Here is a 279,332-nt window from a genome sequence, read left to right as displayed (position 1 = left end):
GACTGAAAAGATTTGGCATGGGTCCTCAGATCCTCAAAAGGTTCTACAGGTACACCATCGAGAGCATCCTGACTGGTTGCATCACTGCAGCGTATGGCAACTGCTCGGCCTCCACTGCAAGGCACTACAGAGAGTAGTGCGTACAGCCCAGTACATCACTGGGGCCAAGCTTCCTGCCACCCAGGACCTCTATACCAGGCGGTGTCAAGAGGTAGCCGGAGTGCCAAGTCTAGGTTCGGCTTCTACCCCCAAGCCATAAGACTCCTGAACATCTAATAAAATGGCTACCCAGACTATTTGGATTGCCCAACCCCTTTTATACCACGGCTACTCTGTTATTATCTATGCATAGTCACTTTAATAACTCTTGCTACATATTACCTCAATTACCTCGACTAACCGGTACCCCCTGTATATAGTCTCGCTATTGTTATTTTACTGCTGCTCTTTAATTACTTGTTACTTTTATTTGTTACTCATATTTTTTTAACTGCATTGTTGGTTAGGGGCTTGTAAGTAAGCATTTCACTGTAAGGTATACACCCGTTGTAGTCGGCCCATATGACTAATACAATTCTGATCAAACACCTTTGGGATGAATTGTAACGCCAAATGCTGGCCCAAAATCAGTGCGCGACCTCACTAATGCTCGTGGCTGAATGGAAGTAAGTCCGCCCAGGCGAGTGGAGGCTGTTATAGCAGCAAAGGGTGGACGAACTCCATATTAATGCCGATGATTTTGGAATGAGATATTCGAGCAGTAGTCCACATACTTTTGGTCATGTAGTGTTTTCACTGTAACAGACCTGAAAAATACCAGTTTGTATATTATGCAGTGGGATAGGATGTACATAGGACAATACTTACTCCACGCAGTCTACCAGGGCAGATTCCGCATGCCGACTTGGGTGCCTTGCCCACCTTCTTGGTGTACAGGTACACAATGCGGTTACCAGGAGTCCGGGACCTGTAAGTGAGGGAATACACATTACACAATGCAAAGTTGGCAACAATATTTTGAGGGATGAAAACATGCTTACATTAGTTTTCCCAAGACTACTTTATTTAAAATGCATAGCTAGCTAGATACAACCACGTGCAAGCCAGTACTAACGTTACTAACGATCAACAACCAAACCGTTACAAGGTCACAAGAAAGAAACAGGCACTGTAGTAACTAAGAATGGCACAGAGCCAAGGGAAAAGCAAAAAGCCAAGGGAATTGCAATGTAATTAGCTAGTTATAGCTACATGCTAGCTACTTACAGCCTAGTTTTGTTGGAGGCGGTGTTGTAGGACAACCTACGACGGTAAGTTAGGCGCTGGACCATGGTGATACCTGTAAATACATGATTATGAGTATAACGTAACACCGATTGATTACATTATTACCTTTTCTAGCTAGCTTGTTCATTAAGCAATGGTATCGGGGACTGCCGATGGCGTCAACATTACTGCGCAAGACTGTGTAACCAAGTAAGCTAGGTAGTTGATATACTACCTAACAAACGGATCAAGATGAAAACGTTTGATTTTACGTGGAAGAATACACCGTAGTTTGTCAATTTAAACAAGTCAATTTAAGGCAGCAAACCTGCAAAGGCATTTTTTTTGTAGTTACCAAAATGGAGACATGTTTGCTTTGTGCTAATGTTACTGAAGATATGATACTTAGAGGGCAATGACAAAGTACTAGGATAACATGAAATATCATCATCAACGTGTTAACGGTTTCTAACAATGGAAATATGGTCTTTGAAATACGAGTTGTCATATTATATAAACACAGATTACAACAGATTACTTAGACGAAGTATAAGCGATTAAATCTAAGCCGCCATACCTTCTATTAATGTCACCGGAAAAGGAAGGACTAAAGACGGTACTTTGGAATTTGACGTTTTTCTTCTTCCTGTGAGTTTCCAGCAGACTGGACGTTGTGTTGCGTATTGTTGCCTTCCGCAGGTCGGCGTGAGAATTGCAGTTTTATATATCTAATAGCCTCACACCACCTGTACATAGCCTCGCTATTGCTATAGTTATTTTACTGCTGCTATTTAATTTTGTTACTTTTATTTTATTTCTTTTTATAACTTATCTATTTTTTACTTAACTTCTTAAAGCATTGTTGGTTAAGGGTTTGTAAGAAAGCATTTCACTGTAAGGTCTACACCTGTTGTATTCGGCGCATGTGACAAATACAATTTGATTTGATTTAGGAACAAATTCTTATTTACAATGACGGCCTACACCAGCCAAACCCTAGTGACGCTGGGACAATTGTGCACCGCCCTATGGGACTCGCAATCACGGCCGGTTGTGATACAGCCTGGAATCAAACCAGGGTCTGTAGTGATGCCTCTAGAACTGACATGCAGTGCCTTAGACCACTGCTCCACTCGGAAGCCAAATTAAATGAGAGATGTGCATGGTAATTTGTTGTATGGCTCCTTCGGGATAATGAACCCATCAGGGCCAGAAAAGGTGAGGAATATATTGTGCAATGGTTGTGAAAAAAAGGGGGAAAAAGATTCCTATGTCTAATTATAAAATTCCTATGTCTATTTATTTTACATAAAAAAATGTAACATAGATTTTCTCTCTTCTCACTAATGGCAAATGGTTGCATTCTTGTTAATATGTTTTCCTGTTTTTAGGTTTTATGAATACGCTTTTCATCATATCCCCATTTGCAGAAAATACTTGCCAGCTTGCACTACAATATCTCAACCACTAGCAGATGTGTGTAAGCATGGTCTAAAGTGTGTGGGGAGGTGAGCACATTCTCATGTAAAGTAATGTTAATAAATGGCAACTTTTACATGAAAACTGGTGCACGTACATTATACCCTATATTTTGTATGTTCGCAAGGTTAATAAATGAGGCCAATGCACCGGCCTGCACCTACGGGTGCAGTACAGAGTCAATGTGCGGTGGCACTGGTTAGTCGAGGTAATTGAGGTAATATGTACATGTAGGTAGAGTTAAAGTGACCATGCATAGATAATAAACAGAGAGTAGCAGCAGCATAAAAGAGGGGTCTGGGTAGCCCTTTGATTAGCTGTTCAGGAGTCTTATGGCTTGGGAGTAGAACCTGTTAAGAAGCCCTTTGGACCTAGACTTGGTGCTCCGGTAACCCTTGCCGTGCGGTAGCAGAGAGAACAGTCTATGACTAGGGTGGCTGGAGTCATTGACAAATGTTAGGGCCTTCCTATTTTTATTGGCTAGGTTGGCTAGTTGAGAACAAGTTCTCAATTACAACTGCGACCTGGCCAAGATAAAGCAAAGCAGTGCGACACAAACAACAACACAGAGTTACACATGGAATAAACAAACATACAGTCAATAACACGATAGAAAAAATATATACGTTTATGTACAGTGTGTGCAAATGAGGTAAGATAAGGGAGGTAACGTAATAAATAGGCCAAAGTGCGAAATAATTACAATTTAGCAAATTAAACACTGGAGTGATAGATGTGCAGAAGATGAATGTGCAAGCAGAGATACTGGGGTGCAAAGGAGCAAAAATAATAAATAACAGTATGGGGATGAGGTAGTTGGATGGGCTATTTACAGATGGGCTATGTACAGGTGCAGTGATCTGTGAGCTGCTCTGACAGCTGGTGCTTAAAGCTAGTGAGGGAGATATGAGTCTCCAGCTTCAATGATTTTTGCAATTCGTTCCAGTCATTGGCAGCAGAGAACTGGAAGGAAAGGCGGCCAAAGGAAGAATTGGCTTTGGGGGTGACCAGTGAAATATACCTGCTGGAGCGCGTGCTACGGGTGGGTGCTGCTATGGTGACCAGTGAGCTGAAATAAGGTGGGGCTTTACCTAGAAAATACATATAGATGACCTGGAGCCAGTGGGTTTGGCGATGAATATGAAGTGAGGGCCAGCCAACGAGAGCATACAGGTCGCAGTGGTTGGTGGTATATGGGGCTTTGGTGACAAAACGGATGGCACTGTGGGAGACTACATCCAATTTGCTGAGTAGAGTGTTGGAGGCTATTTTGTAAATGACATCGCCGAAGTCAAGGATTGGCAGGATAGTCAGTTTTAAGAGGGTCTGTTTGGCAGCATGAGTGAAGGAGGCTTTGTTGCGAAATAGGAAGCCGATTCTAGATTTAATTTTGGATTGGAGATGCTTAATGTGAGTCTGGAAGGAGAGTTTACAGTCTAACCAGACACCTAGGTATTTGTAGTTGTCCACATATTCTAAGTCAGAATCTTCCAGAGTAGTGATGCTGGACAGGTGGGCAGGTGCGGGCAGCGATTGGTTGAAGAGCATGCATTTAGTTTTACATGCATTTAAGAGCAATTGGAGGCCACGGAAGGAGAGTTTTATTGCATTGAAGTTGGAGGTTGGATAACACAGTGTCCAAAGAAGGGCCAGAAGTATACAGAATGGTGTCATCTGCGTAGAGGTGGATCAGAGAATCACCAGCAGCAAGAGCAACATCATTGATGTATACAGAGAAAAGAGTTGGCCTGAGAACTGAACCCTGTGGCACCCCCATAGAGACTTCCAGAGGTCCAGACAACAGGCCCTCCGATTTGACACACTGAACTCTGTCTGAGAAGTAGTTGGTGAACCAGGCGAGGCAGTCATTTGAGAAACCAAGGCTGTTGAGTCTGCCGATAAGAATGTAGTGATTGACAGAGTCAAAAGCCTTGGCCAGGTCGATGAATACAGCTGCACAGTATTGTCTCTTATCAATGGCGGTTATAATATCGTTTAGGACCTGGAGCGTGGCTGAGGTGCACCCATGACTTGCTCGGAAACCAGATTGCATAGTGGAGCAGGTACGGTGGGATTCGAAATGGTCGGTAATCTGTTTGTTAATTTGGCTTTTGAAGACCTTAGAAAGGCAGGGTAGGATACATATAGGTCTGTAGCAGTTTGGGTCTAGAGTGTCTCCCCCCTTTGAAGAGGGGGATGACCGAGGCAGCTTTCCAATCTTTGAGGATCTCAGTCAGACTAGTAATAGGGGTTGCAACAATGACTGCTGATAATTTTAGAAAGAGAGGGTCCAGATTGTGGCTGCTGATTTGTAGGGGTCCAGATTTTGCAGCTCTTTCAGAACATCAGCTATCTGGATTTGGGTGAAGGATAAATGGGGGAGGCTTGGGCAAGTTGCTGTGGGGGGTGCAGGGCTGTTGACCGGGGTAGGGGTAGCCCGCTGGAAAGCATGGCCAGCCGTAGAATAATGCTTATTGAAATTCTCAATTATTGTGGATTTATCGGTGGTGACAGAGTTTCCTAGCCTCAGTGCAGTGGGCAGCTGGGAGGAGGTGCTCTTATTCTCCATGAACTTTACAGTGTCCCAGAACTTTTTAGAGTTTGTTCTGCAGGATGCAAATTTCAGTTTGAAAAAGCTATCCTTTGCTTTCCTAAGCCTGTGTATATTGGTTCCTAACTTCCCTGAAAAGTTGCATATCACGGGGGCTATTCGATGCTAATGCAGTATGCCGTAGGATGTTTTTGTGCTGGTCAAGGCCAGTCAGGTCTGGAGTGAACCACGGGCAAATCTGTTCCTGGTTCTATATTTTTTTAATGGGGCATGCTTATTTAAGATTGTGAGGAATGCACTTTTAAAGAATAACTAGGTATCTTCTACTGACGGAATGAGTTCAATATCCTTCCAGGATACCTGGGCCAGGTCGATTAGAAAGGCCTGCTCGCTGAAGTGTTTTAGGGAGCGTTTGACAGTGATGCGGGGTGGTCGTTTGACCGCAGACCCATTACAGATGCAGGCAATGAGGCAGTGATCGCTGAGAACCTGGTTGAAGACAGCAGAGGTGTATTTGGAGGGCAGGTTGGTTAGGATGATATCTATGAGGGTGCCTGTGTTTACAGATTTGGGGTTGTACCTGGTAGATTCATTGATAATTTGTGTGAGATTGAGGGCATCAAGTTTAGATTGTAGGATGGCCGGGGTGTTAAGCATGTCCCAGTTTAGGTCAACAGTACGAGCTCTGAAGATCGATGGGGGGCAATCAATTCATATATGGTGTCCAGGGCACAGCTGGCGGCAGAATGTGGCCTATAGCAAGCGGCAACGTTGAGAGACTTGTTTCTGGAAAGGTGGATTTTTAAAAGTAGAAGCTCAAATTGTTTGGGCACAGACCTGGATAGTAAGACAGAACTCTGTAGGTTATCTCTGCAGTAGATTGCAACTCTACCCCCTTTGGCAGTTCTATCTTGTCGGAAAATGTTATAGTTAGGGATGTGTGGTATCCCAGGAGGTCTACCCCAGGGGATGGTAATAGAGGGGAGGTACATGAGGTGATGTTGGCTCCCTCTGCTGGGAATACGGGAGCTGGGCACCTCGACACGGACAGCTAAGTGGAGGTAATTAGAGGAAAGTGCCAACCAGCCGTGGATGCTAAATAAAAGGAGCACGATGGCACACCGCGGGAGAGAAGGGATTCCACTGGCTTCCAGTTGAAGCTCGCATCCGCTACAAGACCATGGTGATTGCCTACGGAGCTGTGAAGGGAACGGTACCTCCATACCTTCAGGCTCTGATCAGGCCCTACACCCAAACAAGGGCACTGCGTTCATCCACCTCTGGCCTGCTGGCCCCCCTACCTCTGAGGAAGCACAGTTCCCGCTCAGCCCAGTCAAAACTGTTCGCTGCTCTGGCACCCCAATGGTGGAACAAGCTCCCTCACGACGCCAGGACAGCGGAGTCAATCACCACCTTCCGGAGACACCTGAAACCCCACCTCTTTAAGGAATACCTAGGATAGGATAAAGTAATCCTTCTAACCCCCCCCCTTAAAAGATTTAGATGCACTATTGTAAAGTGGTTGTTCCACTGGATATCATAAGGTGAATGCACCAATTTGTAAGTCGCTCTGGATAAGAGCGTCTGCTAAATGACTTAAATGTAAATGTAAATGTAAGGGAGAGAGATGGACACCAGTTAAGAGAGAGAATTAAGACCGAGCAAAACCTAAGTTATTTCTTTGATATATTTATATTCTGTCTTAAGTAAAGTTGGTTTCTGACTAAAGCCTCCCTTTCTCTGTGTCAATCTCTGCAAGCTCAACCCAACACCCCACGGTTTACCAAACATGGTGGAGAACGCAGGCAACTCAATAGATTTGGGTGCCGTGGGGTCGAGTGTGCGGAGATTACCATGGAGGAGCTGGTGGCTCAGTTCATCCTCAGCCAGCAGAAGCAACAGGCTCTCCAGGAGCAAATGCTGGAGGAGCAGCACCAACAAAACCGCAGACTGGTAGCGCAGGTAGCCCAGTTGAAGGTTGGGAGTGCTCAGGAGTCTGGCCCGAATCAGTTCTTGGTTCAGTTCAGGGAGGAAGATGACATGGAGCCGTATCTGTGCACCTTCGAGAGGACGGCACAGTGGGAAGGATGGTCCAAGCCACAGTGGGCCAGCCTGTTGGCACCCTACCTCTCTGGGAAGGCCCAGAAGGCCTTGATTTGAACAATGACCAGGCCGCAAATTATGAGGGACTCAAACGGGAGATACTAAGCCGTTATGGGTTCAATCTCGCACGCCGTGCACAACTGGTCCACGACTGGGCCTTTGACCCCACCCTGTCCCCCCGTGCGCAGATGAGCGACCTGGTTCATCTGACCAAGGGCTGGCTACTGACAGAAGTACCGTCCCTCCCAATGCTCGACAAACTCGTCCTGGATAAATACCTTCGGGCCCTGCCCTATGAGATGAAGAAGACGGTGAGCATGCAGAACCACCAGAACCTGGAGGAATTGCTGACAGCAGTGGAAATTCACCAGAACACCCAGGACCTGATGGGAGGGGCTCGAGCGGAGAGAGGAGATGCGGTGAGGGGGGCGACCAACACAAAGAGAGGCGAGGAGCTGAAGGGGGCCCAGACGGAACCAGCCGAGGCTGTGAAGTGGGAGGGTGACCCAAACCGACGACGCCGGCGGCTGCTGGACCCCGATCAGAGACGCTGCTATGAGTGCGGTCAGCCGGGGTATCTCGCGTGGAGCTGTCCTGGCCGGGAGGAGGCCTTGCTCTCCGCACCCCTCAGCTCGGGGATAACCCGGATGGCAAGTTACGTCACCTCCTGTTGGGCGCACACCGAGATGGCCCCTCCGATGGTTCTGGTACGAATCGATGGCATCGACACCAGCGCTCTGCTGGACTCCGGCAGCATGGTGACCCTGGCCCACCCGCAGTGGCTCACACGAGAGGGGAAGGAGGAACCGGGGGACGAAGAGGTGACAGTGTCCTGTGTACACGGGGACACGAAGAGGTACCCAACGGTGGCCGTGAGGATAACCACCCCAAAGGGGGAATGCCAGATGCGCGTGGGAGCTGTGCCTAACCTACCCATGTCCATTTTCCTTGGTCGAGACTACCCTCTCCTCCAGGCACTGTGGAGGAGGGACCTGGAGAGGCAAGCACGGGAGGTAGGAAGAAAAGGAAAAAAGACGGTGGCCTGTGCCACCCAACCCCGGCCACAAGAGGTGTCCACTGGGCCCGAGTCGGACCCGGAGGAGGGAGACGACCCCGCTCCAGAAAGCGAGCCGCCGTGCGAGGAAGACCTCAGGCTCCCCTTTATGGAGGTGGAGGCCCTAGACGGAGCTCCCAACATGGGAATCCTCACGGGTCAGTTCAGGACAGCTCAGTTAGAAGACCCACATCTCCAGAACGCTAGGGCCCAGGTGATGGCGGTGGATGGCGTACTGTTACCTGGGGTAAGTGATTGGCGCTACCCCCACTTCGCAATTAACCTGTTAGGGCTAGGGGGCAGTATTTACATGGCCGGATAAAAAACGTATCCGATTTAATCTGGTTATTACTACTGCCCAGAAACTAGAATATGCATATAATTATTGGCTTTGGATAGAAAACACCCTAAAGTTTCTAAAACTGTTTGAATGGTGTCTGTGAGTATAACAGAACTCATATGGCAGGCAAAAACCTGAGAGGATTCTGTACAGGAAGTGCCCTCTCTGACCATTCCTTGAGCTTCTTGGCTCTGTTTATTGAAAACTGGGGATCTTTGCTGTAACGTGACACTTCCTACGGCTCCCATAGGCTCTCAGAACCCGGGAAAAAGCTGAATGATGTAATTCCAGCCCCTGACTGAAAAACATTATCGCCTTTGGTAAGTGGCCGATCAGAGGACCATCAGACTGAGGCTCGTGCACGAGGGGATCCCATGTTTTTATTTTCTCTCTCTTTGAACGTAAACACGCTTTCCCGGTCGGAATATTATCGCTTTTTTACAAGAAAAATGGCATAAAAATTGATTTTAAACAGCGGTTGACATGCTTCGAAGTACGGTAATGGAATATTTAGAAATTGTTTGTCACGAAATGCGTCGTGCGCGTCACCCTTCTTTACACTTCGGATAGTGTCTTGAACGCACGAACAAAACAGAGGATATTTGAACATAACTATGGATTATTGTGAACCAAACCAACATTTGTTATTGAAGTAGAAGTCCTGGGAGTGCATTCTGACGAAGAACAGCAAAGGTAATAACATTTTTCTTATAGTAAATCTGACTTTGGTGAGGGCTAAACTTGGTGGGTGTCTAAATAGCTAGCCCTGTGATGCCGGGCTTTCTACTCCGAATATTGCAAAATGTGCTTTCACCGAAAAGCTATTTTAAAATCGGACATAGCGAGTGCATAGAGGAGTTCTGTATCTATAATTCTTAAAATAATTGTTATGTTTTTTGTGAACGTTTATCGTGAGTAATTTAGTAAATTCACCGGAAGTTTGCGGGGGGTATGCTAGTTCTGAACGTCACATGCTAATGTAAAAAGCTGGTTTTTTATATAAATATGAACTTGATTGAACAAAACATGCATGTATTGTATAACATAATGTCCTAAGATTGTCATCTGATGAAGATCATCAAAGGTTAGTGCTGCATTTAGCTGTGGTTTGGGTTTATGTGACATTATATGCTAGCTTGAAAAATGGGTGTCTGATTATTTCTGGCTGGGTACTCTGCTGACATAATCTAATGTTTTGCTTTCGTTGTAAAGCCTTTTTGATATCGGACAGTGTGGTTAGATTAACGAGAGTCTTGTCTTTAAAATGGTGTAAAATAGTCATATGTTTGAGAAATTGAAGTAATAGCATTTCTAAGGTATTTGAATAACGCGCCATGGGATTCCACTGGCTGTTACGTAGGTGGGACGAAATCGTCCCACTGGCCCTAGAGAAGTTAAGCATAATTTATTGTATCAGGTAGTAAAGCATAATGGAGAGACCAAAGACGTGTTACTCATACCCAGCCAGTATGTTAGGACTGTGTTGCACTTGCCCACACCCAACTGCTTGGGGCACACCTGGGGGTGGAGAAAACCAGGGAGCGGATCGGGAACCGGTTCCACTGGCCCGGAGTCAAGCACGCCGTGGAGGACTACTGCCGTAGTTGCCCAGAGTGCCAGATCACAGCTCCGAGGGTGTAGTATCAAAACCCTTTGGTTCCCTTGCCCATTATAGGAGTGCCATTCGAGCGGGTGGCAATAGATCTGGTGGGTCCGTTGGTGAAGACCGCGAGGGGACACCAATACATCCTGGTAATCACGGATTACGTTACCCGGTATCCTGAGGCAATCCCGCTACGCACGGCAGCATCCAAAGGTATCACACGGGAGCTCTTCCATTTATTCAGCCGGGTGGGGATTCCGCAGGAAATCCTGACGGACCAGGGCACCGCGTTCATGTCTCGTGTGATGAAGGATGTCTGCAATCTGTTACGAATCAAACAGGTGAGGACCAGTGTGTACCATCCACAAACCGATGGGCTAGTGGAACGCTTCAATAAGACCCTGAAACAGATGCTGAAGAAGGTCATTGAGGGAGGAACTGGGACCAGCTGCTGCTCCACCTGATGTTTTCAGTGCGCGAGGTACCCCAAGCATCCACGGGGTTCTCCCCCTTTAGCTGAAAAACAAATCCCAGACTGGAGTTGTAATTATTGTTTCATTGTATTTTATCATTACTAGCCTGGTTTGTCACTATAAATGGGTATTGTACTCTTTGAAATTTGATTCAATGATTTGATTAGATTAACTGTACATGTTGGGTATAATATAGTAACTAGGCCTGTTTCCAAAGAGGTTTCAAATCATCCTACACACTTAGAAAAAAGGGTTCCAAAAGGGTTCTTTGGCTGTCCATATAAAGAACCCTTTTTGATTCTAGGTAGAACCCTTTTTGGTTCCAGGTAGAACTCTTTTGGGTTCCATGTAGAACCATATGTGGAAAGGGTTCTACATGGAACCCGAAAGGTTCTATCAGGAACCAAAAGGGTTCTAGGCAATTGTCAAAAAATTTGTTTTGTCCTTGTTTCACTTCTTCACCGCATTTATTGGAAAAGACTTGACAAGTCAAAACAGTATGGTGGAAGTTTATCAATTGGCTGACTTTCAACTGGTCAGTTCTTTCAAATCAGAGACCAGTAAATTACAGGAAATTAGAAGAAATGTGTCCATTTCATTCACCACATGGAATATTATTTATTGTCCAGTTGGTGGCAGCAGTATCATACCAAGTGTTTGAATATTCTCGATCTGAATGTTGAAGCCTCTTTCATTGCCCCCAATAATGAGACATCATTTAACTTATATCCAAAAACTAAAAATGAATATTGTGGCAATCATGCAATTTCACACACACACATACACACACACTCCTTCAGTTGCTGTGAAAGCACTGTGCTTCAGACTTGCTATGGTTGCACACTTGGCAAGTGTATAGATCTCCAAATATGTAGCTTTCTTAACCACCTGCCCCCCTTACCCTCTGGGGCCTTGTCCCTGAGCTACAGCAAGCATGAGGGCCTCTGCTACTCGTTTCCCACAGTGCTACCTCTCCTGGTTGATAGATTTCCACTGTTCTGTCCTAATAAAACCATACTAGGCTCTCTCTTTTTGAGTAAGGAAGGAAGGCATCTGCAAGTTCACCAGCTAGACAAAGCATGTTATAGGATGAATCCATTGGAATTTCAAAAAGGTACAAGGTCATCTTCAAATGAGCGCGTTTATGCCCCAAATGCTGTACTGTAAAGTCATCCTCAGCTCCTTTTTCTGAAAAAGCTTTTAAGGTGTTTATCAATGTGACTTTTTTTTTTATTGTAAAAAAATAAATCCCTTACTCTTGTGCCTTGCGTAATTCAGGCCACTACGGTTGAGTCAAATTTGTAATGGGGTTGATAAAATGTCTTATCAGAAATCTACTGTCTATAGGAATATATTAAAGAATAATAGCTCAAAATGTTGCTCTTAGTCAATGTGAAATCGACAAAAAAATTCACCATGTCATTGGATTTAAGTTAAAAGTTGGGTATAAAAATATACACTGCTCAAAAAAATAAAGGGAACACAAACAACACAATGTAAGTCCAAGTCAATCACACTTCTGTGAAATCAAACTGTCCACTTAGGAAGCAACACTGATTGACAATAAATTTCACATGCTGTTGTGCAAATGGAATAGACAACAGGTGGAAATTATAGGCAATTAGCAAGACACCCCCAATAAAGGAGTGGTTCGGCAGGTGGGGACCACAGACCACTTCTCAGTTCCTATGCTTCCTGGCTGATGTTTTGGTCACTTTTGAATGCTGGCGGTGCTTTCACTCTAGTGGTAGCATGAGACGGAGTCTACAACCCACACAAGTGGCTCAGGTAGTGCAGCTCATCCAGGATGGCACATCAATGCGAGCTGTGGCAAGAACGTTTGCTGTGTCTGTCAGCGTAGTGTCCAGAGCATGGAGGCGCTACCAGGAGACAGGCCAGTACATCAGGAGACGTGGAGGAGGCCTTGGGAGGGCAACAGCCCAGCAGCAGGACTGCTACCTCCACCTTTGTGCAAGGAGGAGCAGGAGAAGCACTGCCACAGCCCTGCAAAATGACCTCCAGCAGGCCACAAATGTGCATGTGTCTGCTCAAACGGTCAGAAACAGACTCCATGAGGGTGGTATGAGGGCCCGATGTCCACAGGTGGGGGTTGTGCTTACAGCCCAACACCGTGCAGGACGTTTGGCATTTGCCAGAGAACACCAACATTGGCAAATTCGCCACTGGCGCCCTGTGCTCTTCACAGATGAAAGCAGGTTCACACTGAGCACGTGACAGACGTGACAGAGTCTGGAGACGCCGTGGAGAACGTTCTGCTGCCTGCAACATCCTCCAGCATGACCGGTTTGGCGGTGGGTCAGTCATGGTGTGGGGTGGCATTTCCTTGGGGGGCCGCACAGCCCTCCATGTGCTCGCTAGAGGTAGCCTGACTGCCATTAGGTACCGAGATGAGATCCTCAGACCCCTTGTGAGATCATATGCTGGTGCGGTTGGCCCTGGTTTCCTCCTAATGCAAGACAATGCTAGACCTCATGTGGCTGGAGTGTGTCAGCAGTTCCTGCAAGAGGAAGGCATTGATGCTATGGACTGGCCCGCCCGTTCCCCAGACCTGAATCCAATTGAGCACATCTGGGACATCATGTCTCGCTCCATCCACCAACGCCACGTTGCACCACAGACTGTCCCGGAGTTGGCGGATGCTTTAGTCCAGGTCTGGGAGGAGATCCCTCGGGAGACCATCCGCCACCTCATCAGGAGCATGCCCAGGCATTGTAGGGAGGTCATACAGGCATGTGGAGGCCACACACACTACTGAGCCTCATTTTGACTTGTTTTAAGGACATTACATCAAAGTTGGATCAGCCTGTAGTGTGGTTTTCCACTTTAATTTTGAGTGTGACTCCAAATCCAGACCTCCATGGGTTGATAAATTGGATTTCCATTGATTATTTTTGTGTGATTTTGTTGCCAGCACATTCAACTATGTAAAGAAAAAAGTATTTAATAAGATTATTTCTTTCATTCAGATCTAGGATGTGTTTAAGTGTTCCCTTTATTTTTTTTGAGCAGTATATATTAATAAGGAGTTGGTCCTCCTTTGCAGCTATAACAGCCTCAGCTCTTCTGGGAAGGCTCTCCACTAGATGTTGGAACATTGTTGCGGGGACTTGCTTCCATTCAGCCACAAGAGCATTAGTGAGGTTGGGCACTGATGTTGGGCGATTAGGCCTGGCTCGCAGTCTGCGTTTCAATTCATCCCAAAGGTGTTCGATGGGGTTGAGGTTAGGGCTCTGTGCAGGCCAGTCAAGTTCCTCCACACTGATCTCGACAAAACATTTCTATATGGACCTCACCTTGTGCACGAGGGCATTGTCATAATGAAACAGGAAAGGTCCTTCCCCAAACTGTTGCCACAAAGTTGGAAGCACAGAACCGTCTAGAATGTCATTGTATGCTGCAGTGTTAAGATTTCCCTTCACTGGAACTAAGGGGCATAGCCCGAACCATGAAAAACAGCCCAGACCATTATTCCTCTTCCACCAAACTTTACAGTTGGCACTATGCGTTCGGGCAAGTAGTGTCACCCTGGCATCTGCCAAATCCAGATTAGTCCGTCGGACTGCCAGACAGTGAAGCGTGATTCATCACTCCAGAGAAGGCATTTCCACTGCTTCAGAGTCCAATGACGGCAAGCTTTACACCACTCCAGCCGACGCTTGGCATTGCACATGGTGATCTTAGGCTTGTGTGCAGCTGCTCGGCCATGGAAACACATTTCATGAAGCTCCCGACGATCAGTTATTGTGCTGACATTGCTTCCAGAGGCAGTTTGGAACTCGGTAGGAGTGTTGCAACAGAGGACCGACGATTTTTACTCAATACAAGCTTCAGCACTCTGCGGTCCCGTTCTGTGAGCTTGTAATGGCCTGCAACTTCGCGGCTGAGCCATTGTTGCTCCTAGATGTTTCCACTCCACAATAACAGCACTTACTGTTGATCGGGGCAGCTATAGCAGGGAAGAAATTTGACAAACTGACTTGTTGGAAAGGTGGCATCCTATGACGGTGCCACGTTGAAAGTCACTGAGCTCTTCAGTAAGGCCATTCTACTGCCAATGTTTGTCTATGGATATTGCATGGCTATGTGCTCAGGGCCTTACTGGCTGTGTCCATATACCTTTGTGTATATATAGTGTATTTGTATTAGGTCTGTTCTAAATGTATATTTTTCAATTTATAGACACACTCTATGTGTTTTATTCAGAATCAACTTTATAAATTGAGCTTGTCTGACACTTTAAGCTTACTATTTGATGAAATAAGACAAATGCCTGAAGAGGGCGCCAGATATCTAGATAACCAGAAGAAACATACCTTAACCTGACCCAAATATTCTCCTCCCGCTCCTGCTGTCTTTCGCCGATTCTGCCATTACTCTCCTGAAGTAATAAGCTATACGAGTCGGCGGCAACCTTTCTCATGTGGAAAGCCAATTTACCCTACCATTTCTACCGATCTGCGTGCCAGTTATGGTTTTCACATGCAAATTTCCGTGAAACAGTTTTGTGTAATTTATAATAACGTCTTCGTATCTCAAAATCATTGTCATGTGGTTAATCACAATTCTATACAAATCTGAATGAAAATGATACAAACCAAAAAAGTAACTTCTATTGCCATTGCTAACTATGTAAAATAGCCTACATAAAGCCAACTAATGAAAACTGCAGCCAGCAGGTAGAAAATATCATGGTAAAAATAAATATCCTATAAATCACATTGGCTACACATGGCCTGTATGCAACAAACTTTAAACATTGTATAAAATATTCTAGGCCATCAGTTTCCCAGTCAGTGAGCTCGGGACAGACACAGCTGTAGGCAATTTGCACAAGGGATAAGAAGCAGTGCTTGACTTGGGAAGGAGCTCACCAGAGCTGAGTACCAGCATCTCAAATGTTCTACTGCTTGAGCTCCTGTTCCTCTTAAAGAATATTAGCTCAAAGGTATTGTGGAGCTCCTACACATAAATATAAACAGTATTAGCACCCTAAATGAGTACCGGAACCTATTTCATTCCAAGTCAAGCACTGATAAGAAGTAATCAGGTAGGCGTATTTTATGACCTTTTCATTCTATCAGAGCATGACATTTTTCCTTTTCATGCTGAGTGGTTATCGAAAGGGAGAGAGCTGGAAAGATTTTTCAAATGCATTGAGGAACTATTGTAATTCTCAATGGATGTAAAAACAGACTTTGTTTGCTTGCTGTTTGAGGTGAATAAATCATTACTTTGAGAAGCTCCACAGGTCATTAGTGGTAGTGCATTAAGTCAATCAGAAATACTATTAGATCCCCAAATGGACACATTTATATGACCACATTTGTGAACAGGCCAGGTAGCCTGTAGGCCTACTTCTATGCGTGCGTACTCAACACTGGCAGTACACGCTCCAAACAAAAGACAATTACTAAATTGACAAAACTTGTAAATGGAATGAAATAAAACCAAAACTTGTTTCTCACAACTGTAGCATAGGTTGTGCACTCTGAAAACAATGTGTTGACTCCGACAATAAGAACGGGAAGACTGGAATAATAATATTGAATGCATTAACAGAAATTACCGTAACCAAAGTAACAAACATTGTAGATTAGAAATTATAGGAATTAACGTTAAATGTACTACTAGTGATATATGTAATGGGGAATTGATGTAAACTAACAATTCACACAATGAAGTGATGAAACAATGAATGTGCACAAATTGGCGGGAGAAAACACATTCTGGAGAGAGAAGTGCATTGTGCATCTGGGCGCATGGTACATCCGAAGTCTGCATTGGCCATGCAGCATTTATGGTGACATGGCCTCAGAAGAAGTCAGGGCATTCATACTTCTTGCGCTTTGCGGAGCAGTGCAGAGTTGTTGTCAAGGAAGCGAGTTTGTGTTTATACAGGATGTAGCACCCCCAGTTACCATCAACCAATCATGTCAATGCGGAGCTATACCATTGGAGATTTTAGCATGTAAATCTTGGTGGGGAAGATTCCCCCCCAAAATGTAAGATGGATGCCAGCAAAGCCACTACACAACACATCATAAAAAATACATTAATTGCACTACAACGGCGACAAACGGTGCCCACAAACTGTTTGGACCTACATAAAGCTGTCCCAACAGATCCATTCTCTGGATTTATGGTACTTTCAAGACAACTGGGAACTCATAGAAAAAAAAGTTGAATCATGACGTCAGTGATCTTCAGGTCGGAGCTCTAGAAAGACGCTTGAGTCCCCGACTTGGAATTTCGAGTTGGATGACCGTTCAAAACTTATTTTCCCAGAGGGAGATCATTTTTTTTCAGAGTTCCCAGTTGTCTTCAACTAACTGAAGTCTGAGATTTCACAGTTCCAAGTTTCCAGTTGTTTTTCTGGATTGACAGCATGGGCAATGTATGCAACCTTTTCTGGCCCATGGTGTTGAATGTTTACCCTTTTAAGCTTGGAAAAGAGACCCTTAATTAAATCCAGACTTGGATCACACACCCACTCCACTGAATAGCAGGCTAGTGATTGCTTTGCAACACTTGCAGTTAGCCACTGATTCTCTCCAAACCACTCATTGTTGAATTTGCGATTTATAATATTTATGTAATATTTATGTCCAATGGCCGATAAGCACCGATACGTTTTATCTATAATTTATCTTCATATGACAAGGATTGAAAATGATTTGCCAGTAGATTGTCGACGTGATTCATGATGATGACTGCTTGTCCAGTTTGCTAGCAAAGATTTTGAAGGTAAGATGTTGACATAATCAGTCCAATCAAAGCTATGGTAGATATAACATGATTTGACAACATTTTATCTGCAGCCAATGATCTTGAGCCTTCTTGGATGGGCATATCTAATGTAACTCTATGGCTCTGCCCCACCTGCCCTGAATGATGGGTCGCCACTAAGCTACAGTGCATTCGGACAGTATTCAGACCCCTTTACTTTTTCCATATTTTGTTATGTTACAGACTTATTCTAAAATTGATTAAATCGTTTTTTTCCTCAATCTACAAACAATACCCCGTAATGACAAATGTTTTTAGAAATTTTGCAAATGTATTAAAAATAAAAACTGAAATATCATATATACATAAATATTCAGACCCATTACTCAGTACTTTTTTGAAGCTCCTTTAGCAGCGATTACAGTCTTCTTTATGACGCGACAAGCTTGGCACACCTGTATTTGGGGAGTTTATCCCATTCTTCTTTGCAGATCCTCTCAAGATCATTCAGGTTGAATGGGGAGTGTCGCTGCACAGCTATTTTCAGGTCTCTCCAGAGATGTTCGATCGGATTCAAGTTCCGGCTCTAGATGGGCCACTCAAGGACATTCAGAGACTTGTCCTGAAGCCACTCCTGCGTTGTCTTGGCTGTGTGCTTGGGGTCGGTGTCCTCTCAGATGGTGAAACTTCGCCCCAGTCTGAGGTCCTAAGCATCAGATCTCGCTGTACTCTGCTCCATTCATCTTTCCCTCGATCCTGACTAGTCTCCCAGTCCCTGCCGCTGAAAAACATCCTCACAGCATGATGCTGCCACCACCATGCTTCACCGTAGGGATGGTGCCAGGTTTCCTCCAGACGTGACGCTTGGCATTTAGGCCAAAGAGTTCAATCTTGGTTTCATCAGACCAGAGAATCTTGTTTCTCATGCTCTGAGAATCCTTTAGGTGCCTTTTGGCAAACTCCAAGTGGGCTGTCATGTGCCTTTTACTGAGGAGTGGCTTCCGTCTGGCCACTCTACCATAAAGGCCTGATTGGTGGAGTGCTGCAGAGATGATTATCCTTCTGGAAGGTTTTCCTATCTCCACAGACGAACTCTAGAGCTCTGTCAGAGTGAACATCTTGGAGCCTCAGACCACATTTTCGGATCAAGCATAAATTGTCTTTTAGTCTAGGCCTCCGCAATGGATTAGTTCACTGAGATGGGTGCAAATATATATATATATATTTGTTACTGCTCGACTAAAACAATCTTGGTCGACCAACAGCCTAACCACCAAACAATCAACCGGTCGACTAATTTGGGTCAGTCCTAATTTGCATATGAATGTACTGTATGTATCTTTATCTCCATTTTTTTATTGTGATGTACACTGGTTAACTGCTTATCATGGTCTTGATTCTTGTATTAATTATGTATTTATTATGATGTAGGCTAGTTAGCTGCTTATCATGGTCTTTTTTGTATTGAAAATATATCTATGGTGATGTAGGCTAGTTAGCTTATCATAGGCCCATCTAATTTCCTGTGTATTTCCATGTTTTTCCCTATTCATTATGTCCTGTTTTTGTCCTACACCTAGGACCACATTGGAAATAAGTGTTTGTATGCTTTCAAGTGTCATCCTCTGGGTTCCTTGTACTTTTAACCCTTTACACTCGTAAGAATTGGCCTATATGGATAGGTACCATGGTAGCATATGTATATATATCTGCTAAATGACTTAAATGTAAATGTAAATGACTTAAATGTAGCAATCGAAAGGGAACAGTTAGGAGACTATGGGGAAATTATTAGACCAAAGTTGAGGACACAACAGTTCACCTGACACAAGACTGAATCCAAACATTACACTGTTGATTTTATATGTGGATTTTACATTTACTCTCCAAGCTGCCAAGCTGTGCCACTGAGGAACTAGAACAAGCACACTTTTAGTTATTTTGTTTGAAACACAGCCCTGCATTCCCGCCATCATACAATTACTGTTGTTGTTTGCGCAATCCAAAAATGGCCCATTATAAATCGCAATCTGGGTCAAGTGGGCATCATTTGAAAGCTTGTTCAATTGCCAACATGACTAGCTAAATTACAGTATACAGTTATGCTTTCACAGGGCAATTCATGGAGACAGATCGTAATTTTGGTGCGCATAGAAAGGAGTTATGTGCATTCAGGTGCGTGTTCCCAATAAACATCATAAGCTCATTCTGTTCAGAACAACCCAGGATATGATGCAATGTAATCTTGTAACTGTAGGCCTACATCAAACATAATGATCATAAACATTGACACTGTATATGACATGGAAATGTGAAGTGTACATTTGGACTCACTGGTGTTTGGCTTGCTTGTATAACATCAAAGTGGTATTTATTATAATCCTAAATGTCTCATCTTTCAAAATACATACTGTAGAATCCCCTTAATTTACACCATTTCCCTCACTCAGATAACAAACAATTTGCAAAAGTTGCCCAATTAGTGGGAGGGATCGGGCAACATTTGTTGCATGCGGTGCTCAAGTTCATAACGGCTGTCAGTCAAAACCAATACAGCGTTGTGAAGCGCAGGGCCAAAATCTGCCGTTTATGGGTATAAAGGGTTAAATTGTTTTTAAACGTTTCAAATGATTTTATCCAAAATTAAATGAATCAATCAATCCATCATGGTATGCTATAGGCCTACAGTTGAAATCAGAAGTTTACATACACTTAAGTTGGAGTCATTAAAACTTGTTTTTCAACCACTCCACAAATGTCTTGTTAACAAACTATAGTTTTGGCAAGTCGGTTAGGACATTTACTTTGTGCATGACACAAGTAATTTTTCCAACAATTGTTTACAGACAGATCATTTCACTTATAATTCACTGTATCACAATTCCAGTGGGTCAGGAGTTTACATACACTAAGTTGACACTGCCTTTAAACAGCTTGGAAAATTCCAGAAAATTATGTCATGGCTTTAGAAGCTTCTGATAGGCTAATTGACATCATTTGAGTCAATTGGAGGTGTACCTGTGGATGTATTTCAAGGCCAACCTTCAAACTCCATTGCCTCCTTGCTTGACATCATGGGAAAATCAAAGAAATCAGCCAAGACCTCAGAAAGAATTTGTAGACCTCCACAAGTCTGGTTCATCCTTGGGAGCAATTTCCAAACGCCTGAAGGTACCATGTTCATCTGTACAAACAATAGTACGCAAGTATAAACACCATGGGACCACATAGCTGTCATACCGCTCAGGAAGGAGACGCGTTCTGTCTGCTAGAGATTAACATACTTTGGTGCGAAAAGTGCAAATCAATCCCAGAACAACAGCAAAGGACCTTGTGAAGATGCTGGAGGAAACGGGTACAAAACTATCTATATCCACAGTAAAACGAGTCCTATATCGACATAACCTGAAAGGCTGCTCAGCAAGGAAGAAGCCACTGCTCCAAAGCCGCCATAAAAAATACAGACTACGGTTTGCAACTGCACATGGGGACAAAGATGGTACTTTTTGGAGAAATGTCCTCTGGTCTGATGAAACAAAAATAGAACTGTTTGGCCATAATGACCATCGTTATGTTTGGAGGAAAAAGGGGGAGGCTTGCAAGCCGAAGAACACCATCCCAACTGTGAAGCACGGGGGTGGCAGCATCATGTTGTGGGGGTGCTTTGCTGCATCAGGGACTGGTGCACTTCACAAAATAGATGGCATCATGAGGCAGTACAAATATGTGGATATATTGAAGCAACATCTCAAGACATCAGTCAGGAAGTTAAAGCTTGGTCGCAAATGGGTCTTCCAAATGGACAATGACCCCAAGCATACTTCCAAAGTTGAGGCAAAATGGCTTAAGGACAACAAAGTCAAGGTATTGGAGTGGCCATCACAAAGCCCTGACCTCAATCCTATAGCAAATGTGTGGGCAGAACTGAAAAAGCGCGAGTGAGCAAGGAGGCCTACAGACCTGATTCGGTTACACCAGCTCTGTCAGGAGGGATGGGCCAAAATTCACCCAACTTATTGTGGGAAGCTTGTGGAAGGCTACCTAAAATGTTTGACCCAAGTTAAACAATTTTAAAGGCAATGCTACCAAATACTAATTGAGTGTATGTAAACTTCTGACCCACTGGGAATGTGATGAAAGAAATAAAATCTGAAATAAATCACTCTACTATTATTCTGACATTTCACATTCTTAAAATAAACTGGTGATCCTAACTGACCTAAAACAGGGATTTTGTTCAAGGATTAAATGTCAGGAATTGTGAAAATCTGAGTAAATGTATTTGGCTAAGGTGTATGTAAACTTCCGACTATCTCTATGGTAGCCTATAGCTCAGAAAAATGTTTAGAACTATCATGTTGATCTCATGGAATGTCAGTCCTTGCATCTATGGCTCCATCTATGTATTTGGGTTACATTTCTCCAGCCCCATGCCTCAGCTTCACAGGAAAAGTTGTGGGGCTGCAGTTTGGCTGAATCACAAATTAAGGATTGTGGCTTTAATGTATTCCCTATTGCAAATCCAGCGTTAGTTAGGCCTCCAAGTTAGAAAAAAAAATACTCAGGAGTCAAAGGATTGATTTGATTAAATCCAGACATACCAAGTCCTGGATTAACCTATTTCCTCTGTCCAACTAGTCCAATAGGGCTGTGCTCACTAATTTCACTTAAAGGCCCAGTGCAGTCAAAAACATGATATCCTGTGTTTTGTTTATATTTCCACACTGAGGTTGGAATAATACCGTGAAATTGTGAAAATGATGATAATGCCCTTTTACTGTAAAAGCTGTTTTGAAGACTGCCTGAAATTTCAGCATGTGAAGGTGGGGTGGAGTATTGGTCTTCCATGGTGACATCTCCATGCAGTAAATTAGTTAATAGACCAATAAGAAAGGAGTGTTCCAAACCGGTCTGCCAATAACAGCAAATTTCAGTTTTCCCCTCCCCACTCAGACCACTCCCAGACATTCCTAGTAAAATTCTTGCTTGAGAATTTGCTCTTGGCAAAGAAGATATTTTTGTTTATTTTTGGACATTTTAATTGAAAGCAATCACAGTAAGGTACTTAATTGTTACCCAGAAAATATTTGATATTGAGATAGAAACGACTGCATTGGACCTTTAATACAGTCTCAGTAATCCATGTCATGATCCCAAGGGGCACAGAGCCTACATACCCATGTTTCCAAATAAACACAGCCATCTGTAGGAGGTCCCAATGTCAGACGTGTCAAAAGACTGTTTGGGTCAAAAGGGAGTTGGGGTAAATACCGTGCGTACCACAAACTCACTCAACTCAGGAAGTTTATATGAAGTAAAGAAAACAATTAATAATGGGCATTTTTTCATTGATATAATTGATTTTAATTATATGCATTCCCATGTGTTGAATTAATTGACAACAACCCTTCTTTGCAAATAGGTTTTACTCACTGTCCTCGTTCCAGGGTTGGACCGTCTTGTCTGAATGGTGACCACAGTAAGGAGGACTGCATCAGGACTGTTTTACCTTAAGTGCACTTGATTACACAAACTCACTGGGCATCTCCTTAGGCCTGCCGTGTAATCTGCTGAGATTTAAACCTGCTGCTTCTGTTTAATAAATCCCACTGCGATTAAAATAGGATTAGAGCTCTGCTTTCACCCCCAAATAACATTGGATCACGAAACATTTTATTTTTGCCTGGTTCTCCCAAATTTTTCAGTCATTGACATCGTCCACGACAGGGACGAACTTCCAGTTCCTGCCCCATACTTCCTATCTTCTGTCTGTGACCCAGCAGGTCGGTCCATAGTAGTGTGGGGTGATGGAGATGAACCTTATAATACGGTGCACACTCTGTATCAATGCTGCTCCCACAGCAGATTTATCAATGAGAGATAATGTCCACGGAGAATATGGAGATGGGTTTGATGGCTTTAGTCCATCCATGTAAGATGCAATATACTATACACTGAGTGTACAAAATATTAGGAACACCTTCCTGTTATTGAGTTGCACTTCATTTCATTCTCAGAACAGAACAGCTTCAATTTTGGGGCATGGACTCTACAAGGTGTCGAAAGCATTCCACAGGGATGCTGGCCCATGTTGACTCAAGTTGGCTGGATGTCCTTTGGATGGTGGACCATTCTTGATACACATGGGAAACTGTTCAGTGTGAAAAACCCAGCAGTGTTGCAGTTCTTGATACCCTGAATGTACAAACATCAGTTTGAGTGTATCTGTATATAAAATGAAAGCTTTAGAGTGATATTTTTAATACATAACTAATACATTATTGTAATGGTTGATTTTATGGTCAGATCTGTGTAAACGATGTCAGTGACTTAGGGGGAAAAAAAAAGAAGCATTTTGCTTTTATGCTTTGAGTTTGGACCGCAAATGTGAAATATAAAATAGGATAATTAAAATCGATAAGATGTTGCTATTCCGGTGGGCTATACCTTTCCCCTTTACATTGAACATGCTTAGTACATTACTTTTACTAAGCCTGTCACAATAACTTCTGATGTATACAAGTACATAATGTCTTGGATGTAACATGTCAATGTAAAAGAATATATGTTAACATGCTCATGGAAGTTGTGCGGCATAGTTAATCTTTTGTTTAAAAAAACAAGTTTAAAATTAAACAAAATTGCAATTATTGAGGGCTTTATTCTTAAGAAATTTGAGAACACATTACTCCTTGTCTCTTGCCAGGCAGTCATTGTAAATAAGAATTTGTTCTTAACTGACTTGCTTGATTAAAAAGGTTAAATAAAAAAGTTATACAACAGTTTTCTACTTGAATAATAAAAATGACAAGGAAGCAAAACATACCACACTGAGCTCATAACAAGAACATACAAGGCAAACCATGCAATGCCATAATAAAATGAGGTATTGAGAGGTATAGAACATGTTTCTACTTCAAATACAATTCTATGGATAAAAAAAATGCATAAACAAAATGGAAAGTGGACTAATGCATTTGATCCATATTCAGTATGATTTTGCTGTAAAAAGGCCCTGGCCTGTATTGTGTTGATAATATGACAACTATCTGGCATGCCTGTCATATTATATGGGTGATCTTGTAGGACGCTCAAAGTGACCTCAGCATTTCTGCATGCTGGTGTAATATTAGGATGTAATGACTTCCATAGAGGCAATCCACTGTAGAAGGCGAAAGTAGGTGAGCAGAGACTCAAAAAGCATTGTTGGACAATTGGACAATTGAGTGCTGAGCTAAACTATAAACTGGCGGAAACAGCAACTGTTATAGTGATTCCCAAATATACCACCAGGGGTACGCGCAATGCCATCGGGGGTACGTCAAATAAAAATGTGATTCCCCAAAAAACAGTTAAAAAAATTAAAATTAAATGTTTTTTTCCCTTCACATTTTCAAACAGTCCATTTAGTAAGGCCGGCGTCAATAGAGACACATACCGGCTCTACTGGTAGTACTGCTACTAAAAGCAGTACTACACCTGTGTCACGGGTGTCGTAGGGTAGAGACCAAGACGCAGTGGGAAAATGTATACTCATCTTTTTTTATTGGTGAAGGAGGAAAACACAAACGTATACAAAACAAAACGAACTTGACAGTCTCGCTAGGCAAACAGCTAAACAAGAACAATCTCCCACCAAAACCCATGAAAAACAATCAGAGGCAACAATAACCAGCTGCCTCCAATTGAAGGTCCAACCCCAATTAACTAAACATAGAAATACAAAAGACTAGATAGAACATAGAAATATACTAACATAGAACAATGACTAACAAACCCCGGACTAATAAATCAAATACCCCTCTACCTAAACACATACACAAAACACACCCTGAACCACAAAACAAACACCCCCTGCCACGTCCTGACCAAACTACAATAACAAATAACCCCTATACTGGTCAGGACGTGACAACCTGCACCTGTATACGACACAAGTTGTTCTGCTTCCACGAGCACATCCAATGCTAGCATCAGTAATTCTACATTTGTTGTTAGCCCAGCTAGAATGGACACTGACAGTTATGAATCTGATGCAGCCGAAGAGCTACAGCCCCCTTACCCGGGAAAGAACCAAACAACAGACAGGGACGTTGGACCATCGAGGAGGCGCAAATATGATGAACTACATTGATTTGGGGTTCACTTATATTGGGATTAGTGCCTTTCCGCAGCCACAGTGTGTTATACATGCGAAAGTACTATCTCACAACTCAATGAAACCTTCACTCTTGTGCAGACATTTAGAAACAAAACATGCCAATTTAAAAAATAAGCCAGAGGAGTTTTTTGAGCGAGAATTAAGATGACTTTCGAGTAGTTAGACATGTATAAAAGCAACAGACATTAATAAGAAGGGGCTAGAAACGTCTATATGGTGAGCTACCGAGTGGCTAGGACAGGCAAGCCCCATACTATTGTGGAGGACTTAATTCTTCCTGCTGCCGCGGATATGGCTGGGGCAATGCTGGGGGAAAAGGCCCAAAAAACTATACAGACAATGGCTTCATCAAACAACACCATTTCACGATGCATCAGTGACATGGCAGGAGATGTTTTGAAACAATTACTGCTTCGCATACAAGCCAGTGAATTCTATGCGTTATACAGCTGGATGAGTCAACAGATGTGGCGGGCCTGGCACAGCTCCTGGTATATGTCCGTTACATTTATGTGGGGTCAATTAAGGAAGACGTCCTATTCTGCAAACCACTGGAAACCAGGACAACAGGAGATTATATTTTTAAAGTACTGGACAGCTTTGTGACATCAAATGGACTTTGGTGGTCAAGACGTGTTGGTATTGAGAGGCGAGCTTAAAGTTCTCTTTACTGACCATAATTTTCACTTGTCTGGCAGCTTGCATGATGACGAGTTTCTCACACGACTGGTCTATCTGGGTGATGTTTTTTCTCGCCTGAATGATCTGAATCTAGGATTACAGGGACTCTCCACAACTATATTCCATGTGCGGGACAAAATTGAGGCTATGATTAAGAAGTTGGAGCGCTTCTCTGTCTGCATTAACAAGGACAACACACAGGTCTTTCCATCATTGTATGATTTTTTGTGTGCAAATGAACTCAAGCTTACAGACAATGTCAAATGTGATATAGCGAAGCACCTGAGTGTGTTGGGTGCGCAACTACACAGGTACTTTCCCGAAATGGATGACACAAACAACTGGATTCGTTATAACTTTCAGGCCCTGCCTCCAGTCCATGATATTTGAACAAGAGAGCCTCATCAAAATTGCAACAAGTTAGTTGGCACCGAAGAACAGTTTTTTTGCGTTTTGTGTAACTTATTTTGTAACTTATTATGTACATAATGTTGCTGCTACCATCTCTTATGACTGAAAATAACTTCTGGACATCAGAACAGCGATTATTCACCACGGACTGGAAGAAACGTTCTCCTTTAACGAGTCCAACGAGAAGGATATACTGCTTTCACTGGAACAGGCCCAGATCACCAGCCTCTCTCAGCCTACTGCGGACAGTCTGTACACTGATGGAGGGATTGTGCGTTCCTGGTGTAACTGGGCAGTTGTTGTTACCATCCTGTACCTGTCCCGCAGGTGTGATGTTCGGATGTACTGATCCTGTGCAGGTGTTGTTACACGTGGTCTGCCACTGCGAGAACAATCAGCTGTCCGTCCTGTCTCCCTGTAGCACTGTCTTAGGCGTCTCACAGTACGGACATTGCAATTTATTGCCCTGGCCACATCTGCAGTCATCATGCCTCATTGCAGCATGCCTAAGGCATGTTCACGCAGATGATCATGGACTCTGGGCATCTTTCTTGGGGTGTTTTTCAGAGTCAGTAGAAAGGCCTCTTTAGTGTCCTAAATTTTCATAACTGTGACCTTAATTGCCTACCGTCTGTAAGCTGTTAGTGTCTTAACGACCGTTCCACAGGTGCATGTTTATTAATTGTTTATGGTTCATTGAACACGCATGGTAAACAGTGTTTAAACTCTTTACAATGAAGATCTGTGAAGTTATTTGGATTTTTACAAATTATCTTTGAAAGACAGGGTCCTGAAAAAGGGCCGTTTCTTTTTTTGCTGAGTATGTCCCACCCAGTTCGCCATAGTTGTCTGAAGAAACTCCTGTGTGGATGGATCCAAGGATCAGTCTCGCAACCTTTTGACTCAACTCATGAGGTGATAGGTGACTCAGTGTCTTTGTGGCTTAACCAATGTTTACATGCCTCTGTTTCACTTAGGGTCTCTGTTTCACTCTTGACTGAAATATCCTTCCTCCGGTGATGAGATAATTACTGTACTATCATGATATACAATCCAATAATAAGTTGTTCTTTACATTGAAAATGGGTAGAACAACTTGTATCATCATGTCAATGTGTTTTGGGCTGTATGAGTCGCACATGACAACTCCCCTAGCAGTAATAATTATTGTCCCTTTTATGTGCATCATGATGATATGTTTGAGGTGCGAATGAGCGCTGATGTCTCACTTTCCCTTGTGCTGCGGTCTAATCAGCTCTAGGATTTACCGGTAAGAGACCTTCCTGTGGATTATCGTTCCCCTAATCTCTTTAGCGGGATGACAAAAATTTATATTCACATTTCATCCCCTCTCTGTTCATTGGTTTTGCTGCGCCATTCCAAATAGGTATACTGTACCTCTAATATCTCAGACTGAGCAAACATTCCCCACTCTGTTCCAACTTCAAATCTCTGGTCAATAGCTGTGGGCGTCGATCGTACACCTTAACAGGCAGCTGAAGTGCAGGAAGATACATACAGTTTGTTAGAGGGAGAAGGCAGCATATACATTTGTAAAAAAAAATATATAAAAAAAAAATTCAGTTAATTGTAGTGTGTGGTGTTCATCCAGTAAGTACAGCTGGTCTCTTACAGGCCTATCCAAGCCTCTTTGGTCAGTATTGTGTTTGAGTAGGGGGATTAGCCTACAGTCATAATTTAATTCCATACCAGACTCCCCAGAAAGAAATCCTGTTTGGATGACCCTACACTTTTACTGTTTCCACCACCAAGCCACAAGCCTTAGGCAATAATTGTGGTTAGTGAGGTTAAATTTGCTTTGGTAGCTGCATCGCTCTCTCTCTTCGCTGGGAAAGCTTAACAGACCCCTCCCCGCATCTATCCCCCTTTACCATTGCTGACAAATGCACACAACTATGTGGCACACAAAAGCACGGATTTAGCTGCTGGCCCAAACTAAGGGTGGTATGGGGGGTAAGGCCGGGGTGGATCATTCTGTTGTTTTGTTTCGTGCAGATTTCAGACTAATCAAAACAAGTCCCATGACCAGTCATCACTTTTATGCTGGAGATGCAGCCAGATATGTGCCACTCAATCAGGAGGAGGCTAGGTGCCCATTGTGGAAAAAGAGCTGACTTAATGTCAGGATCTCATTTGATAGGCAAAATCATTGCCACATGTGAAGAGGGGTTGGTTGTAGTCAGGAGGTGTTGTGCACACACAGGCCATTGGCCATTGTTACTTTATATTACTGTTATATTCACCACATACGGTGCATGGATATTGTTACCCAGTAGTGGAAATGGTCTAGATTCAGTGGGAAAACCATAGTGGGCGGGGGTCAGGGGACAGACCTTGAGAAAACGTTTTCTAATTTAACAGCTAAAATCTGCATTTAATGCGATGAATAGAAGAGTTACATTACTTATTTACTTATTATAAATAGATATTTTTGGCTTGTTTAACATTCCAAGAACATCAAATCAATATTCCAGTGGAAACATTTCAGGTACAACGTGTACATTTGTCATTTGACAGATATTTCGAACACAAATCCAGTTATTTACAAATTAACAAGTATTTCAGTCACGGACACTTACATACAGGGTTGTGGCCGTCTATGGTGAATTGGTCCAGTGTGGCATGAGTATGGAGCTAGCATGGCCAGGTCGTAGGTTCAAGTCCTGCGGAGATCACATACTAAAAACAGATACACACGGGAAAATGTTGAGCATGAAAAACCCAGCAGCGTTGCAGTTCTTGACAAACTCAAGCCGGTGCGCTTGGCACCTACTACCACACCCCATTCAAAGGCATTTACATCTTTCATCTAGCCCACTCACTCTCTGAATGGAACACATACACAATCCATGTCTCAATTGTTTCAAGGCTTAACTCTTCTTTAACCTGTCTCCTCCCCTTCATCTACACTGATTGAAGTGGATTTAACAAGTGACATTAATAAGGGATCAAAGCTTTCACCTGGATTCACCTGGTCAGTCTATGTCATGGACAGAGTTCATCATTTTTTGTACACTCAGTGTATATGGATCAAAAAAATTAACTGTTTGTAAGGCTTGGGTGGTGTGCTGGCGAGGAATCAAATGCAGGAAGCAGCGATACAGGGTAGAGGCTTTAATGAGCTCAACGGCTAAAACACAAGCCACCCCAAACAGCGATCAGAGCGCACACAAAACAAAGTGCCCCAAACACAGGGGACAAAACACTGGTTGGCCCGCACGCACGCACGCACGCACACACACAAACAAACAAACAAACAAACACAAAACCAGTGTGTCACCAAGCACAGCATACAGAGAAACAATCCCGCACAAAGAGCAGGCAGGCCTACTGGCTAATATAGCCCCGCTAATCACCCCAACACAGAACAGGTGCAAACAATAACGGAAAAGGGGGAAAACAAAAAGGAATCACTGGCAACTAGTAGGCCGGTGACGACAACCGCCGAGCGCCACCCGAGCAGGAGGGGGGAGCCACCTTCGGTGGGAGTCGTGACACTGTTCAGCCTTTCAAAAACGATATTCCAATAAGTATACACAGGCTGCTTCAGAAAGAACATTTTCATCCTCCTGAGACAAAATGTAATTTAGCACACTAAATTCAACAAACTTCAATACTGACAGATGAGCAAAAAACTCCTTCCAGCACTGTGAATCTTCTGCAACCATCTGATTGATCAAATTGCCTACTTATCTACCCATCCATCAATCAAAAACTCCTTTTAATTAACTTGTCTAATGGGTGAAGACATTCTCAGGAAAAAACTTTGGAGTCAGATGGCTAGGGAGCCTGATTGTGAGAGGCATTGCCCAATCCATTATGAGGAGTGGCTGCCAATGCATAATGGTCGAGCAAAGCAATTAAACTCTGAAACACTTTGCAAATAAATCAGTGGCCTAGTGGGCTTTTGCATCAGACAGCATTCAAACCAAAATTGAATTAGAAGTCCCTGGGAGACCACGTTGGTTTCTCCTAGGGAGAAATGTACGAAGTTACACACAAGATGTGTAAAGAATCATTGATAGCACTTCATATTAAGTCCATAGACAATGCATTAATTAAACACACATAATGGGTTAAAATGCAGTCAAAGTGTAGTAGGCCATAGCTGAAGTCTGTCATCAGGCTATCATTACTCCTGGGAATTATTATGAAAACTCTGTCACGTCCTGACCAGTAAAGGGGTTATTTGTTATTGTAGTTTGGTCAGGACGTGGCAGGGGGGTGTTTGTTTTATGTGGTTCGTGTTTATGTAGAGGGGTGTTTGTTTAGAGAATTCCGGGGGTTTTGGTTATGTTCTACGTTTTGTATTTCTATGATCTGTCTATGTTGTGTATTTCTTTGTGTTGGCCTGGTATGGCTCTCAATCAGGAACAGCTGTACATCGTTGTTGCTGATTGGGAGTCATACTTAGGTAGCCCTGTTTTCACATGTCCCTTGTGGGAAGTTGTTTTTGCACTGCTAGGGTTAGCCTGCATTACTGTTCGTTCGGGTTCTTGTTTTGTTTATTAAGTGTTCTAATAAAAGTTAATATGAGCACTCAACCCGCTGCGCCTTGGTCTACTATATATGACGACCGTTACAAACTCCTAATGAATGATTTTGAATAAATGTGCCATTTAGGTTGTTATGGATGATACTGCGACACTGATAAAGATGTTATGACCAATGTTCCCTCCAAAAAATTCTGCTGAGCGCAAACTTCAAAATTCTGTGCAACTTCCAGCACGTTTACTGTGAACACTGAGGCTGTACACGCTTTAAGTTACAGTTTTAACAATGACCAAGTAGCCAACTGTGGCTATTTGATCATAATATAGTGTCCTACATCAAAAACAACGGAGAAAATGCATCCCAAAATATTTTAACATGGAAATAGCTGTTCTATCATTCAGCCTATGTCACGTCCTGGCCAGTATAAGGGTTAATTGTCATTGTAGTTTGGTCAGGACATGGCAGAGGGTATTCGTTTTATGTGGTTCGGGGTGGTGTGTTTGTTGAAGGGGCATTTGATTTAAGTATTCCGGGGTTTTTTGGGCACTGTTTGATTTTCATGTATTCTATGTTTAGTCTAGTGTGTCTATTTCTATGTTTGGTTAATTGGGGTTGGGACTCTCAGTTGAAGGCAGGTGTTGTCTATTTGCCTTTGATTGAGAGTCCCATATATTAGGGTGTGTTTGTCATTTGCGGGAGATTGTTCTGTGTTTAGCCTTGTGCCTTGCCAGACTGTTTTGTTGATCTTTTGTTATTTTGGTGTTCATTTTGAATTTATTAAAACGTCAAGATGAGCATACACATACCTGCTGCGTTTTGGTCTCATCACTACGACAAGCGTGACAGCCTACAGTAGCAGCCAATGTGTGGTGTTCAATGTAGGCCTACATTCCATGAGGTTTTACAAAACAAAATGCATTATTATTCCCATACCATTATTACAGAATCCTACTCTGAAGCGTTCTGCCTACAGCAAAATCTCTTGCATAGTTTGTTTTGTTTCAGTATGTTGAAAGTGACTAATATTGGGTTGATTTAACCACAATTGCCACAGTAAAGGGAAACATTGATAGTGTTAACTAACAGGGAAAACTCTAGAAAGATAAGTGATGTTCAATCTCGTGCTTCTCTTCATGGGCTGATATTTCTACTGCACCCTGTGCAGCAGTCCTGGGGGAGCTGCCCGGCAGTCTCCGTTACTGTGCGCCTGCTCACATGCACAGTTTAGAGGGAACATTAGTTGCATATTGTATACCCCCTGTTACTGTTTTCGATAATGAGCTGAGCAACATTCATAATTAAGTGCAGTCAAACAATAAAAACATGTAATCGAGTTAATCGCAGGATTTGCTGTGAATAATCAAGGTTAATCACAAATGCAGAATTTGCTTAAATTGAACTGTAATTTAAGATATATATTTTTAAAGTATTATAAGAATATTCAAATCTTGATTTTGTCCAAAATAACTGACATCACATTGTTATTTTTAGCTGTATAGACGATGCATTTTGGATGTTTTCAGTGTATTTTGAAACGCTTTCATTGAATGTGATTATTCACGGTAATACAAAATGTGTTCACTAAAATGACAAAACGTTAACTTGAGTTAATTGATTAACTCTGACAGCCCTAATAATAATAATTGTTATGACATATTGTAATTTGATTATAAAACACTTAACGGGATCTTTTATTTGGGGCAATCTGGGATTGGTACATTCATTTTTGGACATTAAATTAATGACATATACCTATTGATTAATTATTTAATAACATAACTTAGAAATGCTTTATGAGCTTAGTTCAACTGTCGTACCCCATCAGACCCCAATATTTAAACTTGTTTAACTCTAATGTTTGTAAAAATTGTAAATGTGAACAATGTATAGCCTCAACTAAGGATTAAAACTCCTTACTTCTTGCGTCCATAGCTCTGTCTATAAATTTGAGAGTGGTTACATTTGTCCAGCCCCATCACTCAGATTTTTTTGGCGGGGTGCCTACTTTGTTATTGTTTGAACTGCATATTGCCAATCTGTGATTGGTACATACATTTTTGGGTTTCTAAATGAATGATAATGTAGCAAACGGCAGGGAAGGGAAGTGAACCTGGGTGCTGGCGTGAAAGGCAAACACCCTACGCATCACGCCAATAGAGCTTGCCCACTTGGTGGGAATTGTATAGCAAGGATATATCATATAGCAACTCGCTACTCTTCCCAATCAAGGATCACTACTCTTCCTACTCTTCCCAATCCGAACGCGAAGGCACGTCCCCGTGCTACGACGTACCGCAATCCCACTTCATGGACGCAATCCCTCTTCTGACATCAGTGTAGCAAACGACAGGGCAGGGAAGTGAATCCGGGTATCTGGCATGAAAGGCCAACACCCTACACATCGCGCCAATAGGGTTAAAACACTTGGTGGAAATTGTAACGTGGCTCATATAGCGAGGATCGCTACATTACCCATTGATTCTTATATAACTTGTTAATGCCTCATGATTTTAGTGCAACTGTTGTATTCCATCATAACTCCCAAAATAAGCTTGTTGTACTCCATTGTTTGTAAACCATGTACTCCTAAACAAACATTGTATAGCCTAAAATCATGAGCCAGGATTAAATAAAAAATAAAAAAGCTTTTAAAGGCAATGTTCCAGCATTGTGGATTTTGCATTTGCACAGATGAGGATCTGTGAAAGCCACTCAACCTGAAGTATCCCCACGTAGAATTTGTAGATAATTGGCCCTCTTTCTGGCACTCACCCACAAACAGGACCAAGCCTGGCCTGTTGAGAAGTGACGGACTCCATCCTAGCTGGAGGGGTGCTCTCATCTTATCTACGAACATAGACAGGGCTCTTACTCCCCTAGCTCCACAATGAAATAGGGTGCAGGCCAGGCAGCAGGTTGTTAGCCAGCCTGGCAGCTTAGTGGAGTCTGCCACTAGCACAGTCAGTGTAGTCAGCTCAGCTATCCCCATTGAGACCGTGTCTGTGCCTCAACCTAGGTTGGGCAAAAATAGACATGGCGGTGTTCGCCCTAGCAATCTCACTAGAATAAAGACTTCCTCCATTCCTGCCATTATTGAAAGAGATCGTGATACCTCACATCTCAAAATAGGGCTACTTAATGTTAGATCCCTCACTTCAAAGGCAGTTGTAGTCATTGAACTAATCACTGATCATAATCTTGATGTGATTGGCCTGACTGAAAAATGGCTTATGCCTGATGAATTTACTGTGTTAAATGAGGCCTAACCTCCTGGTTACACTAGTGACCATATCCCCCGTGCATCCCGCAAAGGCGGAGGTGTTGCTAACATTTACGATAGCAAATTTCAATATACAAAAAAAACCCAGACGTTTTCGTCTTTTGAGCTTCTAGTCATGAAATCTATGCAGCCTACTCAATCACTTTTTATAGCTATTGTTTACAGGCCTCCTGGGCCATATACAGCGTTCCTCACTGAGTTCCCTGAATTCCTATCGGACATTGTAGTCATAGCAGATAATATTCAAATTTTTGCTGACTTTAATATTCACATGGAAAAGTCCACAGACCCACTCCAAAAGGCTTTCGGAGCCATCATCGACTCAGTGGGTTTTGTCCAACATGTCTCTGGACCTACTCGCTGCCACAGTCATACTCTGGACCTAGTTGTGGATCTTAATGTTTTTCCTCATAATCCTGGACTATCGGACCACCATTATTACGTTTACAAACGCAACAAATAATCTGCTCAGACCCCAACGAAGGAGCATCAAAAGTTGTGCTATAAATTCTCAGACAACCCAAAGATTCCTTGATGCCCTTCCAGACTCCCTCCGCCTACCCAAGGACATCAGAGGACAAAAATCAGTTAACCACCTAACTGAGGAAGTCAATTTAACCTTGCGCAATACCCTAGATGCAGTTGCACCCCTAAAAACTAAAAACATTTGTCATAAGAAACTAGCTCCCTGGTATACAGAAAATACACGAGCTCTGAAGCAAGCTTCCAGAAAATTGGAACGGAAATTGCGCCACACCAAACTGGAAGTCTTCCGACTGGCTTGGAAAGACAGTACCATTGCAGTATCGAAGAGCCCTCACTGCTGCTTGATCATCCTATTTTTACAACTTAATTGAGGAAGATAAGAACAATCCAAAATGTATTTTTTATACTGTCGCAAAGCTAACTAAAAAGCAGTATTCCCCAAGAGAGGATGGCTTTCACTTCAGCAGTAATAAATTCATGAACTTCTTTGAGGAAAAGATCATGATCCTTAGAAAGCAAATTACGGACTCCTCTTTAAATCTGAATATTCCTCCAAAGCTCAGTTGTCCTGAGTCTGCACAACTCTGCCAGTATCTAGGATCAAGGGAGACACTCAAGTGTTTTAGTACTATATCTCTTGACACAATGATGAAAATAATCATGGCCTCTAAACCTTCAAGCTGCATACTGGACCCTATTCCAACTAAACTACTGAAAGTGCTGCTTCCTGAGCTTGGCCCTCCTATGTTGAACATAATAAACGGCTCTCTATCCACCGGATGTGTACCAAACTCACTAAAAGTGGCAGTAATAAAGCCTCTCTTGAAAAAGCCAAACATTGACCCAGAAAATATAAAAAACTATCGGCCTATGTCGAATCTTCCATTCCTGTAATTTTTTTTGAAAAAGATGATTGTTGGGGCTGTCTTGTTAGACTTCAGTGGAGCTGTTTTCTTACATTTCAGTGCGGCTTTTGACATTATTGATCATAGTCTGCTGCTGGAAAAATGTATGTGTTATGGCTTTACGCCCCCTGCTATATCGTGGATAAAGAGTTATTGTCTAACAGCACACAGAGGGTGTTCTTTAATGGATGCCTCTCCAACATAATCCAGGTAGAATCAGAAATTCCCTAGGGCAGCTGCCTAGGCCCCTTACTTTTTTCAATCTTTACTAATGACATGCCACTGGCCTTGAGTAAAGCCAGTATGTCTATGTAAGCGGATGACTCAACACTATACACGTCAGCTACTACAGCGAGTGAAATCACTGCAACACTTAACAAAGAGCTGCATTTAGTTTCAGAATGGGTGGCAAGAAATAAATTAAGGGTGTCCTAAATATTTCACGAACTAAAAGCATTGTATTTGGTACAAATCATTCACTAAACCCTAAATCTCACCTACATTTTGTCATAAATAATGTGGAAATTGAGCAAGTTGAGGTGACTAAACTACTTGGACTAACCCTGGATTGTAAACTATCATGGTCAAAACATGTTGATACAAAAGTAGCTAAGATGGGAGAAGTCGGTCCGTAATAAAGTGCTGCTCTGCCTTTTTAACAACACAATCAACAAGGCAGGTCCAACAGGCTTTAGTTTTGTCGCACCTGGACTACTGTTTAGTCGTGTGGTCAGGTGGCACAAAAAGGGACCTCGGAAAATTACAATTGGCTCAGAACAGGGTAGCACGGCTGGCCCTTAAATGTACACGGATAACTAACATTAATAATATGCATGTAAATCTCTCATGGCTCAAAGTGGAGGAAAGATTGACTTCATCACTACTTGTTTTTGTAAGAAGTGTTGACATGCTGAATGCACCGAGGTGTCTGTTTAAACTACTAGCACACAGCTCGGACACACATGCACCAAAGGCCTCTTCACAATACCCAAGTCAAGAACAGACTATGGGAGGTGCACAGTACTACATAGAGACATGGAACTCTATTCCACATCAGGTAACTGATGCAAGCTGTAGAATCATATAAAAAAAAACAGATAAAATAAACCTTATTGAACAGCAGGGACTGTAAATAGACACACATACACATAAGACACGAACTCTACACACATGTACACATGGATGTTGTATAGTAAATATGTGATACTGGAGTAGTGGCCTGAGGGAACACACAAAATGTATTGGGTATATTGTTATGCAATGTAATGTCATGTAATATGTTAAATTGTATATAACTGCCTTAATGTTGCTGAACCCCAGGAGTAGTAGCTGCTGCCTTGGCAGTAGCTAATGGGGATCCTTAATTAATAAATACAAATACAAAAATACAAATGTGCTTCCTGTAGTGGAATATTCCGCATCGTATCTATTGTTGCATTTAAGCCTCTGTTTTGGATTTTTCGTCAGTCTCAATCTCTCCTAGTATCAGGATTATGGGGCATGGAACAGTCATGTCACCATTTTGACCTGATCAAATGAAGTCCAATACTCTCGTTAGTCATACTGTTGAATTATAGTTTGGTAACACCTCCTACGAGTACCCTGTTCATAATGTATTGTCATAATGCCTTATGCTACATATAATGTAATGCATAACATAACTGTAATGTTATAGCTGCTCGTAAACATGTACAATCATTATTATCATTATACAGTAGATGATGAACAATCTTTTGATCTATTTGTTAATTTTCTTACTTTTTAACTACATTTTTGGAAAAGGGCTCGTAAGCATTATTACGGTAAAGTCTACACTTGTTTTATTCAGCACATGTGACAAATACAATTTGATTTGATTTAGATATAAGCTTCATAGAACATTTTACTGAAGTGTTCTTTAATTTGCATTCTCTTTATGAAAGGTGTTTTTTGTTAATGTGAAAAGAGTTGTGTATTTAGTAGGCTATGCATGAATAAAAACTAAATAACAAGCCACTATGGAAGTGCACAATATGTTGTTTCGAATATTAGACAAGAGTTTAAGGCTTTGAGGGGAGAAAGCAAGCCGTCCATCTCAATTTGTAGGTCTGAGTTTCTTACACCGTGGGTGGGTCAATCGGTGTGAATTGTCCATGAACGCTTGCGTATCTGTCTTTCAATGGTAAGTGGATATTGATAACAGGAATGCAGACAAGTTACTGTCTGTCTCTGTGTCCATTTTGGGTTAATTGCAGGTGGGAAGGGAGGGTAATCAATTAGGTCAGTGAATTGTGATATATTATCTACCATGAGGGCATTAGTGTCACACATACTTTGTCATGCTGTGCAGAGATTGCCGTGTTTATCTAACACGGCTTGTTTGGAATGTCTGCTAATGCTAAATACTGCTGGGGGTTTTGATGTAAGAGGAACTGAAAGTCAACATAGGAAGCACGTTTGTAGAGATGGATGTAATGTCAATTGAGGGCTGAGCAACAGACAAATCCTACAACACCAAATCCCACACACTGTTTGACCTTGAAGTCATGACTGCAGTGCATTCCTTTATGGATCTCATGTCCCAAAATGCCCTGATGTTTCAACCTAGTTTCAGATTAATAATATCCAGATTACCCAATGTGGTAGGCTGTACCACATCAATTGATGTAATTTCAAAACACTTCAACTCATTGATGACTCACAAATTCAAAACCATCTGTGCCCATATCCACAAAGTGTTGATTTAGGATCAAGTCCCCCTTCTTATTCATTATGATAAAGGGAAGAACAGATCATAGCTCTTACTCTGCTTTGTGAATAAGGCTCTGCTTTAGCTCCATTTGGTGACTCCCCTTCATTGCCCATACAAAAAAAGATTGCAGTTTGAAACTGCAGTAAAAGTGCAGTAACTGCAGTCAATTGGGGTATTTTGGACGCATTAATTGCAGAATAACTACTGCACTCTAAATGCAGTTACACTGCAAAATTACTGCATTAAAAATTGTTATTTTGGATGCAGTATTTGCAGCATTCTGCAGTTATACTGCACTAATTGCAGTAGTACTGCACTCTGACTGCAATTTTCTTTCGTAAGGGTGACCTTCATATCAATATATGAAGGATCACGTGCAGACCACTAAGTAACACCATTGAACGTTATTCCAAACAAATCCATTCAACTATGTCAGCCCTATCTGTGTTGTTGAAATGGTGCCATTGCTGTAACCACGGTAACTCCATCCAAGTCTAGTATTTCCGTGGTATATAGTATCATTTGACGGTTTACACTGTAGGTAGTCTACCAGACAACCAGGGAAATGGTTTGTCCGTCTGATATTGTAGGCTATAGCCTCCCTATTCACGTGGTTAGACCGACCCTACAGTGGGTTCCAGTCTCTTCTCTTACATTAGCAAGGTACTTTCGGATTTATCTGTAATATGGGAGGGATGATGCTGAGGTGAGCGCAGCTTGCAACCAGTTTGTCGGAGCTCCTCATCAATCGTCGGATAGGATAGTAACATCACATTTGCTCAATGAGAGCATAAGGACACGAGAGAGGATACTGAATTTCGACCTGGTGCGATAACGTGCCGTTCTATGTACCTCTATATAAGGTAAGACATTCATAATGACTCACACATTTGTCAATGTTAAGCGTTTACGCATACATTTTACACAGATGATGTTAACCGAACAGCCTAATAATTACGCAGCTTTGGAGCGCTATTGTTAACCGGCAGGGCGATTTTATTGAAGGACAGAGGCGCACGTTGCAACAGCTGTTTGCTGGTCCTAGCAGAAATGAAGAGAAAATGCTGATATTTCATTGCACGATGCAGCCTATAGGCGTACGCAAGACAAGGCCAGTATGTTTGCGTTTAGGCTATTTAATTTAAAAGCCTTACGTTACTGAATGACTTAAACTTACATTTCCAGCAATGTTTGTTATTTTTCTGTGAAAATAGCGATTCTGATGCAAGTAGAGTCTGTTAGTTAACCACGTTTGCGTCACGAAAAAATTCGACGCAACAAAAAATGTAACATTCTGACAATAATTTATCTAGAAAATTATCATCTCAACACGCATATTACCCATGATGCTCTGCAGCACAAATATGGAGGTGCTAATGGTACAACCCTAATACAAAACAAACAAGTCCAAGCATCTAGGTGCCAGCCTCTCTCTCTCATATTGTAATGCGGTCAACCTGACTCTCAACAACCTCCGTGGACTGTGGCGTTTACACAGGTGTAGGCATGTGAGTAGCCTGTGTCGCAGTCTTGTTGTGTACTTTTGTGGGTGTGGCTGAGTAAGTGTCCTGAGAATGTGATCGTGAGCCCCTAGGTGACGACTGCTGAGTCAGGGTGTCACTTAATAACAGTTCTGGACCACTCATGACTGGTGATTCTGTCGATATTGCTTTACTCAACAGTAACTGATATGTGTGCCTTTGACAGATGATGTCCTCTGCAGTCTGGACAGTGTAGGACACAGGACCAGTCTGAGCAATGACCAAAGCAGGAACCCACTTTGGTTCTTTGAGGCAGTTCCAAGCTAAGACAGTTTCTCCAGCTCTGTCCTTTGCTCTCAGTTCACAACGTTTGACTTGACTCTCCTTTTCGTTCTGAGGGTTGAGTAGGTCGAAGCTTGTGCATAGCTCTCGCTTCATGAGTCGCGATACAGGTGAAGCCTTGGTGGTTGCGTGAGGTGTGTTCCTGTAGGATAGCACGAAGCTGTTCAAGCATTGGTGCAGTCTCCTTTGACCATGAGACGCTTTCAAGGCATGTTTCATCGTCTGTACGAACCTTTGTGCCAGTCCTTTGGTAGATGAATGATACGGCGCAGACCTGTTGTGTTGTATGCCATTCACATGTAGGAACATGGCCATTTCTTGGGACACCTAGCTGCATTCTGTTGTTGCTAATGAGTGGTGATCCGAACCGACTAAACACTTCCCCAAGCTTCTTGATGTTATTCTCAGCAGTAGTAGACATAATGATGGCAACCTTTTGCCATGAGGTTGCACGACCATGAGAAACATTCTGTCTTCGAATGGACCTGTGAAGTCGGTATATGCGTTACCACGCCTCCCCCGGCCAACCCCACGGATAAAAAGATGCAAGTTGAGGTATGTTGTGACCCTTCTCACATGAGGAACAGGTTTTTGCTTTCTCCTCAATGCTTCCATCCAGTCCAGGCCACCAGCAGTGGCAGGCTTAGGCAGGAGGGGCAATTGCTTTAGGCCTCACATCATCAAGAGGCATAGTTAAAAAAATAATAATAATACTGGTAATCTTTTTTTTATGAGGCCCCTCCTGCTCCACTCGAGGGGGGTTTTGCCTGGCCACTGTGCCCAGGTTAATGAGGCCGCATTGTTGACAAAAAAGGCCTCCAAAAAAGTTAATGAATCCATACAGCCAAATTCATAATAGATCAACCATTTATTTCCATGCATATACATATATTTCATATTAATATAATCCAAGTTTTTCTCATAGTCAGGCTTGGGTTGGTTACTTTCTAAATGTAATCCGTTACAGTTACTAGTTACCTGTCCAAAATTGTAATTACCAACATAACTTTTAGATTACCCAAACTCAGTAACGTAATATGATTACTTTCCCCTTAAGAGGTGCAGGTTAGTAGCTGGCACAGCCACAAAGTCATAAAATCTGCTTTTAAACCTAACCATAACCATAATGCTAACCCTAAACAGATGGCCCATCTAACCAAAATCGCTCAGATCCAATTCCAATTAATTTAATACCCCTTGATCTTCAAGAATAGGACTTGGAAATATAGATTAGCCAGCATGTTTTATCTGAGCATAACCCCAAAACTAAGGTCTAGTTAGCCTACTCTGTTGTTTATGATTTTGTTGTCTCGGAGGACTGATTAGGTTCATTGCTTCGAGTTGGTAAAAAAATACTGCTCTTGCAATGGCATGCTTTGAGCACTACCGAAAAGTGCTAATTGCATATGAAAAATGTATTCCAAATGCTGCATTTGCTATAGGCCTGTTTACATTTTCGTTGGTGACACTTTGATATCTCAATAATTTGCAGCTATTTAAGTCTATCAAAGTGCGAGTTGGAGTTTGAGCATCTGTCCGTTAGGTCTATGTTTTATTTTTTAAATAAACACAAATTAGATTAAGCAATAAAATCATACAGTATGGAGCACAATACTATGGGGGAGTTTAGAAGGGAGGAACTCAGACTTTTATTCCATAAGCTGGGATACGCACTATGCAGCTGTTGCTAGAGCTCATTTTCCACTGGCTGCCCACTGGGGGGCGTATTCATTATTCTGATTCTGTTGCAAAACATTTCTTAAACAGAACGAAACGGGAAGGGACATACCTGAATTTTGCTCTGTTAGCTTCCGTTTGGTTCTTAAACAGTAAAAGATTTTCCGTCATGAATACACCCCTGGTAGCAAAAACAATGATTGACAAACAGTTTAAACTTCTTCAATTCAACCATCCACATCCACAATCTGTAAGGCGCAAATAGCTAAATGAGAGAGCAGGAGTGTGATTCACGTCAATGCGCTATGTAGCCTAGTTATCAATAATAAGTGATACGCGTATTGCCCATAGGCTACACCACTGCTGTCGTCCTTATCTCCAAGCATTTATTCAAGTTGGATAATCTTTGGATGCTAACAGCAGTTGCACAATTGGAAGACCTTCAGAAAGTATTCACACCCCTTTACTTTTTCCACATTTTGTTCTGTTACAGCCTGAATAAAAATGTATTAAATTGAGTTGTTTTGTCACTGGCCTACACACAATACCCCATAATGTCAAAGTGGAATTATGTTTTTAGAACTTTTTACAAATTAATTTAAAATGAAAAGCTGTAATGCCTTGAGTCAATAAGTATTCAATCACTTTGTTATGGCAAGCCTAAATAAGTTCAAGAGTACAAATTTGCGTAACAAGTCACATAATATGTTTCATGGACTCAATCTGTGTGCAATAATAGTGTTTAACATGATTTTAGAATGACTACCTCATCTCTGTACCCCACACACGCATACAATTATCTGTAAGGTCCCTCAGTCAAGCAGTGAATTTCAAACACAGATTCAACCACAAAGACCAGGAAGGTTTTCCAATGCCTAGCAAAGAAAGGCACCTATTGGTACTGTAGATGGGTAAAAAAATAAAATAAAATAGAAGCTTAGTGGTGGCTGCATCATGTTATGGGTATGCTTGTAATCGTTAAGGACTGGGGAGTTTTTCCAGGAGAAAAAAAAGTATTGAACGGTGCTAAACACAGGCAAAATCCCAGAGGAAAAACCTGGTTTAGCCTGCTTTCCACCAGACACTGGGAGATGAATTCACCTTTCAGCAGGACAATAACCTAAAACACACTGGAGTTGCTTACCGTGAAGACCGTGAATGTTCCTGAGGGTCCGAGTTACAGTTTTGTTTGAAATCTACTTGAAAATCTATGGCAATACCTGGAAATGGTTGTCTAGCAATGATCAACAACCAATTTGACAGAGCTTGAAGAATATTGAAAAGAATAATGGGCAAATGTTGCACAATTCAGCTGTGGAAAGCTCTTAGAGACTTACCCAGAAAGACTCACAGCTCTAATCGCTGCGAAAGATGTTTCTACAAAGTATTGACTCAGGAGTGTGAAAACTTTTGTAAATTAGATATTTCTGTAATTAATGTTCAAGAAATGTGCTGAAATTTCTAATAACATGTTTTGAATTTGTCATGCTAGGGTATTTATTTATTCATTTATTTATTTATTTATTTCACCTTTATTTAACCAGGTAGGCAAGTTGAGAACAAGTTCTCATTTACAATTGCGACCTGGCCAAGATAAAGCAAAGCAGTTCGACAACATACAAAAACACAGAGTTACACATGGAGTAAAACAACATACAATCAATGATACAGTAGAAAAAAATAAGACTATATACAATGTGAGCAAATGATGTGAGATAACGGGGGTAAAGGCAAAAAAGGCCATGGTGGCAAAGTAAATAAAGTATAGTAAGTAAAACACTGGAATGGTAGATTTGTTATTTGAAGAAAGTTCAAAGTTAAAATATAAATAATATGTTGCAAAGGAGCTAAATAAAATAAATAAATACAGTAGGGGAAGAGGTAGTAGTTTGGGCTAAATTATAGATGGTTATTATGTATAGATGGTTGAGAAAACAACATATTTTTAATCCATTTTGAATTCAGGCTGTAACACAACGAAATGTGGCGAGGGTATGAATACTTTCTGAAGGCACTGTTGCTTGGACTGTAGCCTACAAAAGCCCATTCCTGCTCTTTTCTTGCGATCCATCAAACGCATTTGGTGTGTCATCATAGTGGTCTCTGAAGTAGATAAAGGGCCTCATTGCTAAAATCCCTAAGTAGCCTTTTTTCAATGCTAATTTGAATATCATTGAGAAAACAGAAAGGTCTCCAAAAACATCGTTTCTGAATTTTTAAGTAATCCTACAAGTAATAATTTAGTTTTTAAAAAGTTTCTGTAATCTGATTACAGTATTTATGCTGGTGATGTAAAACGGGTTACAGTTTCTTTGTAATCTGTTCCATGTAACGGATTACATGTAATCTTCACTGAGGCCCTTTACATGTAATCTGTTACTCCCCAACCCTGATAATAGTAGAAACAAGTGTCATTAATCACCCGTGGACTGGTTCATAATAATGAACTATTCCAGATGCAGCAATGAGGTTCTTTTAAGATGGAATTTGTCTGTTAAAATTCAGTAAATTAATGCATTTCTTTAGTAAAAAGACAGGTGCTGCTGATAATACTGTCATTATCGTCAAGACAGAATCAGAGGACATGTATGTAGCCCATGTATCTGATGCTGTCTGGCCAAAAAGACTGGCCTCTGCCTGGGCCTCCAAATCACCAAGTCCGCTCCTGGCCACCAGAAGTAGCTTTTTGTGATTTCCATCATGCGAACCATTCCACAATGACTTGAGTGTAGCTGTTGCAAAAGGGGTTTCCTCAGCGAAGGTGGAATGATAACTCTCTTCCCCCACAGCAGACAACCGGACTGTACTGACAGCTCAGTTCTCCTGGAAAGGTAAAGTTTCAGTTCCGGAGCATCCCCTGCAGCTCTGCCTTTGATGAGTCGTTTCTGGTGTTTCTGCGCACTTGTGTTGAAGTGACTGGTGCATTTTCCACTTCTCTGAAGTAGAAAATGTCTACTTGGCGTGACTGTTGCAATATAGTTCTGACTTGCAGTACTTGATATCGTAGGTGTGTGCTGACAACAACAAAACCCATCTTTGCATTCTGCTTACAGTAAGTGATGTAATCCCAGTATGCGGTCCAAAGATGCTTGTCAGCGGACGATAATCTGTAAGAAGGGTGAACTTCCTCCCGTACAGACACTGGTGAAACTTACGCACTCCAAAAATGATGCCTAGGGCTTCCCATCCTATCTGTGTATAGTTACTTGTTCGATATCCTCGATGCGAAAGCAATCGGCTTCTTCATCTGAAGGCATAATATGGTAATGACTAGGGATGGGTATCGTTAAGATTTTAACGGTATTACTACTCTTACCGATACTGCTTATCTATCCGGTACTTTAATGGTATTCTTACCGGTTCTTTTTGCAATTTTTTATGAAACCCCCCCCCCCCCAAACAAATTAAGAACAGAATTAACATTGCTTTATTTTCTGAAATGTAAGATAAATAAAATAACAATTATTTACAGAAAAATAAACAGCAATGTTTTGAACAAATCACTACTATAGACTCTGTTGTGATGATGGAAATGTAAAACAAATGAAATAAACTATATTTTCCTGCAAAAGAAAGTACAGTGGTATACATGTAGAGCAAAACGGGTGGGGTATGCAGGTAGTCTGCAAAAGGGCTAACAGTCCTTAGCTATTCTTCTGGAGAAAGATCAACATATTTGCCTTCTGGCAGAAGTCGGGACCTCTCCTGGCTTATTATGTTCCCTGCAGTTGAAAATACCCTCTCGCTAGGGGTGGAGGAGGCTTGAGCACAGAGGTAGCTTGTTGCAATGTTTGTGAGGAGGGACAGAGTAGCTCTCCTCTCCCACCGTCACAGGATCTTCAGCCATGGGGATGGGAGGCAGGCCTTTGTAGAGCTCGACCTCTAGGTCAACACGCTCGCTGAAGGGCGAGATGTCCTGTTGGATCGTCAACCTCAACTCCCTGTACTCCTCTGAGAACAGCTCCTCCAAGGCACTCCTTGTTTTGTACAACAGAGGGACTGTCTCCTCCATTTCCTTTCCTTCAGACTCCTCCTGTTGCTGATGCTCTGTGCCTGTCTGCACCTGCTCCTCTGACAGCCATGGTGAAGCTCCTGTCACATTACCCTCAACAGTTGCCTTCCTCAGCCTGTCCCAGGAGGCGTCACTCACCGGCCTCCCTTTAATTCTGGGGTCCATTGCTGTGGCCTCATGCAGGAAGGCTTGCATGTCCTCATCCTGATAGCACTAGGAGATATTCTCTCACACCTTCACTTTGATGGTTGCCACAAACATTGTATCTTCATGCTTCACAGTGAAATGCTTTTCCAGTTTTTGGAGGATGGGTATGATCTGTCCACAGGTGGCATTCTTTTCACATGGCACACACAGTGTGAATGCATAGAGGATTGTTAAACTCCTCAGCCTTATGGAAGGTTGTCCTTGGTCATTGCTTTTTGCAATTGTGGGTCTAAGGCTGTTGCTTGGATCGCTGGATACTGCTCCATGAATCTCTCTATCACTAGATCGAGCGAGTTCCATCTGGTCTTGACATCAAGGATGAGTAAGTGTTGCGGAAGGCCTGAAACGACAACAAAAAACAACAAGCATTTAATTACCGCACACTTGAATATTGAATTAAATTGTTAAATGTGGGAATTTCAAAATAATACTTTAATAGATTGAACTGGCTTCTTACCAAGGAGCTGCTGCTTTTTCTTCAAGACCGTTTTGAACATCGAGGATCTCTTGAACCACACGACCACTGCTCTGATTCGGGCTGCCCATTTATCAATGGAAGTAATATTGTCGATTTTCTTAGCTACCATTCAATGTGTGTGCAAAGCATCCTATTTTGATGGCAACATCCATATTGCCAGCATTATCAACAATCACAGCTACAATCTTGCTCTGCCACTACTTCGCCAGTTTGCGATTTGTACACTGCCCTGGTATGGAGGACCTTCTGTTTTACACTGCCCTGGCTTGTGTAGTGCACTGTAACAGTGAGATAGTGGTCCTGACAGAGGCTGGTCTACCCGTCTGATGTGATGGCCAGCTTTGGCACATCCTTCAGCTCAGTGATCACATTGGCCTTTTCTACACCATACCAGGTAGGAATTATTGTGTCACTGAGGTAACTCCTGGAGGGAGGGGTATATTTGGGGTTGAGTGCCTTGCTCATCTCCCTACAGTAAAAAAAGATAATTCAACACATGAAAACTATCATTATTGAATTATTGTGTTGTTGTGTATTGTATTGTGGAGTGATGGGACTAACATATAACCCTTCTATACTACTATATCCTAAAAATTAATACAACTCAATATATACTGACAGACTGTTACCTAAAGCCCTTGGACTCCACTGTTGCAAAGGGGTGTAGGCCTTTCATTATGAACTTGGTTAAGGCTAGGTGGCACTCATTCACCCTCTCCTCAGTCATCCTCCCAAAGGGGCTTTGGGCTTGTCTTTGGCTTGGACCAGCGGTATTAGAGAGAGGAGTGGGTTGCTTCATTGTGGCTGCAACATTAACAAAAAAGTAGCAAAATCTTTAAATGGGTGATTGAATTTATGAACGCACCCATAGCTAAACAATTAGCTGGCTAATGGTTACTTTTGATCCTGAACCCATGTTTGCATAATTTAGTTAACTCTGTGTGTGGGCTCTAGGCTGCTAGCATGCATACCTAACGTAGATTGGGCAGCAAGAGATGAACTACGAGCTAGGCAGTCAAAAATGGTGCATTTCTCAGCCTGTACATGATGCACTTTCGATAGATGTTTGGACAGATTGCTCGTGTTTCCGCCCTTACAAGCAAAAGTCATGTTGCACTTGTGGCAACGAGCATTGTCAGCATCGACTCTGGTGAAGTGTTACCACGCTTTTGAACGTTTAGTTCTCTCTGCCATCGTCACTAATTAAGAGCAGGCTCTTTCGTGTGTGTGTGTGTGTGTGTGTGTGTGTTTGTGTGTTTGTGTGCTATAGCGTGTGAGAGACACAGGCTCCACGCGAGAGAGATCTCTCTTCTGGATTGGGAATAGCGAAAATGCATCATAGACAAATGTTTTCATCCTATTGCAAATTAGAAACAATTGGTAAGATAAAATGTGCAAGATAATGTTTATGTAGCAATAATAAATAGGAAATGTATTTTCTTAATTTCTCCAGTACCGAAAGCAGTACCGATAACGTCGGAGCTTATCGATACTACGGTCTTTCATAATTTGGCCCCGGGGCCTGTTTAATACCGGGATTCGGTACCCATCCCTAGTAATGACTGCTCCCACACCATTGGGACTAGGATCACAAGCTAGTTGTATTGGCAATGACCGGTCAAAGTGTTTTAAGTGCCTCATTTCAGGAATGTTTGCTTGGTTTTCACGAATGCTTCCTAGCATTGTTCTGTCCATTTCCATGCTTGTTAGGACAAAGCAATTGATGCATACTACAAAGAAAGGAAAGAACACAGTTGACTGACTTTCTGAGGAGCTGGGGGGTCCAAGATGGCCTTGACCTTAGACAGAGCCTCGTGAAGGCCCGTAGCATTGACGACTTGTCCGAGGCATTCAACTAGGGATGTGACAAATGGACAAATTTTCTTAACGTTTAAACAGCAATTTTTTTACATCGGTTTTCCGTTAAAAAGATAATAGAAATTCATACAATTCTGCGCAAATTCACAATACAGCTGCGATGCTGCCAGCAATGATTTGGGTTTCACACACGGTTTGGGTCCCTTTCAGATGGTTAAGCGTTGCACATGTACTACCATTATTGTACCTCAATTCCACCTCTCAAAGTTTTCATTTCCTTATCATTTAACTTATCAACCTATTGCCATACAGGACTTTGCTGCTGTCGCTTGTCTTTCTCTGACATTTCTCCAACTGTTAGCGACAATGCCGAAAATAATGTATTCCTCAATTTCTTGCATATGATTCCCGGTGTCGACTCACATTTCTGAGTGTCAAGATTCAATTCCGCTTGTTGTCGACTCTTAAGATTAAGTGTTTTTGGAATGGAGGAGACTGATTTAGTTTCCGTACTTCCAAGAACACAAACACTTGCATCTTTCATAGCGAGCAAACGAGGGACGGAGAGAGAGGGGAGGGGCACAGTATAGGCAGGTTGGCCACCAGGCAGACAGTCAGAACCGTGCACTCGGCCTATCTATCGCAATGGAATGCTGTATCTTACAATTTCTTGGCTTGCAATCATGATAGGCCCTGCTTTACTGAAGGGCCTATCATCAATGAATAGGCTAGGATATTCTACACGCAACAGACTGAATAATGAACACACACTCGCAAAGAGAGAGAGCAGGGTTGCAATCATTAGTCCAAACAGTTTGCAACTAAAACAAGAGTTTCTACTAGACATATTCAGGTAGATCCCTCCCAGTTTTGTTATGTTTGCTTCTGTTCCTAAACTTTTTGCAATGGAATTGGTGTAATGAATACGCCACAGGCGAGCCAGCGCGAGGGAGAGAAAGGATGTTATAGGCAGAAAGAACCATGGTGCGCATATGTTTTGGTAATCTGAACCTTGCAATGTCTCGTCTTGCATGTCTCGCAAGTTCACCAAAGTAGCCTAAAGTTCGCCTGTTCTCAAAGTTCACCTCTCTGGTATTATTTAAATAATACAACTTTCCCAGGTCTCAAAAGCCCATAGGCTATAACACACAAAATAATATGTTTTGTGATAACTGCACTGTGATTTTAATTTTGTTGGGTGAAGTTATAGATTTTTCTTAACGTTAAGGATCCCAATCTCGTTTAAATGTTCACACCCCTATATTCAACTGATGATTGGAAGAATGCACGTTTGACCTTAAGAACTCGCAGACCGTAGTCCTTCAATCTCTGTAAGGTTGCATCCAAGTTCTGAAGATGGTCCTCTTCATCTTTTCCAGTGACGAGGATGTCATCCAGGTAGCATTGCACTCCTGTCAATCCACTCAAGATCTGACTCATCGCCCTCTGGAACAGCGCGGGTGCACTACCAAACGGTTGACGACAGTACCTGAAGATCCGCTTGTGTGTCACGACGGTCAGCAGCTCTTTTTACTTTTCATACACATACATCTGCGAGTAGGCTTTCCAGAAGTCGATTTTGCTCAACTTTTGACCCTCAGCTAAGACTGCGAAAGGTTGTCGATGTGTGGTAGCAGATACTGCTCAGCGGACAACACAGGGTTAACTGTGTGTGTTTCTGAATATGCATACTACCGTGCTCCACACTCTCTCATGCTCCAAGTGCATTCTTCGAGGACGTTCTCTTGAGGACGAGAGTGTGGAGAACGCATAAAACATTTAATTTGACAAGCACTCACACGCTCCCTACTGTATTACCTCACGCTGCATCTCCCCATTCACTGACCCTTCTTCCAGCCAGGACAATGCCTCAATAGAGACGAAACAAGATATACACAAAGCAAACATTTATACTTTATTATCAGCTAGATAATCTCAGCCAAAAAAGAAAGTCCTCTCACTGCCTACTGTGTTTATTTTCAGCAAACTTAACATGTGTAAATATTTGTATGAACATAACAAGATTCAACAACTGAGACATAAACTGAACAAGTTCCACAGACAGACATGGGACTAACAGAAATATAATAATGTGTCCCTGAACAAAGGGGAGGGGGGGGGGGGTCAAAATCAAAAGGAACAGTCAGTATCTGGTGTGGTTACCAGCTGCATTAAGTACTGCAGTGCATCTCCTCCTCATGGACTGCACCAGATTTGACAGTTCTTGCTGTGAGATGTTACCCCACTCTTCCACCAGGGCACCTGCAAGTTCCCGGACATTTCTGGGGGGAATGGCCCTAGCCCTCACCCTTCGATCCAACAGGTCCCAGACGTGTTCAATGGGATTGAAATCATGGCTCTTCGCTGGCCATGGCAGAACACTGACATTCCTGTCTTGCAGGAAATCACGCACAGAACGAGCAGTATGGCTGGTGGCATTGTCATGCTGGAGGTTCATGTCAAGATGAGCCTGCAGGAAGGGTACCACATGAGGGAGGAGGATGTCTTCTCTGTAACACACAGCGTTGAGATTGCCTGCAATGACAACAAGCTCAGTCCGATGATGCTGTGACGCACCGCCCCAGACCATGACGGACCCTCCACCTCCAAATCGATCCAGAGTACAGGACTCAGTGTAACGTTCATTCCTTCGATGATAAACGCGAATCCGACCATCACCCCTGGTGAGACAAAATTGCCAGTCCTGTCTGGTCCAGCGACGGTGGGTTTGTGCCCATAGGCGACGTTGTTGCCGGTGATGTCTGGTGAGGACCTGCCTTACAACAGGCCTACAAGCCCTCAGTCCAGCCTCTCTGTCTATTGCGGACAGACTGAGCACTGATGGAGGGATTGTGCGTTCCTGGTGTAACTCGGGCTGTTGCTGTTGCCATCCTGTACCTGTCCTGCAGGTGTGATGTTCGGATGTACCGATCCTGTGCAGGTTTTGTTACACGTGGTCTGCCACTGCGAGAACGATCAGTTGTCCGTCCTGTCTCCCTGTAGCACTGTCTTAGGCGTCTCACAGTACGGACATTGCAATTTATTTCCCTGGCCACATCTGCAGTCCTCATGTCTCCTTGCAGCATGCCTAAGGCACGTTCACGCAGATGAGCAGGGACCCTGGGCATCTTTCTTTTGGTGTTTTTCAGAGTCAGTAGAAAGGCCTAGTGTCCTAAGTTTTCATAACTGTGACCTTAATTGCCTACCGTCTGTAAGCTGTTAGTGTCTTAACGACCGTTCCACAGGTGCATATTCTTTAATTGTTTATGGTTCATTGAACAAGCATGGGAAACAGTGTTTAACCCCTTTACAATGAAGATCTGTGAAGTTATATGGATTTTTACGACAGGGTCCTGAAAAAGGGACGTTTCTTTTTTGCTGAGTTCATTTGTGAATCGTAAACTTGCTAGTTAACAGGCAAAAATGATCTAAAGCTAATGTTATGCAAGGTAGATGTCAATTCTTTGTGGGTGGCTAGCTAAGAATTCTTCATGGCTAGCCAGTTAGCCCGATTGACTTACCCATTCACTGAACCGTTCTTCTTCTAGCCAGCAAAATGGCAATAGAGACATAACAAGATACACAGAAAGCAAACGTTTTACTTCATAACTATGAGCTAGCTATATATGAACAAGCAAAAATGACCTAAAACCAATATTATCCAAGGCAGATGTCAATTCTTTGTGGGTAGCTAACTAACAATTCTTCGTGGCTAGCTCTATTGACTTTACGACATACGTACTCACACTACAGTGGGTATTCCAGGCAGGTAACCATGCCAAAATTAACACAGCATGTGCAGTTGAACTCGGAAGTTTACATACACCTTAGCCAAATACATTTAAACTCCAGTTTTTTACAATTCCTGACATTTAATCCTAGTAACAATTCCCTCTCTTAGGTCAGTTAGGATCACCACTTTATTTTAAGAATGTGAAATGTCAGAATAATAGTAAGGGGAATGATTTATTTCAGCTTTTATTTCTTTCATCACATCCCCAGTGGGTCAGAAGTTTACATACACTCAATTAGTATTTGGTAGCATTGCCTTTAAATTGTTTAACTTGGGTCAAACGTTTCGGGTAGCCTTCCACAAGCTTCCCACAATAAGTTGGGTGAATTTTGTCCCATTCCTCCAGACAGAGCTGGTGTAACTGAGTCAGGTTTGTAAGGCCTCCTTGCTCGCACACAATTTTTCAGTTCTGCCGAAAAAATGTTCTATAGGATTGAGGTCAGGGCTTTGTGATGGCCACTCCAATACCATGACTTTGTTGTCCTTAAGCCATTTTGCCACAACTTTGGAAGTATGCTTGGGGTCATTGTCCATTTGGAAGACCCATTTGCGACCAAGCTTTAACGTCCTGACTGATATCTTGAGATGTTGCTTCAATATATCCACATAATTTTCTTTCCTCATGACGCTATCTATTTTGTGAAGTGCACCAGTCCCTCCTGCAGCAAAGCACCCCCACAACATGATGCTGCCACCCCCGTGCTTCACTGTTGAGATGGTGTTCTTCGGCTTGCAAGCCTCCCCCTTTTTCCTCCAAACATAACGATGGTCATTATGGCCAAACAGTTCTATTTTTGTTTCATCAGACCAGTGGACATTTCTCCAAAAAGTACCATCTTTGTCCCCATGTGAAGTTGCAAACCATAGTCTGGCTTTTTTTATGGCGGTTTTGGAGCAGTGGCTTCTTCCTTGCTGAGCGGCCTTTCAGGTTATGTCTCTATTGGACTCGTTTTACTGTGGATATAGATCGTTTTGTACCTGTTTCCTACAGCATCTTCACAAGGTCCTTTGCTGTTGTTCTGGGGTTGATTTGCACTTCTTTAGGAAACAGAACACGTCTCCTTCCTGAGCAGTATGACGGCTGCGTGGTCCCATGATGTTTATACTTGCATACTATTGTTTGTACAGATGAACGTGGTACCTTCAGGCATTTGGAAATTGCTCCCAAGGATGAACCAGACTTTCGGAGGTCTACAATTTTTTTTTCTGAGGTCTTGGCTGATTTCTTTTGATTTTCCCATGATGTCAAGCAAAGAGGCACTGAGTTTGAAGGTAGGCCTTGAAATACATCCACAGGTACACCTCCAATTGACTCAAATGATGTCAATTAGCCTATCAGAAGCTTCTAAAGCCATGACATCATTTTCTGGAATTTTCCAAGCTGTTTAAAGGCACAGTCAACAGTGTATGTAAACTTCTGACCCACTGGAATTGTGGTACAGTGAGTTATAAGTGAAATAATCTGTCTGTAAACAATTGTTGTAAAAATTACTTGTCATGCACAAAGTAAATGTTCTAACCAACTTGCCAAAACTATAGTTTGTTAACAAGAAATTTGTGGAGTGATTGGAAAACGAGTTTTAATGACTCCAACCTAAGTGTATGTAAACTTCCGACTTCAACTGTATTTATTAACATATCAAGATAAAATGTTATATTCAGGTAACATATGAGATGTGAATAGGCAACATTTCAATGTATTTTCTCTCGCTTCAGCTCAAATAATGGCACCATTTGCATAATTTGTATGTGATTGCGTCATAGTTCTTTTGCATACTTTCCGTTGAAGCTTGCATCGATGCATGCTTCAAAATATGTACAAACGGAGTACGCATTTGAGAAGTGCCCTCCATGCTCCGAGCTCTTATTTCTCCAGGCTTGTTCAATGTGGCCCTTTTTTACCACAGGCTCGGCAATCCATGTCCTTTCACCAACTTGTAGACAACTGATGTCCCAATTTTCCTGTCTCTGGTTTTCAGTTGCTATGTGCACTTTTTGTGATGAACTCAACTGGTGAGCCTCTTTAGCAGCTAGTTCCATGGAAACACTGACTTCAATAGCCTTTGCCAAGGTTAGATTAATTTCAGTCAGTAGTGTCTTTTCTCTAGCTTCAATCCATAGCCCACATACTAGTCTGTCTCTAAACATTGTCACTGATTCTCCCTGATTTCTCTGGAAACGTTTTATTTAACTAGGCAAGTCAGTTAAGAACAAATGTTTATTTACAATGACGGCCTCGGAACAGTGGGTTAACTGCCTTGTTCAGGGGCAGAACGACAGATTTTTACTTTGTCACATCGGGGATTCGATCTAGCAACCTTTCGGTTACTGGCCCAACGCTGTAACCACTAGGCTACCTGCTGCCCCGAATAACAATAACTAGTGGTTTTGGTGAAAAGTGTCCTCTAAGTATTTCCACTATTTATTTATTTTTTATTTCACCTGTATTTAACCAGGTAGGCTAGTTGAGAACAAGTTCTCATTTGCAACTGCGACCTGGCCAAGATAAAGCAAAGCAGTTCGACACATACAACACAGAGTTACACATGGAATAAACAAACATACAGTAGAAAAAGTCTATATACAGTATGTGCAAATGAGGTAGGATAAGGGAGGTAAGCGAAACAATATAGCAATTAAACACTGGAATGGTAGATGTGCAGAAGATGAATGTGCAAGTAGAGATACTGGGGTGCAAAGGAGCAAGATAAATAAATACAGTATGGAGATGAGGTAGTGGCTATTTACAGGTTGGCTATGAACAGGTGCAGTATTCTTGATGCTCCTTTCCAATAAATATCTAGGGTCTCCACTGCTCAATACTTTCATTAAACTGTTGAACAGTTCCAGCCATTTTTCATTTCTCAATAGTATGCTGGACACGTGTCATTTTTAACGTTTTTTTTCTGATAAAAACTAGTTCATTGCATCCGCCGCCGTATGACCATATTTCCCAGCTGCTTGCCGTTGTTTTGAAGTAGTCACAAAAAAACAGGCCTTATTTTTGGCTTTTTTCACCCTGCTAGCTCCTATTAGTTCTATTGACCACCGTGGCACCAACTCGCCTTCCGAAACATTCTATTCCCAGCTTATTGTTCTCCTGCCTGCTTCACTATTGTTGGCAATGAGACCTGCTCACGTTGTTTATAGTTAAAATGTTAACAACAAAAAATGGAGTTCGTCCCATTGTTTCCAATAGGGGAAATATAGGCATGTTTGTCTATTTCGCCAAATATCTCGCAATGTGTATATTTAGATTTTTCGGACGCCATTTTAATCATGACAATCTCCTCTTTCTAATTATGTAAGTCTGGGCATCGAGCTCGGTTGTCATCAAATGCTAGCCCCAAAATACTTTTTGCCCTTGGAACGCTGAGATCACCCTGTTGTTGTCCTATGGAAAGGCATGTCTGTCTATTTCGCCAAATATCTCACAATGTGTATATTTTAGATTTTTTCAAGTCGGGCACCATTTTAATCAGGAGAATTTCCTCTTTGTAATTATGTAAGTCTGGGCAGCGAGCTCGTTTGTCATCGATCACTAGACCAGAAATGGAAGTTTTCATTTTTTCTACTTTCTTTTGTAGTGGTAAAATAAAAATGGATACATTTTTTTGTGCCATTTATGCGAAATGGAATTCTACGCATCGCTCCAGTCAAAACAGGCTCTGAGAACGTTCAATTCCATTCATTTTATATGGGCTCGCACTAGTGTTCCAGCTTAGCCAACATTCTTTTGCTGTTTTTCAGCCTTGGGTGAATTTTGACTTGTTCTATTGTCAGCCTATCAATAGGCTCCCGATTGTCACTCACTTCAATATTGTCCTCAAACAAGGCAATATTTTTCTCAGTCACATGATCTTCATTCACTTCGCTCACTGATGTTTCTTCCTCAAGTTCATTCATTGATCAGTTTTTAATTCCAAAGTTTGTCTGCACAGTTGAATAAATGTCCTTTCCTGTACTCACTATACATTCCACACATTTCCACTGTTTTCCCGCTCCGACGTCCGTCTAGAATCCTTTTCTGCCGTCCATGATGATGCTAACTATCTCTTAGCTAGCTCGACTAAGCACTTTCCTCTTCTAGCAAGACTGTGCTAACATTTGCTTAGACTGTACAAAGGAAAATAACAGTTTTAAACTTGTATAAACCGACTTCATCTGGATAGAATAGTTCCCGTAGGTTCAGACTTCCTCGTCGCCATTCTTTTGTTATGTCTCGTGGGGTTCATAACCACATCTATATAACAATTCAGTAATGATGAAACGGGACAGAAATTCAGTTCAACCATTTATCCAGAATGTGATCATCTCAACACACATTAGCCATAATGCTCTGCATCACAACTACGGTAAGTATGGAGGTGCAAACTGTACAACCCTAATACATAACATAGATGATCTGCTTTCAGCACCGCAATCCAATTGTATAGTGGGCTAGTCTGTAACTTTAACCTTTATAAAGGTATCACTGAAGTTCGTTTTATTTCAAGGGCATTTGGTGCATCACATTGCGAGTAAGCCTATAATTTGTGGAATTCTGCTATTTGCATACATTTTACCTGGATACAATGCCATTAGTAGGGTTGATTTATTTTTATGAATATTATATTATGAACCCTATTTGTCCGAGTAGGCAATTAGTATATTATGAATTCAAACATTTGCCGATTTTATTAAAAAAAAAAAAAAAAATTCCCCAATGTTATGTTATATGCTTATTTCTGAAAAGATAAAGTGGGATATAGCTATTGCCTCTGAACCCATGTATGGATAACTGGATAACCACTGGTCAGGACTACGTTGTGGTGTTAAATTCACATCAGAATTGAGGTAGGCATGTGATGGCTAATAGTTTGTTGCTGTGTGTGAGTTCTACATGTTGACGCTTCCTCCTTTTCTTTTTCTCTTTCATTTCTATCAAAATCATGTTTTTAGAGGCTAATATGAAGACATCAATGGGCAAGCCAGACCCTGGAAAGCTTCTGGAATCCTCCCATGTTGTTTGAAGCCTAAGGCAGGACCATGCATTGTGTCTGGTGAAAACCAGTCCACCCTCCTTCGACCAAACCATTGAGAGTGAAGACACACACCACACACACACACACACACACACCACAGAGATGGGTTTAGACCAGCCCTGCTTGGATATGGTGGTGCAAAGGCCCTTTCTGAGTGCAACATGTAATAGGCACCGCCACCAGAACCTGCGCAGAAAGATGAGGCCCATACGAATCCTGGGTTTTGTATTCAGCCTGGTAGCCATAAGCGCTATCTCATTTTCCTTCAGTGCCTTGACCTGGAGCTCAGGGACCTACTCAGAGCCGCTCCTGCCCCAGGAGGCCATCCTTCAGTCTGGCCCAACTCCACACAGGACTCTACTTTCCACACATCACCAGAGGGACCCTAATGTCTCAGCCGACATTCCCGTGGCAATGAGGTCTTCGGCAGACGGCAACGAGAGCCAAGGGGACTACCCCACGGACCTGTTCACCCTAGAAGAGAGGCGCCAGGGCGCTGTGGTGCTCCACATGTTTGGGATGCTGTACATGTTCATCTCTTTAGCCATTGTTTGTGATGAGTTCTTCGTGCCCGCTCTGACAGTCATCACAGAGAAGCTGGCCATCTCTGATGATGTGGCGGGGGCCACCTTCATGGCGGCAGGCGGGTCGGCGCCAGAGCTCTTCACTTCAGTCATTGGTGTATTCATCTCCCATAGCAATGTAGGCATCGGGACCATTGTGGGCTCAGCTGTCTTCAACATTCTCTTTGTCATTGGAATGTGCGCCATCTTCTCCAGGGAGATCCTCAATCTGACCTGGTGGCCCCTCTTCCGTGACGTCTCCTTCTACATCATGGACCTGATCATGCTCATCTGTTTCTTCCTGGATAACTACATCTCCTATTGGGAAAGTATTGTGCTACTTTCAGCCTATGCCGCGTATGTGATCTTTATGAAGTTCAACAGCAACGTGGAGGGCTTCGTGAAAGGCTGCATGAACAAGAATCAAGTGGTGGAGGTGGAAGTGCAGCCCAAGGTGAGTGTTAATCTATTTCCCTAGTTTTCTTTATCTCTCTTTCCCGACAGAGCTTCATCACCATTTCCTCTGCCTCTCTATCTTTCAAATGAATGTGACCATTTGAATCTAGCGATTAGAATCTCAGATCACAAGTATTGTACAAAACAACAATAGACAAATGTAACAATAAAAAGTTGGCTCTGTAATTTTTTATGTATTTAACCTTAATTTAACTAGGCTAGTAAGTTAAGAACAAATTCTTATTTACAATGACGGCCTACCCCGGCCAAACACTAACCCGGACGATGCTGGGCCAATTGTGCGCCACCCTATGGGACTCCAAATCACGGCTGGTTGTGATACAGCTTGGAATCAAACTAGGGTCTGTTGTGACGTCTCTAGCACTGAGATGCAGTGCCTTAGACCGCTGCACCACTTGGGAGCCCCATCCCCAGCCACCAACCCACTAAACACATGCACATGCTCACACACACAGCCTATGAAGGGATGGATCAATTCAAAATAAGTCAGTCAATTGAGGAAGTGATACCCTTTTTTCTATTATGGAATTAGAATATCAGGTTACTTCCTGAATTGACTGACTGACCTGAATTGACTGACTGACTACATTTCAATTTGTTTTCAATATTTATTCAATTTTGAACTTGCCTAGGCCTATGACCTATAGACTGCAGGTGTCGTTTGAATGCTTACCCTGTGCTCTGAAATGAAAAATGTGTATTTCATGATAGTTTTATTTTATTTAACCTTTATTTAACTAGGCAAGTCAGTTAAGAACAAATTCTTATTTACAATGACGGCCTATTTTATGAGTACAACCAATAACGTATTGTGAAAATGCAGTCAGAGCTCCCAGAACTCCCTCTACAGGTGATTTGGTGGACATGCAATGGTGCAAGTAAAAACAAGTCCTCAAACCTCAAAATGCAAGTTTTGAAATTACAACAATACTCCAACACACTAAGCCTTCTACTACACTATAGATTGTTTTAAAGGTAGTCTGAACAAGGCCAACATGGTTTTTGATGAATTTCTCAATCAATTTAGGTTCCAATGTCAGTGGCTTCACATCCATTGACTTTTCCACATTTTGTTATGCATGAATTTAAAATGGATTATATTTAGATTTTCTGTCACATAATGTCACAGTGGAATTAGGTTTTTCGAAATTATTACAAGTTACACTGAAAATATAAACGCAAAATATAAAGTGTTGGTCCCATGTTTCATGAGCTGAAATAAAAGATCCCAGAAATGTTGAATATGTACAAAAATAGTATTTCTCTCTCTAAATGTGTGCAGAAATTTGTTTACATCCCTTTCTCGTTTGCCAAGATAATCCATCTACCGGTGTGGCATATCAAGTAGCAGTTTAAACAGCAGGATCATTACACAGGTGCACCTTGTGCTGGGGACAATAAAAGGCCACTAAAATGTGCAGTTTTGTCACACAATGCCTAAAATTGAGGGAATGTGCAATTGGCATGCTAACTGCAGGAATGTCCACCAAAGCTGTTGCCAGAGAATTGAATGTTCATTTATCTATAAGCTGCCTCCAATTTCGCAGTATGTCCAACTGGCCTCACAACCGCAGGCCACGTGTAACCATGCCAGCCTAGGACCTCCAATTCTGGCTTCTTCACCTGCGGGATCGTCTGAGACCAGCCACCCGGACAGTTGATGAAAGTGGGTTTGCACAACCGAAGAATTTCTGCAAAAAGTGTCCGAAACCAAGCTCATATGCGTGCTGGTCATCCTCACCAGAGTCTTGACCTGACTGCAGTCTGGCCTTTGATGGCCACTGGAGAAGTCTACACTTCACAGATGAATCCCGGTTTCAACTGTACCAGGCAGATGGCAGACAGCGTGTATGGCATCCTGGAAGCGGACAATGTCCCAGTTCTTCCATGGCCTGTATACTCACCAGAGATGTAACCCATTGAGCATGTTTGGGATGCTCTGGATTGACATGTACGACAGCGTGTTCCAGTTCCCGCCAATTTCCAGGAACTTCGCACAGCCACCGAAGAGGAGTGGGACAACACAGGCCACTTACATGAACTGTAACTCAGTAAAATCTTAAATTGTGTTTATATTTTTGTTCAGTGTCATTAAAAATGAAAGCAAAAATTTTCGGAGTCAATAAGTATTCAACACTTTGTTATGACATGTCTAAAAACACTACATGACCAAAGGTATGTGGACACCTGCTCGTCGAACATCTCATTCCAAAATCCTGGGCATTAATATGGAGTTGGTCCCCTCCCTTTGTTGCTATTGTAGTTACTCCACAATACATACCAAAGTGAAAAGGAGGAAGCCTGTGCAGAATAAAAAAATCCTAAACATGCTTCCTGTTTACAATAAGGCAGAAATTAACTTTATGTCCTGAATACAAAGTGTTATGTTTGGGTTAAACACATCACTGAGTACCAGCATGGTGGTGGCTGCATCATGTTATGGGTATGTATGCTGGTCATCGGCAAGGACTGGGAATTTTGTAGGATAAAAATAAATTAAATAGAGCAAAATCCTAGAGGAAAACCTTGTTCAGTCTGCTTTACAGCAGACACAGGGAGACAAATTCACCTTTCAGCAGGACTTTAACCTAAAACACAAAGTCAAATATATGCTGGAGTTGCTTACAGTACCAAGATGCATTGAATGTTCCTGAGTGCCTAGTTACAGATTATACATAACATCTATGGCAAGACTTGAAATGGCTTGCCATTATGGGTTATTGATTTCAGTTTGCCAATGTGGTGTGTTGTGTGTAGATGGGTGAGAATTATTCTTATTATTTTAATACATTTTGAATTTAGGCTGTAGCACAACAAAATGTGGAATAAGTCAAGGGATATGAATACTTTCTGAAGGCATTGTATATCCTAGAAATGCACACTGTAGTAATCACATAAATGTTGGTACCAACGTCAAAAATATATCCTAGTAATAAAAAAAGGGAAATGGAAAATGGAGATTGTACAAAGAAAACAAACAATGTCTGATAAACACATTTCATGTACCTTTTTTGTATTTCTTTTCAATCAAATTGCCCAACATAGTCACCATTTATTTTATATTTTTATACAACAAAATAAAGCTGTTTTTTTTTCTTCATTCCACTAGTGACATTACACTACAAATCAAAGTTTCTCAGATATTTTCAGACTTGGTGTTCTTCTGTTGAGATGGCATTGGCCTGTGTCACCCAAGCTGCCTCACAGTATTCCTCTGTGGGATTAATAAAAATGACAGTGTCATTCTAGGTTAAGCTGGACAAATTGTGTCCCAGTTTGACAAACAATCCCTTGAAATATACGGAAACTCTACAAACCAAATTTAATTAGACAATGTCAAAGGAAGGTCCGTTTTGAAATGGGTTTAAATGTATATAAAAATGAAGATATCCAAAATATGTTAGATCTCAGTCCTTAAAGTATGATTATTGGTATGATTGCCTCATTGCAAGGAGAAACAGTTTCTGTACACAAAATTGCCACTGTGGTACAATGGTCTTACTCCATCTGTCTTTCAGTCGCTCTCCTTAAGAAATTCTAAGAATCTTGAAATACTCCCTCAGGTTAAATTATGCTGGAAAATATTTTTGGTTTATTCACAAATGATAACTGGTATCTTCCTTGTGAAACATGTATATCTATAGGAATCCATTGACTTCACAGAGCATAGAATGATATCTTCAATTACACTGGAGGGCAAAGGGAATATATTCCATAGCAATTTGATACTGTTGTTGAGATTATCCGGATGGATTTAGGTTACCTTGTGACACGAGATGAAAATTAGTTTTTGAGATATGATCCCAGAAAGCTTTTCTGTAAAGCTTTAAATAAATCAGGATTTACTTTAAGTAGATAAAGGATATTTCATTGGAGGTCACACAACACAATACTGGGAATCGAACATCAGATAGACTCTAGAATTCACATACATTCAAGGTTGGCTAGGTGCTTGATATGTTCATTCCCAAGTGAGAATCTAGTAAATCTTTCAAAATATAAGGTCTTGAAAATGGGTGTGTTGTGTCTATAGTTATGTATTTTGACTTCTGGCTGCTACTAGTGAGTTAAATAAACCTAATAAGAATGCAACAGGGAGTGCCAGAGCAAAGAGGAGATTCAGTTGACCTTGAGATGCAATGCATGAGACGACTGGAGAAAATAACAGAAAAACAAGTCCAAAAAGGTGGATACACAGATGAGTCGATCAACCATGCTTGTCTCTGTTCTCATCCCCACAGCTCAATTATCACTCATGGCATATTTAAGTCTCTCCTATCATGGCCGGCTGAGGAATGCCTCCACTGCCCTGTGGCTACAGACCAAATTGTGTTGGACTCTGAGCTGTTAGATTCTGACATTATCACTAAATATCTTTATGTCGATGATTCTACACTTGAGAGTCCTTATTCTTTGCAGAATTATGTATACAGTGGCTTCAGAAAGTATTCATACCCCTTGACTTATTCCACATTTTGTTGTTACACCCTGCATTTGAAATGGATCAAATATTTTTTTTAATGTCACCCATCTTTACACAGTACCCCATAATGGAAATGTTTTACAGTAAAATGAAATGCAGTAATATCTCATTTACATATGTACAGTACCAGTCAAAAGTTTGTACACACCTACTCATTCCATTCTTTTTACTATTTTCTACATTGTAGAATAATGAAGACATCAAAACTATGAAATAACACATATGGAATCATGTAGGAACCAAAAAAGTGTTAAACAAATCAAAATATATTTTATATTTGAGATTCTTCAAAGTAGCCACCCTTTGCCTTCATGACAGCTTTGCACACTCTTGGCATTATCTCAATCAGTTTCATGAGGTAGTCACCTGGAATGCATTTCAATTAACAGGTGTGCCTTGTTAAAAGTAAATTTGTCAAATTTCTTTCCTTCTTAATGCGTTTGAGCCAATCAGTTATGTTGTGACAAGGTACTTTGCTTTTCTTGAAAAAAATGACATTTCTAATTGACCCCAAACTTTTGAACGTGTGTGTGTGTGTGTGTGTGTGTGTGTGTGTGTTACCAAGCAAAAAGATAAACACAACATGTAGAGTGTAAAATTTTCCATATGTACAAAAAGCTTTTTTCTCTAAAATGTTTTGCACAAATTTATTTACATCCCTGTTAGTGAGCATTTCTCCTTTGCCAAGATAATCCATCCTCCTGACAGGTGTGGCATATCAACAAGCTGATTAAACAGCATCACCATTACACAGTTTGTTGTAAAGGCTTTTTTATGGCAACCCTCCCAAACAACTTGTGGTTATCATAGTTTTGGAGACTTTCTGACCCCAAGACCCAACTAACGTCTGCAATTCTCCAGCTGTGATTCTTGGAGATTTTTTTTGGCCACTCAAACCATCCTCCTCACTGTGCATGGGGTCAATATAGACACACGTCCTCTTCCAGGCCAATTGTTAACATCTCCAGTTTCTTTAGACTTCTTAATTATTGCCCTGATAGTGGAAATGGGCATTTTCAACTGTTGAGCTATTTATAGCCATTTCCTGATTTGTGCAGCTCAACAACCTTTTGTCTCACATCATTACTGGAATTCTTGTGTCTTTCCCATAGTGATGGATGACTATGGGTACTTGGCCTGTGTGTCACCTCATATTTATACCCCAGTGAAACAGGATGTCATGGAATTACCACTTAAGTGTTCCTAATCGCTCGGGTGAAATTAAGAACGTAAAATATGAATGGAGAATATAAATCAGTTAGATTTTATTCATAAGGATTTCTAGGGGTACCAAAAATTGTGGCACACGTTCCTTTATTTTTTCAATCAGCAGATGGTGTCAACAAACTGTAGCATAGTCTCTTTGTATTTTGCCTAGTGGCGCGGCTGTTGAGTTTTGGCCACATGAGTGAAAAATGCGCTGTGTTTTTGTCTTACAGTAACTAAACTATTATATTAGGTTCTGTTATGTAGAATACTATCATATGTGATCTTGCAGACATTGATCTAACTGAATTAAACAATGACCATTGTCCTGAGTAGCATACAAAGAACATGATCCACACATGCTCAGAATGTGATCTGCACATGCCAGAAGCTTCGGGAACTTTACTTCGCGCTGATATGATTGCGCTTATATTCCTTATGTAAAGTCTTACTGAACTTTGTCTTTGTCTTAGACATCCTTTTAGACAACATTTGCATAAGAACATAAATCCCCTCAAGCATTTATCAGAGGTAGGACTGTAGGCCTTCTTAGCCCAGTAACTAGACAAATATCTAGTGGAGAAGATTAAGGCATCCTCTCTTGTAGCTCAAGGTCAATTACCTTTGACATGCAGTAACACGAACAACTGGTAATAATAGCGCACATGGGGTGAGGAATCCCTGAAGCAAAAGCATGACAGTGTGCTGCCATAAGCATAAAACAAACAGGGAGAGCAGAAGGAGGGGGGCACATGGTGAAAACTCAGACAGAACTGAGCCTTCAGTTGGTGATTGGCATTCTGCCATCGCCATGGCGATGAGACAGGCTCAGGCGAGGCGACTTGTGCTGTGATCATGTGGTTTGGAAAAGGCTGTAACACCAACAGAATGCTAATGAGAACATTGTGTGCCACAAAGAGTGTGAGAGCAGAAGAACCTGGGAGTGCTATGGTTGATCTTATAAACTGGGCATTCGTAACTAATCTATGGGCATTTCAAAACCAGTGAAAATTATGAATCATCAGTCTTGGTTTTCAATGAAAGCGATGCATTGGAAATGGTTAGTTGAATGCAATGGGTTTTGCTAAATTTACATTGGGCAGTCCAACAGAAAACTTGGATAAAAACGTCAAGCGAGGCATTCTGATTATGGATTCATCAACCAACTGACTATAAGCAGCAACATTTCCCTGACATCAATTCTCCTTTTCTATTTATTGAGAAGTCATTGCAAATAGATGTTATTTTTTCAATTATCAGTTTACTTACTGAATTGACTGCATTCAATTGGAATTGACTTCACCCTGTTGTAGGCGTCAAGGTTTGAAGGAATTAGTGCTTTTGGTCACAGCCTGGGATCCAGGAATCTGTCCAATTTCAATTCTTGATATTTACCCATTTGATTCTTGAAAATGTTATAACTTCCTCATGACCTTAGGGCAAATGTCTTTATCATAACTTAAAATATAAGGTTTTAAATATGTTTAAAACTATCATGTTGATGTCATGGACTGACAGTCCTTGCATCTAGAGCTGTCTATGAATTTGAGAGGGTGCATCATTCCCTTTTGTCCCATCTTAAGGGCTAGGGCTGTTGCGGTGACCGTATTCCTCCACACCGGCAGTCATGAGTCATGAAGGCAGTCAAATTCCACATGACCGTTTAGTCATGGTAATTAGGCTTCTCCAAGCTCTGATGCTGCTGCTGGTCATTAGTAGCCTACCGAACTTGCTAACTGCCTGGAACTCAGCACTCTTTTGTCCCTCTAATCACTCTGACATCAATGCAAATGGATTTGAAAATCTAATCAAACACTTCATGAGAGCCCATGAGCTCATGTTGCGCAATATTTCTATAGGCTATGCAATTGCGGGAGAAAACAGAATGATGGCTACTAATAAAAAGAGGAGGATCCCATGAGCTTCTATATTTATTTTTCAACTTTCCTAATATTAAGCACATTGCTTATATTTACAACAGGAGTAAATATAAACCACAGGGAAAAGTGTCCTCCATTCACTATTTAAGTGCATAGATGACATGTATTTTTTCCCCGCTGCCCCTGTTTTGATACAGGTACATGATAATGGTCCATTCTAAATCAAAACAAATTTCACTATTATTTAGTATATGTAAAGACAATATTAAATCAAGAATAGTCTGATGGCTGACAATATTAGCCTATCAATTGTGAATGATGCCGAGCATAAGAAACAGTGCCTTGTTTTTGCGACTTGTTCGAATCATAGTCACACACCTCATGTAGCTTAGCCCATAGGCCTATATGTTTTCATAAGGTTTGCATCACAACTAAAGTGTCCAAATAACTTTAATGCACATTAATCCGCTTTACAAGGGGTGTAGAGCCTCACTGGCATATATAAGCAGTGTGTGAGTTTCAAGTTTGGGGAAGATAATTTTCACCATAAAAATTCACCTTTATAATAAAAGCATTACATGCATAATTGCATTTGCGGTCACTTTTGATAATGGTGTTTTCCACTAATGGAACATTTGCGCTTATAGCCTACTACCATGTGTGCATTGCTGCGCTTATAAAGTCTCGAAATAGCCTAATCGTTTAGCTTAAAATGCTAATAAACTTTCTGATTTGTTGCGTCAGTCACATTGCTTAAAAAAAATGTCTGATGCTAGTGGTTGTATTAATTGGGAATCTATTCCATGCCACAACTGTCCCCAGACTGTTTGGTATATTTTTTTCTTTCACACAGAATAGAATTGGTCGACTTTTGTACTATGGGAGATAGTAGTAGATTGACATAGGTTTGTGCTTTTGCTGTTCGTTAGGCCTTCTCATCTTGTTGGCTGACAAAAAGTAAATGTGAACAGTTCATCCAATATCTTCAATATGCACCTCGAAATTGGAAAAGAACACTCGCATTTGTGTCCCCGATGTGTCTGTCTTAACTTAGCCTGTGAAAAAGACCCGATCATGTGACGGAGAGCAGTGTGAGTGAGAGATACTTCGGCTTGTGCAGCACACTCCGGGAGAAGGGCACAACGCAGGTTTTTTTTTTAGGGTGCATTACGGCCACAAATGGGATGCTGCTGTGAAATTCAAAGTAGGGATGCACGATATATCGGAAAACATATCAGAATCGGACGATATTAGCAAAAATGCCAACATTGGTATCGGCCCGATGTCTAGTTTAACGCCGATGTGCAAAACCGATGTCAAAGCTGACGTGCATACCTATTTAACATAGGTACATGACGCTACACCTGCAACACAGCATTCCTAACCTAGCCCAAAATGTCTGCTGTGTGGACCGAGTAGTCAACAAGTCTAGCTGTCATTTGAAAGAGTAAGAAAGTTTCGGCGAGACAACTCAAAGGCAAAATCCGCCTTTAACGCCAAGATAATAGATTCGTTGCACTTGACAATCAACCGTTCTCTGTCGTGGGTGATGTTGGCTTTTGCAACTGGTCGAGCACCGGTACATACTACAAAGTGCGCAATTTTTCAGATGTTGCCCTACTGGAGTTACACAGTAATAGTGTCACTGCTATAAGCTTCACGACATACCATGCACGTGCAACACAAGTGCCACCACTAATATCAGTAGCACTATCAAGCTGTACAAAAAAGTCTGCAAACACCGGCCACGAACTATGTATTTACAATACCGCATTGGTAATAAAGCATTATTTGTTTGACCACAACTTCGGGGGTAGCTTGGTACCTAGCTAGCACCAAATACAACCAGCCAGAAAACAATGACCAGTAGAAACTGCAGTAATTGTCATGATTCTTAGCAATGATTTATGAATCCTTATGAGTAAGTATTAGCTAGGTAGCCACTTGTTGTTCGCCTATTGAAATTGAACTTCAATTCATGAAAATAAACAGCAAGCCAGTTACTTAACCCTGTTGCCCAAAGCTAACGTTATAAGCAGACAGATAGCTTCATCTGCCTATTGAGGCTCGACCAGACATGGTTATGTGTTGTGAATGCTAGCCACAATAAGGATTAGGCAAAATAGTGGACTTTGCGGTTTGCCTTCAAAATAAATAAAAGTACCTCTTTGAAAGTGATGCAGAAGGTTACAATTGGTGGAATCATGCCATTTTTAGACTAGATAATGTTAAACAAGGTTGGAATGTGAAGCAATGAAATGGGATATTAGTCTACTCGGTGACACCCACAGAACAGAAATTTGAAGAGTTTAGCAACTTATTAGCATTATAGCTCTTATCGCGGGACTGTGACTGTGTGAAATCATCTCCCCAGTTAGCCTATTGTGTGTATTGACATTCATATTGCACTGTACAGCTTTACCTAAGGATTGGGGATCAATGAAATGGGCTATCAACCGACTCAATAACCAAGTAATTTTTTCCCAACGCCCTCCTCAGAGTTACCAGACTCTAAACATCCACGCGGTATTGCTTTTCCTCGGGAATAGTGTACAATACACATAGGTTGACAATAAATGTGGCTCAATTCACAGTTGTTTCAGAGTCCCGCAATAAGAGCTACGATGCTAATATTCTCTGGGTGTCACTGAGTAGACTGGTACCCCATGTCATTGATCCACAATCCATAGGTAAGGCTGTACAGTGAAATAAGTATGCCCTCAATGCAATTCTAAAGTATAATACATTCAGTGTGATTTCAACAGATTTTTGTCAAATTTAACAAATTATTGTCTTTTGTTGATTTTATAAAACAACATTCCAACCTCGTTTAGCATGATCTAGTCAATTATGGAATAATTCTACTATTTGTATTCATTTGCATCACTGTCAATTACATACATTTATTTTGAAGGCTAACCGGAAAGTCCACTATTGTGGCTAATCCTTATTGTGGCTTGCTTCACATAGATGGGTCTGACCACTATTAATCAAATAAGAACTGTCTTATAAATTAGGGTTATTTTAGATGATGACACCTAGCTATATAGCTACTGAAATAGATGTCATTTTGATATGTTTTTGGAAAAGAACATTGTTTGCACCCATGAGCTAGCTAGCTAGCTTTTTTTTTATAACCAGCACTATAGGTGCGCGAGACAACTTTACGAGCATCATTTTATTTACAATGACGGCCTATGGGACTCCCAATCACGGCCGAATGTGATACAGCTTGGATTCGAACCAGGGACTGTAGTGACGCCTCTTGCACTGAGATGCAGTGCCTTAGACCGCTGTGTCCGTGTGTGTGTTTTTAACTGTACTAGATGCTTAAAGGCCGCGGAAAATTATAATATCGGTTATCGGTGTCATTTTTTTTGGCAAGGAAAATATTAGATATCGGTATCGGCCACAAATGTCATATCGGTGCATCACTAATTCAAAGCATTATCAAGTGCTTGTCAAATTATGAATGAGAGACTATTAGAGTGTGTACAGCCTGCGCAAAAATGAAAGCAGAGCTTATGCCCTTCAAGCGACTTTTTTCAAATCATCATTAGAGTCTCAACATGCAGCCTAACAATGTATTAAAAATCTTAAAATATAGCCCAAAGTTACATTAATAACTCTAAATTAAGCATATAGGAATACCAATGTCTTTGTTAACCATTCAACACAATAGCTGCATGTGCGGACTCCCTCATTGTTTGGAGAAAATATTTATATTTTATTCATCTTTGTTCAATTGTATTCTTTATACTATAAAATAATCCCACGGAATTATAAGCAAATCTTGTCTGCTAAATGAACTAGTGTAGCCCACAGCCATTTGGCATAGCCACATCAAGACAACTCAGAGTATTATTATTTTCTTCTGAAATAGACTACATTTTCTTCATATGGTGCTTCTTTAGACCTATCTAAAATAAATTATGGATTTATTGTGAAGGTATAGGCTATATTACATGGATTTATTATACTTTTTAAAATGGCTTGTAGGCAATGTGTCGAAGCCAGGAGATGCTAAATGTGTTTGTTATTTTGTGGTCAATTATTGTGAGACCGACCAGTTATTTCCATGACATTTCGTGACCGCTGCTGGCAGGGCTGCTGTTTTGTTGTTTTTTCAAATCCCAGAATGTAACTTTAACAAAGCATTCATAAACCCTTTAGTTTAAAAGACCTGCATAGATGCTTCACAAATCAACAATAAACCAAGGTCATACTATATAAAGGTGATATCATCAGGTCATTAAATCTGGTGCTTTTCAGATTGTGACATAATCTTTTTGCCACCCTTTATAGTATGACATTTTACTTAAATTATGTAAATATTTGATGTAGGTCGTATAAAGGGCTTATGAAAACTTTGTATATTATTAAGATTTACTTCTTACTGAATCTGAAAATGAGTCAGATGCAGTTTAGATTTTCTTTTTACCCTTTTTTTCTCCCCAAGTTCGTAATATCGAATTGGTAGTTAGTCTTGTCCCATCACTGCATATCCCGTACGGACTAGGGAGAGGCGAAGTTTGAGAGCCAAGCGTCCTCCGAAACACGACGGAAAAGTTTTAGTAAGTATTTTATGCCCTATTGTGTAAAGTGAGGAAGTCCAGTGTTCATTTAACACCACAATTTTGTTTGTTTGTTTCTATGCCTTCCCTCTTTCTAGAACACAATGACATTCTGTCACTTTGCATCTGGCAAAGAGTGCACATTGGATTGGAACATGAAATGGAGAAACTGGCGGACGTTGTCGATTACTAGACGAGTCAGATATGCAACTCAATTTAACCCTGGGGGTAATGCATAACACCATCAATACTTCAAACTGAAACTGTCTGTCCCCACTTACGTTTCGTGCTTGCCTCTAGAAGACCCTCCATTAGTCATCAGTTGGGCCCCCTGCAGTGTATTAACCAACTAAGGGTTTTATTCACACGTACTGTATCAGTATTATTGGCAGCTCACTGGGTGACAGTAGACTGTTTCCTTGCTTCATCAAATGTATTCCATGATACAGCATCAATCGAATTAACAAAACTACACAATACATAGATGTGCTGTACATTTAAATGGCTTTAAAATTGAAACCCCTTGTGTGCCAGAAAGTGTACTCATATCTGGACACTCTGGTATTGAATGTAAAGGAGATTGACGAACGTTTGAGGAAAGCAATAGTAGATCAAGGGCTCGAATTGCATAGGAGATTAAAAAAAATGTGGACATTGAATGCTTTTTCTAGGTCTTTGTGAGCACATTTCAATATTTAAAAAAATATATATATATAATTGTTTTATTCACAATGAATGAAAGATTACATGTAAAGACATTGTACATTTTTCCCCTTTTTGTCCCACTTTGACCTCCCCCAGAATGCCTCCAAATACATTTACAAAGAAAGGCAAAGTCATTGAGTTAAATATCAGAAAACAAAACATAAGTATACAACAATGCTACTTCAATACAAGCAAAAATGTAATAGCTTAACTATTTCAGGTGATTAGGTGATCCTATAGCAGTAATCTCAAGGGGTGGGGGTGGGGCCGAGTACTAATCTGGAGGAAGTGTTTGGAGCTGTTCAAAATAGGATATCATCGGGTCCCAGGTGGAATAAAATTAGTTGGTTGACCCTCGAATGGTATACTTCATTTTCTCTGATTTTAGGAACAGCATCAGATCTTTGAGCCAAAGAGAGGCTAAGGGAGGATTGATAGATTTCCAATCCAATAAAATCCTTCTGCGGGCCAACAGGGAAGCAAAAGCAATGGCATCCAGCTGTCTATTGGTCAGAGAACGATTGTTGTTTGGTACTCCAAAAATAGCCATTTCTGCACTAGGCTGCAACTTTATATCAAATGCTTCAGAAAGGGTTTTAAATATAGTGGACCAAGAACATGTGGGTCAAGTCCGCCAAGGAGCCTTTACACCTGTCACATGTACCATCAATATTTGGGTAGAATTTGGATAATCTGGCCTTGCTGAAATGGATATGGTGAAGTACCTTAAACTGTATAAGGCTGAGCCGGGCACAAGAGGAGCTTCCATTTACCCTAAGTAAGGGACCATCCCAGACTTCATCAGTGATCTCTCCACCAAGTTCCCTTTCCCACTCAGATCGGATTTTATTGAATGCCAGGTTATCAAGGGACATGATTATCTAACAAATACGGGATATAAGTCCCTTTTAGCTGAAAAGGTGTTTTCAAAAGGGCATCCAGACCTCATCCGGGTGATAGAATTGGAAAGGTTGGGCTTTGAGTGTGAATAAACTGGCGGATTTGGAAATACCTATATAAACTTGAATGGGGTAGATTGCCAATTTCGAAGACCTCACTATCAAATGTAAAGGTGCCATCAATATAAAGGTCATTAAACTTAGTAAGGCCATTCCTCTGCCACAGCCTGAAAGCTGAATCCAGTTTGCCTGGAAGAGGTGATTATTACATATAGGACCTTGAATAGAGAAATCACAGAATTTAAAATGTTGACAGAATTGAGTCCACAGTTTTTAAGTATTGACAACAATTGGGTTGAATGTGTAGCGCGAAGCTGAAAGAGGGAGATTGGAGGTGACTAACACGGAACCCAAACCGGCTGCACGCGTGCACCATCATGCTATCGTGCATACATTTATTTTGTCCCCCTACACCAAACGTGATCACGACACGCAGGTTAAAATATCAAAACAAACTCTGAACCAATGACATTAATTTGGGGACAGGTCGAAAAGCATTAAGCATGTATGGCAATTTAGCTAGTTAGCTTGCACTTGCTAGCTAATTTGTCCTGGGATATAAACATTTAGTTGTCATTTTACCTGAAATGCACAAGGTCCTCTACTCCGACAATTAATCCACACATAAAACGACCAACTGAATCGTTTCTAGTCATCTCTCCTCCTTCCAGGCTTTTTCATCTTTGAACTTATATGGTGATTGGCATCTACACCTTCATAGTATTACCACGACAACCGGCAAAACATTTTATCTTTCAATCACCCACGTGGGTATAACCAATGAGGAGATGGCACGTGGGTACCTGCTTCTATAAACCAATGAGGAGATGGGAGAGGCAGGACTTGCAGCGCGATCTGCATCAGAAATAGGAATGACTTCTATTGTAGCCCTTGGCATCGCAGATGCTCGTTGGCACGCGCAAGCAGTGTGGGTGCAATAATTGAATAACACGGATTTCTAAATATATTTTGCGACACTCGCACATGTGATGTGACCGGTCTGGTCAGCATGTAAGGCTGACAAAGAGGAGGAGAAACAGGAGTTTGCTTCTGTTTGACACACGTCAGTTTCTGGGGTGTGAAGCTAGTAAATAATCTTTTGTATAGTCACTGCCCAGTAATAATACATGAAGTTAGAACACACGGAGGATTAAGCCTTCCTATCTCCCTGGAGGAATGCTTTACGTATTCTTGGATTCCCACCGCCCCATAGAAAAAAAAAATATATAAGCTTATCCACTGAAGTAAAGAAAGAGGGAGACATTAGAACAAGTACAGAAATCTGGACAATACATTCATCTTGATACAATTCACTTTACCAGCTAAAGTAAAATGGAGAATACCCCATCTCTGTAAGTCCAGTTTAAGTTTGTTAATCAGGGGAGTAAAGTTCTCATCATGGAGGGAGGTACAGGTGATATTGATCCCTAAATATTTAAAGCCAGTCTTGGACATACGAAATGAAATAGTATCGCGTGGAATTTGTAATGCTAATTCATTAATAGGAAAGCATTCACTTTTTGAGAAATTCAATTTATAGCCCAAAAACACACCAAACCTACGCATTACGTCCACTACCTCAGGGACACACACTCGGGGTCTGAGATATATAAAAGCAAGTAATCTGCATACAAGGAAACGCTGTGTTCCAGTCCACATCTGTAGATACCATGTATTGAGGGTGTGGCCTTCAGCTTAATAGAAAAGGGTTCTATTGCCAGGGCAAATAACATTGGACATCCCTGGCGTGTGGCCCTTGATAATGGGAAATACCGTGAACAAAGTTTGTTTGTAAATACTGATGCCTTGGGTGGTGAGTACAACAGTCGGACCCAGGAAATGAAGTTTGCACCAAAGTCACATTTTCCTAGTACAGAGAATAAATATTCCCATTCTACCCTGTCAAATGCCTTCTCCACATCTAAAGAGATAACTACTTCAGGAATGTCCAAAGGCGCAGGAGAGTGTATGACATTAAGCAGATGTCGAATGTTAGAAAAGGAGTGGCTACTCTTAATAAACCCTGTCTGATCCATTGATATGTCGTCTGTCACAGTGGATTCTATTCGAGAGGCAAGCAATTTCGCAAATATTTTTACATCTGTATTTAAAAGTGCGATCGGTCTATATGAGCAACACTCATACAGTTTTAACAAAAGTGTGATTGACGTCTCTGTCATTGTTTGGGGTAGAACATCCTGGTCCAGGGCATTTTCAAACATTTCAAGCAGGAGGGGGGCCAGTTTGGCAGAAAACTTCTTGTAGAATTCGATTGGGTAGCCATCTGGGCCAGGGGATTTCCCACTTTGCATTGCTGTAATTGAATTAATAATCTCCTCTAACTGCAAAGGTTGATCAATTTCCTCTCTCTTCTCTGTACTAATGGTAGGACTTTCCAAGTTGTCAAGAAAATCTTTCATAATTGAATTGTCTTCAGGTGATTCTGACGTGTAAAGATCTGAATACATTTTTGTGAATGTATTATTGATTTCAGTAGGACTAACTGTTAAGACACCCGAGGTGTTGTGAATTTGAGGGATCAGCTGTGAGGCAGATTTGCACTTGAGTTGATGAGCTAGAAGTCGATCAGCCTTTTCTCTATGTTCGTAAACACAACCATGTGCGCGGAGTAGCTGCTGCTAGTAAATTGTACTGAGTTTGAAGACTCAGCCTTTCTTTGTCAGGTTCTGGTGATGGAGAGGCGGAGTATTTTTGGTCTAAATCCAGAATTGCATTGATCAGCTGTTGTTTAATTTTCCGATGTTTATTGAGAGGAATAGGAAATTATTTTGCCTCTGGGAAACTCTTAGTTGTTCTTAAAGTGTAGATGGGGAGAGAGATTGTTTTATTTGTCTCAATAAAGACATCAATTGCATTCGATAGAATGGTGCAGAATTAATTGTTTGAAAGTAAAGATGAGTTAAGTCTCCATGGGGGGCGATCAGTATAGTTCAATGAGAATGAGAGGTCAAGTGACAGAGGAGCATGGTCACTAATAACAATGGCAGAGTATTCTACTTTCTTAACAGATGGGAGAAGGGCTTTATCTATGAAAAGTAGTCTATTCTAGAATAGGAGTGGTGTACATGTGAAAAGTAAGAGAATTCTTTGTTACTGGGAAAAAGGAATCTCCATGGATCTACACATCCTGCCTGGCTCAAAAATGCAGACAAAGCACTGGACATTTTTTAAGGAGATAATGATCTAGAGTTTGAGTGGTCCAAGACTGCGTTGATCACACAATTCAAGTCCACTCCAAAAATGAAATAGTGTGAGTTGAGATTGGGCAGCAAAGAAATAAGTTGGTTAATAAAATCATCATCCCAATTGGGAGCATAAACATTTACAATTAAAACAGAGGTGTGAAAGAAAGAACCATATACCATAACAAAGCGCCCCTGTGGATCTGAGATTATGTCAGCAGCGGTAAATTGTACTTTCTTATGAATAAGTATTGCTGTTCCACTTGCCTTAGCACTGCATTTTGAATGGAATATTTGTTCTACCCAAATTTTACGGAGTCTACCATGATCTGCTGTACACAGATGTGTTTCTTGTAAGAATGCTATATCAGTTTTTAAATTCTTAAGATGAACAAATACTTTAGCCCGTTTAACTGGGCCGTTCATTGCCTTGACGTTCCAGCTTGTAAACCTAATAGCTGACCCCCCAACTCCCACCCCAATATCTGAATTGTCAGTCATTAAAAGTTGAGATTACTGAATAGACATGAAAACTCCGTATAAGACCACCGATCATAGCTTGTAACAAAATAAAAAGCATGTACCGAAAAGTTTGGATAAATACTGTTGAAGTAGAATATGTAACAATCAAATGGTTAATGAAGGCAAACAACTTCCCCCCAACCCCCTGACATAAAACCCTCAAAATAGCACAACAAAATAAACACAGTCTAAAATAACACTGTCCTATGCTCGCCTCTAAGGCGGACCGCAGGCTTCCCCAAATAGGGTCAAACTCCCGGTTAACCATCTGTCACTTAACTTACCCTACACAAGAGGGCTCCCAATTATTAACAGAATGATTTACAACGCCAGTTTTAAAATGGTTTAAACTCAGATACTGACAGTGTCACTCAATAGTCAGTTACATCCTCAATTGGCTTTAACAAACACAAATAGCCAAATAAGACTTCGGTCCATGGGTTGTGTTAGGAGCGCGTTTCACACCACGCAGCCGCACCGCGCAACTGCATCCACAGATGGTAAAATATGATACTCAGGCGCAGCGCGACCACAAAGACTACAGCAGGGAACGCACCCCACAAACACGAATGCCAAAATATTCCAACGTCAATGAATCTCCGTAGAGGCGGGAACTAAATATATCCATACACCCACTCAAACAAATAAAGGTATTACAGTCACAGGAAAGCAAATGCAAACAAGAAAGTAACCGGAGTCAAACCCTGAGATTGTAGCATTAGCAAAAAACGTTAGTCTTTAGAAAGGTAATGTGAAACAAATAGCTAATGCTAACTTATTTCAAACAAAAACATAAACGCATATTGGATATTTAACATGTTACTAGTACCAGCTAAGCAAGTCAGCCATCCAATGTTACTTACATGGATACAGGTCTTCGTTAAGTCGATTTTAGATGTAGCTAGCTAGGTAGTTGTCCATATGTCAAGCTATATCTCAGCTAGCTAGCCATTAGAAATGGTGAAGTGCCTTGCTAAATCCACCGCCACATTCAAATAGCCCAGTCAGTCCTTGAGCACTCTAGTTTTTGTTGTACGTAGCTAGCCATGCTAGCAAGTCAGCCCATGGTCCTGTTGTCTGAAATCTTCTCAGCCAAGTATATATGTAATAGAGATATCCCTGGGTGTTCCTGGAGTTAAGCATTCATCTTGTTTCCATGTAAAAAAAAAAATGTTTTTTAAAATGTGGCCTTAGCTAGCCAGCCAGATAGTAAACAGCCAAGTGTGTCCAGCCAGCTCCTGCTAGCCAGCCAATTTGATTGTGATGTATTAGCTAATGTTGCCACTCACCTCAGTCAAATTAAATTAAATAACGATGTCATCGGGTGCTCCCAGAATGAGGAAAAAAAACAAACATTGCTTTCATGTGAAAAGTAATATCCAAGTGAATGTGATGAAAATCAGTCAGTTTCCAGCTAGCAAAGTAGCCAGCCACATATTCCCCCCGCCATGGCCAGCCAGCCTATCAACTTTACTCTATGCGCCGGACATAGAATGCTTTAGCCTCGGCCAGTGTGCCAAAAATGTGGGTCTCTCCCTCAAAAGAAACGAAGACAGGCAGGGTGTAGGAGCTGAAACTTTATCCCCTTCTTGTAGAGACCGATTTTGATGTATTTGAATTCATCTCTTTTCTTCACGAGATTGGCACTCAGGTCCGGGTAGAATCGTATATCTTGGCCACGGAATTTTGGTTGATGATCCCTCGCCCAGCACATTGCACGTTCCTTGTCTTGGTAATAATGAAAGCGCGCTATAATTGCCCTAGGCCTCTCCCCTGAGTTGGGTTTGGGATCTGTGCGCTCGGTCGAGCTCTGGTGGCTTGTCAAAGACCCCGTTACCCATCCCTTCCACCAGCATGTCAGAGACAAATTTCACAGGGTTGACTCCAGTCTCAATTCCCTGCATGATGCCAACGATATGGATGTTTTCCCTTCTGGTATAATTCTCCAACGAATCTACCTTGGAAAGTAGAGCTGTGTTGGCCGTTTTTATATGAGAGACAGCTGCCTCTAGCTCGGCAATCCGCTCGATGTTGTCAGTGGAGAAACTTTCTAGTGTACTGAGGTGTCGCCCAAACTTGTTGACCGTTTCTCAAAAGGCGTCAATGGAAGTTTGGAGATGTGCCAGTGAAGTGCTGATGAGAGAAGCCATATCCTCCTTTACGATACTTCTTTGTTTAGCTTGCTCAGCTCCAAACGTGGTTATAGACAAGGCCTCTGACTCTGCAGGAGGGCTTGCCACAACAGCCATTTTCGGTGTTCGAGTAGTTGCTTCGGCCTTCGACAATGTGTTAGTCGTAGAAGTTCTCCTCAGGTTGGTCTTGCTCATGGTACCATGGAAATTGATAATTTTTTTATATTTGTATTTTATTTCACCTTTATTTAACCAGGTAGGCCAGTTGAGAACAAGTTCTCATTTACAACTGCGACCTGGCCAAGATAAAGCAAAGCAGTGTGACAAAAACAACAACACAGTTACACATAAACAAACGTACAGTCAATAACACAATAGAAAATACCATTTTTTAAATCTATGTACAGTGTGTGCAAATGTAGAAGAGTAGGGAGGTAGGCAATAAATAGGCCATAGAGGCTAAATAATTACAATTTAGAGTATGTTCAGTCTGTAGATGGAATTTGAGATGAAAAATATATATGAAATATATACAAAGAAAAACGATATATACACGGAACGGGACAAGACAATCAAAACAGACATCCCACTGCTACCCCATCTTGGATTAGAAGAATATAATAAACGAATACATCCACATAAACACTAACAACGTTAAAATTAAAGTTTAATTGGAGACCTCAAACACATGGTCTTACATCGCCGACCGGAAGTTTCTCTCCAGCACATTTCAATCTTTAAGAACATCCTATAGCAAACCTTTAGTAAGAGTTTACCGCCGAGGACAACCCAATACGAAGTTGATGAGTTGGTCAGTTGGGAAGTGATTTGAAAATCATGTGATGCATAGTAGCAGAAAGAACAAACATGAAATGCACAAAAACGGTGCACCATTATGTTGTTTATGTGACGTGATTGGCATCTGATCTGAATGCACCCACTGATCAGAACATTCCCCCTCTAGCGTGTCCATTGCAGATTACAGTGGCTTGTGAAAGTATTCACCCCCTTGGCATTTTTACTATTTTGTTCCCTTACAACCTGGAATTGAAATTGATTTTTTGGGGGTTTGTATCATTTGGTTTACACAACTTGCCTACCACTTTGAAGATGCAAAATATTTTTATTGTGAAACAAACAAGAAATAAGACCAAAAAAACTGAAAACTTGAGCACCCATAACTATTCACCCCCCCCAAAGTCAATACTTTGTAGAGCCACCTTTTGCAGCAATTACAGCTGCAAGTCTCTTGGGGAATGTCTCTATAAGCTTGGCACATCTAGCCACTGTGATTTTTGCCCATTCTTCAAGGCAAAACTGCTCCAGCTCCTTCAAGTGGGATGGGTTCCGTTGGTGTACAGCAATCTTTAAGTCATACCACAGATTCTCAATTGGATTGAGGTCTGGTCTTTGACTAGGCCATTCCAAGACATTTAAATGTTTCCCCTTAAACCACTCAAGTGTTGCTTTAGCAGTATGCTTAGGGTCATTGTCAGGCTTGAATGTAAACCTCCGTCCCAGTCTCAAATCTCTGGAAGACTGAAACAGGTTTCCCTCAAGAATTTCCCTGTATTTAGCGCCATCCATCATTCCTTCAATTCTGACCTGTTTCCCAGTCCCTGCCAATGAAAAACATCCCAAAAGCGTGACGCTGCCACCACCATATTTCACTGTGGGGATGGTGTTCTCGGGGTGATGAAAGGTGTTGGGTTTGCGCCAGACATAGCATTTCTTTGATGGCCAAAAAGCTCAATTTTTGTCTCATCTGACCAGAGTACCTTCTTCCATATGTTTGGGGAGTCTCCCACATGCCTTTTGGCAAACACCAAATGTGTTTGCTTATTTTCTTCTTTAAGCAATGGCTTTTTTTCTGTTCACTCTTCCGTGAAGCCCAGCTCTGTGAAGTGTACGGCTTAAAGTGGTCCTATGGACAGATACTCAAATCTCTGCTGTGGAGCTTTGCAGCTCCTTTGGGATTATCTTTGGTCTTTTTGTTGCCTCTCTGATTAATGCCCTCCTTGCCTGGTCGGTGAGTTTTGGTGGGCGATCCTCTCTTGGCAGGTTTGTTGTGGTGCCATATTCTTTCCATTTTTTAATAATGGATGTTCAAACATCCATTTAATAATGGATGTTCAAAGTTTCTGATATTTATTTATACCACAACCCTGATCTGTACTTCTCCACAAGTTTGTCCTTGACCTGTTTGGAGAGCTCCTTGGTCTTCATAGTGCCGCTTGCTTTGTGGTGCCCCTTGCTTAGTGGTGTTGCAAACTCTGGGGCCTTTCAGAACAGGTGTATATACAGTTGAAGTCAGAAGTTTACATACACCTTAGCCAAATACATTTAAACTCAGTTTTTCACAATTCCTGACATTTATTCCTCCATAAAAATTCCCTGTCTTAGGTCAGTTAGGATCACCACTTTATTTTAAGAATGTGAAATGTCAGAATAATAGTAGAGATGATTTATTTCAGCTTTTATTTCTTTCATCACATCCCCAGTGGGTCAGAAGTTTACATACACTCAATTAGTATTTGGTAGCATTGCCTTTAAATTGTTTGTTTAAATTGGGTCAAACGTTTTGGGTAGCCTTCCACAAGCTTCCCACAATAAGTTGGGGGATTTTTCGCCCATTCCTCCTGACAGAGCGGGTGTAACTGAGTCAGGTTTGTAGGCCTCCTTGCTCACACTTTTTCAGTTCTGCCCACAAATGTTCTATAGAATTGAAGTCAGGGCTTTGTGATGGCCACTCCAATACCTTGGCTTTGTTGTCCTTAAGCCATTTTACCACAACGTTGGAAGTGTCCTTGGGGTCATTGTGCATTTGGAAGACCCATTTGCGACCAAGCTTTAACTTCCTGACTGATGTCTTGAGATGTTGCTTAAATATGTCCACATAATTTTCTTTCCACATGATGCCATCTATTTTGTGAAGTGCACCAGTCCCTCCTGCAGCAAAGCACCCCCACAACATGATGCTGCCACCCCCGTGCTTCACGGTTGGGATGGTGTTCTTCAGCTTGCAAGCATCCCTCTTTTTCCTCCAAACATAATGATGGTCATTATGGCCAAACAGTTCTATTTTTGTTTCATCAGACCAAAGGACATTTCTCCAAAAAGTACCATCCTTGTCCCCATGTGCAGTTGCAAACCGTAGTCTTGATTTTTATGGCGGTTTTGTGGCTTCTTCCTTGCTAGGTGGCCTTTCAGGTTATGTTGATATATAACTTGTTTTGCTGTGGATATAGATACTTTTGTTCCTGTTTCCTCCAGCATCTTCACAAGGTCCTTTGCTGTTTTTCTGGGATTGATTTGCACAAATGTCGATAGACGTAGTGTAAACCAGCCTTTAGTCTTGAAATCTTTGGTTATTTAGTATATGGCCTCACATTTGAATCTTTAAAGAGATAGGTGGGGGTAAGGCTTAAGAGGATGTAAACGATACTGAATGAGTGTAGACAAAAAGAGCTCTCCAGTAGGTTTACCAAAATATTCAAGGGCCATTTTCTCAAAAGTGACAAGTTTATCAACTTTCAAAGCAAAATTACTTTCCCATTGTTCCTCAACTGTAGTGTGTGATACACTACTTTTATCCAATGTAAAAAAAAATACTATTACAATTTTGCTACATAAGACCGAATCGAGCTGGTCGGTCATATTTTACTAACTATTTAGCAGTCATATGGCATGGGGCAAGATGCTGTTCAGGGTCCTGTTAGTTCCAGACTTGGTGCATCTGTACTGCTTTCCGTGTGGTAGCAGAAAGAAGTCTGTCTTGGGTGGCTGGAGTCTTTGACTATTTTTAGGGTCTTCCTCTGACACCGCCTGGTGTAGACGTCTTGGAAGGCAGAGAGCTCGGCCCCAGTGATGTACCGAGCAGTACGCTCTACCCTCTATTGTCTTGCAGTTAGATGCCAAGCCGTTGCCATAACAGGCGGTGATGCAGCCAGTCAAGATGCTCTCAATGGTACAGCTGTAGAACTTTGAGGATCTGAGGGCCCATGCCTAATCTTTTCAGCCTCCTGAGGGGGAAGAGGCATTGTTGTGCCTTCTTCACAACTGTGTTGGTGAGTGTGGACCATGATAGATCCTTAGTAATTTGGACATCGAGGAACTTGAAGCTCTCGACCTGCTCCACTACAGCCCTATAGATGTGAATAAGGGTGTTCCCGGCCCTCCGCGTCCCGTAGTCCACGATCAGCTCCTTTTGTCTTCCTGACGTTGAGGGAGATTGTTGTCCTGACACCACAATGCCAGGTCTCTGACCTCCTCCCAATAGTAGGGTAACTGTGGTCAACCTGACTCTCAACAACATCTTTGGACTGTGGCGATGACACAGGTGTAGGCATGTGAGTAGCCTGTGTCACAGTCTTGTAATGTACTTGTGCGGCTGAGTCCGTGTCCTGAGAAAGTGAATGTGAGCCCCTTGGTGATCACCCAGTAACAGTTCTGGACCATTCAATACTGGTGGTTCTATCTGTGTTGCTTTACTCAATAGTAGTTTATCTGTGTCCCTTTTTCAGATGATGTCCTCTGCAGTCTGGACAGTGTAGGACATAGGACCAGTATGAGCAATGACTGTAGCAGGAACCCACTTCAGTCCGTTGAGGTAGTTCCTAGCTAAGACAGTTTCTCCATGATTGAAAGTGCTGTCCTTTGACTCAGTTCACAACATTTGACTTGACTCTCCTTTGTGTTCTGAGGTTTGAGTAGGTCGAAGCTTGTTACGTATCTGTCTCTTCATGAGTAGCGATGCAGGCGAAGCCTTGGTGGTTGCGGAAAGTGTGTTCCTGTAGGATAGCAGGAAGCTGTTCAAGCGTTGGTGCAGTGTCCCTTGACCCTGAGACAGTTTTAAGGCATGTTTTATGGTCGGTACGAACCTCTCCACCAGCCCGTTGGTTGATGGATAATCCGTAGGAATGGATTATCCATCAATAATTCACCAGTAGGAACGTCGCCATTTGTTGGGACACTAGCTGAGGTCCTTTGTCACTAACAATTTGTAGTGGCGATCTGAACCCACTAAACATTTACCCAAGCTTCTCAATCTTCTTCTCAGCAGTAGTAGACCTCATGAGGATGGCAATCTCTGCCCACATGCCATGAGTATCCACGACGACAAGAAACATTTTGTTTTCGATTGGACCTGCTAAGTCGATGTGTATACGTTTCCACACCACCTCCGGCCAAACCCACAGATTGAGGTGCAAGTTGAGGTACATTGCAAACCTTCTGACAATCATGAGGAACATGTTTTTGCTTTCTCCTCAATGCTTCCATCTAGTTCAGGCCACCAGAAGTAGCTTTGTGCGATTTCCTTCTTGCGAACAATTCCACAATGACCTTAGTGTAGCTGTTGCAACACCAGTTTCCTCAGTGAAGGCGGAATGATAACTCTCCTCCCCCACAGCAGACAACCGGACTGTATCGACAGCTCAGTTCTCCTCGAAAGGTAAGGTCTCAGTTCCAGAAAAATTCCTTTGGCTCTACCTTTGATAATGATGTCCATCACTTCAGATATCACTTCCACTCATCTGACATAGAAGATGTCTACTTGGGCTGACTCTGCCTTGACCACAGGTAGTGGCACTTTGGAAAGTCCATCTGTGTTGCAGTGCAGTTCTGACTTGCGGTACTTGATGTCATAGGTTTGTGCTGAAAACAACAAAGACCACCTTTTCATTCTGCTTGCAGCAAGTGACAGAATCCCAGTATGCGGCCCAAAGATGCTCATCAGTGGATGATAATCGTACTGATACAGGTGACACTTACGCACTCCAAAATTGATGCCTAGGAATTCCCGTTCTGTGTGTGCGTCACTTTCAGATTGTTCAATGTCTTCGATGCGAAAGCGATCGGCTTCTCTTGACCGGAAGGCATAATATGGGACGACTGCTCCCACACCACATGGACTAGCTCCACACGCTAGTTGGATGGGCAACGACAGGTCGAAATACGTTATTGCCTCAAATTTCAGCAGTGTTTACTTGGTGTTCTTCACAAAAGTTTCCTTGCATTGTTCTGTCCATTTCCATGTTTTGTCCTGACAAAGCAACTGATGCAGTGGCTTCAGTTTTGTTGCTAAACTCAGATTAAAGCGTTCAAAATCATTCAGTAACCACTGGAAAGAATGTAGTTAACTGACGTTCTGAGGAGCTGGAGCGTTCAAGATAGCCTTGACCTTGGACAGAAGACTTACGAAAGCCGTATTATCAATTACGTGTCCGAGGTATTCAACTACGGACTGCAAGTCCTTACAAACTTGCAGTCCCTACTCCTTCAATATCTTTAAGGTCGCATCCAAGTTCTGGAGGATGTTATCCAGGTCGCATTGTACTCCTGGATATCGCCCTCTGGAACAGCGTTGGCGCACTTGTGATTCTTAACGGTAGACGAAGTACCTGTTTGTGTCATGACGGTCAGCAGCTCCTTTCACTTTTCATCCATGTGCATCTGCAAGTATGCTTGGCAGAGGTAGATTTTGCTGAACTTTTGACCCCCAGCTAAGCCCACGAAAAGGTTGTTGATGTATGGTAGCAGATACTGCTTAAAGTCTCCACATATCCTGATTCCACCAACCTTCTTAAGGACTGGTACGATGGGTGTAGCCCATTCACTCACGCTGACCGTCTCCATTGCTTAATGCTAAGCTGTCTTTCATGCTACCCAGCTCTCCATTAAAGACTCCTCCATGTTTCTTTAAGATGGTGGGTAGACCTGTGTCTCCATGTGTCATTGTACGCACTGATGGCCAGTCCAGTGTGATTTTTCTCTAGCTACGAACGTCCCAGTAGTGATGGATAGTCTCCTTTCACGATGTAGAGTATCAGCTTTTCAGTTTGTCCATTTAACTGAACTGTGACCTCAGTGAGGCCTCTCACGATGACTGATTCACCTGTGTGTGCTGGCTGAAGTGGAAAGTGTTTCAGTGCCTTTTTGTAGACTCAGTCTGACACGAGATACAGCTGCTTCATTGTCAATCTCTGTATGCGCTGGCTGCCCCTCTAGCAAGGGAATATTTTCCTCAGTCACGTGATCTTCATTCACTTCACTCACTGACATTTCATCCTCAAAATCGCTTATTAAGCAGTTAATTCCAAAGTTAGTCTTCACAGTTGAATAAATGTCCTTTCCTTTACACACTGTATATTCATATTCCTCCCTTTGAAACCACGTTGTTTTCCCACTGACGCCTGCCTCAAATCCTTTTCTGCCATCCTTGACGCCGCTAAATCTCTTTTAGCTAGGTTGGATATGCACTTGCCTCTGCTAGCAATACACTGTGCTAACATTATCTTAGACTGTACCACAGAAAATAAGTTTTAAACATTACTATATATTTTTTGGGGGGCCAGAATAATGACTTACTTGTCGCCTATCTTTTGTTATGTCTCGTGAGTTTCATAACCACATCTTTATAAAAATTCAGTAATGATGAGACAGGAATTCAGTTGAACCATTTATCTGAACGTTCTCATGACAATACATACCCTAATGCACAACCCCATTGGATAACAGGACTGATTTCTGATACCAGTCCCTCTTAATTTTGGAACAGCAGTCTACAACTGCAAGCTATGCACGCATGTATGTCAGTAAAGGTATAGCTGCTAAGCTAGTAAGCTATGTCAGTATCCACAAGTCAGCTAAGCAACTAAACAAGTCACTGATGTGCTTGCACATAATTTTTGCAGGAGCAGTGGTAGAAAAAGTACTCAGTTGTCATATGCATAAAAGTAAAGATGCCTTAACCTGTTGGGGGTAGGGGGCAGTATTGACACGGCCGGATAAAAAACGTACCCGATTTAATCTGGTTACTACTCCTGCCCAGTAACTAGAATATGCATATAATTGGCTTTGGATAGAAAACACCCTAAAGTTTATAAAACTGTTTGAATGGTGTCTGTGAGTATAACAGAACTCATATGGCAGGCAAAAACCTGAGAGGATTCTATATGGGAAGTGGCCTGTCTGACAAGTTGTTGTTCATCTGGGCTCTTTTTATTGAAGACTGAGGATCTTTGCTCTAACGTGACACTTCCTACGGCTCCCATAGGCTCTCAGAGCCCGGGAAAAAGCTGAACGATATCGAGGCAGCCTCTGGCTGAAACACATTATAGCTTTTGGCAAGTGGCCGATCAGAGTACTATGGGCTTAGGCGCGTGCCCGAGTCGCCCCCATGCTTTATTTTCTTTCGTCTGTTTACCCAAATGCAGATTCCCGGTCGGAATATTATCGCTTTTTTATGAGAAAAATTGCATAAAAATTGATTTTAAACAGCGGTTGACATGCTTCGAAGTACGGTAATGGAATATTTAGACATTTTTTGTCACGAAATGCGCCATGCTCGTAACCCTTATTTACCCTTTCGGATAGTGTCTTGAACGCACAAACAAAATGCTGCTATTTGGATATAACTATGGATTATTTGGGACCAATTCAACATTTGTTATTGAAGTAGAAGTCCTGGGAGTGCATTCTGACGAAGAACACCAAAGGTAATAACATTTTTGTTATAGTAAATCTGACTTTGGTGAGTGCTAAACTTGCTGGGTGTCTAAATAGCTAGCCCTGTGATGCCGGGCTATCTACTGAGAATATTGCAAAATGTGCTTTCACCGAAAAGCTATTTTAAAATCGGACATATCGAGTGCATAGAGGAGTTCTGTATCTATAATTCTTTAAATAATTGTTATGCTTTTTGTGAAAGTTTATCGTGAGTAATTTAGTAAATTCACCGGCAGTGTTCGGTGGGAATGCTAGTCACATGCTAGTCACATGCTAATGTAAAAAGCTGGTTTTTGATATAAATATGAACTTGATTGAACAAAACATGCATGTATTGTATAACATAATGTCCTAGGGTTGTCATCTGATGAAGATCATCAAAGGTTAGTGCTGCATTTAGCTGTGGTTTGGGTTTATGTGACATTATATGCTAGCTTGAAAAATGGGTGTCTGATTATTTCTGGCTTGGTACTCTGCTGACATAATCTAATGTTTTGCTTTCTTTGTAAAGCCTTTTTGAAATCGGACAGTGTGGTTAGATTAACGAGAGTCTTGTCTTTAAAATGGTGTAAAATAGTCATAAGTTTGAGAAATTGAAGTAATAGCATTTCTAAGGTATTTGAATAACGCGCCACAGTATTCCACTGGCTGTTACGTAGGTGGGACGATTTCGTACGGCCCTAGAGAAGTTCATAGAAAATGACTCAAGTAAAACTCTAAGTTACCCAGTAAAATACTACTTGATTTAATTTACAGACGGCCTGGGTCACACTCCAACACTCAGACATTTGTATTTGTATGTATTTTGGATCCCCATTCAGCAGCTACTCTTTCTGGGGTCCAGCAACATTAAGGCAGTTTATAGAATCTTTTAAAAATATACAGATTTCACAACACACTGTGTGCCCTCAGGCCCCTACTCCACCACTTCAACATATCTACAGTACTAAATCCATGTGTATGTATAGTGCGTATGTTATCGTGTGTGTGTGTGTGTGTGTGTGTGTGTTATGCATGTGTCTGTGCCAATGTTTGTGTTGCTTCACAGTCCCCACTGTTCCATAAGGTTTTTTTTTAGCTGTTTTTTTAATCTAATTTTACTGCTTGTGTCAGTTACTTGATGTGGAATAGAGTTCCATGTAGTCATGGCTCTATGTAGTACTGTGTGCCTCCCATAGTCTGTTCTGGACTTGGGGACTGTGAAGAGACCTCTTGTGGCATGTCTTGTGGGCTATGCATGGGTGTCCGAGCTGTGTGCCAGTAGTTTAGACAGACAGCTCGGTGCATTCAACATGTCAATACCTCTCATAAATAAAAGTAGTGATTAAGTCAATCTCTCCTCCACTTTGAGCCAGGAGAGATTGACATGCATATTATTAATATTAGCTCTCTGTGTACATCCAAGGGCCAGCCGGGCTGCCCTGTTCTGAGCCAATTGCAATTTTCCTAAGTCCTTTTTTTGTGGCACCAGACCACATGACTGAACAGTAGTCAAGGTACGACAAAACTAGGGCCTGTAGGACCTGCCTTGTTGATAGTGTTGTTAAGAAGGCAGAGCATCGCTGTATTATAGACAAACTTCTCCCCATCTTAGCTACTACTGCATCAATATGTTTTGACCATAGCAGTTTACAATCTAGGGTTACTCCAAGCAGTTTAGTCATCTCAACTCAATTTCCACATTATTTTTTACAAGATTTATTTGAGGTTTAGGGTTTAGTGAGTTTTGTTCCAAATACAATGCTTTTAGTTTTAGAAATATTTAGGGCTAACTTATTCCTTGCCACCCACTTTGAAACTAACTGCAGCTCTTTGTTGAGTGTTGCAGTCATTTCAGTCGCTGTAGTAGCTGACGTGTATAGTGTTGAGTCATCCGCATACATAGACACTCTGGCTTTACTCAAAGTTTGTGGCATGTCATTAGTAATCATTGGAAAAAGCAAGGGGTCTAAACAGCTACCCTGGGGAATTCCTAATTCTAACTGCATTATTTTTGAGAGGCATCCATTAAAGAATACCCTCTGTGTTCTGTTAGACAAGTAACTCTTCATCCACATTATAGGAGGGGGTGTAAAGCCATAACACACATGTTTTTCCAGCAGCAGACTATGATCGATAATGTCAAAAGCTCCATTGAAGTCTAACAAGACAGCCCCAACAATCATTTTATCATACCTTTCTCTCAGCCAATCATTAGTCATTTGTGTAAGTGCTGTGTTTGTTGAGTGTCCTTCCCTATAAGCATGCTGACATTCTGTTGTCAATTTTTTTTACTGTAAAATAGCACTGTATCTGGTCAAACACAATTTTTTCCAAAAGTTTACCAAGGGTTGGTAACAGGCTGATTGGTCGGCTATTTGAGCCAGTTAAGGGGGCTTTACTCTTCTTGGGTAGCGGAATGACTTTAGCTTCCCTCCAGGCCTGAGGGCACACACTCTATAATGGGCTTAAATTGAAGATGTGGCAAATAGGAGTGGCATTATCGTCTGCTATTATCCTCAGTCATTTTCCATCTAGATTGTCAGACCCCGGTGGCTTGTCATTGTTGATAGACAACAATCATTTTTTCACCTCTTCTTCACTGACATTATGGAATTCAAAAGTACAATTCTTGTCTTTCATAATTTGGTCCGATATACTTGGATGTGTAGTATCAGCGTTTGTTGCAGGCATGTCAACCCTAAGTGTGGCATGGTCCAAACAGACCAAGACAGTCATGAAGACAAAGCCTATTCCCCCTCAGGAAACTGAACAGATTTGGCATGGGTCCTGGGATCCTCAAAAGGTTCTGCAGCTGCAACATCGAGAGCATCCTGACTGGTTGTATCACTGACTGGTACGGCAATTGCTCGGCCTCTGACCGCAAGGCACTACAGAGGGTAGTGCGTACGGCCCAGTACATCACTGGGGCTAAGCTGACTGCCATCCAGGACCTCTACACCAGGCTGTGTCAGAGGAAGGCCCTAAAAATTGTCAAAGACCCCAGCCACCTCAGTCATAGACTGTTCTCTCTACTACCACATGGTAAGTGGTACCGGAGTGCCAAGTCTAGGACAAAAGAACTTCTCAACAGTTTTTACCCCTAAGCCATAAGACTCCTGAACAGGTAATGAAATGGCTACCCAGACTATTTGCATTGTGTGTGTGTCCCCCAACACCTCTTTTACACTGCTGCTACTCTCTGTTTATCATATATGCATAGTCACTTTAACTATACATTCATGTACATACTACCTCAATTGGGCCGACCAACCAGTGCTCCCGCACATTGGCTAACCGGGCTATCTGCATTGTGACCCACCACCCGCCAACCCCTCTTTTACGCAACTGCTACTCTCTGTTCATCATATATGCATCGTCACTTTAACCATATCTACATGTACATACTACCTCAATCAACCTGACTAACCGGTGTCTGTATGTAGCCTTGCTACTTTTATAGCCAAAATGTCATTTAAGGTGCCCCAAAGCTTTCTACTATCATTCTTTATATAATTTATCTTTGTTTCATAGTGTAGTGTATTTTTATTTTGTTTAGTCACAACATTAACCAACGCAGTATTTGTGTTTAGTGAGTCCGTATGACAACACGTGATATTGATGGGTGTGTTAATTGGACCTGAATTCTGAATTCTTGTCCTGCCTGAGCATTTGAAATTTAACGAGTACTTTTGGTTGACAAGGAAAATGTATGGGAGTAAATCAAATCAAATGTATTTATATAGCCCTTCTTACATCAGCTTTTTCAAGAGTGGCTTTATTACTGCCACTTTTAGTGAGTTTGGTACACATCGGTGGATAGAGAGCCGTTTATTATGTTCAACATAAGCCAAGCTCAGGAAGCAGCTCTTTCAGTAGTTTAGTTGGAATAGGGTCCAGTATGCAGCTTGAGGGTTTGGAGGCCATGATTATTTTCATCATTGTGTCAAGAGATATAGTACTAAAACACTTTAGTGTCTCCCTTGATCCTAGGTACTGGCAGAGTTGTGCAGACTCAGGACAACTGAGCTTTGGAGAAATATGCAGATTTAAAGAGGAGTCCATAATTTGCTTTCTAATGATCATGATCTTTTCCTCAAAGAAGTTCATGAATTTATTACTGCTGAAGTGAAAGCCATCCTTTCTTGGGGAATGCTGCTTTTTAGTTAACTTTGCGACAGTATCAAAAATACATTTCGGATTGTTCTTATTTTCCTCAATTAAGTTGGAAAAAATAGGATGATCGAGCAGCAGTGAGGGCTCTTCGATACTGCACGGTACAGTCTTTCCAAGCTAGTCGGAAGACTTCCAGTTTTGTGTGGCATCATTTCCGTTCCAATTTTCTGGAAGCTTGCTTCAGAGCTCGTGTATTTTCTGTATACCAGGGAGCTAGTTTCTTATGACAAATGTTTTTAGGGGTGCAACTGCATCTAGGGTATTGCGCAAGTTTAAATTGAGTTCCTCAGTTAGGTGGTTAACTGATTCTTGTCCTCTGACGTCCTTGGGTAGGCAGAGGGAGTCTGGGAGGGCATCAAGGAATCTTTGGGTTGTCTGAGAATTTATAGCACGACTTTTGATGCTCCTTGGTTGGGGTCTGAGCAGATTATTTGTTGCGATTGCAAACGTAATAAAATGGTGGTCCGATAGTCCAGGAATATGAGGAAAAACATTAAGATCCACAACATTTATTCCATGGGACAAAACTAGATCCAGAGTATGACTGTGGCAGTGAGTAGGTCCAGAGACATGATGGACAAAACCCACTGAGTCGATGATGGCTCTGAAAGCCTTTTGGAGTGGGTCTGTGGACTTTTCCATGTGAATATTAAAGTCACCAAAAATTAGAATATTATCTGCTATGACTACAATGTCCGATAGGAATTCAAGGAACTCAGTGAGGAACGCTGTGTATGGCCCAGGAGGCCTGTAAACAGTAGCTATAAAAAGTGAGTGAGTAGGCTGCATAGATTTCATGACTAGAAGCTCAAAAGACGAAAACATCTGTTTTTTTTGTAAATTGAAATTTGCCTTCGTAAATGTTAGCAACACCTCCGCCTTTCCGGGATGCGCAGGGGATATGGTCACTAGTGTACCCCGGAGGTGAGGCCTCATTTAACACAGTAAATTCATCAGGCTTAAGCCATGTTTCAGTCAGGCAAATCACATCAAGATTATGATCAGTGATTAGTTCATTGACTATAACTGCCTTTGAAGTGAGGGATCTAACATTAAGTAGTCCTATTTTGAGATGTGAGGTATCACGATCTCTTTCAATAATGGCAGGAATGAAGGAGGTCTTTATTCTAGTGAGATTGCTAAGGCGAACACCGCCATGTTTAGTTTTGCCCAACCTAGGTCGAGGCACAGACACGGTCTCAATGGGGTTAGCTGAGCTGACTACACTGACTGTGCTAGTGGCAGACTCCACTAAGCTGGCAGGCTGGCTAACAGCCTACTGCCTGGCCTGCACCCTATTTCATTGTGGAGCAAGGGGAGTTAGAGCCCTGTCTATGTTTGTAGATAAGATGAGAGCACCCCTCCAGCTAGGATGGAGTCCGTCACTCCTCAACAGGCCAGGCTTGGTCCTGTTTGTGGGTGAGTCCCAGAAAGAGGGCCAATTATCTACAAATTCTATCTTTTGGGAGGGGCAGAAAACAGTTTTCAACCAGCGATTGACTTGTGAGACTCTGCTGTAGAGCTCATCACCCACCCTAAATGGGAGGGGGCCAGAGACAATTACTCGATGCCGACACATCTTTCTAGCTGATTTACACGCTGAAGCTATGTTGCGCTTGGTGACCTCTGACTGTTTCATCCTAACATCGTTGGTGCTGACGTGGATAATAATATCCCTATACTCTCTACACTCGCCAGTTTTAGCTTTAGCCAGCACCATCTTCAGATTAGCCTTAACGTCGGTAGCCCTGCCCCCTGGTAAACAGTGTATGATCGCTGGATGATTCGTTTTAAGTCTAATACTGCGGGTAATGGAGTCGCCAATGACTAGGGTTTTCATTTGTCAGAGCTAATGGTGGGAGGCTTCGGCGTCTCAGACCCCGTAACGGGAGGAGTAGAGACCAGAGAAGGCTCGGCCTCTGACTCCGACTCGCTGCTTAATGGGGAGAACCGGTTGAAAGTTTCTGTCGGCTGAATGAGCGACACCGGTTGAGCATTCCTACAGCATTTCCCTTCAGAAGCCATGAGAAAGTTGTCTGGCTGCGGGGACCGTGCGAGGGGATTTATACTACTATCTGTAGTTACTGGTGGCACAGACGCTGTTTCATCCTTTCTTACACTGAAATTACCCTTGCCTAACTTTTGCGTTTGAAGCTGGGCTTGCAGCACAGCTATCCTCGCCGTAAGGCGATCGCTCTCCTGTATATTATGAGTACAGCGACTGCAATTAGAAGGCATCATGTTAATGTTACTACTTAGCTTCGGCTATTAGAGGTCCTGACGAACTATGTCCAGATAAAGCGTCCGGAGTGAAAAAGTTGAATGAAAAAAAAGTTGAGTGAGGGAAAAACTGAAAATATAAACGGTAATTAAAAAGAAAAAACCGTAAAGTTGTCAGGTAGCAAAGTAAGGTTAGCAACAAAACACACAGCAGCACTTAAACAAGTCTGCAAGTTGTGACCGGAAATGACACGATTGACAAATTGTCAAAAAGCATTGAAGTTTCCTGTGAGAGCCAGGTCTGCCTACGGCCCAAGTTCATATTTTCTTCAGTAATGTAGTGGAGTAAAAGTTGTAAAAAACATAAATAGTATATTAAAGTACAGAGCCACCATTTTTGTTTTATTTTCTCACAATTGCAAATTATAAAATTACTGTCACAACGTGCGTAGTAATTTAGGTAGCTATTCTGCCTGTTTCATAGAGTCATACGAGAGCACAGTGATTTCAGAAATTAGGAACTATGTAAAAATGTTCTATGGTGGGTGCTTTCAAATATTCCATTTTGAATATGAGTTCCACGACCTACAAGACAGGTCGGTTGAGGTAGAGCCGCAAAGGAGGGATGCCACCTGATATAAAACAATGGCCATGGCTTGGATTACACAGTGGTTGGGGTTGCTGCTGGAGAAGGAGATCAAAGGGATCTGGATGTAGCATATGGCTCAATGCATCGCCTTCCTGCGACCTAGAAGTCATGTCGGCAGTCATGTAAAGGTGGAGTTGGGAACTGTGCTCGAGTTGTATATAATGAGCCTGTGATTATGCTAATTATAAATGTACTATTAACCAGTCCCATCTGGTTACAGTAGTAATGTCACATTTTCAGTTTAGAAAACAGGAATATGCATAAAGTGTACAAAGGCTGTTGTTAGTTGAATATTTTATTTTGCTACTGTAGGCACATGTACAGTAACACATCTATAGCAAGCCAACCCCACTCATTAGATCCAAGGGTTTGCTTGATTAAGAGGGGTTTCTATTTTTGCACTCAATGGTCTATGAATAGGCAGCAGCACAAGTCAGTAATTGTTTTGACCCAAATGTCAAGGCTTGGCAACACTAGCCGTAGGGGTCATAGCTCAACAGGCTGAGATTTAAAACTTTCAAGTTCATCTCTTTCAATTAATCCCCTTAATCTGATAGCTGTGCAGTGTAAGGAGACATGGTTGACTTTTGCCCCCACAGAGGTCTGACTGTGGTTCATGGGGTCACCCACCATACACATTGTGGGTAAATGGCATCAAAAAAGGACATTTCACACATATCAGAGTACACATTCCAGATACTACCACAACCTCATACATTACCACTGACACACGTGATAGAATGTGGAACAGGCACTTGACCAAAGCATGATAATATCACAGTCCAAGGTCATTTTATGGCTAGCCTCATTGGCCTCATGGCAAGACATGTCAGTGGCTTACAAGCCAGCTGCACTATCTACTTTGAATGTTCCTGTGGATCTACAGAATAATTTCTTCCTATCTACCGTTCCCTCCTTGTCCTTCACTCCCATTGGTGAGGCAGCAGAAGCAGAGACCACCTCGAGGCAATCACTGATCCATATCCTCCCCATTATTAGTATTCCAGGCCCACATTTATAAAATGTGCCCCTACTCTACAAGTCAATCAATGCATGACCGTCTTCTCTGCCAAGCATAGCGATGTGATATGTTGGCAAGTTTATAGTTTTAATTTTGGTCACTAGCCCATTACCCTAGTCCCTTGGTTTTCAGAGATATGGAATGACTAGATATGTGAAAGAAACATGGCAGATGTTATTCCACTTACCCAATCGGAGCCTAGGTGAAGCCAATGTATGCTTACTTACACCTATCCACCTATTTGAGGTCTATGAACACCAAAGGGTGGATCTTGTAGCTATCAAATCAAATGTATTTATATAGCCTTTCTTACATCAGCTGATATCACAAAGTGCTGTACAGAAACCCAGCCTAAAACCCCAAACTGCAAGCAATGCAGGTGTAGAAGCACGGTGGCTAGGAAAAACTCCCTAGAAAGGCCAAAACCTAGGAAGAAATGTAGAGAGGAACCAGGCTATGAGGGGTGGCCAGTCCTCTTCTGGCTGTGCCGGGTGGAGATTATAACAGGACATGGCCTAGATGTTGAAATGTTCATAAATGACCTGCATTGTCAAATAATATTAATCATAGTAGTTGTCGAGGGTGCAACAAGTCAGTAACACAAGAGTAAGTGTCAGTTGGCTTTTTCATAGCCGATCTTTGAGAGTATCTCTACCGCTCCTGCTGTCTCTAGAGAGTTGAAAACAGCATGTCTGGGACAGGTAGCACGTCCGGTGAATAGGTCAGGGTTCCAGCAGGTCTGGACAACAGGTCTGGGACAGGTAGCACGTCCGGTGAACAGGTCAGGGTTCCATAGCTGCAGGCAGAACAGTTGGAACTGAAGCAGCAGCACGGCCAGGTGAACTGGGAACAGCAAGGAGTCATCAAGCCAGGCAGTCCTGAGGCATGGTCCTAGGGCTCAGGTCCTCCGAGAGAGAGAGAGAGAGAGAGAAAGAAAGAAAGAAAAAGAGAGAATTAGAGAGAGCATATTTAAATTCACACAGGACACCGGAAAAGACAAGAGAAATACTCCAGATGTGACAGACTGACCCTAGCCCCTCGACACATAAACTACTGCAGCATAAATACTGGGGCTGAGACAGGAGGGGTCAGGAGACACTGTGGCCCCATCTGATGAAACCCCCGGACAGGGCCAAACAGGTAGGATATAACCCCACCCACTTTGCCAAAGCACAGCCTCCACACCACTGGAGGGATATCTCCAACCACCAACATACCATCCCGGGACAAGGCCGAGTATAGCCCACAAAGATCTCCGCCACGGCACAGCCCAAGGGGGGGCGCCAACCCAGACAGGAAGACCACGTCAGTGACTCAACCCACTCAAGTGACGCACCCCTCCCAGGGACAGCATGGAAGAACACCAGTAAGCCAGTGACTCAGCCCCCGTAATAGGGGTAGAGGCAGAGAATCCCAGTGGAAAAAGGGGTAACCGGCCAGGCAGAGACAGCAAGGGCGGTTCGTTGCTCCAGCCTTTCCGTTCACCTTCACACCCCTGGGCCAGACTACACTTAATCATAGGACCTACTGAAGAGATATGTCTTCAGTAAAGACTTAAAGGTTGAGACTGAGTCTGCGTCTCTCACATGGGTAGGCAGACTATTCCATAAAAATGGAGCTCTATAGGAGAAAGCCCTGCCTCCAGCTGTTTGCTTAGAAATTCTAGGAACAATTAGGAGGCCCGCGTCTTGTGACCGTAACGTACGTGTAGGTATGTACGGCAGGACCAAATCGGAAAGATAGGTAGGATCAAGCCCATGTAATGCTTTGTAGGTTAGCAGTAAAACCTTGAAATCAGCCCTTGCCTTAACAGGAAGCCAGTGTAGGGATGCTAGCACTGGAGTAATATGATCAAATTTGTTGGTTCTAGTCAGGATTCTAGCAGCTGTATTTAGCACTAACTAAAGTTTATTTAGTGCTTTATCCGGGTAGCCGGAAAGTAGAGCATTGCAGTAGTCCAGCCTAGAAGTAACAAAAGCATGGATTAATTTTTCTGTGTCATTTTTGGACAGAAAGTTTCAGATTTTTGCAATGTTACATAGATGGAAAAAAGCTGTCCTTGAAACAGTCTTGATATGTTCTTCAAAAGAGAGATCAGTGTCCAGAGTAACGCCGAGGTCCTCCACAGTTTTATTTGAGACGACTGTACAACCATCCAGATTAATTGTCAGATTCAACAGAAGATCTCTTTGTTTCTTGGGAACTAGAACAAGCATCTCTGTTTTGTCCGAGTTTAAGAGTAGAACGTTTGCAGCCATCCACTTCCTTATGTCTGAGACACAGGCTTCTAGCGAGGGCAATTTTGGGGCTTCACCATGTTTCATTGAAATGTACAGCTGTGTGTCATCCGCATAGCAGTGAAATTTAACATTATGTTTTCGAATGACATCCCCAAGAGGTAAAATATATAGTGAAAACAATAGTGGTCCTAAAAGGGAACCTTGAGGAACACCGAAATTTACAGTTGATTTGTCAGAGGACAAACCATTCACAGAGACAAACTGATATCTTTCCGACAGATAACACCTAAACCAGGCCAGAACTTGTCCATGTAGACCAATTTGGGTTTCCAATCTCTCCGAAAGTATGTGGTGATCGATGGTATCAAAAGCAGCACTAAGATCTAGGAGCACGAGGACAGACGCAGAACCTCGGTCTGACGTCATTAAAAGGTCATTTACCACCTTCACAAGTGCAGTCTCAGTGCTATGATGGGGTCTAAAACCAGACTAAAGCATTTTGTGTACATTGTTTGTCTTCAGGAAGGCAGTGAGTTGCTGCGCAACAGCTTTTTCTAAAATTTTTGAGAGGAATGGAAGATTGGATATAGGCCGATAGTTTTTTATAATTTCTGGGTCAAGATTTGGCTTTTTCAAGAGAGGCTTTATTACTGCCACTTTTAGTGAGTTTGGTACACATCCGGTGGATAGAGAACCGTTTATTATGTTCAACATAGGAGGGCCAAGCACAGAAAGCAGCTCTTTCAGTAGTTTAGTTGGAATAGGGTCCAGTATGCAGCTTGACGGTTTAGAGGCCATGATTATTTTCATCATTGTGTCAAGAGATATAGTACTAAAATACTTTAGTGTCTCCCTTGATCCTAGGTCCTGGCAGGGTTGTGCAGACTCAGGACAACTGAGCTTTGGAGAAATATGCAGATTTAAAGAGGAGTCCGTAATTTGCTTTCTAATGATCATGATCTTTTCCTCAAAGAAGTTCATGAATTTATCACTGCTGAATTGAGAGCCATCCTCTCCTGGGGAATGCTGCTTTTTAGTTAACTTTGACAGTATCAAAAATACATTTCGGATTGTTCTTATATTCCTTAATTAAGTTGGAAAAATAGGATGATCGAGCAGCAGTGAGGGCTCTTCGATACTGCACGGTACTGTCTTTCCAAGCTAGTCGGAAGACTTCCAGTTTGGTGTGGCGCCATTTCCGTTCCAATTTTCTGGAAGCTTGCTTCAGAGCTCATGTATTTTCTGTATACCAGGGAGCTAGTTTCTTATGACAAATGTTTTTAGTTTTTAGGGGTGCAACTGCATCTAGGGTATTGCGCAAGGTTAAATTGAGTTCCTCGGTTAGGTGGTTAACTGATTTTTGTCCTCTGACGTCCTTGGGTAGGCAGAGGGAGTCTGGAAGGGCATCAAGGAATCTTTGGGTTGTCTGAGAATTTATAGCACGACTTTTAATGCTTCTTGGTTGGGGTCTGAGCAGATTATTTGTTGCGATTGCAAACGTAATAAAATGGTGGTCCGATAGTCCAGGATTATGAGGAAAAACATTAAGATCCACAACATTTATTCCATGGGACAAAACTAGGTCCAGAGTATGACTGTGGCAGTGAGTAGGTCCAGAGACATGTTGGACAAAACCCACTGAGTCGATGATGGCTCCGAAAGCCTTTTGGAGTGGGTCTGTGGACTTTTCCATGTGAATATTAAAGTCACCAAAAATTTGAATATTATCTGCGATGACTAGAAGGTCCGATAGGAATTCAGCGAACTCAGTGAGGAACGCTGCATATGGCCCAGGAGGCCTGTAAACAGTAGCTATAAAAAGTGATTGAGTAGGCTGCATAGATTTCATGACTAGAAGCTCAAAAGACGAAAACGTCGTTGTTGTTTTTTTTGGGGGGTAAATTTACATTTGCTATCATAAATGTTAGCAACACCTCCGCCTTTGCGGGATGCGTGGGGGATATGGTCCCTAGTGTAACCAGGGGGTGAGGCCTCATTTAACACAGTAAATTCATCAGGCTTAAGCCATGTTTCAGTCAGGCCAATCACATCAAGATTATGATCAGTGATTAGTTCATTAACTATAACTGCCTTTGAAGTGAGGGATCTAACATTAAGTAGTCCTATTTTGAGATGTGAGGTATCACAATCTCTTTCAATAATGGCAGGAATGGAGGAGGTCTTTATACTAGTGAGATTGCTAAAGCGAACACCGCCATCTTTAATTTTGCCCAACCTAGATCGAGGCACAGACATGGTCTCAATGGGGATAGCTGAGCTGACTACACTGACTGTGCTAGTGGCAGACTCCACTAAGCTATCTGTTCCCTCCTTAGACTCAAGGTATTTACATTCCCCAATGTTCAAATAAAATATTGGCAGCTTTACAAGACCATGTATTCCCATGTTTTCAAGGACTAGTTTTTGTAATTCTCAATGCCATATTCTTTATTGCTCACTTCTTACCTTTTACATTCCTTGCTGCATTTCTCACAACACCTGACTGACTATACATTTCATATGGACATTGCTTGGCGATACATTAACCACCCTCATATAAAAACATTGTGTGTAGATATCCCATATTTATAGTTTCTGCAAAACTAGAGACTCAAATAGTGAAAGTCGTAGCTTGTATTCAGGATTTTAGTTGCAGTTCTTATAGTCATATTTGTAGAATGTCAAACCTTGTTGTCATGTTGTGGCATCCATCAATATTGTCAATAACAACTCTCTTTAAAAGAGTGTCTTTTGTTCTGTACACACTGTAAAAAAAGCCAACTTAACCAATTGCTTTATCAGTATTATTCTGTGAGTTGGTTGGACTTCAGAAGGACAAGAAATTTAGCTAATATGTGAACATTTGTTCACTTAACAAACTTTGCTCACAGTGAGCTGAATGTATAAAAACTTGTTGAGTTGAACTACAAATTCATGTTTGGTATATAGCTGGAAGGTCTATGCCCAAATGTTGAGCAAATTCACAATCCTATTGCAGCTGGTTGCCTAATAATTGTATGTTGAATTTGAACAAGCTACAAATGTATGTTTGCTCAAAACCATACCAATCATTATCATGTTTCCCAGCATGCTCTATTGCACATTGGTTTTCAGAATTGTTTGTCTTAATACCTGTGTTTTTTTCCATATACATTGATTGGTTGATTAATCTTATGCTGCACAAACATAAATAAAAATGTTCTAAACTAATCCAATCTGTTAGTAGTTAGACTTGTTGCACCCGAGATGGCTGTTCCAGTTTATATGATTTAGGTAGCTTCAATAATCAGTCTTCCCTACCCTAGCAGTCATTCTCAATGCAGGTTGCGGGTGATTAAAAGTTCCAATTGTTGGATATCCTCGCACTAGCTGGATTCCAATAGGAATTGCACATCACTTTGCAAGCCAGCGTGATGTGACTTGAAGGCCTGTAAACCGGGAGTTTCAAACCCCTGCATTAGGGTGTAACTAGGACCTCAAAGAAAGGCCTTATGATGTATGTATTGTCATAAAGAGTTAAATGTTACACTCAGAAATATGCAAACAAATACTGGGTCTGGTAGATTAGCTAGAACTTTGCTCATGATGGTTTCATGAAAGACAGAGTACCGTTTTGGTAAGCCTGACCTTTTTGTGTGAAGGTTGATATACCAAAAGTCTAAACAATACAGTACATAGATTTTATGTCACAATGTTTATATAAAGACATGTTGGTGCATGATTTAAATTGACCGTGAAACTGGAATTTACACGATGATGTAGGCTGGTAAAAGTAGCTGTATATGGATTGCACATATAACAGTAGGACAATTGATTTTGTCATTATCAGATAACTTTTGTTCTAAAACAACATTAGGATTCATCTATTGATTTAAAATGGAAAATTATATTAAGTCCTACATTGTAGTTAGTTGGCTTAACTAGCTAGGTTAATTGAAATATCATGAATTTTTTTAATATAAATGAAGGATATAGCATTTCTTCTAACAAGACATGGAAAACAATATGTCATATATAGATTAAGTCAGGCAATTTGCAATATGTGGAAATCTTGATAAAATATAAAAATGACTTCTCTCAAATTAAAATATAAACAGGCTTGGAGAAAATCTGCAATCGATTGGCTAAAATGCCGTTCAAAGCAATTAAACCAGGGTTTCCCAAACTCGGTCCTCTGGACCTCAAAGAGTAAACGTTTTGGTTTTTGCCCTTGCACTACACAGCTGATTCAGATAATCAACTAATCATCAAGCTTTGAGTGTAGTGTTAGGGCAAAAACAGAATGTGCACCCCTTGGGGTCCCGAAACGCTGCATTAAAAAGTAAAGGCAAGTTGAGTGGGGACAAAAAATCATTAGCGCATGTAGGGCAAGAAACATCAAAGCTTCTATGAATAAGATGGAAGGTACATAGGAAATAGGCAAAAAAGGGTGAACAAATTTGTAGGATTCCGTGCCCATCCACAATATTAGATGCTTATGTCCTCCATGTTTGATAAGCCGGTGTGCTGAGGCAGATGTTGGTGCAGAGATGGAAGGTGCAACCTCCAATGCATTACCAATCTATAAATAGAGGCACAGAGGCAATATCCACCAGGATGCACTTCAAAGATTAGTTACAAAAAGGATTGTGTGCAAGCACAGAGCACTGCAGTTCCCTCCTGCAGATTTAAACGTGTGTGTACTGGTGTTGATGTTGTTTAAGTCCCACTTATATAAAGCTAATGCAAAGTATTCAGGAGATGCTAGTCAGAAATATTTTTGCTAAATCCAGTTGAACTCCCTTCTTAGACGTGTGTGTGTGTTGCTTAATGTTTATGTGCTTAATTTGAAAATTGGGAGGGGCTGGAACAAAAAGTGAGCCCAAGAGGTGGGGTGTTCTGGGAGGCTCTGAGGTACTGGAACCAACTTTATAATCACCTTTTATAATAAATCATTGCATGCATTATCATCGCTTTTGTGTACTGGCATAGAGCAGTAGAGTAGAGGCGCTTGCAGAAGTTGCACACATGGGGAAATTCTTTTTGAAACCTAGGTTTTGGGAAAAATGTGGCCTTTATAAATGCATTTCATGCAATTCTACATCATGCTAGATGACTGGAGACTTTAGCAGAATCTTTTTTTTAATACTTCACAAATTTTTGAAATTACAGGCTACTTTGACACTGACAAACTGACAAACCGAGAATCTGAGATCAATAAGAACAACCTTGTCTTGAATCCATCAATAACCTAGGGCTAGGTGTGTGGAGACACACATATTGTATAATATGAGGAGGAAATTATATTCCTAAAAAAGCTTTCCGGTTTCACTGACACAACCAATGGTGTGGAGTTCACTCACCGCCAATGGCCGATACGCTCGTGCCAAAAGCTTATCTCTCTCTTGTTTTACTTTGCAAAACAATGTTGTTCGCTCAATAGGCCTATTTGGAAGTTGATAACTTGGTAGCCTACAGACAGATTAGTCTTTCCAACCTGTGTTTTCCTGTGATTGTACACTGAACAAAAATATAAATGCAACATGTAAAGTGTTGGTCCCATGAGCTGAAATAAAAGATCCCAGAAATGTTCCATACACACAAAAAGCTTATTTCTCTCAAGTGTTTTGGACAAATTTGTTTACATCCCTGTTAGTGAGCATTACTCCTTTACCAAGATAATCCATCCACCTGACAGGTGTGGCATATCAAGAAGGTGATTAACCTGTTAGGGCTAGGGGGCAGTATTGACACGGCCGGATAAAAAACGTACCCGATTTAATCTGGTTACTACTCCTGCCCAGTAACTAGAATATGCATATAATTATTGGCTTTGCATAGAAAACACCCTAAAGTTTCTAAAACTGTTTGAATGGTGTCTGTGAGTATAACAGAACTCAAATGGCAGGCCAAAACCTGAGAAGATTCCATGCAGGAAGTGGCCTGTCTGACAAGTTGTGTTTCATCTGGGCTCTTTTTATTGAAGACTGAGGATCTTTGCTCTAACGTGACACTTCCTACGGCTCCCATAGGCTCTCAGAGCCCGGGAAAAAGCTGAACGATATCGAGGCAGCCTCTGGCTGAAACACATTATCGCTTTTGGCAAGTGGCCGATCAGAGTACTATGGGCTTAGGCGCGTGCCCGAGTCGACCGAATGCTTTATTTTCTTTCGTCTGTTTACCTAAACGCAGATTCCCGGTCGGAATATTATCGCTTTTTTATGAGAAAAATTGCATAAAAATTGATTTTAAACAGCGGTTGACATGCTTTGAAGTACGGTAATGGAATATTTAGAATTTTTTTGTCACGAATTGCGCCATGCTCGTCACCCTTATTTACCCTTTCGGACAGTGTCTTGAACGCACGAACAAAACGCCGCTGTTTGGATATAACTATGGATTATTTTGAACCAAAACAACATTTGTTATTGAAGTAGAAGTCCTGGGAGTGCATTCTGACGAAGAACACCAAAGGTAATAACATTTTTCTGCTTTCGTTGTAAAGCCTTTTTGAAATCGGACAGTGTGGTTAGATTAACGAGAGTCTTGTCTTTAAAATGGTGTAAAATAGTCATATGTTGGAAAAATTGAAGTTTTTGCATTTTTGAGGTTTTTGAATAACGCGCCACGGGATTACACTGGCTGTTACGTAGGTGGGACGATTTGGTGCCACCTACCCTAGAGAGGTTAAACAGCATGATCATTACACAGGTGCACCTTGTGCTGGGCACAATGCAATGTCACTCTAAAATATCAATTTTTGTCCAACTACACAATGCCACAGATGTCTCAAGATTTGAGGGAGTGTGCAATTGGCATGCTGACTGCCGGAATGTCCACCAGAGCTGTTGCGAGAGATTTCTCTGCCATAAGCTGCCTCCGTCATTTTAGAGAATTTGGCAGTACATCCAACCGGACTCAGTCATGTGAAATTCATAGATTACATTACAATAACTGGCGACATGCCATTTATAGCAACAAGGAACTGGGGAGGCACGCATCAAGCAAAGAACATTTGAAATGTATGGTACTTTGGCCAGAAAGACAATCTAAGAATGCACAGGGAGCGGAGATTTCAACACTTGTGAATTCTGCACAGCTTGCAAGAAATCATATGTTTCATCGATTGTGGAATTTCTTGCTGTCAACGAGCTTCCTCTCAGGGGAACTTTGGATGCAAGACGGGAGGGGGGCGGTGGACTATTCCTGGCTATGTTAGATTATACGCTCAGGAAAGACAAGGAACTTGCTAGTGCCTTAAGCACAATTCCCTGCAATGCCACAAACACATCTCATGACATCCAGAACGAAATAATTGGACTCATGAGTGAGGTAGTCACAGAGGACATTGTGAAGGAAGTAGGTGATTCATGGTACACACTTAAAGGGGATGTGACTAAAGACCCAACCGGTTGCGAGAATGTTTCAATTGTACTCTGTAACATGGGCAAAAACAACCGTGTTTGTGAGCAGCTACTGTCAATGGCAACGAGTAAAGAATGTGATGCTTTATCACTGACTAACTTGGTCCTGTCAGAGCTAACAAATTTTGGCCTTAGCACTGAGAAGATTCTTAGTCAATGTTATGATGGGGCCAGTGTGACGTCTGGTAAACATGAGGGCATGCAAAAGGTAGTGCAGGACAAGCTAGCGTCCCACCTCGACAACAGCCAGTGAAATTGCAGGGCGCCACATTCAAACAGAAATCCCATAATTAAAATTCCTCAAACATACAAGTATTATACACCATTTTAAAGATAAACTTCTTGTTAATCCAACCACAGTGTCCGTTTTCAAAAAGGCTTTACGGCGAAAGCACACCATGCGATTATGTTAGGACAGCGCCTAGCCACAAGAAACCATACAGACATTTTCCAGCCAAGGAGAGGACTCACTAAAGTCAGAAATAGCGATTAAATGAATCACTAACCTTTGATGATCTTCATTTGGTGGCACTCCCAGGACTCCATGTTACACAATAAATGTTTGTTTTATTTGATAATGTCCCTCTTTATGTCCAAAAACCTCAGTTTTGTTGGTGCGTTTAGTTCCATCTATTGTGCCAAAGGCACAAAGGGCGCTCTCAACATCCAGACGAAAATAAAATAAAAGTTCATAGAAACATGTCAAACGATGTTTAACCTCTCTAGGGTATGTGGGACGAAATCGTCCTACCTAGTCAACAGCCAGTGGAATCGAGTGGCGCGATATTCAAAAACCTTAAAAATGCTATTACTTCAATTTCTCAAACATATGACTATTTTACACCATTTTAAAGACAAGACTCTCGTTAATCTAACCACACTGTCCGATTTCAAAAAGGCTTTACAACGAAAGCAAAACATTAGATTATGTCAGGAGAGTACCCAGCCAGAAATAATCACACACCCATTTTTCAAGCTAGCATACAATGTCACAAAAACCAAAACCACAGCTAAATGCAGCACTAACCTTTGATGATCTTCATCAGATGACACTCCTAGGACATTATGTTATACAATACATGCATGTTTTGTTCAATCAAGTTCATATTTATATCAAAAAACAGCTTTTTACATTAGCATGTGACGTTCAGAACAAGGAAACATACCAAAAACTTCCGGTGAATTTACTAAATTACTCACGATAAACGTTCACAAAAAACATAATTATTTTAAAAATTATAGATACAGAACTCCTTTATGCAAAAGCGGTGTCAGATTTTAAAATAGCTTTTCGGCAAAAGCACATTTTGCAATATTCTGAGTAGATAGCTCGCCATCACGGGCTAGCTAATTTGACACCCACCAAGTTTGGCGTTCACTAAACTCAGAATTACTATAAGAAAAATTGGATTACCTTTGCTGTTCTTCGTCAGAATGCACTCCCAGGACTTCTACTTCATCCACAAATGTTGTTTTGGTTCATAATAATCCATAGTTATGTTCAAATATCCTCTGTTTTGTTATTGCGTTCAAGACACTATCCGAACGGTGACGCGCGGACGCATGTCGTGACAAAAAAATTCAAAATATTCCATTACCGTACTTCGAAGCATGTCAAACGATGTTTAAAATCAATTTTTAGGTGATTTTTCTCGTAAAATAGCGGTAATATTCATACCGGGAGACGTCGTTTTCGTTCAAAGACTCAAAGAAGAAAATAGACTCTTCACGTGCACTGCGCGCACCCGTCTCATTGTTCTCAGATCGACCACTATCCAAATGCGCTACTGTTTTTCAGCCAGGGACTGCAGAGTCATCATTCAACGTTCTGGCGCCTTCTGAGAGCCTATGGGAGTCTTAGAAAATGTCACGTTACAGCAGAGATCCTCTGTTTTCGATAAAGAGGCTATAGAAGGCCAAGAAATTGGCAGAGAGGGCACTTCCTGTACAGAATCTTCTCAGGTTTTGGCCTGCCATATGAGTTCTGTTATACTCACAGACACCATTCAAACAGTTTTAGAAACTTTAGGGTATTTTCTATCCAAATCAAACAATTATATGCATATTCTAGTTTCTGGGCAGGAGTAGCAGGCAGTTTAATTTGGGCACGCTTTTCATCCAAAATTCCGAATGCTGCCCCCACCCTAGTGAAGTTAACCACCAGCTTAATTTAGTCATAGTGCACGGGATGTCCTCTGAGGGTGCATTGGATTACTTTTGTAATGTATATAATTCCCTTTACAAGTTTCTAAGGAAACCAACTGTGGCTGCGCAATATACGGGAAGAAACTGTAACGGCTGCTTGAGCAGCGATGGACTGGTCATCTGGCCACGTTGAGTGTCATTATAAAATCGAACAAGTTACTTCAGGCTGAAGCAACTGATCTGTACACTGGCATCCGAGGTGTCCGCAGTGCCCACAATTGCGTGAAAAACTGCGACGTGACAGTAAGTTTGAGTTATGGGAGAAATACAAGCACACGGACACCCCTGCCCCAAGCAAACGGAAAAGAGTAGTGAGTAGTAATCTGAAAGAATATGTGGTCAAAACAACAATGGGCCAGCAAGAAGAGGATAATGAGAGGGAGTGCAAAATACTGTTTTTCAGCAATCTGGATGCTGTACTGGGAGAAATTTAACGAACAAAACAGCCAACTTGTTGAGGCCTTGTGTGCCTTGCACCCAGATAATGAAACCTTTATGGGCGTGGAAAAGGTGAAACCACTGCTAGACCTAATTTCAGGGGACTTTGTGGAAGCTGAGTTTACTGTTGCACGACAGTTTCTACAGACTGAAATCGCCCGATCTGGAGAAGAAAAATGGACAAAGGCAGAGCATTTTGGATAGATACTCCGGGCCTCTAACAGCAATGCCTACTGTAATGATGGCATTGAAGCTGGGATTAACATTTGGAGCATCCACGGCAACTTGCGAGAACTCTTTTTCAACGTTGAAAACGTATTCAGTGAGCACAGACGGAGCATGTTGCACAGGAGGAAACAGCTGATTCAACTGGCATTTGAGAGGGATCTTGCAAGCAAATTATGTGGGGAGTGGAACGAGAGACTGCTGAGGAGGTTCAACACAGCATCAAGGCGCCTGCAACTCTTTTGAATCTGGGTAACAACAGGCAGCCTGGCTGGGCTTGTATTATTTTGTTATTTGCTAGCTTTTGGAAATGCGTGGCAAATGTCAGAAATAGGCGTAGACGTGACTTTCTTTATTGGCGTTGCTGCCAAGTCTACTGCTTCAAAGTTTTATTGGTCATATACACATGGTTTGCAGATGTTATTGCGAGATTGGCAAAATGCTTGTGCTTCTAGTTCAGACAGTGCTGTAATATCTAACAATTAATCTAACAATTTCCCAACAACTACCTAATACACACAAATCTAAAAGCGATGAATGAGAATATGTACATATACAGTTGAAGTCGAAAGTTAACATACACTTAGGTTGGAGTCATTAAAACTTGTTTTCCAACCACTCCACAAATATCTTGTTAACAAACTATAGTTTTGGCAAGTTGGTTAGGACATCTACTTTGTGCATGACACAAGTCAATTTTCCAACAATTATTTACAGACAGATTATTTCACTTATAATTCACTGTATCACATTTTAGTCATTTAGCAGACGTTCTTATCCAGAGCGACTTACAGTAGTGAATGCATACATTTCATACATGTTTTTTTTTTTTTTCTGTGCTGGCCCCCCGTGGGAATCGAACCCACAACCCTGGCGTTGCAAACACCATGCTCTACCAACTGAGCTACAGCTACAGGGAAGGCTATCACAATTCCAGTGGGTCAGAAGTTTACATACACTAAGTTGACTGTGCCTTTAAACAGCTTGGAAAATTCCAGAATATGATATCATAGCTTTAGAAGCTTCTGATAGACTAATTGACATCATTGGAGTCCTGTGGATGTATTTCAAGGCCTGCCTTCAAACTCAGTGCCTCTTTGCTTGACATCATGGGAGAATCAAAAGAAATCAGCCAAGACCTCAGAAAAAATAATTGTTGACCTCCACAAGTCTGGTTCATCCTTGGGAGCAATTTCCAAACGCCTGAAGGTACCACGTTCATCTGTACAGACAATGGTACGCAAGTAGAAATACCATGGGACCACGCAGCCATCATACCGCTCAGGAAGGAGACGCGTTCTGTCTCCTAGAGATTAACGTACTTGGGTGCGAAAGTGCAAATCAATCCCAGAACAACAGCAAAGGACCTTGTGAAGATGCTGTAGGAAACGGGTACAAAAGTGCCCTGCTGATTTTGTACGTTTGCCCACTGATAAAGAAAGGATCAGTCTATAATTTTAATGGTAGGTTTATTTGAACAGTGAGAGACAGAATAACAACAAAAATATCCAGAAAAACGCATGTCAGAAATGTTATAAATTGATTTGCATTTTATGAGTGAAATACGTATTTGACCCCTTGTCAATCAGAAAGATTTCTGGCTCCCAGGTGTCTTTTATACAGGTAACGAGCTGAGATTAGTAGCACACTCTTAAAGAGAGTGCTCCTAACCGCAGCTTGTTACCTGTGAAAAAGACACCTGTCCACAGAAGCAATCAATCAGATGCAAAACTCTCCACCATGGCCAAGACCAAAGAGCTCTCCAAGGATGTCAGGGACAAGATTGTAGACCTACACAAGGCTGGATTGGGCTACAAGACCATCGCCAAGCAGCTTGGTGAGAAGGTGACAACATTTGGTGTGATTATTCGCAAATGGAAGAAACACAAAAGAACTGTCAATATCCCTCGGCCTGGGGCTCCATGAAAGATCTCACCTCGTGGAGTTGCAATGATCATGAGAACGGTGAGGAATCAGCCCAGAACTACACGGGAGGATCTTGTCAATGATCTCAAGGCAGCTGGGACCATAGTCACCAAGAAAACAATTGGTAACACACTATGCCGTGAAGGACTGAAATCCTGCAACACCCGCAAGGTCCCCCTGCTCAAGAATACATATACATGCCCGTCTGAAGTTTGCCAATGAACATCTGAATGACTCAGAGGACAACTGGTGAAAGTGTTGTGGTCAGATGAGACCAAAATGGAGCTCTTTGACATCAATTCAACTCATCGTGTTTGGAGGAGGAGGAATGCTGCCTATGACTCAAAGAACACCATCTCCACCGTCAAACATGGAGGTGGAAACATTATGCTTTGGGGGGGTTTTTCTGCTAAGGGGACAGGACAACTTCACCGCATCAAAGGGACGATGGACGGGGCCATGTACCATCAAATCTTCCCTCAGCCAGGGCATTGAAAATGGGTCGTGGATGGCTATTCCAGCATGACAATGACCCAAAACACACAGCCAAGGCAACAAAGGAGTGGCTCAAGAAGAAGCACATAAAGGTCCTGGAGTGGCCTAGCCAGTCTCCAGACCTTAATCCCATAGAAAATCTGTGGAGGGAGCTGAAGGTTCGAGTTGCCAAGCGTCAGCCTCAAAACCTTAATGACTTGGAGAAGATATGCAAAGGGGAGTGGGACAAAATCCCTCCTGAGATGTGTGCAAACCTGGTGGCCAACTACAAGAAACGTCTGACCTCTGTGATTGCCCACAAGGGTTTTGTCACCAAGTACTAAGTCATGTTTTGCAGAGGGGGCAAATACTTATTTCTCTCATTAAAATGTTATTCTGTCTCTCACTGTTCAAATAAACATACTATTAAAATTATAGACTGATCGTTTCTTTTGTAAGTGGGCAAACGTACAAAATCAGCAGGGGATCAAATACTTTTTTCCCCCACTGTATCTATTTTCACAGCAAAACGAGTCGTATATATCGACAGAACCCGAAAGGCTGCTCAGCAAGGAACCGCCATAAAAAAGCCAGACTATGGTATGCAGCTGCACATGGGGACAAAGATCGTACTTTTGGGAGAAATGTCCTCTGGTCTGATAATGACCATCGTTATGTTTGGACCAAATGGGGGGAGTCTTGCAAGCTGAAGAACACCATCCCAACCGTGAAGTACGGTGGTGGCAGCATCATGTTGTGGGGGTGCTTTGCTGCAGGAGGGACTGGTGCACTTCACAAAATAGATGTTATCATGAGGTAGGAAAATGATGTGAATATATTGAAGCAACTTCTCAAGACATCAGTCAGGAAGTTAAAGCTTGGTCGCAAATGGGTCTTCCAAATGGACAATGACCCCAAGCATACTTCCAAAGTTGTGGAAAATGGCTTAAGGACAACAAAGTCAAGGTATTGGAGTGGCCATCACAAAGCCCTGACCTCAAAGGAAATTTGTGTGCAGAACTGAAAAAGCGTGTGCGAGCAAGGAGACCTACAAACCTGACTCAGTTACACCAGCTCTGTCAGGAGGAATGGGCCAAAATTCACCCAACTTATTGTGGGAAGCTTGTGGAAGGCTACCCAAAACGTTGGACCCAAGTTAAAATTTTTAAAGGCAATGCTACCAAATACTAATTGAGTGTATGTAAACTTCTGACCTACTGGGAATGTGATGAAAGAAATAGAAGCTGAAATAAATCATTCTCTCTGCAGTTATTCTGACATTTCACATTCTTAAAATAAAGTGGTGATCCTAACTGACCTAGACAGGGAATTTTTACTAGGAGTAAATGTCAGGAATTCTGAAAAACTGGTGAGCAACGGCCGAGCGGCATAGGCAAGGTGCAATAGATGGTATAAAATACAATATATACATTACATTTACATTTACATTTAAGTCATTTAGCAGACGCTCTTATCCAGAGCGACTTACAAAATGGTGCATTCACCTTATGATATCCAGTGGAACAACCACTTTACAATAGTGCATCTAAATCTTTTAAGGGGGGGGGGTTAGAAGGATTACTTTATCCTATCCTAGGTATTCCTTAAAGAGGTGGGGTTTCAGGTGTCTCCGGAAGGTGGTGATTGACTCCGCTGTCCTGGCGTCGTGAGGGAGCTTGTTCCACCATTGGGGTGCCAGAGCAGCGAACAGTTTTGACTGGGCTGAGCGGGAACTGTGCTTCCTCAGAGGTAGGGGGGCCAGCAGGCCAGTGGTGGATGAACGCAGTGCCCTTGTTTGGGTGTAGGGCCTGATCAGAGCCTGAAGGTATGGAGGTGCCGTTCCCTTCACAGCTCCGTAGGCAATCACCATGGTCTTGTAGCGGAATATGAATACATATGAAATGAGCAATGTTAGCATTGTTAAATTGGCATTGTTTAACCTCTCTGGGCTAGGTGGGACGCTTGTGTCCCACCTACTCAACAGCCAGTGTAATCCCGTGGCGTGATATTCAAATACCTCAAAAATGCTAAAACTTCAATTTTTCAAACATATGACTATTTTACACCATTTTAAAGACAAGACTCTCGTTAATCTAACCACACTGTCCGATTTCAAAAAGGCTTTACAACGAAAGCAAAACATTAGATTATGTCAGGAGAGTACCCAGCCAGAAATAATCAGACACCCATTTTTCAAGCTAGCATATAATGTCACATAAACCCAAACCACAGCTAAATGCAGCACTAACCTTTGATGATCTTCATCAGATGACAACCCTAGGACATTATGTTATACAATACATGCATGTTTTGTTCAATCAAGTTCATATTTATATCAAAAACCAGCTTTTTACATTAGCATGTGACTAGCATGTGACTAGCATTCCGACCGAACACTGCCTGTGAATTTACTAAATTACTCACGATAAACGTTCACAAAAAACATAACAATTATTTTAAGAATTATAGATACAGAACTCCTCTATGCACTCGATATGTCCGATTTTTAAAATAGCTTTTCGGTGAAAGCACATTTTGCAATATTCTAAGTAGATAGCCCGGCATCACAGGGCTAGCTATTTAGACACCCAGCAAGTTTAGCACTCACCAGAAGATAATGACTTGTGGTGTCAATCAATGCAACTTCCAAATGATCAAATGCATCCCATAACATTTTAACATGGAAATATCTGTTCTAACAGTAGAAGCCAATGTGTGGTGTTCAATGTACGTAGGCCTACATTCCATGAGATTAAAAGAAAACATGCAGGGCTTGACATTAACCTATTTATCCACTTATCCTTCAGACAAGGAGGTGACTGAAAATGTTGTCTTGTTGTTTGATGCAAGAAACCACTTTACAAAATAAAATGCATTATTATTTCCATATTATTATTACAGAGAATCAGACAAATTATTCTACCCTTTGCCTATTGGCAATTTAGCTAATTCAAGACTGTCTCAATTTACACAATTAAGACAAAAAAATGCTCTTTCAGATTTACTATAAGAAAAATGTTATTACCTTTGCTGTTCTTCGTCAGAATGCACTCCCAGGACTTCTACTTCAATAACAATGTTGGTTTGGTCCCAAATAATCCATTGTTATATCCAAATAGCGGCGTTTTGTTCGTGCGTTCAAGACACTATCCGAAAGGGTAAATAAGGGTTACGAGCATGGCGCATTTCGTGACAAAAAATGTCTAAATATTCCATTACCGTACTTCGAAGCATGTCAACCGCTGTTTAAAATCAATTTTTATGCCATTTTTCTCGTAAAAAAGCGATAATATTCCGACCGGGAAAGCATGTATACGTACAAAGAGAGAGAAAATAAAAACATCTCGTGCCCTCGTGCACGAGCCTGAGTCTCAGAGTACTCTGAACAGCCACTATCCAAACGCTATAATGTGTTTCAGCCTGGGGCTGCCTCGATATCATTCAGCTTTTTCCAGTGCTCTGAGAGCCTATGGGAGCCGTAGGAAGTGTCACGTTACAGCAAAGATCGCTCAGTCTTCAATAAAAAGAGCCAAGATGAACAACAACTTGTCAGACAGGCCACTTCCTGTTCAGAATCTTCTCAGGTTTTTGCCTGCCATATGAGTTCTGTTATACTCACAGACACCATTCAAACAGTTTTAGAAACGTTAGGGTGTTTTCTATCCAAAGCCAATAACTATATGCATATTCTAGTTACTGGGCAGGAGTAGTAACCAGATTAAATCGGGTACGTTTTTTATCCGGCCGTGTCAATACTGCCCCCTAGCCCTAACAGGTTAAAGTGACTAGTGATCCATTTATTAAAGTGGCCAGTGATTGGGTCTCAATGTAGGCAGCAGCCTCTCAAGTTAGTGATTGCTGTTTAGCAGTCTGATGGCCTTGAGATAGAAGCTGTTTTTCAGTCTCTCTCTCTCCCAGCTTTGATGCACATGTACTGACCTTGCCTTCTGGATGGTTACGGTGTGAACAGGCAGTGGCTCGGGTGGATGTTGTCCTTGATAGTCTTTTTTGCCTTCCTGTGATATCGGGTGCTGTAGGTGTCATGGAGGGCAGGTAGTTTGCCCCCAGTGATGTGTTGTGCAGACTGCACCACCCTCTGGAGAGCCTTGCGGTTGAGGGCGGTGCAGTTGCCGTACCATGCTGTTATACAGCCAGACAGGATGCTCTCAATTGTGCATCTGTAAAGGTTTGTCAGGGATTTGGGTGACAAGCCAAATTTCTTTAGCCTCCTAATGTTGAAGAGGCACTATTGCGCTTTCTTCACCACACTGTCTGTGTGGGTGAACCATTTCAGTTTGTCTGTGATGTGTACACCGAGGAACTTGAAGCTTTCCACCTTCTACACTGCTGTCCTTTCAATGTTGATAGGGGGGTGCCCCCTCTGCTGTTTCCCGAAGTCCATGATCATCTCCTTTGTTTTGTCGACGTTGAGTGAGAGGTTGTTTTCCTGACACCACACTCCGAGCTCCCTCACTTCCTCCCTGTAGGCTGTCTCGTCATTGTTGGTTATCAAGCCCACTACTGTTGTGTTGTCTGTAAACTTGATGATTTAGTTGGAGGCGTGCATGGCCACGCAGTCATAGGTAAACAGGGAGTACAGGAGGCGGCTGAGCATGCACCCTTGTGGGGCACCAGTGTTGAGGATCAGCAAAGTGGGGATGTTTCCTACCTTCACCACCTGGGGGTGGCCCGTCAAAGTCCAGGACCCAATTGCACAGGGCGGGGTTGAAACCCAGGGTCTCCAGCTTGATGATGAGTTTGGAGGGTACTATGGTGTTGTATGCTGAGCTGTAGTCAATGAACAGCATTCTTACATAGGTACTCCTCTTGTCCAGATGGGATAGGGCAGTTTGCAGTGTGATGGCGATTGCATCGTCTGTGGACCTGTTGGGGTGGTAGGCAAACTGAAGTGGGTCTAGGGTGGCCGGTAAGGTGGAGTTGATATGATCCTCGACTAGTCTCTCAAAGCACTACATGATAACAGAATTGAGTGCTTTGGGGCGGTAGTCATTTAGTTCAGTTATCTTTGCCTTCTTTGGTACAGGAACAATGGTGGCCATCTTAAAGCATGTGGGGACAGCAGACTGGGACAGGGAGCGATTGAATATGTCCGTAACACACCAGCCAGCTGATCTGCCAATTGCTCTGAGGACGTGGCTAGGGATGCCGTCTGGGCCAGCAGCCATTGCTTTGATAGGGTTAACACGTTTAAAAGTTTTACTCACGTCGGGCACGGAGAATGGTTGCCTTCCAGAGAGAAGTCCTTGTTAGTTGGCTGCGATGGTGGCACTGTTTTATCCTCAAAGCGGGCAAAGAAGGTGTTTAGTTTGTCTGGAAGCGTGACGTTAGTGTCCGTGACGTGGCTGGTTTTCTTTTTGTAGTCCATGATTTCCTGTAGACCCTGCCACATACGTCTCGTGTCGGAGCCCTTGAATTGCGGCATTTCACTTGTTTGATTGCCTTGCGGAGCGAATAAGTACACTGTTTATATTCAGCCATATTCCCAGACCTCTTTTCATGGTTAAATGCGGTGGTTCTCGCATTCAGTTTTGCACAAATGCCTCCAACCATCCACGGTTTCTGGTTAATGTTGATTTTAATAGTCACAGTGGGTACAACATCTCCAATGGACTTCTTTATAAACTCACTCACCGAGTCAGCGTATAGATCAATATTGTTATCTGAGGCTAACCGGAACATATCCCAGTCCGCATGGATCAAAACAATCTTGGAGCGTAGATTACAATTGGTCAGACCAGCGTTGAATGGTTCTAGTCACTGGTACATCCTGTTTTGAGTTTCTGCCTATAAGATGGTAGGAGCAAGATGGCGTCGTGGTCGGATTTGCCGAAGGGAGGGCAGGGGAGGGCTTTGTATGCATCACGGAAGTTAGAGTAGCAGTGATTGAGTGTATTACACCCGCACATAGTGCAATCAATATGCTGACAGAATTTAGCTAGCCTTGTTCTCAAATTTGCTTTGTTAACCTCTATGGGCTAGGTGGGACGCTAGCGTGCCACCCGTGGTGCACTCCATCAACAGCAGGTGCATTTCAAGAGCGGCAAATTTGAATCCAAATAAATGTCAAAATTCAAATTTTTCAAAAATACAACTATTTTACACCATTTGAAAGATAAACATCTACTTAATCTAACCACGTTTTACGATTTCAAAAAGGTTTTACGGCGAAAGCATAAATTTAGAGTATGTTAGGACAGTACATTTACAAGAGTTGTGTGTAATGTTTTGTCAAGTCAAAGACAGGGTCACCAAAACCATAAAACCAGCTAAAATGATGCACTAACCTTTTACAATCTCCATCAGATGACACTCCTAGGACATTATGTTAGACAATGCATGCATTTTTAGTTCTATCAAGTTCATATTTATATCCAAAAACAGCGTTTTACTATGGCATTGATGTTGAGGAAATCGTTTCCCTCCAATAACCGGCAGTCAAGTCAGCGTCACAAATTAAATAATTAAAATTAGAAAACATTGGTAAAATATTATATTGTCATTTAAAGAATTATAGATTTACATCTCTTGAACGCAATCAACTTGCCAGATTTAAAAATAACCTTACTGGGAAATCACACTTTGCAATAATCTGAGCACTGCGCCCAGAAAAATACGCGTTGCGATACAGACTAGACGTCATGTTGGGGAGATCTAAAATCGAAAATACTATGTAAATAATCCATTACCTTTGATTCTCTTCATCAGATGTCACTTCCAGGTATCACAGGTCCATAACGAATGTAGTTTTGTTCAAAAAAGCTCATCATTTATGTCCAAAAATCTCCGTCTTGTTAGCACATGATCTAAGCCAGCCGGACTTCTCGTCATGAACGAGGGGAAAAAATATATTTCCGTTCGTTCAAACATGTCAAACGTTGTATAGCATAAATCATTAGGGCCTTTTTAACCAGAACATGAATAATATTCAAGGTGGACGAATGCATACTCTTTTATAACGTATTGGAACGAGGGTACCCAACATGAACTCGCGCGCCAGGTGTCTAATGGGACATCATCGTTCCATGGCTCTTGTTCGGTCAGATCTCCCTCCAGAAGACTCAAAACACTTTGTAAAGGCTGGTGACATCTAGTGGAAGCAATAGGAAGTGCCAAAATATTCCTCAGCCCCTGTGTTTTTCAATGGGATAAGTTTAAAGTCAATACAACACATCAGGTATCCACTTCCTGTCAGAAAATGTCTCAGGGTTTTGCCTGCCAAATTAGTTCTGTTATACTCACAGACACCATTCAAACAGTTTTAGAAACTTTAGAGTGTTTTCTATCCATATATAATAAGTATATGCATATTCTAGTTACTGGGTAGGATTAGTAACCAGATTAAATCGGGTACATTTTTTTTATCCAGACGTGCAAATGCTGCCCCCTAGCCCTAACAGGTTAAGTTCCTGTATGTTGTTATGATTATACCATGAGTCGTTAATCATGAAGCATACACCCCCGCCCTTCCTCTTCCCAGAGTGGAGTTTAACTCTGTCGGCGCGATGCATGGAGAAGTCCGGTAGCAGAACTGATTCCAACAACATATTCCAAGGGAGCCATGTTTCCGTGAAACAGAGGATGTTACAATCTCTGTCTCTCTGGAAGGCAACCCTTGCTTGAATTTCATCTACCTTGTTGTCAAGAGATTGGACATTGGCGAGTAGTATACTTGGGAGCGGTGGACGATGTGCACGTCTATGGAGCCTGATCAGGAGGCCGCACCGTCTGCCCCTTCTGCGGCACCGTTGTTTTGGGTCGGCGTCTGGGATTAGGTCCATTGTCCTGGGTGGTGGTCCAAACAGTGGATCTGCTTCGGGAAAGTTGTATTCCTGGTCGTAATGTTGGTAAGTTGACGTCGCTCTTATATCCAATAGTTCTTCCCGGCTGTATGTAATAAGACTTAAGATTTCCTGGGGTTACGTTGTAAGAAATAATACATAAAATGAAATGCTGCATAGTTTCCTAAGGACTCGAAGCGAGGCGACCATCTCTGTCGGCGCCATCTTGCAGTAAGCCATCTTGCTTGATTTCTGTGATGTGATTGTATTGGAAATGTTTGGTTTATAATATAATCGGATTGTTTTTAATGTTGTTTTATATGGTAGAAGAGGTGCTTTGCATTTCATTGATGAGGGTGGGCAGACCGTGACTAATGGTTGAGTAACGATGTAGCTATAGTGTTGTCATGAACAACTCGTTACAATGGAATACTAATTTCTCTGTTATCGTATGCAACGTAGTACGGCACTCTTGTGGGAAGACAGCTTGGTACCGATAAGTCGTGGTAGTGCATTGTACATTGTTTGCTTTCCGCAATTGGAAATGCATTGTATTGGCATGGGGAAGTGTTATTACGGTAATTAGCAACTGTTTTGCATTGCATTGATGGGTATTATGCATGTAGCTGTGTAGCGTAGTCCTACCTTGCAATTGTTCATGTTTGTAAAGCGGTGCAGTAGCCTGTATTCTTGTGGCAAGACAGCCATGCATGGCTGCAAACACATTGTGTGTATTTGTACTTTCAATTATTATCCCTCCTGTGTTATCAGCAAGCGAAAATAGTTGTGCCCCCTTAGTTATTACTGATACCCCTTTGCCGAGTTAATCCTGCCGCCGGGCCTGCCGTCCAGGTCATAAAGTGATCGTCTATATAGCGGGTAAAATATTTAACATGATCTTTGTAAGGATTATCTTCATAAATAGAATCCAATTTGAATTTCCCCATAAAGAGATTTGCATAGTTGGGAGCTAATGGAGTTCCCATTGCTGTTCCAAAAGTATGTTGATAGTAATATTTCTTATTTTAGTAAGCACAAGTTGTGCAAGTTCAATTAAAGATTCCATTGCACTTATTGTAAGTGTAGGGGTGTTAACCCTGGGGTCCTGGCTAAATTACCAATCTGGCCCTCATACCATTACGGCCACCTAATCATCCCCAGCTAACAATTGGTTCATTCATCCCCCTCCTATCCCCTGAAACTATTCCCCAGGTCATTGCTGTAAATGAGAATGTGTTCTCAGTCAACTTACCTGGTAAAATAACAGTAAAATAAATAAATAAATAAATAAAAATTAGTAGGCACATCGCTTAAGCGGTTGGAGAGGAAGAATTTGAGGGCCTCTATACCTCCAGCATTCGGAATATTGGTATATAGCGATAAGACATCAAGAGTGACTAACAAATCTCCTTCACTAATAACTGGTATATACAGTGCATTTGGAAAGTATTCAGACCCCTTGACTTTTTCCACATTTTGTTGTTACAGCCTTATTCTAAAATTGCTTAAATAGTTTTTTCCCCTCATCAATCTGCACACAATACCCCATAATGACAAAGCAAAAACAGGTTTCTATAAATTTTTGTAAATGTATAAAAAATACAAACTGAAATATCACATTTACATAAGTATTCAGACCCTTTACTCAGTACATTGTTGAAGCACCTTTGGCACAGATTACAGCCTTGAGTCTTCTTGGGTATGACGCTTCAAGCTTGGCACACCTGTATTTGGGAAGTTTCTCCCATTCTTCTCTGCAGATCCTCTAAAGCTCTGTCAGGTTGGATGGGGAGCGTAGCTGCATAGCTATTTTCAGGTCTCTCCAGAGATGTTTGATCGGGTTCAAGTCCGGGCCCTGGCTGGGCCACTCAAGGACATTAAGAGACTTGGCCCGAAGCCACTCCTGCATTGTCTTACCTGTGGGCTTAGGGACACTGTCCGGTTGGAAGGTGAACCTTTGCCCCAGTCTAAGGTCCTGAGCACTCTGGAGCAGGTTTTCATCAAGGATCTCTCTGTACTTTGCTCTGTTCATCGTTCCCTCAATTCTGACTAGATAAATGAAATAGTCTCCCAGTCCCTGCCACTGACAATCATCCACATAGCATGATGCTGCCACCACCATAGGGATGGTGCCAGGTTTCCTCCAGACGTGACGGTTGACATTCAGGCCAAAGAGTTCAATCTTGTTTCTTATGGTCTGAGAGTCTTTAGGTGCCTTTTGGCAAACTCAAAGTGGGCTGTCATGTGCCTTTTACTGAGGAGTGGCTTGCAGAGAAGGTTGTCCTTCTGGAAGGTTCTCCTATTTCCACAGAGTAACTCTGGAACTCTGTCACAGTGACCATCGGGTTCTTGGTCACTTCCCTGACCCAAAGCCCATTTCCCCAGTTTGGCCAGGCAGCCAGCTCTAGGAAGAGTCTTGGTGCCTCCAAACTTCATCCATTTAAGAATGATGAATGCAACTATGTTCTTGGGGACCTTCAGTGTTGCAGAAATGTTTTGGTACCTTTCCCCAGATCCGTGCCTCGACACAGTCCTGTCTCGGAGCTCTATGGACAATTCCTTTGACCGCATGGCTTGGTTTTTGCTCTGACATGCATTGTCAACTGTGGGACCTTATATAGACAGGTGTGTGCCTTTCCAAATCATGACCATTCAATTGAATTTACCACAGGTGGACTCCAATCAAGTTGTAGAAACATCAAGGATGATCAATGGAAACAGAATGCACCTGAGCTCAATTTCGAGTATTTTAGCAAAGGATCGGAATACTTATGTACAATTTTATTTTTTATACATTTACAAACATTTTGAAAAACCTGTTTTAGCTTTGTCGTTATGGGGTATTGTGTGTAGATTGAAAAGGATTTAAAAAAATGTAATGCATTTTAGAATATTGCTTTAACCTCTTACATCTAGACGTTCCGCTAGCGGAACACCTGCTCCAATATCCAATGATAGGCGTGGCGCGAATTACAAATTCCTCAAAAATACAAAAACTTCAATTTTTCAAACATATGACTATTTCACAGCATTTTAAAGACAAGACTCTCCTTTATCTAACCACACTATCCGATTTCAAAAAGGCTTTACAGCGAAAGCAAAACATTAGATTATGTCAGCAGAGTACCAAGCCAGAAATAATCAGACACCCATTTTTCAAGCTAGCATATAATGTCACAAAAACCCAGAAGACAGCTAAATGCAGCACTAACCTTTGATGATCTTCATCATATGACACACCTAGGACATTATGTTATACAATACATGCATGTTTTGTTCAATCAAGTTCATATTTATATCAAAAAACAGCTTTTTACATTAGCATGTGACGTTCAGAACTAGCATACCCCCTGCAAACTTCCGGGGAATTTGCTAACAATTTACTAAATTACTCACGATAAACGTTCACAAAAAGCAGAACAATTATTTTAAGAATTATAGATACAGAACTCCTCTATGCACTCGATATGTCCGATTTTAAAATAGCTTTTGGTGAAAGCACATTTTGCAATATTCTAAGTACATAGCCCAGCCATCACGGGCTAGCTATTTAGACACCCGGCAAGTTTAGCACTCACCAATATCAGATTTACTATTATAAAAGTTTGATTACCTTTTGTTGTCTTCGTCAGAATGCACTCCCAGGACTGCTACTTCAATAACAAATGTTGGTTTGGTCCAAAAGAATCCATCGTTATATCCGAATAGCGGCGTTTTGTTCGTGCGTCCCAGACACTATCCGAAATGGTAAATCAGGGTCGTGCGCATGGCGCAATTCGTGACAAAAAAAATCGAAATATTCCATTACCGTACTTCGAAGCATGTCAACCGCTGTTTAAAATCAATTTTTATGCAATTTATCTCGTTAAAAAAGCGATAATATTCCGACCGGGAATCTCCTTTTCGGCAAACAGAGGAAAAATCACAAAGACGGGGGCGGCCAGGGCACGCGCCTAAGCCCACAGTCCCTTGATCGGCCACTTGAGAAAGGCGATAATGTGTTTCAGCCTGGGGCTGGGATGACGACATTCTGTTTTTTCCCGGGCTCTGAGCGCCCATGGAAGACGTAGGAAGTGTCACGTTAGAGCAGAGATCCTTTGTAAAAGATAGAGATGGCAAAGAAGTTCAAGAAATGGTCAGACAGGCCACTTCCTGTAAAGGAATCTCTCAGGTTTTGACCTGCCATTTGAGTTCTGTTATACTCACAGACACCATTCAAACAGTTTTAGAAACTTTAGAGTGTTTTCTATCCAAAGCCAACAATTATATGCATATTCTAGTTACTGGGCAGGAGTAGTAACCAGATTAAATCGGGTACGTTTTTTATCCAGCCGTGAAAATACTGCCCCCTAGCCATAACAGGTTAATCTGAAGGCGCTGTGAATTATGGGCCTGCTCTGATATATGTGATAGTTGGCTTCTAAACAAGTTGGAAAAAGTGGGTTTGGTGTCAGATGGTATCAGTTTGGTGTCAGAATGATATTTAATTGACTGATGGAGTCCCACTTCTCTCATGTCACCATCGAGCGATGGAGAGGAAACACTAGCACTGCCCGGCCATCTCGAGTTCATCGGGCCAGTCAATTTTGCATTTCTACAGTATTTTTGAGCATGTCAAATTTGTGATGGTAAAAGCCCATTGAAAAATATTGCAACAAATTGCACATATGCAATATGATTCAATAGTGAAAAACATCACCAAATGGACATGATGAAAACACCACAACGAGCGATGGAGAGGAACCACAGTCACTGCCCGGCCATCCTGAGTTCACGGGCCAGTCAATTTTGAATTTCTGCAGTATTTTTGAGCATGTCAAATTCATGATGGTAATGGTCATTTTGGACGTTTTTTTTTTAAATCATTAAAAAACAACAGAGTCCCACTTCTCCCTCATCATACATGACAAATAGACCATCTAGGTTGATTCATGGCTTAACCTCTATGGGCTAGGTGGGACGCTAGCGTCCCCCCCGTGGTGCACTCCATCAACAGCAGGTGCATTTCAAGAGCGGCAAATTTGAATCCAAATAAATGTTAAAATTCAAATGTTTCTAACATACAACTATTTTACACCCTTTGAAAGATAAACATCTCTAATCTAACCACGTTTTACGATTTCAAAAAGGTTTTACGGCGAAAGCATAAATTTAGAGTATGTTAGGACAGTACATTTACAAGAGTTGTGTGTAATGTTTTGTCAATTCAAAGACAGGGTCACCAAAACCATAAAACCAGCTAAAATGATGCACTAACCTTTTACAATCTCCATCAGATGACACTCCTAGGACATTATGGTAGACAATGCATGCATTTTTATTTCTATCAAGTTCATATTTATATCCAAAAACAGCGTTTTACTATGGCATTGATGTTGAGGAAATCGTTTCCCTCCAATAACCGGCAGTCAAGTCAACACCACAAATTAAATAATTAAAATTAGAAAACATTGGTAAAATATTATATTGTCATTTAAAGAATTATAGATTTACATCTCTTGAACGCAATCAACTTGCCAGATTTAAAAATAACCTTACTGGGAAATCACACTTTGCAATAATCTGAGCACTGCGCCCAGAAAAATACGCGTTGCGATACAGACTAGACGTCATGTTGGGGAGATCTAAAATCGAAAATACTATGTAAATAATCCATTACCTTTGATTCTCTTCATCAGATGTCACTTCCAGGTATCACAGGTCCATAACGAATGTAGTTTTGTTCAAAAAAGCTCATCATTTATGTCCAAAAATCTCCGTCTTGTTAGCACATGATCTAAGCCAGCCGGACTTCTCGTCATGAACGAGGGGAAAAAATATATTTACGTTCGTTCAAACATGTCAAAGTTGTATAGCATAAATCATTAGGGCCTTTTTTAACCAGAACATGAATAATATTCAAGGTGGACGAATGCATACTCTTTTATAACGTATTGGAACGAGGGTACCCAACATGAACTCGCGCGCCAGGTGTCTAATGGGCCATCATCGTTCCATGGCTCTTGTTCGGTCAGATCTCCCTCCAGAAGACTCAAAACACTTTGTAAAGGCTGGTGACATCTAGTGGAAGCAATAGGAAGTGCCAAAATATTCCTCAGCCCCTGTGTTTTTCAATGGGATAGGTTTAAAGGTAATACAACACATCAGGTATCCACTTCCTGTCAGAAAATGTCTCAGGGTTTTGCCTGCCAAATGAGTTCTGTTATACTCACAGACACCATTCAAACAGTTTTAGAAACTTTAGAGTGTTTTCTATCCATATATAATAAGTATATGCATATTCTAGTTACTGGGTAGGATTAGTAACCAGATTAAATCGGGTACATTTTTTTTATCCAGCCGTGCAAATACTGCCCCCTAGCCCTAACAGGTTAACATAGGGCTATATATCATTTGGGCAGTATAAATGCCATTTGGACATGGTTAACTGATTTTTAGGTTTGGAAAACGACTTCCTATGATCGTACATGGCAAATGGACAAACATCCTGATTTGGCACATTCAATAGTTTCATACATGTATAATTGACAAAAAAATTATTGGACATTTCATTTGGACATTTGTTATGGCATTTGGCCAAAAAAAGAAAAAATTGTCACTTTTGACTTCCTATGAAATCATATTGCAAATGGACAAAACATATGCCTTATGTACAAGCAAAAAATCGTCAATAAAATGTCAAAAGTATGTTCATACAGTTGTTATACATGTGTAATTGACAAAAAAATGAAAGAATTTTGAAAAACATTCCAGAAAGTACTTTTTTAAGGGGGTTATAAGGTTTTGAAAAATTTTCATTTTTTCAAAATGTGACTCTTGGGTGTTGACTTGTGTTACATTTGCAATATAAAAATCCACGGTGAAGCGCGCTCGCCATCTATAGGATTTTTGGGGTGTTACACTTGGCATTTGCCATATGAAATTTGCAATATGATTTGGATGAATGTGGACCAAATTGAGGGGTATTGTCAATAGGGTGTATGATTTGTGCGGTGCCAATATGTTCCCATTCATTTTTGTGGGGGTCTCCCCTTACTTCTGCAATGGCTCTGCAATATTGATGAGTTTGAAATAGGAATAATTATTCCTCATTAATTTAATTTTTTCACCTTTATTTATACAAGTTAATTAAGAACAAATTCTTATTTAACATGACGACCTGTCAAATATCAATAAACAACACATCAATAAACAACAATTACACTATACATATCACCTGTATATAGGCATACAAATCAATTGCACAATACATGAAAAGCAAACACAAAACATGAAAAGCAATCATATGAAACAAACACATTCTTCAGTAAAAAGGCCCTCTAACATCCACCTAAATTTCCCTAGATGCACCAAATCCACCAACTTTAAGGACTTTTGGAGATTATTCCACATGAGAGTTGCAAAAAAAACTAAAGCAGATTTACCTAGCTCAGTGGAGATTGGTTTTATTGGTTTATTCGGATCCCCATTAGCTTTTGCCGAAGCAGAAGCTATTCTTCCCGAGGTCCACAAAAATCACAAAACATGACAAGTACTGTAACAGAGTCCTAGAGGACTGTCCACGCATTTCAAGTCTGCGTTGAAACAATGACTTATCAATGACCCAAGACGGGCTCAGTTAATCCCTACCATTGTGACAATGAGTCTTCATATTCTTGCATCAAATGTACATTATCCTAGGGGTGTTGTCAGACACAATGTAAGTAACTTAATTTATGTTCCACTAATTGCCCTGAATAACTCTGTTGATCCTACAGCGAGTGTATACAGTAATCATGAGCCTATGAACCAGTTACATTGTTAGCACTAGGTGTGCCCTAGTAGGAAGACCACTTTGTGCAGCTCACCCTGCACTATCAGCTCCAATATAAATAACATGAGCAAGTCTACTTCTGATAAGCTTACTAGTAATGCATTGAAAACAATCAAGCAACCCAGAAAAGTGCAAAAAATATCCCATATTAACATATGCAGCATGAGAAACAAGGTCCATGAAGTTAATAACTGCTTGTAACAGATGACATTCATATTCTGACTACCGAAAAGACAGAAATGCCAGCGGGGGCAGTGTTGCGGTCTATTTAAAGAACCACATTCCAGTAAAGCTTAGAGATGATCTGATGTTATACTGTTGGCTACAGGTTCATCTGCCTCACCTAAATCCAATTCTTATGGGAAGCTGCTATAGACCACCAAGTGCTAACAGTCAGTATCTGGATAATATGTGTGAAATGCTTGATAATGTATATGATATCAACAGAGAAGTATATTTTCTGGGTGATTTAAATATTGACTTCCTCTCATCAAGCTGCCCACTCAAGAAAAACGTCAAACTGTAATCAGTGCCTGCAACCTGTTTCAGGTTGTCAGTTAACCTACTAGGGTATTTACAAACAGCACAGGAATGAAATCAACATGCATTGATCACATCTTTACTAATGCTGCAGAAAGTAGTATCCAAAGCAGTATCCAAATCCATAGGATGTAGTGATCACAATATAATAGCCATATCTAGGAAATCCAAAGTTTCAAAGACTGGAGCTAATATAGTGTATAAGAGGTCATACAATAAGTGTTGTAGTGATACATATGCTCGGAAGCCAGAGTAGCGTCCAAAAAACGTTAATCGGCTCCAGAGTCAATGAGGACCCGGAGAGATTTAGACTGGCTACCCCACAACAGAAAGGCAGGAACAGGGGTGCGAACAAGGGAAGCAGGAGAGTTCCCAGTGAGCCTGATCTCTTTTAAGGACAAGAGAACACAAAATGACCAAGAGTCCCACAATACAGACACCTCTTCGTGTTGATCCTGTATTGCTGTTCCGCTGGCGATAACCCAGCTCTTCCTATTTGCATTGGCTCTGGAAGCAGTGACTCAGCCGACTCCAGCGACCTCTCGGGGCAGGTTGGGAAGCCTCGGGTTCTCTTGGCAACGGGATTGTCGGGGACTTCTGGGATGACTCAGAGGTACGGTGGAATCCCTGGGGGTGTGAGCGAAGTTGAATTTCTTCTCCCTCCATTGTTCCCGTAGTCGCCCATCGATACGGAGGATCAAAGCGATGAGGGAATCGAGATCCGTAGGTAACTACCTAGGAGCAGGCTCGTCCTTGACCTCCTACGAGACGTTGTACATATCGAACAGTGCTTCCTGGTTTCAAGCGCTCTCTGCTGCCAACTTGCGGAAATCCACTGCATGGTCAGCCACACTACAGGAGTCCTGCCAAAGCTGGATTAGCTTCCGGGCAGCTTCTCTCCTGGAGAACGGGGTGAAAAAAACCTTCACCTCTTCCACAAACCCCTCCAGACTAACGCATATGGCCAGCTGCTGTTCCCATACAGCAGTAGCCCAGGTGAGAGCCCTCCTGGACATCAACGTGATGAGATAGGCTACCTTGGAGCGATCCGAGGGAAGGAGGAGGGCTGAAGCTCGAAAATGAGGGCAAACTGAGCTAGAAACGCCCGACAGGTGCTCGACTCTCAATTGAAACGTTGGTGGGGGGGTAAACGGGGCTCCCGAGAAGTTGGAGTGGCCGATGAGACGGCGCTGCTAGCAGCTGAGGAGCTGAGGGGTTACCACCGTGGTAGGCTGCCTCCCAGACAACCACAGAATTGCTCCAGCAAACTGTTCAATGTCCGGTCATGGCGTTCAGCCAATGTTTGGACCCCCTTTATAAGGCCACGAAGCAGTTCCTCGTGCCTCCTGTTGGCGGCTCCTTGGGAGGAGATGGCGTCCCGCAGCTGACCCGGGTCTGCTGGGTCATTCATGGCCAGTTCGTACTATCAGGAATCAAGGTGAGACCCAAGTGCTGACCATGTGCAGTAACAATGTTTAATGTAACACCAGGGGCAGGTAAACGACAGGTCAAGGCAGGCATTCTCAGGGTCAGGCAGAGTTCAGTAATCCAGAGATGGGACAAAGGCACAGGACGGCAGGCAGGCTCAGGGTCTGGGATGGGCAGAGTAGTCAGGCAGGAGGGTACAAGGTCAGGACAGGCAAGAGTCAAAAACCAGGAGGACGAGAAAAAAAGAGGCAGGGAAAAAGACAGGAGCTGACAGGACAAATGCTGGTAAGCTTGACAAACAAGATGAACTGGCAACAGACAGACAGAAAACACAGGTATGAATACCCAGGTGGGAATGGGGAAGATGGGCAACACCTGGAGGGGGGTGGAGACAAGCACAAAGACAGGTGAAACAGATCAGGGCGTGACACCATTAAGAAAATGATTGTAAAAACTGTTAAATCCCCTTGGATTGATGATGAATTAAAAAATTGTATGGTTGAGAGGGATGATGCAAAAGGTATGGTAAGCTCAGTCTGGCAGCCCAACTGATTGGCAAACGTACTGCAAATTAAGAAATCACGTGACTAAGCTAAATAAAAAATAAACTATACTATGAAACAAAGAAATTATATAAAGAATGATAGTAAAAAGCTTTGGAGGACCTTAAATTGTCATGTCGAAGTAACAAAAGTGTATTACTAGAACAGGGGGCAGGCAAAACGACAGGTCAGGACCAGGCAGAGGTCGGTAATCCAGTGTGATGTGACAAGGTACAGAACGGCAGGCAGGCTCAGGGTCAGGGGAGGTAGAATGGTCAAAACCGGGAAAAATAGGAACTAGAAACAGACAGGAGCAATGGAAAACGCTGGTAGGCTTGATGAACAAAACGAATTGGCAACAGGTATAAATACACTGGGGATAATGGGGAAGATGGTCGACACCTGGAGGGGGGGTGAAGACAAGCACAAAGACAGGTGAAACAGATCAGGGTGTGACATAAATTACATTTTGGGGGAAAAAGCCAACTCGGCTCCATCATTCATTGAATCAGATTGCACATTTATCACAAAACCCACTGATATTGCCAACTACTTTAACCTGTTGGGGGTAGGGGGCAGTATTGACACGGCCGGATAAAAAACGTACCCGATTTAATCTGGTTACTACTCCTGCCCAGTAACTAGAATATGCATATAATTATTGGCTTTGGATAGAAAACACCTGAAAGTTTCTAAAACTGTTTGAATGGTGTCTGTGAGTATAACAGAACTCATATGGCAGGCAAAAACCTGAGAAGATTCCTTACAGGAAGTGGCCTGTCTGACAAGTTGTTGTTCATCTTGGCTCTTTTTATTGAAGACTGAGGATCTTTGCTGTAACGGGACACTTCCTACGGCTCCCATAGGCTCTCAGAGCCCGGGAAAAAGCTGAATGATATCGAGGCAGCCCCAGGCTGAAACACATTTACGCTTTTGGCAAGTGGCCGATCAGAGGACAATGGGCTTAGGCACGTGCACGAGTCGACCCCGTGCTTTATTTTCTTTCCTCTTTTTACCTAAACGCAGATTCCCGGTCGGAATATTATCGCTTTTTTACGAGAAAAATGGCATAAAAATTGATTTTAAACAGCGGTTGTCATGCTTCGAAGTACGGTAATGGAATATTTAGAATTTTTTGTCACGAAATGCGCCGTGCTTGTCACCCTTCTTTACCATTTCGGATAGTGTCTTGAACGCACGAACAAAACGCCGCTGTTTGGATACAACAATGTATTATTTTGGACCAAACCAACATTTGTTATTGAAGTAGCAGTCCTGGGAGTGCATTCTGACGAAGACAACAAAGGTAATGAAACTTTTGTAATAGTAAATCGGAGTTTGATCAGGGCTAAACTTGGTCGGTGTCTAAATGGCTAGCCGTGATGGCTGGGCTATCTACTGAGAATATTGCAAAATGTGCTTTCACCGAAAAGCTATTTTAAAATCGGACATATCGAGTGCATAGAGGAGATCTGTATCTATAATTCTTAAAATAATTGTTATGTTTTTTGTGAACGTTTATCGTGAGTAATTTAGTAAATTCACCGGATGTTTGCAGGGGGTATGCTAGTTCTGAACGTCACATGCTAATGTAAAAAAGCTGGGTTTTGATATAAAAATGAACTTGATTGAACAAAACATGCATGCATTGTATAACATAATGTCCTAGGGTTGTCATCTGATGAAGATCATCAAAGGTTAGTGCTGCATTTAGCTGATGTTTTGTTTTTTGCGACATTATATGCTTGCTTGAAAAATGGGTGTCTGATTATTTCTGGCTGGGTACTCTGCTGACATAATCTAATGTTTTGCTTTTGCTGTAAAGCCTTTTTGAAATCGGACAGTGTGGTTAGATTAACGAGAGTCTTGTCTTTTAAATGCTGTAAAATAGTCATATGTTTGAAAAATGGAAGTTTTCGGATTTTAGAGGAATTTGTAATTCGCGCCACGCCCATCATTGGATATTGGAGCAGGTGTTCCGCTAGCAGAACGTCTAGATGTAAGAGGTTATGTTCATACAAATATTTACACATGTTAAGTTTGCTGAAAATAAACGCAGTTGACAGTGAGAGGACGTTTCTTTTTTTGCTGAGTTTACATCTCGTAATGAATAATGTGGAAATTGAGCAAGTTGAGGTGACTAAACTGCTTGGAGTAACCCTGGATTGTAACTGTCATGGTCAAAACATATTGATACAACAGTAGCTAAGATGGAGAGAAGTCTGTCCATAAAAAAGTGCTGCTCTGCCTTCTTAACAACACTATCAACAAGGCAGGTCCTACAGGCCCAGGTTTTGTCACACCTAGACTACTGTTCATTAGTGTGGTCAGGTGTCACAAAGAGGGACTTGGGACAATTGCAGTTGGCTCAGAACAGGGCAGCATGCCTGGCCCTTAAAAGTGCATGGAGAGCTAATATTTATGACATGCATGTCAATCTCTCATGTCTCAAAGTGGAGGAGAAATTGACTTCATCATTACTTGTTTTTGTAAGGGGCGTTGACAAGCTGAATGTACCAAGCTGTCTGTTTAAAATAGTAGCATACAGCTCGGACACCCATGCATACCCCGCAAGACATGCCACCGGAGGTCTCTTCACAGTCCCCAAGTCCAGAACAGACTATGGGAGGCGCACAGTACTACATAGAGCCATGACTACATGGAACTCTATTCCACATCAGGTTACTGATGCAAGCAGTAGATTCAGATTTAAAAAGCGGGGACTGTGAAGAGACATGCAAAAGTACAGACACATGCATGCTCACAAATTGTGAAATTGTTATATGGTGGTATTGAATATTTTGTGTTGTGGATATGTGGTGGTGTAGGGATGTTATATGATGTACTGTTTTATCTTTAGCTCATTCAGTACAAACATAGTTCACCGTTTTTATCTTTGTTTTATATGGAATGTGGGTGCTTTGGTGTGTTTGGACCCTAGGAAGAGTAGCTGCTGCCTTGGCAGCTAATGGGGATCCCTAATAAATGCAAATTCAAAACAATACAACGATTTACAAGCAACACAAAAAAAGCACCTTAGACAGCAGCCCCTGCCCCATTGGGGAAAGCTATTGTACTGCCTGTACAATATCCCTCCATGCAAGAGTTGAACTGTTTAAATGCTATATGGTCCTTATTAAGGCAATGTGAGGACTGTTTAAACAGTTCAAACCATTTGGCCTCTAAAGGCAACCATAAGGATGGTCTGCCGGTCTCCGGCTCTTGCGGAGAAGAATATCTGAATAGGTCCAGACTGTGAGCCGCTTCTCTCCCTTTGATGCTTAATGAGCATGTGTTCTGAAGTGGCCTTTTCAAATGATTTGACCATTGTTTGTCCTGCTGTTGTTTTAGGCCCTGAGGACTGAGGTGTGTAGATGGTTTTGAGTATCTTTGAAACATTTGTCTAGCTTTCAGGATATTGTTAGATTCTTCGATAATCGTAAAAATGGTTTACAGTATAATTTGAATAGCATTTTATCAATGCCTTGAAATGATACCTTTAGCTTTTTGAAGGTCTAGCAAGAAATAGACTAGAGAAATCCTGGATTGCAGACAGTTCTCCTTCATAAACAATTTATAATGCTCTATTCAATTCTGTGTCTACACAATAATTTAGCTTTAATTGTGCAGGTGTTCTGGTTGTCATGGTATCACAATGTATATCCAAACACAGGACCAGGCTGATACAGATGCCTATTTGACCACCTCATCTCAGAATAGCCTCAAAATGTCTAATCTTCATTTGGTCTAAGACACAAGATGATACAGTGCAATACAGAGGGGCAATTCTCTCTTTGATAATTTTTTTTTAGAATGTCAAATAGGTCATAACATCCATCCATCCCGATTTGGTTGCACTTGCCTCTTGGACACATGTAAAGCAATTCTGCTGGCCTTGGTATTTTTTCAAGCTTCAACGTCACACGTGGCAAGGATACTCAAGGTGAAGAACTGAGACAAATGAGAAACTGGAAGCTCAATCGATACTGGCTATTTTGAAAGCTAATGTAGCCACTGTAAAAGCATCGCCTGAAGGGCACTGGTATCCTCAGTGTTCATCCCGAGGGGATTTTGTGCTGTAATGTAGAGGTCTGAACAGGACTGATTTCTTCATCCCACTCCCGTCTTCACCAGCAGCTGGTCCCAAACGCAACCGCAGTCCCACAATGTTATTTTAGGCGTATGTGACGCAGCTCACTTGCCAGCCATGGTCCCAACAATTTTGCGCCCTATGGGCAATAAACAATGTGTTATAAAAAAAGTTTATCACGTGTCCCGTTATATTATGTTATCTGTATTACTGGGCTATATCAGCCACTATGCAAAATGTAGTTTGAAGAAAGCAGAGTTGGAGAGACTTGCACTTTCTCTTGAGCTATTTTTATAGCTTACTTTTTAGGAGTGGGAAGATTTTCAGATGGAAAATTTGGTTGATCAATACTTACTTCTAGGCAATGTAGTAAACTATAGCCTAATCATATTTATTGACTGGTTGGTTCAAGCCCTGAATGCTGATTGGCTGAAAGCCGTGGTATATCAGACCATATACCACAGTTATGACAAAACATTTATTGTTACTGCTCTAATTATGTTGGTAACCAGTTTATAAAAGCAATAAGGCACCATGGGTGTTTGTGGTACCTTGCCAATATACCATTGTTAAGGGCTGTTTCCAGGCCCTCCGTGTTGCGTCGTGCGAAGACCAGCCCTTAGCCGTGGTATATTGGGCATATACCACACCCCCTCGGGCTTATTGCTTAATTAGGAAGTACATTTCTTTGGAAAGATAACTGCCCCGTGCTTCTCCATCCAAGCATAGGCTATAGCTTACTCTATTTATTTGAGACCACACACGCACCTGATTTCACATGTATGGCTACTTACATTTACATTTTTAACTTGAAGCAGCAAAAATTATGACAGCGACACTTTCTACATTTTGCATATAGAATTTAGCCCATCTTTTAGGAGGACGATTTGCAGGCAGAAACAAATAAATGGGTAATAAATACTTATTGAAAATGAAAAGGCACAATGCTTGCTCACTATATTAGCCTAACCTATGCACGTTGTGCGTTTTCTTTTTCACTGATGATAAAAATGTTGATTGCACCTCGACTCATGTTGGTTGAGCGCCCTCCACTTCTTTCCATTATCAATATTTATTTACAGACACTTGTAACCTACAGTCTAAACATATTTAGATTCATTTCAAATTTAAGTTAACTGCCACGGGATTCTCCGCCCATGTAGGCAGCCAACTCTATTTCAATGAGACCACACACTTGAACTCGCACGCCCAACTAGGAGAGGAGAGGTAGGCAACTAAAGTTTAAGCAGCGAATTCTGTGTGTGAATAATATCCAAAATACGTACTTTTAATACAATAGGTAGGCTAACACATACAAAGCAGAAAGATGACCGTTTCCAAATAATCTGCAGGACAACAAAAATATTTTCATCCCAAAGTTGTCTGTCTGACCACCCGCTCCCGCCTGCAGCATGAAACATCCTGACCCCGACGCAATCATCTCTGCGGGGCGCGGGCATCCTTCTATTGTAATGTTGTCGGCCTAAGCTGCACCAACCGACTGCTGTGAGAGAGGGTTAGCGTTTCAGTTTGTTACACATAATACACAAAATCTTAGGATAACTACTGTAGTCACTCTTGTTTTCTTCTCTCCCAATGACTTTGTGTATGTATTGAAATCACTGTCATTCCCATGTAGCTCAACCTCTTTTGAAGTTGTTGTAGTAGCAGCCGCAGCAACGGTGGTAGTAGTGGTAGTAGTAGTAGTAGTAGTAGTAGTAGTAGTACTAATAAGTGTTACTATCCCTCAGGTTTTGTAGCAGAATTTATTGCCTGTGAGCTTGGTAAAATTGTAATAATGCAGTTCATACTGATCAATAAATGTGTTTGCTTTATGCATGCATTTGTGAAAATGACACAGCATTATTTCTCCACTTGCCTCCCACCAACAAGAGCAGCCTGATTCGGGGAGAGCAATTTTGGCTCAGTTTTGTTGGGCATGTGGAACGTTGCCTTGTGGGAAATCAATGATTTGGCAGCTCCTGTAATTAGTTCTGCTTGTTAGAAAAATGAAGGGGTACTAATTTGCAAGTGGCTGGCTTCTTGACTTGTCCCCCCCCCCCCTCCTTGAAGATCATTATTATTATCTTCTCTACGTAAATTTACATTTATGTCATTTAGCAGACGCTCTTATCCAGAGCGACTTACAAATTGGTGCATTCACCTTATGATATCCAGTGGAACAACCACTTTACAATAGTACATCTATATCTTTTTTTGGGGGGGGTTAGATGGATTACTTAATCCTATCCCAGGTATTCCTTAAAGAGGTGGGGTTTCAGGTGTCTCCGGAAGGTGGTGATTGACTCCGCTGTCCTGGCGTCGTGAGGGAGCTTGTTCCACCATTGGGGTGCCAGAGCAGCGAACAGTTTGACTGGGCTGAGCGGGAACTGTGCTTCCACAGAGGTAGGGAGGCGAGCAGGCCAGAGGTGGATGAACGCAGTGCCCTTCTTTGGGTGTAGGGACTGATCAGAGCCTGAAGGTACGGAGGTGCCGTTCCCCTCACAGCTCCGTAGGCAAGCATCATGGTCTTGTAGCAGATGCGAGCTTCAACTGGAAGCCAGTGGAGTGTGCGGAGGAGTGGGGTGACGTGAGAGAACTTGGGAAGGTTGAACACCAGACGGGCTGCTGCGTTCTGGATGAGTTGTAGGGGTTTGATGGCACAGGCAGGGAGCCCCGCCAACAGCGAGTTGCAGTAATCCAGACGGGAGATGACAAGTGCCTGGATTAGGACCTGCACCGCTTCCTGTGTGAGGCAGGGTCGTACTCTGCGAATGTTGTAGAGCATGAACCTACAGGATCGGGTCACCGCCTTGATGTTAGCGGAGAACGACAGGGTGTTGTCCAGGGTCACGCCAAGGCTCTTAGCACTCTGGGAGGAGGACACAATGGAGTTGTCAACCGTGATGGCGAGATCATGGAACGGGCAGTCCTTCCCTGGGAGGAAGAGCAGCTCCGTCTTGCCGAGGTTCAGCTTGAGGTGGTGATCCGTCATCCACACTGATATGTCTGCCAGACATGCAGAGATGCGATTCACCACCTGGTTATCAGAAGGGGGAAAGGAGAAGATTAATTGTGTGTCGTCTGCATAGCAATGATAGGAGAGACCATTTGAGGATATGACAGAGCCCTAGAACTGAGCCCTGGGGGACACCAGTGGTGAGAGCACGTGGTGCGGAGACGGATTCTCGCCATGCCACCTGGTAGGAGCGACCTGTCAGGTAGGACGCAATCCAAGAGTGAGCCGCGCCGGAGATGCCCAACTCGGAGAGGGTGGAGAGGAGGATCTGATGGTTCACAGTATCAAAGGCAGCAGATAGGTCTAGAAGGATGAGAGCAGAGGAGCGAGAGTTAGCTTTAGCAGTGCGGAGAGCCTCCGTGACACAGAGAAGAGCAGTCTCAGTTGAATGACCAGTCTTGAAACCTGACTGATTTGGATCAAGAAGGTCATTCTGAGAGAGATAGCAAGAGAGCTGGCCAAGGACGGCACGCTCAAGAGTTTTGGAGAGAAAAGAAAGAAGGGATACTGGTCTGTAGTTGTTGACATCGGAGGGATCGAGTGTGGGTTTTTTGAGAAGGGGTGCAACTCTCGCTCTCTTGAAGACGGAAGGGACGTAGCCAGCGGTCAAGGATGAGGTGATGAGTGAGGTAAGGGAGAAGGTCTCCGGAAATGGTCTGGATAGGGTCAAGCGGCAGGTTGTTGGGCGGGCGGCCGGCCGTCGCAAGATTTCATCTGGAGAGAGAGGGGAGAAAGAGGTCAAAGCATAGGGTAGGGCAATGTGAGCAGGATCAGCGGTGTCGTTTGACTTAACAAACGAGGATCAGATGTCGTCAACCTTCTTTTCAAAATGGTTGACAAAGTCATCCGCAGAGAGGGAGGAGTGGGGGAGGGGGAGGAGGATTCAGGAGGGAGGAGAAGGTGGCAAAGAGCTTCCTAGGGTTAGAGGCAGATGCTTGGAATTTACAGTGGTAGAAAGTGGCTTTAGCAGCAGAAACAGAGGAATAAAATGTGGAGAGGAGGGAGTGAAAAGATGCCAGGTCCGCAGGGAGGCTAGTTTTCCTTCATTTCCGCTCGGCTGCCCGGAGCCCTGTTCTGTGAGCTCGCAATGAGTCGTCAAGCCACGGAGCAGGAGGGGAGGACCGAGCCGGCCGGGAGGATAGGGGACATAGAGAGTCAAAGGATGCAGAAAGGGAGGAGAGGAGGGTTGAGGAGGCAGAATCAGGAGATTGGTTAGAGAAGGATTGAGCAGAGGGAAGAGATGATAGGATGGAAGAGGAGAGAGTAGCAGGAGAGAGAGAGGTTGCGACGGCGCAATACCATTTGAGTAGGGGCAGAGTGAGTAGTGTTGGAGGAGAGCGAGAGGGAAAAGGATACAAGGTAGTGGTCGGAGACTTGGAGGGGAGTTGCAGTGAGATTGGTAGAAGAACAGCATCTAGTAAAGATGAGGTCAAGCGTATTGCCTGCCTTGTGAGTAGGGGGGGACGGTGAGAGGGTGAGGCCAAAAGAGGAGAGGAGTGGAAAGGAGGAGGCAGAGAGAAATGAGTCAAAGGTAGACGTAGGGAGGTTAACCTGTTGGGGCTAGGGGGCAGTATTTTCACGGCTGGATAAAAAAACGTACCCGATTTAATCTGGTTACTAATCCTACCCAGTAACTAGAATATGCATATACTTATTATATATGGATAGAAAACACCCTAAAGTTTCTAAAACTGTTTGAATGGTGTCTGTGAGTATAACAGAACTCATTTGGCAGGCAAAACCCTGAGACATTTTCTGACAGGAAGTGGATACCTGATGTGTTGAATTACCTTTAAGCCTATGCCATTGAAACACACAGGGGTTGATTAATGTTTTGGCACTTCCTATTGCTTCCACTAGATGTCACCAGCCTTTACAAAGTGTTTTGAGTCTTTTACTGTGAGATCTGACCGAACAAGAGCCATGGAACGGTGATGGCCGATTAGACTCTGGCGCGCGAGTTCATGTTGGGTACCCTCGTTCCAATACGTTATAAAAGAGAATGCATTCGTCCACCTTGAATATTATTCATGTTCTGGTTAAAAAAGGCACTAATGATTTATGCTATACAACGTTTGACATGTTTGAACGAACGTAAATATATTTTTTCCCCTCGTTCATGACGAGAAGTCCGGCTGGCTTAGATCATGTGCTAACAACACGGAGCTTTTTGGATATAAATGATGAGCTTTTTTGAACAAAACTACATTCGTTATGGACCTGGGATTCCTGGAAGTGACATCTGATGAAGAGAATCAAAGGTAATGGATTATTTACATAGTATTTTCGATTTTAGATCTCTCCAACATGGCCGTTTGTCTGTATAGCAAAGCATATTTTTCTGGGTGCAGTGCTCAGATTATTGCAAAGTGTGATTTCCCAGTAAGGTTATTTTTAAATCTGGCAAGTTGATTGCATTCAAGAGATGTAAATCTATAATTCTTTAAATGACAATATAATATTTTACCAATGTTTTGTAATTTTAATTATTTAATTTGTGGTGCTGACTTGACTGCCGGTTATTGGAGGGAAACGATTTCCTCAACATCAATGCCATAGTAAAACGCTGTTTTTGGATATAAATATGAACTTGATAGAACTAAAAATGCATGCATTGTCTAACATAATGTCCTAGGAGTGTCATCTGATGGAGATTGTAAAAGGTTAGTGCATCATTTTAGCTGGTTTTATGGTTTTGGTGACCCTGTCTTTGAATTGACAAAACATTACACACAGCTATTGTCAATGTACTCTCCTAACATAATCTAACTTTATGCTTTCGCCGTAAAACCTTTTTGAAATCGGACAACGTGGTTAGATTAAGGAGATGTTTATCTTTCAAAGGGTGTAAGATAGTTGTATGTTTGAAAAATTAGAATTTTGACATTTATTTGGTTTCAAATTTGCCGCTCTTGAAATGCACCTGCTGTTGATAGGGTGCACCACGGGTGGCACGCTAGCGTCCCACATAGCCCCAAGAAGTTAAAGTCACCCAGAATTGTGAGGGTGAGCCATCCTCAGGAAAGGAACTTATCAAGGCATCAAGCTCATTGATGAACTCTCCAAGGGATAAGGATGTTAAATGATAAGGATGTTAAGCTTGAATGGGCTAGTGATTGTGACAGCATGGAATTCAAAGGAGGAGATAGACAGATGGGTCAGGGGAGAAAGAGAGAATGTCCACTTGGGAGAGATGAGGATTCCAGTCCCGCCACCCCGCTGACCAGATGCTCTCGGGGTATGCGAGAACACGTGGTCAGACGAGGAGAGAGCAGTAGGAGTAGCAGTGTTTTCTGTGGTAATCCATGTTTCCGTCAGCGCCAAGAAGTCGAGGGACTGGAGGGTAGCATAGTTTGAGATGAACTCTGCCTTGTTGGCCGCAGACCGGCAGTTCCAGAGGCTGCCGGAGACCTGGAACTCCACGTGGGTCGTGCGCGCTGGGACCACCAGGTTAGAGTGGCAGCGGCCATGCAGTGTGAAGTGTTTGTGTGGCCTGTGCAGAGAGGAGAGAACAGGGATAGACAGACACATAGTTGACAGGCTACAGGAGAGGCTACGCTAATGCAAAGGAGATTGGAAAGAAAATTAACTAAACAACTGGGGAAGCGAGAGAGCAGGGCCTCCCTCACTAACCATTCGCTGAAACACTCAAATATAACTATTCCAACTTCCACTTAGAAATTACAATTTATGTAAACTACAGTGGTTCAATGTTTCCAGGAATAGGCTCAAACATAGTTTATTCAGCAACATAACTTGGTACAGTATTCTTCCGTGAAACCCACCCAGTGCACCGTGTCTTATGACGCCGTAGCTAACTAGCATGCTAGCATCCAATAACACACGGTTACAACAAACTACCAATTGATAATTCGTGTCCGTGTCTAGTTCCTTTCATAACGCAGAAGTAATTAAACTTTGGCTAGCTAACACAAAGTCAGTCCTGCTAGCTACAAGTGGACTACACAACTCGAAAGCTTACGTTGCAAAAATCTTATTGAGTAAAAATGATACAGTACTGCTAGCTGGTAGCTGGTAGAGTTGGCTAGCTAGCAGTGGCTGCGTTTACCTTTATCTTTGATACAAAGACAACTATGTAGCTAGCTAACGTTACACTAATCAAATCGTTCCGTTGTAATGTATTTAGTTTCTACAGTACCGCTAATTGGTCAAGTTGGCTAGCTGGCTGTGGTGTTGTGATGTTGACGCCGTTTGGAAAACGGCGCGAACGAACGAATACAGCTGGCTAGCTAACCTTGTTAGTTTCTCAAAGTTAGTTTCTCAAAGCTACACCCCCACAACATGATGCTGCAACCCACGTGATTCATGGTTGAGATGGTGTTCTTCGGCAAGCAAGCCTCCCCCTTTTTCCTCCAAACATAACGATGGTCATTATGGCCAAACATTTTTTTTTCTTTCATCAGACCAAAAGACATTTCTCCAAAAAGTATGATCTTTGTCCCCATGTGCAGTTGCAAACTGTAGTCTGGCTTTTTTATGGCCGTTTTGGAGCAGTAACTTCTTCCTTGCTGAGTGGCCTTTCAGGTTATGTCGATATAGGACTTGTTTTACTGTGGATATAGATACTTTTGTACCTGTTTCTTCCAGGATCTTCACAAAGTCCTTTGCTGTTGTTCTGGGATTGATTTGCGCTTTTTGCACCAAAGTACGTTCAACTATAGGAGACAGAACACGTCTCTTTCCTGAGTGGTATGACGGCTGAGTGGTCCCATGGTGTTTATACTTGCGTACTATTGTTTGTACAGATGAACATGGTACCTTCAGGCATTTGGAAATTGTTTTCAAGGATGAACCAGACTTGTGGAGGTCTTGGCTGATTTCTTTTGATTTTCCCATGATGTCAAGCAAAGAGGCATTGAGTTTGAAGGTAGGCCTTGAAATACATCCACAGGTACACCTCCAATTGACTCAAATTATGTCAATTAGCCTATCAGAAGCTTCTAAAGCCATGACACCACTTTCTGGAATTTTCCAAGCTGTTTAACCTCCCTGGGCAAGACTGTTAACTTCTATGGGCTAGGTGGGACGTTAGCGTCCCACTCTATTCAACAGCCAGTGGAATCGCGTGGCACGAAATACAAATACCTCATAAATGCTATAACGTTAATTTCTCAAACATATGACTATTGTACACCATTTTAAAGACAAGGCTCTCGTTAATCTAACCACACTGTCCGATTTCAAAAAGGCTTTACAGCGAAAGCAAAACATTAGATTATGTCAGGAGTGTACCCTGCTAAAATAATCACACAGCCATTTTCAAAGCAAGCATATATGTCACAAAAACCAAAACCACAGCTAAATGCAGCACTAACCTTTGATGATCTTCATCAGATGACACTCCTAGGACATTATGTTATACAATACATGCATGTTTTGTTCAATCAAGTTCATATTTATATCAAAAAACAGCTTTTTACATTAGCATGTGATGTTCAGAACTAGCATACCCAACGCAAACTTCCGGTGAATTTACTTAATTACTCACGATTAACGTTCACAAAAAACATAACGATTATTTTAAGAATTATAGATACAGAACTCCTTTATGCAATCGCGGTGTCAGATTTTAAAATAGCTTTTCGGCGAAAGCACATTTTGCAATATTCTGAGTAGATAGCCCGGCCATCACGGCTAGCTAATTTGACACCCACCAAGTTTGGCCCTCACCAAACTCAGATTTACTATAAGAAAAATTGGATTACCTTTGCTGTTCTTCGTCAGAATGCACTCCCAGGACTTCTACTTCAACAACAAATGTTGTTTTGGTTCGAAATAATCCATAGTTATATCCAAATAGCTCCGTTTTGTTCGTGTGTTCAGGTCAGTATCCGAAGGGTGACGCGCGAGCGCATTTCGTGACAAAAAATGTCAAAATATTCCATTACCGTTCTTAGAAGCATGTCAACCGCTGTTTAAAATCAATTTTTATGCGATTTTTCTCGTAAAATAGTGATAATATTCCAACCTGGCGACGTTGTATTCATTCAAAGAGAGAAAGAAAAACATGGAGAATTCACATGAACGCGCATCTCCAGTGTCACTGTTCTCAGCCTGACCACTCACAAAATCTCCTGCTGTTTTTCGCCCAGAGACTGGAGAGACGTCATTCCACTTTCTGGCACCTTCTGAGAGCCAATGGAAGCCTTAGAAATGTCACGTTACAGCAGAGATGCTGTATATTCGATAGAGATGCTGCAGAAGGAGAACAAATTGTCAGACAGGACACTTCCTGTATGTAATCTTCTCAGGTTTTGGCCTGCCATATGAGTTCTGTTATACTCACAGACACCATTCAAACAGTTTTAGAAACTTTAGTGTTTTCTATCCAAATCTACTAACTATATGCATATTCTCATTTCTGGGCAAGAGTAGTAACCAGTTTAAATCGGGTACGTTTTTTATCCGGCCGTGCAAATACTGCCCCCTAGCCCCAACAGGTTAAAGGCACAGTCAACTTAGTGTATGTAAACTTCTGTCCCACTGGAATTGTGATACAGTGAATTATACATAAGTGAAATTATCTGTCTGTAAACAATTGTTGGAAAAATTACTTGTGTCATGCACCAAGTAGATGTCCTAACCGACTTGCCGAAACTATAGTTTGTTAACAAGAAATTTGTGGAGGGGTTGAAAAACGAGTTTTAATGACTCCAACCTAAGTGTATGTAAACTTCTGACTTCAACTGTACATACAGTATTGGTAATTTGGTATTTTTATCAAATTTGATTTAACCTTTATTTTATCAGGGAAATCCCATTGAGACCAAGGCCTCTTTTGCTAGGGAGCCCTACATGTGCACAAATTATACAACATGTACAACATTTACAAATACAACGTAATAAAAACATACATTCCCTGTAAATATTGTAAGAAAAGCAGTCACATTCCTCAACAAGGAGGTCTTCACAACCTGAACTGCCTTAGAGTTAACAGAGCATCAAGGTGCAGAGAGCTCTGTAGATCATTGCATACACAGGTCACAAAAAAACACAGATTTACCTAATAACGTAGAGATCAACGGGACCTCTAGATTTAGCAATCCCTGTGATCACGTTTGGTGACTCGTACTGTATGTCTAATTTGACAATGAAGTTAAAGTACGGCGAAAGTTTGATCGATCTACGAGACGTAGACCTTTCCACTCACAGCCCCTGTCATCCTGTATACGGTTGAAAATGGCAGGTTTTCCCATTTAAAGTTGCCTACAGTGCCTTCGGAAACTATTCAGATCCGGAAACTATTCAGAGACTTTTTCCACATTTTGTTACGTTACAGAATTAAACTTAAATTGATTAAAACCATAATTACAAAGCAAAAACAGGGTTTTAGAAATGTTTGCAAAACTATATAAAAAAAAAACTGAAACCTTATTTACGTATGTATTGAGACCCTTTGGTATAAGACTAAAAAAAAATGAGCTCAGGTGCATCCTGTTTCTATTGATCATCCTTGATGTTTCTACAACTTGATTGGAGTCTACCTGTGGTCAATTCAATTGATAGGACATGATTTGGAAAGGCACACACCTGTCTATATAAGGTCCCACAGTTGACAGTGCATGTCAGAGCAAAAACTAAGCCATGAGGTCTTAGGAATTGTCCGTAGAGCTCCGAGACAGGATTGTGTCAAGGCACAGATCTGGGGAAGGGTACCAAAAAATGTCTGATCCCAAGAACACAGTGGCCTCCATCATTCTTAAATGGAAGAAGTTTGGAACCACCAAGACTCTTCCTAGAGCTTGGCGCCCGGCCAAACTGAGAAATCCAGGCAGAAGGGACTTGGTCAGGGAGGTGACCAAGAACCTGATGGTCACTATGACAGAGCTCCAGAGTTCATCTGTTCTTCTGATTGGTGGAGTGCTGCAGACAACCATCTCTGCAGCACTCCACCAATCAGGCCTTTATGGTAGAGAGGCCAAGCAGAAGCCACTCCTCAGTAAAAGGCACATGACAGCGCTCTTGGAGTTTGCCAAAAGGCACCTAAAGACTCACAGACCATGAGAAACAAGATTCTCTGGTCTAATTAAACCAAGATTAAACTCTTTGGCCTGAATAATGCCAAGCGTCACATCTGGAGGAAACCTGGCACCATCCCTACGGTGAAGCATGGTGGTGGCAGCATCATGCTGTTGGGATGTTTTTCAGCGGCAGGGACTGTCATTTCTGATTGATAAAATGACAATATTTCTGTGTTTTAGAATTAGTTGCTTATTAGGCTATATATCGATGTATTGGAATACAGCTGTTAACATAACAAAATGTGAAAAAAGTCAAGGGGTCTGAATACTTTCCGAAGGCACTGTATACAGACAGTAACAGTCAAATGTTTGGACACACTTACTCATTTATGGGGTTTTCTTTATTTTTACAATTTTCTACATTGTAGAATAATAGTGAAGATATCAAAACTATGAAATAACACATATGGAATTATGTAGTAACCAAAACCATAATATATTCCATAAATTAGATTCTTCAAAGTACCCACCCTTTGCCCTGATGACAGCTTTGCACACTCTTGGCATTCTCTCAACCAGCTTCATGGAATAATGTTTTTCCCTTGAATAAGTAGCTGTGTCCAACTTTTGACTGGTACTGTATATCTTCACCTAATCTATGCAAATTGGTATTGTTTGTAAAGATTTTAAAATTGCCAAAGTTATCCGCCTCTATAAATCTGGGGATCCAATATCTTTTATAAATTATCGCCCAATATCTGTACTATGTTTTCTAAAATCCTAGAAATATTGGTGTATAATGATGAAACATTTAAATCAACACTGTATTCTATATGAGCACCAATATTGTTTTCGTAAAAACTACTCCACAGACATGGCTCTTTTGCAACTTGTGGATGAAATATTTACAGACCTTAACATTAATAAATACTCTCTTGGCATCTTTTTAGATTTATCCAAAGCGTTTGACATCGTTGATCATGAAATATTAGTTTTTAAATTGTATTATTATCGTTTTCATGATAATAAATATAATTGGTAATATAGTTATGTTTATGATAGAGAACAATTTGTTTATGCAATGGCTGTGCATCTACCAGGGCCAAGATATCCTGTGGCATCCCAAAGTGTTTGATAATTGGACCTTTGTTTTTCCTAATCCATATCAATGACCTTGCTGCTGTATCTTCTACCGTAGTTCCCATTCTCTTTGCTGATGATACCAATTTGATTTTATAACACAATAACTTTGATTCACTAATTAATTCAGGAATGTCCACATTTTCTGAATGGATCCTAATAAACAAATATTATAATTTTTAAATGTTAAAAATGCAACTTTATTAAATTTTCTAGTAAGAAGAAGAAAAAAAAGAGCCAGAATCTCAATTGGTGGAAATGAAATGGAACAAGAATCCACTAGATTTTTTTCAAAGTTACCTTCGAACAAACCAGGTGTACTTTTTATCAATATGTGATAAAAGCAAATTGTGACTGAAAATGTGGGTAATTCACAGGGGTGTTGAACAGCTGCTTGCTTAGCAAATGTCCGTGGCTCCAACCACACCGTTGACCTTTTTGTTGTTGCTACGGCAACAATTTTGGAATGTAACAGGCTGTTCCCTTAAACTGCACGCAGAGACATTAAAATTTGTATCCATGAGTTCATCTGACTTTTGGGAAGTAGATAAACGGGTTAATTGCCAAAATCCCAAACTATCCCTTTAATGTCTGTAAAGTAGTGTGCTTCATCTCTCCAGTGAAAGCCCTGTGTCTGTCAACCAAAGATCTTACATCACTGGGTTATATATATTATACCTATTGCAGCACAATATAGGACTTAAAAACTACTGCATATGAAACATTCCATCACAGACATCATCGTATATTTGGGAATCCCAGAGAAAATACCGCCCCTATCCCAAACAGGATAATTATACTTTTTTAAATCTAATTTTATTTGTCACATGCTCCAAATACAACAGGTGTAGACCTTACAGTGAAATGCTTACTTACAAGCCCTTAACCAACAATGCTTTAAGAAGTTAAGAAAAAAATGTGTTAAGTAGAAAATAGATATTAAAAGTAACAAATAATTAAATAGCAGCAGTTAAAAAACAAGCGAGGCTATATACAGGAGCTACCGGTAGAGATAAAGTGACTATGCATAGATTATAAACAGAGAGTAGCAGCAGCGTAAAAGAGGGGTCTGTGTAGCCATTTGATTAGCTGTTCAGGAGTCTTATGGCTTGAGGGTAGAAGCTGTTAAGAAGCCTTTTGGACCTCGACTTGGCGCTCCGGTACCACTTGCCGTGCGGTAGCAGAGAGAACAGTCTATGACTAGGGTGGCAGGGTTCATTGACAATTTTTAGGGCCTGATAAAGAGGTCCTGGATGGCAGGAAGCTTGGCCACAGTGATGTACTGGGCCGTACACACTACCCTCTGTAGTGCCTTGCAGTCAGAGTCCGAGCAGTTGCCATACCAGGCAGTGATGCATCCAGTCAGGATGCTCTCGATGGTGCAGCTGTATAACCTTTTGAGGATCTCAGAATCCATGCCAAATCTTTTCAGTCCCCTGAGGGGGAATAGGTTTTGTCGTGCCCTCTTCACGACTGTCTTAGTGTGTTTGGACCATGATAGTTTGTTGGTGATGTGAACACGAAGGAACTTGAAGCTCTCAACCTGTTCCACTACAGCCCCGTAGATGAGAATGGGGGCGTGCTCAGTCCTCCTTTTCCTGTAGTCCACAATAATCTCCTTTGTCTTGATTTCAGGCAGTAGTGTAAAGTACTTTCAGTAAAAATACTGGAAAAGTACTACTTAAGTACTTCTTTGTGTATCTGTACTTTACTGTTTATATTATTAACAACTTAAAAGAAAAGGTTTTGCCCTTTTTCTCCCCAATTTTGTGATATCCAAATTGGTAGTTACAGTCTTGTCCCATCGCTGTAACTCCCGTACGGACTTGGGAGAGGCGAAGGTTGAGAGCCATGCGTCCTCTGAAACACGACCCCGCCAACCCGCACTGCTTCTTGACACACTGCTCGCTTAACCCAGAACCCAGCCGCACCAATGTGTCAGAGGAAAAACCGTACAGCTGGTGACCGAAGTCAGCATGCATTCACTCGGCTGCCACAAGAAGTCGCTAGAGCGCGATGGGACAAGGACATCCCAGCCGGTCAAACCTTCCCTAACCCGGACTACGCTGGGCCAATTTTGCGCCGCCTCATGGGTTTGCGCAACTTTTACTTTTATTTCAACCATTCCTAAAGAAAATGATGTACTTTTTCCTCCATAGATTTTCCCTGACACCCAAAAGTACTCATTACATTTGGAATGCTTAGCAGGACAGGAAAATGGTCTAATTCACACACTTATCAAGAGAACATCCCTGGTCATCCCTACTGCCGCTGATCTGGCAGACTCACAAAACACTTGCTTCATTTGTAAATGATGTGCTGGCTATCGTAAAAAAAAAAATGGTACCATATGGTTTGATAAATGTAAGGAATTATTATTTTTACTTTTACTTCTACTTTTGATACTTATGTATATTTTAGCAATTACATTTACTTTTGATACTTAAATAGATTTAAATCCAAATATTTTTGGACTTTTACTCAAGTAGGAATGTACTGGGCGACTTTCACTTGAGTCATTTTATATTAAGGTACGTTAAGAGTCAAAAGTTTGGACACTCCCACTCATTCAAGTTTTTTTCTTTATTTTCTACATTGCAGAACACAAACTATTAAATAACACACATAAATCATGTGTTAACACCAAAAAAGTGTTAAACAAATCAAAATATATTTTATATTTGAGATTTTTCAAATTAGCCACCCTTTGCCTTGATGACAGCTTTGCACACTCTTGGCATTCTCTCAACCAGCTTCATGAGGTTGTCACCTGGAATGCATTTCGATTAACAGGTGTTCCTTGTTAAAAGTTAATTTGTGGAATTTCTTTCCTTTTAAATGTGTTTGAGCCAATCAGTTGTGTTGTGACAAGGTAGCGGTGGTATACAGAAGATATACTTATTTGGTAAAAGACCAAGTTATAGCAAGAACAGCTCAAAATAGCAAAGAGAAACGAATGTCCATCATTACTTTAAGACATGAAGGTCAGTCAATACGGAAAATGTGCAGTCACAAAAACCATCAAGTGCAGTCGCACAAAGTGCAGTCGCAACAACCATCAAGTGCTATGATGAAACTGGCTCTCATGGCGACCGCCACAGGAAAGGAAGACCCACTTACCTCTGCTGCAGAGGATATATTTATTAGAGTTACCAGCCTCAGAAATTACATCAACAATTACATCAAAATCAACATCAACTGTTCAGAGGAGACTGCGTTAATCAGGTCTTCATGGTCATGTTGCTGCAAAGAAACCACTACTAAAGGACACCAATAAGAGGCTTGCTTGGGCCAAGAAACACGAGCAATGGACATTAGACCGGTGGAAATCTGTCCTTTGGTCTGATGAGTCCAAACTTGAGATTTTTGGTTCCAACCGCCCTGTCTTTGTGAGACGCAGAGTAGGTGAGCGGATGATCTCCCCATGTGTGGTTCCCACAATGAAGCATGGAGGAGGAGGTGTGATGGTGTGGGGGTGCTTTGATGGTTACACTGTCTGTGATTTATTTACAATTCAAGGCACACTTAACAGCATGGCTACCACAGAATTCTGCAGCGATACGCCATCCCATCTGGTTTCTGCTTAGTGGGACTATCATTTGTTTTTCAACAGGATAATGACCCAACACACCTCCAGGCTGTGTACAGTGGTTTCTCAACTCAAAGTTTTGCGATTATGCTGTAAGAACTTAGATGTAATTTGTGGTTTAGTACGGTACCTTGCGTCACTACTTCATTGCTCCAGACAGGCGCAAGGGGGAGTTAGAGCACTGTTTATGCTTTTTGGTCCCAAGGCGCTACTGTGTCTCTGGCAATGAATGGGCGACATAAACCAAATAGAAACTGATAATTGTGCACAACTTCAGTATTACTTACTAAAACAGTTGTTACACTAAGGTTTTTATTCTAAGAGAAACTTAGATACAATTAGGGTGTGGAAATGTTAGTACTTACTGTAGTACTGTAGCCTACTCCTGACCGGTGACGTTGTGCAGCTCCCAAGTGGTGCAGTGGTCTAAAACACTGCATTGCAACAGATGCTGGTTCAATACCTGTGCCGTCCGTGACTGGGAGACCCATGAGGCGACTTTAAGCTTTTGGTTTCTCTCCCGCAGAGTAGCGCACAGAAGACGGACCTAGCCCGTGGGGAAGGAGGGGGAGGGCAGTGCCTGTCTGCACGTTCAAACTAAAACAATGTAAAAATAATGGGGTGAAAAATGCGCATTAGATGTGAATTTGGAGGGCAGAAATGATTCAATATTAAAGCATTAGACCTCTCACTAAAGGCATCAGTCAAAAGTTAAACTTTAATTCGAACTGGATTTAACGAAAAATGACATGAAAAGCGCACATTTGTAAATCCCAAACTCTAAAAGTAATTGGAAAGGTAGATACAAATTATTTGTGACATTGTGGTAACAATAAAGAATTTAATCAATGGGGGCTCAGGGCGGTACCATTCTGGTTATCTGATAAAGGTGCACATGAATCAAATTCAAACTTTGAAGACCGAGATCGAGTCATTGAAGGCAGACCAGCAGAAAGAGAAACATATGAGGGAAGAGATACGGGCAACAGCTGATGCATTGGTCCGGAGCCAGGCAGTATTGGCAGAGAGTCACTCGTCATTGGCAGAGAGTCAGGCGGAGAATGACATGTTGAAGAGGGCGAGGAATGAGATGGAGTCACAATCCATGCGAGGCACATCTGTGAGCTCTGGAACTCTACCTCCGACAGGCAGAGTCAACATACTTGGCGGGTTCGACAGGTTGTCGGTTCACCCTGACATTTCCATTCCTCTTCTGACAACAGAACTTGTCCAACTGCTCACCAGGCACAGCAAGGGCTGTCCAGAACGTTATGCTGTTCTGCTGTCCCAAGGATGTGTAACTGAAGAGAGATACCACGAGGGGACACAGAATACCAACTGGGATGGATCCTGAGGCAAATGTGGCTTACCACTGAACCTCCGGGTGTTCATCATTAATACTGTGTCTCAGAAGTTTCTGTCCATGACTGATGCAACCCAAAAAAGCATTAAAGACCGAGTTAATGAATACTTGAGGTCACCGAGAATGTCTGGACATGGCCTGCTCTCCCTTATGTAAGGAATTAGGCACTTTACCATGTTTACTACAGTATGTACTGTAGGCTATGTTTACTTGTCAGACTGCACAGTAGCCTAATAAACAAATGCAGGCGGCTTCTATCTTCTAAATGCTTTATTATCCAAATGTATAAAGTGCGTGTGGGCGACCTCATGCAACCACAAAATGTCGGATAAAGCAAATACTGTACAGTACTGTATTTCGTAATTAGCATCTGTATGCTTTCGTTAATAAAATAATGATAAAAATACTCTTTCAAAATGCAGATGTTTATTTAGTTATGGATCCATAACGAATTACTATGGGAATAAATATCACAATGACAGAAATATTGGAACAAAGTAAGCTAGTAAACAAATTGTTGCTTACTGAAAAATACTCTGTCAAACACACACACAGTCATGTTGTACATCGCCATTATGTCTTTTAGCAGGGCTATTAGTTGGACAATAGACTTGCCTAGATGGAGGGTAGGGGGAGAATTCTATTGTCAAATGTATTTCTTAGTTTGGTTGGCTGTATCACAACCGGCCATGATTGGTTGCAATTTCAGTTTAATCCACAAGAAAAGACAAAACAAATAATAGAACAAATATTGTGGTTAAACTCAAATACACTAATTGATTAAAAAAAACTTTAATCAATTGGAACCTTTAACATGTGGAAGGGAGAAAAAGTATTATTATTATTAACCATGTTTTTCACAAGCGTAGCAGGCTGTGAATTCTGCAAACAATGTTTCTAGGATGGGCTATTAGCAGGACAATATATATTAGTCATGGCTCCCAAGTAGCGCAGTGGTCTAAGGCAGTGCATCTCAGTGCAAGAGGCATCACTACAGTCCCCACTACAGTTGAATCCAGGCTGTATCACATCTGACCGTGATTGGGAGTCCCAGAGGGCGGTGCACAATTGGCTAAGCGTCATCCGGGTTAGGGGAGGATTTGGCTGGCTGGGATGTCATTGTCCAAAATATAGGCAAGGTGGCTTCTCTCCCTCTGAAAACATAAATAAATATTTTGCCTTCATATTATTTTGGCCTTTTCAGATTACAATCTCTCACTTTAGTTTTTTTGAAAATGAAATAATATCCAAAATATCGTTATACACTGCTCAAAAAAATAAAGGGAACACTTAAACAACACAATGTAACTCCTAGTCAATCACACTTCTGTGAAATCAAACTGTCCACTTAGGAAGCAACACTAATTGACAATAAATTTCACATGCTGTTGTGCAAATGGAATAGACAACAGGTGGAAATTATAGGCAATTAGCAAGACACCCCCAATAAAGGAGTGGTTCTGCAGGTGGGGACCACAGACCATTTCTCAGTTCCTATGCTTCCTGGCTGATGTTTTGGTCACTTTTGAATGCTGGCAGTGCTTTCACTCTAGTGGTAGCATGAGACGGAGTCTACAACCCACACAAGTGGCTCAGGTAGTGCAGCTCATCCAGGATGGCACATCAATGCGAGCTGTGGCAAGAAGGTTTGCTGTGTCTGTCAGCGTAGTGTCCAGAGCATGGAGGCGCTACCAGGAGACAGGCCAGTATATCAGGAGATGTGGAGGAGGCCGTAGGAGGGCAACAACCCAGCAGCAGGATCGCTACCTCCGCCTTTGTGCAAGGAGGAGCAGGAGAAGCACTGCCAGAGCCCTGCAAAATGACCTCCAGCAGGCCACAAATGTGCATGTGTCTGCTCAAACGGTCAGAAACAGACTCCATGAGGGTGGTATGAGGGCCCGATGTCCACAGGTGGGGGTTGTGCTTACAGCCAAACACCGTGCAGGACGTTTGGCATTTGCCAGAGAACACCAAGATTTCCAAATTCGGCACTGGCGCCCTGTGCTCTTCACAGATGAAAGCAGGTTCACACTGAATACGTGACAGACGTGACAGAGTCTGGAGACGCCGTGGAGAACGTTCTGCTGCCTGCAACATCCTCTAGCATGACCGGTTTGGCGGTGGGTCAGTCATGGTGTGGGGTGGCATTTCTTTGGGGGGCCGCACAGCCCTCCATGTGCTCGCCAGAGGTAGCCTGACTGCCATTAGGTACCGAGATGAGATCCTCAGAACCCTTGTGAGACCATATGCTGGTGCGGTTGGCCCTGGGTTCCTCCTAATGCAAGACAATGCTAGACCTCATGTGGCTGGAGTGTGTCAGCAGTTCCTGCAAGAGGAAGGCATTGATGCTATGGACTGGCCCGCCCGTTCCCCAAACCTGAATCCAATTGAGCACATCTGGGACATCATGTCTCGCTCCATCCACCAACGCCACGTTGCACCACAGACTGTCCAGGAGTTGGCGGATGCTTTAGTCCAGGTCTGGGAGGAGATCCCTCAGGAGGCCATCCGCCACCTCATCAGGAGCATGCCCAGGTGTTGTAGGGAGGTCATACAGGCACGTGGAGGCCACACACACTACTGAGCCTCATTTTGACTTGTTTTAAGGACATTACATCAAAGTTGGATCAGCCTGTAGTGTGGTTTTCCACTTTAATTTTGAGTGTGACTCCAAATCCAGACCTCCATGGGTTGATAAATTGGATTTCTATTGATTATTTTTGTGTGATTTTGTTGTCAGCACATTCAACTATGTAAAGAAAAAAGTATTTAATAAGATTATTTCTTTCATTAAGATCTAGGATGTGTTGTTTAAGTCTTCCCTTTATTTTTTTGAGCAGTATATATAGCCTACCCACTATGGTCAACTATTTCAGCACCGTTTCACGCTGCTCTGAGCATGGAGAAATTAAATTGTTCAATTATATTCCATGATATTCTTAAAATGTACGTGTTGACTGAATATAATCAATTGATTTCTGCTAAATAATCAAGTTGATGGCACAGTCATATAGCCTCGGCACCTACGTAAAGCTGAGTGACTCACTCATTCATGGCTTTGGATCAAAATAAATACTTGTATTTTTATTTTTTATTTAACCTCTCTAGGGTAGGTGGCACCAAATCGTCCCACCTACGCAACAGCCAGTCTAATCCCGTGGCGCGATATTCAAATACCTTAAAATTGTAATTACTTCAATTTCTCAAACATATAACTATTTTACACCATTTTAAAGACAAGACTCTCCTTTATCTAACCTGTTGGGGCTAGGGGGCAGTATTTTCACGGCTGGATAAAAAAACGTACCCGATTTAATCTGGTTACTAATCCTACCCAGTAACTAGAATATGCATATACTTATTATATATGGATAGAAAACACCCTAAAGTTTCTAAAACTGTTTGAATGGTGTCTGTGAGTATAACAGAACTCATTTGGCAGGCAAAACCCTGAGACATTTTCTGACAGGAAGTGGATACCTGATGTGTTGAATTACCTTTAAGCCTATGCCATTGAAACACACAGGGGTTGATTAATGTTTTGGCACTTCCTATTGCTTCCACTAGATGTCACCAGCCTTTACAAAGTGTTTTGAGTCTTTTACTGTGAGATCTGACCGAACAAGAGCCATGGAACGGTGATGGCCGATTAGACTCTGGCGCGCGAGTTCATGTTGGGTACCCTCGTTCCAATACGTTATAAAAGAGAATGCATTCGTCCACCTTGAATATTATTCATGTTCTGGTTAAAAAGGCACTAATGATTTATGCTATACAACGTTTGACATGTTTGAACGAACGTAAATATATTTTTTCCCCTCGTTCATGACGAGAAGTCCGGCTGGCTTAGATCATGTGCTAACAACACGGAGCTTTTTGGATATAAATGATGAGCTTTTTTGAACAAAACTACATTCGTTATGGACCTGGGATTCCTGGAAGTGACATCTGATGAAGAGAATCAAAGGTAATGGATTATTTACATAGTATTTTCGATTTTAGATCTCTCCAACATGGCCGTTTGTCTGTATAGCAAAGCATATTTTTCTGGGCGCAGTGCTCAGATTATTGCAAAGTGTGATTTCCCAGTAAGGTTATTTTTAAATTTGGCAAGTTGATTGCGTTCAAGAGATGTAAATCTATAATTCTTTAAATGACAATATAATATTTTACCAATGTTTTCTAATTTTAATTATTTAATTTGTGGTGCTGACTTGACTGCCGGTTATTGGAGGGAAACGATTTCCTCAACATCAATGCCATAGTAAAACGCTGTTTTTGGATATAAATATGAACTTGATAGAACTAAAAATGCATGCATTGTCTAACATAATGTCCTAGGAGTGTCATCTGATGGAGATTGTAAAAGGTTAGTGCATCATTTTAGCTGGTTTTATGGTTTTGGTGACCCTGTCTTTGAATTGACAAAACATTACACACAGCTATTGTCAATGTACTCTCCTAACATAATCTAACTTTATGCTTTCGCCGTAAAACCTTTTTGAAATCGGACAACGTGGTTAGATTAAGGAGATGTTTATCTTTCAAAGGGTGTAAGATAGTTGTATGTTTGAAAAATGTGAATTTTGACATTTATTTGGTTTCAAATTTGCCGCCACCACGGGTGGCACGCTAGCGTCCCACATAGCCCCAAGAAGCTAACCACACTGTCCGATTTCAAAAAGGCTTTACAACGAAAGCAAAACATTAGATTATGTCAGCAGAGTACCCAGCCAGAAATAATCAGACACCCATTTTTCAAGCTAGCATATAATGTCACATAAACCCAAACCACAGCTAAATGCAGCACTAACCTTTGATCTTCATCAGATGACAACCCTAGGACATTATGTTATACAATACATGCATGTTTTGTTCAATCAAGTTCATATTTATATCAAAAAACAGCTTTTTACATTAGCATGTGACGTTCAGAACTAGCATAAATTCCGGGGAATTTACTAACAATTTACTAAATTACTCACGATAAACGTTCACAAAAAGCATAACAATTATTTTAAGAATTATAGATACAGAACTCCTCTATGCACTCGATATGTCCGATTTTAAAATAGCTTTTTGGTGAAAGCACATTTTGCAATATTCTAAGTACATAGCCCAGCCATCACGGGCTAGCTATTTAGACACCCAGCAAGTTTAGCCTTCACCAAAGTCAGATTTACTATAACAAAAATGTTATTACCTTTGCTGTTCTTCGTCAGAATGCACTCCCAGGACTTCTACTTCAATAACAAATGTTGGTTTGGTCCCAAATAATCCATCCTTATATCCAAACAGCGGCGTTTTGTTCGTGCGTTCTAGACACTATCCGAAATGGTAAATCAGGGTTACGAGCATGGCGCATTTCGTGACAAAAAATTTCGAAATATTCCATTACCGTACTTCGAAGCATGTCAACCGCTGTTTAAAATCAATTTTTATGCAATTTATCTCGTAAAAAAGCGATAATATTCCGACCGGGAATCTGCGTTTCGGTAAATAGAGGAAAAAAAAGAAAGACGGGGGCGACCAGTGCACGCGCCTAAGCCCACTGTCCCCTGATCGGCCACTTGACAAAGGCGATAATGTGTTTCAGCCTGGGGCTGGAATGACGACATTCAGCTTTTTCCCGGGCTCTGAGAGCCTATGGGAGCCGTGGGAAGTGTCACGTTACCGCAGAGATCCTTTGTTTTGGAAAGAGATGTCAAAGAAAGCCAATAAATGGTCAGACAGGGTACTTTCTGTACAGAATCTTCTCAGGTTTTGGCCTGCCATTTGAGTTCTGTTATACTCACAGACACCATTCAAACAGTTTTAGAAACCTCAGAGTGTTTTCTATCCAAAGCCACTAATTATATGCATATTCTAGTTTCTGGGCAGGAGTAATAACAACATTAAATCGGGTACGTTTTTTATCCGGCTGTGAAAATACTGCCCCCTATCCATAACAAGTTAAGTAGGCAAGTCAGTTAAGAACAAATTCTTATTTACAATGACAGCATACCAAAAGGCAAAAGGCCTCCTGCGGGGTTGGGGACTGGGATTAAAAATATAAATAAATTAAATGAAAATATAAGACAAAACACATATCCCGAAAAGAGAGACAACACTACATAAAGAGAGACCTAAGACAACAACATAGCATGGCAGCAACACATGACAAGTACCAACAATCTTTCTGATAGTCTTTAATAAAGAAATGTTTTGGTTATCCTGACCTGGACACCATGTACAGTATTATAATAGCCCATTATGGGCTATTAGCAGGACAATATACGCTTATCAACACCTCTCTGTATTTTGATACTTTGTGCAAGGCAATTGATCAGCATTAAAGACTTTGTAGATGGGGCCTCCCAAATGGTGCAGCAGTCTAAGACGCTGCATCACAGTGCAAACTGCGTTGCTACAGATGCTGGTTTGATACCCGTGCCGGCCACCACCGGATTCTCTCCCTCTAAAAACAGAAATAAATATTTCTAAATAACAAACTGGCTTTATTTACAAATTAGTGAGAATGTCTCACCCCGTGTTCAAGAATGCTTTTTTTCTCGCTCACTCTAGGTTAAATGAAAACAAAATATGCCCCTTAGAGATTAATTTAGAATCCTCTAAACGTCCTTGAAAAAAATATTTTTCTGGTGGTGAAACTAGCACTAACTAGCATTAATAGTAACAATGGCTGGCAATTAAATAACACTCCATATAATTAATTATATACTGTAGATCTTCCGTAGGCAACATGAGTATCACTAGTGTTGAGTAATGTGCTGTTAAAAGTGGTGTCGGTCTTATTTATTTAAAAAGCATACTGAAGTTAGAAGCAATAGGATTTGATGCAATAGCCTACCTGCTGTGGTCAACTATTTCAGCACCATTTCACACTGCTCTGAGACAAGCATAGGGACTGGTCTTGATAAATCAATGAGATTTTTATTTTCACTGAATCTCCATTTGGGTATTGGTTAGACTACAATTAGGGTATGGAAATGTTATGCTCTTAGTACTGTAGCCTAATTCTTAATCAATCTCATATACGATGTTCTTACAAAAAAAGGTTTTAAATTCTCTAGTACAGCCACTATTGAAGCCTATCAAATACTCCTCATATATGCCCTCTGGTGGTCAAACTAGCACTAACTAGCATTAATGGTAACAATGGCTGACAATTAAATAATGCTCCATAGAATTATGTGGCAGCCTACAAGGTGTGCTGTAGTATGATGCAACTTTTAAAGGAGGAACCACTGTTAGTGCTATTTGACCAAGAAGGAGAGTGCTGCATCAGAAGACCTGGCCTCCATAATCACCCTACCTCAACCCAATTGAGATGGTTTAGGATGAGTTAGACCGCAGAGTGAAGGAAAAGCAGCCAACAAGTGCTCAGCATATGTGGGAACTCCTTCAAGACTGTTGGAAAAGCATTTAATGTGAAGCTGGTTGAGAGAATGCCAAGAGTGTGCAATGCTGTCATCAAGGCAAAGGGTGGCTGCATATATTTTTCTTTAACACTTTTTTGGTTAAAACATTTCCATTTGAGTTCTTTCATATTTTTGATATCTTCACTTTTATTCTACAATGTAGAAAATAGTCTAAATACACTTTTGACTGGTACTGTATATTTACAGTACTTTTACTTAAGTAGGACAATTGGGTACTTTTTCCACCCCTGATTTCAGATAAAGATTCAATAAAACAAGTCTCAAATATAAGGAAAATGTCTATACTTTTCAGCTGTTTCAAAAACATTGCTCTGCTATTAAGATTTTTACTGTAGGAGCATTTGGCTGCACGAGACAATTCTGTTTACATCCAATGCCTTGGAGGGGGTGACTCTCAAGCAAAGCTCGCCCTGGGACCTCCGGCAGTGGGGTAGGAGACGTGACAAGTTTGCAAGTTTACATTACAGTAAAAGTTCTAGCCGAGGGTATTTTCTCGAAACCTCTAGAGCAGGGTTATTCAACTCTAATCCTACGAGGTCCGGCGCCTGCTAGTTTTCTGTTATATCTGATAATTAATTGTACCCACCTGGTGTGCCATGTCTAAATCAGTCCCTAACTAGAGGTGAATAATGCCAACAAGCAGTGGAACTGGCCTTGAGGTCCAGAGTTGAGTTTGAGGGCTCTAGAGAATCTCTCGTAGTGAGAATACAGTCTTAGCCTTAATCACAGCTCTGCTATTCATTTGCAAATTAAGGTACATACATTACAACTTCTTTGATTTATCATGATCAAATGGCCTCTGATAGTGTATTTATTGAGGTAGTTTGTGTGCAGTAAGAGCGTTGATTTTTGCACTTAGGCCCTACTTAAGTCCCAGGTATTATTCAAAACATTTCCGACAATTCTGAGATATTCCAATGTTGCAGACTTCTTTCTAATCATCTTGACTACTAAAATGGCTAATTAGCTTAAGTAGTTATCTAGGCCATTCCACATTCTTTTATGTCCATCGGACATTGTGTTTAAATTGTGTTAACACACTACATGTAACAGTTGGATTACATACATTTACAGTCTGCTCTAACTAAACTACTGTAAACCAAATCCCAATGTTGGCGTTGTCCCACGTAATATTTTATCCAAATTCTATGAAGATTTGAATCCACTTAACCCAAGGATTTCCCAAAGTCGTCACCATTATTGCAAAGCCCTATTTATTTTGTTTGGGAAAGTCTGGAGAAATGTAGTTATTTAATATGATTAGTGATTCATTTAAATTTGTCCCCCAGGTTTAAGTTCAGCCCTGTAACTTAAACTGAACTTCCGTTTTAATATAGTAAAATTAAATTAAAAAAACAAAAAACATTTAATATATAAAAGCCAAATCAAAGTGCAAAAACAGGGGCTGCTTCTACTCTTTTCGGACATTTTCTGGTATTATGTGGTGGAAAACGGAATGCATCGAGCATAACCCATTGATAGATCGGCTAGAAATGTTTTAACAAGTACAAATATTGTTGTTAAGCTTGCATTCAATCCCCCCTCCCCCGTTGCACACAAGCTTTCATTCCCCGTCCCCTTGTCACATGAGGAGTTATGGCTGATTTAAGATTAAATCCTCAACCCTGTTATGTCACTTTTATAGTCACTTCTGGCAATTGTCTCTTCAACCATGTCATTTGCTATAACAGGTTTGACACTTGCATAGCAAATATGTTTCTTAAAAATACAATATTCTTGGGAACTACAACGTTTTTTTCCAATACATTTGTGTAGAGAAAAATTGATGTGGAATTCAGATCATTATGAATCCTCTACTTTCAGTACATTTTAAGAGGAGCTGAGCCAAAGAAACAACTTCTATGGTTGAAAATGGCCTATGTGGCATCGATATTAGTGAGAAACGTATTTTATTACAAAAATTGACTACAAAGTGTAAATAGTATAATTTTGGTCATAAAGTCAAGTTGTCATGCTGCGTCACGCGGTTGCTAAGCTATTCTTCAGGTGGCTGTTTGAGATATTTCAAGGAACACAAAATGGTAGATAACATTGCACACCCACTTCAAACTCATAGCATTTCTTAATGAAAAGCGAGGCGAAATGATTGAGTTCAGCCCCCCTTTAATGGATAGTTGTGGACTGGAGGTCTGTTTTACACATAATACTCCATAATACTTTTACTTTCATCGAAGATGTTTCCATGATCCGTTTCCTGGAATGATCCTGATGTGACATTACATAAGAAGTGGAACCAGAGCTATTGGGATTAGCACGCACAGTGACTCCAGAAGACGTGCTAATCTCCCTGTGATTATTAGTCATGATATTTAACACTAGTTTAATGAGAGAAGCAGATTATCTGACATTCTTCTGTTCTATCTGCCTCTCTGGGTTGCCTTTAAGAAAGGTACAAAGAATTTAAATGGATTTATTTCAAATCAGGGATTATTCAAAAGATATGGAATGGCGGAAGAAGGTTTTAGCGGTTTAGTCCTGATAAATCTGGACTAAAAGGGAGCTCCAGGTCCTTTTGATAGATAAAATGTTCAGGTGTTGGACCGGAGTCTGGTTGAATGGGTAACACTATCGCCTCTGGAACCATATACTTTCCCCTGTGGCAGATTTGATCCCCAGATGAGCCCTATGCACTTCTGCTACCTCCAGGGCTGTAGTGGTGCCTGAAGAAGTAGATATACTCAAATATTTCTCAAACTGGCCACCCGTGGAAGGAATGGTGCTCTGTGTGAAACATTCTATGAGAAACAGTGACATGTACTCTGAATGACTAAAAATTAAAATTAGTTTGTTCATTAGGTACACCCATCTGGTACCAGGACAGACCCCCCTTTTCCTCCAAAACAGCCTGAATTATTTGGGGCATGGATTCTACAGGGTGTGGCGTTCAAACATTGCTCAATTGGTATCAAGGGACCTAACGTGTGCCAGGAAAACATTCCCCACACCATTTCATCTACGCCGCCAGCCGGCACCATTGACATCAGGCAGGATGGGGCCATGGACTCATGCCAAATCCTAACTCTGCCATGAGCATGATGCAACAGGGACCAGGATTCGTCAAGACCAGTCAATGGTTTTCCACTCCTCAATTGTCCACTGTTGGTGATCGCGTGCCCCCTGGAAACCCACTTCTTATTTTAATCAATCAAATTCAATCAAATGTATTTATGAAGCCCTTTTTACATCAGCAGATGTCACAAAGTGCTATACAGAAACCCAGCCTAAAAGCCCAAACAGCAAGCAATGCAGATGTAGAAGCAGGGTGGCTAGGAAAAACTCCCTAGAAAGGCAGGAACCTAGGAATAAACCTAGAGAGGAACCAGGCTCTAAGGGGGTGGCCAGTCCTATTCTGGCTGTGTCGGGTGGAGATTATAAGAGTACAAGGCCATTCAAGGCCAGATTGTTCTTCAAGATGTTCAAACATTCATAGATGACCAACAGGGTCAAATAATAGTCAGTGGTTGTAGAGGGTGCAACAAGTCAGCACCTCAGGAGAAATGTCAGTTGGCTTTTCATAGCCGAGCATTCAGAGGTCGAGACAGCAGGTGCGGTAGAGCGAGAGAGAGTCGAAAACAACAGCTCCGGGACAAGGTTGCATGTCCGGTGAACAGGTTCCTTAGCCACAGTCAGAACAGTTCCAACTGGAGCAGGTGGACTAGGGACAGCCAGGAGTCACCAGGCCAGGTAGTCCTGAGGCATGATCCTAGGGCTCAGGTCCTCCGGGAGGGAGAGCTGATAGGAGTTGAGCCCGGTGTGGTCGTGTGCTGCAATAGCCCATCCGTGACAAGGACCGGCAAGTTGTACGTTCCAAGATGCTGTACTGCACCGTTATTTGCCTGTTTGTGGCCCAGCTGTTAGCTTGCACGATTCTTGCCATTCTCTTTCGACCCATTCTATCATTCAGTCGAATTGTAACTGAAAGCCTCGATGCCTGTCTGCCTGCTTTATATAGTAAGCCAAGGCCATGTGGCTCACTGTCTATACTGGCCACTGAGTGTATTTATAAACCTGTAGTAACCTTAGAACAATTGGCTGAGAATTTGGTTCATGGGTAATTGGATTGGTTCATGCCCATACATTCTGCATGGCGAACACCATTTGATTAATGATTCATCTTTGTTTTGATTGGAGATACCTTGTGTCAATTACAGAACATTTCGTAGGATTTTCTACCTGCAGCGACACTAGCGGGATATTACTGGAAATACCGGTAAAAGCACACTGCCTTATGAAATTGTCCAAAACACAGGGCCCTACTCATGGGAGATGTGACTCACTGTGCCCAAGGGCTTTACCTAATCTCAAGCAGAGAATAAATCACAATAAGCCAACCAGACCATGTACAGTGGCTGGACCATGGCAAAATACCTGCTGTCAAATCACTATTTGTTTACTTATTTCCCATGTCAATCAAATACAGCAATATATAAGCGCAGAGCTTCTCTTAGTATGCAACTGATAGAATGTGTAAGCACAGTGCAATGTATGTACTGTATATGTAACGAGATGTGCACGCTCTTAGAAAAAAGGGTTCCTCGGCTGTCCTCATAGGAGAACCCTTTTTAGTTCCAGGTAGAACCCTCTGTTTAAGAGTTATTCAAAGGTTTCTCCTATGGGGACAACCAACATGGCAGTGCACTTGACTTGTAGAATGTTTTCGGTCTGTCATGGATGGAACCGCAGAAGCAGCCTTAACCCTTAGAAACTCAGACCCAGTTTTCCTTGCATGAAAATTAAGCAGTGATTAGGACTACCCAAGGAGACTGCAAATAACATATTTCTGGAGATTATTTTTTAAACACTCCTAGCAATAGTTATGCAAAGTTACATATCCTGTTGGGGCTAGGGGGCAGTATTTGCACGGCCGGATAAAAAACGTACCCGATTTAATCTGGTTACTACTCCTGCCCAGTAACTAGAATATGCATATAATTATTGGCTTTGGATAGAAAACACACTAAAGTTTCTAAAACTGTTTGAATGGTGTCTGTGAGTATAACAGAACTCATTTGGCAGGCCAAAACCTGAGAAGATTCCTTACAGGAAGTGGCCTGTCTGACCATTTCTTGCCCTCCTTGATCATCTCTAACAAATACAGGGGATCTCTGGCATGACGTGACACTCCCTACGGCTCCCATGGTCTCTCAGAAGGCGGGAAAAAGCTGAACGATGTAATTCCATCCCCAGGCTGAAACACATTAGCGCGTTTGGCAAGTGCTCTATCAGAGGGCCATTAGACTGAGGCTCGTGCATGAGGTGATAGCATGCTTTTACTTTCACTCTCTTTGTAAAAAAAAAAAGATTTCCCGATCGGAATATTATCGCTTTTTTACGAGAAAAATGGCAAAAAAATTAATTTTAAACAGCGGTTGACATGCTTCGAAGTACGGTAATGGAATATTTACAATTTTTTTGTCACGAAATGCGCTGTGCTCGTAACCCTTATTTACCCTTTCGGATAGTGTCTTGAACACACGAACAAAACGCCGCTATTTGGATATAACAATGGATTATTTGGGACCAAACCAACATTTGTTATTGAAGTAGAAGTCCTGGGAGTGCATTCTGACGAAGACAGCAAAGGTAATAACATTTTTCTTATAGTAAATCTGACTTTGTTGAATGCTAAACTTGCTGGGTGTCTAAATAGCTAGCCCTGTGATGCTGGGCTATCTACTTAGAATATTGCAAAATGTGCTTTCACCGACATATCGAGTGCATAGAGGAGTTCTGTATCTATAATTCTTAAAATATTTTATGTTTTTTGTGAATGTTTATCGTGAGTAATTTAGTAAATTCACCGGCAGTGTTCGGTGGGAATGCTAGTCACATGCTAGTCACATGCTAATGTAAAAGCTGGTTTTTGATATAAATATGAACTTGATTGAACAAAACATGCATGTATTGTATAACATAATGTCCTAGGGTTGTCATCTGATGAAGATCATCAAAGGTTAGTGCTGCATTTAGCTGTGGTTTGGGTTTATGTGACATTATATGCTACCTTGAAAAATGGGTGTCTGATTATTTCTGGCTGGGTACTCTGCTGACATAATCTAATGTTTTGCTTTCGTTGTAAAGCCTTTTTGAAATCGGACAGTGTGGTTAGATTAACGAGAGTCTTGTCTTTAAAATGGTGTAAAATAGTCATATGTTTGAAAAATTGAAGTTTTTGCATTTTTGAGGTATTTGAATATCGCGTCACGGGATTACACTGGCTGTTGAGTAGGTGGGACGCAAGCATCCCACCTAGCCCATAGAGGATATACACTGTATGTAACATTGGGCAGAAAGGGGTGCCAACCACATAGTTTCAACAATGTGTATTTCTGCATTGTGAACACCTTGCACTAAATCTAATAATAAAACATTTAATTTGTATAACGCTTTTCATTAGTGTTCTCAAAGCTGTACATAGGCAAACATTTAAATAATGAGGTAAAAAATACAATATAAACATCATACATTTAGAATCAAGGCAGGAAATAGCAATAATAAATCCAAAAATGACTTTCTGTGACAATAATGCTAGTACGAACTTGGACCCAGGCGCAGAGAAACACAGCAGGCAGAGGGTAAATCCAGAATATTTACTTAAGGTCTTCATAGCAAAACAACAACGCAAGGGCACACGACAACACTGAACAAAACATGAGACCTGAACAACTGGCCCAGTCCACAGAGGAACCTTAGTCATCCAGCAGGTGATCCCAATAAGCCCAATCAGGGTCACCTGGATACTAGAGGAAACCCATAGGTGCTCTCCAGTGGCAACCACAGGTAGTACACTCCAGGAAGAAACCCTGACCCGTGACACTTTCAAGATTAGGAATATAAGAAAGATAGTCTGTAGAAATGTGTTTTAAGGCCTGTGAGGTGGCTCATTGATAGAAATGAGGTGGCTGATGTAGGTAGGACTCAATCCAGTCAATGCTTTAAACACTAGGAGAAGTATTTTAAAGTCAATCCTAAAGTTGACAGGTAGCCAGGAACTCCAGCAAGGATGGGGGTGATGTGGGCTGACTTCTTGGTCCTGGTCAGGTCTCTGGCAGCACTATTCTGAAGAAGTTGTAGCCTCTGAAGTGATTTGTCTGGAAGGCCCCTGAACAGAGCATTGCCGTAGTCGATCCAGGAGAAGATGAAGGCTTAGACAAGTTTTTCTGCATCTGGCTAGGAGAGCGATTGTTTGAGCCGGGAGATATTTTGCAGAGGGAAAAATTATGTTTTGCAGATATGTTTTATATGGGCATCAAAGGACAGAGAAGAATCAAACTTGACTCCCAGGTTGGAGATGACAGAGGACAGATGGATGGCTTGACCGTCAGTTGTAGGACAGATGTTTCCAGCACTGGTGACCTGCTTGGGTGTCCAAATAAGCATAGCCTCAGTCTAACTGCTGTTCTGCTGGAGGAAGTTTTCTTTCATCCATACTCTGATGTCATAAGGCAGCTGCCAAGTTTTCCTAGGGCTGAGATGGTGCCTGGTTTGGTGTTAATATATACCTCAGTATCGTCAGCGTAGCAGTGGAAGTTGATGTTATAGTCTCTGAGGATTTGACCGAGAGGGAGCGTGTAGATTAGGAACAGAATAGGCCCCAAAAAGGACTCCTGTTGGACACTGCATGTGACTGTAGACTCCGCTGATCTGGACTCCAATCGATTATGTATTGCTTTCTATTGGAGAGGTAGGAGGAGAACCAGGTCAGAGCAGTTCCAGAGACTGCAGTGTGCTCTCTGAGACGCCACAGGAGGGTATTGTGGTCAACGGTGTCAAAAGCAGCACTGAGATCTAAAAGGAGAAGGAGCCTAGGTGATCCAGAATATGCATCCATTAGTAGGTCGTTGGTAACTTTCATCAGAGCTGTTTCGGCGCGGTTTGTAATGATTGGAAGCCAGACTGGAAAACTTTGTATACCTGCTTGGAAGACAGATTGATAGAAAAGGGAAAAGGGATTGATAGAAAAGGGAGGTTGGAAATGGGCCTGTAGTTGGATAGGATGTCCTGGTCAAGGTTGGGTTTCTTCAGTAAGGGGGTGACTGCGGCTGTTTTGAAGAATGATGGTACCTCCCCGATCAGCAGGTGAGGATGGTGACAAAAAATAAAAGCTGATCGTGCAGCATAGCAGCTTGCTTGGTGGTCTTTGTAGGCCAGTAGATGGACAGTGAGGCCATCCTTCCTCCAACGCCTCTAAAGCTTACAGCCATGAGTCTTAATTCACAGCAGTTCTTCAGTGAACCAGGGTGAAGAGCGTTAGAAGGTTACTTTTCATGTTTTTTTGGGGGGGGAGCAAGGATGTTCTGTATGTGTTCCAGGAAGAGAGATGGGTTGAATATCCTTAGGTTGCGGAATTTAATTGTCCTCTTTGGACAGTGGGCACAGTCAGAGACAGTGACACAGCCTTGTGGTCAGATATGCCAAGTTTGAGGACATCCAAGTCATCACCAGTAATAATGAGGTCCAATGTGTGTCCACGGTTGTGGGTGGGGACATTAACATGTTGCACATGGTTTTGACAGTCCAGCAAGTTAGGGAAGTCAGCAGCCATAGTGGACTTGGATGAGTCAACATGGATGTTACATTTTCCCAAAATCACAATGTTGGAGATGGTGGGGCATAAAGAGGTTATACTTCAGCAAAAATGAATGTTTTTCTTTGAAAATATACTCAGGCGTCTCTGGACATCCAATGAGCATTTTGCACACATTGAATTTCAGGAACTCACCTTTTTGACAATGTATGAGATTGTTTCAGAGGAGCAGAACAGAGTGACGATTTCCAGTGTGGTAATTACAAAGGTTGGCCACCAGATCGTGTCAAATGTTTTTATTAGGATCCCCTCTAGAAGAGAATGGTGTTAGTTTATTTTTTGATCGTGTACAGACACGTTACCAGGTGTTTAAAAACACTGTTACCTCCAGTTGAAGTCGGAAGTTTACATATACTTAGGTTGGAATCATTAAAACTCGTTAAATGTCTTGTTTACATTTACAAATGAGAGTTTTGGCAAGTCGGTTAGGACATCTACTTTGTGCATGACAGAAGTAATTTTTCCAACAATTGTTTACAGACAGGTTATTTCACATATAATTCACTGTATCACAATTCCAGTGGGTCACAAGTTTACATACACTAAGTTGACTGTGCCTTTAAACAGCTTGGAAAATTGAAGAAAATTATGTCATAGGGGTAGAAGCTTCTGATAGGCTAATTCACCTAATTTGAGTCAATTGGAGATGTAGCTGTGGATGTATTTCAAGGCCTACCTTCAAACTCAGTGCCTCTTTGCTTGACATCATGGGAAAATCAAAAGAAATCAGCCAAGACCTCAGAAAAAAGAATTGTAGACCTCCACAAGTCTGGTTCATCCTTGGGAGCAATTTCCAAACGCCTGAAGGTACCACGTTCATCTGTACAAACAATAGTATGCAAGTATAAAGACCATGGGACCACGCAGCCATCATACCGCTCAGGAAGAAGACGCATTCTGTCTCCTAGAGATGAACGCACTTTGGTGTGAAAAGTGCAAATCCCAGTACAACAACAAAGGACCTTGTAAAGATGCTGGAGGAAACAGGAACAAAAGTATCTATATCCACAGTAAAATGAGTCCTATATCGACATAACCTGAAAGGCCGCTCAGCAAGGAAGAAGCCACTGCTCCAAAACCGGCATAAAAAAGCAAGACTACGGTTTGCAACTGCACATGGGGACAAAGATCATACTTTTTGGAGAAATGTCATTTGGTCTGATGAAATAAAAAGTAGAACTGTTTGGCCATAATGACCATCATTATGTTTGGAGGAAAAAGGGGGAGGCTTGCAAGCCGAAGCACACCATCCCAACCGTGAAGCTCGGGGGTGGCAGCATCATGTTGTTGGGGTGCTTTGCTGCAGGAGGGACTGGTGCACTTAACAAAATAGATAGCATCATGAGGAAAGAAAATTATGTGGATATGTTGAAGCAACATCTCAAGACATCAGTCAGGATGTTAAAGCTTGGTCGCAAATGGGTCTTCCAAATGGACAATGACCCCAAGCATACTTCCAAAGTTGTGGCAAAATGGCTTAAGGACAACAAAGTCAAGGTATTGGAGTGGCCATCGCAAAGCCCTGACCTCAATCCTATAGAAAATCTGAGGGCAGAACTGAAAAAGTGTGTGTGAGCAAGGAGGCCTTACAAACCTGACTCAGTTACACCAGCTCTGTCAGGAGGAATGGGCCAAAATTCACCCAACTTATTGTGGGAAGCTTGTGGAAGGCTATCCGAAACGTTTGACCCAAGTTAAACAATTTAAAGGCTATGATACCAAATACTAATTGAGTGTATGTAAACTTCTGACCCACTGGGAATGTCATGAACTAAATAAAAGCTGAAATAAATCATTCTCTCTACTATTGTTCTGACATTTCACAATCTTGAAATAAAGTGGTGACCTAACTGACCTAGACAGGGAATTGTTACTAGGATTAAATGTCAGAAATTGTGAAAAACTGAGTTTAAGTGTATTTGGCTAAGATGCATGTAAACTTCTGACTTCAACTGTATGTGTAACATCAGGCATTAACTTAAAATCTCAAAGCCTACTTCCAAATGTTATTTTCTTCAGGATCGCAGTGCAAAGGTTGTTTATCTGCGTTTGTTTGAATCCCGGCCTGGGTTGGCATTTGAGGTATAGATGTGGATGACAAAAAGGCTACAAAGAAGTTATTCTTGTCATGGTTTAGGATTAAGCTTGGGGGCTAGTCTGAGGTCATTGGTGGAGACAAAGGAAACAATACAGGATTAATAACAAGAGAAATAACACAATTGAGAGACATAATTCAATTTTGAAGTTACTGGAATTCCACATAAGTAGGTTTAATATGCAAGTCTTTAATGTCTTCCGGATAGAGGGAGTTGACACTTGTAATTTCTTTACATGTACTAGTTTATATATAAATCATGAACATGTACATGAATGCTAGGTTTACCTTTTCCTCTGTTTGTTTGAGTCGGTTGGGGTCCTGCAGAGTTAAATGGTCTGTGAATAGAATGGTTTTCCATGTGGCTGATGAATCTCAAAAGTCTGAGAATAACATTTTTAATCATAAGCCTATCTTGGTCTGCTAGATAGTGAGTGACATACAGTAAACACAGCACAGCGGTGGTGTCAGTCTCTTGAATCCGTCTATGTCACATCATCATCAATACGACAATGGAATGTCTCTCTACTGTCTTCATCTGTCTATCTCTGGTTTGTAAGACATGCTTCACATCTATGTGCTCTTTCTCTTTCTCCCTCTCACTTTTTCCTCTCTCTTTTCTTGGATATGAAGGCTGTGAGTCCCGGGGCACCAGAGGATGAGAGCAAGCTGTCGGTAGGTCCTGTCTGGTTTGTCTATGTTTGTGTTTGTCTATGTAGTTTGTCTAGTCTAACTTCTTTCTCTCCTTCCCTACTATACTCAAGAACCATGCGTTCTCTGTTTTCTAGATCCAACCTCCGTGTGTGCCTGTAGTACCTCTGTCTGTCCTTGCAATTCTAAAATTACTCTCTCAGTAGGTCACTAGTGAGTTAGCATGTAATGACGCCTCCAGTTTCAAACGCTTGAGGAACAGTTTTACATCCAAAATGCTAAAAACAAAGTTATTGATCAGTGAGTGTTTTTCTATAGTTCCTTTCAAATCAATATTGGCAACAAAGTATTGTTGTCCAATGTTTTACTCCAATTAGGGGATGGGTGGTAGGGTTAGGGGACATAATAAAGAAGAACATTTTTTTTTTTTTAAATAATAAAAAATAAATATATAAATATATATATTATATTTGTATTTTTTCCTTCTTTATTTATTTATTTATTATATATATATGATTATGATTATGTGTGTATATATATATATACAGTACCAGTATATTGAAGACATCAAAACTATGAAATAACACATATGGAATCATGTAGTAACCAAAAAAGTGTATATTTGGTGGGAAGTTGAGGGAATATTCTCTTAAAACACAGAAAACTGGACACATGAATGGTCTTGCAAAGCTCCCATTGAACGTGTTTAGAAAATATACAGTACCCTGCCATCCTTATGGCCTTTCACAAAGTGCAGACAGTCTGTCCGTCCGTCCGTCCGTCCCCCCCGGCCGTTCAAACCCAGGTAGCCTAGTGGTTAAACTAGTCACTGCCACCAACCACTAGTATTAGCATTTTTCTTATCAAAACTCCACAAAAAGTAAAATGTCCCCTGTTAGCATGCTTTAAATGTTCAATGAGTTGGGTTGAAGTTACTTTGATATGATTTGGGCATGATATTTGAGTTCAAATCAAATTGTATTTGTCACATACACATGGTTAGCAGATGTTAATGCGAGTGTAGCGAAATGCTTGTGCTTCTAGTTCCGACCATGCAGTAATATCTAACAAGTAATCTAACAATTTCACAACAACTACCTTATACACACAAGTGTAAAGGAATGAATAAGAATATGTACATAAAAATATATATGGATGGCTGAACGGTATAGGCAAGATGCAGTAGATGGTATAGAGTACAGTATATACATATGAGATGAGTAGTGTAGGGTATGTAAACATTATATAAAGTGGCATAGTTTAAAGTGAATAGTGCTACATTTATTACATCCAATTTTTAATTATTAAAGTGGCTAGAGTTTGAGTCAGTATGTTGGCAGCAGCCACTCAATGTTAGTGATGGCTGTTTAACAGTCTGATGGCCTTGAGATAGAAGCTGTTTTTCAGTCTCTCGGTCCCAGCTTTGATGCACCTGTACTGACCTCGCCTTCTGGATGATAGCAGGGTGAACAGGCAGTGGCTCGGGTGGTTGTTGTCTTTGATGATCTTTTTGGCCTTCCTGTGACATCGTGTGGTGTAGGTGTCCTGGAGAGCAGTTCTGGAGATGTAACATGTCACTTAGATATTTGACTGGTTTCATGGAAAGGACTTGCACATTCTTTCACCTAAAGACACAATTAAAGGCAACATACATTTTTTTAACCAATGGGATGTCACAGGTGGAATCTGAACCTGGGGCTCTCACAGGAAAAACAAACATCTTGACTGTTAGACCAAGGGGAAATTCCCTCTTGGGCCCAGGGTGACACTGATTTTGAAGTCACAGGCAGGGCTACTTCATCACAAGACCATGAGCCCTATTGATGTTCACTAGATACACCCCCTTTTGACCTCATCTCCGATGAGACACCATCCTACAGTTGGGTGCCATTGTCACAGGCAGGATCTGAACCCAAGTCTCTCAACATCTTGACTGTTAGATTAAGGAAAAATTCCAGGGCAGGGAATTTCCACTACAGGGACAATGAAACTTTAGACCTGATACAGATAATGATCTAAGACGATAGCCAGCACTCTGCATTTTGCTTTCAAAATTATGATACTACATTATTTTGTATGGGAAATACAGCTAACACTACAGTGTTATAGTGTCCTTAAGGTATTTCCTTAGGGGAACCGCCAAGGACTAGAAAGACTTGTGTAATGGTGCCATTGATTGTGTGACAGCGTTGTGCTCCTCTTGCAGGCTAGGCCCCGGCTTCAGAGAGGTGGTAGCTCAGCCTCCCTGCACAACAGCCTGATGAGAAACAGTATCTTCCAGCTTATGATCCACACACTGGACCCTCTCAGTGAAGGTAAGCAGTTATCCAACACACAAAACGGTCACTGTTTCTCTACCCCTGTTTTTCTAGTGTTTACGCAAAGCAACATGGAATGCTTTTGTTTAGCTTTGCCTGGTTCCACTTCCATACAGAGCCAGAAGGTTAAGAGGCAAACTGGTGCTCATAATCCCGGTCATTTTTAGGTTAACCCAGGTTAACGTTTCTCTGCCACTCGGCCAACATTCAATGAAGATAGTTGTTGCACATACTGGACGTTTTTGCTATTAGATGGATTCTGATAGAACCGTCTTCTTCATGAGCTATTTATTAAAGAAATGAGGAACACATCATAAAGCCTAGAAAGGCTTAGGAGAATGTTCAATCAACATCCCACAGAAAACTGGGCACAAATGTTCTTGCAACGTTTCCATGAAACGTGTCTAGAACCTTGATATCCTATATTCTGAGAACATGGTAACCATGTTCTGTGTATGTTTGGTGGGAAATTGAGGGAATATTCTCTTAAAACACAGAAAACTGGACACATGAATGGTCTTGCAACGTTCCCATGAAACGTGTCTGTCACATTGGCATGAAGGATTGGGAGACAGACCCTGTCACATTGGCATGAAGGATTGGGAGACAGACCCTGGAATGCGTAATATTTTTTTTTATTGTACCCAAATTATGGCGTGTCATGTAAAGGCATGGGGACGAAGACCAAACAAACACTATACAAAAACACAGGGTCGAAGCCCAAACAAAAGAGCGAGGAGTACCTCAAATAAATACACACGCTCACAATGATTAACACACGGAACAAGACTCGTAAATCATCTGCGCAATCCACAAGGGCACGAAAGCCCAAAACACACAGCACAGGTACTCACAAGCACTAACGGACATTGTAACAGTAATCGACAGCACTATGGTGAACAAAGGGCACATATATACAAATACTAATCAGTGGGAATAGGGGACAGGTGGGCGTGAAAGTTCCGGAGGGATCCATGACAGTACCCCCCCCGACGCGCTGCACTTGCAGCACAACGACACCGGATCACAGGAACGCAGTGCGGGTTGATCAGGACCCGATGCAGCTGCCGAAGTTGCGGCGGCGTTGGATGGACCAGTGGCGTCGAACGGACCAGTTGTGGCGGCCGAGGACGAGCCAGTTGTGGCTGCTGAAGTGGCGTTGTCGGATGGACCCATTGTGGCGAGGTCAGACGGCCCAGTTGCAGCTGCGAAGTTGCGGCGGCGCCGGATGGACCAGTTGCAGCGTCGTCGGACGGGCCATTCCCGCTGTCTCCCTTAATGGTCGATTATTCTGTTACGTTGGTATGAAGTGATTCAGGAGACAGGGTTTTTATAATTGGGGGTTTTATTCCCAAATTACAGTGTGCCGTGTAAAGGCATGGGGACGAAGACCAAACAAACACGTAACAGAACACAGGGTAGAAACCCAAACAAAAGAGCAAGGAGTACCTTGAATAAATAACTTAAACGCACGATGATAAACACACGGGGGCAAGACCCGTAATCATCTGCGCAATCCAAAATGGCACGAAAGCCAAAACACACAGCACAGGTACTCACACGAACCAACGGACTATACTAATAAGTTAGAATAGGGGACAGGTCTGCGTGTTGAATGTTCTGGAGGGATCCGTGACAGTGTCTAGAACATGAATATCTTATGTTCTGAGAACATGGCAACCATGTTCTGTGTATGTTTGGTGGGACGTTGATGGAATATTCTCCTAACCCACAGAAAACTGGACACAAATGTTCTTGCAATGTTCCCATGAAATTGGAAATTCTGAGAACATGGTAACCACTTTCTTGGTAAGTTCAATTTGACATTAAGGGAATGGTCTCTTGGACATATTCCTTGCACGTCAGGGGAACATTCCAATGAAAACATTAGTTAATGACCTAATGTCATTGAAGGAACATTTGTTGTTGGATGGGTTATTGCTCTGAGAGCTGTAAATAACTTTCCCAGGCATCCACATTATCTAACCACCAAATCTCTTTGTTAAACCTGTGTCTAGGGCCCTATACGATATAACCTGTGGTTAGGGACCCTACCCAACCTAGGGCCCTATACCATATAACCTGTGGCTAGGGCCCCTACCTATAACAGGAAGTCCCAGTAAAGCGCTCAGTACAGAATTGGTCCGATGAACCGGACATGAGGCTACAAGACTGTTAACTTCTATAGGCTCTATTCAACAGCCAGTGGAATCCCGTGGCGCGAAATACAAATACCTCAAAAATGCTATAACTTCAATTTCTCAAACATATGACTATTTTACACCATTTGAAAGATAAGACTCTCGTTACCAACCACATTGTCCGATTTCAAAAAGGCTTTACAGCGAAAGCAAAACATTAGATTATGTCAGGAGAGTACCCAGCCAAAAATAATCACACAGCCATTTTCAAAGCAAGCATATATGTCACAAAAACCAAAACCACAGCTAAATGCAGCACTAACCTTTGATGATCTTCATCAGATGACACTCCTAGGACATTATGTTATACAATACATGCATGTTTTGTTCAATCAAGTTCATATTTATATAAAAACCAGCTTTTTACATTAGCATGTGATGTTCAGAACTAGCATACCCACCGAAAACTTCCGGTGAATTTACTAAATTACTCATCATAAACATTGACAAAATACATAACAATTATTTTAAGAATTATAGATACAGAACTCCTTTATGCAATCGCGGTGTCAGATTTTAAAATAGCTTTTCGGCAAAAGCACATTTTGCAATATTCTGAGTAGATAACTCAACCGTCACAGGCTAGCTATTCAGACACCCGCCAACGTCGGGGCAACCTAAACTCAGAATTACTATTAGAAAAATTGGATTACCTTTGCTGTTCTTCATCAGAATGCACTCCCAGGACTTCTACTTCAACAACAAATGTTGTTTTGGTTCCAAATAATACATAGGTATATCTAAATACCTCCATTTTGTTCGTGCGTTCAGGTCACTATCCAAAGGGTAACGCGTGAGCGCATTTCGTGACAAATATTTTTGAAATATTCCATTACCGTACTTAGAAGCATGTCAAACGCTGTTTAAAATCAATTTTTATGCTATTTTTCTCATAAAATAGCGATAATATTCCAACTAGACAACGTTGTATTCATTCAAAGAGTGAAAGAAAAAGATGGCGAGGTCTCGTGAATGCGCATCTCCAGTCTCTCTGTCCCCAGGCAGTCCACTGACAAACTCTGCTCCTGTTATCTGCCCAGAGACAGGAGACGCGTCAATCCGCTTTCTGAAGGCTTTAGAGAGCCAATGGAAGCCTTAGAAAGTGTCACGTAACAGCTCAGATGCTGTAATTTCGATAGAGATGCAACAGAAGGACTACAAATTGTCAGACAGGCCACTTCCTGCATGGAATCTTCTCAGGTTTTTGCTTGCCATATGAGTTCTGTTATACTCACAGACACCATTCAAACAGTTTTAGTAACTCTAGAGTGTTTTCTATCCAAATCTACTAATGATATGCATATTCTCGTTTCTGGGCAAGAGTAGTAACCAGTTTAAATCGGGTACGTTGTTTACCCGGACATGAAAATACTGCCCCCTAGCCCAGACAGGTTAAACTAGTACAGACTGGAATATGGGATTCATCCGATAGCATTGAGGGGTTTACTACAGCCGTCACAGGCTTCATCAATAAGTACATTGATGATGTCGTCCCCACAGTGACCATATGTATGTACCAAACCAGAAACCATGGATTACAGGCAGTAACCACGCTAGATTGAGCTACTGACACATACAAGAAATCCTGCTACGACCTCCAACGAGCCATCAAACATGAAATATAGAGTTAAAATGGAATCCTACTACACCAGCTCTGACACTCGGATGTGGAAGGGCTTGTAGACGATTACGGATTACAAAGGGAAACCCAGCCGTGACTTGCCCAGTGACGCAGGCCTCTCAGGCAAAATAAATGCCTTCCATGCTCGCTTCGAGGTAAACAACACTGAGTCATGCAGGAGTGTCTTTGCTGTTCCGGACGACTGTGTGATCTCGCTCTCCATGGCCCATGTGAGTAAGACTTTTAAGTATGTTATTACTCGCAAGGCCGCTGGGCGAGATGGAATACCAGGGCGCGTTGTCAGAGCATGCGCAGACCAGCTGGCAAGTGTCTTCACAGACATTTTCAACCTCTTCTTGTCCCAGTCTGTAATCCCAACACGTTTCAAACTAACCCTAATTGTTATTGTTCCCAAGGACTCCATGATAACCTGCCTGAGTGTGCCAGAGCGCAGAATAACTGATGAATTTACGAATGATCAACACCTATTGAATATGGCTGGTGTCAGTAAACGTCGGCAAAATAGTGTAATTAAATTGTTGCCAGCAGCACAGTCACCAACACTATGAATAACATGAAAACAGCCTAACCAGCTCTGCTAGGGTGAGGAAAATGGTCAGAGTGGGGTGTTGTCTCAATTTGTGTCTGGAAGTAGCTAGCAAGCTAGCCAATGTTAGCCAGTTAGTGTGCAGGCTTGACTGTCGTTGTGAGGTCAGAACATTCGGGTCAACCCTACTCATCGGGCAGCGAAACGCTCTGAATTTATGAACGGACAATCTGACAGACAGTTAAAGTCACCAACGCTCTGGATAACATAACATCCTAACCAGCTTTGCCACGGCAAGTAATGTTCAGTGACCTGTTCTCTCATTTGTGTCCGGAAGTAGCTAACAAGTTAGCTTGGGTGCTTGACTGCTGTTGTTAGTACAGAATGCACGGATCAACCGGGAGTGGCTAAAGCTTAAGAGGGTGCGAACGATGCTGAATGGGTGTAGACAAAGAAGTAGTCTCCAGTAGTAGAACCAAAACATTCAAAGGCCATTTACTCAAAAGTGAGTTTACAAGTTTATAAACTTTCAAAGCAGAATTACTTTCCCATTGTGCCTCATCTGTAGTGTATGATATACCATTTTCTAGTTCTGAGTCTCTACGTTTATCCAATGTGAAAAACACCATTTCAAATTTTGCTACATAAGACAGATTTGAGCCGGTCGGTCACAAATGACTATCGTCTAATAGCACTCACATCTGTAATCACAAAGTACTTTGAAAGACTGGTCATGGCGCACATCAACACCATCATCCCAGACACCTTGAACCCACAATAATTCATATAGCGCCCCAACAGATCCACAGATGACACAATCTCAACTGCACTTCACACTGGTCTATCCCACCTGGACAAGAGGAATACCTATGTGAGAATGCTGTTCATTGACTACAGCTTAGCATTATCATCAGCAAGCTCGGACCCTGGGATTGAACACCTCCCTCTGCAACTGGATCTTGGAGTTCCCGATAGGCCGCCTCCAGGTTGTGAGTATAGGCAACAACACCTCCACTACGCTGACCCTCAACATAGGGACCCCACAGGGGTGTGTGCTTAGTCCCCTTCTGTATTCCCTGTTCATCCACGACTGCATGGCCACGCACGACTCCAACACCATCATCACGTTTGCTGATGATACGACAGTGGTAGGCTTGATCACCGACGGCGAAGAGACAGCCTACAGGGAGGAGGTCAGAGAACTGGCATCTTCTCCCTCACCGTCAGTAAGACCAAGTAGCTGATCATGGACTACAGGAAACAGGGGGGCGAGGACACCCCCATCAACATCAACAGGGCTATAGCGGAGCAGTTTGAGACCTTCAAGTTCCTCAGTGTCCACATCACAAAGGGTTTAACATGGTCCACACACACACTGCACAGACGTGAAGAGGGCACTATAGTGCCTCTTCCCCCTTAGGAGGCTGAAAAGATTTAGCATGGGCCCTCTGATCCTCAAAAAGTTATTCAGCTTCACCATTGAGAGAATCTTGACTGGCTGCATCACCACTTGGTACGGCAACTGCACAACTCTCGACCTCAAAGCGCTACAGAGGGTGGTGCAGGCGGCCCAGTACATCACTAGGGCCGAGCTCTCTGCCATCTAGGACCTCTATATCACGCGATAAATTGCCAAAGACTTCAGCCACCCAAGACATAGACTGTTCTCTCTGCTACCATCTGGCAAGCAGTACCGGAGCATCAGGTCTCGGACCAACAGACTCCGAGACCGCTTCTATCCCCAAGCCATAAGACTGGTAAATAGTTAATCAAATGGTTACCCAGGCTATCTGCATTGACCCCATTTTGGGTCACTGACTCTATGCACACTCACACACACTTACACAAACCCACACACACTCATACACTACATACGCACACACACACATAACACACATATGCACATACTGACACCACACACACACACACACACACACACACACACACACACACACACACTATACACACACATCTTCCTCAACTACCTTATACCCCTGCAAATTTAAATGGCACTGGTTACTCCCTGTATATAGCATCATTCTTGTGTATTTTATTCCTCTTGTGTTATTATTTAAATTGTTCTTATTTTTAACTCTGCATTGTTGGGAAAGGGCTTGTAAGTAAGCATTTCACTGTAAAGCACCTGTTGTATTCGGCACATGTGACACATACAATGTGATTTGATTTATACTTTATATTTATACATTCCATTCATCCCATTCCAGCCATTACTATGAGCCCATCCTCCAATTTAAAGTTCCACCAACCACCACTGCAGTACCCTCTGTGAGTCATGGTGTCTAAAAAAAACGAGGTCTTTTAACTGTGGGCACCTCACTTCCCCCCCTGTGAGATGAGGTCTTAATTTCCTGTTATCTCATATCTGCAGGGGAGGATGGAGTCCTACCAGACACCTGCTGGTTTAGCTGTATGTAATTGAACTTTTTGCAGTTGGTAAGGCTTTAGACATTCTCTGTTTAGGATTGGTCTTGGCCATGGATTAGATTGCAGTTATTTTCCTTTAGCTGCTGTCTATCTTCAAACCAATGGGGCATCGGTAAGGAAAACACATGTGTGGCTTGTGAGCTCAAGTAAAGTCTGGATTTTTTAAATTATTATTATTTTTGACAGGAAAGTCAAGCTGAGTCCAAGGTCTCTTTTACAGGTGAGCCCTGTAGATACAAAAATATACACATCTATTCAATAAAAGCACTTAAATATACACAAAAATACACACAATCATACACACGAAACAATCATACACACGATACAATCATAAAAACAAATACGTTCATCAATAAAAAAACAGACGTCTGAAAAGCCCTATCGGCACCAATTCCTCCAATTTCAGAGTGTTTTGGAGATTGTTCCACATGAAAGGTGCAGAAAAATTTAAAGCAGATCTACCCAATTCAGTGGAGGTCAAAGGGATCTCCAACGTTAGCCATCCCTGAGCCTGGGTCCGGTAGCCCGTATGCCTGTACGTCAACAATGTAGTAAGGTAAGGCGAGAGTTTATGTAAGAGGGTTATATAAACAAAGAGAATGCAGTGCATTGATCTACGAGACTTCAAAGAGGTCCAACCTACTTACTGATACAAAATACAGTGATGTGTGCTGAACCTATTGCCCCTAATAAAGCTTAACCCCTGTGCGGCCTCATACGGGACGGACATCCAGCGAAAAATCATATCGCCATTAGCATAACAAAATGTAATAATGTATTTATTTATTTATTTTTTCAAATTATATCGTTTTATAGATACACCTCTCCTGAATCGAACCACGTTGTCCGATTTCAAAAAGGCTTTACAGCAAAAGCAAAACATTAGATTATGTTAGAGGAGTATATCGTAAAAGTAGCCACATAGCCATTTTCCGACCAACCACATGCATCACAAATAACAAAAAAACAGCTAAATGCAGCACTAACCTTTGACAATCTTCATCAGATGACACACCTAGGACATCATGTTACACAATACATGCATTCTTTTGTTCGATAAAGTTCATATTTATATATAAAAACAGCATTTTACATCGGTGCGTAACGTTGACTAACTATTTTCCCTCAAATGCATCCGATGAAACAGAGCTACAATTTACTAAATTACTATTCGAAAACATTTTTAAAATGTAATATTGTCATTCTAAGATTTATAGATGAATATCTCTTGAAAGCACCTGTAATACCAGATTTAAAATTAACTTTACTGGGTAATCATACTTTGCGATGAAAGGGGATGCGATACTCTGAAAAATAGGCTAACGTTACATGTCAGCGCCATCTTGGAACAATCGCATATCACATCTAGTCTTGTATACTATTGTCAATAATCCCTTACCTTTGGTTGTCTTCATCAGAAAGCATTTCCAGGAATCCCAGGTCCACAACAAATGTATTTTCGTTCGAAAAAGTTCATCCATTATGTTCCATTAGCTTGTTCTTGTTAGCGCGTCTGAAGGCTGATCCAAATCCTCCGTCGGCCACGGGACAGCCATTTCGACAAAAAGCATTTTTTTCCCATTTAGGTTCGTTCAAACATGTCAAACGTTGTATAACATAAATCTTCAGGGCCTGTTTCAACAAGAGAGCCAATAAGATTCGAGGGGGACGATTGCATTGTGTTTCAAAACGTTTCGAAAGGGGAGGGTAAGCAGGGGCGCCGGCGTCATAATGGTGATGGCCCTCTCCGTGTGACCACGTTCCACAGCGTCTCATTCATTCAATTTTAACAGTAGAAGGCTCAAACCAATTTGTGAAGACTGGGGACATCTAGTGGAAGCAATAGGAAGTGCTCAATGAACCATAGCTCACGGTGTGATTAATAGGCAACGTGATGAAGTTGAGTTCGCAATTCAGAATTCCACTTCCTGTTTCCATCTGTCTCGGGGTTTTGACTGCCATATGAGTTCTGTTATACTCACAGACACCATTCAAACAGTTTTAGAAACTTTAGGGTGTTTTCTATCCACAAGTATTAATTATATGCATATCCTAGCTTCTGAGTTTGAGTAGGAGGCCGTTTAAAATGGGCACACATTTTTTTCAAAAATCGCTTTAGCGCCCCCTATCCTAGGGGAACGCCAAGAGGTTAATGCACTATGATACACGACATCTAATGGCTTCAATACAGTTGGCAGCTGCATTCATATAGATCAGTGGTCCCCAACCTTTTCTGAGTCAAGATCACTTTGGCAGTCAAAAAGTAAGCTGAGATCTACTGCTCAGATTTTTTTTTTACATTAACCTCACACAAACAGTTTTGTAGGAATGAGGTTTGGGCAGTAGGCCTAATACATTATCACAGCATATTGGCTATATGATTGGCCTGCCAATATTGTTAATCAGACCATATTATATTTCAAAATTCGAGCTTTGATAACAAAATAGATCAGTTGGTTTAGCACTGTGGAGCATGAATTGAAATAATTTGCTTTTTTATTTTACTGGTACCTGCATCTGATGGTCAATGAGGTCAAAGCACGACGTCAGTGATCTTCAGGTCGAAAATTCAGAGCTCTAGAAAGATGGCCGATCGACCGGTTGGCAATCACTGATATAGATGATATCGCCATAGTCAATAACCAGAATAAATGTTGATTAAATTGTTTTCTTTCTGCTATCTAATGAAAGCCATGATCTGCTCCTGCATAGGAAGCCTATTTTAATTTTCAATTCCTTAACTAACTCATCAACATGTTTTTTGTAGAAAAGCCCAGATATGTATACTCAGGGACACGATCAATGAGTGCACCATTCAATGTACGTATGCATAAATAATCAGAAACATTTATATGTGATTTAGAAAATAGCATATACTTAGTTTTACATGCATTGAGAACCAGTTTCAGTTCAATAAAGGCTTTCTGCAGGGAAGTAAAGACAGATTGAAGCTCAGAAAGAGCCTGCCCAACCGTGGGGGCAATAGCATATACAACAACTGCATACAAGTGAATGGTAAAACAATTTGCAGAGAGAATAATATTGTTTATATACAGTCGTGGCCAAAAGTTTTGAGAATGATACAAATATTAATTTTCACAAAGTCTGCTGCCTCTGTATGATGGAAATTTGCATATACTCCAGAATGTTGTGAAGAGTGATCAGATGAATTGCAATTAATTGCAAAGTCCCTCTTTGCCGTGCAAATGAACTGAATCCCCAAAAACATTTCCACTGCATTTCAGCCCTGCCACAAAAGGACCAGCTGACATCATGTCAGTGATTCTCTCGTTAACACAGGTGTGAGTGTTGACGAGGACAAGGCTGGAGATCACTCTGTCATGCTGATTGAGGTCGAATAACAGACTGGAAGCTTCAAAAGGAGGGTGGTGCTTGGAATAATTGTTTTTCCTCTGTCAACCATGGTTACCTGCAAGGAAACACATGCCGTCATCATTGCTTTGCACAAAAAGGGCTTCACAGGCAAGGATATTGCTACCAGTAAGATTGCACCTAAATCAACCATTTATCGGATCATCAAGAACTTCAAGGAGAGCAGTTCAATTGTTGTGAAGAAGGCTTCAGGGCGCCCAAGAAAGTCGAGCATGCTCCAGGACCATCTCCTAAAGTTGATTCAGCTGCGGGATCGGGGCACCACCAGTACAGAGCTTGCTCAGGAATGGCAGCAGGCAGGTGTGAGTGCATCTGCACGCATAGTGAGGCGAAGACTTTTGGAGGATGGCCTGGTGTAAAGAAGGGCAGCAAAGAAGCCACTTCTCTCCAGGAAAACAATCAGACACAGACTGATATTCTGCAAAAGGTACAGGGATTGGACTGCTGAGGACTGGGGTAAAGTCATTTTCTCTAATGAATCCCCTTTCCGATTGTTTGGGGCATCCGGAATAAAGCTTGTCCAGAGAAGTCAAGGTGAGTGCTAACATCAGTCCTGTGTCCTGCCAACAGTAAAGCATCCTGAGACCATTCATGTGTGGGGTTGCTTCTCAGCCAAGGGAGTGGGCTCACTCACAATTTTGCCTAAGAACACAGCCATGAATAAAGAATGGTACCAACACATCCTCCGAGAGCAACTTCTCCCAACCATCCAGGAACAGTTTGGTGACGAACAATGCCTTTTCCAGCATGATGGAGCGCCTTGCCATTAGGCAAAAGTGATAACTAAGTGGCTCGGGGAACAAAACATCAATATTTTGGGTCCATGACCAGGAAACTCCCCAGAACTTAATCCCATTGAGAACTTGTTGTCAATCCTCAAGAGGCAGGTGGACAAACAAATTCTGACAAACTCCAAGCATTGATTATGCAAGAATGGGCTGCCATCAGTCAGGATGTGGCCCAGAAGTTAATTGACAGCATGCCAGGGCAGATTGATTCTTGAAAAAGAAGGGTCAACTCTGCAAATATTGACTCTTTGCATCAACTTCATGTAACTGTCAATAAAAGCCTTTGACACTTCTGAAATGCTTCACTATTCCATAGTAACATCTGACAAAAATATCTAAAGACACTGAAGCAGCAAACTTTGTGTAAATTAATATTTGTGTCATTCTCAAAACTTTTGGCCACAACTGTAGACATTAAATAGCACAAGGACCTAAAATCGACCTGTTGGACACCCATTGTAATGTCAAGGAAACCAGACTTAACACCATTAACAAATACGGTGCCTTCAGAAAGTATTCATACCCCTTGACTTATTTCCACATTTTGTGGTGCTACAGACTGAATTCAAAACTGATAAAAACATTTCTCGCCCATCTACACACAATACCCCATAATGAAAAGTGAAAACATGTTAATACAAATTTTTGCAAATGTTTTGAAAATAAATACAGACATTTCTTATTCACACCCCTGAGTCAATACTTTGTAGAAGCACCTTTGGCAGCGATTACAGCTGTGATTCTTTTTGGGTAAGTCTCTAAGAGCTTTGTGCAACATTTTTGCATTATTCTTTTCAAAATTCTTCAAGCTCTATACAATTGGTTGTTGATCATTGCTAGACAACGATTTTCAGGTCATGCCATAGATTTTCATGTAGATTTAAGTCAAAACTGTAACTCGGCCGTTCAAGAACATTCATTGTCATCTTGGTAAGAAACTCCAGTGTGTTATAGGTGATTGTCCTGCTGATAAAGATGAATTCATCTCCCAGTGTCTGATGGAAAGCACACTGAACCAGATTTTCCTATAGGATTTTGCCTGTGCTTAGCTCCATTCAGTTTCTTTTTTAACCTTAACTCCCCAGTCCCTGACGATTAGAAGCATACCCATAGCGTGATGCAGCCACCACTATGTTTGAACATATGGAGAGTGGTACTCATTAATGTGTAGTATTGGATTTGCCACAAACAGAACACTTTGTATTCAGGACAAAAAGTGAATTGCTTTGCCACATTTTTTTCAGTATTACTTTAGTGCCTTGTTCCAGACAGGTTGCATGTTTTGGAATATTTTTTATTCTGTACAGGCTTCCTTTTCATTCTGTCAATTTGATTAGTATTGTGGAGTAACTACAATGTTGTTGATCCATCCTCAGTTTTCTCCAATCACAGCCATTAAACTCTGTAACTGTTTTAAAGTCACCATCAACCTCATGGTGAAATCCCTGAGTGGTTTCCTTCCTCTCTGACAACTGATTAGGAAGGACGCCTCTATCTTTGTAGTGACTGCGTGCATCGATACACCATCCAAAGTGTAATTAATAACTTCACCAAGCTAAAAAGGGATATTCAATGTCTGATTTTTTTACATTTTATTTGCAAGCCCTGGTCTTTGTGGTTGAATCTGTGTTCGAAACTCACTGCTTGACTGAGGGACCTTAAAGATAATTGTATGTGTGGGGTACAAATATGAGGTAGTCATTAAAAAATCATGTTAAACTCTGTTATTGACACAGAGTGAGTCCATGCAACTTATTTTGTGACTTGTTAAGCACATTTTTACTCCTCAAGTTATTTAGGCGTTGAATACTTATTGACGTAAGGCATTACAGCTTTACATTTTTATAAATTTGTACACATTTTGAAAAACATAATTCCACCCTGATCTGTTTCACCTGTATTTGTGCTTGTCTCCACCACTCTCCAGGTGTCGCCCATCTTCCCCAGTGTATTTATACCTGTGTTCTCTGTTTGTTGCCAGTTCGTTTTGTTTCGTCAAGTCTACCAGCATTATTCCCGTGCTCCTGTTTTTCTCTAGTTCTCCCGGTTTTGACCATTCTGCTTACCCTGACCCTGAGCCTGCCTGCCGTTCTGTACCTTTCGGACTCTGCTCTGGATTTACTGACCTTTGCCTGCCTTTTACCTGTCGTTTGCGTGCCCTCCTGTTTTTGTAATAAACTTTTGTTACTTCGAAATTGTCTGTCTTCTCCTGAGCAATATTTTTAACAGCAGCAGCCAACCCATTAGGGCATTAGTGGAGGCACACTACTTGTGATAAAAACAAACAAACACGTGATTGGTAAAAAAAATGAAAGTACAAATATTTGTATTTAAAATATATACAGTGCCTTCAGAAAGTATTCACACAGCTTGACTTTTTCCACATTTTGTTGTGTTACAGCCTGAATTTAAAATGGATTCAATCGAGATTTGTTGGCACTGGCCTACACACAATACCCCATAATGTCGAAGGGGAATGATGTTTTTTATTTATTATTACAAATAAATAAAAAATTAAGAACTGAAATGTCTTGCATAAATAAGTATTCAACCCCTTGTTATGGCAAACCTAAATAAGTTCAGGAGTACAAATTTGCTTAACAAGTCACATAATAAGTTGCATAGACTCATCTTTGTACCCCACACATGCAATTATCTGTAAGGTCCCTCAGTCGAGCAGTGAATTTTAAACACAGATTCAACCACAAAGGCCAGGGATGTTTTCCAATGCTTCGCAAGGAAGGGCACCTATAATTGGTAGATGAATAAAAAAAATAAAGCAGACATTGAATATCCCTTAGAGCATGGTGAAGTTATTAATTACACTTTGTATGGTGAATTAATACACCCAGTCACTATAAAGATACAGGGGTCCTTCCCAACTCAGTTGCCAGAGAGGAAGGGTACCACTCAAGGATTTCACCATGAAGCCAATGGTGACTTTAAACCATTACAGAGTTTAATGACTGTGATAGGAGAAAATTGAGGATGGTGTGGTAGTTACTTTCTTTACTATCAAATGAGGAGAGACAAACTTATCACACAAGTCAGAGTTATACTTAAACAAAATCTTTATTCACTTATTAATAAGGGAGCAGGTCAATACAACACACACATATAAAGTGAATTGATTGAGTGCTCTGTGAAATGATGGCTGGTCGACGAATCACCCTCAGATGATTCGTTGAGAGCCCCGGTACAAAGGTCTTTTATAGCCAAGATACCCCCCTTCAGTCTACATGACAAACAACAGATGCATGGAATGGGTCACAAGGTTAGGATTTGTACGAAATATACTTATAATTCACAGTAGACGGTATCTGCTGTAAAAACGTCTCATTGTGTGGAAACCAGGGTCTGGCCCCGAGCCATCTCACCCTAGTATCTTCCAGTCAGGCACACAGACACTAATCATGCATTGGAATGCAGTCTTGTTAGGTGTATCACCAATCCACTATCAGTGTTAAATCTCCCAGAGGCCCACTTTCAGTTAATACAGACACAATGGAGTTATAAGAACCCTCTATTCTGTTGCATAAAACAACCATTTAATGCAGTAGCAGTATTATAACATCATCTTGTCATTTCTGTTCTGACAATGGATGAACAACATTGTAGTTACTCCACAATACTAATCAAATTGACAGAATGAAAAGGAAGCCTGTACAGAATAAAAAATATTCCAAAACATGCAACCTGTCTGGAACAAGGCACTAAAGTAATACTGAAAAAAATGTGGCAAAGCAATTCACTTTTTGTCCTGAATACAAAGTGTTACAGTATATTTGGGGCAAATACAACACATTACTGAGTACAACTCTGCATATTTTCAAATATAGTGGTGGCTGCTTCATGTTATTGGTATGCTTGTAATTGGTAAGGACTGGGGAGTTTTTCAGGTTAAAAAAGAAACATAATGGAGCATAGCACAGGCAAACTCCTAGAGGAAAACCTGGTTCAGTCTGCTTTCCACCAGACACTGAGAGATTAATTGACCTTTCAGCAGGACAATAACATAAACCACAAGGCCAAATCTACACTGGAGTTGCAGTGGCCGAGTTAGAGTTTTGACTTAAATCAGCTTGAAAATCTATGGCAAGACTTGAAAATGGTTGTCTAGCAATGATCAACAACCAATTTGATCGAGCTTGAAGAATATTGAAAAGAATAACATGCAAATGTTGCACAGTCCAGGTGTGGAAAGCTCTTAGAAACTTACCCAGAAAGGTGCTTCTACAAAGTATTGACTCAGGGGTGTCAATTCTTATGTAAATTACATATTTCTCTATTTCATTTTCAATACGTTTGCTAGAATTTCTAACCATATGTTTTCACTTTGTCATTATGGGGTATTGTGTGAAGATGGGTAAACATTATTTTTTTAATCCATTTTGAATTCAGGCCGTAACACAAAAAATGTGAAGACCGGCTCAAATCGGTCTGATGTTGCAAAATTTGAAATTGTGTTTTTTACATTGGATAAAAGTAGAGACTCAGAGCTACAAAATGGTATATCATACACTACAGTTGAGGAACAATGGGAAAGTAATTTTGCTTTGAAAGTTGATAAACTTGTAAACTCACTTTTGAGAAAATGGCCTTTGAATGTTTTGGTACTACTATTGGAGTGTCCTTTGTCTACACCCATTCAGCATCGTTCACACCCTCTTAATAGGGCTAGGTGTCCTGTCAGCGGGACAAATAAATAATCATAAAAATGATGGATATTAAACATCTAGGTACATACAAGTGCCTTATATCGGTTAAAAGCTTAAATTCTTGTTAATCTAACTGCATTGTTCGATTTACAATAGGCTTTACAGCGAAAGCATGCCATGCGATTGTTTGAGGACGGCGCCCCACAACATATTTTTCAACCAGCACAGGCTTCATAAAATCACAAATAGCGATTAAATAATCACTTACTTTTTGAAAATCTTCCTCCGATTTGCAATCCAAAGGGTCCCAGCTACAACATGCATGGTCGTTTTGTTAGATATAAACCGTCTTTATATCCCAAAAGTCAGTTTAGTTGGCGCCATCGATTTGAGTTCAACATGCAGACAAAGGAATCCAAAAAGCTACCGCTGAACTTTGTTAAAACAAGTTAAACTATGTTTCTATTTAATCCTCAGGTACCTTAAAATGTAATTAAACTATAATATTTAATACGGAAAGAAGTATGTTCAATAGAAAAGTAAAATTAGCAAGTGCATGTCATCTTTGTTGCGCGCCCACAGACTGATTTCCAACTCTGACTCCCTGTACCAAAACTCAAAATTCTTCCTCATTTTGGAAGAACCAAGCCTGAAACCTTGAACAAGACTGCTGACATCTAGTGGAAGCCATGGGAATTGCAATCTGGGAGCTGGAATTGCATAGGACCCATAGCTTTCCATTGTAAGAGCATGGGATCTCAACAACAACAAAAATTCTGGTTGGTTTTTCTTTGGATTTCCTCCTACCATATCAATTTTGTTATAGTCTCATACATTATTTTAACATTTCTACAAACCTCAAAGTGTTTTCTATCCAATGGTACGAATTATATGCATATCCTGGGGTCTGGACCTGAGTAACAGGCAGTTTACTTTGGGCACGTCAGTCAGGCGGAAGGCATTTCTGCTAAAGAAACGCATTTTGGTACAAAAAAAAGTTTACATTCAAACGGCTCTCCTGTGAAGTAATGACCCGCGACATACGCCTAGTTTCCTGAAACAGGTCACAAATGTGGAATAAGTCAAGGGGTATGAATACTTTCTGAAGGCACTATATATATATATATATAATCATTGATACATTGGATAATCATTGATACATTGGATAATCTAACTATGTGCAACACTGTGAGGAAGGTAGAAGACAGAACAAAGAAGTGAACTCTCAATCAACAACAGCAATCCAAGGTTTATGTACGTCATTGGGAGGCAACCCAGAGAAAAAAACATTCCGCCCACAATCTGGGCGTCAGTTCATTCTGTCGCGATCCCTTCATCCGCACAAAATAAAACATTACTCGTTGACTACAGTACTCATGTCATCTAGTTCTTAAGAAAATGATTTATATTGCTCCAAAAAATAAAGGGAACACTAAAATAACACATCCTAGATCTGAATGAATGAAATAATCTTATTAAATACTTTTTTCTTTACATAGTTGAATGTGCTGACAACAAAATCACACAAAAATAATCAATGGAAATCCAATTTATCAACCCATGGAGGTCTGGATTTGGAGTCACACTCAAAATTAAAGTGGAAAACCACACTACAGGCTGATCCAACTTTGATGTAATGTCCTTAAAACAAGTCAAAATGAGGCTCAGTAGTGTGTGTGGCCTACACGTGCCTGTATGACCTCCCTACAACACCTGGGCATGCTCCTGATGAGGTGGAGGATGGTCTCCTGAGGGATCTCCTCCCAGACTTGTACTAAAGCATCCGCCAACTCCTGGACAGTCTGTGTTGCAACGTGGCGTTGGTGGATGGAGCGAGACATGATGTCCCAGATGTGCTCAATTGGATTCAGGTCTGGGGAACGGGCGGGCCAATCCATAGCATCAATGCCTTCCTCTTGCAGGAACACACTCCAGCCACATGAGGTCTAGCATTGTCTTGCATTAGGAGGAACCCAGGGCCAACCGCACCAGCATATGGTCTCACAAGGGGTCTGAGGATCTCATCTCGGTACCTAATGGCAGTCAGGCTACCTCTGGCGAGCACATGGAGGGCTGTGCGGCCCCCCAAAGAAATGCCACCCCACACCATGACTGACCCACCGCCAAACCGGTCATGCTGGAGGATGTTGCAGGCAGCAGAACGTTCTCCAAGGCGTCTCCAGACTCTGTCACGTCTGTCACGTGCTCAGTGTGAACCTGCTTTCATCTGTGAAGAGCACAGGGCGCCAGTGGCGAATTTGCCAATCTTGGTGTTCTCTGGCAAATGCCAAACGTCCTGCACGGTGTTGGGCTGTAAGCACAACCCCCACCTGTGGATGTCGGGCCCTCATACCACCCTCATGGAGTCTGTTTCTGACCGTTTGAGCAGACACATTTGTGGCCTGCTGGAGGTCATTTTGCAGGGCTCTGGCAGTGCTCCTCCTGCTCCTCCTTGCACAAAGGCGGATGTAGCGGTCCTGCTGCTGGGTTGTTGCCCTCCTACGGCCTCCTCCACGTCTCCTGATGTACTGGCCTGTCTCCTGGTAGCGCCTCCATGCTCTGGACACTACGCTGACAGACACAGCAAAGCTTCTTGCCACAGCTCGCATTGATGTGCCATCCTGGATGAGCTGCACTACCTGAGCCACTTGTGTGGGTTGTAGACTCCGTCTCATGCTACCACTAGAGTGAAAGCACCGCCAGCATTCAAAAGTGACCAAAACATCAGCCAGGAAGCATAGGAACTGAGAAGTGGTCTGTGGTCTCCACCTGCAGAACCACTCCTTTATTGGGGGTGTCTTGCTTATTGCCTATAATTTACACCTGTTGTCTATTCCATTTGCACAACAGCATGTGAAATTTACTGTCAATCAGTGTTGCTTCCTAAGTGGACAGTTTGATTTCAGAGAAGTGTGATTGACTTGGAGTTACATTGTGTTGTTTAAGTGTTCCCTTTATTTTTTTGAGCAGTATATGTATATATATATATATATATATATATTAGATCATTCATGAATTATGTTTTAAATGATTATATTAGATTGAGTTCATTAGTCACATGCACATAAAGTGCAGGAAATATGTGCATTTTCCTGTTAAAATAAAAATATGGTTCAAAACAAGCTGTTCAGTTACTTACTACTCTGCCCCTTAGTGACTGCCAGAAACAGCAGCTCCGCCTCCACAGGCGCATTTAGGCCATGTGAACATTGCTTGGATTGTTCTGGCAGCTATTTGCTATGAGGGGGAACTGCTAGCATAAATTATAACAGCACAAAGTTAATGGACCGTCCTGGGGTGCAAAAATGTGCATTTGGTTAGGACTTCTGGGTCTGCTCTAATCTCCCTCCCACTATGACTTCTCTATCAGGTACAGATGGCGCTGAAGCAAATAGTAAATTGTAATTAACTTGTAAATAAATAATCATACCAGTCATGGGAGCCTGGGACATGATAAACCGGACATCTACATCCAACAAGAGTTGAAGGGCAGAGGGATACACTAGCTAGAACCTTCTCATCGTGGATCTGGTAGGACAAAAAAGCATGTCGGTGGCTTAATTCCCCCCCCCCCCCATGTTGTTCATCAGGTTCTACTGTAGGTGACAGGGCGACATGTTGTGTGGACTCAAACACCATAAAACCAGGTGTATCACAAATCATGATACAATTATTTAGAACAGCCTAGTATGTAGTCCAATTTTTTTTTACCACGATGCTGGATGCTCTTCTCCGTTTCATAAACAAAACAAAATCTATAAAAAATGCACCTGGGGCGAACAGTGGCACTGTTTCACCTTATGCGGATCTCAGCTTTAAGGTCCAATGTTTTATCATGTTTTATCTACTTGTACATAATCTGGTTGATCTTTTCCCTCTCCCTTTCTATCTCTCTGTATCTCTTTTTCTTCCTCTGTCTCCTCAGAATTTGCTGATTCTGGTGAGTTATTTTTCTAATTATCTTTGCCAAAATGCTGTTCATTATCATCTCCACAGCTTGGAAGCGACTTTTTGCCATACTTTCCCCTTAATTGTACCGCTCCCTGATTGCAGTTACATTGCTTTCAGAAAGCATAAACACCCCTTGACTTATTCCACATTTTGTTGTGTTACAGCTTGAATTAAAATGCATAACATTTTGTTTATTTGTCACTGGGCTACACACAATACCCCATCATGTCAAAGTGGAATTATGTTTTTTCAAAATTTTTACCAATTATCTGTAAGGTCCCTCAGTCGAGCAGTGAATTTCAAACATAGATTCAACTACAAAGACCAGGGAGGTTTTCCAATGCCTTGCAAAGAAGGGCACCTATTGGTAGATACGTATATACAGTACCAGTCAAAAGTTTAGATACACATACTCATTAATTTCCAAGAGAGTGCAAAGCTGTCATCAAGGCAAAGGGTAGCTACTTTGAAGCATCTCAAATATAAAATATATTTTAATTTGTTTAACACACTTTTTTGGTTACTACATGATTCCATATGTGTTATTTCATAGTTGTGATATCTTCACTATTATTCTACAATGTAGAAAATAGTAAAAATAAAGAAAAACCCTGGAATGAGTAGGTGTCCAAACTTTTGACTGGTACTGTATATATATTTTTAAACATACATTGAATATCCCTTTGAGCATGGTGAATTTATTAATTACACTATGGATGGTGTATCAATACACCCAGTCACTACAAAGATACAGGCGTCCTTGCTAATTCAGTTGCCGAAGAGGAAGGAAACCACTCAGGGATCTCACCATGAGGCCAATGGTGAGTTTAATGGCTGTGATAGGAGAAAACTGAGGATGGATCAACAACATTGTAGTTACTCCACAATATCAACCTAATTGATAGATGAAAAGAAGGAAGCCTGTACAGAATAAAAATATTCCAAAACATGCATCCTGTTGTAACCATGCACTAAAGTAATACTGCAAAAAAATGTGGCAAAGTAATTAACTTTTTGTCCTGAATACAAAGTGTTATATTTGGAGCAAATCCAATACAACACATTACTGAGTACCACTCTGCATATTTTCAAGCATCATGTTATGGGTATGCTTGTAATCATTAAGGACTGGAGAGTTTTTCAGGATAAAAAATACAGAATGGAGCTAAGCACAGGCAAAATCCAAGACAAAAACCTGGTTCAGTCTGCTTTCCACCAGGCACTGGGAGATTAATTCACTTTTCATAACCTAAAACACAAAGCCAAAGATACACTGGAGTTGCTTACCGAGAAGACAGTGAATGTTCCTGAGTTGCCTAGTTACAGTTTTGACTTAAATGTACTGTGGCAAGACCTAAAAATGGTTATCTAGCAATGATCAACAACCAATTTGACAGAGCTTGAATAATTTTTTACAGAATAATGGTCAAATGATGCACAATCCAGGTGTGTAAAGCTCTTAGAGACTTACCCAGAAAGACTCACAGCTGTAATCGCTGCCAAATGTGCTTCTACAAAGTATTGACTCAAGGGTGTGAATACTTATGTGAATGAGATATTTTTGTATTTCATTTTCAATAAATGTGCAAAAATGTGCAAAAACATGTTTTTACTTTGTCATTATGGGGTACTGTGTGATAATTAAAAAAATATTTAATCCATTTTGAATTCAGGCCGACACAACAAAATGTGGAATATTTTCTGAAGGCACTGTACAGGTATGTCAATGAATGTGCAAACATAAGTTTCTATGCAGACATATTTTTACTATTTTATGTGAATGTATACCTCTGTAACCATTTTGGTTTTCTCCATTATCCTTTCCATCTCCCCTCTTTTTTACCCCTTGTAAGCTAACCATTGTAACAATACATATTATATTAACTATCTTGGATGCATGGGGCAGGGAGATACATTGGGGCCAAACACTGAAAGAGCTGAGTACATGTTTATGTCATGACTGTCTAGGACCAGTGGAGAGGTGGAATCAGGAGCAGGAGACAGAGGGCCAGAGCAACTGTGTTTTAATAATATTAGTAACACGCAATAGCCGTAGGGCACCAGGCGCGTGGCGAAGTCTGCCAGGGGAAAAACACCTTCCCAAAATAAGCGCACTGGAAACAAAAAGCGCACAGGGCGCAGCCCGGCAATAATAATCGACAATAACAATTTACAATCCCAACTGTCCTGAGTGGACAATAAACAATCCCGCACGAGAACCCCAACTGAAAATACACACTAAATAACCCCCCACTAATGACAAACACAAAACAGGTGCGAGATAGACAGACAGACAAAACCAAAAGACACAGAAACAACGATCGGTGGCAGCTAATAGGCCGGCGACGACGACCGCCGAGCGCCGCCCGACCGAGGAGGGGCGCCACCTTCGTTAGATACTGTGACAGTTTAGTTCTTTGACACACATAAAAAAACATGGAAGACACAGGACCAACGATCGACCGAAAACAGTCCGACAGGGTTGGGGAGTAACTGATTTCATACAATCAGTTACATGTAATCTTTTTTTATTTTATTTTTTGTAATCCCTTACATAACGTAAGCAAAAATATGAAAATCAGATTACAAATACTTTTTAAAAACTTTACATTAAAAAAGGATGTTTGAGAAAAAATACATTGTGACACATATCTGTTTCTCAATTGACATTAAATTCAGCATTGAAAAAAGGTGCAAGTTTAAGTTTGTTCCACCTGAGGGAGTGTGACGACAAGTCAGAATCCACTATGATGACACACCAAATTCGTTTCATGGACCCTTTTTGTCTTCTTCTAATGGCTCTTAAACCTGTTGGGGCTAGGGGGCAGTATTTGCACGACCGGATAAAAAACGTACCCGATTTAAACTGGTTACTACTCTTGCCCAGAAACGAGAATATGCATATAATTAGTAGATTTGGATATAAAACACTCTAAAGTTTCTAAGACTGTTTGAATGGTGTCTGTGAGTATAACAGAACTCTTATGGTAGGCCAAAACCTGAGAAGATTCCATACAGGAAGTGCCCTGTCTGACAATTTGTTGTCTTTCTGTTGCATCTCTATCGAAAATACAGCATCTGTGCTGTAACGTGACACTTTCTAAGGCTCCCATTGGCTCTCTAAAGCCGACAGAAAGTGGAATGGGGTGTCTGCTGTCTCTGGGCAAAGTACAACAGCTCTGTTTGTGAGTGGTCAGCCTGGGGACAGTGAGACTGAGATGCGCTTTCACGAGAATTCTATTTTTTTTTCTTTCAGCCTTTGAATGAATACAACGTTGCCCGGTTGGAATATTATCGCTATTTTACAAGAAAAATAGGATAAAAATAGATTTTAAACAGTGTTTGACTTGCTTCTAAGTACGGTAATGGAATATTTGAAGAAAAAAATTGTCACGAAATGCACTCGCGCGTCACCCTTCGGATAGTGACCTGAACGCACGAACAAAACAGAGCTATTTGAATATAACTGTGGATTATTTGGAACCAAAACAACATTTGTTGTTGAAGTAGAAGTCCTGGGAGTGCATTCTGACGAAGAACAGCAAAGGTAATCCAATTTTTCTAATAGTAATTCTGAGTTTAGTGAGTCCCAAACTTAGTGGATGTCAAAATAGCTAGCCGTGATGGTCGAGCTAAGTACTCAGAATGTTGCAAAATGTGCTTTCGCCGAAAAGCTATTTTAAAATCTGACACCGCGATTACATAAAGGAGTTCTGTATCTATAATTCTTAAAATAATTGTTATGTATTTTGTGAACGTTTATCATGAGTCATTTAGTAAATTCACTGGAAGTTTTCGGTGGGTATACTAGTTCTGAACATCACATGCTAATGTAAAAAGCTGGTTTTTGATATAAATATGAACTTGATTGAACAAAACATGCTTGTATTGTATAACATAATGTCCTAGGAGTGTCATCTGATGAAGATCATCAAAGGTTAGTGCTGCATTTAGCTGTGGTTTTGGTTTTTGTGACATATATGCTTGCTTTGAAAATGGCTGTGTGATTATTTTTGGCAGGGTACTCTCCTGACATATTCTAATGTTTTGCTTTCGCTGTAAAGCCTTTTTGAAATCAGACAATGTGGTTAGATTAACGAGAGTCTTGTCTTTAAAATGGTGTAAAACAGTCATATGTTTGAGAAATTGAGGTGACAGCATTTTCTTTAGGTATTTGTATTTCGCGCCACGCGATTCCACTGGCTGTTGACTAGGGTGGGACGCAAGCTTCCCACCTAGCCCAGGGAAGTTAAGGGGAAAGTGAACAAAAATGTACTAAAAGTCAACAGATTACATTACTGAGTTTGGGTAATCCAAAAGTAACGTTACTGATTACAATTTTGGACAGGTAACTAGTCACTCTAACAGATTACATTTAAAAGGTAACCTACCCAACCCTGGTGGCCGACCATTACCCACTGTATCTGTGGTCTGTTTGCACAGTTTCTTTCCACTTTGATTCCTTAACCCTAGAATCTTCAAGTAACTGCCAAAATAATGGAAACACTTGAATAAATAACAGATACATTAGTATATTGAAAGAAGGTGCTTCCACACAGGTGTGGTACCTGAGTTAATTAAGCAATTTATCCCATTATGCATTGTATTGAAATGCTTGTCAGGCCATTATTTTGGTTACCATGGCTATGTCCTATAGTATGACAATTCCACCATCCACAGGGCGTGAGTGATCACAATGGTTTGATGAGCATGAAAATTATGTAAACCATATTCCATGGCCATCTCAGTCACCAGAACTCAACTGAATTGAACACTTTTATGGGAGATTCTGGAGTGGCACCTGAGACAACTTTTTCACCACCATTAACAAAACACCAAATTATGACATTTCTCATAGGAGAATAGTGTCGCATCCCTCTAATAGAATTCCAGACTTGTACAATCTATGCCAAGTTGCATTGAAGCTGTTCTGGCTCGTAGTGGCCCAACACCCTATTCAGTCACTTTATGTTGGCGTTTACTTTTTCCAAACTCTAAATACAAAACTCTAAACTGATAACACTTGTAATGCCCCCTATCTTATGCTTATAACCTTTGATTGTGCATTGGAGTTGAACACATCTTTCACCCCTGAGTTATTCATGCAAAATCTACGTTTTCTGTGAAATACCATGAGAACATTTAATTTATCCACCAATACATCCGATAATGATTGGCTCACCACTTAGTCATTTTAACTACCATTTAATTTTTTTATCAATCACTTTACTGCTATTTTCACAAGTATGTGGTGATTTTTCAAAACTCTTAGTACAAAAAAACTCAAACTGGTAACACTTGTATTCCAAACCTATAATTGTGCGTTCATTTTGTTTGGAGACATGTTTCAGCACACAACCATTGATCCAAAATTAAAGATTACTGTGAAATACCATGACAACATTGATTTAATCATCAAAACAATATATTCTCAATTTAGTCGTTTTAACAACCAATTAATCCAATATTTAAAAAAAGTAAGATACTTGTTTCAAAATTGCCCTTTGAATGTTATATGCTATAGTACTGTAATTTACAGAACATTCGTTTTTTTCACATTAGGTAATATACTTTCACTGAAAATCATATTTCCATCCCATGTATTATCAATGGTGTAATCATTGAAAACATCTTTCCCAATCATTGATGCAAAAAATAAATGTATTGTTCAGATATAATCATAAAATGAGTGTACTGTAATCAAATTTAACAAATTTAATGAATTAAGGAAACATAACATTTAGTAGGCACTAGTTTGTATATCAAGCCTGCATTTGGCTATAGGTTCTCATCGACATTGCAGTAAATGTCCTCATTGTTCATTCACCTGGGGAAAAACCTTTTGGCATGGCAAATCCAAGCCTGATATGCTGTAGGTCTGGATTGATGCCATTGCATTCCTCATCCATGGCCTGGAGGAGGGTGGCACACTCATTGGGGTGGCGATCATACACCTTCCACCTGTATTGTAATCATGTATTGTATTTTACAGTATTGTACTTACACATTGTAGCTGTCCTGTGAGGCTCTGTTAGTAAGAGCATGGCACAAGCAACAATAGAGTTGTGGGTTCTATTCACACTTGTCACTTTGGATAAAAATGCCTGCTATGTAAATGACATATATTACCGTTTTACAGTACTGTTTTGGCCAATCAAATTTTTGTAAAGCCGTGTGAAACTATTCCATCAAAAAGACCTCAGCAATATCATTTTGGATATATATTTACTGTATAGTGGATGCATTACATACAGTACACGCCATCATAATAGTACATTACAATATACATTATACATACTTTATATGTGTCATAGTCCGTGTATGTAGGTGGCAGGGAAGTTAGGCGCAGGAGAAAACAGAGTGGCTAAAAAATGGAGTATTTATTTCCAAAACTAACTCCAAAACCCACGTAGAAAAATCATCTGGGTAAACAATAACCCATCGCACACCGATACATAAACAACACGTACATAACATAACAAACAATCACTGACAGAGAAAAGAGGGGAAGCAGAGGGTTAAATACACAACATATAATTACTGGGATATGAAACAGGTGCGTAAAGAGACCAGACAAAACCAATGGAAAATGAAAAACTGATCAATGGTGGCTAGAAGACCGGTGATGTCGATTGCCGAACACCACCCGAACAAGGAGGGGCATCAACTTCGGTAGAAGTCGTGACAATATGTTTATACTTTACAAACATACATTTTCATTATGTAATTCTCAAAATCTGTTGTAGACAAACCAGTTTAAAATCTATAGGTTTACCAAACGGTTAAGTGATTATCAATTAAGAGTAGTCAGATTAAGTAATAGTAAAATGTATTTTAACAAATGAGAAGACAATCATGTCAAAAGTAAATGTGAGCATTGCATTGTGAAAAGCAATTACTTTATATGAACATGTATTGCAATGTGAAACGTAGTTCTAGATTAAAGGGTCATTCCACGAAATGGGTGCCTTTTGCGTCCCTTTGATATGTCAGTAGAAATTGTGCATCAATATTGAATTTTAAAAGCCTGTTATGTTAAATGAAGTGCCCTTTAATATAGACCACATGGGCTGTGTTTACACAGGCAGTCCAATTCTGATATTTTTCCACTTATTTGTCTTTTGACCAATCACATCAGATCTTTTCACACCAGATCTTTTTCAGAGCTGATCTGATTGGTCAAAAGACCAATTTGTGAAAAAAATATCAGAATTGGGCTGCCTGTCTAAGTCCAGCCATGGATAATTCAATAAATCCGATGTTTTATATGAATGAAGACTTGCTATAGTGCCAAAATTCATCATGTCCTTCCGTCAACCCTGTATCCCCTCTAAGAAGATTGTTTAACCCACTTAACCCCAAAATGTCAATATAAAGCCCTAGTTAATTTGTTGCGTTGAAAGTTATTTCTGAAGATTATTGTTATCATTTTAAGGTTACGTGAACTGAATTCTCGTTTTAATATGGTGAAACTATTACTTTTTAAATATTGTTCTCAAAAGAAACATGGACATCTACAAGTGAAATCATAGTGCAAGTGAGCTGATCCTACTCTTTTTGTAAATTTTCTGGTGTTTTGTGGTGGAAAACTGAGCAGGTTGAGCGTAACACATCAACCCTGTTACCGATAGATTGACAGCCTAGACATGTTTTAACAATAAAAATAAATGTGAAGCTTGCATTTAATTGCCACTCCCTGTTGCACACAACAATCTTCCATTCCCATGTCACAAGGGGACTTATGGCTGATTTATGATTACATCGTCAACAATGTTATGGTCAACCCTGTTACTTTATTTGCCACTTAATATGCACTAGTATTTTTTTATTTAACCTCTTGAGATGGGAAAACTTGTTTTTTATATAGTTGAAAATGTGCTCTTTGTGAGAGAATGTTATAATTAAGTGAAAACAAAACTTTTTTTTTTACGAAGTTACACTTCTCAAAAGCTACCGAATTGGTGGAATGACCCTAAACTTTTCTTAAGTTTAGTGAAAAAGTGATTTTGTGTGTTTGTAGTTTATAAACAACCGTGTTTTTGATGATCTGTTTTGAGTTTTGTACTAAGCATTGTGGAAATTTATCACGTGAAAATTACATCAAAGCAATTGAAAAAACCAAGATACAAATTTCAAACTGTTCTTTTTGAAATGCTGAATAGACAGATAGTAGATGATAAATATAATTTTCCATACAGTATTTGATGACATTTGGCTATAATTTATAAAATAATTTGTCTCAAATGGAAAATCTAATCAAATGTCACATGTTTCATAAACAATAGGACTGGACTAACAGTGAAATGCTTACTTACGGGCAATTCCCAACAATGCAGAGTGAAGGAAAATAGAGAAATAATATAAAAGTAAAACACATAATAATAAATAATGATAGGTACACAATGAGTAACGATAACTTGACTATATACAAGGGGTACCAGTACCGAGTCGATATGACTATATTCCCAACAATGCAGAGTGAAGGAAATTAGAGAAATAATAGAAAAGTAAAACACATAATAATAAATAATGATAGATACACAATGAGTAACGATAACTTGACTATATACAAGGGGTACCAGTACCGAGTCGATGTGCAGGGGTACGAGGTAATTGTGATAGATATGTACAGTCGTGGCCAAAAGTTTTGAGAATGACACAAATATAAATTTTCACAAAGTTTGCTGCTTCAGTGTCTTTAGATATTTTTGTCAGATGTTACTATGGAATACTGAAGTATAATTACAAGCATTTCATAAGTGTCAAAGGCTTTTATTGACAATTACATTAGGTTGATGCAAAGAGTCAATATTTGCAGTGTTGACCCTTCTTTTTCAAGACCTCTGCAATCCGCCCTGGCATGCTGTCAATTAACTTCTGGGCCACATCCTGACTGACGGCAGCCCATTCTTGCATAATCAATGCTTGGAGTTTGTCAGAATTTGTGGGTTTTTGTTTGTCCACCCGCCTCTTGAGGATTGACCACAAGTTCTCAATGGGATTAAGGTCTGGGGAGTTTCCTGGCCATGGACCCAAAATATCGATGTTTTGTTCCCCAAGCCACTTAGTTATCACTTTTGCCTTATGGCAAGGTGCTCCATCATGCTGGAAATGGCATTGTTTGTCACCAAACTGTTCCTGGATGGTTGGGAGAAGTTGCTCTCGGAGGATGTGTTGGTACCATTCTTTATTCATGGCTGTGTTCTTAGGCAAATTGTCAGTGAGCCTACTCCCTTGGCTGAGAAGCAACCCCACAAATGAATGGTCTCAGGATGCTTTACTGTTGGCAGGACACATGACTGATGGTAGTGCTCACCTTGTCTTCTCTGGACAAGCTTATTTCCGGATGCCCCAAACAATCGAAAAGGGGATTCATCAGAGAAAATCACTTTCCAGTCCTCAGCAGTCCAATCCCTGTACCTATCAGTCTGTCCCTGATGTTTTTCCTGGAGAGAAGTGGCTTCTTTGCTGCCCTTCTTGACACCAGGCCATACTCCAAAAGTCTTTGCCTCACTGTGCATGAAGATGCACTCACACCTGCCTGCTGCCATTCCTGAGCAAGCTCTGTACTGGTGGTCCCCCGATCCCGCCGCTGACTCAAATTTAGGAGACGGTCCTGGCGCTTGCAGGACTTTCTTGGGCGCCCTGAAGCCTTCTTCACAACAATTGAACTGCTCTCCTTGAAGTTCTTGAAGATCTGATAAATGGTTGATTTAGGTGCAATCTTACTGGCAGCAATATCCTTGCCTGTGAAGCCCTTTTTGTGCAAAGCAATGATGACGGCACATGTTTCCTTTCAGGTAACCATGGTTGACAGAGGAAGAACAATGATTCCAAGCACCACCCTCCTTTTGAAGCTTCCAGTCTGTTATTCGAACTCCATCAGCATGACAGAGTGATCTCCAGCCTTGTCCTCGTCAACACTGTGTTAACAAGAGAATCACTGACATGATGTCAGCTGGTCCTTTTGTGGCAGGGCTGAAATGCAGTGGAAATGATTTTTTGGGATTCAGTTCATTTGCATGGCAAAGAGGGATTTTGCAATTAATTGCAATTCATCTGATCACTCTTCACAACATTCTGGAGTTTATGCAAATTGCCATCAAACAAACTGAGGCAGCAGACTTTGTGAAAATTAATATTTGTGTCATTCTCAAAACTTTTGGCCATGACTGTACATATAACTAGGAATAAAGTTACAGATAGTAAACAGTAGCAGCAGCGTATGTAACGAGTCAAAAAAGTTACTGCAAAAAGGGTCAATGCAGATAGTCCTATTTGGTTAACTATTTAATTAACTATGTAGCAGACATATGTTTTGGGAGTAGAATCTGTTCAGGGTCCTGTTGGTTCCAGAATTGGTGCATCAATACCACTTGCTGTGCCGTAGCAGAGACAACAGTCTTCACTTGGGTGGATGGAGTCTTTGACAATATTTAGGGCCGTCCTCTGACATCGCCTGGTATAGAGGTCCTGGATGGTAGGGTAGGAGCTTGCCCCTCTGTTTCCTGTAGTCCACGATCAGCTCCTTTGTCTTGCTGACGTTGAAGGAAAGATTGTTGTCCTGGCACCACACTGCAAGGTCTCTGACCTCCTCCCTATAGGCTGTCTCATCGTTGTTGGTGATCAGGCCTACCTACCACCGACGTCTTGTCGGCAAACTTAATGATAGTGTTGGAGCTTTAGATCAGTGCAGATGTTGCTTGTAATCCATGGCTTCTGGTTGGGTTATGTAGAGTTGAAGTTGGAAGTCTACATACACTTAGGATTGAGTCATTAAAACTCATTTTTCAACCACTCCACAAATTTCTTGTTAACAAACTATTCATTTTGCTACTTTGTGCATGAAACAAGTAATTTTTCCAACAATTGTTTACAGACAGATTATTTCACTTATGATTCACTGTATCACAATTCCAGTGGGTCACGTAAGCTTCCGACTTCAACTGTACGTACGGTCACTATGGGGATGATGTCATAAATGCACTTATTAATGAAGCTGATGTGGTGTGGAGTAAAGGTGATCTAGAGTTTGTTTGCCTCAAGTTGCACAGGTGACATGCTGGTATCAATTAGGTCAAACGGATTTCAGTTTTCCTGCATTAAAATCACCGGCCACTAGGAGTGCCATCTGTGGATGAGCATTTTCTTGTTTGCTTTTGGCCCTTTACAGCTCTTCGGTTTGTGGTGGTAAATAGACAGCTGCGAAAAATATAGATACAAATGATCTTGGTAAATAGTATGGTGTACACTTTATCATGAGGTATTCTAACTCAGGCGAGTAGAACCTTGATACTGCCTTAATAATAAAATTTGCTCACCAGCTGTTAACAAAGTGACACACACCACCCCCTTGAGATTACCCGATGCTGCTGTTCTGTCCTGCCGATGCATAGAAAAATCTGCTTATATTATCCATGTCCTTGTTCAGTCAAGTTTCATAGAAACATAGGATAATACAGTTCTTCAGTTCCCATTGACAGGATAGTCTTGAATGGAGCTTGTCCAGTTTGTTCTCCAGTGATTGTACATTCGCCAATAGAACAGAGTGTAGAGGCGGTTTATTTACTTGCCGCCACAATTTCATCAGGGTGTCCCGACGGCGGCCTCTATATCGCCGTCTCGTTCTCTTCTGAGTGTCGGGGAAATAGGTCTGGTCCGGGGTGAGCAGTAGCCTGCGCCGCCGACCCGTTGATGTCTAAATCTTAATCTAAATAAAGGTTAGTGATCGCTGTTCTGATGTCCAGAAGCTCTTTTCAGTCAGGTTTCATAGGAAACATTATGCACAAAAACGTTTAGATCAGTGGTAGCCCAGCGGATAAGAGGTTGGGCCAGTAACCGAAAGGTAGTAAATAGGGTGACTCTTTCCTATGGTCCTTCATCTTACTGAAGCACACTGGCTGATGGAGAATGAGGATGATGTAGTATTTACAGACAGATCCATATATTATTTAAAATAGGCTAAATAAAGGTTAACAGAAAAATACAAGATTGTTTTGACCTTACAATATAAATTGATGTCAATTGATGATGTAATATAGAATTTTACAGTGTTCAGCATTTATCAAAATATACTGCTCAAAAAAATAAAGGGAACACTTAACCTGTTATGGCTAGGGGGCAGTATTTTCACGGCCGGATAAAAAACGTACCCAATTTAATCTGATTATTACTCCTGCCCAGAAACTAGAATATGCATATAATTATTAGCTTTGGATAGAAAACACTCTAAAGTTTCTAAAACTGTTTGAATGGTGTCTGTGAGTATAACAGAACTCATTTGGCAGGCCAAAACCTGAGAAGATTCCATGCAGGAAGTGCCCTGTCTGACAATTTCTTGCCCTTCTTGATTATCTCTATCCAATACAGGGGATCTCTGCTGTTACGTGACACTTCCTACGGCTCCCATGGGCTCTCAGAAGGTGTCAAAAAGCTGAATCGTGGCTTTGCAGGCTCTGGCTGAAAAAAAGTAGCGCGTTTGGATAGTGGCTGGTTACAGTACTGTGAGACTCAGGCTCGTGCCCGAGTTGACCCCATGCTTTATTTTCTTTCGTCTTTTTACCTAAACGCAGATTCCCGGTCGCAATATTATCGCTTTTTTACGAGAAAAATGGCATAAAAATTGATTTTAAACAGCGGTTGACATGCTTCGAAGTACGGTAATGGAATATTTAGAAATCTTTTGTCACGAAATGCGCCATGCTCGTGACCCTTATTTACACTTCGGATAGTGTCTTGAACGCACGAACAAAACACCGCTATTTGGATATAACAATGGATTATTTTGAACCAAACCAACATTTGTTATTGAAGTAGCAGTCCTGGGAGTGCATTCTGATGAAGAACACCAAAGGTAATCAAACTTTTCTAATAGTAAATCGGAGTTGGTCAGGGCTAAACTTGGTGGGTGTCTAAATAGCTAGCCGTGATGGCTGGGCTATCTACTCAGAATATTGCAAAATGTGCTTTCACCGAAAAGCTATTTTAAAAGACACCTCGATTGCACAAAGGAGTTCTGTATCTATAATTCTTAAAATAATTGTTATGTTTTCTGTGAACGTTTATCGTGAGTAATTTAGTAAATTCACCGGAGGTTTGCGGGGGGTATGCTAGTTCTGAACGTCACATGCTAATGTAAAAAGCTGGTTTATGATATAAATATGAACTTGATTGAACAAAACATGCATGTATTGTATAACATAATGTCCTAGGAGTGTCATCTGATGAAGATCATCAAAGGTTAGTGCTGCATTTAGCTGTGTTTTGGGTTTTTGTGACATATATGCTTGCTTTGAAAATGGCTGTGTGAATATTTTTTGCTGGGTACTTTTTTGCTGGTGGCTCAGGTAGTGCAGCTCATCCAGGATGGCACATCAATGCGAGCTGTGGCAAGAAGGTTTGCTGTGTCTGTCAGCGTAGTGTCCAGAGCATGGAGGCGCTACCAGGAGACAGGCCAGTACATCAGGAGACGTGGAGGAGGCCGTAGGAGGGCAACAACCCAGCAGCAGAACTGCTACCTCCGCCTTTGTGCAAGGAGGAGCAGGAGGAGCACTGCCAGAGCCCTGCAAAATGACCTCCAGCAGGCCACAAATGTGCATGTGTCTGCTCAAACGGTCAGAAACAGACTCCATGAGGGTGGTATGAGGGCCCGTCATCCACAGTTGGGGGTTGTGCTTACAGCCCAACACCGTGCAGGACGTTTGGCATTTGCCAGAGAACACCAAGATTGGCATATTCGCCACTGGCGCCCTGTGCTCTTCACAGATGAAAGCAGGTTCACACTGAGCACATGTGACAGAGTCTGGAGACGCCGTGGCGAACGTTCTGCTGCCTGCAACATCCTCCAGCATGACCGGTTCGGCGGTGGGTCAGTCATGGTGTGGGGTGGCATTTCTTTGGGGGGGCCGCACAGCCCTCCATGTGCTCGCCAGAGGTAGCCTGACTGCCATTATGTACCGAGATGAGATCCTCAGACCCCTTGTGAGACCATATGCTGGTGCGGTTGGCCCTGGGTTCCTCCTAATGCAAGACAATGCTAGACCTCATGTGGCTGGAGTGTGTCAGCAGTTCCTGCAAGAGGAAGGCATTGATGCTATGGACTGGCCCGCCCGTTCCCCAGACCTGAATCCAATTGAGCACATCTGGGACAAGTCTCGCTCCATCCACCAATGCCACATTGCACCACAGATTGTCCAGGAGTTGGCGGATGCTTTAGTCCAGGTCTGGGAGGAGATCCCTCAGGAGACCATCCGCTACCTCATCAGGAGCATGCCAAGGCGTTGTAGGGAGGTCATACAGGCACGTGGAGGCCACACACACTACTGAGCCTCATTTTGATTTGTTGTAACCTCTCTGGGCTAGGCGGGACGAATTCGTCCCACCTAAGCAACAGCCAGTTGAATCCCGTGGCGCGATTTTCAAATACCTTATAAATGCTATTACTTCAATTTCTCAAACATATGACTATTTTACAGCATTTTAAAGACAAGACTCTCGTTAACCTCTATGGGCTAGGTGGGACGCAAGCGTCCCACCCGTGGTGCACTCCATCAACAGCAGGTGCATTTCAAGAGCGGCAAATTTGAATCCAAATAAATGTCAAAATTCAAATTTTTCAAACATACAACTATTTTACACCCTTTGAAAGATAAACATCTCCTTAATCTAACCACGTTTTACGATTTCAAAAAGGTTTTACGGCGAAAGCATAAATTTAGAGTATGTTAGGACAGTACATTTACAAGAGTTGTGTGTAATGTTTTGTCAATTCAAAGACAGGGTCACCAAAACCATAAAACCAGCTAAAATGATGCACTAACCTTTTACAATCTCCATCAGATGACACTCCTAGGACATTATGTTAGACAATGCATGCATTTTTAGTTCTATCAAGTTCATATTTATATCCAAAAACAGCGTTTTACTATGGCATTGATGTTGAGGAAATCGTTTCCCTCCAATAACCGGCAGTCAAGTCAGCAACACAAATTAAATAATTAAAATTAGAAAACATTGGTAAAATATTATATTGTCATTTAAAGAATTATAGATTTACATCTCTTGAACGCAATCAACTTGCCAGATTTAAAAATAACCTTACTGGGAAATCACACTTTGCAATAATCTGAGCACTGCGCCCAGAAAAATACGCGTTGCGATACAGACAAGCCGTCATGTTGGGGAGATCTAAAATCGAAAATACTATGTAAATAATCCATTACCTTTGATTCTCTTCATCAGATGTCACTTCCAGGTATCACAGGTCCATAACGAATGTAGTTTTGTTCAAAAAAACTCATCATTTATGTCCAAAAATCTCCGTCTTGTTAGCACATGATCTAAGCCCGCCGGACTTCACTTCATGAACGAGGGGAAAAAATATATTTCCGTTCGTTCAAACATGTCAAACGTTGTATAGCATAAATCATTAGGGCCTTTTTTAACCAGAACATGAATAATATTCAAGGTGGACGAATGAATTCTCTTTTATAACGTATTGGAACGAGGGTACCCAACATGAACTCGCGCGCCAGGTGTCTAATGGGCCATCATCGTTCCATGGCTCTTGTTCGGTCAGATCTCTCTCCAGAAGACTCAAAACACTTTGTAAAGGCTGGTGACATCTAGTGGAAGCAATAGGAAGTGCCAAAATATTCCTCAGCCCCTGTGTTTTTCAATGGCATAGGTTTAAAGGTAATACAACACATCAGGTATCCACTTCCTGTCAGAAAATGTCTCAGGGTTTTGCCTGCCAAATGAGTTCTGTTATACTCACAGACACCATTCAAACAGTTTTAGAAACTTTAGAGTGTTTTCTATCCATATATAATAAGTATATGCATATTCTAGTTACTGGGTAGGATTAGTAACCAGATTAAATCGGGTACATTTTTTTATCCAGCCGTGCAAATACTGCCCCCTAGCCCTAACAGGTTAATCTAACCACACTGTCCGATTTCAAAAAGGCTTTACAACGAAAGCAAAACATTAGATTATGTCAGCAGAGTACCCAGCCAGAAATAATCAGACACCCATTTTTCAAGCTAGCATATAATGTCACAAAAACCCAGAAGACAACTAAATGCAGCACTAACCTTTGATGATCTTCATCAGATGACACACCTAGGACATTATGTTATACAATGCATGCATGTTTTGTTCAATCAAGTTCATATTTATATCAAAAACCAGCTTTTTACATTAGCATGTGACGTTCAGAACTAGCATACTTCCGGGGAATTTACTAACAATTTACTAAATTACTCACGATAAACGTTCACAAAAAACATAACAATTATTTTAAGAATTATAGATACAGAACTCCTTTGTGCAATCGAGGTGTCCGATTTTAAAATAGCTTTTCGGTGAAAGCACATTTTGCAATATTCTCAGTAGATAGCCCAGCCATCACGGCTAGCCATTTAGACACCCACCAAGTTTAGCCCTGACCAAAGTCAGATTTACTATTACAAAAGTTTGATTACCTTTGTTGTCTTCGTCAGAATGCACTCCCAGGACTGCTACTTCAATAACAAATGTTGGTTTGGTCCAAAATAATCCATCGTTATATCCAAGTAGCGGCGTTTTGTTCGTGCGTTCCAGACACTATCCGAAATGGTAAATCAGGGTCACGAGCATGGCGCAATTCGTGACAAAAAATTCTAAATATTCCATTACCGTACTTCGAAGCATGTTCACCGCTGTTTATTTTTATGCCATTTTTCTTGTAAAAAAGCGATAATATTCCGACCGGGAATCTCCGTTTAGGTAAACAGAGGAAAGAACACAGTACTGTAACCAGCCACTAACCAAACGCGCTACTTTTTTTCAGCCAGAGCCTGCAAAGCCACGATTCAGCTTTTTGCCGCCTTCTGAGAGCCCATGTAAGCCGTAGGAAGTGTCACGTAACAGCAGAGATCCTTTGTAAAGGATAGAGATAATCAAGAAGGGGAAGAAATTGTCAGACAGGCCACTTCCTGCATGGAATCTTCTCAGGTTTTGGCCTGCCATATGAGTTCTGTTATACTCACAGACACCATTCAAACAGGTTTAGAAACTTTAGGGTGTTTTCTATCCAAAGCCAATAATTATATGCATATTCTAGTTACTGGGCAGGAGTAGTAACCAGATTAAATCAGGTACGTTTTTTATCCAGCCGTGTCAATACTGCCCCCTAGCCCTAACAGGTTAAGGACATTACATCAAAGTTGGATCAGCCTGTAGTGTGGTTTTCCACTTTAATTTTGAGTGTGACTCCAAATCCAGACCTCCATGGGTTGATAAATTGGATTTCCATTGATTATTTTTGTGTGATTTTGTTGTCAGCACATTCAACTATGTAAAGAAAAAAGTATTTAATAAGATTATTTCTTTCATTCAGATCTAGGATGTGTTATTTTAGTGTTCCCTTTATTTTTTTGAGCAGTGTATAATGAGATCATGTGACAGATCATGTGACACTTAGATTGCACACAGATGGACTTTATTTAACCTCTGGGCGGGCTCGGGACGGACATCCAGCGGACATCCAGCGAAAAATCCTATCGCCATTAGCATAACGAAATTTAATATATATCTTTTTTCAAATATAGGACTATGTTATATCGTTTTATAGATACACCTCTCCTGAAACGAACCACGTTGTCCAATTTCAAAAAGGCTTTACAGCAAAAGCAAAACATTAGATTATGTTAGAGGAGTATATCGTAAAAGTAGCCACATAGCCATTTTCCGACCAACCACATGCATCACAAATAACCAAAAAACAGCTAAATGCAGCACTAATCTTTGACAATCTTCATCAGATGACACTCCTAGGACATCATGTTACACAATACATGCATTCTTTTGTTCTATAAAGTTCATATTTATATATAAAAACAGCATTTTACATCGGTGCGTGACGTTGACTAACTATTTTCCCTCAAATGCATCCGGTGAAACAGCGCTACAATTTACTAAATTACTATTCGATTTTTTTTTTAAATGTAATATTGTCATTCTAAGATTTATAGATGAATATCTCTTGAAAGCACCTGTAATGCCAGACTTAAAAATAACTTTACTGGGTAATCACACTTTGCGATAAAGGGGGATGCGATACTCAGAAAAATAGGCTACCGTTACAGGTCAGCGCCATCTTGGAACAATCGCATATCAAATCTACTCTTGTATACTATTGTCAATAATCCCTTACCTTTGATTATCTTCATCAGAAAGCACTTCCAGGAATCCCAGGTCCACAAGAAATGTATTTTCGTTCGAAAAAGTTAATCCTTTACGTCCCAATAGCTTGTTCTTGTTAGCGCGTTCTGAAGGCTGCTCCAAAAGTTCCGTCGGCCGCGGGACTCCTCTTTCAATAAAATGCATTTTTTTTTAAATTTAGGTTCGTTCAAACATGTCAAACGTTGTATAACATAAATCTTTAGGGCCTTTTTCAACCACAGCTCCAATAAGATTCAAGGGGGACGATTGCATTGTCTTTCTAAACGTTTCGAAAGGGGAGGGTAGCCAGGGGCGCCGGCGTCATAATGGTGATGGCCCTCCTCATGTGACCACTTTCCACAGCCTCTCATTCTGTCAGTTTTCACAGTAGGAGACTCAAACCACTTTGTAAAGACTGGGGACATCTAGTGGAAGCAATAGGAAGTGCCCAATGAACCATTGCTCATGGTGTGATTTATAGGCAAAGTGATGAAGTTGAGTCCGCAATTCAGAATTCCACATCCTGTTACGATCGGTCTCGGGGTTTTGACTGCCATATGAGTTCTGTTATACTCACAGACACCATTCAAACAGTTTTAGAAACTTTAGGGTGTTTTCTATCCACAAGTATTAATTATATGCATATCCTAGCTTCTGAGTTTGAGTAGGAGGCCATTTAAAATGGGCACACATTTTTTTCAAAAATCTATCCTAGGCGACCGTCAAGAGGTTAACAAATTATGTGACTTCTGAAGGTAATTGGTTGCACCAGATCTTATTTAGGGGCTTCATAGCAAAGGGGGTGAATACATATGCACGCACCAGTTTTCCATTTATTTATTTTTGAAATTTCACTTCACCAATTTGGACTATTTTGTGTATGTCCATTACATGAAATCCAAATAAAAATCCATTTAAATTACAGGTTGTAATGCAACAAAACAGGAAAAACACCAAGGGGGTGAGTACTTTTGCAAGGCAGTATATATGAAGGCAGGGTAAAATGACTAGGCATCCGGATAGATTATAATAAAGTAAAATAAAGTACAGTGTAGAAGCAGTAAGTGTTGAGTGAACAAACTCAATTCATCAGGTCATGGTCTCTACAAGCTATCGAAAGCGTTTCACAGGGATGCTGGATCATGTTGACTCCAATGCTTTCCACAGTTCTGTCAACTTGGCTGGATGTCCTTTGGGTGATGGACCATTCTTGAAACACACAGGAAACTGTTGAGTGTTAAAAACCCAGCAGGGTTGCAGTTCTTGACACAAACCGGTGCGCCTGGCACCTACTACTTAAAATGTTGTCTTGCCCATTCACCCTCTGAATGGCACATACACAATCCATGTCTCAATTATCTCAAGGCTGAGAAATCCTTTAACCTCTATGGGCTAGGTGGGACGCTAGCGTGCCACCCGTGGTGCACTCCATCAACAGCAGGTGCATTTCAAGAGCGGTAAATTTGAATCCAAATAAATGTCAAAATTCAAATTTTTCAAACATACAACTATTTTACACCCTTTGAAAGATAAACATCTCCTTAATCTAACCACGTTTTACGATTTCAAAAAGGTTTTACGGCGAAAGCATAAATTTAGAGTATGTTAGGACAGTACATTTACAAGAGTTGTGTGTAATGTTTTGTCAATTCAAAGACAGGTTCACCAAAACCATAAAACCAGCTAAAATGATGCACTAACCTTTTACAATCTCCATCAGATGACACTCCTAGGACATTATGTTAGACAATGCATGTATTTTTAGTTCTATCAAGTTCATATTTATATCCAAAAACAGCGTTTTACTATGGCATTGATGTTGAGGAAATCGTTTCCCTCCAATAACCGGCAGTCAAGTCAGCGTCACAAATTAAATAATTAAAATTAGAAAACATTGGTAAAATATTATATTGTCATTTAAAGAATTATAGATTTACATCTCTTGAACGCAATCAACTTGCCAGATTTAAAAATAACCTTACTGGGAAATCACACATTGCAATAATCTGAGCACTGCGCCCAGAAAAATACGCGTTGCGATACAGACTAGACGTCATGTTGGGGAGATCTAAAATCGAAAATACTATGTAAATAATCCATTACCTTTGATTCTCTTCATCAGATGTCACTTCCAGGTATCACAGGTCCATAACGAATGTAGTTTTGTTCAAAAAAGCTCATCATTTATGTCCAAAAATCTCCGTCTTGTTAGCACATGATCTAAGCCAGCCGGACTTCTCGTCATGAACGAGGGGAAAAATATATTTCCGTTCGTTCAAACATGTCAAACGTTGTATAGCATAAATCATTAGGGCCTTTTTTAACCAGAACATGAATAATATTCAAGGTGGACGAATGCATACTCTTTTATAACGTATTGGAACGAGGGTACCCAACATGAACTCGCGCCAGGTGTCTAATGGGACATCATCGTTCCATGGCTCTTGTTCGGTCAGATCTCCCTCCAGAAGACTCAAAACACTTTGTAAAGGCTGGTGACATCTAGTGGAAGCAATAGGAAGTGCCAAAATATTCCTCAGCCCCTGTGTTTTTCAATGGGATAGGTTTAAAGGTAATACAACACATCAGGTATCCACTTCCTGTCAGAAAATGTCTCAGGGTTTTGCCTGCCAAATGAGTTCTGTTATACTCACAGACACCATTCAAACAGTTTTAGAAAATTTAGGGTGTTTTCTATCCATATGTAATAAGTATATGCATATTCTAGTTACTGGGTAGGAGTGGTAACCAGATTAAATCGGGTATGTTTTTTTATCCAGCCGTGTCAATACTGCCCCCTAGCCCTAACAGGTTAAATTGTCTCCTCCCCTTCATCTACACTGACTGAAGTGGATTAAACAAGTGACATCAATAAGGGATCATAGCTTTCACCTGAGTCTATATCATGGAAAGAGCAGGTGTCCCTAATGTTTTGTACACTCAGTGTATAAAGGCTAGTGAGTGTGCTTAGGGTCAGTGCAAGATAGTCAGTGTAGATTGTTAGGTTATGGTAAAAGCTAAAATCAAGTTTATTCACCCACCCTCCTACTAGGCGGAGGCAACTCCTTGCAAATCTAAACAACCAGTACATCTCTGTTGCTAGGCAGGAATGTAAGTGGTGTGTGTGTGTGTAATAGGACTGTTCCTTCTCACTTCATCTGACCTGAACTTGGCTCAAATTCCTCACTCCTCCCTAATCCACAGCCATCCAACCTTCAGTGACTGCAACCAGGTGATTGCCTTTTTCCTCACTCAGTAACTTTCCTTACCCTTAGTTCTTATCCACCCTCCGTTGACCCCACCATATACATTCTTTATACATGTAATCAATAAGTATATTTTAAACTAGAATCCAACAGTTCCTCCTTTTTGAATACTGTTCAACATCATTTAAATTACTTATAAATGAACAGAAAATAAAACATGATTAACATTCTCAGTTGATTTGTATGTTTACACCTCCGAGAATTATGGCCTCTGATTTATAATCACACTATGCACACTCTTATTCCCCCTCCTATTGTACAACTGATAATGACATTTCATCTGGAGCTTTGACTTTCTCTTCCTCCTTCGGGTTCCTAAGAGAGTGATAGCACAAGACTTGAAAAGCAAAAGAAAACACAAAACATAATGTGTATTAATAATGTTTTAACCTCTCTAGGGTATGTGGGACGAAATCGTCCCACCTACGTAACAGCCAGTGGAATCCCGTGGCGCGATATTCAAATACCTTAGAAATGCTATTACTTCAATTTCTCAAACATATGACTATTTTACAGCCATTTAAAGACAAGACTCTCGTTAATCTAACCACACTGTCCGATTTCAAAAAGGCTTTACAACGAAAGCAAAACATTAGATTATGTCAGCAGAGTACCAAGCCAGAAATAATCAGACACCCATTTTTCAAGCCAGCATATAATGTCACCAAAACCCAGAAGACAGCTAAATGCAGCACTCACCTTTGATGATCTTCATCAGATGACAACCCTAGGACATTATGTTATACAATACATGCATGTTTTGTTCAATCAAGTTCATATTTATATCAAAAACCAGCTTTTTACATTAGCATGTGACGTTCAGAACTAGCAAACTTCCGGGGAATTCGCTAACATTTTACTAAATTACTCACGATAAACGTTCACAAAAAGCATAACAATTATTTTAAGAATTATAGATACAGACCTCCTCTATGCACTCGATATGTCCGATTTTAAAATAGCTTTTTGGTGAAAGCACATTTTGCAATATTCTAAGTACATAGCCCAGGCATCACGGGCTCGCTATTTAGACACCCGGCAAGTTTAGCACTCACCATAATCATATTTACTATTATAAAAGTTTGATTACCTTTTGTTGTCTTCGTCAGAATACACACCCAGGACTGCTACTTCAATAACAAATGTTGGTTTGGTCCAAAATAATCCATCGTTATATCCGAATAGCGCCGTTTTGTTCGTGCGTTCCAGACACTATCCGAAATAGTAAAGAAGTGTCGCGCGCATGGCGCAATTCGTGACAATAAAATTCTAAGTATTCCATTACCGTACTTCGAAGCATGTCAACCGCTGTTTAAAATCAATTTTTACGACATTTTTCTCGTAGAAAAGCGATAATATTCCGACAGGGAATCTCCTTTTCGGCAAACAGAGGAAAAAATCCCAAAGGCGGGGACGGTCGGGGTCACGCGCATAAGCCAGTGTCCCTTGATCGGCCACTTGAGAAAGGCGATAATGTGTTTCAGCCTGGGGCTGGAATGACGACATTCTGTTTTTTCCCGGGCTCTGAGCGCCTATGGACGACGTGGGAAGTGTCACGTTAGAGCAGAGATCCTTAGTAAATGATAGAGATGGAAAAGAAGTTCAAGAAATTGTCAGACAGGCCACTTCCTGTAAAGGAATCTCTCAGGTTTTGACCTGCCATTTGAGTTCTGTTATACTCACAGACACCATTCAAACAGTTTTAGAAAATTTAGGGTGTTTTCTATCCATATGTAATAAGTATATGCATATTCTAGTTACTGGGTAGGAGTGGTAACCAGATTAAATCGGGTATGTTTTTTATCCAGCCGTGTCAATACTGCCCCCTATCCTAAACAGGTTAAAATAGCTTTTCGGCAAAAGCACATTTTGCAATATTCTGAGTAGATAGCTCGCCATCACGGGCTAGCTATTTTGACACCCACCAAGTTTGGCACTCACCAAACTCAGATTTACTATAAGAAAAATTGGATTACCTTTGCTGTTCTTCGTCAGAATGCACTCCCAGGACTTCTACTTCAATAACAAATGTTGGTTTGGTTCAAAATAATCCATAGTTATGTTCAAATATCCTCTGTTTTGTTCGTGCGTTCAAGACACTATCCGAAGGGTGACGTGCCGGCGCGTATCGTGACAAAAAATTCTAAATATTCCATTACCGTACTTCGAAGCATGTCAAACGCTGTTTAAAATCAATTTTTATGCAATTTTTCTCGTAAAAAAGCGATAATATTCCGACCGGGAAACCCTGTTTTCGTTCAAAGACTAAAAATCTAAAAATGGCCTCGTCTCGTGCGCGCCAGTCTCATTGTTCTCAGATCGACCACTATCCAAATGCGCTACTGTTTTTCAGCCATGGCCTGTAAAGTCATCATTCAACGTTCTGCCGCCTTCTGAGTGCCTATGGGAGCCGTAGGAAGTGTCACGTTACAGCAGAGATCCTCAGTTTTCAATAAAGAGCGTGTAGAAGACCAAGAAATGGTCAGAGAGGGCACTTCCTGTTTGGAATCTTCTTAGGTTTTTGCCTGCCATATGAGTTCTGTTATACTCACAGACATCATTCAAACAGTTTTAGAAACTTTAGGGTGTTTTCTATCCAAATCAAACAATTATATGCATATTCTAGTTTCTGGGCAGTAGTAATAACCAGATTAAATCGAGTACGTTTTTTTATCCGGTCGTGCAAATACTGCCCCCTACCCTAGAGAGGTTAAGCTATGCATAATTATATATGCAAAAAAACGAAGTACCTTCGACATGATGTTCTGCTGGGGTCCACAAAAATGAAGGCCCTTAAAAACCTCCTTATGCTTTCACCCAGTCTTCCCCCATTAGGCCATTAGTTACAAAAGGTGTTCCCACGCCATATCATCCTCACTTCGCCCCCGTCTCCTTCTCTTTCCATGGCCACCCGTTATACATGTGCGTTGGCTTTAATCTACTTTACCCTGCTACCTCTAACACTGCCCATGATGCATACTTCAAGATACCCCTCATTTGCGCCATAGTCTAGTTCCATGCTGTTACTACAGAATCCTTAAAAAATGTAAGGAGAGCCGCACACTCTAGGAGCTCAGATACAACCTAATATCCAATGTTTCAACACACAAGCTGTCTTCATCTGGGTATAGTGACAAACACTGCGGGGTGACTAGTTTGTATAGTGTCAAAGGACACACACAGGTGTCTGTAAATATGGTCGGGTGTGGCCTGATAACATTGGTTAATTGTCAGATATAAAAAATAACATACCAAAACATGAATGGATAGCATACGATCATAGATACAATTTGGCTACATAGGCCTACAAACATTTACAATAGCAAAATCATAATAATCACAAGAATGGCTTCAAAGTCTACGTTGAGACCAAGAGGAGCAAGGGTCTTTAAATTAAAGATTCAGGCAGCCTCTCGTTTTAACAATAAATTGTCAAGGTCACCCCCTCTCCAAGGGAGGGTGACATGTTCGAGCATCCTTCACCACTACTACTGCTCCTTCAGTTGCTGCCGCTACAGTGACTGCCGTGAGAATAGCTATTGCATTGAATCTGTCTCCTGATCTACAGTTGCCTTTGTGGTTCACCGATAAATCTAGGACTGAAACGTTCAGATACTCCCTACCTGTCTCCCAACTCATACCGGTTTTCTAGATACCAACATCTCCAATGATATCCTATGTTCTGCTACAGTCGGTATCTGTGGATAATACTTCCCTGTTCTCAGGTTAGGTACACATCTCTCATCCCAAGGCTGATCTACACCCCACCCATTTGTGAACATCCTCGTTACAGGGTCCCAACAGTTGATAAGCAGCAACCTTCTGACACTTTACTTTTATAGTCACTCAGTCCCAATCTTCTGGGAGATATGTCAAGTGTTTGCTGGCAGTTAGGAATGGGGGAGAGATTAGTGGCGTTAGAAGAGTATCCAACCGTACAAAAATCGAGTCACGTTTCTTAATCACACTCTGCAGGAGATGTATATATTTAGGGCAAACTAATTCCTTGCCACCTACTCTGAAACTGACTGCAGCTCTTTGTTGAGTGTTGCAGTCATTTCAGTCGCTATAGTAGCTGACGTGTATAGTGTTGAGTCATCGCATACATGGACACTCTGGATTTACTCAAAGTCGGTGGCATGTCATTAGTAAAAAGTGGAAAAATCAAGGGGCCTAAACAGTTACCCTGGGGAATTCCTGATTCTAACTGGATTATATTTGAGAGGCTTCCATTAAAGAACACCCTCTGTGTTCTGTTAGGCAAGTAACTCTTTATCCACATTATAGCAGGGGGTGTAAAGCCATAACACATATGTTTTTCCAGCAGCAGACTATGATCGATAATGTCAAAAGCTGCACTGAAGTCTAACAAGACAGCCCCCACAATAATTGTATCATCAATTTCTGTCAGCCAATCATCAGTCATTTGTTTAAGTGCTGTGCTTGTTGAGTGTCCTTCCCTATAAGCATGCTGAAATTCTGTTGTCAATTTGTTTACTGTGAAATAGCATTGTATCTGTTCAAACACAATTTTTTTCCAGAAGTTTACTAAGGTTTGGTAACAGGCTGATTGGTCGGCTATTTGAGCCAGTAAAAGGGGCTTTACTATTCTTGGGTAGCGGAATTACTTTAGCTTCCCTCCAGGCCTGAGGGCACACTCTTTCTAGTTGGCGCACATCAACACCATCATGCCGGAAACCCTAGACCCACTCCAATTCGCATACCGCCCCAACAGATCCACAGATGACTCAATCACACTCCACACTGCCCTTTCCCAACTGGACAAAAGGAACACCTATGTGAGAATGCTGTTCATTGACTACAGCTCAGCATTCAACACCATAGTGCCCACCAAGCTCATCACTCAGCTAAGGACCCTGGGACAAAACACCTTCCTCTGCAATTGGGTCCTGGACTTCCTGATGGGCCGCCCCCAGGTGGTAAGGGTAGGCAACAACACATCTGCCACGCTGATCCTCAACACTGGGGCCCCTCAAGGGTGCGTGCTTAGTCCCCTCCTGTACTCCCTGTTCACCAACGACTGCATGGCCAAGCACAATGCCAACACCATCATTAAGTTTGCTGATGACACAACAGTGGTAGGCCTGATCACCGACAACGATGAGACAGCTCTTGGGAGGAGGTCAGAAACCTAGCAGTGTGGTGTCAGGACAACGACCTCTCCCTCAATGTGAGCAAGACAAAGGAGCTGATTGTGGACTATAGGAAAAGAAGGGTAGAACAGGCCCCCATTAACATTGACGGGCTGAAGTGGAGCTGATTGAGAGTTTCAAGATCCTTGGTGTCCACATCACCAACAAACTATCATGGTCCAAACACACCAAGACAGTTGTGAAGAGGGCACGACAACACCTTTTCCCCATCAGGATATTGAAGATATTGAAGAGATGGAATGAGTCCCCAGATCCTCAAAAAGTTATACAGCTGCACCATCGAGAGCATTCTGACCGGTTGGCGCTACAGAGGTTAGTGCATACGGCCCAGTACATCACTGGGCCCAAGCTTCCACCGTCTATATACTAGGCGGTGTCAAAGGAAGGCCCAGACAATTGTCAAAGACTCCAGTTAGCCAAGTCATAGACTGTTATCCCCCCTTTGTTTTTACACTGCTGCTACTCGCTGTTTATTATCTATGCATAGTCACTACAAATTACCTCGACTAATCTGTACCCCCAGACATTTACTCGGTACTGGTACCCCCTGTATATAGCCTCGTTATTGGTAATGTCATTTTCTTTTTTTTCTTCTTTTTTTTTACTCTAGTTTATTTAGTAAATATTTTCTAAACTCTATTTCTTGAACTGCGTTGTTGGTTAAGGGCTTGTAAGTAAGCATTTCACGGTAAGGTCTACCTGTTGTCAGTGACAAATAACATTTGATTTGAAGAGAAAATGTAAATTTTGTTAGTATTCACTATGCTAAAACTTAATCAGCAACACAAACATTTTAATTACAGACAAAACAAAGCATGAGAACTTTTGTTCACCAGGAGTCCACTGTAATCCCCCCACTGATTAATCATTTGTGTTTTAATGCATCCCCATGGTTACGGCATATACTATAACCAATCTCCGTTGGATGTTCAATGCCCTGTGTTTGGCTGTGCCAATTCTTACATGTTACCTTTTAGAATCCATTCCCCTGTCATTTCGCATAGCTTATCCAACCCCAAAATAGGTTCCACACCCATCGCCATGTAAAATGATCCTCTCGCCGAACCACAATCGAACGTATAGAGACCAGCCAGCCCTATGTGAAGTTTTCCTGTTCTGCTGCCTTCAAGAGTTCACCGCTGCTCATCTATTAATGCTGCAAATGCCTGCATCTTAGTATTCCCTCCAAAGGCAGTGGGTGCAGTAGGCTCCCGTACCATCCCACACTCCCTTTTCCAATGACCAACAGCCCCACACCTAAAACAGGGCTCTGATGCCTTGCGCCTTGGGACCAATTCACTGCCCTTTCCTCCCTGTGTCTTTGTCTTACCTTGGCCATTGAAACCACTGTTATTGACTTTCTCTGTGGCTGTATTAACCACACGCACGGCTGCGAAGTGAGCGGAATTTGATTCCACTACATGGACTACTTCTCTACAACCTTTCATACTAGTATACAAGCATGACAATTTATCCGTACACAAACACTCTACGGCCTTACGACCACCGCGGCTGGGACTTTTTATCACGTAGCTGAATCAGTTTTAGGAAAACTGTTTTAGGACAACTGCAGAGTCTTGCTGCTACAGCCATTCAGTGCCTTTACTACCACACACATAAATAGTTAGATGAATAATTGGGCCTTGACAAAGTTATGTAACCCCCCCAACTCATGGCTGGCTGTTGAAAGAATCAATGTTAAAAGCTTTCTGCTCCAGTACAGACTCATTTTCATGACGCAAAAAAAAAAATGCAGCAGAGAGGTCATGCCACAAGGACAAAAAGCCATTTGATAAACAGCTAAAAGTTATTATGTCCTGTAACAAAGGGCAAACAAACATGGGAGTGATTTTGTTAAGGTATATTTCTCCATAAGTGGCAACAGTGGATGACAACACCATTAGGGAGGTTATCAACTTGAACTTAACACTGAGCTCCCTTTTCCCAGCCTTAATAGACCCAGATATAATTTAGCTGCTTCTTTGTTTTCACAACTCCATCACCTGTACCTCTCCACTTCCTGGAAGTAGGACTCAAATGGACTCATAAGGTCTCATTTCCACAGAACCTTTTCAAATTATAGAAGCCTCTCAAAACACTTTTAAACACAGATAAACAAATACAACTCTTGATTTGGATGAGTGTCCATCTCATCCACTCTGCACCAGTTGGATAGGAACCTTTCTAGTAAAGGTTCCTCCTGCACATTTGAATATGCATTCCAAAATGTAATTTATTTTGTTTTATTTTGGTTTCTCATAGTTACACGTGTTACAAATACGTTTAGACAGCTGACTCATTCATTCTGATGACTGGGCGAGATAGAATACTTTCAGTAAGGGAAAGAAGCACGGTTTTCCAGACAAAGCATCCTGATGTGTCAGATTCAATTTATTGCAGTGTCCTCAACACTGGATTTTCCAGTGGAGCAGTGTCTGCAGCTTTTAATTCCTGGCTAATTCATCAAAAAGAGTGGCTCTTCTCTATATACATAAGAATCAAAACACTTCGCTAGATTGATCTAAAAAAAGCAAATGCTCATTGTAAATGCCCTTTTCAGTACTCATCGCTACAGAAAAGAGAACTGATCTTTGCTGTGTGTAAATATATCTATACAGTTGAAGTCGGAAGTTTATATACACTTAGGTAGGAGTCATTAAATCACATTTTTCAACCACTCCACAAATTTCTTGTTAACAAACTATAGTTTTCGCAAGTCAGTTAGGACATCTACTTTGTGCATGTCACAAGTAATTTTTCCAACAATTGTTTACAGACAGATTATTTCACTGTATTGGAATATTTCACTGTATCACAATTCCAGTGGGTCAAGAAGTTTACATACACTAAGTTGACTGTGCCTTTAAACAGCTTGGAAAATTCCAGAAAATGATGTCATGGCTTTAGAAGCTTCTGATAGGCTAATTGACATCATTTGAGTCAATTGGAGGTGTATTTATGGATGTATTTCAAGGATATTTCCAGGAAGCAACATCTCAAGACAACTATGCTTGGGGTCATTGTCTATTTGGAAGACCCATTTGCGACCGAGCTTTAACTTCCTGACTGATGTCTTGAGATGTTGCTTCAATATATCCACATCATTTTCCTACCTCATGATGCCATCTATTTTGTGAAGTGCACCATTCCCTCCTGCAGCAAAGCACCCCCACAACATGATGCTGCCACCCCCATGCTTCACGGTTGGGATGGTGTTCTTCGGCTTGCAAGCCTCCCCCTTTTTCCTCCAAACACAATGATGGTCATTATGGTCAAACAGTTCTATTTTTGTTTCATCAGACCAGAGGACATTTCTCGAAAAAGTACGATCTTTGTCCCCATGTGCAGTTGTAAACTGTAGTCTGTCTTTTTTTTATGGCAGTTTTTGAGCAGTGACTTCTTCCTTGCTGAGCAACCTTTCAGGTTATGTCAATATAGGACTCGTTTTACTGTGGCTATAGATACTTTTGTACCTGTTCCTTACAGAATCGTCACAAGGTCCTTTGCTGTTTATTCTGGGATTGATTTGCACTTTTCACACCAAAGTACGTTCATCTCTAGGAGACAGAATGCGTCTCCTTGCTGAGCGGTATGACGGCTGCGTGGTCCCATGGTGTTTATACTTGCGTACTATTGTTTGTACAGATGAACGTGTTACCTTCAGGCATTTGGAAATTGCTCACAAGGATGAACCAGACTTGTGGAGGTCTACAATTGTTTTCTGAGGTCTTGGCTGATTTATTTTCATTTTCCCATGATGTCAAGCAAGGTAGGCCTTGAAATACATCCACAGGTACACCTCCAATTGACTCAAATGATGTCAATTAGCCTATCAGAAGCTTCTAAAGCCATGACATCATTTTCTGGAATTTTCCAAGCTGTTTAAAGGCACAGTCAACTTAGTCTATGTAAACTTCTGAGCCACTTGAATTGTGATACAGTGAATTATACATAAGTGAAATAATCTGTCTGTAAACATTTGTTGGAATAAATTACTTGTGTCATGCACAAAGTAGATGTCCTATCCGACTTGCCAAAACTATAGTTTGTTAACAAGAAATTTGTGGAGTGGTTGAAATACGAGTTTTAATGACTCCATTCTAAGTGTACGTAAACTTCTGACTTCAACTGTACATACTGTATACATATATACACATACATACATTTGTTTTTCGAAATTAGTACGTCTATAATTTCTTGAGATGCTATACCCCTTTTACAGCCTCTATGTACATTAACTATACCAAACATTAGGAACACCATCTTGTCAAATTCAAACTGGTGCGCCTGGCACCTACTACCATACTCTGCACTTCATATATTTTTTCCTGCCCATTCATCCTATGAATGACACACATACACAATCCATTTTAATTATCTCAAGGCTTAAAAATCCTTCTTTAACCTGTCTCCTCCTCTTCATCTACTACACTGATTTGAAGTGGATTTAACAAGTGAAATCAATAAGGGATCATCATTTTCACCTGGATTCATCTGGTCAGTTCATGTCATGGAAAAAGAAGGCATTCCTAATGTTTTGTATACTCAGTTTATATTGAGATCTCTGCAACCACCGACTAGATTGAACATGTAGCTACTGCATATGTATCTCGGATACGAAAATGTTGCTAATTCAAAGTAGGATTCAATCGTTTTTTCGTAGTCCTTGCTGCTTGGTTTTGCACTTATACAGTGATGTCTTGGTGTGAGAGAGAATTTACTGTCCTTTTGTATTGTGTGTGTGTGTGATGCTAAACCTTCAGAATTTCTTGACCTTTTCCATTTCTGTCATTGCCTTACCCTTGTCTTTTACTGTAACGTTGTAGAACTTGGGACTTATGGAAAACTAAAATATTATCAAACAATGACCGAGGAAGATTCTTTGAGTCACTTTTCCCATCTGTTTTATTTTTCTCTCCATTTTGATTATTTTGACTTATGCTTCATTATTTTGTGATTATGTATGCTTTTGCTTGTTTGATTACCTCTCTACGAGATTTCACTGACATAAGTGCAAATCATTTTCCAATGCTCTTTGTTTGGACATCTACATGATATATTCTTGATCTTTGTGCTCAGAGGTATTTAACTCTTGTTTTAGTGTTTCTTGATTGATAGCATTTGTTAACGTGTATAATTGTGTTTTGTTTGTCTAATAGTATGAAAAATGTGTCAAGCTGAAGTTAATATGTGTAGTGTCAACCATACAGTTATTGAAAAGTTTGTGAGATTTTTCATCCACTCTTTTTAGATCTTCTAAAGGGTTTTGCTTGATGGTTCAAAATTTGACTGTAATTTAGCAGGCAGAAGGGCCGTGCTAAGTTATTTTCCAACTACAGTTCTGCTTGTGAGTGGATATGCACTGTCCTCGTTTGTGGTTACTTTCAGCCCCAGGGCCTTGTCATTGACCATAGAAGATTGGTATGGGTATCTGACTATTTTCCACGTTAACAGATATACACAAACATGCCTGCAAGAACATACGCAAGGACACACACACAGACTCCCCCAAAAAACATTGGAACATCACATCAGTCCTTTCTCTCTTTCATCTTGGAGACACAAAATCGGCCATGCCTCCGCACACTCTCGGAATCCCCACAATCTGCAATGAGAACGGAACCGAGTATGCAAGTAAGATTTACGTCACTGATTTTGGCAAAGTGGAGTGACTCATCCACCCTGGAATTGCATAACAGGCGTCACTGTCAGAAAACCGAGTAGCCAAAGAGAGATAATGTAATAATGATAACTGGGAAAGGGCTGTCCTCCAATGGTGAGTCGGGCTAGAGGCAGCAGACGCGGAGGGTGTGTGATCCATATCAGTATGTCAGAATGTATTAACGAATGTGTGTGCCGAGCAAGGGTGTTGATTGCTACAGACAGCGGAAAGAGAAAGAGGGTGGCGAGCTCTGTGGCACTGGGTTGCTGTTGGACAGTTAATGATTTCGCTGGAAGGTCACACATAGTGACAAGGTACATTCGATGACTCACCACAGCAGTCCTGACGAATTAGCTGACCTTGGATGCTTTCATGTTGATTGAAATGCACTAGCCTGATTGAAAGTATGACCAATATGCGTGCACTGACTTTCATGCAGCATGCCCATAACAAGCGCACATGTATGCAGCATGCCCATATATGCATTCACGACCACTTCAGTAACACGTGTGATGTAGTTCTGACCGCTACACACAATACCCCTTAATGACAAAGCGAAAACAGGTTTTTAGATATGTTTGCAAATATATTAAAAATAAAAAACAGAAATAACTTATTTACATTCCGACCCTTTGCTATGAGACTCGAAATTGAGCTCAGGTGCATCCTGTTTCCATTGATCATCCTAGAGATGTTTCTACAACTTGATTTGAGTCCATTTGTGGTAAATTCAATTAATTGGACATGATTTGAAAAGGCACACACCTGTCTATATAAGATCCTACAGTTGACAGTGCATGCTAGAGCAAAAACCAAGCCATGAGGTCAAAGGAATTGTCTGTAGAGCTCAGAGACAGGATTGTGTCGAGGCAGAGATCTGGGGAAGGGTACCAAAACATTTCTGCAGCATTGAAGGTCCCCAAGACCACAGTAGCCTCCATCATTCTTAAATGGAAGAAGTTTGGAACCACCAAGACTCTTCCTAGAGCTGGCCAACCGGCCAAACTGAGCAACCGGGGGAGAATGGCCTTGGTCAGGGAGGTGACCAAGAACCCGATGGTCACTCTGACAGAGCTTCAGAGTTCATCTGTGGAGATGGGAGAACCTTCCAGAAGGACAACCATCTCTGCAGCACTCCACCAATTTGAAAAAAAAAAGTGAATGCACCAATTTGTAAGTCGCTCTGGATAAGAGCGTCTGCTAAATGACTTAAATGTAAAAACCAATCAGGTCTTTATGGTAGAGTGGCTAGACGGAAGCCACTCCTCAGTAAAAGGCACCTGACAGCCCACTTGGAGTTTGCCAAAAGGCACCTAAAGGACTCTCAGACCATGAGAAACAAGATTCTCTGATCTGATGAAATCAAGATTGAACTCTTTGGCCTAAATGCCAAGCGTCATGTCTGGAAGAAACCTGTCACCATCCCTACGGTGAAGCATCATGGCTGTGAGATGTTTTTCAGCAGCTGGGACTGGGAGATTAGTCAGGATCGTGGGAAAGCGGAATGGAGAAAAGTACAGAGATCCTTGATGAAAACCTGCTCCAGAGGCTGTAATCACTGCCAAAGGTGCTTGAACATATAACTGAGTAAAGGGTCTGAATACTTAAGTAAATGTGATATTTCAGTTTTTTTTTATACATTTGCAAAATGCTTTGTCATTGTCGGGTTATTTTGTGTAGATTGATCAGGGGAAAAAACGATTTAACAAATTTTAGAGTAAGGCTGTAACGTAACAAAATGTGGAAAAAGTCAAGATTTTGAATACTTTCCGAATGCGCTATATATGCCATTTTGCAGACACTTTTATACAAAGCGCACTATAGTCACGTGTGCATACATTTTACGTATGGGTTGCCCCAGCGGGAATCGAACCCAAAACACTTGGCGTTGCAAAAGACACGCTCTATCGATTGAGCCACACAGGTCCACTGCCTGGAGAGCTGTCTGAAGGAAGTTTTCAAGGAAGTGAGTTTGTGTTTATACAGGGTCTCCCGCCCTCACCTTCCGTCAACCAATCATGTCAATGCAGAGCTATACGGAGCCCTCCGTATTGTTACCATATTTTAGAGGTGCATGGCGATGCGGTACGGAGCTCAATTTGGCCTCTGCGTGCCTCTGGAGGCTCCACAATTGCGTCACGCCCTCCATACTGCGCCTCTATCCACATTTTCGGATTAAGCATACATTTATTCTCATGCAATAATGGATATTTCCAGCAAACTCAGCTTTTACACCTGCTAATATACCGCAGCTTTATTGATGTGCAGGTCAAAATTAAGTGTTAGGTGCTAGCCAATCAGCGTTGATCTAAACTGAGTGAGCTCAGCTGTGACTGGTCTTTGAGCACCAAAAAAAAATGTGTAAAGGGAAGCCAGTTTGAATTTGGCTTCAGACCAATCACATCAAAAGCCAATCGTCATTGACAGAAAAAAAATTGAATTGTTACATCTCGTTGTGTTGTTGTCCTCTGGTGGCTAGCTAGCTAAAATCAGCCCTTTTCTAAATTAGCCATGGATGGTGTCCTGGAAATTCATACTGAGAGACTTTGGCATTTCTTCAAACAATTATCTTTATTTAATATTGATTAATTATTGCAATAATGAGACTAGTCAACCCAACACTCTTGACATTTGGGCCGAGCAGTCTAACCTTCACAGAAATGCAGAGTTCTTTATATAGCTGACACCAGGAATGCTTAGTCATGGCTGGTTCCACCCCTCCGAAGCAGATTGGGGCAACATAAGCCACTCTGGGTTCATCCTGTCGTTATCTGCACGGGTGGTGTTGTCTTAACCCCACCCTGGCTTAGTTTCCCAGATGCCAGGATGATTATGAGACAATGAGGGATTGTTCTAAACCTAAGATATCTCTAGTAAAACCCATTCTTGACCATACATCCAGATTAGCTTCAGGGACCTAGAGTGGAGACCATAAAAACACAGCATTAGTAGAACAGAAATGTCTTACTTTTTGTTACGTATTAATTGTTAACCATTAATATCAAATCAATCAGGTAAATACGTAATTTTTCTCTCACAATGGAGATAGCGATATTGACTTGTGGTTTTACTTAATTCTCCATACTGACCAATGACAATATTTTTCTGAAATGGATATTATCAAGTGCAATATCTTAATCAGTCTCTTAAATTGTATGTAACTGTTTTGTCCTATCTTTTAGACTAAATGCTATGCCCCCAGAAAGTAAAAGTGTACAAATTTAGGTTCAACTAGCATAAAGGCTTAGTAGACCTGGCCATAGATTGGGTGTGACCGATTATGCTTCATAAAGTGTTCGCTCCCACTGGCATGCATCTAGGACATTGCTGGCTCATTAGTACATTATATGACATTGACTTCAAACTGTAATTTGAATAGTGATGTGAAAACTTGCTTCTGTTCTTTTCCTTTGAACTTAGATAGGTCTGGAACCATGAGAAAGGCAGAGGAGCCCTGAGTCCAGGCAATGGACCTGTGAAGGTGACACAGGGCTTACGTCCCCTACTGTAGTTAACTCCCTGATGGTTATGTTGCAGGAAAATTCAGAGAAAAGGCATCCATCCTTCATAAGATTGCCAAAAAGAAATGCCAAGTAGAGGACAGCGAGAGGGCTAATGGAGTAGCCAGCCGGTCAGGTGAGTGGTCTCTACTCTGGGGGTCTAGTGTAGTCCCATGTGTTAACACAAGTGAATGATATCAGAAACACAAACAAGTTAAAGAGTGATCTCTTTTTCTTTACTATTTATTTCTATCTCTCTCTCACACACACACACACACACAAAAACTCTCACAAATATTTTGATGTTTAGAAGTTGGCTAAACAGACAGCAGTTCGCTAAACATTTGTATGTTTGGCAGTTGGCTAAACATTTAAATAAATCCCTTCAATTCTCTATATTGTTTTGAAACCAAGTAATTGTTAGATATTTGTTGATATATAATAAGTTCGGAAAAATCTGCAATCTGATGAAATGTAAGTCGAAGCTATTCAATAATCTCCAATAACCACACAGGCAGAGATCATCACTATTTGGCCATGTTACAAAGTACAGAAGTTCCAAACAGTCATTACGCCTGTCCTTACTAGCATGCCTATCTAGTGATTATCACTCTATCGAAGGAGTGCCAGTTGTAACTTGATACATCCAATCTCAATACGCCAACTCCGGGCTCTGACGAAAACAAAAAACATGGTGGACATTTCGCCATCCTCTGTGTCTGTAACCAGTAGTAACCACCATCTTCAGTTTAATTTATCTTAAATTAACAGACTAATCTAACATTCCTACACCCTACTCACATAACCCCTGATGCTGGATTCCTTGAGGTTTTGCCTGCTCTCCTGCGTTTTCTAAAACAGCTCACTAGCTTTTGTGAAACGCAAATACCATTGCCATTGTTTTGTTCGCATATGCACAAATATACATTTTTGTACACAGTCATGGGCTACTTGAAACAGATATGTTGTCTTCATTTGACCAGTTTCTCACAGCAAGAAAATAATCCTGCAGCAACAGGAAAGGTGAATTATTATGTGAATTATAATTAATGGACATTTTTGTAGGGGTTGATACAGTTAGAACAACTGTATCATCCCCTACAAAAATGTCCATTAATTATAATTCTTTAAAAGTTGCGTCATACTGCAGCACAGCTTACAGGCTGCCGCAGAATTCTATGGCACGTTATTTAATTGTCAGCCATTGTTACCATTAATGCTAGTTAGTGCAAGTTTGACCACCAGATAGTATCTTTGAGAAGCATTTGATAGCCTTCAATACTGGCTGTACTAGATAATTTAAAAGCTTTTTTGTAAGAACATAGTATATGGGATTGGTTTTAAGAAATTTTTCTTAATTAATTTGATTAATGTTATGGTGTTTCTATTCAAAGAAAAACGAAACCCTCAGGGTTTCCGTCAGGATGGAACGGAAAATATGGCACTGTTCAACATGACGGTCGGGAGTAGGCTACAGTACTAAGAGCATAACATTTCCACACCCTAATTGTAGTCTAACCCATACCCAAACAGAGATTCAGTGAAAATAGACATCTCATTGATTTATCAAGACCAGTCCCCATGCTTGTCTCAGAGCAGCGTGAAACGGTGCTGAAATAGTTGACCATACGTGGGTAGTCTATTGCTTCTAACTTCAATATGCTTTTTAAATAAATAAGACCTACACCACTTTAAACAGCATGTTACTCAACACTAGTGAGACTTATGTCGCCTACGGTAGGACCAGCAGTATATCACAAAATATTTTTTCAATGACGTGACCCAGCTAGCAATGAGGAATTGGCCCAGAAGTGGCCCTCTTCTGGGGGGCTGGAACTGATTGAATCGGCCCGGCATCAGGTGTCAGACTCGGAATCAAAATGAATGACTGCCCAGAATCGGCCCAAGTACATCGGGCTGTTTCCATCTACCGGAATTCAGCCGACTTTGCCGGCATCTGGCCGATGCAAATTTAAATAAATGTATACAAAATTACCCAATTTAGTAATTTTAAATACTACCATTATACATACAAATTATACCCATCCACAAAAAAAACATTTTGTGTTAGAGGAAACACCATACACCTGGTGACCGTGGCAGCATGCATGCGCCTGGCCCGCCACAGGAGTCGCTACAGCACGATGGGACAAGGACATCCCAGCCGGCCAAACCCTTCCCTAACTCGGACGATGCTGGGCCAATTGTGCGTCGCCTCATTGGTCTCTCGGTCGTGGCCGGCACGGGTCTCGAACCAGAATCTGTAGCAACGCAGTTTGCACTACGATGCAGTGTCTTAGACTGCTGTGAATCTCAGGAGGCTCCATCCACAAAGTTTTTAATGCTTATCAACTACCTTGCACAAAATATCAAAATACTAAAATACTACACAGGACTCTTAAAGAATTTAATTGAAATGCTAATTATATTTTTTGATCACAGAAACAATGAGAAAATATGGAAAAATAAATAATGAAATGTTAATTATATAAATTAGCCCGTGTAATCATCTGCCAGAGAGTAGCCCCAATCGTCCCGAGCCCCAAGTAATACATTTGGGCTAGATAACTATCACCGGAATCGGCCCGAGCCCCAAGTAATACATTTGGGCCAGATAATTTACACCGGAATCGGCCTGAGCTCAATCCCCGCATCCCAGCCATAAGTAATACTGCCAAAGACGAGACTGACTCTCAGCTGAGTTCCCCGACTCTCAGCCGGAATCGGCCCAGATTCACTGTGCTAGCTGGGGAATCTCCACCAATAATTACATTTAGAGGATTGGAGGATTCGAAATTCATATCTAAGGGGCATTTTTTTCGTTAGGTCAAATCTGATCTGTGAGAATATCTAAGGGGCTTTTATATAATTCTAAAATAATTCATAATAATTGTGCGCCGCCCTATGGGACTCCCAATCACAGTCAGACGTGATACAGCCTGGTTTTGAACCAGGGACTGTAGTGATGCCTCTTGCACTGAGTTGCAGTGCCTTAGACCACTGTGCCACTCAGGAACCATGATCAATATGACCAATATATATTGTGCTGCTAATAGCCCATCCTAGAAACGTTGTTTGCAGAATTCACAGCCTGCTATGCTTGTGGAAAACATGGTTAATAATAATAATAATGCTTTTTCTCCCTTCCACTTGTTAAAGGTTCCAATTGATAAAAGTTTTTTTATCAATTAGTATATTTGAGTTTAACCACAAGATTTGTTGTATTATTTGTTCTGTCTTTTCTGGTGGATTAAACTGAAATTGCAACCAACATTCTATGGCTTGTTTAAAAAAATAACGATATTTTGGAGATGATTTAGTTTTCAAATAACCTAAAGTGAGTGAGGAAAAATGCCATTCTTGAACATGGGGTGAGACTTTGTTACAAATTTATCAATAAAGCCAGTTTGTTATTTAGAATTATTTATTTCTGTTTTTAGAGGGAGAGAAACCAAAAACCTACCGTCACCTCATAGGTCTCCCGGTCACAACCAGCACGGGTATTGAACCAGCATCTGTAGCAACACAGTTTGCACTGCTATGCAGTGTCTTAGACCGCTGCACCACTCAGGCTCTGTACAAGGTAACTGGTCGGGAGTAGCCTACAGTACTAAAGTAAGAGCAAAATAATCCTAACATTTCCACACCCTAATTGTAGTCTAAGTTTCTCTTAGAATAAAAACCTTAGTGTAACAACAGTTTTAGTAAGTAATACTGACAAGTAGAAACAAAAAAATAAGTGTATTTTTCCAGGTGTGCGCGTACAGGACAGAGGAATCGCAATTCTTAGAGTATTGTTCTAAATTCAATCACCTCCTTCATCCTCATCATTCAGTTAAATGAAAGTCGTGCACAATTATCAGTTTCTATTTGGTTTATGTTGCCCATTCATTGTCAGTTAGAGACAGTAGCACCTTGGGACTCAAAAGAATAATCAGTGCTCTAACTCCCCCTTGCGCTGGTCTGGAGCAATGAAGTAGTGACACAGGGTACCGTACTAAACCACAAATTACATCTAAGTCCCGCAGCATAATCGCAAAACTTTTAGCTGAGCAACCACTGTACATTTGTGTTAGGATAAATCAAGTCGTACATTTTAAAGTGGAATTAACTAACTTTAGAAGCCTTTTTAAACCTTGAATAAACTAGAATTTGCATTTCCTGCTGCACATGAACATTCTCTACAACAGCAGAGTGATCAAATTAAGATGGCACATCTGTATAGAAAAGTTAGAATCTTAGGCGTGTAATTGGGGAGCTCTATCTTGGTAGGTGATCTGTCTATGGTCTAAATCACTGACACAGGTCCACAATGATATTTATAACCTGGCATTATGCCTCAAAAGAAACCTGGATTCAAAGGTCCTGGCTATTTATCAAATTACTAAAAGCGGAATTTTATGCTTTTTGGCTGGGGTCAAAATTATTTTTTAAAGTCCATATTGATGCAGAAAATCTAAAATATTGGTGTAGTTATTAGGAACAAGTTGACTGATATTAGGGACAAGTCGACTGACAAAGTCCTGAAAAATTGGGAGGATTGAATAAACCACCTTTGAGATATGATCAAAAATATGCTAGCTTTTGGGTTAATGAGGCCTCCGTTCTCAAGCCAAGCATGGCATTTAGAAGTGCCAAATCAATTGTGACTGTTGTCTTAGAGCAATGTTTTGTTCAATTGAGCCACTGCCAAGTGCAATTCATGTGTGTTTTCACTTCAAAGAGCTCTGAAGCAATGGTCCAAAAGATACTCAGAGGGGCCATAGAAAAAGCTTTTATGTGTATAATGTTCCCATACAGACAAAATCAAAGAGGGACATGGATATTTATTACCGAGACAAAATTAGGCTAACAGTGCTACATTAACATCTTAACAGAACCCAAATTCATGACAAGTATCAATTTAAGATTAGAAGTCCATGTTGCTGGTTAAACGAGTTTCTACTTTAAAAAATATTGTACTGTAGTCCCAAAAAATGTCAAATGTAATTAATATACAAATGTGTAGTGTGATGTCTTATTTACTCTGAATGTAATATGCCACTAGTATATCAAATAGACATATCAAATGTATCAATCATTTGAATATGTTCTATGGTTTTGTTAATGGTGTATAGCCCTTCCAAAAGGGCCAGGGAAGCCATTTGTTAGACAATAGGAGTATCAGATCACATTACCTCACTGGCAATATCACAACCACACTTGGATTAAAGCAATTTCCATGTCAATTATGTTATTTATAGTCATCCGATTTTATAGCTTTCGGCATTTTGTATTTTAATGAATAGTGTAAGTAAATCTGGCCGTAAATGAATAGGGCCATAAATGAAGTTCGACAAAAGGTAGCCCTCTTACAAGATAGGGGGAGCTGCACTACAGGAACACAGACTCACAGACACCCTAGGTCCAGCATCTCATCACTTAGCATTTTTGGTGCTGCTAGCAATGCTTATGGGCACATATTGTGCTCTGAAAATCCCAAAACAATATATGCAGCCACTGTTTGAAGCTGTAAGGCATGACTGTGAAAGACGTGAAGGTTGGATGTCCTAATGCAGTGTTCCTCAATCCTTGTCTTGAAAAGATCATGTACACCTGCAGAAGCTCTACAGAGCTGAGTATTGTTTTGTTTTTTACCTTTCTTTCATGGCAACACTTTGTGAAGGGGGAGAAAAGTTTTGTTGTTTGTGGTAAAAATAAGTTTGCATAAAGTAGTGTGTACAATGTTTATTTTCTGAGGGCAATCATCATCGGATACCGTAGATAGTTTGATTGATGGATGTGCAGTTATAGCTAGTAATTTCTTAATGAATGAATCTCTTGATTAATCATAGCAGCATTTTACAGTGTTGTTTTACGAATATTACTCTGTATTTGATGAACTTGCTACACTGAATTGGCTTTTTTCCGACCTGTATTCATGGATTGCATCTCCGTCACTTGGTCATGCCATTGTTATGAAAGTTCTACAGACGCCTCAGCAATAGTCATGCTCGAAGTCGAGTGTTAGCAAGTCATTGTCAACATTGGTTAGTGACCGTTTCGTCTAAATTACACTATAGTGGCCTGGAAATACGATGTGTCTAAAGTAGGCAAATAATTAGTAGGAAAAAACTTTGCCATCACTATGGTGTCGTAAAATGTACTTTAGACAGATGGCAAGGTTGCCATTAGCTAGCAAAGTTCTTTACAAATAGCTAGCAATGCAAATTATATTTAGTAAAAATCGTGGTGTTGTCCCCTCAATCTTAGCTAGCTAGAGTTATACTGCATATTATACTGCATCACAATGATGACAAAAGGTTTTCTATGAAATATTTGTCTCCATTTGAAATGTCATCGTGTTTCCAAGACACTATAATGCACTTTAGACTAAATCTTCATCAGCGCCAATTCAGAATGAATTTAGTAGAACATTCAGAGGAGGGCACAGTGCCTAAAGAGAATCTTCATTACAATATTGAGTCAATTTGCAACCCATCTATACCACAATTACATTAATTGCTCTCCATGTTTTCTCTTTTATGATATGCAGATAAAAATCTTCCAAACAGCTCAAATGTTGAGGTGGAAGTCACACCACCAATGAATGGCACTGCAGGACAAGAAGGGGAAGCTCCGGTAAGAAACCCATTTTAGGGGCACACACACACACACACAAACCAACATAGACCCAACTGCAAACAAGTGGGCACACAACTCAATAATTCCCATCCCTCCACCAATGAATGGCACTGCAGGACAAGAAGGGGAAGCTCCGGTAAGAAACCCATTTTAGGGGCACACACACACACACACACAAACCAACATAGACCCAACTGCAAACAAGTGGGCACACAACTCAATAATTCCCATCCCTCCACTTGTGCACATAGTTACTAAGGTACTAGTCAGATACAGTAGAACCTCAAAGATATGAACCTTAGAGTTATGGAATGCCGAACCTGAACAATAATTAAATGGAAAAAAACAGAATTAATATAGGTTACAGACAATCTTAAATGTTGCTTTCATGTGAAGCATAAAAAGACTCTTCAGATAGGGTCTTCACTCACATGCCGCTTTCTCATGTCACGATTTCCACCTGTACTGCTGCTCATTCCGTGCACCAGTACCGGAGGTCTATGTCACCGGCCTCTAGGCGTCACTGCACTCTAGGCGTCTCATTACACACACCTGATTCCAATTCTCCTGATTAGTAATTGTATATATGTGCCCTCTGTTCACCATTGTCTTGTCGGTTATTATTCCCATGTCCGTTGGTCTGTGAGTACCTGTGCGTTGTTATTTCGGCTTTCGTGCTGCGTGTATTGTGCACTTGTTATTACAGGTCTCGTCCCATGTATTGCTGTGCATTTGTTATTACGGGTCTCGCCCCGTGTAGTGTATTGCGGGTACATATTAGAGGTTTAACCTCGCTCTTTTGTTTGGGTTACATCCCTGTGTTTTTGTATACGTGTTTGTTTTGGGCTTCGTCCCCGTGCCTTTTCATGGCATGTTGTATATTTTGGGTGGAGTAGTAAACCCCCCTATTATGAATTCCTGCGCCAGTCTCCAATCATTAATAAAATGTAATGTTTAAGCACAGATTAAGCCCACTTTAAGCACTTTGGACAAAAGTGTCTGCTAAATGGCATATATACCATATACCACACCCCCTCAGGCCTTATATATATATATATATATGGTAACCAGTTTATAAAAGCAATAAGGTACATCTGGGGTTTGTGATACTGTATATGGCCAATATACCACGGCTAAGGGCTGTGTCCAGGCAACGACGCAACGCGGAATGCCTGGACACAGCCCTTAGCCGTGGTATATTGGCCATATACAGTATCACAATCCCCAGATGTGCCTTATTGCTTTTATAAACTGGTTACCAACTTAATTAGAGCAATAACAATAAATGTTTTGTCATACCAATGGTATACAGTCTGATATACCATTGCTGTCAGCCAATCAGCATTCAGGGCTTGAACCACACAGTTTATAATATATATTATATATCACCCCCAAAGACCAGAAGTGGAAACCAAAAAAAGGCATCTGAATATATTGGTTCGCCTGAATATAGCACGGTTGTGGACGCCATGCTATTGATAACAATACAATCATCTGGATGTGGAGAGGGAGGAAGAGAATAGCCCTTTTGTTTTACTGCTGTTTCATCGCCAAGGTTACAAGCAAGTCTCTTGTCAGCGCCAACGGTCATGGCAGATTAAGCAGCCTGAGCTGTCATCAGGTCCATCTTCTATAGTGCTCCAGCCCGCTTAATATGCCGCGTAGGTACTTCATCTTGACCTTTTTTACATTTCAAACTCAACGAATGAACCTTTGGTCTCATTAGAACAGGATATCATACCCTTAGGTTTGAAAACAATACTCTCTGATGTTTTTTTGCATTCATCATTGTCCACAGAGCAAGGGAGTAAGGGACAGACTTGGCTGACAGCAATAATCCTTGATGCGTTCTACATTGATTGGCGTGTGAGGACCTGTTCTCCAGCAGTCCCAAAGGGGGTCCTGGTCCTCCTCTTTAATTGGTGACAAGGGAATCTGAGACTGCTTTCCACTCTCAAAAGGGTGTGTTTGTGCTCTTTCCTTATTTTAAATTAATATTGTACCTTATAACTGCCTAAATGTTGCTGGACCCCAGGAAGAGGCAGCAGCTAATTGGGATCCTTAATAAATACTTAATTCATAATTCACGATAGAGATGTTTTTATATACCAGCTACAGTCATAAATGTCACCTTTTAACTGGTTGATTAAAAATATATCTAACTTTTACATTCACAGTTTATTTCCAATAACAATATTCCGAGAGTGCAGGAGTCTGGTCTAGTGGTAGCGCTGCCGACACCAGATCACATATCCCCCTTGGTGATGTATGTACGAATTTAGTCTCACCCCTTCCCACACTGTAAAAAGTAATTAGTTCTGCTAATTAACATTTTTTGGTGGAAACCTGTTGCCTAGAACCATTCAAGTAACCCAACTCAAAGTATTGCAGTGTTCAATACTTAAAGTAATATAGTGACATCAACACCAATTTGGGTATCTTTTTAAGTTGTAAATACTTAAAGCTGTTTTGTGTTTTTTTACACTAAATTGCATTATGTATTCTGAACTATAACAATTTAAGTTACTTAATATTTATTCTCGGGAACATAAAAATGTAGAGTCCCTTTTACTTAAAGGTTCAATGCAGCCGTTTTATCTCTATTGGGTCATTTCTGGGTAACAATTAAGTACCTTACAGTTGATTGTTTTAAATTTAAATGGTAAATAATAAACTAAAATAGCTTCTTAGCAAAGAGCACCCTCCAAGCTCATCATTAAGCTCGAGCCCCTTGTATCTGAACCCCGCCCTGTGCAACTGGATCCTGGGCTTCCTGAAGGGCCGCCCCCAGGTGGTGAAGGTAGGAAACAACATCTCCGTTTCGCTGATCCTCAACACTGGGGCCCCACAAGGGTGCATGCTTAGCCCCCTCCTGTACTCCCTGCTCACCCATTACTGCATGGCCATGCGCGCCTCCAACTCAATCATAAAGTTTGCAGACGACACAACAGTAGTAGGCTTGATTACCAATAATGACTAGACAGCCTACACGGAGGAGGTGAGGGCTCTGGGATAGTGGTGTCAGGAAAATAACCTCTCACTCAACGTAAACAAAACAAAGGAGATGATTGTGGACTTCAGGAAACAACAGAGGGAGCACCCCCCATCTACATCGATGGGACAGCAGTGGAGAAGGTGAAAAGTTTGTCAGTGATATGTACGCTGAGGAACTTAAATGGTCCACCCACACAGGCAGTGTGGTGAAGAAGGCGCAACAGTGCCTCTTCAACCTTAGGAGGCTGAAGAAATTTGGCTTGTCACCTAAAACCCTCACAAACTTTTACAGATGCACAATTGAGAGCTTCCTGTCGGGCTGTATCACCGCCTGGTACGGCAACTGCACCGCCCGCAACTGTAGGGCTCTCCAGAGGGTAGTGTGGTCTGCACAACGCATCACCGGGGGCAAAGTACCTGCCCTCCAGGACACCTACAGCACCCGATGTCACAGGAAGGCCAAAAAGATCATCAAGGACAACAACCACCCGAGCCACTGCCTGTTCACCCCGCTATCATCCAGAGAGCCTACAGGTACAGGTGCATCATAGCTGGGACCCGAAAGACTGAAAAACTGGTTGTATCTCAAGGCCATCAGACTGTTAAATAGCCTTCACTAGCACAGAGAGGCTGCTGCCTATATATATATTGCATTACTCATATCATGTGTATATACAGTATTCTATACTGTCTACTGTGTCTTAGTCTATGCCGCTCTGATATTGCTCATCCAAATATTTATATATTCTTAATTACATTCCTTTACTTAGATTTGTGTGTATTAGGTATTTGTTGTGAAATTGTTAGATATTACTTGTTAGATATTGCTGCACGGTCGGAACTAGAAGCACAAGCATTTCCCTTCACCCGCAATGACATCTGCTAAACACGTGTATGTGACCAATAAAATGTTATTTAATTTGTATGGCTATGTCCTTTAACTCCAATTTGCTGATGAAAGTTGTACAATAAAATTCTAAAATCACATACCCAGATAGGTAAGTTAGCCTAAATTAATGCAATCATAATGTTATATATTGTGTATAATTTACAGTATATCATGACATTATTTAAAAAAAATGTACTGTGTGATCAGCTTAAATGCAGACTACATCTTGCTCTCTCGGGTCTGTTCTGGTGGACTGTCATTACAATCACTTATTGCGAACTTTGTAAAAATGGCTAGTTAACTACAGATCAAAATCAATGACCAACTAGCTATCAAAGTCAAAACTATAATTTCATATTTGAAAATTACTCCAACACGCTCTATACGTCTGGAATCCCTTTTGCAAGTACCGCAAGTACACAGTACATTTTTCTGCTCCACCTTTGTTGGTATAGGCTAGATGTTGTCAAGATCTGTGCAGATGCACCTGCAGATGAGCCGAAAATACCTAACTCGTCATTGCTCAGGTTCTTAAGCTTGTTCCGCGTGTTTTAGGGAGAGGAAAATGTCCCCCATCAGCTTCAATATTGTGACAATAATGCAATATATCAGGTAACTGGGTCTGGAATTTTGGCCAGAAGAGGCCTGCTTGGATTAATGTCATGCAGTGAGACAGATTTCCATGTTAAAGTGAGCCACTGCCTACTTCCATGTCACCTACACAGCGATGCAGACCCTTATCTTTAGAAGTTGAGGTATCCCTCTTGTTTGGCATTCTGATGACCACACTGAAGGTCCAGCAGTCCAGACATTCGATCGTGCGCCATGTATGAGCACCTGATGAGTAGAGTGTCAGGCTCATCCAGGCTTGGAGCAATCTTCCAAACCACTGTCATCAAACACCCCTCTCTCAAGGTCACAGAGAGTGAGGGAATGCCAACCAACTCTATAATCATTTCCTAAGGCCTTAGTTGTCATTATTATTTATCATCATCATAGTATTCATATTTTTTTCCCCAGAAAGGCCTGGCTGACCCTGACTGCACCACATTTTGAGCACAGATCTCCCAATTTCTCCAAACCAATTTCACATTTAACTGTATCAATACCGCAGGTTTTTCTTTTCTTTGAAGTTATTGCATTATTCCGACGCACCTGCAACGAGAACTCAGATGTACGAGTGCTGTATTTAATTTTGAAACTGTATCGATACTGAAAGCCTCTCTTTTCCACACTTGCTCTCTTTTCTTAGGCTGAGGATGAGGAGGATGAGGACCAGCCTCTGAGCCTGTCCTGGCCAGATACCATGCGCAAGCGTTTCACCTACCTCATCATCATGCCCATCGTCTTCCCTCTGTGGCTAACACTGCCTGATGTCAGGAAACCAGTAAGTGATTCCCCTCCATTTCTATCTCTTACTGTTCCAGTTTGTCAGATACAGAAATAGGCCCAAATGGAAACCTGTTCCCTATATAGTGCTCTACACACTATGGGCCCTGCTCAAAAGTAGTATAGGGAATAGGGTGCATTTGGGACACAGACATAGAAAGACTCATGTTTGGTATGAAGTGTATCTGTCTATACTTATTTAGCTATAACTGGTCAATAATAAGTGTGATGTGTTGTTTGCTTTAGATACCTGTAGATCAATAATATTGAGGCTTCATTTGTCATTTACGCCTTTAGAGTAACCATAGCCTTTTCCTCCTTTGTCTAACAGACTGCAAAGAAGTTCTTTCCCATCTCATTTCTGGGTTCTATTTGTTGGATTGCTGGATTCTCGTACTTAATGGTGTGGTGGGCTCACCAGGTACGTGGGGTGCACTGGGGGCTAAATTAATTGAACCAATAAGGGTTTTTCACACTACTGAGCCAAACCAAGCTGTACTGATCTGGCCTAGTTTTGCATCCAACATAGTTGCTGAAAATGTTTAGATTGGAACAGTACTATACTGAACAAAGATATAAACGCAACATGTAAAGTGTTGGTTTCATGAACTGAAATAAAAGATCCCAGAAATGTTCCATTTGCAAAAAAAAGCTTATTCCTCTCAAATGATAAAAAAATATAAAAATATTCTCCATCCACCTGACAGATGTGGCATATCGAGAAGCTGATTAAACAGCATGATCATTACACAGGTGCACCTTTGTCACACAACACAATGCCACAGATGTCTCAAGTTGAGGGAGTGTGCAAATGGCATGCTGACTGCAGGAATGCCCACCAGAGCTGTTGCAAGATAATTTAATGTTAATTTCTCTACCAATAAGGCGCCTCCGACGTCATTTTAGAGAATTCGGCAGTACGTCCAACCTGACTAAAAACCGCAGACAACATGTAACCACGCCAGCCCTCCACATCCGTCTTCTTTACCTACGGGATCGTCTGAGACCAGGCACCTAGACAGCTGACCGTATTTCTGTCTGTAATAAAGCCTTTTTGTGGAGGAAAAAATAATTCTGATTGGCTGGGCAGGGGCGCAGCCATGGGTGGGCCTGGGAGGGCATATGCCCACCCACTTGGGAGCCAGGCCCACCCATGGCTGCGCCCCTGCCCAGTCATGTGAAATCCATAGATTAGATTGTTTCAATTGACTGATTTCCTTATATTTACTTCAATTCAGTAAAATCTTGAAATTGTTGCATTTATATTTTTGTCCAGTATACATTTAGTGAAACCTATTTTCTTTTTGTTAAAACGCTAAACCACCTCACACAGAACAGAACACAAGCATGTTCACAAGCAAGTGGCAGGACGTATCGGTAGTTAGAAAAGGATAGGGATATTCAGACAGCAGACAGTTCCGTCTAAACGGAAAACAAAATTTCAGCAGAATATGAAAAAAGAAAACCCCAAAATATGTCAAAGTATAGCTGACTGTTTAATTCCTTAAACCTCACCTCCACTTAAAATATTTATTTACCCCATTTTTTTCTCTTTACTCTTTACAGGTTGGAGAGACTATTGGGATTACAGAAGAGATTATGGGCTTGACTATATTAGCAGCTGGTACCTCCATACCTGACCTAATCACCAGTGTCATTGTTGCACGGAAGGGGCTGGGGGACATGGCCGTGTCCAGCTCTGTGGGCTCCAACATCTTTGACATCACTGTTGGGTACGCTTTTGTCATCAGTACTGTGATCACTCTAATTTCTAATTACCATAACATTTCAATTAATAGCAATTGCTTAAATCACTTAACACAACAGGCACTTATTAGAGACAGGCTTCTAATGCACACAGATTTTGCTCATTTGCATAGTTAATTGTTTAGTTCCAGCTTTTACTTCCAGCATTTTAATCAATTTCTTAATTTCCTGTACTAGTGTGTTATCATTTATACACTATGTCACATTTCTTTTGTCTTAACTTCTCTAGGGCCAGTGGGACGATTTCGTCCCACCTACGTAACAGCCAGTGGAATCCCGTGGCGCGTTATTCAAATACCTTAGAATGCTATTACTTCAATTTCTCAAACATATGACTATTTTACACCATTTTAAAGACAAGACTCTCGTTAATCTAACCACACTGTCCGATTTCAAAAAGGCTTTACAACGAAAGCAAAACATTAGATTATGTCAGCAGAGTACCCAGCCAGAAATAATCAGACACCCATTTTTCAAGCTAGCATATAATGTCACATAAACCCAAACCACAGCTAAATGCAGCACTAACCTTTGATGATCTTCATCAGATGACAAACTTAGGACATTATGTTATACAATACATGCATGTTTTGTTCAATCAAGTTCATATTTATATCAAAAACCAGCTTTTTACATTAGCATGTGACGTTCAGAACTAGCATACCCCCGCAAACCTCCGGTGAATTTACTAAATTACTCACGATAAACGTTCACAAAACAATTATTTTAAGAATTATAGATACAGAACTCCTCTATGCACTCGCTATGTCCGATTTTAAAATAGCTTTTCGGTGAAAGCACATTTTGCAATATTCTAAGTAGATAGCCCGGCATCACAGGGCTAGCTATTTAGACACCCAGCAAGTTTAGCCCTCACCAAAGTCAGATTTACTATAAGAAAAATTGTATTACCTTTGCTGTTCTTCGTCAGAATGCACTCCCAGGACTTCTACTTCAATAACAAATGTTGGTTTGGTTCAAAATAATCCATAGTTATGTTCAAATATCCTCTGTTTTGTTCGTGCGTTCAAGACACTATCCGAAGTGTAAAGAAGGGTGACGCGCACGATGCATTTCGTGACGAAAAAATTCTAAATATTCCATTACCGTACTTCGAAGCATGTCAACCGCTGTTTAAAATCAATTTTTATGCGATTTTTATCGTAAAAAAGCGATAATATTCCGACCGGGAAAGCGTGTTTACGTTCAAAGAGAGAGAAAATAAAAACATGGGATCCCCTCGTGCACGAGCCTCAGTCTGATGGTCCTCTGATAGACCACTTAACCAAAGGCGCTAAAGTTTTTCAGCCAGCTGCTGGAATTACATCATTCAGCTTTTTCCCGGGTTCTGAGAGCCTATGGGAGCCGTAGGAAGTGTCACGTTACAGCAAAGATCCTACATTTTCAATAAACAGAGCCAAGAAGCCCAAGGAATGGTCAGAGAGGGTACTTCCTGTACAGAATCTTCTCAGGTTTTTGCCTGCCATATGAGTTCTGTTATACTCACAGACACCATTCAAACCGTTTTAGAAACTTTAGGGTGTTTTCTATCCAAAGCCAATAATTATATGCATATTCTAGTTTCTGGGCAGTAGTAATAACCAGATTAAATCGGGTACGTTTTTTATCCGGCCGTGTAAATACTGCCCCCTAGCCCTAACAGGTTAATATGCCTCTATTTAAAAATATATTTAATTAATTTACAGAACATAATAATAATTATTCTCCTTTCGGCATTTCTTCCTTTCACCATTTCTAGGGCTCTGTACCCGCTAAATTGTTGACTGTTTTTGTGCTTGCCAATTAGCTAGCAGTTCTCAGCAGCTACCAGTTTCTTACTGGCAATAAAAACTGATGATTGCCATAATTTGTCATTACTGAATTATTTACTGAATCAAATCAAACATTAAACCTTGTAAACAATTCATGGTAGTTTATGGTAACCTTGTAAACAATTCATCAAGATCTGGCATTTATTTGAAACAGCTGTTTATTTGCTGAAATGAACGCTGTTGCCTGACTATTAAAAAGATACCAACGGATATTTGAGACACTGCCTTTAATTTAAAGATGCACTATGCAAAAATTAGAATAGTTCGCCTAATTTCAATTGTGACAAAACAAGTAAGTATTGTGTAGAGAGTAATTGTTCCATCTAAACCGCTGTGAAATATATTTCCATAACCAAAAATATTTTATTTTCAGCTGTTTCAAGCTGGTGTACAAAACCGATTGTAAAAGACGCAATAATGTAACTTAAGCACAGAAAGCATATAAATAGTGCACATAGAACAGATATACTGTTCTTAGACTTACTTTCAATGACAATGACAGATCTATCTCACATTTCTATGTGAATTTGGTTGGGTTGCCCGAAAAGTTACTTTTTGCAGCTTTAAGTTTTACAATACTCATTTATTTTAATATATGTTCCTTTCACATTTTGAACATTGTTTATTATTAGATTATTCTTATTAGCATTTTTGCAGTGCTGGGGGATGTTTTTACATATTACATAGTAACAGTCATACAGCATTACTTTGTTCTTATCCAATAAGTAGCTTTCGGTTTCATTGAGATTAATTAAAACCACACTTTTTTTGATAACATCATTTTGATAACAATTATTACCAGATTTATGATAAATGCTTGGTAGACACCAGATACTTTTTAAGAGGATGTAAAAGTTAATTGAACTTAATTGAACTTTTGTATTCTCAAATTTATTCGATTGAATAAGGTTTGCCCATCGGTGGTGACATGGAAGTTCCCACTGTGGACATTTTGCCAAGGGACTTTATTCATTACAACCCAGAGGCGTCCATTCTCAGGTCTAAACTGAACAATAGCTATTATCTAGATTTATTACACAGATGTATGTGATGCTGAAAGATAAACTTTAAGTATGGCTGATGACCATGTAATACGTGTGTCTGTTTATTTTGTGTGTTTCAGCCTGCCGTTCCCATGGCTCCTCTGGTCCATTATCAACAACATGCGGCCTGTGGCAGTGAGCTCTAATGGGCTGTTCTGCGCCATTGTGCTGCTCTTTCTCATGCTCATCTTCGTCATCATCTCGATTGCTGCCTGCAAGTGGCGGATGAGCAAGCTGCTGGGCTTCATCATGTTCGTGCTATACTTAGTTTTTCTGGTGGTCAGCGTTATGCTGGAAGACAAAATCATCGCCTGCCCTATATCCATCTGAGACCCCTTATTATTATTTTGGGGCGGGGGGTGGGGGTTGTAGATGACCGGGGGATGTCGTTTTTTGGGATGTGGGGGTGTATTAGCCAGGTAGAGGAGCAACTATGCCGTCTTATGCATGTCACTTGTTTTACTAGATCAGTGGACTACTCAGTAGATTGAGGAGGCTGAAGGAAGTACACAAGAGACTTCTGACAAAGCTATGGTGGCTGAGCCTGGCATGAAACACCAGAGGTGCAACAATAATGTTTTCTGCTTCAGGACAGATTGTGAGAAACCTTTTTTGAATAAGACTTTGGATGGCACTCTTTAACTGGTTTCACTGACTGACCGGATGACTTCACTCGACTTGTCACTCCAGTGTTGTATAGTGAGTTTGATGATGATGAAGTGATGTTGCTGATTCTCCACACAATGAGTGGATTCACATAAGACTAAAATGTGGTTTGGAGCCATGATTATCTCCTCTCTTGTGTACTTAGTGACAGAGCATCAAAATACGAAGCAGTCCAAGCAGTTTTGAATTTCAGAGCTGGAGATAGGAACTGATTTTTGCAAATTTATCTTTTGCTTTGTCCAAAAGACTGAAGTTCAAATATTCCATCTCCCCTTCTGGATGTCTCACCATGTCTGTTCAGAAGATTCATGTATTATTTTTGGATTGACATACTAGCTCTAATTACTAAAATAGTAGTAGCCCAGTTGTACTGTAGCAGTAACATGTACTCTAGGTGTTGGATCTTGCCTCTTCCTGGGTCTTGATAGGCCTACTTATGATCTTATCCACTTCTCCACCTGCCATTGGACATAAGAGTTCATATTGTACAGAGCTTGCCATGCTTCACACACCAATTGGAAAGCTAAACTCTACTGGAAATGTTTAACCCAATTCAATCAATTGCAGACAAATGAAAAAACGTAACATAATTGACTCAATGTTTAAGCTGCAATATAGAAAGACTACAGACAATGAAAAATTGAGATAAGCGAATGAAACTGATACTTTTGAATGAATAATTCTTTCAGATCTCAAGTTGGAATAACGCCAAGAGATTTGGGTTGTGTCCATTTTCAAACATTTAACAACTGAAAAACAGTGTAAAGATTCTGAGTGAAACCACAGGGTAGATTTTTTTAAATCTGCACTTGATTGAATTGGCCTTATCTGCAGCCTCTCAAAATATATATTAGCTTCCAATATTCTTCACTCTGAATAAGCAAAGCATGTGTAGACTCCGATAGGACACTCATAACCCATATGTAAAGTCAAAATATGGTAGTAGATAAGATAACTGGCACTCGATGTTTGAAATAGTCATAAAATGCTATACTTAGATTACTGAATGTTTAGCACACTCTTGAAATTAAGACTTTAATATGCAGCCTCCTAGAGAAGTTTATAGGAGCAGTAAAATGCATGATACATTTTCTTGTTATACCTGCCAGAATTATCACTACCCAAAAAAAGTATGAATTCTCAAATATTTAACATGTCAATATTTATTTGATGCAAGAGTGTTAGGCTTCTATGTACAAAATTACAACAATATGTATGGTTAATGTCTATCAACCTTGTGCAATTTATTTTCAATTGAAGGGTGCTTTTGTCTGCATGTGGGAAGTCTGTATACTCTGCCATCATAAAAATTGACATTTGATTAACAAAAAGGTATACAGTAATAACAAATGAATGGAGGTTACCAGTATTTTGCAGCAAATGGAACCTTATTATTATAGAAATCTAGAATTATCTATATAGTTAGCAAATCTCATGCAGTCATTTTCACAGTCACACATAAACCACAGTACATGGAACATTGACATCACAAAACTAACAGCAATATACTGTATACTGTATGTGTCAGGGTTGGGGTCAATTCTAATCAATGACCGTCAGGGTTGTACATGTGTGCTTTCTGCTAGGAGTGTTACCATAGGACCACACAGTCCAATTCAATTCCAGAATTGTATTGGCCACACTCCACAGGAAGAAGAATTTGAATTGAATTAAGTGGAATTTAATTGAATAAAATTCTATGAAATTCAAATGGAAATGTAATTTCATTAAATCCAGAAATTCAGAATCGGCCCAAACCCTGTTATGTGTCATTAATAATTGCATTTCCATCCATTTGACTGCTGTACTTGTCGTGACCTCTATACCTATACATTTAGAAGATTTCTCCTGAAATCCTCCAAAATGTCTCCATGTGGCTCACTTTCAGACATCTAAACTGTCCCGACACACCTGCATTACCTCAGTTCTCTCTCTGTATATTAGCAAGAATTTACTGTAAAATATGAATAACTAAATAATGTGAATGTATGAGGAAAAATGCATGTGATGAATTTGGGCTGGTTACCCAGGGGCGGCACACATTAAATGGAATTATGTACTGTACGTTAACCTTATGCATAACGCAAAAATAAGAAAATACATAGAAAATACATGTAAATAGAAAATATGCCTTTATAAGATTCCTTACTTGAACCAATCTAGAACAAAACTCCTTGGTTCAGGTTTGTATTGTGTTAAAAAGGAGTATTTAATGTTTCAGTGGTAAGAAAACCTTTATCTTTCAGAATATTGATATAGTAAGCTTATTATCATAGTATTTTTTAAAAACAATCAAATATGAAGTCACCCTCACACTTCAAGGATTCACTAATATCATTATTGATTGGTTGGATACTTCACCTGTGTGTACACCACGTTTGTGTATTGTTTTGCTGGTATAAAAAATTAGGGCTTTAGATACCACATTGCCTCCTGATATTTATTTGTCTATTACCACTACTATTTATACCACTACTATTACCACTATTATGATTTTTTTCCTTTTACCTCTACCTGTCTTTAAAGTGTAGGTGCACGCACGCACGCACACACATGAAAACATAAGTTAGAAAGCTAAGACAAGTTGTGAGCATCCCCTCATTCACATTCAGATAATAAGATAACAGATGTTTTCCACACACACCTTTTTTTTTTAAATCTTCGCTATATAGTGCCCATTGCCTTATCCTGTAGTACGATCCAGAGAAAAGGAGAACTGTGTTTGTGTGGCTAAAATACAGTACATGAATGTGTCAGGCATATTCTGTCATTGAATCCCTCCCACCCACACTCTCATTAGTCTTACCTCACCAAACCACTTGTTCTTACCCTTTTTCTCTTAGGTGGGCGTTGATTTCATGAGATCACACTTCCCCAACCTTGTGAAACTGCCATTTCATAGTGCACTTGTACTTTTCATTCAGCCTCACCTTTCCAGATTCCCTCAGTGACATGTATGTCTGGTGTCAAAGGTACTGTCAAATAATATCGTATGAGCAGAGGCACTGTTTCCAAAGTTACATGGTATATTGTGTGCAAGCATGAATGCAAAAAATGCAAAACAACCAGTTTAGCATGTGACTGACATTGATTGCAGATTATAGGGTATGAGTCAACCACTAATACACATTTTTTGCACTGTAAATGTTTTTATTTTATTGGTGTTAATGTAAGATTTATTTAAGGTGTACATATATACAGACAATTAACCATATAATCTAGATGTGTAAAACTACTATGTAAAACACAAAGTATCTAATACAATGAATAAAGGTAACAAGGAAATTATTCAAACTTGAAGTTTTGTTTTATTTTCCATTATGTTAAAGCTGCCGTCTGGGATTAGAAAAACAACAAAACTGCCACCCTGCCACTTGTTTTGGTAAACAGCTGAGGGATGGGGCTGCATAAATATAACCACTCAAAGTTCATAAATGGGTCCCTAGAGATGGTCTGGTAGTTAAGGCATACGGCATATGACAGGTCCCCCTGCGCATCCCGGAGCATGTGACAAAGTCAATGGTACAAAGCCAAAGATATTGATCTGTTTTAAGCAATCAATCTTATGTCATCGTGCTGACTATAAACTTTTATACTAACATCACCAATCTGAGGTAAAAGGATGTGTAATTCCACCTAATGTTACTGAATTGAATTGATTTTATTTTGGGGAACAGACATACAACAACATGTACATTGTGGACCCAGAGGATATCACTTAAATGCATTCATTAAATCACTTGTTTCCAAAGTGGTCCTCTATGGTAAAACAATAACACATATAGTGGCAAGAAAAAGTATGTGAACCCTTTGGAATTATCTGTATTTCTGAAAAAATTGGTCACACAATTTGATCTGATCTTCATCAACAACAAACAAACACACTCCGCTTCAACTAATGACACACACATTATTGTAATTTTCTTGTCTAAATTGAATACATAATTTAAACATTCACAGTGTAGGTTGGAAAAAGTATGTGAACCCCTAGGCTAATGACTTCTCCAAAAGCTAATTGGAGTGAGGAGTCAGCTAACCTGGAGTACAATCACTGAGACGAGATTGGAGATGTTGGTTAGAACTGCCCTGCCCTATAAAAAACACTCACAAAATGTTGGTTTGCTATTCACAAGAAGCATTGCCTGATGTGAACCATGCCTCAAACAAAAGAGATCTCAGAAGACACAAGATTAAGAATTGTTGACTTGCATAAAGCTGTAAAGGGTTACAAAGGTATCTCTAAAAGCCTTGATGTTCATCAGTCCACGGTAAAACAAATTGTCTATAAATGGAGAAAGTTCAGCACTGTTTCTACAATGGTTCTTCCTTTAAAAGTTGTGTCACCCTGTGTGCTGCTGCAGCATTTTTTAATGTAATTTTTTCCCTCATTAAAATGCAAATCAATTTATAACATTTTTGACATGCGTTTTTCTGGATTTCTTTGATGTTATTCTGTCTCTCACTGTTCGAATAAACCTACCATTAAAATTATAGACTGATCATTTCTTTGTCAGTGGGCAAACGTACAAAATCAGCAGGGGATACTTTTATCCCTCACTGTATTTAACCAGGTAGGCTAGTTGAGAACAAGTTCTCATTTACAACTGCGACCTGGCCAAGATAAAGCAAAGCAGAGCGACACAAACAACAACACAGAGTTAAACATGGAATAAACAAACATGCAGTCAATAATACAATATAAAAAAAGTCTATATACAGTGTGTGCAAATGAGGTAGGATAAGGGAGGTAAGGCAATAAATAGGCCATAGTGGCGAAATAATTACAATATACCAATTAAACACAGGAGTGATAGATGTGCAGAAGACGAGTGTGCAAGCAGAGATATTGGTGTGCAAAGGAGCAAAATAAATAAAATAAATAACAGTATGGGGGATGAGGTAGTTGGTTGGGCTATTTACAGATGGGATATGTACAGGTGCAGTGATCTGTGAGCTGCTCTGACAGCTGGTGCTTAAAGTTAGTGAGGGAGATATGAGTCTCCAGCTTCAGTGATTTTTGCAGTTCGTTCCAGTCATTGGCAGCAGAGAACTGGAAGGAAAGGCGGCCAAAGGAGGAATTGGCTTTGGGGGTGTCCAGTGAGATATACCTGCTGGAGTGCGTGCTACGGGTGGGTGCTGCTATGGTGACCAGTGAGCTGTGATGAGGCGGGGCTTTACCTAGCAAAGACTTGTAGATGACCTGGAGCCAGTGGGTTTGGCGATGAATATGAAGAAAAGGCCAGCCAACGAGAGCATACACGTCGCAGTGATGGGTAGTATATGGGGCTTTGGTGACAAAACGGATGGCACTGTGATAGACTGCATCCAATTTTCTGAGTAGAGTGTTGGAGGCTATTTTGTAAATGTCATCACCGAAGTCAAGGATCGGTAGGATAGTCAGTTTTACGAGGGTATGTTTGGCAGCATAAGTGAAGGAGGCTTTGTAGGAAGCCAATTCTAGATTTAATTTTGGATTGGACATGCTAACTGTTGGGGCAGTATTTGCACGTCCGGATAAAAAACGTACCCGATTTAATCTGGTTACTACTCCTGCCCAGAAACTAGAATATGCATATAATTTGTAGATTTGGATAGAAATCACTCTAAAGTTTCTAAAACTGTTTGAATGGTGTCTGTGAGTATAACAGAACTCATATGGCAGGCCAAAACCTGAGAAGATTCCATACAGGAAGTGCCCTGTCTGACAATTTGTAGTCCTTCTGTTGCATCTCTATCGAAAATACAGCATCTGTGCTGTAACGTGACACTTTCTAAGGCTCCCATTGGCTCTCTAAAGCCGCCAGAAAGTGGAATGGGGTGTCTGCTGTCTCTGGGCAAAGTACAACAGCTCTGTTTGTTACTGGTCAGCCTGGGACAAGTGACACTGAGATGCGTGTTCATGAGAATTATCCATTTTTTTCTTTCAGCCTTTGAATGAATACAACGTTGCCCAGTTGGAATATTATCGCTATTTTACGAGAAAAATAGCATAAAAATTGATTTTAAACAGCGTTTGACATGCTTCTAAGCACGGTATTGGAATATTTCGAGAGAAAAGAATTCACGAAATGCGCTTGCGCGTCACCCTTCGGATAGTGACCTGAAAGCACGAACAAAACGGAGCTATTTGAATATAACTATGGATTATTTGGAACCAAAACAACATTTGTTGTTGAAGTAGAATTCCTGGGAGTGCATTCTGACGAAGAACAGCAAAGGTAATCTAATTTTTCTAATAGTAATTCTGAGTTTAGTGAGTCTCAAACTTGGTGGGTGACAAAATAGCTAGACAATTCTAGATTTAACTTTGGATTGGAGATGTTTGATGTGAGTCTGGAAGGAGGGTTTACAGTCTAACTAGACACCTAGGTATTTGTAGTTGTCCACATATTCTAAGTCAGAACCGTCCAGAGTAGTGATGCTGGACGGGCGGGCAGGTGTGGGCAGCGATCGGTTGAAGAGCATGCATTTAGTTTTACTTGCAATTAAGAGCAGTTGGAGGCCACAGAAGGAGAATTGTATGGCATTGGAGCTCGTCTGGAGGTTAGTTAAAATCTCTCTAGGGTATGTGGGACGCTAACGTCCCACCTGGCCAAAATCCGGTGAAATTGCAGAGCGCCAAATTCAAAATACAGAAATACACATAATAAGCATTCATAAAATATACAAGTGTTATACATCAGCTCAAAGATGAATTTCTTGTTAATCCAGCCGTTGTGTCAGATTTCAAAAAGGCTTTACGGCGAAAGCATACCATGCGGTTATCTGAGGACAGCGCCCCGCGTAAAAAAGCATACAAACATTTACCAGCCAAGTGGAGGAGTCACTAAAGTCAGAAATAGCAATAAAATGAATCACTTACCTTTGATGATCTTCATATGGTTGCACTCACAAGACTCCCAGTTACACAGTAAATGTTAGTTTTGTTCGATAAATTCCCTCTTTATGTCCCAAAAACTCTGTTTTGTTGGCGCGTTTTGTTCAGTAATCCAATGGATACAAGGCGGTCACAACAGGCAGACGAATACATACTAAAAGTACCGGTAAAGTTCGTTGAAACATGTCAAACGATGTTTATAATTAATCATCAGGTTGTTTACTGTCTTTATAATCAATAATATGTCAACCGGACAGTACCGTTTTCAATAGAAAGGAAAAATAACAAACGGCGAACTCACGGGATTGTGCCCAAATCAGGTCTGCATACTTTCTCTGTCCCCTGACCAAAATGGCTTTTGACTCGTCGTTTTTCAAAATAAAAGCCTGAAACAATGTCTAAAGACTGGTGACATCTAGTGGAAGCCATAGGAACTGCAATCTGATTCCTAACCCATTGGATTCTCTATAGGCATTGATTTGAAAAACAGCCACATGAAAATAATTCCACTTCCTGGATCGATTTTTCTCAGGTTTTTACCTGCCATATCAGTTCTGTTATACTCACAGACATTATTTTATAACCTTTAGAGTGTTTTCTATCCAAACCTACCAATTATATGCACATCCTAGCTTCTGGGCCTGAGTAACAGGCAGTTTACTTTGGGCACGCTTTTCATCCGGAGGTGAAAATACTGCCCCCTACCCAAGAGAGGTTAACACAGTGTCCAAAGAAGGGCCAGAAGTATACAAAATGGTGTCGTCTGCTTAGAGGTGGATCAGAGATCATTGATGTATACAGAGAAAAGAGTCGGCCCAAGAATTGAACACTGTGGCACCTCCATAGCGACTGCCAGAGGTCCGGACAACAGGCCCTCCAATTTGACACACTGAACTCTGTCAGAGAAGTAGTTGGTGAACCAGGCGAGACAGTCATTGAGAAACCAAGGCTGTTGAGTCTGCCGATAAGAATGTGGTGATTGACAGAGTCGAAAGCCTTGGCCAGGTCGATGAATACAGCTGCACAGTATTGTCTCTTATCAATGGCGGTTATGATATCGTTAAGGACCTTGAGCGTGGCTGAGGTGCATCCATGACCAGCACGGAAACCAGATTGCATAACAGAGAAGGTACGGTGGGATTCAAATTGGTCGGTGATCTGTTTCTTAACTTGGCTTTCGAAGACCTTAGAAAGGCAGGGTAGGATAGATATAGGTCTGTAACAGTTTGGGTCTAGAGTGTCTCCCCCTTTGAAGAGGGGGATGACCGCGGCAGCTTTCCAGTCTTTGGGGATCTCAGACGATACGAAGAGGTTGAACATGCTAGTAATAGGGAATGCAACAATTTCGGCGGATAATTTTCGAAAGAAAGGGTCCAGATTGTCTAGCCCAGCTGATTTGTAAGGGTCCAGATTTTGCAGCTCTTTCAGAACATCAGCTATCTGGATTTGGGTGAAAGAGAAATGGGGGAGGCTTGGGCAAGTTGCTGTGGGGGGTACAGGGCTGTTGACCGGGGTAGGGGTAGCCAGGTGGAAAGCATGGGCAGCCGTAGAAAAATGCTTATTGAAATTCTCAATTATCATGGATTTATCGGTGGTGACAGTGTTTCCTAGCCTCAGTGAGTGGGCAGCTGAGAGGAAGTGCTCTTATTCTCCATGGACTTTACAGTATCCCAGAACTTTTTGGTGTTAGTGCTACAGGATGCAAATTTAAAAAAGCTAGCCTTTGCTTTCCTAACTGCCTGTGTATATTGGTTCCTAACTTCCCTGAAAAGTTGCATATTGCGGAGGCTATTCGATTGTAAAGCAGTACGCCACAGGATGTTTTTGTGTTGGTCAAGGGCAGTCAGGTCTGGAGTGAACCAAGGGCTATATCTGTTCCTAGTTCTACATTTCTTGAATGGGGCATGCTTATTGTGAGGAAAGAACTTTTAAAGAATAACCAGACATCCTGTACTGTTGGAATGAGGTCAATATCCTTCCAGGATACCCGGGCTAGGTCGATTAGAAAGGCCTGCGCGCTGAAGTGTTTTAGGGAGCGTTTGACAGTCATGAGGGTTGGTCGTTTGACCGCAGACCCATTACGGACGCAGGCAATGAGGCAGTGATCGCTGAGATCCTGGTTGAAGACAGCAGAGGTGTATTTGGAGGGCAGGTTGGTTAGGATGATATCTATTAGGGTGCCCGTGTTTATGGATTTTGGGTTGTACCTGGTTGGTTCATTGATAATTTGTGTGAGATTGAGGGCATCAAGCTTAGATTGTAGGATGGCCGGGGTGTTAACCTCTCTGGGCTAGGCGGGACGAATTCGTCCCACCTACGCAACAGCCAGTGTAATCCAGTGGCGCGATTTTCAAATACCTTAGAAATGCTATTACTTCAATTTCTCAAACATATGACTATTTTACAGCATTTTAAAGACAAGACTCTCGTTAATCTAACCACACTGTCCGATTTCAAAAAGGCTTTACAACGAAAGCAAAACATTAGATTATGTCAGCAGAGTACCCAGCCAGAAATAATCAGACACCCATTTTTCAAGCTAGCATATAATGTCACAAAAACCCAGAAGACAGCTAAATGCAGCACTAACCTTTGATGATCTTCATCAGATGACACACCTAGGACATTATGTTATACAATACATGCATGTTTTGTTCAATCAAGTTCATATTTATATCAAAAACCAGCTTTTTACATTAGCATGTGACGTTCAGAACTAGCATACCCCCGCAAACCTGCGGTGAATTTACTAAATTACTCACGATAAACGTTCACAAAAAACCTAACAATTATTTTAAGAATTATAGATACAGCACTCCTTTGTGCAATCGAGGTGTCCGATTTTAAAATAGCTTTTCGGTGAAAGCACATTTTGCAATATTCTCAGTAGATAGCCCAGCCATCACGGCTAGCCATTTAGACACCGACCAAGTTTAGCCCTGACCAAACTCCGATTTACTATTACAAAAGTTTGATTACCTTTGTTGTCTTCGTCAGAATGCACTCCCAGGACTGGTACTTCAATAACAAATGTTGGTTTGGTCCAAAATAATCCATCGTTATATCCAAATAGCGGCGTTTTGTTTGTGCATTCCAAGACACTATCCGAAGTGTAAATAAGGGTCACGAGCATGGCGCAATTCGTGACAAAAAAATTCTAAATATTCCATTACCGTACTTCGAAGCATGTCAACCGCTGTTTAACCTCTTGGGGCTAGGTGGGACGCTAGCGTGCCACCCGTGGTGCACTCCATCAACAGCAGGTGCATTTCAAGAGCGGCAAATTTGAATCCAAATAAATGTCAAAATTCAAATTTTTCAAAAATACAACTATGTTACACCATTTGAAAGATAAACATCTCCTTAATCTAACCACGTTTTACGATTTCAAAAAGGTTTTACGGCGAAAGCATAAATTTAGAGTATGTTAGGACAGTACATTTACAAGAGTTGTGTGTAATGTTTTGTCAAGTCAAAGACAGGGTCACCAAAACCATAAAACCAGCTAAAATGATGCACTAACCTTTTACAATCTCCATCAGATGACACTCCTAGGACATTATGTTAGACAATGCATGCATTTTTAGTTCTATCAAGTTCATATTTATATCAAAAACAGCGTTTTACTATGGCATTGATGTTGAGGAAATCGTTTCCCTCCAATAACCGGCAGTCAAGTCAGCGTCACAAATTAAATAATTAAAATTAGAAAACATTGGTAAAATATTATATTGTCATTTAAAGAATTATAGATTTACATCTTTTGAACGCAATCAACTTGCCAGATTTAAAAATAACCTTACTGGGAAATCACACTTTGCAATAATCTGAGCACTGCGCCCAGAAAAATACGCGTTGCGATACAGACTAGACGTCATGTTGGGGAGATCTAAAATCGAAAATACTATGTAAATAATCCATTACCTTTGATTCTCTTCATCAGATGTCACTTCCAGGTATCACAGGTCCATAACGAATGTAGTTTTGTTCAAAAAAGCTCATCATTTATGTCCAAAAATCTCCGTCTCGTTAGCACATGATGTAAGCCAGCCGGACTTCTCGTCATGAACGAGGGGAAAAAATATATTTCCGTTCGTTCAAACATGTCAAACGTTGTATAGCATAAATCATTAGGGCCTTTTTAACCAGAACATGAATAATATTCAAGGTGGACGAATGCATACTCTTTTATAACGTATTGGAACGAGGGTACCCAACATGAACTAGCGCGCCAGGTGTCTAATGGGACATCAACGTTCCATGGCTCTTGTTCGGTCAGATCTCCCTCCAGAAGACTCAAAACACTTTGTAAAGGCTGGTGACATCTAGTGGAAGCAATAGGAAGTGCCAAAATATTCCTAAACCCCTGTGTTTTTCAATGGGATAGGTTTAAAGTCAATACAACACATCAGGTATCCACTTCCTGTCAGAAAATGTCTCAGGGTTTTGCCTGCCAAATGAGTTCTGTTATACTCACAGACACCATTCAAACAGTTTTGGAAACTTTAGAGTGTTTTCCATCCATATATAATAAGTATATGCATATTGTAGTTACTGGGTAGGATTAGTAACCAGATTAAATCGGGTACATTTTTTTTATCCAGACGTGCAAATGCTGCCCCCTAGACCCAACAGGTTAAAATCCATTTTTATGCCATTTTTCTCGTAAAAAAAGCGATAATATTCCGACCGGGAATCTGCGTTTAGGTAAACAGAGGAAAGAAAACAAAGCATTCGGTCGACGCGGGCACGCGCCTGAGTCTCACAGTACTGTAACCAGCCACTATCCAAACGCGCTACTTTTTTCAACCAGAGCCTGCAAAGCCACGATTCAGCTTTTTGCCGCCTTCTGAGAGCCCATTGGAGCCGTAGGAAGTGTCACGTAACAGCAGAGATCCTTTGTTTTGGATAGAGATGACAAAGAAGGCCAAGAAATGGTCAGACAGGGTACTTCCTGTACAGAATCTTCTCAGGTTTTGACCTGCGATTTGAGTTCTGTTATACTCACAGACACCATTCAAACAGTTTTAGAAACTTTGGAGTGTTTTCTATCCAAAGCCAATAATTATATGCATATTCTAGTTACTGGGCAGGAGTAGTAACCAGATTAAATCGGGTACGTTTTTTATCCAGCCGTGTCAATACTGCCCCCTAGCCCTAACAGGTTACAGATCCAGTTGCGGCATGTTCAGATGAATCCGTTAAGCCGTTTTCAGCCTTTGGTGAATTTTTACTCGTTCTATTGTCCAGCCTATAGATAGACAGAGCGAATTTCCGAAAGCACCTGAATGTCCATTGAGAAAGTACAATGACTATACCATTTAGCTAAGCTAAGAATGATGAGAATAATCAAGTCAATAAATGTTGGGTAGTTAGATATCCTGTAGTTAATATACTGGCAAGTTTGATATATAACTATTAACGTTAGGTAGCTAGCTATCATTCCGGTACATACTGCTGTAATGATATGCTATGTGGTTCGTAAGGACAGAGTAGCAAACAAATTGTCAACCAACATAATGTGTAAGGTAACTTATTTGAAAAGTCATTACTTTATTACATTGAGTAGCAAGCTACCCCTTAGTCGGTAGGGCAAATCTGGCCTGTGATAGGAGGGGGGGGGGGGGGGTTTCACACCTAGCTCGGCTATTAGACTATTCTTTAGTAAAGGTTGAATAGTCTATTGTTCAGCTATTAGCCCTCCACCCCAACTTGCAACAAATTGCTGTAACCATCCCATTCATTTCCCTCTTCCACGCGTCATCATTCTGCTCCTGGGTGGCTCCCTTTTGGGCATGCTGGCAGGATATGGCAGCATCTTCGGGTGTGCGTCAATAATTCTGCATACAGTAGCATGTTTGTATGAAGGTGTGGTTATTCACAGGCAAATTGTTATATGCTATGGAGGTACATTTGTGTCTTTTTGTCGAGAGCTATTTTTTATTTTTTCAATCAAAAATAATTGTTCTGAAAACAACTTTTTTCCTACACAAAGGAAGTCAAAGCAGACACATACGAAGATGGCATCCCAGGTAAGCAGCACCGGGCTGTATTGATGTATCCTAAAAATGACATCTGCTTTAGATTGAACGGTCATATCTCAGTTATTGTTTTCATATCTATAAAAAATAAGCTGTTTTCTTTACTTTCGAGCGAGCTGACCAAGTGGTCGAAAATGTAGATATTGCCAGATGTTCACTGTCTAAGGAACCGGCCGTGGAAGCTTTTATTGCTGGCAAAAGTGTCCATAACCAGAGGTAATTAAACTGTTCTGTGTTCTTTTTCTCCATCTCTGCCTGTCTTGTTGTACATGGAACCTGTCTCACATGCATTAACTAAAAAACCCAGCTGCTAATTTTCAGATTTACACCACATAAACACAGCCATTTTCACTGGACTATCTGTTGCTGCCAAGTCATGCCACAGGGCCTTCCCTGTGGCTCAGTTGGTAGAGCATGGTGTTTGCAATGCCAGCATGGTGTGTGCAACGCCAGGGTTGTGGGTTCGATTCCCATGGGGGGCCAGTACAACAACAAAAAATGTATGCATTCACTACTGTAAGTCACTCTGGATAAGAGCGTCTGCTAAATGGCTAAAATGTAAATGATTTCCCTGGGGGTTAGCCTTGCAATAACCAAGTGGTGAGACACATAGCCCTCTATATTTAAATGTTTCAGGTACACTCTGATAGGTGTCTGCGTCACATATAGTATCTTCTATTGACATTATTGTCTATTGTTTGTCCTCGTGTCAGTTTTTCAGCATAAAGTACTCTGTAGCCACTTAGTGTGGACACCAGGTGAGACCACACACACACACAATAACAGTCTCTTTTCTTCACTTCATCCCTCTCCCCCTTATCCCTAAATCCTCTAGGTTATATCAGCTGTTTTGGTGAACCCCTCTCGCATCTGAACTGGCTGACACAGATGGCACAGCATGATCATAGATGAGATGTCACTTGGTCGGGTCAACAGGAAGTCTTATTAAAGAGATGCTTCATATTGAAATACAGACAGAGATGTAGTAGTCCCAGAGTTAATGATCCAAGGTCAGTTTTGCATTTCACCTCCTGATATAACATGACTGACTGTGTTAGAATTAAAAAAACAAGGCTTAATCATGCTCTCTCGTCTGCAGGTATGTTTTGATGTGAGAGAGGAAGCCAGTCCCGTCATTGCCACCTCACCCGCTCTTAAGATAACCTTCGGGCTAACTGGGGGCCCAAGGCTGGTTACGAGACACCGCAATTGTGATGAACTGAGAGAATATTAGGGTAGCACTGTAATTCATGAATCATATGCTGTCTGCCGCTGTTCTTACCTCTTTCTGTCTTCTACACCTCTCTCCCCACCTCGTCTTTCTTCCTCGTTTTATAATGCACACCATGTGTGCATTGAAGTACAGATTGAACTTGTATATATAATATTACAATTATCATAATTATAATGTCTTTATGTATTTATAACACCTGGATAATTAACTTCTTTCAATAAAGCGTTTCACATGCTCCACTGATTGAAATTAAGTATCTCATTGAAATACTATCCAGGGTCCTCAGATTAATGCAGATAAAGGGAGTTAGATATGCATCGTTTTTTTCTGTATATATGAATTACAAATCAATTATGTTTCTACTCTATTGCATAGTTACAATGTGTAATCATTGTAATAATTCAAATAATGGATAATGGAGTTTGATATGACTGAAAAAGAATGTCTCAGAGATTCATACCTGAACCACACCTTTATTTGCCAAGGAAGAGTACATGATCAGTGAATATATTCAATGTACAGGCTACAATAACTACAGTACATTTGTATATAGGACTTGCATCCTTGGCACAATAAAGTTATTATATTCTACTCTATCCATAGGCTTCATTAATGCCATTCAGACTTGAAGTTGATACAACAACTATGATAGTTGAGGTTCATAGATTGGTATGAATATTTGTTCAGAACCTAACGTTTCAGGGTCCATACTCAGATCGGCTACATACTGCAGCTAGCTACACATCCATAGGCATACAGTTATTTTTATCCTCCACTACACAATAAGCAAGTAAATAGTTAGCTAGCTATGTTACTTCAGCTGCATTGCACAGCAAGCTTACACAATTGTACATTCAATTTGCAGTAAATGCTTTAGCTAGCTAGAATCTTTACATCCACTGTTTCACAAGACGACAGCCTGGTTTGCTGGTTTTCTCAGGATTCCCTAAAACATTATGCTGGGTACCTCTAAGTCCCGCAGTGCAAGCTCACAACTTTTAAAGGAGGAACCACTGTACTCTCCGTAGGAGTGGCCATCCTGCAAAGATGACTGCAAGAGCACAGCGCAGAATGCTCAATGAGGTTAAGAAGAATAGAGTGTCAGCTAAAGACTTACAGAAATCTTTGGAACATGCTAACATCACTGTTGACGAGTCTACGATATGTAAAACATTAAACAAGAATGGTGTTCATGGGAGGACACCACAGAAGAAGCCACTGCTATCCAAAAAAAACATTGCTGCACGTATGAAGTTAGCATCTGGATGTTCCAGTAGCGAATATTCTGTGGACAGATTAAACTAATGTTGAGTTGTTTGGAAGGAACACACAACACTATGTTGGAGAAAAAAAGTCACAGCACACCAACGTCAAAACCTCATTCCAACTGTAAAGTATAGTGAAGGGAACATCATAGTTTGGAGCTGCTTTGCTGCCTCAGGGCCTGGACAACTTGCTATCATCGACGGAAAAATAAATTCCCAAGTTTATCAAGACATTTTGCAGGACAATGTAAGGCTATCTGTCCGCCAATTGAACCTCAACATAAGTAGGGTGATGCAACAGGACAACAGAATGGCTTCAACAGAAGAAAATACGCCTTCTGGAGTGGCCTAGTCCTGACCTCAACCCGATGGAGATGCTGTGGCATGACTTCAAGAGAACGATTCACACCAGACATCCCAAGAATATTGCTGAACTGAAACAGTTTTGTAAAGAGGAATAGTCCAAAATTCCTCCTGACCGTTGTGCAGGTCTGATCTGCAACTACAGAAAACTGTCACGTCCTGGCCAGTATAAGGTTAATTGGTATTGTAGTTTGGTCAGGACGTGGCAGAGGGTATTCGTTTTATGTGGTTCGGGGTGGTGTGTTTGTTGAAGGGGCATTTGATTTAAGTATGTCGGGGGTTTTGGGCACTGTTTGGTTTTCATGTATTCTATGTTTAGTCTAGTGTGTCTGTTTCTATGTTTGGTTAATTGGGGTTGGGACTCTCAGTTGAAGGCAGGTGTTGTCTATTTGCCTTTGATTGAGAGTCCCATATATTAGGGTGTGTTTGTGTTTGTTATTTGTGGGAGATTGTTCTGTGTTAGCCTTATGCTTTGCCAGACTGTTTTTTGTCGATCGTATTCCTGTTTGTTATTTTGGTATTCATTTGGTACTTATTAAAACGTCGAGTCGAGCATTCACATACCTGCTGCGTTTTGGTCCTCTTTAACCGACGACAAGCGTGACAAAAACGTTTGGTTGAGGTTATTGCTGCCAAAGGAGGGTAGGGCTCCCGAGTGGCGCAGCAGTCTAAGGCACTGCATCTCAGTGCAAGAGGCATCACTACAATCCCTGGTTTGAATCCAGGCTGAATCGCATCCGGCCGTGATTGGGAGTCCAGTAGAGCAGCGCACCATTGGCCCAGCGTCGCCTGGGTTTGGCTGGGGTAGGCCGTCATTGTAAATAAGAATTTGCTCTTAACTGACTTGCCTAGTTAAATAAAAGTTTAAATATTAAATCCAAGGGTTCACATTCTTTTCCCATCCTGCACTGTGAATGTTTAAACGGTGTGTTCAATAAAGACATGAAAACGTATAATTGTTTGTGTGTTATTAGTTTAAGTATACTGTTTGTCTATTGTTGTTACTTAGATGAAGATCAGATCAATTTTTATGACCAATTTATGCAGAAGTCCACGTAATTCCAAAGGATTCATATAATATTTCTTGCCACTGTATAACGATTGAAAGGCAAGACAAAATTACATATATTTATTTATATGGACATCCTACCTAGAAAGTGGCAATATTCACTGCACTTCTCCCTAACCTTAAGGGGGGGGACACACACACACACACACAAGGGGCAGTGGAATGGTTTCTCTTACTTTGTCTGCTTTTTAAAGCTATTTCTACTTTTTCTTTGCTTGATCTCCAAGGGGAGGCTATTACATAGAATGCCTTGATAGAACAACGTGCTCCTCGCAGTACTGTTTACTCTTGGGATTTTACAAGACATAACACTGCCTCTGGTATTGTAAATGTGTTAGTTATAGACCATAATTATAAATGTTTTCATATAACCTTGGGCACGATCATTTAAGATATAAAAAGAATATGATTAAGTTTAAGTTGGTCCACTCTGGACTCAAGGCAACAAGCCCACCTCCCGTAACTCCTGTACTGCTATGTGGGTCCTAGGGGGGCATTAAGCATATACCTGATAACTTTACTTTGCATGACCTGCATTGTCTTTTTCAGCTTTTTGATAGCCCACTATACCATGAAGAGAAGGAATAATCAAAATGACAATGAATCAAGTTTAAGACAAATCAGTTTCTTACATTTAATGTTAAAATATCTTGTGTTACGATTTAAACATTTCAATTTGTTCGGCATTTTAGAAATTATTTTAGCAGCAATCAAGTCTCCAGAAAGGGAATCATCATTTAGGGACACATTAAGATAAGTTGCACTTGTTTTAGATTCAATTTCATTGCCTGCACAGTTTAGCTTTATCTTGTCTACATTTTGTTCCAAAGAAAATCGATTCAGTTTTTCCCAAATGTAGTAACAATTGGTTGTCAGTCAACCATTCTCTAACAAAATGCAATTCCTTACTCAGGGTCTCCTCTGTGTAAACTGTATCCTTCCCTAATACCAATATGGCTAAGTCATCAGCATAAAGCAGGAGTTTGCACTTTACTGTATCTGGCATATCATTGAAGTATATAAGAAATAAGAGGCTCTAAAATGTATCCCTGCAGTACTCCACAGGATATTTCTTTGACCTCTAACAGAACATCACCAACATTACATACTTGTGTTCTGTTGGTCAGATAAGACCTAAACCAATTCACTGCTACATCATTTAGACCCATGCATTTCAGTTTCATCAGGAGAATATCATGGTCCACAGTGTCAAAAGCTTTGTGCAAGTCTAACATGACCATACCTGTATAGTTCCCCTTTTCACGTTCCTGCTTGATGTGGTCAAAAAGGTGGATAAGGCAAGTATCAGTGGAATGAGCTGTTCTAAAGCCAGATTGGAGTTCATAAAGAAATTTGTGCTCGAGAAGGTATCCCTCAAGTTGATTAAAAACAAATCTCTCAATGACTTTGGATAAGGTGCTGAGGATCGACACAGGCCTGTAGTTTCCTAAATTTGTTTTACTGCTCTTCTGTGGAGCGGAAATGATAATTGTACCACTACTAATAGAAAGGTTTACAATATGCGTTATCATTTTAGCAGTGACACAAGCACTATCCTTTATGAATCTTTCAGGAAGGTTATCAAATCAAATCAAATTTTATTGGTCACATACACATATTTAACAGATGTTATTGGTGGTGTAGTGAAATGCTTGTGTTCCTAGCTCCAACAATGCAGTAGTACCTAACAATTCACAACAATACACAAACATTGAAAAATTAAATAATGGAATTAAGAAATATATAAATATTAGGATAAGCAATGTCGGAGTGGCATTGACTAAAATACAGTAGAATAGAATACAGTATATACATATGAAATGAGTAAAGCAGTATGTAAACATTATTAAAGAGACTGGTGTTCCATTACTAAAGTGACCAGTGATTCTGCGTCTATGAATATGGGGCAGCAACCTCTAAGGTGCAGGGTTGAGCAACCGGGTGGTAGCGGGCTAGTGATGGCTATCTGATGGCCTTGAGATAGAAGCTGCTTTTCAGTCTCTCGGTCCCAGCTTTGATGCACCTGTACTGACCTCGCCTTCTGGATGGTAGCGGGGTGAACAGGCAGTGGCTCGGGTGGTTGATGTCATTGATGATCTTTTTGGCCTTTCTGTGACATTGGGTGCTGTAGGTGTCCTGGAGGGCAGGCGTTGTGCCCCCGGTGATGCGTTGCCAGACCGCACCACCCTCTGGGAAGCCCTGGGGTTGCGGGTGGTGCAGGTGCCGTACCTGGCAGTGATACAGCCCGACAGGATGCTCTCAATTGTGTATCTGTAAAATTTTGTGAGGTTCTCAGGGGCCAAGCCAAATTTCTTCAGCTTCCTGAGGTTGAAAGGCGCTGTTGCACCTTCTTCTGTCGCTTTTGCACCATCTTCTCTCGCTGTTGTTCCTTCTTCACCACATTGTCTTTGTGGGTGGGCCATTTCAGATTTTCAGTGATGTGTACGCCGAGGAACTTGAAGCTTGAAGTTTATCATTTTAAAAGGCTAATTGATCATTAGAAAACCCGTTTGCAATTATGTTAGCACAGCTGAAAACTGTTGTTCTGATTAAAGAAGCAATAAAACTGGCCTTCTTTAGACTAGTTGAGTATCTGGAGCATCAGCATTTGTGGGTTTGATTACAGGCACAAAATGGCCAGAAACAAATACATTTCTTCTGAAACTCGTCAGTCTAATCTTGTTCTGAGAAATGAAGGCTATTCCATGCGAGAAATTGCCAAGAAACTGAAGATCTCGTACAACACTGTGTACTACTCCCTTCACAGAACAGCTCAAACTGGCTCTAACCAGAATAGAAAGAGGAGTGGGAGGCCCCGGTGCACAACTGAGCAAGAGGACAAGTACATCAGCTCTCATTGAAACCTTCAGAAGTCAATATGCTGTGTATCACGTGCTGCTGTGCGTTTTGTTACTAACTTTACTTTGCTACCTGCCAACTTTACGGTTTTTACTTTTTAAATACGTTTATATTTTTTGTTTTTCCCTCGCTCAACTTTTTTCTATCATTTTTTTCTACTTCTTTCTAATATTCAAATTTTTGGTGACTCTAATATTCACATGGAAAAGTCCACAGACCCACTCCAAAAGGCTTTCGAAGCTATCATTGACTCAGTGGGTTTTGTCCAACATGTCTCCGGACCTACTCACTGCCACAGTCATACTCTGGACCTAGTTTTGTCCCGTGGAATAAATGGTGTGTATCTTAATGTTTTTCCTCATAATCCTGGACTATCGGACCTTAATTTTATTACGTTTGCAATCGCAAAAAATAATCTGCTCAGACCCCATCCATGGATCATCAAAAGTCGTGCTAAAAATTCACGGACAACCCGAAGATTCCTAGATGCCCTTCCAGACTCCCTCCGCCTACCCAAGGACATCAGAGTACAAAAATCAGCTAACCTGTTGTGGTAGAGGGGGCAGTATTTTCACGGCCGAATAAAAAAACGTACCCGATTTAATCTGGTTACTACTCCTGCCTAGAAACTAGAATGTGCATATAATTAGTAGATTTGGATAGAAAACACTCTAAAGTTTCTAAAACTGTTTGAATGGTGTCTGTGAGTATAACAGAACTCATATGGCAGGCCAAGACCTGAGAAGATTCCATACAGGAAGTGCCCTGTCTGACAATTTCTTGGCCTTCTTGATCATCTCTATCCAAAACAGGGGATCTCTGCTGTAACGTGACATTTTCTAATGCTCCCATAGGCTCTCAGAAGGCGCCAGAACGTTGAATGATGACTTTGCAGGCCATGGCTGAAAAACAGTAGCGCATTTGGTAAGTGGTCGATCTGAGAACAATGAGACTGGTGCGTGCGTGCACGAGACAACTCCATGTTTTCATTTTCAGTCTTTGAACGAAAACAACGACTCCCGGTCAGAATATTATCGCTTTTTTACGAGAAAAATCGCATAAAAATTGATTTTAAACAGCGTTTGACATGCTTCGAAGTACGGTAATGGAATATTTTGAAATTTTTTGTCACGAAATGCGCCGGACGCGTCACCCTTCGTTACCCTTCGGATAGTGTCTTGAACGCACAACAAAACACCGCTATTTGGATATAACTATGGATTATTTGGAACCAAACCAACATTTGTTATTGAAGTAGAAGTCCTGGGAGTGCATTCTGACAAAGAACAGCAAAGGTAATCCAATTTTTCTTATAGTAAATCTGAGTTTGGTGAGTACCAAACTTGGTGGGTGTCAAAATAGCTAGCCCGTGATGGCGAGCTATCTAATCAGAATATTGCAAAATGTGCTTTCACCGAAAAGCTATTTTAAAATCGGACATCGCGATTGCATAAAGGAGTTCTGTATCTATAATTCTTAAAATAATTGTTATGTTTTTTGTGAACGTTTATCGTGAGTAATTTAGTAAATTCACCGTAAGTGGTCGGTGGGAATGCTAGTTCTGAACGTCACATGCTAATGTAAAAAGCTGTTTTTTGATATAAATATGAACTTGATTGAACAAAACATGCATGTATTGTATAACATAATGTCCTAGGAGTGTCATCTGATGAAGATCATCAAAGGTTAGTGCTGCATTTAGCTGTGGTTTTGTTTTTTGTGACATTATATGCTAGCTTGAAAAATGGGTGTCTGATTATTTCTGGCTGGGTACTCTGCTGACATAATCTAATGTTTTGCTTTCGCTGTAAAGCCTTTTTGAAATAGGACAGTGTGGTTAGATAAAGGAGAGTCTTGTCTTTAAAATGGTGTAAAATAGTCATATGTTTGAAAAATTGAAGTTTTCGGATTTTCGAGGAGTTTGTATTCGCGCCACGCCTGTCATTGGATATTTGAGCAGGTGTTCCGCTAGCGGAACGTCTAGATGTAAGAGGTTAATAAAGGGGCTGAGTCACTGGCTTACTGGTGCTCTTCCATGCCGTCCCTAGGAGGGGTGCGTCACGTGAGTGGGTTGAGTCACTGATGTGATCTTCCTGTCCGGGTTGGCGCACCCTCTTGGGTTGTGCCGTGCGGAGATCTTCATGGGCTATACTCGGTCTTGTCTCAGGATGATAAGTTGGTGGTTGAAGATATCCCTCTAGTTGTGTGGGGGCTGTGCTTTGGCAAAGTGGGTGGGGTTATATCCTGCCTGTTTGGCCCTGTCCAGGGGTATCGTCGGACGGGGCTACAGTGTCTCCCGACCACTCCTGTCTCAGCCTCCAGTGTTTATGCTGCAATAGTTTATGTGTCGGGGGGCTAGGGTCAGTCTGTTATATCTGGAGTATTTCTCCTGTCTTATCTGGTGTCCTGTGTGAATGTAAGTATGCTCTCTATAATTCTCAATCTCTATCTTTCTCTCTTTCTCTCTTTCTTTCTCTCTCTCGGAGGACCTGAGCCCTAGGACTATGCCTCAGGACTACCTGGCCTGATGACTCCTTGCTGTCCCCAGTCCACCTGGCCGTGCTGCTGCTCCAGTTTCAACTGTTCTGCCTGTGGCTATGGAACCCTGACTTGTTCACCGGATGTGCTACCTGTCCCAGACCTGCTGTTTTCATCTCTAGAGACAGCAGGAGCGGTAGAGATACTCTGAATGATCAATTATGAAAAGCCAACTGACATTTACTCCTGAGGTGCTGACCTGTTGCACCCTCGACAACCACTGTGATTATTATTATTTGACCTTGTTCTGTTATAATCTCTACCCAACACAGCCAGAAGAGGACTGGCCACCCCTCATATCCTGGTTCCTCTCTAGGTTTCTTCCTAGGTTCTGGCCTTTCTAGGGAGTTTTTCCTAGCCACCATGCTTCTACACCTGCATTGCTTGCTGTTTGGGGTTTTAGGCTGGGTTTCTGTACAGCACTTTGTGACAGCTGATGTAAGAAGGGCTTTATAAATACATTTGATTGATTAGATTGTCTAGATTGAGAAACAGACGCCTCACAAGTCCTCATCTGGCAACTTCATTAAATAGTACCCTCAAAACACCAGTCTTAACGTCAACAGTGAAGAGGCGACTCAGGGATGCTGGCCTTCTAGGCAGAGTTGCAAAGAAAAAGCCATATCTCAGACTGGTCAATAAAAATAAATGATTAAGATGGGAAAAAGAACACAGACACTGGAGAGGAACTCTGCCTAGAAGGCCAGCATCCCGGAGTCGGATATAAATCTGAGTTATAGATCTTTTATTCCCGTTGAAAGCAATTCTAAGAAGCTGTAGATCTGTATAAACGCAACATGTAAAGTATTGGTCCCATGTTTCATGAGCTGAAATAGAAAATCCCAGTAATGTTCCATATGCACAAAAAGCTTATTTTCTCAAAAATGTGTTTACATCCCTCTTAATGAGCATTTCTCCTTTGCCAAGGTAACCCATCCACTTGACAGGTGTGGCATATCAAGAAGCTGATTGATTAAACAGCATGATTATTACACAGGTGCTGGGGACAATAAAAGGCCACTTTAAAATGTGCAGTTCTGTCACACAACACAATTCCTTATATGAACTCAGTAAAATCTTAGAAATATTACATTTATATTTTCGTTCAGTATAGATGGTAGAATGATTCTCTACACAATGACTGCTTGTTTTGTCACATAATGTCACGCCCTGACCTTAGAGAGCCGTTTTATTTCTCTATTTGGTTAGGTCAGGGTGTGATGTGGGGTGGGCATTCTATGTTGTCTATTTCTGTCACGCCCTGACCTGAGAGAGCCTTTTTATGTCTCTATTTAGGTTTGGTCAGGGTGTGATTTGGGTGGGCATTCTATGTCCGTGTTTCTATGTTTGGGATTTCTTTGTTTCGGCCAGGTATGGCTCTCAATCAGGAACAGCTGTATATCGTTGTTGCTGATTGGGAGTCATACTTAGGCAGCCTGTTTTTCCGTTGGGTTTTGTGGGCAGATATTTTCTGTTTAGTCATTTGTTACCTGACAGAACTGTTTGGCTGTTGTCTTTTGTTTATTTTGTAAAGTGTTCTCTTTTTTCATTAAATTACAAAGATGAGCACTAACCACACTGCGCCTTGGTCTACTCCATTCAACAGCCGTTACAATTTCTTTGTTTTTGGCTGAGTGTGGGTCCTAATCAGAGGCAGCTGTCTGTTATTGTCTCTGATTGGGAATCATACTTAGGCAGCCTTTTCCCACCTGGTTTTTGTGGTTAGTTGTTTTCTGTTTCGTATCTGTACCTGACAGAACTGTGCGCTTTCGTTTCATTTTTGGTATTTTTTGTTTGAGTGTTTTTGGTGAAAATAAACATCATGAACACTTTCCACGCTGCGCTTTGGTCTCATTCTGATGACAGCCGTTACAGAACTAACCACCACCAAAGGACCAAGCAGCGTGGTCAGGACGAATGGACCTGGGAGGAAATCCTAGATGGGAAAGGACCCTGGAGGCAGGACGGGGAGTATCGCCATCCGAAGGAGGAGATAGGGGCAGCGAGAGCAGAACGGCGACGCTACGAGGAACTAGCACGGCAACAATGGAAGCCCGAGAGGCAGCTCAAAAAGAAAATTGGTGGGGGGCACACGGGGAGATTGGCGGAGTCAGGGTGGAGACCTGAGCCAACTCCCCGTGCTTACCGTGGGGAGCATGTGACCAGTCAGGCACCGTGTTATGCTGTGATGCGCACTATATCTCCAGTGCGCATTCATAGCCCAGTGCGCCTTGTGCCTGCGCCCCGCATTTGCCGTGCTAGAGTGGGCATTCAGCCAGGATGGATTGTGCCGGCTCAGCGCTCCTGGTCTCCAGTATGCCTCCTTGGTCCAGTATATCCTGTGCCAGCTCTACGCACTGTGTCGCCAGTGCGCCTTCACAGCCCAGTTCATCCTGTGCCAGCGCCCCACACTTGCCAGGCATAAGTAAGCATCCAGCCAGGACGGGTTGTGCCAGCCCTACGCTCCAGACCTCCAGTGCGCCTCCACGGCCCAGTATATCCTGTGCTAGCTCCGCGCATCCGGTCTCCAGTGCGTCTCCCCAGTCCGGTGAGACCTGTTCCGGCTCCACGTACGAAGCCTCCAGTGATGATCCATGGCACGAAGCCTCCAGTGATGATCCATGGCCCGGAGCCTGTAGTGATGATCCATGGCATGAAGCCTCCAGTGATGATCCAAGGCCCGGAGCCTCCAGTGATGATCCATGGCCCGGAGCCTCCAGTGACAGTCCCCAGTCAGGAGCCTCCAGTGACGGTCCGCAGTCCGGAGCCTCCAGCGACGGTCCGCAGTCCGGAGTCTCCAGCGACGGTCCGCAGTCTCCAGCGATGGTCCGCGGTCCGGAGTCTCCAGCGACGGTCCCCAGTCAGGAGCCTCCAGCGACGGTCCAGAGTCTCCAGCGACGGTCCGCGGTCCGGAGTCTCCAGCGACGGTCCGCGGTCCAGAGCCTCCAGTGACGGTCAGCGGTCCAGAGCCTCCAGTGGGGGTTCCCAGTTCGGAGCTTCCGGCGATGATCCACGGTCTGGTTCCTCCGGTGACGATCTATGGTCCGGTTACACAAAAGCGGAGGGATCAGCGGGCGGAGCGGGGGCTACGCCCCGAACCGGAGCCGCCACCAAGGGTAAATGCCCACCCGGACCCTCCCCTATAGGTTCAGGTTTGCGGCCTGGAGTCCACACCTTTGGGGGGGTACTGTCATGCCCTGACCTTAGAGAGCTGTTTTATTTCTCTATTTGGTTAGGTTAGGGTGTGACGTGGGGTGGGCATTCTATGTTATCTATTTCTTTGTTTTTGGCCGATTGTGGTTCCTAATCAGAGGCAGCTGTCTATCGTTGTCTCTGATTGGGAATCATACTTAGGCAGCCTTTTCCCACCTGGTTTTTGTGGTTAGTTGTTTTCTGTTTCGTATCTGTACCTGACAGAACTGTGCGCTTTCGTTTCATTTTTGGTATTTTTGTTTGAGTGTTTTTGGTGAAAATAAATATCATGAACACTTTCCAAGCTGCGCTTTGTTCTCATTCCGACGACAGCCATTACACATAAACTGATATTAGGCAAACTATTCAAATTTTAGCAAGCAGGAAATGGCGGTGTGATTTCTGCATAGTGCATCTTTAATGTAAATGTATAGCATGTCTCTGTACGAGCCATTGGACAAAGCAATTAACAAAACATTATACTCTGTACTCTCACACAGGTTCAGAGTGTTAAGTGATAAAATGTTAGTGATGACCTGTTTAAAAATGCTATAACATTAAAGGGCTTAATATTATGTTTTTCATCAATATACCATTGCAGAGACTGTCGACATCAAAACAAAGAAAGTGTTTGACCATGTTATGTTGGTCATGCGTCTGACAGAGGAGAAGCAAATTCTTCTGAGGGAGATAGGACAGCGCTGCCAATACCCGAGGGAATAGGTCCAAACTGTCAAAAGTCTGATGTCCACCATTAGAGGACACACAAAGTAAGTATAATCCCGAGGTGGCATTTCAAAACTATCATTGGTAATGAGTCTTTGAGGGTCCAACCAAGGGACATGGTTGACCAGCATCCTATTGACAGTACAACTAGGGCATACACTCAAATGGACCCAGACCTTATTGTTACTACCAACCAGGATACAGGTTTTGCAATGATTGCGTTAGTTTTGTATCCGGTGTACTTCCACTCCTCAGCTCAAGCTGTGTGCCTAGTTCTAAGCTGACTGTGCACAGGCTCACGTTTCGCTGCATTGGCGGCATTATTGGTGCAGCATTATTAGTGCAGCTCCATAATAGCCGTATTGGCGACTCCATAACAGCAACAATTTACAACCACCGCTAGTCCACTTTACATTTTGGCCTTGCCTACTAGTAAAAACGGTATACTTTTTAGCCTACATTGTTTTGTTAAATTGTAACAGGGGAAACAGTCAAGATTTTTATCTTGCCAACTTTCAAATGCAGAGACAGGCATAATGCTCCAATCGCGTATCTTCATAGCTATGTTCATTGGCCTATAGGTCTAGGCTACATACCCGTAAATAGGCTGACATTGACCTAGGTCTATACAGTATGTTAAGATAGCCTATGTAAAAAAACATGCAAATAAGTGAACAGTATGAACTTACATTTATTCTCTCTGGTAGGCGTTTGTGCATCATATTGCATAGGCAATTTATGCACATGATGAAGAACATGTGTGTCCATCTCTTGAGCCTGACTTGTCCTTGGCAAACATGATTAAAAGGTAAAACACAAATCATGGCACTGCCATCTGCGTGGTAATAAATTCAGTGCATCATTGTCCATCAATTTCCGATATAGACAGCCTAGGCCTATGATTTCAATGGGATCACGGTAAGTGTGGATAGGCTAATGCACCTGCATGATTCAGTTTGAATTTAAAGATTATCATTATCCCTATGCACTAATTCACTCCCATTCAGTAATTCAAAACCATTAGATCGTGTAATTAGGAAGCTACACTGTAACCTTCACTTGTCAGCCACAGTTGAAACAACCACTACACCGGCCACTAAAAGCAGCACTTCAAAAAAGTAGCAAACCTTTTGTACCAATCCAATGCTTTTTAAGCACAGTGGCAGGGGACTAACACCCATAACGGAGAAGGCAGGATAATTGAAAGTAACTTTTGTTTTGGGGTCTGACTAAGAGCACACTGGCTGTGGCTGATATTCTAAAAGTAGACCCACACTAACAAATGACTCGCCAAATGGTTTTGTAAAAATATTTGTTTACTTTCAGTTACAAAGTACATAGTATGTTTCTTACTTGGAAGCCCTCTGGTCCTCTTTTGACTTTTCTTCTTCACCCTCTTGTCCTGCCATTGCTATCTCTGCCCCCTCTCCTCTATTATCTCCTCCTGCCTCTTCTCTCTCCATCTATCCTGTATCCCCCTCTCTCTGCGCTCCTCCTGCCTCCTCTCTCCATTTCTCCTGTTGCCTCATCTCTCGTCTCCTCCTCTTCAGAAACATGATTCCATCCTGTGGAAGGAAACAATATTGAAAAATTAACACCATAAGCGGTTATGTGTCATGATTCCCACCGACGGTGGCGCCCCCTCCTGCTCGGGTGGCATTCGGCGGTCGTCGTCACCGGCCTATTAGCTGCCACTGATTCCCTTTTTGTTTTTCCCCTGTTTGTGATTGTGTGCACCTGTTCTGAGTGGGGGTGATTATCGGGGCTATTTATATTAGCTGGTCTGCCTATTCTTTGTGCGGGATTGTATTTACTGTTGAGGCTTGTGTTTACGCTTGTGCATTGGTGTTGCGCCACATTGTTTTCCCCCTGTGTTTGGGGCACGTTATTTTGTGTGCGCGTATTTTCCCTGTTTGGGGTGGGTTGTGTTTACTCGCCTGTTGAACCTTATTAAAGCCACTACCCTGTGATCGCTGCTTCCTGCGTTTGATTCCACCTACGACGCCCGAGCCTTACATTATGTTATCTAATACAGTAGATCTAATGAATTCACTGTGTAATCTTCAACACTTATTACTTAATAATCTTACATCTAGACGTTCCGCTAGCGGAACACCGCTCCAATATCCAATGATAGGGCATGGCGCGAAATACAAACTCCTCGAAAATCCGAAAACTTTCATTTTTCAAACATATGACTATTTTACACCATTTTAAAGACAAGACTCTCCTTTATCTAACCACACTGTCCGATTTCAAAAAGGCTTTACAGCGAAAGCAAAACATTAGATTATGTCAGCAGAGTATCCAGCCAGAAATAATCAGACACCCATTTTTCAAGCTAGCATATAATGTCACAAAAAACAAAACCACAGCTAAATGCAGCACTAACCTTTGATGATCTTCATCAGATGACACTCCTAGGACATTATGTTATACAATACATGCATGTTTTGTTCAATCAAGTTCATATTTATATCAAAAACCAGCTTTTTACATTAGCATGTGATGTTCAGAACTAGCATTCCCACCGAACACTTCCGGTGAATTTACTAAATTACTCAGGATAAACGTTCACAAAAAACATAACAATTATTTTAAGAATTATAGATACAGAACTCCTTTATGCAATCGCGGTGTCTGATTTTAAAATAGCTTTTCGGTGAAAGCACATTTTGCAAAATTCTGAGTAGATAGCCCGGCCATCACAGGCTAGCTATTTTGACACCCACCAAGTTTGGTACTCACCAAACTCAGATTTACTATAAGAAAAATTGGATTACCTTTGCTGTTCTTCGTCAGAAGGCACTCCCAGGACTTCTACTTCAACAACAAATGTTGTTTTGGTTCCAAATAATCCATAGTTATATTGAAATAGCTCCGTTTTGTTTGTGCGTTCAGGTCACAATCCGAAGGGTGACGCGCGAGCGCATTTCGTGACAAAAAATGTCAAAATATTCCATTACCGTACTTCGAAGCATGTCAAACGCTGTTTAAAATGAATTTTTATGCGATTTTTCTCGTAAAATAGCGATAATTTTCCGACCGGAAGTCGTTGTTTTCGTTCAAAGACTGAAAATGCAAAATGGACTCTTCACGTGCATGCTCGTTCTGGAGCCTTTTGATAGCCTATGGGAGCCTTAGAAAGTGTCACGTTACAGCAGAGATCCTCTGTTTTCAATAAAGAGAATAAAGAAGGCCAAGAAATGGTCAGAGAGGGCACTTCCTGTTTGGAATCTTCTCAGGTTTTTGCCTGCCATATGAGTTCTGTTATACTCACAGACACCATTCAAACAGTTTTAGAAACTTTAGGGTGTTTTCTATCCAAATCAAAAAATTATATGCATATTCTAGTTTCTGGGCAGGAGTAATAAACAGATTAAATCGGGTACGTTTTTTATCCGGCCGTGAACATACTGCCCCCTATCCATAACAGGTTAATGACATCTAGACGTTCCGCTAGCGGAACACCTGCTCCAATATCCAATGATAGGCGTGGCGCGAAATACAAACTCCTCGAAAATCCGAAAACTTCAATTTTTCAAACATATGACTACTTTACACCATTTTAAAGACAAGACTCTCCTTTATCTAACCACACTGTCTGATTTCAAAAAGGCTTTACAGCGAAAGCAAAACGTTAGATTATGTCAGCAGAGTACCCAGCCAGAAATAGTCAGACACCCATTTTTCAAGCTAGCATATAATGTCACAAAAACCAAAACCACAGCTAAATGCAGCACTAACCTTTGATGATCTTCATCAGATGACAACCCTAGGACATTATGTTATACAATACATGCATGTTTTGTTCAATCAAGTTCATATTTATATCAAAAACCAGCTTTTTACATTAGCATGTGACGTTCAGAACTAGCATTCCCACCGAACACTTCCAGTGAATTTACTAAATTACTCACGATAAACGTTCACAAAAAACATAACAATTATTTTAAGAATTATAGATACAGAACTCCTTTATGCAATCGCGGTGTCCGATTTTAAAATAGCTTTTCGATGATAGCACATTTTGCAATATTTTGAGTAAATAGCTCGGCCATCATGGCTAGCTATTTCGACACCCACCAAGTTTGGTACTCACCAAACTCAGATTTACTATAAGAAAAATTGGATTACCTTTGCTGTTCTTCGTTAGAATGCACTCCCAGGACTTCTACTTCAATAACAAATGTTGATTTGGTTCCAAATAATCCATAGTTATATCCAAATAGCGGCGTTTTATAATGCGTTCAAGACACTATCCGAAGGGTAACGAAGGGTGATGTTTCGTGTTTCGTGTTTCGTGACAAAAAATGTCAAAATATTCCATTACCGTACTTCGAAACATGTCAAACTCTGTTTAAAATCAATTTTTATGCGATTTTTCTCGTAAAAAAACGATAATATTCCGACCGGGAGTCGTTGTTTTCGTTCAAAGACTGAAAATGTAAACATGGAGTCGTCTCGTGCACGCGCACGCTCGTCTCATTGTTATCAGATCGACCACTTACCAAATGCGCTACTGTTTTTCAGCCATGGCCTGCAAAGTCATCATTCAACGTTCTGGCACCTTCTGAGAGCCTATGGGAGCATTAGAAAATGTCACGTTACAGCAGAGATCCCCTGTTTTGGATGGAGATGATCAAGAAGGCCAAGAAATGGTCAGAGAGGGCGCTTCCTGTTTGGAATCTTCTCAGGTTTTGGCCTGCCAAATGAGTTCTGTTATACTCACAGACACCATTCAAACAGTTTTAGAAACTTTGGAGTGTTTTCTATCCAAAGCTAATAATTATATGCATATTCTCTTTTCTGGGCAGGAGTAATAATCAGATTAAATCGGGTACGTTTTTTATCCGGCCGTGAAAATACTGCCTCCTATCCATAACAAGTTAAGTTGTTACAAACACTGGCCTCCAGGTACCTTTGGGTAGTGTGTATGGTAGTGTGTATACGTCAGATGGAAAGTGAAGTGGCAATGCTGCCTTATTTAACTGTAAAGCCATCAAATCCCCATACAAAGCAACATTTAATGAGCAGATCTGTCACGCCCTGACCTTAGAGAGCCTTTTCATTTCTTTATTTGGTTAGGGCAGGGTGTGATTTGGGTGGGCATTCTAGTTTTTGTATTTCTTTGTTGGCTGGGTATGGTTCCCAATCAGAGGCAGCTGTCTATCGTTGTCTCTGATTGGGGATCATACTTAGGCAGCCTTTTTTCCCCAACCTTAGTTTGTGGGATCTTGTTTTTGCATAGGTGCTGTGTAGCCTGCAGAACTTCACATTCGTCTTTGTAATTTGTTGTTTTTTTCGGTGTTCATTTTTTATAAAAGTAAGATGTTTGCCTACCACGCTGCACCTTGGTCCAATCTTTACGACGAGCGTAACAAGATCACCGCAACACTGTGAAAAACCTGACGCCACTACAGTACACTCCAACGTTTAATTAATTGACAGTGCTCTAGATGCAGTTAGGACTGCCACTTAATGCTAGCTAGCTGGTGTTTGGGTTGTTTTTCACCAACTGGCTTTGCATGCCGAGTAGGCAGTGGGCCAGCTTATCCATTGCTTAGGATACTTCCAAAGTAAGGAGCGGGTTGTATTTTGTGGGGAGCTCAAACTTAATCTTAGTAACGCTGTAGAGAAGCTGCAGATGGCGGGGATGGCTTGATGACACCGAGCTACCTGCCTGCCTGCCCTTGGACATGCTGACTACCTTCTCCACTGACCATCTATGAACTTCAAGGTCCTCTCATGACTGTGGCAGATCATCTGCTGATGGCTTTAAGAAGCTCTCAAAAAGTCTTCACCTCTATTCGCTGATCTAGCTACTGTTGTACCCTATATTTATTTTTAAATTACTTTTTTCTACTTTACAAGCGCTTTGAAATTGTCTCTGTAATGAAATGCACTATAAAAGTTTAACAAATTATGACCCACATAAATCGTGTTAGTTCTTGTTGTTTTCAAACAATGAAGTAATACTATACAATTTGCGCATTTGTGATAAAGAATAAGACAACTGTGCTTGCCTCTGATGGTACTTACCAGTTATATTCTTCAAGAATCAAAGGGTAAATGAGGCTACATCAAGAATAGGAATGACTCCCAGATCCCAGATTGTACCTTTATTTGTTCCCAAATCCCAGATTGTACTTTTATGCCTGGCTGGTATTAGGACAAGTTAGACATTTACCTAGCAAGCACATGCTAGCAATGTTGCAAGCTCTAATAAGAGATCTGAGATCTACATAATATTACACTCAACCACGATCAGGGCTCTCTTGATCTGTAGAACCGATCTTAGACCAGTGTTTATGTGCTTCTCCTTCAAGCTAGCTAGCCACCTAGCACCTAGCTAGCTAATTCTTTTGGTGCTGCTTTCTAGTGGTAAAGCATTTGGTAAATAAGATTGTAACCAAGCTGAACCAACAAAATATTTTGAGAAACAACCAACTCATTATGCTGCAACTGTGTCTTAAAATTCTATTAATGATCATATATGGTTATAAACTGTAAAGTAAGCATTTGCTCGTTTGTGGTAGGCTAACCTTACCTTCATAGCAATCCATGCTTTGTTACATATCGGAACTCATCAGGGAAAGCCGAGTTTGGCTGCAGAAAAGTTTCCGGAACCCATCGGGAAAATCAGAGTATGGGCGACGTCCCTAATGCAGTTTAGACAGTCTTTTCCTATCCTATTCTAGTGGATGAGGAGTAAAGTGCATACCGTGGGCAAGCGAAAGATGATTTTGACGTGTGTATTCCACACTGTTTGAAAAGTATTTCTGTGTGGTATACACGCCATTTGAGTGACTGGGTTGATTAAATATGGGAGGTTTGTTAATGCTGTGAGGTTGCTTTGCTGCCTCTGGTATTGAGCAGTATTATGAAATGTTTATGGTTTTGAGAGCTTGACAAATTTTTCATAAATAACACATGCCTCTAAAAACTGATGTAAAATTTGATGGCTCCACCTGCTGGGTTTACATATAATATCTTTCTCAAATAATATTTGGATTAAAGAAGTCTAGTTTCTAAATTAGGCCCTAGCCTGTTGCTTTATTTAAAGAAAGGGAGGCCATGGATCTCAAATTTGATGGCAATGGTCAATTCATTTAATCATCAAATGTGGTTGATGAGCCTGCTTTCACCCCAGTCTTCACACATACCTTTAATCCCTATGGATTAAAGGTATGTGTTTGCTGTGGGGGCCTATAAATGGCCCATGGAGTTAGTTTGAGGCTAAATGCTTCAGTTATCATGGGTAAGTATGCCCTCTTGTGATATAAAGTTCACATTACAAAAGTATGGGACAGCTCACACAGTAGAGGAATCAAATTGATTTTGTCAAATAATTTCAAATACTTAAACTGTGCTTGGTTTGCCTGGTACAATGGAAAAGTCGAAAAAGTGCAAATTCCAAACTAAATCACCAGCAAGTATTTAAAAGTATTTGGCATAGTATTTGTTTGACCCAGACCTGGTTCACGGCCCACTCTTTTGAAACAAATAATAGACTGACAATAGGACAGCACAATTGGCACAGGACATTATTATTATAATTGAAGGGAATTGAGCTGCCGTCCTGAACCTTCCTTTAAGATTTCAGTTTTACATTCCTAAAACGGACTGGGAGACCTGGGTTTGAGACCTGCAAGGAGAATAGTACTGTCGCCGTTCACTAAAATCCCTACATTGGTGGCAGTGGTGGGATGGTGTCTTGGGGACCATTGAAGAAGCATGTACACATGAGGGACTTGGTATATTGAAGTGTAGGAACATGGTGTGCATGTGAGGGACTTGGCATAGCGAAGCTAATAAACACGCAAATAGACAAAATATTATATATTTTATAACGTTGCCTTGGTAATCCTGTTACAATCCCAATTCACACCACCAGGAACCTCCAGCTCCGACTGCTCTGTAAGAAGCTGAATCCCCGGTTTGTGGGGCTGTTCAAGGTTCTCCGGAGGGTCAACAAGGTAATTTACAGATTACAACTCCGCACTAACTAACGGATCTCCCCACCTTTCCCTCCTCAGGCCGGTGGTTGCTGGTCCCCGGCTGATGCCGTCCTCCACGACACCCCTCCGCCTCCCTTGGATATCAAGAGGAGCTCCACTTATGCCGTCAGATCACTTCTGGACTCCCGACGTTGTGGGGGTCGGCTCTAGTACCTGGTGGAGTGGGAGGGGTACGGTCCAGAGGAGCAGTGCTGGGTTCCAGTGGATGACATTCTAGATTCCAACATCATCCGAGAATTCCACCTTTGCTGTCCACACTGGCCTGCTCCTCGCCCTCGGGGCAGTCCTTCTGGACGCACAGCTGGCAACCCTCATTACGCACACCTGAGTCTTATCATGAAGCACGCCTGGACACCATCACTACCCTGATTACTCCGCCTTTATCTAGAACTCCCTAGCACCCCTCTTCGGGCAGTTTTGGTTATGTTTCCTTGTCAGAAATTGCTCTTGTTTTGCATCGCTCTACACTCATTATTATTAAACTCACTAATTGCACCTGTTTCCTGACTCCCTGCGTCAACGTTACAGGTGTCTCTAGCTTGAATGGTTCAAGAGTTACTGTTGGTGGGTAATTTTATGCTAATTTATACAAATGTAGATAGTTATAATTGATAAAAGTTTTTAAGAATTTGAGGATGGGACATGAGAAATTTGGTTTTGCGTCTCTAGCTTGAACAGTTCAAGAGTTACTGTTGGTGGTTAATTTATGCACATTTATAGCCTGAATGTTGTAGTTGGTATTGCAGATTAATTGGCCAAGAAGCAGGAGCATTTTGAATAGCTATCACTGTATTTCTATGATTTTCATTTAAACCCATGTTAAAACCTGTTGGGGCTAGGGGGCAGTATTTGCACGGCCGGATAAAAAACGTACCCAATTTAAACTGGTTACTACTCTTTCCCAGAAATGAGAATATGCATATAATTAGTAGATTTGGATAGAAAACACTCTAAAGTTTCTAAAACTGTTTGAATGGTGTCTGTGAGTATAACAGAACTCATATGGCAGGCCAAAACCTGAGAAGATTCCATACAGGAAGTGCCCTGTCTGACAATTTGTTCTCCTTCTGTGGCATCTCTATCGAAAATACAGCATCTCTGCTGTAATGTGACATTTTCTAAGGCTTCCATTGGCTCTCAGAAGGTGCCAGAAAGTGGAATGACGTCTCTCCAGTCTCTGGGCGAAAAACAGCAGGAGATTTTGTGAGTGGTCAGGCTGAGAACAGTGACACTGGAGATGCGCGTCCATGTGAATTCTCCATGTTTTTCTTTCTCTCTTTGAATGAATACAACGTCGCCCGGTTGGAATATTATTGCTATTTTACGAGAAAAATCGCATAAAAATTGATTTTAAACAGCGTTTGACATGCTTCGAAGTACGGTAATGGAATATTTTGACATTTTTTGTCACGAAATGCGCTCGCGCGTCACCCTTCGGATTGTGACCTGAACGCACGAACAAAACGGAGCTATTTCAATATAACTATGGATTATTTGGAACCAAAACAACATTTGTTGTTGAAGTAGAAGTCCTGGGAGTGCATTCTGACGAAGAACAGCAAAGGTAATCCAATTTTTCTTATAGTAAATCTGAGTTTGGTGAGGGCCAAACTTGGTGGGTGTCAAATTAGCTAGCCGTGATGGCCGGGCTATCTATTCAGAATATTGCAAAATGTGCTTTTTTAAAATCTGACACTGCGATTGCATAAAGGAGTTCTGTATCTATAATTCTCAAAATAATTGTTATGTATTCTGTGAACGTTAATTGTGAGTAATTTAGTAAATTTACCGGAAGTTTGCGGTGGGTATGCTAGTTCTGAACATCACATGCTAATGTAAAAAGCTGTTTTTTGATATAAATATGAACTTGATTGAACAAAACATGCATGTATTGTATAACATAATGTCCTAGGAGTGTCATGTGATGAAGATCATCAAAGGTTAGTGCTGCATTTAGCTGTGGTTTTGGTTTTTGTGACGTATATGCTTGCTTTGAAAATGGCTGTGTGATTATTTTTGGCAGGGTACTCTCCTGACATAATCTAATGTTTTGCTTTCGCTGTAAAGCCTTTTTGAAATCGGACAGTGTGGTTAGATTAACGAGAGTCTTGTCTTTAAAATGGTGTAAAATAGTCATATATTTGAGAGATTGAAGTTATATCATATATGAGGTATTTGTATTTCGCGCCACGCAAGCGTCCCACCTTGCCCAGGGAGGTTAATTTAGGCGGATTTAAAATGGTTATAGTTTAAAAAGTATAAATAGTATCAAAAATCCTTTGCCGAGCAATCAGATGGTCAGTCTGAACATCTCAGTGGTTTGGTGAT

At 41.3% G+C, this 279,332-nt stretch overlaps 2 protein-coding genes across 6 annotated transcripts in view; one reads left to right on the top strand and one right to left on the bottom strand.

Moving 5' to 3' along the window:
* The window catches only part of LOC100194607 (ribosomal protein L34), a 25,424-nt gene extending 23,464 nt beyond the window's left edge, over positions 1-1,960 (bottom strand). Inside the window, exons 1-3 of one of the 2 annotated variants that reach the window (XM_014207447.2) lie at positions 1,844-1,960; positions 1,267-1,339; positions 868-967 (exon numbers count right to left, since the gene is read on the bottom strand). In XM_014207447.2, coding sequence (XP_014062922.1) covers positions 868-967; positions 1,267-1,331 — 165 coding nt within the window. In that variant the 5' untranslated portion in view covers positions 1,332-1,339; positions 1,844-1,960. Of the gene's footprint in view, positions 1-867; positions 968-1,266; positions 1,340-1,843 lie in introns of those variants that run through there. The other variant, NM_001139692.1, reaches the window with a different exon arrangement.
* A 37,336-nt stretch (positions 1,961-39,296) lies between these two features.
* LOC106609072 (sodium/potassium/calcium exchanger 2) lies at positions 39,297-246,772 on the top strand. Of its 4 annotated transcripts, XM_014207459.2 has the most exons (12): positions 39,297-39,649; positions 50,181-50,317; positions 57,536-58,635; positions 167,870-167,911; positions 170,094-170,202; positions 189,784-189,798; positions 225,653-225,751; positions 232,151-232,236; positions 237,375-237,509; positions 237,843-237,932; positions 239,078-239,244; positions 242,234-246,772. In XM_014207459.2, exons 3-12 carry the CDS (start codon positions 57,721-57,723, stop codon positions 242,481-242,483), a joined length of 1,908 nt encoding a protein of 635 aa, XP_014062934.1. In that variant the 5' UTR covers positions 39,297-39,649; positions 50,181-50,317; positions 57,536-57,720; the 3' UTR covers positions 242,484-246,772. The 4 variants fall into 4 exon arrangements, with proteins under 4 accessions (XP_014062934.1, XP_014062933.1, XP_014062937.1 ...); XM_014207458.2 differs by lacking the exon at positions 50,181-50,317; XM_014207462.2 differs by lacking the exons at positions 50,181-50,317; positions 167,870-167,911.
* The last annotated feature ends 32,560 nt before the right edge of the window (positions 246,773-279,332 follow it).

This window comes from Salmo salar, chromosome ssa07, assembly GCF_905237065.1.
Source record: "Salmo salar chromosome ssa07, Ssal_v3.1, whole genome shotgun sequence".
Lineage (NCBI taxonomy): Eukaryota > Metazoa > Chordata > Actinopteri > Salmoniformes > Salmonidae > Salmo > Salmo salar.
This window is presented reverse-complemented; position numbering and strand designations above follow the sequence as displayed.

Coding starts and splice junctions, on each gene's coding strand:
- LOC106609072 (XM_014207458.2), top strand. CDS start 57,721: ATGGGTTTAGACCAGCCCTGCTTGGATATGGTGGTGCAAAGGCCCTTT. Junction 225,752..232,150: donor TGGAGTAGCCAGCCGGTCAG/GTGAGTGGTCTC, acceptor TATGATATGCAG/ATAAAAATCTTCCAAACAGC. Junction 237,510..237,842: donor TGCCTGATGTCAGGAAACCA/GTAAGTGATTCC, acceptor TTTGTCTAACAG/ACTGCAAAGAAGTTCTTTCC.